Raw genomic sequence first — 288358 nt, 5'->3', positions numbered from 1 at the left:
CACCAGCTTTACTGTCCTTCTCTGGACATGTGCTAGGGCTTTGATGTCTTTCTTGCACTGAGGGACCCAAAACTGAACACAGGACTCAAGATGCAGCCTCACTAGAGCTGAGTATAGAGGAATGATCACTTCCTTGCTCCCTTGCTGGCAACTCGATTTCTGATACAAGCCAGGATGCCATTGGTCATTGGACTGACACTTCCCACCAGCTTGGTGTCATCTGCAAACTTACTGAGGGTGTGTTCAATTCCCTTGTCTAGATCATCCGTAAAAATAGTAAACAAGACAGGCTCAACTACTGACTGCTGGGGAATACCACTTGTGACTACTCATCACTCTCTGGGCCCTGCCATCCAGCCAGTTACTTATCCAGCAAAAGATGTGTCTGTCCAAACCACAGGCTGCCAACTTCTCAAGGAGAGTACTGCAGGAGACAGTGTTAAATGTTTTGCTGAAGCCTAGGTAGACTACATCAACAGCCCCTCCCTCATCCACCAGGTGGGTCAAATGAGATGAATTAGTAGAAATGTGTAGTTTGACCGCAAGTCCTGCAATTCTGGCTGATTTCATCTGGCTCTACTGTATAATCACAACACACCACATGGGCAGATCCAGAACACAAACAGCTAGCACACCATCTGGAAAAGACACCACAGGATTCTTGCCCAGAGAATGCTATGTGCTCACTTTGAAATACACCCCCTGTTCCTATGCCATTGTTGTAGAAATGAAGAAGGAAACAGCTGGCCATGTGGACATAGTTATTGCAGAATACAGTTTCTGCAGTAGGGTAGGAAAAAAGGTCACTGAAATGGTCCATGTGTAATGAACTATCCATATGCACATGACTGACTTGACTTTAGAGATCAGTTACTTTCACTCCTATCTTTTGTTTCCCCAGTAATTTAAACTCCAGCACCGATGCCACAAAAAATTTGTACATTATAATGGAAGATAATGATAATATGTTAAGTTTTGTGATGATCGTGCATTCAAATGGCATTACTTTCGGCTAAGCAGAAAACTGGTGCTCACGACAAACTAGTTCTTCATGTCTGTGCATCCAAAAAAATGAAGCAAATTTAGTCAGCTTGTCAAGATAAAGTAACTTATAAAAACATCTTTCTTTTTGAAATTTTAAAGTAATTTAGAGAAGAGCTTGTTACAGGTCTGTAATCTAAAGGAAATGTCACAGTACAATAGGAAGAAGAAAATGCTGAACCTCTCTGGAGTGTGACTTAGTCTCACAGAATGAGTAAGTATGAGGAAATTGGAGCAGGCAGATACATACTGTTGGCTTATTGCTTGTGGGGATTTTGATATCATTTATTCTACCAGTAGTAAAGATTAATTGATTTGGATCTTTTTCAAGGTCTGTGTCTGTTTCCACCATCACGAGTCCCTGAAGACCTGTACTACAAGTCAGACTGTCTACAGAAGGGAACTCTGTGAAGGGTTACACTAAGACACTGGGGAGTCTGTGTCTCCCGTTCTAGTTGCAGTGTCTAAACTCAAGGATCACAGGCATTCAGCTCTCAGAAAGGAGTGATTAGGCACCAGAATGAGACAGAAGAAACAAACCATCTTTTCACTATTCTCAGAAACGTCAAGAATGTCCAGAAGGTGTATACTGACCATATTCCCAAGGACTCACACTTCGCAGAAATCACATTATGGTTTAGTATTAATTTCTTTACTTTTTCTTTCTTCTTCTTTTTCTTTATTCCTTTTTTTTTAACTGGCAGAAAAAGGATGTTTGCAAATATGAAAATATCATGTCAGATCGGCAGTACTGAGGATAAGGGAGTGGTTCTGTTTGCAAAAGTGGGTAGTATCCTTTCATCAGTACTCAGTAAATCTGCCTGAGGAGGAAGGTCTGGATTAATTTCTTCATAGGCTTGGCTCTGGGATTGATTTAGATTATTACTTATGTAAACAGACAGGCCTTGCATAATTGCTATAGAATGCATTGCAAATACTCATTAGTGAACATAGAGTGGATTTAAGAAATCATCATACGTTGAAGTCCATGCACTTCAAGTGGTACCTGGATGATTTATATGCACTACCAATAGATATTAAATTAAGTACTTTGACACTGGTAACTGTATACATAAATAGTCTTCAAAAGCAAGCATTTCCTTCCTTAACAGTTCGATGTGCTTATTTTTTGCAGGCAATATATGTATCACATTTCTAACATTAGAACTGTAAAATGTATGCACTGTTTCTCCAGACCCCATTTGTTAGTGCAATTTCTTAGTCATGAATAATTTTTCCCTGACAATCCATCCGACAAACTACAGTTTCTAAAATTGCTAGTTGCCTTCAAGCAAAAGGATAGAAATTCCATTGCTCTTCTTTTCCTGAAAATCAATGGATTAGTGCCCTCACCAAAGAAACAGTTTGAAGGGCAAGTTGTTAGGATTTGAACGTATTACAGCAGGCATTTTTTGCACTAGCAACATTAGAGAAGACGGTTAAGAGAGGAAATACTGGAGAAAACTAATAGGGTGCTTTAAGGTAAATATCATAGTACAAAGAATTATTTTGTGAAGAGGTCAGGGAAATCATATTTATTATTTTAAATCAAAAATAATGTAGTCAGTGAGACTAGGAAAGTGGTCATCTCTCTCTAATCAGCCCTGATGAGTCTGCACCTCAAGCACTGTGTTCAGTTTTGGGTACTTCACTACAAGAAAGACATTGAGGTCCAGGAGCATGTCCAGAGAAGGGCTGGTGAAGGGTCTGGAGTAGAAATCTGAGGAGCAGCTGAGAGAACTGGAATTATTCCGGGTGAAGAAGAGCAAGCTAAGAGGAGTTCTTGTCACTCCCTAAATGAGGTTGTGGCAAGGCAGGGGTTGGCATCTTCTCACAGGTAACAGTGATTGGATGAGAGGGAATGGCTTCAAGTTGCATCAGGGGATGTTATGTTTTATACTACAAGAAATTTATTTTCAGAAAGAGTGGTGAGGTGTTTGCCCAGGCTGCCCAGAGAGAGGGTGGAATCACTGTCCCTGGAGGTGTTCAAGAACCAAGGAGATGTGGCACTAAGGGATGTGGTTATTGGCATGGTGGGGATGAGTTCATGGTTGGATTAGGCAGCTGTAGAGGTCTTTTCCAAACTTAATATTATATGACTATACAATTGTATGAAAAAGGGGAGCATAGTTTTCTTCATTCTGCAAAGAACTTTTATTATACTTGCTCATGAAACAAACAAAAAAAGCAGAAAAACTGAAACATGGATGTTAGTTTGGATTAGTGTTCATTCATATTAAATGTTTTGTGTTGCATTGTATGCAAAGTAAGGCCCTCAGACAATTTAAGTTATCCCAATTAGAGCAAAATACTAGCTCTCTATTAGTGCTGTGGGAATACATCCAGCAGACAGGAAATAATTTCTATGAGAAATGGTTAGTGCTTCAGCTTGAGTAAGAGTAGCACAGTTAGGGTCAACATGCTGTTGCATGGCCTGCTGTCCTGACTATCATTTTCCTTCTATTCACATGAAAGTGAGAAGTATTTTCTCACTGCAAAATTATGTGAGAAATAATCATCTCAGAATTCCTCCTGGCTTGGATAGACAAAGATTTCTTATGATACAAAGTGCTGACAAAGTCAAATTGCATTGCTTCATATCCACATATTCTTGTGAAAGCTCTAATTCTGGCCTGAAAACAAATATTTTTATCTGAACAAGAAAGTATCCTTTACAAATCAGGCTTTGCTCTGTTTGTATCTCTGTATTCTAATCTGGTTCTCTTACTGAAATAGCAGGAGGATTTATCCCCATGTTGAGATAAGCCAGTATGAGGAAAAGGAAGTTGAAGGAAACTTTGCAGGTCATCTAGGTATTCCAGCAGTGGAGTTCTGATCAGCATTGGTCCCTGAGTATTCCTGTCCACAGATATGAGTCTTCAGAATTGCACATACTCAGAAATGAGTTGTGGCAGTAGGAAGTTCCAGTCCTCACCCACAGCAGGAGGTTGGAACCAAATGATTTTTGAGGTCCCTTCCAACCCAAGCCATTCTATGATTCTATAATTCTGTGAAGTTGACAGTGATCTGCGCTGTGACAGCAGCAGTTGTGATCATTGCCAGATTCACCACTGTGATTGATAGTGTTAAAGTGATACTCTTAAAGTAATGCTCTCGTGAGAGTTGTAAAAAGTATGTGTGAACTCCAGTTTTCATTTTGCAGTTCCTCAGGTTAGCATCTTTCACCCACATGTACTATGGTGTTGTATAAAGTATGAAAAAAGTTCAGTCAAATTTTTGTATTGTGCCATTGCCCATTTTTCACAAACTAACTAATGGGCTCCAGTGTGCCTTTCGGAAGTTCCCAATATCAGCAAAAATATTCTGAACACCTGTAATAGGAAATATTATTTTTTCATAGGCATGTAACTCTGAATTCACATAGGAATCTGATATAATCATACACATTAGAATTTATGTTTATGTATTAATCCATTGCTGCAGGTCACAAAGGGAAAAATTTATTCTCTGGTAATGCTTCTCATGATGAGATTTGTCTCAGCTATCCTTAAAATACCTGATCACTGCAGAATACAGGATTCTTTTCCTAGTTACAGCTGTAGAACTCCTTTGATAGTAACCAATACCCACAACCAGGCTTGGAAATGAAAGCTTGTTTCAAGTCAATTGAATGACTGTTTTTATTTTTCTGTAATTATTTACTGCCCGGTACAAGAGAAGAGGTAAGGCTCCAGACAAATTAGCGTTCCTTCGCTTTGTCTTTGACACTGAATACCAGCGGTCAGACAGTTTGGCAAGCTTGTTTTCCTCAACTGCACTGCCTTATTTTAAAGTTTTCCTTTTTTTTTTTTTTTTTTTTTTTTTTAAACAAAGATGAAGATTTTCTCAAGCTAACTGTTGATGTGAATTTTATTTCTACTGCATGGTAGGAATCAACTAAACAACGGTCTTTCTGTCCACTTGTCAATAAGCATTCAGCAGAGAACTCCCATCAGAGACTAGATCCAGAAACTGTCCAGGACAGCTGCAGAAAACTGAAGAAGCAATTGAAAATTGAAGGCCGGGTTATGGTCCCCATGCCAGTAACATAAATCCTCAAAATTGTTTCAACTGGTAATACTTAGCGGTTTCATAAGCGCTATGCCTTCCAGAAGCGCTGTGTCCTTTTAGCTCCATGAGCCAGGAAAGCCCATGAGGCACTTGTTTCTCCTCATTCCAGCAGTACTGTTTCTGTAACTAAAGACTGGTGGTCAAAACCTCTCGAACATGCAAGTTTCTAGTTGTGCCTTGACCAAGCACTCTGTACCATTTATTTGTTTCTGCCAATTCTATTTCAAAAATCTCCATTCAAAACATTGGTTAAATTATTATTTTTTTCAATTAATTAACAAAGTCCTAATTTATCTGCAATTTAATGTGGCTAGTTATTGTATATTTATGACAATTTATGCTAATGTGCTCCTATAGGAAAACTCATTTTTGGCTGCTTTTCACTACCTATGTTCCATCTCTGTATCAGATCAGCAACATTGCAAGTGGAGGATTATATTTGTAAGTTCATAAAATATACTTCTCCTATTTTTTTGTATGAGTTTTTGACCTTTTCAGATTAGAAAAGGACATAAAAATATATCTCATGTAAACAAGAAGTAGTGAAGTATTTTTCTTGGAGACAGAGTTCCTATGTCTTTGAGAACAATGTTACTTGAAATGTTTGTTATCGCTTCCTCTTTTAAACAGTTCAATAAAACAACTTTAAACCAAAGCTTCACACTGATATTTGGAAAAGTTTAAGATAATATTTTTTAATTGTTTTTTTCATCAGTGATTTCAAAGGGGGAAAACACATAATTTAATTCTAATTGCTGGTCCCATTTCCCCAGAGTGGGATGTACTGATAGAACAGATGTAATCACAACCTTGCTGAAAGCTCTCATATACCATAGCATGAACAGGGGTAAACGAACCCAAAGAGAATAGGAGGAAGTAGGATTCCATGAAACACTGTAAAATGGTATGTAAATACTTTATCAGAAAAATGCTATTTATACAATGTTAGAATCAATTAACAGTCAGCCCTCCAGAGATTGATTTCAGAATCACTACCTCTGAGAGGAAATGAAGGATCAGCTAGTGGAGGATATTCTCTGATGCTGGGGAGAAATGGAGGCATGTTGGAGAATCTTGCAGGACTAAAGCAGTTTTTAATTGCAAAAGTCCTCTCTGGGCCACTTCTGAGGCACAGATTGTCGGAGTGCAGCAATGCTTTGACTACTCTTTGTACAATTGCACCTCATGCCCTGCAAAGGCATGCACTCATTCTCACGGCCTCACAGAATGCTGTCTGAAGGCATTGCAATGTTTTTTTGCCTTTTAGGAACCAGTCAAATTTTGGAGTGTCTCACAAGATGTAATTTGTGTCTGCGCCTTTACTGTTGTAAATAAAAGGTTATGAAGAATGGAGAGAGGATAAAGTGAATAGAAAACACTAAGAGGGCATTAGCGTAAGAGTAGAAGCTACTAATGAGAAAAAAAAGATAAATGATCCAAGCCAATGATTCTGGGCAGCCAAAGAGTCTATAATCCTTGGAACAAGTTGTAAAAATTCTACTGTAAAAAAACCCTATATTTTCATAGAACTGGAAATTCTTGACTAATCTACAGAAAAGATTTGTAGGTGTTTAGTGGAAGAATTAAGGATTAAACAACACTGTAATATACTGTCCCATTCATGCCTTCTCTTAATTGGTGAATAAGTAAACAAGATAAAAACTTCTGCAAAGACACTAAGAGACTGGGGACTGTCTTTCCACAGAAGATCAAAATGAAACTCCAAAATATTGCAAGTTGTCTGAAATCTACTTGTTTGTACAAAATAAAATGTTTTATTTGGTGATTATTTGGTTCACTTTTTTACCCTTTTCATCTGGAATTATTTTGCCCTACTGCACAGCTGATAAAGGCATTTGACCTACAGGATAAATGGTGCATTTAGAAATAATCCAAGGAAAAAGCCAGGGACAAATACTGAAACATTTTCCTTCCATTCCATATTTCTGTATCTCAGCTAAGAAAACCAAAGATTTGGGAGTTCTACCAAGAAATTTAGAGGAAGTAATTTGGCATCCATGTCAATGTTTCAAGTCACTATTAATGCAAGAGTGACGAAGAAAAGCAGGTATTTGAAAATGCCTTTGGAAAGTGTTATAATGGATCTGTTCTCATAAGTGAATGAATTAGGATATAGAACTGGCTTGAAAAATTCCTTATGGGTTTACAAGTTGCAGAAAGTCTCAGGGGAAATGGATTCTGAGCTATAAAGCCACCAAAGTACACAGATCTGTGTGGTATAGACAACATTTGTGAGCTGACAACTTTCCACAACAAAGATGCCTCTGATACTGAAAACCAGACCTCTCTGTCTGTATCTTATGTGTTAAATCAGACTTAGCATAGACTTTCATTTAAGTTAGCAATTATGAAGAAGGAAAATTCCATATAATAGAAGGGGAAAAAACATGAAAATAAGTGTAATTGTTCTCAATCTAACAAATTTAGGAGGGTTTCTTCCTTGTTTCCTTTGATATCCAAACTCCTGTAGAAATGATTTAATGTTCATTAGTATCTTAGATGTGTTTTGCAAAAATATTTATCCTTCCCTTTCCTTGTCCTTTTCCTCTGTTTATTTCAATGCCACATGAAAATAATGACTCCAACTTACACTACCATTCAAAATTGTTGTTACGAAATGGGCACAGGATTGCTTGTTTGATCACCCACTCGGTGTATGCATTTATATTGGCTAACAACAGGCCAATGGAGATGGTGGATGTTGAAGCCGGCTTTGGTTCCTTCTGTCTCCTTTCTCTCATATTCTCCCTGTATTTAGTTGTCCATTTGTATAAAAATTCTTAATACAAAGTATTTTTCAGACCCTCTCTGTCAAATGTGCTTGAATTTAGACAGCTGATTCAAAATGTGATAGACCAACTACTAGAGTACAATGATCCCACTCCTTTAGTAAACCAGGCAAACACAAGATGGTATGATGAGGCCCTTAATTTCAGAAACCGTACCTGTAACCGTACCTTCTACCCTCTACAAAACTCTAGCTGAAACTGTGTTTTTCTATAAAAATGATGAATATAACTTAATATGGTTATCTCGCCTTTGAGTAATTTCTTTGTATTGTACGCTTGAAAATAGAGCTGTTCAAAATAAAGAGATCTATTTTCCTCATGGAAAACACCTATTTTCTAAAGATTGACAGAAAATAGTATTTTTTTAGTTCAAGAAGCTGTAACAGTTAAGAGTTTTGAAGGAAAAAGTATTATGAGCAGAGTTCACCAGACCTCCCTCCTTCACAATACTCAGCTTTCTCCTCTGTAAAGGACAATGTGCATTCTATTCCATAGAAGCTAGAAAAGCCTGGTCTGTGAGGCTAATTCTGAGGAGAAAGTCATGTAAGGTGGCATCATTACACTGGAACACCTTAAATTGAAATAATGGTTTTCATTAGAAAATAGGTTTGTTTGGTTTTTTTTTTTTCCAGACAAAATTAAGCCAGTAATTTTCCAAGGAAAAGTAACACTGATAAACATTTTTCACTGATAAACTTACAAAGGTTTTCATATTTACCATTGAAGAGAGAGCAAGAATGGCAACAAATAGAAAACATCAAGAAGCTTCATAACTTGGAATAGAAAAGATGTCTTTCACTTTTAGATGTATTTTGCTTCAGTAGTATTATGTACAAATGTAGAATTGGACCAGTTTCACTGATGGGACAGTGGAACTGAATCTACCATATTCATATAGGCAGACCTTAAATAAATCTGAAACTCGTCCTTTATTTTAAGAGCTATATTTCCATTTCCAAATGCTACAGTACATGAGAAAAGTACTGAAAATAGGCATGACCAGGGAAGAGAGAAGAAAAAAGAGCCACCATTTCCATTAAAAACTGCTGTTTCTTAGCCACAACTTTTCTCTCCAGACACTGGAGGGAAATCTCTAAGGGTACAGTAGAGGCATGGATCTTATGATATTAGACAGCATTTAGCCTTAATCCTTTGACAACAACACATTGATACACAAGTTAGCTATGATTGCAATGTATAGATAATGCATAATTGTAGTATATCTTATATACATACAACATTATCTGATCAAAGACAACGTGTTGCGCATAAAAATGCATTGATACGGATTAGTTGGGATTATTAGGATCATTATGTTCCTGGCAATGCACTACCTACCTAGTATAACATTACCTCCTTGATTCTGAAACTTTAAGTGCAGTAGGAAATGATATGCTTTATTAGCAAAATAGATGAATAGTTTGCAAAACAGTCCAGTTTCCTGCCTCACACCTAGGACATTAACGTTCTTGGGGAGCTTGGATTAATCCAGGTAGCCCTGCATCCACAAGGAAGCCTAAGCAACACATGAAACACAGAGCTCTGGAGCAGTGTAAGCAAATGTGTGCGTTAAAACCTATGGTAGCAGAAGACCAGAGAGGTGAGGTTTTGATTGAAAGCCCAGCTTCAGATTGCAATTTGAATAGGAGTACGTATTAAATGATGGCTTCTGATTTGTTATATCCACAGAGTTAGTGGGGCTTCTGCCGTTCAAGGAGGTGATTGTGTTTGTTCACAACAGCAAAAAGGAATTTAGGATTTAGGATGACTCTTGGCTTTTTAATGAGAACAGCATATCTTTCTATATGAGTACTTAGTTTGTTTAGCAATCATTTCCTTGATTTTTTTTCCAGTCTTTCAAATTTTCTGTACAATTTTTTTTTTTCTGTTTTCAGTGTATTCCACATGCATGCGTTTGTGTATTTACTAGTGAAAAGAAATTGCTTATCAAAAAGAAGATGCAATAAGCAGATTTTAAGGACTGCTGAAGAGGACTTGAAGACTGATATTTTAATAATTATATTTTCCAAATGACTAGTGATTTTGGATGTATTCTTTATATCTGGGACTGCTTAACCAAATCTGAATAAGATCTGATTTTCTCAGAGCAAAGATTTACCACTGGGAAAGTCATATTACCATAGACTGTCCCAGATCAACAACAAAAAGGCAAAAGGAGTATCAGACGCCTGCTCTGCTATGGAACACATAATTTCTCAGTCAAAGAATCTCCCCAGCTAGGAAAACTATCTGGCATTCCAAACATTAAAACACTCTTGAAGAGGCAGCACTACTCATTGTCAGTGCTGTGTGGTGTGGTGTGTGTTGCTTGACATTTGTGTTGGGCTTTGTATCTTGGTGAAATCTTACGTAAGATGCAGTTACCATCACTTCTAAGGTTTTCTTCCTTGAACGTAGATCTCTTGGTTGTCTGAACACAGGGCTGTAACTCTTAATGAAGATTATACAACCAGCTTCAAATTTTGCAGATCTAAAGGAATAAGACGAACTGTGCTGGTATCATGGAATGCAAACAGGTGTGCCTATGCCTTCTCCTTCTACAGAAGTACTATTCTATTAACATTAGTCTGCCAAGTTAGGTATGTCATGTTCCAGCACAGCACTGTCTCCAGTACTATCTGTTTGGCAGACAATAAACTCTGTTTTCAACGGGTGGTCCAAATATAGTTGAAGGCTGCAATGTTGCAATTGGATTTCAATCATTCTTCCAGTCTGGTAGGTTATGTTCTGAGAAATAAGAGATGAACTGGTTATAACATATAAAAATATCTTCAAACTGTCCCAAGGAAAGTTGTGCTTTTGTGAAAAAGGTTGTGTCACTGTGTGGCTTTCACTAATGGACAGGTGGCATAAGCCATGTCCTCTGAAGGAACACGGTTGCAATTATTTACATTTCTACAGTGAGCTGGAAATAAAATCAGAGCCATACATACATTAAAGAAAGGTACTTTCTCCCCAGCAGTCTTCCTTGCAGCAGTACACAGGTAAAATGACACAAAGAGGTAGACAGTGACCAAAGGAGCAAAATGTACAACTCCTCTTCACTGCCTGGGGGACGCAAAGAAAGGCTCCTGGTCTGGAGATTCACAGCCTCAGGTTGCACACACCGCTGAAGATTTTTCTCCAGGCATGGGCAAACCTGGTGAACTGTTCAAAGCAAGACAGCAACAATTTTAATAATCTTTAAAGAAAAGGAAAGCACACTTAGGAAATTACAGGCAGTGGGGGGAAAAGGAGGTTAGGCATGGAGTACAGGGAGTAGAGGAGGAAAAAAGAGGAAATAAAGGAAAGAAATCACAGAATCACAGAATCACCCGGGTTGGAAGGGACCTCAAGGATCATGTAGTTCCAACCCCCCTGCCTAGCAGGGCCACCAAACGTACACATTCAGATCAGGTTGCCCAGGACCCTGTCCAACCTGGCCTTGAACACGTCCAAGGACGGGGCATCCACAACCTCCCTGGGCAGTTCCAGGGCCTAACTACTCTCCTTGTGAAGAACTTCCCCCTAACATCCAACCTAAATCTTTCCTCCTTCAACTTGGAGAAATGATAAAGTGAAAACAAGTGATGAAAGGACGGGCTACAGAATGGACTGACAACGTAAGAAGGTGAAATAAAACATGTTTCTTAGACAGACGTTCATGATTAGGAGAGGTTATTTCTCCATCATTTTTATTTCCTTGGCAGAGAACAGGGAGCTGTAGGGAGGAGGAAATTGTTTGGTGCTAGCACTGATGGAAACATTCGTTTCAGCTGCAGCTCAGGCAGAGGAAGAATTTCAGACTGGTCAGATCCAGGTGAGAGCTTACAGAGCAGAGGTGTCAGTGTTGGAGGCAGGAGCCCTTAATATCTGTCATAATTTGTCAGGCTTGTACTAAGGAATGCAGTGTTAATGAGGCTTTAACATACTTGCTGCTGCCATGTGACATGCATCTATAAATATTCAAGAGCTGATGGGATCACTTAAGCTCTCCTTCTTTGTTTCAACCTCAGTTCCCATCCCAAACTGAACTGGAAAAATTTTTATAGTCTTTGGCTTGTCTCGGTTAAATTAACCCCCCCACCCCTCTTTCTATACCTCCTTTCCTGTCTACTTCTTCTGAATCACTCTCTCGAGTGGTGTCCAGGATTCTTTCAGCTCTGGCGTTGAACTGTAGCTTGTCACTAAAAGCATCCTGGCATATACATGAAAGGGATTTGGAGGTGGAAATGACCACCAGCTAAATCACCTCATCCTGCCTCTATTCAGTACGGGATTGTTCCTGCAGCACGCTCCCAGGGACTTTGAGTTTCGATGCTTTGAGCAACAGAAATTCCAGCTCCACTCCCTTTGGGAGGGGTGCCTGAGAGCTAATAGATCACACTATTATGCAATTTTTCCTGATACATAGCCTGCATTTTCCTTTGTTTGAAGTCTTTACTCTGTTATTCCTATTTATAACAAGTGCTGGGTGAATCCCAGGTGGTTCTGAGGTTTATTTCTGTTCAAGCAGGCATGCAGAAGGACAGTCTAGTCCACATTCTTTAAACTTTTTGGTGCCTTCCTGACAAGGTCCATTATTTCTTCTCTAATTCCGCCCATGGCCCTATAGAAAACCTCATTTCTCTCTATTCTATGAGGACAGAAGGTTGAATTTTGGCCAGTTGTCTGCTCTGGTAAGTCTCTTCTGAGAACAGGCAATAAAGTCATGAATCTGTAATTCCTCTCTGTTATATACCTTTTCCTCATTAATACCTATAGATATGATTCCTTCCAACAAATTTTTTCTGCTTATCAAGCTCTTGCTGTGCTTTTTGCTCTCTCTGAACTGGTTGGGTTTGTTTATTAATAACTTCATTAAACCTGTTCTTGTGATGCATAACCAAAACACAGGTGTTTCTTAAGTGGTTATTCCAGGTAATAACATAGAATCATACAATCAAAGAATGCATTGGGTTGCAAGGGACTTTAAAGAACTGCCATGTTTGTTCCATTCTTATGTCTCTAGGGACAGATTCCCAGGGGATCTCCTTCAACAATCCCTTAAACACCGCGAAGTATGCACTTATAAAGTTCATGGTCCTGACTTTGCACTCTCAGGCCAGTATTCCTCAAGATCACAATCTCAGCCAGGGCATGGTTCCTATGGCCCAAGCTGCCTCCAATCTTAACCTTTTAATGATCTTCTCAGCATTTTTAATCGCAAGGTCCACTAACACTTTACATCTGGTTGGTCTGTCAATACTTGGACAAGGAAGTTATCATGAATGAACTCCAACAGTCTCCTGCATTGCTTGCAGCACTTGTTTCTTTCCCAGCAGATATCCAGGTAGTTGAAATCCCCCATCAGGATGAGAGCCTGTGAGTCCAACACTTCTTGTATTTGAAGCAAGGAGGCTTCATCAACAGGCTCTTGTTGATCAGCTAGCCAGTAGTAAACTCCAACAAACAGATTCCCTTTATTGATCTGGTCCCTAATTACAATCCACAAGCTCTCAACCTGATAATGGCTGTCTTTTTTAGAGGCAGCTCCTCACAGTCTATCCACTTCTTAACATAGAGGGCAGTTCCTCCATCCCTCCTGCTCTTCTAAAAGGCTTCTAGCCTTTGATTATAGTATTTCAGTGGTGCAATTGTCCCATGTTTCTGTGATAGTAATTAGGTCATAGTTTTCTAATTGTACTTCCACCTCTTCCTGCTTATTTCTGATCTGATATCTTATTTAATTCTCAGTAATCAAATGGGAGCAAGTGGGATCCTTTCTCTTGTTATGAAAGGATTTTGTATGAAAAAATACAATCACTCAGGGGCTGTGAATCATTCTTCCTTTAGAGCTGTTGTTCGCATGTGGAGATAGGCACAGCAGTGGCATCTCAGCATACTCCATGCTTGAAGGCTGCCCAAGCAGTAGTTCAGTCATTACAGATAACACTTTTCAGCAGGTGCACCTTAAGCATGCAAGTTCAGAGACAGCACTGTCAGGACTGTTTGAAATACTTCAGTGTGAGAGCAGTTTTCTCCTAACTCAGATTTCAGAACATAAGTCATACTGTTAGTAATAATTACAGTGGCTGTGACACAACTCTGATCAACTCTTTCCTCTGTTTGGTTTGAAGAGGTGTTTACATCCAGTAGTCCACATTTCTGTCAGAATGACCTCTAAGCCATAGTAGATGGTGTGTCTTCTTGATCTATTCCTTTTAAAGCTAAATGACAATAAAGTAATTGTTCTTCTGATGCAAGAGAGATAATTAAGAAGTCCTTGCTGCAGCCTAGTTGTCTAGGGAGACATTTATATTATGGTGAATATTATTTTCAATGCCTTTACTGAGGCATTTTCAGTTTTCATACAACAGAGTTCAGTGAGTTCATTGGTTCATTAATATCACTGGTCTCTTAGAAAAAAATCAATTATACACCTGATCTAAATCCAGGACCCTGGCTTTTCCCAGACATGCCTCTACTGTTTTAACACTAGCCAAGAGGTAGGGAGAAGGCACAGGGACAGCTCCTGCTGTATGTTTTCTGTGGTTTCAGTAAGTGTGCTGTTAGTCTGCTAGACCCCAAAAGGGAGGCAGGAGAAAAAGCTATCTGTGATGCTTGCTGTCTCACAGGCAGCACAGCAGTAGTTGTTCTTCAGAGGTTGTTCATACAGTGAGAACTTAGACTAGATCAGAATGGGGAAACTGCTTCAGTACTGCAGAAATATGGATGTAAGATGAACAAGGCTTCCAAGGATCTGGTCTTCCTTTGTCCCCTTATGTCCTGAGCAAATGTAAGTTTAGTGACAATTTTCAAGATCAGCTAGTACCTAAACTATATATATATATGTACCTAAAATTTGAAAGCAAGTTTATAGTGTATGTCAAATGACACTGTCAAGAAACAACAGCCTGTGATAATAAACCAGTGTATAGCTAGAACAGATCACTGTAGTGGTCAGAGTAATTACTTAGTACGTGGTAAGTAAGAATACTCATTTCCTGAGGCAGATGACTAAAGACATCAAACCAGTGCTAAGATGACTCAGAAAAATTTATGAATGGTAGCATACGTACACAGGGATATCTTCCTGGCATTATGGACTGTAAATGATGGTTATTCCTAAGAGGCAACAAAAGAGGTTCTGTCAGTTGTACAACTACTTTTTATCTGTACTGCTCTTTCAAGTCAAGAAAACATTGGCTGAATTTCAAGACCAAGATTAGGCTCAACTGCCACCACAGTTTTTCAGAAATGTGATAAATATTCTTCAAGAAACAGTTTTCCAGGAAAGCCATCCAGGTTACAAGGTATCAAGAACGCTATCCAAAAATTCCAAAGTTGCTACCACTGAAGATCAGTTGCCACAAGTAATTTCACCAAGTTAAACTTCTACCTGTCAGGCTTGCTAACAAGCTGACAAAAAGATAGTTAGCACAATAGCACAATCTGTTTCATAAATACTGATTTATTTATGCATATGCACAATTAATCACACATATCAAGCCCTCATTTTGAAGCTATAAAAAAAGAAAGAAAGAGGGAAAGGAAGGAAGGAAGGAAGGAAGGAAGGAAGGAAGGAAGGAAGGAAGGAAGGAAGGAAGGAAGGAAGGAAGGAAAATCTCAGTGACAGTAAAAGAAAGTCTGACCACTGTGGAGGTAACAATACACTGGGAAGGTAGTAATAGCCTGAGAGCCATACTGGACATACATACATTCAGTCAGTAAACTTATGACATATTCTCAAGACTGAGTCAAAACTTTACATTGTAGAAGCTGATGAGATTTCTTTACGTTGCTACCAATGAAGGCAAGATGTTGAAAATTTATCCTGCTGTGTTCCCTACATATCCCTAGGATATAACAGCAATGAAGCACATAACATTATTGATCTCTGTTGTAGACAACTTAGAATTAAACATCAGTAGAATAATCTTTGTAATTAGAATAATCTTCAGTGCGTCCCAACTAGAATCTTAAATTGCTAATAAGCATTAGAGGTGAGTCATGCTGAACCCATTGAGAGCAGTCCTGCTGAGAAGGTTTTAGGGATTCTGGTAAATGGAAAGCTTGAGAAGAGACAATAGTGTGTGCTTGCAGCCCAGAAGACCAACTGGGCTGCACCAGAAGAGGGTGGCCAGCAGTGAGAAGAAGGTAAATTTTCCCCTCTTCTGAGCCCTCATGAAGCTGCATCTGCAGTACTGTGCCCAGGCCTGAAGGCTGTGGAGCTGTTGGAGTGTGTCTGGAGGAGGGCCACAAGGGTGTGCAGAGGGCTGGAGCACCTCTCTTACACAGAAAGGTTGAGGGTGCTGGACTTGTTCAGCTTGGAGAAGACTCTGGTGAGACTGCATTGTGGCCTTTCAGTACTTAAAAGCAGCTTAAAAACAATGAAGCCATTCTATGGCCATGTGATTCTATGTAGGCTGCTCCAGAAGTAATGCCTCCTGTTTATTTCCATGGAAAGAGCACAGTAGCATTTTGTTATAGCAAAGTTTCAGCTACAAAACATTGTTCCTCAACATAGTCACTATCATTAGTTACACATTTTCACCAGCCAAGAACAAATACCTGCATGTCACACATAAAAAATCTGCATCAGCGGAGGTGACCTACTGTCAATGTAGTCACTGCTGAAACGCACAACTCACAGCCTCACATCCACCTTTAGTTCTGCTTTAGCATTCTGCAAGAGTCAGTGAATGCTAATGGAGACAAATTCTTCCTCAGGGAGGAATTCAGTGACACACTTTTACTTCAGTTGCACTTCCCTGTCAAATGCCATTCTGACAGACTGCACCTCTGCTGCCATCTGCCACACAGATGGCAAGCAAATGTACCAGGATATTGGTGGGAAGATTCAACCTTTACGGCCATATTACTGACATCTGCCTCTAGTGTCTTGGGCCAATATAACAAAATAGCAGGCATTAGTTTTGGAGAAGCCTGTGTATGATTCTGTGCAAAATGTGCACTCTTAAAAATATCATAGAACTCCTTTAATGATTACTGCTATTACCAGGAACACAAAACAGTGCTTATACAATTATGAAGTAATATTGGAAAATCTCTAGGTACTGCCAAGCAATTCTTGATCATAACTAGACAAAAATATAAGAGCTTTAAAATAACAAAAACCATCAGGCAAAACTAGATGAAATAGTTACTTGTGGATGTACAACTTCGTACCTCTTTCACCTTTAATCAGCTGTACAAACTCGTAACATTCATTTACTTGTTGGCAGTACTGAATTTATTAAATTTAATCACAGAATCACAGGATCACAGAATGGCCAAGGTTGGCAGGGGCCTCAAGGATCATGAATCTCCAAGCCCCCTGCCACATGCAGGGCCACCAACCTTCCATTTAATACTAGACCAGGCTGCCCAGGGCCCCATCCAACCTGGCCTTGAACACCTCCAGGGGTGATACATTTGGATATTTACCAGTGAAGAGCACTGCAGCTATGAAAGTAGTTAAATTCTCTACTGATTCAATGGGTCTCTCCAAGCCTCTGTTTTCACCGTTCTGCTTTCCTAGGCTGCAGAAAGATTTTAAGCCCACAGTTAACTCAGAGGATGTTTCCTCCTCTTTATCAGCTCCCCAGCAAGTTGTTGGTACTTGCAGTTTTGATATGAGTGTGATCAGATATTTCTTCCTGATACTCATTTCCCGGCTAGTTGAGATTATGAAGGCCTGGCATAGTCTCAAGCATGAATCTTAGCTTTGGCAATACTGCTACAACAGACACATGCTTACAGAAAGCAGGCGGCTAGACAAAACAGGGTAATTTAAAGAATGTATCTAAAAGCACAGTAAAGAAATAACAGCCCCAATTTGATAAGATTGCTGCAAAGAAATGAGCTTGTAGGCTGGTGTAAGTTTTTCTTCTTCTACGTGATATAGAAATGACTGCTCACACAATAAGGTTCCAGTGAAACAGACCAAAAAATGTAGTGAGCACGTGACAAAAGACACCAGGGAAACAGATGATATCATATTCCTATTTCTTTAATGGAAACATTCTGTTACAACTTAGGTATGTGATATTCTTGCATTTTTAAAGTGTGTAAAAGAAAACGCACATAATAAAAAGTCAAAAGGACACCAATGAATGTAGATATTAAAATGACCAAGTTGTAAAAGAAGTAAAATACATTAGACAAATAAACAAAAGGTTATATCCACAGTCATGAATACTCACTCTTCTCTACACAAAAACAACAATAAATAAAATCACATTATATGCAGATAGTTCTACTTACATCAGTACAATATACTGTGCAGCTTTCCATTTTTTTTTTCTACTGGACTGATAATAGGTTTCTCTGTTGTCCAGTATTTTTACATTAATAATGAACAGTATCACCCAAAATCGGGGACAAAGTTAACGTCTACAGTGTCTATCCTGAGTCCTCTTTGTTCTGTGATAATTACACGGTATGCACAAGAGACACAGCAAATTCTACCCACTGCTTTCATCCTGCCTTTCTATCTTCTCAGTGATATCTTTCTCAGTGTCTTCTCAGCACTTTCAGGCCTGCTCAGCAAGGAAGATATTTTTACTTACATGTATCTGCGTATGGGCATGATTCAACCTGGCCAGATCCTATGTATCCCTCAAATCACATTTAAATGTTAGGTAATGGGGCTATGTAGGATTTAAAATGCAAATAAGCTTCCTGCTGATCCCCTAAAAATTAATTACTGAACAATAAAGACAATGTGCTGTGCAGCCAGGGCTTGATCCCACTCTCAGTACAGTCAATAGTATCATCAGGGGAGAATAATCAATTCCAGAGTATTTTCCCTATATCCACAACGGACATTTTCAAGCTTTGCATCCTATATTGCAGAATTCATTGCATCATCTGCCACAAAACTACATAAGAGATATACCAAATAAAAGAGGACACATTTATCACCTCATATGGCACCAGGATAACTCGCCATGAATTAGGAACCATGATACTGACTTTTTAGCGTGGCTTCGTCTGTCACTGCATATGAATTTTGCAGAGGAAGAGAAGTCCAGACCATCAACATCCATGAATCAGCATAGCTGGACTGTTTATGTTTGCTGAAGGTTTCACATACCAATAGCAAAACACCTGATCATAGTTTGAGGGGAGATAATTGCATGTTCCTTGTGCATACTATTTGATTACAAAATAAACCATTAAAACAAGATCATTTTAAAATACCCTTTTTGGTACATTTCACTGTGTGCTCAAGTGTCCTCTAGAAACATTCACATGACAGTAACACGAAGCAATAGTTCACACTGAGTGGATTTTAACCTTTCCAAAATTTAACACCTAATGAGTCCACATAAGATTTTATGAAGTACTATAGCTTAACATACACATTTTAACAGTGTCATATTATTGAGAAGATTTTGCCTTTGATGAAGAATATTAAGTTAGTGGTTAGTGAGAGATCCTGAATGAACTCTAAGCCTCTCCTTCTGAAAGCTAGTTCTGTATGCTATAAATTTGATGTATGTTGGTTAAGAGGCATTCTGAAAGGTAAATTCTGGAAGAAGTAATAGCATAATAAAACAGTCTGCGTAATGATACACTGGACATAACTAAACATGAGCCCAAAAAAGCCTCAAAGCCATGGCAGCATTATCATCTTGATCAAAACCGACCTTGACCTTTCAAAAACCCCAACATTAACTTTTATCCTTTTTCTTCTATAAGTGAGATAAAGGGAGAGATGCACTCATGCCAGACTTAAGGCTCCACTGGGGTAAGCTGAAGTTCTTAGGCTTCCTGTCATCCTCCAGAAGAGAAAAGACATGAACAAAACCTGCTGCACAGCCTGCTGACCCCTGTAGACAGCCAGGACCGAGATCTCTCACAGCTACTTGTATTAATTTCATTAATCACTTTTCATCAGTCTCAGAGTCAGAATGTTAAAAGATATCTGAGAATGGAAAAAATACAGGTCTGAAGCTGTCAGAATTCATTTCTGCCTCCAACCAGAGATCGGCACAGTGCACACACTTCCATCCTTCCACTTGAAAGGTTTCACACACATACAAATATTTTGTGCTTTCAACAGCAAGAAAGAAGGGCAGGGAGGGAGTACACACAGCATATCTGAAGGCAAAGCTTTTTCCAGCATGTCTTCAAAATATATTCCAAAAAGTAACTTGTTTTCCTTGTTTCTAAAAAGGGCCAATGCTGCCTCCAGATGTGCCGCAGGACGCATCCCTTCATCCTTCACTGCTGCAAGAGAAGTTACTAGGACGTGTTCCTGACTCACAGAAAAAGAGATGTACCACTGGAAACATGTCTGCTTCCATTTGCCCCACAGGCAGGTCGATATTGATGTCATTTTTTACAACTGCTAGGGTAAAAACTGTTGCTCACAACACCTGACGTCATCTGCTTGTGTCTGGAGCACTGCGCTTCCTGTGAGCTCAGCCCTGCAGCACAGGGTGCCTAGGAATCACAGAACTTCAATTTGCAGTGCCAGCCTTGGATGTTCTTAAAAGGATGCCAGCCTCAAAATTCCACTTAAACTCCATGAAGTTTTTAGCTAATCCAATTTTTCAGCTTTGTTTACTTGACAGGCAACATCAGGCAATTCTGGCTCTGAAACTCCGATAGCAGCTGGCTGGCATGGCCAATGCAAGGTGTGCAGGCTGTTGAACAGCAAGACAACAAGCAGCATGAGCTGAAATTACAGAAAAGCGGCCTTCCAGGGAACTGGGAGCAGGTCTGACTACGTGATGGAAAGTAGCTGTCTCTTTTCAGAGTACTTCTGAAGCTGGAGAAAAGAGCATTAAAAAAATAGGGAATTCAACAGTGTTTATTCCACTCTGGGAGAAAATGAGCAAAAAACCTCACTTGCTTTATTTAAAGAAACAGAACGGCTACATGGCTTCCCTGAAGCACAGAGGAGGGTGGTGAAGGATGTGGAACTGTCTTGAGCTCCGGAAAAGGTGGACTGAATTGCCAAAGAAATTTACGACCAGGACTATTAGCTTCCTGTCTTTGATGTCTATTCTTAGCTTTCCAGGAGCATTATGGCATTCATGAGGTGAAAATCACTCTAGAGCCAAGGTCAGCTAAGGCTGATGCAGCCTGTTCTACTGCAAAGCTGAGAAATTAACTTTGAACTGCTTCAAGATGCTGAGTTTAAAGACTGAAGATACTGCAGTGAGGGTCTGAATGTGCTTCCTTTGAATCAATGAGAGGTTTTCTTTGTTTTGCTTAAGGAGAGAGTGATTGGATCTGCAAGCCAAAAAATGAAAGAGAGCTCAACCTCCCATTAGAACTTACTGTCATGGAGCACGTTCTTATTTTGTCTAGCTCCCATCCTCCCCACTGTTTTCGAAGTATTACATATACATATACATTACATATACATATACACCTTAATAATTCTCCAATAAAACCCTATGAAATACTTTCAATAATGCAATTAAGCATTTCTTAAAAACAAACAGAAAACAGATCAATAAAATTTATTTTCAAAAATGAATGAATTTAATAAGCGGAATTCTGGCCACAATCCTGCAAAATGCGCAACATTCCTACTGCAGTTTTTAGCACTGATTGAATGTTCTGAGCGAAGCACATCACTGACTGAAATGGTAATTAACTGGTTATGAAGAGACACAGACAGCCCGAGGCACATAAACTGTCCATAAACAGAACTTCTCAAACTACCTAAGGTCCACATCAAAGCATTAGGCACCTGAATAAAGCTGTGGGTCTCAGCATACTAAATCACAGGTCCTATTGAAAGTTTTGCTTCATCTTTCTCTGTTATAGACTATGCTGCTGCAGTGGAAGTATATATGCTTCAAGTAAGGGAGTAAAGTCAAACAGTTTGTTCATGTTATTCTCTGGAAAAGAATTTTGAGGTGTATCAGCTATTAAGCTGACATATTTGGGAATTCAGTGAAAAACTAAATTATCAGAATTTGCCACTGACCAAAACACAAAGCCACCAGTTCAATTTCACCAGTTACAGGCACAGCTATGAGACTTCAAAATAAACATATGGACTCTGGGGCTAGCCTTGCTCCAATTCAAGCAAGGTGAGATTCCCTAGGATTTGGCTGTGGCCAGTTATGATGCCCTTTGGTCCCAAGTGAGTAAAGCACTTACAAGCTGAAGTCGAGCATGTTTCATGTGTTCTAAAGTGTAGGCTGAATCAAGGCCCTCCTTGTGCTGCTCTGTAATGCATATTTGTAACACAAGTAACTAATTGAAGCCAAAAATGTGGGTTTTGAAAACTCTTTGGAGAATCAATTATTATTACTTTGATTAAACATTTCCTTACCGAAGCATAAAAGTTGTGGCATTGAGCTAATGCATATGAATCAAAAAGGGAAAGAACATTAGATAGTAAAGAACCTCTGATGAATAATGTAAACTCAAGGCAGTTTTTCATCTGTGGTTCTTGGAAGACCTGTGAAGATTAGCATGAGGCCTGTGGAGGGCAGCTATGAAGGGCAAGTTTGTTTATGCTGTAGAGGAATGTACTTATGTGAAATACCTTACACAATCTCCACTCTTCTGTGGGAAAAATTCACAGCTGTATACCAACTTAGAAAGATTTTGCTCATTAATCTAAAATACTCTAACACATGAGAAAGGTTCACCTTTAGAAGACAAGAGGCGTTGGGATGTAAAGTTGTAAAGGCCACCATCAGCATCCCACCAACAGACATTTCAGGAAAAAACTTCCTGAAGCCATGATTAAAAATCCTATATAAACCTGGTAAGAGGAACTGTCATTTTAACTGAGTGACCTTTCATTCTACTTTTTTTTAAAATGCCTAGTTATAATAAGACGTCACAAAACAAACAAGTTGTCCTAACAACTTGTTGCCCCAGACAGATCTCATTGCTCTGATATTCTGCTCTGAATATTCCTGTGCTTTCCGGCTGTGGAAAGCACAGTAAAAAGGCAGGCCAACACTGCTTTGTTCCCTAACTAGTGGCTAGGTCAGTAGCATTTCAGACTGGAAGGACAACTCATAGCCGTTACCATTTCTAAAAATTTTATCCTTCAAATCATACCCTTTTTCTCTACATCCTTAAAAATTTTCCTTAAGTTTTGCTATGACAAAGTAGTCTAAAGGATAAAAGAAAAGATAAAAATAATGAAAGGCTTGACTGCAAAACAAAAGTAGATCGAAGTTATCTCTGCAATTAGCTTTTTTTTTTTTTTTTTAACCCAACCAACTAACGAAGAACTACAAACAAACAAACAAAACCATGTCCATTGACTACATAAACACAATTATTTTTAAAAATCTCCAGAAACTAATCAGGAAGTCTTCTTTCACTCCAACTCTATGACAGTATGAATGCTGTTCTAGCCTATACCCAGCTCTGGTGTCCATGAGACAAAGAGTATACACTTCTGAAAACTGTCCATTAGTCTCAGTGTTACTTTGGATACTGTTCCTTTGAAAAAGTCATAAAGGTCTTGACTGAAAAATGGGATGATATAAATCTATCAGGTGAATAATGGCAATCACAGAAAATCCTAAAGATGCCTAAAATCCTAAAATCTACCCAGTTTATGGCCATCTCCTTTTTATGGCTCTCCTGACCATCAGCAAGCAGGTGATGACCTCTGCATATGCTAAGAGATAGTGCAATGAAAGAAATAGCAAAAATATTCACATGAATTATTTCATGGAGTATTTCTCCACTGACAGAAGACAGCAGAAAGAAAACAAAGCCAGGTTTTGCCCTTCATTCACTTCCAGCCACCTCAAAATGGTTTCTCTGAATTTTCACTCTGGCTTCTCAAAGTACAAAAATTTTGTAGAATACAGAATTTAGAGCCAGTTTTCAGAATAACTACTGTGTAAAGTCTGACTATGACTCCTGAGACCAGAAAAGTTATGTTTATGAAATCAGAATAAGATAAGCCAGAAGATTTCATGCATTACAATAGTCATAGCTGGGTTTTCTCACAGACAGTACTTTTACAGGTCGTCTTCATCGTTTATATTACGTGCTGTTCATTTCCGTTTCTTGACCAGAAAGACCTCTCATCTGTCTAATGTGAAATAACCCGTCAGTAGCTAATTCATCACAGATTCAGTTTTGCTCCTGGTAAAGACAAATGGCAAAGTTCCCAGGCATACTAATGGCAGTGAGATTAAAGTCAGTCCTAGAGCAGAGTTTTACCATCCCAATTCCTGAAGATAGTTATGTGTTTAATCGTACAAAGGTGAAGTTAGCCTCACTGACTAATGTGGGACTACTTAATACACACAGTTCATTATCTTCAGGATCAGTGTTATCATCATATAAGCAATCTGGTAACTGCATTTATATTGTTTAAATAACTGTACACAGGACACACATGCTTGGAGAAGTAAAGGATTAAAAAGTTTGTTGTTATCCATAAAGTCACTTCTTCTCCCCTAAATACTGGTTCTAAAAGGCATTTACCGTTGCTGACTTTCCCTGCATGTTACTCCTATCATAAAAAATATGTCCTCAAAACATTATCCCCCTTAAGTTTTAATCCTACCAAAGCAAAAATAGATATTTTAATAGAAAAATACAAGATAAAAAATATCATAAAACTAAAATGGTAGCATTAATGTCATTTTTACACAGAAAAAAAGACCCTCTTTTGAACTGTCTCAGCTATACAAACCCCTTTGTATTTACACGTTTTGGATGCAATCCTGTGATCACTGAAATTAATGGGATTTTGCCACTGACTTCATTGGGAACAGGAACAGGTCCCACATGGACTGTGCCTCTCTGAAAGGTCATGGCAGTGGAGAGAAAAGAGCACAATAAAAACACAAATAAGATTGCAGAATTAGCCCATCTGCTCTGGAGACCTCTTCTTTTTCACTATTTCATGCCAGTGAAACTCCACATCACTCACTGGAGTTTTTCTAAGCTCCCAGTACGTAAGAGGGAGAATCAGTACTTTTCTTAATACTACACAAAAAAGGGAAGAATGATTCATGTGTGTTTCCACCTTCCTGATTGTCAGCAGAGTTCATTACATCCAAAGTACCAGCTCCCTCTCAGGATTGAACTCCATGTGTGTAATCCTGCATTTCCTGCAGTCAGGCACAACAAATCAGTGATGCAGGATCATACCCCACATTAACCAACTTTTTCATTTTGACAGCAAACCAGCATTTGTGTCTGTGAATCTGTATTTGATACCCAAAAGTGAAGTGCAACTAAGGAAGGGAGTGGAAGGAGCTAAAAAGCGGGAAACAGAATGCAGCATCCTCATCAATTAAAACAAATCTGCTGTTCTTAATACATGTCTTAAGAAATATTGTCTTTACATATTAAGTACATCCTATAACATCAAGCTGCATCATTTTTGTTCATGAGATGAAAGACCATGCGGCATAATGTGATTAGTTAATCATTCCTGAGCTTCTGAAAAAAATTAAGACAAAATTACTGAATTACTGCTTAAAAGAGTGAGTTCCTCAAGAGCCTCTTCTTACACTGATGTCTTTGGTTGTGCCCATTCCCCTAATCTTTTTTTTTTTTTTTTTCCCCCAGGAAGAATGGGATTATTTTTCTTCTTCTTTATGCAGCAGAAAAATGAGATCTAATGGAGTCTTCGCGTAACTGCCGATGTTTCCCCATGTTACAGTCCTCCTGTTGAGTTCGTCTCTCAATAGTTATTCTGTACTTCTTTCTGCATGAAAGAAGAGGAACAGAGTGAGAAATCCTTCTTCAGCTATAGGATAACAGGACCTTCCTTATAAAGAATGCCTGTAGGGGACAGCTGTGTTCCAGTTGAAAAATGGAATGTGACAGAATGTTAAACCCTGGTCAAAGATTAAAGTAGTTTGCATTGAAATATTTTACCCAGCCTCAAGAATGACTGTCATACAGCAGTCTCAAAGCATCACGACACAGACATTTGCTTCTTTGAAAAATTCTGATTTAAGTGATTAGGAAGTTTTTGTGAAATGTCATGTGAACTGTGTCACATCACTGCTTTATATTGATCAAAGCCAAATTTCTTTCCTGTGTACAGGGGGCACTTTCTGCAGAGTTTAAACAATGGATTTGACTCTTTATTCAGTTGCATTTCTGACTGAAACTGTATGTTAGCTAACTAACTGTCCCATCTCCCACTGAGAAAGCTACTATGTTTATAATATCATAAGATGAATCAAGAAAAGCGGTGTAGCACATAGATAAGATGTAAATACAACTGCTCATTCAGAAGACATACTTTTTCTTGCATGTCTTCCTCCAGGGCCTTGTGATGGATCCTGATATGCTAATTTATACATCCCTCTGCTTCTGACTGCCTTTCAGTTTCCCCTTTAGTATCCAAATCTTCCCCCAAAACCATCAGACTACCATGTTTACTTTTCATGCGTTTATGCTTCCACTGAGTTTCAATACCAATGCTTCAGAAAGGCATTAGTTCAGCCCCACCTGCACACAGTATTTTTTGTGTAGATGCATCACAAAATCTTTGCATGTCATGATTCCATCTTCTGTTCCACTTGCATGTGTAGCATTAGTCTAAGCTAGGTATGTGGTGATGGAAGAAGGATTTTCAAAACAACAAGGTTTTAATTTGGATAGTATGACTCAACAGAAATTGTTTACCCACAGGTTCCTAGACAACTACATCTGTATCCATAGGCTCAGAAGTAATTAGAAAAAATACATGTTTTTTACTTAATTTATGCTAGTCTTCCACAGGTGAGACAGTGCACTCAGCAGTAGCTCATCTACACAGACATGCCCTTTTTTCAGAAATGTAGCTCCTTGAATTTAAATCCTTTTAAATCCAAATCTTTCAGCAGAGATTGCATGCTCACTTAACACTGAGTTTCTATGCTCATTTGTATGGATTACAGATCCAGATGATAAAAACAGAGTAATTGGAAGGTGCGTGTGCAGCCTAAAAGCACCCAAAAAAGTGCTCATTTCTCCCCTCTGACCACAAATACAAAGACTGCCAACCCATCTTCGTTCAGGTGGATTTCCAACTCAAATTTTAGTGTCAGATGACTTAGAGTCTAAGACCTGTTCCTACAGTGACCTTTGTATATTTTTGTGTCTGCTCAAGTAGGCCTTTTGACCTATTTCTTGTACTCAACTACCAATTTCTCTCAGTATCAGCAAGACTTAAAAAAAAACAAACAAAAAAACCCAGAATTACCAGCTCAGATTGGGAATGTATAAAAAGATGCAAGAGCTTCTGATGAGCTAGAATATGAAGATACAGTCGTATTTTCTTTTTCTTTTTTTTTTTTTTTTTTAGGTTTTTAGTTTTTTTAGTTACAGTTAATTTGTCTTGTTTCAGATCCAAACAACACATGATGTAAGTACCAAATATTGTTAAGTATTCAATTAATAGTTCTGGTTCTCAGATCTTTTGAAACCCCATTAATTGCTAGTAAACTGACCAAGGTTTTGCCTGTTCATTTTGTTAAGGTTTTTTGTTTTGTTTTTTTTTCAATAGAGATGTATTTTCATTGATAAAAAGGATTTGATTCTTATTTGTAGAGGTTAATTCTACCCTCCTATTTGCTTTTGCTCTTCATATCATGAAAGGATAAATCATACCATATATAAGATGCTGAACTGATATAAAAATAATTTGGTCTGACAACGTAGGATCAAGTCTCAAGACTTTACATTGGCCAGCAATGTAAGAATTATTTTACCTAAACAGGAATAAAACACCGATCACCCTCTGCTGACCTCAGCTTATTCAGTTAAATGCACAGCTTTGAACTCCAAATGCTCTCTTAAACCAAATCAGACATCTCTTTCCAGCTTCCACTACAATTCCACTCATTGCTCAAAAACAAAGCACGGTACCAGGCAAATGACATAAATTTCTTACATGATCACAAACTGTGCAATTGTTCTGCCAAGCAATACCAATCAAAGAAGGCTTTCAAGGCCAAAGTAATTTAATAAGTTATCTGTGAATGAACAGAACTCACTGGAACTAGTTCCACAAGTAAAGTTACTTAGAGATGTAAACAGTTACAGGATGAGGCCCTGAGTCAGTTATTTTGATTCAACAAAAGTACAAGCAAAGCATATTCAATGTCTACGTGGAAGTGTTACCACACATGATAATGGTGTCTCCCATCAGAGATATGCTTCCAGGAGCTAAAAGGTGTGGGTGATGAGCAAAGAGTTGAAGGAATATTCAGTGAATTGGACTAACCTGAAAAAGTAAAAAGCCATTAGCAATCCTGCTCCAAGTAAGGCACCCACGACTATTCCTGTAACTGCTGATTCTCCTAGACCACCTGCTTGAAAAATGGAAAAAACAACAATCAGAGTTCATAATGAGGACTATTTGCATTCACACATTGGAAAACACACATGACTAGGAAATGAATGACCAATCCCAGATAATAAGCGAAGTCTTCAGAGTTTAAGACTCAGTGGGAATCTCTTCTACTCTAGTTCCTGACTGCTTATTTTTTGTCCCTGTTTTCCTTGCAGTTAAATAAGTAACCAAGATCAGTAACAAATACAGTAAAAAAAGAGTCAAAAATAAAGATTATACACATGCTGTTAAGAAACTGGTCTGGACAGCTTGATCTGAATCATAACGCAAACCAGGATTGCAGCATTGTGCACAACAGGAATCAGCCCTGGATATGCCTTTAGCCATTATAACAGAAACAATTCTATTTCATCTGGTTTAGGATCATGACCTGTCATCAGCCAGTTTATTAAAATGACTGATTACTCAACAGTATCAAGAATCTATGTCCTTTCAAGTTAAAACCACAGAAGCTTCTTCTTGTTCCATAGACACAGTGGGTACAGCAGAGCCCAAGTAGGGACTAGTCTTCTGCAAAGAAAATCATTTTTATGTGGATACAGCCTGCTCCTTTTTATCGTGCCTATCTGCATTTTTAGAAAATGGAACCACAGAACGGCTTGGATTGGAAGGGGTCTCAAAGATCATCAGGTTGCCAAGTGCTCAATCATAGTCACAGAATGGTTTGGTTTGGAAGGGACCTTTCAGATCACAGAGTTCCAATCCCCTGCTATAGGCAGGGACACCTTCCTCTAGAAAAGATTGCTCACAGCCCCCATCCAGCCTGGCCTTGAGTGCTTCCAGGAAGGGAGCATCCACAGGCTCACCGGGCAACCTGTTCTAGTGCCTCACCACCTTCACAGTGAAGAATTTCTTTCTGATATCTTGTCCAAATCTACCTTCTTCCACTTTAAAGCTATTTCCCCTTGCCCCATCACTATCTACCTGTGTAAAAAGTTGATTTCCCTCTTGTTTATAATTTCCCTTTAAATATTGAAAGTCTGTAATGGGGTGCCCCCATAGCTTTCTCTTCTCCAGATAGAACAAGCCCAGCTCCTTCAGTCTGTTTTCATGAGAGAGATGCCCCAGCCCTCTTAGTCAGAGAAATATTAAGGAAATTAAACTGCTCCTTCCTTTTATGTTATCCCTGAGCATTTGAGGGGTTTGTCTCTATACATCAGGATGTGCGCTTAAGGTCATCTGAAAATCCCCTCCCCTCCCCTCCCCTCCCCTCATCTGTGCATGGAAACCCCAGCCTTCCAGATTCATAGTTTTGGTTCAATCTACTTCATCTCTTCCCAGGCTAGTTGTCTCCTCACAATGCCTTCCAATAGCCTTGAAAATCATGCTGCACTGGATAAGTGAGCACTGGTAGAACTGAGCTCCACACCTGCTAATTGTTGACATAATTATTCTCTGTTCAGGGTTTCAGTTCTATCCTTTCTCATGGCTAAGACAGATTTTACCTTTTAACCCTTGGAAGGTCACAAAGCCTCAGGGTCTTGGGCTGCGCCTCAAGCAGGCATTACAACAACTATCACATTTAAATTCAGGAAAATGATTCAGAACACATAATACCAGAGGCTGCAAGACCTTGGCTTCACAAAGAATCAGCAGAGGGACACACTCATGATGTCCGACTTAAGACGACTGTGCTAAGCAGTTTAATAAGGCCTGTTACGCTGCTTCACTACAAGGATTCGTCCTTCTGACAGTTGCACAGAAGCATTACTTACATGATTTACAAGGTGTATTGTTTGTATGCTCCGAAACTCTGCTTTCATCTATTCTCAGCCTGCCATGATTCCAAGGGTATTTCACATTTGATCGAATTTCAAAACGCCCCTGCTTTCCATAGTAGTCTCCGATCACCTATGCAAAAGGAAAGGAATGAAAGATTTTATTATCACACTAGAGAAGTAAAACAAAAAGGAATGCTGCACCAATTGCTTGGACTCCTGTGTCTGAATGCTGAATCACAAAGGATGTGGCTGAAGGGGTCTTTAGGAAGTTATGCAGTCCATGCTCTGCTTCAAGGCAGAATCAGCTGAACAAGAGCATTCCTGAAAGATGTTTATCCAACCTGCTCTTCAAAGCCAATGAAGTTGGAGATTTGACATTTTCCGCAGGCAGTCATTCCAGAAATTATCTTTCCCATCACTGACTTTCCCTAGCATGTAAGCAAAAACTCCCTTGTTGCAATTAGCCATCACTACTTATGCAATTTCCAGTCGACATAGAGACTCTTCCTGAAATATCCTTTTGCATACTCACAGACACTTACCTTTCTACCCTCAGTCTTTTTTTTTTCTGTATAAACCCAGCTCACACAAGGTGTTGTTCTTTTTTGTTTGTTTGTTTGTTTTTGTTTTTTAAACTCTTTCATATTCCTTCTTGAAAGCTCTCCTTGACCTTTCTTCAAATTTTCCATAGCAGAATGAATGCTCAGGATTGTCATGAGACCGGGAGAAAGCACTTAAAATATTTTGCATGTTAGACTTCTCTATTTTGTAAGGTCTAGGAGATACACGATCAATTTCAGTTATATCTTTAGATCTTCTGCAGAACTACTACAGAGCCAGTCATTCTGTACCTCTACTTCTGCTGTTGTCTGTATTTACTCAGGAAGGGTATTTTATGCTTATCATCCTGGTAGCAAGGTCTGTTATTTCAGACCAGTCCATCGAGATGATTCACAATTTCAGTCTCATCCCCAATTGTAAATTCAGGCTTTAATTCAAAGTAGCATGCTTTGGATCTACTGCAAAGTTGCAGGATTAAACTGTGCTAGTACTAGGTAACTCATCTGAAAATAATTCCAAAAATTATTTTCACAGTAGTAAAGGAAAAAGTCCAAATATGATAACACTGAAATAGCAACGACAGCAGAAACACATCAACAGTATTAGTCTATAAATATCTATAAATATCTATTAAGACAGAACTAGGTTTTAGAATTACAGTTTTCAAATTAAAGACACTGATACACTGCTCCAGACTTTTACTTAAACTCTTTTTTGAAGAGGAAGAGTTAAAAGACAGATAACATATGCCCTGGTTATAAAGGAGTTCATTTATCTTCCAGTAGTTCATCTGGAGTTAAAAACTTGTGAGAAATCTGCTGCATTGGCAGGCAACAGATTTAATTGGGAGATTGTTTAATTTGTCAAATTGGAGTGGGGGAGTCCTCCTCTACCGTCAGGACTTAGAAAATGTGAAAGCATGCAGAAAGGCTTAAGAACAATAAATAGCTATGAAGGGACACCAAAAAGATTCAAATCAGAAATAGGATACAGATTTTCAAGAAGTAAAAGCGGTTAAACATTGACACATGCATTGAGGGAGTTTGGGAGGCAGCTCTTCATTGTCTCCAAATGAAAAATGAGTGCCTGTTGCAGTGCAAGCACTACCCATGGTAAACTGCAGGCCTCCACGCAAGGGTTAACAACCCACACACCTGCAGCGAAGCTCTGTTGGAACAGGTATTCTGTTGTTTAGGACCTTTCAGATTTAAATTCTGAATGATCCTGGAGAAAAGCTCTGCCCAAAAGGATTAATCTGGCTCGGCTCAGTTGAGAAATAAAAGTTCATGTACTGGCATAGCAGAAACTGGCAAAATTAATAAAACAAGAATCAACTAAACAATATTTCTAGAGTGAGGCACAGGGACAGAAATAAATGTAGCAAATACAAATAATAAGTAATCACACATAAAGCATGCTACTTGTATGTATATGCATCATAAAGCAGAAGAGAAATTAAAATGAGCAACATATTAAAAAAGGTAATATGAAAGAAGTAGAAGATTAAAACTGCAAAGGAAAGAACAATAGAAGGCTAAGAGCAGGAGATTAAACTGATAAAGAGGATAAAGAATTAATGGGCTGAACAAACAGAAAAGATACAAGTTGTTCACACCAGCCTTATCCCAACTAATCTGTACTCCTAACTTCATTTAATGATGATCAGTGATTTGTTGGTGGCCCCCAGGGCTTGACACTGGGGCAACTTCTAATTAGCGCCTTTATTAATGATCTTGATGAGGGTACTGAGTGCACCCTCAGTAAGTTCACAGACAACACCAAGTTGGGAGGGAGTGTTGATCTGCTTGAGGGGAAAAAGGCACTACAAAGGGACATGGACAGAATGGATCGATGGGCCAAGGTAAACCAAATGGATTTCAATAGGGCCAAGTGTCAGGTCCTGTATTTTGGTCTCAACAACCCCAGGCAACCCTGTAGACTTAGGGAGAAGTGCCTGGAAAGCTGCCTGATGGAATGGGAACCTTGGTGTACTGATGGACAGTCAGCTGAATATGAGCCAGCAGTATGCCCAGGAGCCAAGAAAGCCAGTGGCATCATGTCTTGTATCAGGAATGGTGTGGTGAGCAGGACTAGGGAAGTCATTCTGCTCCTGTACTGGGCAGAAAGTACATTGAGTACTGTACAGAAAGGACACAGGTGCTGGAGCAGGTCCAAAGAAGGGTAACAAGGCTTGTGGAGGATTTGGAGAATGTGTCCTATGAGGAGAGACTGAAAGAACTGGGGACGTTTAGTCTGAGGAAGAGGAGGCTGAGGGGAGACCTTATTGCTGTCTTCCAATATCTGAAAGGTGATTGCAGGGAGAGCTGGGCTGGTCACTTCTCACTGGTGACAGGATGAGGGGAAATGGCCTCAAGCTGCACCAGGGGAGGTGCAGGTTGGATATCAGGAAAACTATCATTACTGAAAGGGTTAAGCACTGGAATAGGATCCCCAGGGAGACGATTGAGTCACTATCCCTGGATGTGTTTAAAATCCATTTGGACATGATTTAGCAGAGGATTGTTAATTAGGGTAGTATGGTTAGGTTGTGTTTGGAGTCGATAATCTTTAAAGTCTTTTCCAACCTGAGCAATTCTGCAATTCTATGATTAGTCCTACCTCTGACAGTGCCTGCAGTTTACTGCTGGAGTTTTTCAATCATTTTTACACAAGAAAATGCATGAGACATCCTTACTCATGCAAAAAGGCTTCTTGAATTTGTTTTTGCTGCTGGACTGACAAAAATAATAATTTCACCAGACTCCACATAGAGAAAGTCCAGCTCAGTCTGACTACTGATTCACTTTTGAGCTTGCTGGGCTCTTCATGAAGATGAAGAGCAAAAGATTACGAGCAAAACTTATGTTGATGTTTACTTTGCAGCTAACAGCACAACTACCTGAAGCTGTATTCTACAGCTTGAATTAGAGCCGTGCATTAATAAACAACCCAGCCATGCTGGGTGCAACTGGTGCTATTTTGTATAGGCTGTTTTTCACTTCTGTTTCTACTCCTCCTTCTGTATCCAGTGGAATAACCCAAGTGTGGCATATGTTGTGCCCAATGGTCCTTCTTACCACTAAGTAAAAGGACTTAAATATTTTAAACAATAATTTCTTATATTCACAATTTATTAGGCTTTGCTAGAATGTCAGGTTTCATCTTTTAAATTTTAAAGACTAGCATAAAGTGAAGAAATACATTGGAACTATCAAAGAACTTTTAAGTTTAAAAATTGTTTAGAATAATTACTTCAAGAAGTTTTTTTAAAGAAATGATATGGGCTGCAGATTGACATGGTTAAGCAATACTATTTTAATGTATATATTTAAAAGACAGATGCCCTCCAAGTAAACAGATGACAGGCTGTTTTCTTACCTCCTGTGTGCCAGCCTCTGGGTCCGTCATTGCAATCACTGAGAAATCCCCGTATCTGTCCCCATTGGCATCAATGGACACCTGCCCTGCAATGCCTAAAGAATGGCATGTGAGGAATTAGAAAATTAATTAGTTAAAATACTGAGCCCTTCCAAGGAAAACAAGAAAACAGTGGACAGGTTTTTACAGACTGATATGACAGGAAATCTCATCAGTCTCCCAGCATTTTTGTTGGCATTCCAAAAGAAATTGTAATTTCATCTCAGTGTCTGCATTCCTGAATTCTTAACATTTCTCCTTTTTAAATATCAAATGTGTGAGCCTGTTTGGGGAATATGTGAGAAAAACCTCATCCAGTAAGCTGGCATGCAAGAACACTAATACACTTAATGTGGGTTATTTACAGAGCCCTGAAACATCTATCGATGCCTCAATAAGAGGCCAGCTCATGTGTGGCAGAGAACTCAGCGGCACAGCCCTATGTTCTACAGACTTACAGAGTTGCTGCATGCATAGAGACAGTTCAGAGTTGTTTCCACCTGATGGGATACTGAAGGAGTGAGGATAGGAGGCACCATGTGCATTATGCATGCATTAAATCTTGCATTTGTTTACACAGGATTGCCTGTACAATATGTTTGTGCCTTATAGTTTAGACCCGAGTTCATTTCCTTCTTTTACAAGCCTGAGGGAAAGATCAGATATTCCCTCAGGTTAGATCCCAGTCTTGCTCTACAGACTTCAACAGCATTCAGACTTTTAAAACTAACTTGACAGATTATGGCACTGTCCCAAGCAGCCCTTCAGAGAATGAAGTCACATTCAAAATTCTGCACGTGAAATCACGTCTGAATCCTGATGATTTCAGTACTTGTTTTTGATTATGAGGAATAAATTAAACATTCAATATGAATTTTTCTAGTCTTGAAGCACCATCTCTGCCTTCAACTACCATTCATATTCCAGGAAACTCTAGGAAACTTGGAATCACAGACTCACAGGATAACTTGGGTTTGAAAGAACTTCAGGAGGCTTCTTGTGCAACATTCAATTCAGAGCAAAGTCAGACAGCAATTCAGAATGGGCTGCTCATGGCTTGGCTCTACCTGATTTTGAAAACTTCCTTGGACGGAAACTGCACAACACCTCTGGGGCAACCTGTCGAATTTTTAACTGTCATGATGAAAATACATTCAGTCTGATCCTCTTGTATGTGTATGCTTTTGCCTATGATGAACACGGCTCCACCTTCTTGCTGTGTGGGGTGACAGAGCTGACCAAGCACTGACACTGGTTGCCCAGATAGGTTGTGGAACCTACACCAAAAGCCACCTGGGTATGGCCCTGGGCAACCTGCTCTGGGTGTTTCTGCTTGAGCTGGGGTTAGGCCAGATGGATCCAGAGGTCTGCCGACTTCAGCCACTCTAGGATCTGTGTAAATCAAACAGGTCCTTGAAACCCATCAAAAAATACCTGTTAGCTTTGATGAAGCTCCAGCCTAATTATAATGAAGACACTCGAGACTTTGCTGTTACACTTCATCACCCTAGATATTCTAAAATGTGATCCACTGCCTGACACCAAATACAGCCACTTACAGCAGTACAAGTTAAACAGGCATCAGTTTACATCCATGCTACACCAATTACACGACTGAGCCACGAAGTAGAGAATCAGCTTCTCAGTGATTGTTAATCAGAAAAGAGAGGTCAGGTACTCAGCTAGAGCATAAATTCCCTTCAACCTAAAAATATTAGATATGCAACAGATTAACACACATCTATTTATCTTTTCCCTGTTAAGATGCCAGGAGGGTTTCAACATACTGTGATTTTCAGAATATTCAGTGTTCACCAAAAGAGTTACTGTCAAGCAAGTATTTTTTTAGTATAACAGTAAAGCAAAACTGGACAACTGGAAATTTGATTACTGCAGGAATGGGTATAATCGCTCAGCTACTGAATAACTGAAAGCGGCCACCACAAAGAGCTGCAACAGCCTTGCCTACACAGCTGTCTGGTTTCTATATCTGATAGAAGACATTAACTGGGCCAGACACCTCCCTGGCCTAAGAAAGACAGGACAGGATTATTAGAAATAAGTACTAGAACTTGCAGAAACTAAAATTCCTGTGGGATTTTTAATGGAAAACACTTGTATGTTACTTTTCCATCTGAATCAAAGAGTATGAAATTTTAACATTTCCTGCAACATTCTTCCTTAAGAAATGTTTTTAGAAATTTTTAATTAATGAAGAACTGTGTTTCAATCCAGGTAGGAGAATTTTATCTGGGCTCTCTTTATTTCATTACATTACATACTTACATATAGACAATTCTGTTATTTTTTAGATGATATTACAAGAAAAAGAAAATATTCTCCACAAAATGTTCCTGCAGTCATATCATGGTGTCTCTGACAATTAAGCACTAAGCAATCATTTGATCACCTCAGCCATACCCTTTTCTAAGCAAACAATGTCATCTGTGCAGATGTTGCTGGCAGAAGTATATGATGCAGAAAAAGGCATCCTCACCCTGCTGGATTTCTGGGGGGGGTCACCTAATTCAGAATGAGGTAAAATGTAAAATGAGGTGCCCAGGCAATCAGATATCTAGATGCCACCGGTTAAATGAGTATCCTTAATGCAACCAGAGCTCTGATTGTCAAGGCCTACAAAAGCAAATTACAAACTTTCAGTCCTGCAGTAGACTCTGGTGAGAATATAGAATTATAGAAGTATTTAGATTAGGAAATATCCTTAAGATCAAGTCCAGCCATCAAACTGACACAACCAAATCTCCTTTAGCGTTGTCCCACATACAAGTGGATGGACAACATTCTGCAATTCACTTCAGAGAAGAGCTTAATGGTAGAACAAAGGATGGCTTGCGAGACAACAAGTTGAAGATCTCTTTCAAAAGCAGGTTTATTTTTGTAAATTACACCCGGTAAAGTACTGCCAGAGAAGAAATGGCAATGTGATATGGCATTTTGACCTTTTCAACCAAAACCTCTCAGCTCACCTGGACAGCTACATTTTCAGTATACCTTTGACAAGTCACCCAGAAACAACAAATTGGTTTTCAGAAGCAGGGGAGGAGAACATGTGCTCCTGTCAGATTTTACAAGTCAGGTGTGAGAATCAGACACATAACCTGCAGGGAGCACATAGTACTATAAAATAATGGTATGGGCACAACAGCTGGTGGCTTCCTGGAGCAAAAAAGTGAGCAAGAAAATAGGCTGTGCTAGAGTATCTGTTCACATGCAGTATAGTCAAACCATGAGCACAGTATAGCCTAACCATGAACTGTGTCCTGAGACACCAGAATCCATCTCTTAAAATTGTGTGTTCTGGGAACAGCAAAATCTCCAGCTTATGCAGGGCTCTTTGTGGGATGACTGCAACCATTGTAATTTAAAGCAGATCTTATGTTACCTTAATCCATGCTGGGGGCCATTCTCCCTTTTGGTTAGATCATTGTTTCAGAAACAGAAAGAGTTTTGGAGCTGCTGTGCTTCTGGCCTTCCTTCACAATGTCCAGTGCACTCTAAGATTATCTGGCTACCAAGTTTTTCTTACATGTTTAATTATTCACTTCTTATCTAAGGGAAAGGTTTCTCTCTCTTAGGGATTTCCATAGGAAATCTTGCCAATTATAAAGCAAAAGACAATTTTGTGATATTGGAATATTACGAGATGAATGAGAATATTACATGATGGATGAATCCAACGATATCACACTCAACCTTCAATTTATGATGATCCTCACTTGGCAAAAGCTCTCACATGGCTTTGCATTAATGGGATGACATTCATTTGCCAGTTGCAGCACATAATCTCAGCCTACAGGATTAGTAGTGCTGCTGCCTCCGTGATAACATGAACAGCTCCTGAAAAGAGGAAAATCCTTCTAGGGCCCAAAAGAGCCCTGGCAAGAAATAACAACAACAAAAAACCTGGCATCTCCTTGCCCTGATCCATTCCCAGGCTTTAAGATTGAAAAAAAAAGGTCAAATGGAAAAAATGAGGCAATCTCAGAGCTAATAGATACACAAGAGTAAAGTGAGCAGTTGTAATCTTTTCAAAAACAAAGAAAGCCTGAGAAAATTATTGGTATTTCTTTACAACATCTGTGAGGGTCATTAAATTGTTAGGAGTTTTTAAGCTGAATAAGACCTCTAGGGTCAGTGCAAAAAAAGTTCAGACTGGTAAAAAATGTGAGCTAGTCTTAAAGATCTTTATAGTTTCACACAGATATCTTCCTCTTTCTTAAGAGTGGAACAGGCACTAGTCCTTATTCTGCACACAAAAAAGACCTGATTTTTTATTTTTTATTTTTTCACTGTGAAAGCTGGCTTTCTACATATATTCTTACCTTCATATGTCCTATTACGTGTTTGCTGAACAATTTTTTCCCCGTCTTTCTTACTGAAACCAAACTTCAGGACTTCCTGTAAAGCCAGAGCATAAAGAAGAATAGCATCGTGGAATCCTTCCACAAACATGTTCACCTAAAAAAAAGAAGAAAAAAAAGCAATGGCAATTGACACATGAAAAAGCATGTGTTCCCAATGAAACCAATTATCTGCAGAGAATTTCCAAATTAACTAAAACAACAAATTTGGAGGGTGGTTTTTTGTTTTTGTTTTTGTTTTTCCAACTGTGAGCACATGAAGGAATGCCTCTCAAAGAAAAAATGAGAGAACATTTTTGAATGAAAACAGCTTTTTTTGAATGAAAAAAAACCAGCTTTTTTTGAATGAAAACAGCTTTTGAAAAGAGTTAACCGCTATATCCAAACATTTCAAAATGTGCTTTAATATTGTGTCTGAATAGTTCTGCAGATAGGGAGGAAATTTTCTGATCCTGGTTTCTATGCCCAGCCACACAAATTCTGTGGTTGCCCATGTGAATTTCTCTAACTAAGATGCTGAGTGCCTTCACCCCACAGCACTAAGTATGACCTTCTCCCGCTGCACAGAGTCCTTAGCAACTCTGCATTGAGAAGTATGTTCCACCATGAATTTTTTGGAGCACGCAACTAGTGGATTCACTTGTTTAATGATTACCACTTCCATTTCTGGCCCCTGTTCAGCTAAGCATTTCTCCAATAGCAAATGAACAATGTAGGAAACTGTTTATCCTCTACAGTAATGCATTCTCTGAAACTGCCAATAGAAGTTTCCTTTTGTTTTTTTTTTCTTCCACTGCGCGACATTAACAGAATGAAATGTTGCTTTCTAACTCACATAAAGTATCAGTGTGCCAAACCATTTCTGTCTCCCACATGTCAACACAAGCAGTCCCGTAGTTTTTGGTCTGCATCATGGTGAGAAACAACAAGTTAAAAGCAGAATGCTGCAGAAACATTACATGTTTGTATGCAAGAGTCTGGTCTGCTTCAGTGATGAAGCAATGAATTATTATTACCAGACACATGTGGCTTGAGCAGCTCAGGTATTTCTGTCCTGTAGGCAGCAATTCACATCTCAATCTGGCTTGGTGTAACATAATTCAGAAAGATTTATCTTTTCAGCTGGAAGAATAATGTCCTCATTCACTCAGAGTTTCTCTGCAATGGAAAAGTTCCTGATTTACTAAAACTAGCATAGGCCTAAGTACAGATTGCACCATATAATGGGGTCTCTTATTGCCATTTCCAGGGAACAACACATTTCTGTAAATAATCTGGACAGAAAGACTAAGCTTATCTTCCACTGCAGTATATTGACAGAACAAAAAATATTGCTAAATAAAGTTGCTAAATATTCAAACTCCCACAGTTTTAGTTAGGCACTGAAAAAGTTAAAAGATAAAAAAATGCAGACAGTTAAGTAAATAACTGCCCCACAGATAAAAAGCATTACACAGCTGATTGGCTGAGTTGAACTAACCAACTCCTGGTAATGTAATTACATGCAAGACATTCCTTCACTCTTAAACCAGTTGCCAACAGTAAGGAGAATTTCAGAATTATTTACTGATAATACAAAAGTTTATATTTCTCTGACATTTAAAATTGGACTTCTAGATAAGTCTGGCCTATGTTTCATTAAGAAAATGCACCACAACTACAGGGGAAAAGCCAATAGTGCTACCCAAGGCACAGAACAACTTAGCTCAGTCTGAGAGCCAAAGACTAATTGGCAGCTGCAGCTACTTTGACCTGAAGAGAAAGGATGAAAGAAAAGGTGAAAGTCAGGATTTTGGTGTAATAACAAAAGCTGATAGACAGAGTGCAGACAAGGACAAACTTTGCCAGTGAGGGGGGATAATATTTCAGGATTAAAAAACAAAACAAAACAAAAAAAACCCACAGAGCTCAACAACTGCGTTATATGCCAGCCTCAGAGCCCAAGTGGCCAGTGGATAGTCAAACATGGGCTTTATTGATGTGACACTCATTCTCTTAGGGAGAGAAATGAGTCCATTTAGCTGCTTTACCTCCCTGTTGGGTGATTTACAGCTTGTGGCTGGCACCAATTTCAAGGAAAGTTAGTTAGTTGCTTCCTTTGTCCATGGCAAAAACCTCTCAGTGTAACACAGCAACCTTCAAAATCCATTTTGTCAGCTAACTTGCTCGATCTCCCCTTGCAACTGGCCTGAAAATCCTCCTGTAGACTCTGCAGACTTCCCAGATGAGTGCTGGCAAATCTCACTTAGCAGTTTGGAGAGCTATTGCAGCAGACACCTGCTTTGCCTCTTGCTCAAAAACCCTCATATTACAGGGGAAAAAACACACTGAAAAATCATCAGAAGATCATCTGTTCCGTCTCAAAGCTTATCCTGCACAAACCCCATCATTTTACCTTTCATTATAAAGCAAGGTAAAACTGGTAACCTATATCATTTTACATCTTTTCCTAAAACAATACTATTCAATAATTACAGCTTGAAAGCACTTCCAATTAAAGCTGTATGTTGGGCATGCTGACTACTTTCATATTGTTCCAGTAACATTTTCAAGCACCAGTTCTTGAAAGGAGACACAGCATACCAAAAGGGCATAATGTTTTCTTCCCTTTCACTTACTCTACCACTTATAAGTTGCCATGCTCCTACACAGAGACAGGGTTGCAGGATGTGCAGGAGTACTCTAACCTACAATGTACACAATACTTGAAACAGGAAGAATTTTACAAAGATCAGTAACGCTGAGAGTTTTTAAGGGCTTGTTGTTCATTTGTTCCCTCTTCTGTCTGCCCAGAGCTTATTCAGGTGCATTTTGCATTCCTGTTCACTTTTGACTAAGATTGTTTACAACAGACCCCTCAGAATAAAAAGAGTGCAAAGATTGTGCCAGACTGTGCATGATACCACCTTCGATTTACTAGAGCAGAGTCCCAATCCAGGTAGTTCCAGGAGTTCCTTCTTGGCAATAGTAAATCTGAATGTTACTATAACTCACGTATCTCATTGGTACAAAGGCTTTTCTTTATTATTCTCCATTTTCTTTTTTAAATGTGACTTTTGTTTTACATTTAGTCTGAATTTTGGCTATCAGAAATGATTAAGCAGACTATTTTCTCTCAACAGTTTTTTACACTTTTTGGCCTGAATTTATTGGTATTCCAGAATATCTGGCAGTAAGAACAAATACTTGTGAAAAACAAACCCCAACAGCGAGCTCAAAACCCTCCTTCCTTCAGTGCAAGAAATAAACAACCATGAGAAAAAGGATTAAAAAGAGCTAGAGGAGTTCTGCATTTCGTGTCAAACTCTTAAGTCAAGTCATTGTGGAGACATCTTCACAGGTTGCTTCAGTTACAGTCTCCACAGTAACTAATAATCTGTAATTCAACATTAGACAGATGAAACTACACAGATTAAAAAAAGGCATTAATATTAATATATTAATAGGTATATTAACATATACACTAATCTTATAGGTAATTAAAGCTCTAATAAAAATATTTTTTGATAGGATTTTCCATTTTGGTTTATGCTTTTAATTTTGTTGTTGTTTTTAATTAAAGCTGAGCTTCAAATGTTGTGACTGTAATTTGAATATCAGATCTATTGAAATAGTGCTGGCTCCAATCTCTACTGCACAGCAAAGCCATCCAATCATGCGTGTCATCAGGCAGCACTGAACTTCTCTGGAGGCTGCAGTGCAAATAAGTGGAAGGCCTCTGCCAAGATATATTCCCTGTTACTTTCACACTTGATTCAGGGTAAAATACAACTAATGAGCAGATCCTTTCTACTCTAATTAACCATATTTTGTCAGAAAAGAATTTTTAAAAAATTACATTAATTTTATGCAGTTCAAAGTTATATAGTTCCCCAAGCAGCTATAGTGTGACCACACAATCCATATATACCAAGGTGTTAACAACATACACAGCAATGCAAAATAGTACCGACATGGAAGACAGCCAAGCTGCAACTATGCAGGTCCTATAATTTTCCATACCCTGCTCTCTTGACTGTTAAGTAATGTTATTCTCTTCCATCTGAAACAGCTGAGATCTGAGTCCAAACAATTAGAGTAATTTACACCACTTCAGAGCAAGGTGGGGAGTAATGATGATCATTACTACCTCTCAGTGCAAAAACAAATACCTAGCGTTCCCCAAAGCAGATGTTTGAATCTACCTTTCTGTACATTCACAGGGATTTTCCAGTTGTTGGACTACCGCCCCAGCCAGAACTAGTGAGGACTCTGCAGGAACTGCATGGAACATACCCAGACTTTTTAATCCTTCTTCAGCAACTCAACTGTAACAACTATTCTTATTTTATGAGTTTTTCCAAGAAACCCTCACGTTGTTCACTTTTCTACATCCATTTCTGGATGTCTAACTCTGGTCATCTTCTGCTGAATGACTCACAGTCCAGCAACACACTCTTCAGAAATTTTTGAACTGGAACTTCTATTTGCTGATACTGTGCTATTGCCACAGGTGCTGTCACAGCTATAATTACAGAAACCTGCCTTCTCCAGACAATGCTATTTCCTCAATAATAATTCGTAACTGGAAAGCACACATGGCATTATGCCAAATTCTGGGCAACACAGATGTAACCAAGGTGAAACTCTTAATGTAGCTGCTGATACCAATTCTGTGTAAATACATAAGCTGGCACGTACTCAAGAAGTCATTATACCAGAGCTTAGGACTTGGTTTTCAAAAGGACAAATAATTTTCCAAAGCCTCATTTGTAATTTTGGGCTGGATTCTACATCACATCTTAGAAGAGGATGATGAGCATTCCCAAGTGTGAGAAGATGTCATATAACAATAAATCATCCTGCTTACTTTATTCAAACACTGTTGCATTTCTCAATGGATCATGAATTCAGACTTTTACAGGAAGGTGATGTGCATGCAGAAATCCAGATGAGCCTTTTTATACAGAGGTGCACGCTATTCTGTTAGAGAATTCTGCAAAGTTAGGGTCACACTGCTTTACAATTACAGGTTAAAATATCAGCCTCGACAAATTTATTAGCATTGCAGTTGAACAAAATATCACTTCCCTTTAACCTTAAGAAGGCTTTTTCCAAGAATATTGCCTGCTCTTCTACATCTCCTGGTGTTGGTACAGTGGTGATGCTGAATGCACTGGAGACAGAGATGTGAGCCTGTCTCTAATGCATGACACAAGAGTTTTCAGTTTCAAGTGTAAGAGAGAAGACTCAGGTGGATGAAATAGGAATGTGAGTACCCCTGCGACTGAGCAGTGTAATGTAGCAAATCTACTGCTGACCACCAGCATGAAAGAGTCTGAAAGCATCATTTTAGAGACAAAATATTTAGACAGATCCCAGCTTCTACTGATTCTTGCAATTGCATCTACTCTCAGTTGCAGGAGAAAGGGCAACAAAATTCTCTCCTAGATTTTCTTCCTGCCCAGATGATTAGCTAGGGCTGGCTTGCTCTGCCAAACCCTTGTTCCACCAGCCAAGGGGATGCTTCCCCTGACTTATCACCTGCAATACAGTGAAAAAATGCCACCCAATTCAAAGCCTGACGCAAACCAGAAACTGGTCCATTGTTCAACAATGGAATAAAAGAAATGTATTTTTATTTTCTTTTTGTTAATTAACAACTAGTGTCTGGAATTTACTTAAAAAAAGAAAAAGCCTCTAATTTCAGATAGGATTTTGTCAGTTAAGTTTATTTTCTTGGTAGGGGAAGAAAACTAACCACAGAGCCATCTCTCTGCTTTTCTATCTCCTTCTCATTCTTTATGTTCTCTTCCTTGTTTTGCTTAATATCCCATTCTTGAAAAACTGGGAGATTTACTTACTGTCATCCATCCAGAGCAGCCACAAGCTGCTCCTTTGTTTCAGCAGTAAATTGAAGCAGAGACCTATTCAGTTCTAGACTGCAGGAGAGCCTCACTGTAAAACTTTGGTGTTGCACGATGCAGCCCAGCCAATGTGCAAGTGCACAATGGAGGAGCCCCACCACCATGCTGCTTCTGAGAGTTGCCCATTGTTTGCTTATTTATTGCTTGCAACCCTCTTGCATCATCATCTAGGAAATAGCTTTAAACATCTAGTGACTGCTGCCAACAGGCTGCACAGAGAGCTTTCCAGATGTAACCCAAACCTGCTCTTTCCATTAAATACAGGCACGGGAATCTCCAGCTCAGCAGATTAGATAGAGCCTTACCCACAGTCAACGCACGTAAAGGCGCTCTCACTGTCGCTGCTGAACTTTGGACCAAACCCTGCGGTCTGACATCACCCAACCCAGGACTTTCCGCAGATCTCCAGGAGCACAGCCAGAGCACAGGGATGGTGAGTGAGAATTGCCCCAGTCTGAGGATCAAGAACACTTCTGGAGACCTGGAGACAGACTTCCCCCCCTGCAATCCTCTATGGGCTTAATTTCTGGCTCTGCCAAACATGCACACTGATTTCATCAGCAAGCTGATTTCAGCCACTTTACCCATCTGTAGTTTGGATTCTACATTGTGTTTTAATGCTGTTCCCGAAGGAGTACAACTGCTATAGCCGTTACGCAGCACTGCTTTGTATCAGAACTGAGCTACCTCCAGAATAAACATTTAGGGGAATTTTTCCTTTATGTATAGTTTACATACACAATATTCACGTATTTAACATTTCTCCAAGGACTCCAAGCTCCCTATTGAGGCAGAGTATGTATTAATGGATTCCCACAGCTAAGGTGGAATACATCTCACCATATTCACAAGAAATTTCTAAATGTAATTGATCAACACAAAGGATCTTTAGCACACAGAATTATATAACCACTGGCTGAAGGCTGAAAGGATGCTAACTATAAAAGATATAACCATCATTTTAAAAATTTGACATTTATAGAATTTCCTGCCTTCTAACAAACAGTCCTTCATGTGATGAGTTACAGAGCTACATTCAGAAGCTGTATTTCTATTCACAGTGGCAAAACACGAGGTATTAAACAGGCTATTCTTCTCAGCACAGAGAGGAACACACAGAAATTAAAACATGCTTGTCATAAAGAGACTATTTTAAGGACCCTGTAGATTCATAGTTCGATGATAACCTGTTCTACAGTTGGAATGAATGCTTACATTTTAACTTAGCATTTTATGCAACAGATAAGGACATTTTAATTGCAGATAAATATCTCGTAACCAAAAAACCACACCGGTACTTTCACTAGGTATTAAGTTTTAAATGCCAATGAGTTAGCTTTTCAAGCAGGAATATGTTTTAGTTTTCAGGGCGACAGAGTCACTCAACTGAAAAAAATCAGTTCCACTTGCTAAAATAAGCTAACTAGTTTAAATAAATGCAGAGCTAGGACAAACAGGAAGGACATTTTTTGTTAACTGTTTATCTTTGTGCAATTGTTTGGAGTTTTGGACTTCAACTTTATCACCAAACCACAAATTTCATAGAAGTATTTTATTTCCTATACTAGGAACTCTCAAGATCGCATCAGTTCTCATGCAAAACTCAGGCAAGAACCGCTATATCACTGTTGTGGAAACTCAGGCTCACACTGAATTTACCTGTGGTGTGTTAGCTTGTGAATAAATACTATGAGGGTGGGCTGGTAAAAATTAGATAGGAAAAAAGCCACATAAGTTTATCGCATTTACTCACTGAACTACGGAAGGATAGTGTTTTTTCTGCTTTGCAAGCAAGCTAGCAAAGGCTATCCAACATGGCATTTGCTTTAAAAACTATTGTATGGTATGGATAAACATGGACCATTTAGGCATGGCCAAAAGCGGTGCTTAGCTCAAAAGTACCCTCAGAGCTAGGATTAGACATTTAAGCTCCTTATTCAGTACTGGGCGAGGAATAGGTACACAAAAATAGGATTCATAAGCTTCAGCACAGTGGCTCACTCTTGACTTCCACCTCCTTGAGAAAGTGGAGGACAGTCAGACATGACCCCATTGCTCTCACCCAGGCAGGTAACAAACTCATTGCAGCATACAGACAGTAGTTTTTAGAAAAAAAACCCACAGGCAGACAGTTATTTCAAATCCCTTGCTCTTTTCATCTAAAAGCCCCAGGGCTGCAACAGCTTTGCTGGCATGAAAGTAATCCATGATTGCATCCTTCCTTGGTGGAGCCTGAACTCTGGCATTCCCCTGCCTGGCACCAGCCACCCGTCTACAGGGCACTCTGGGGCATGCGTGCCCTGGACCAAAACTCAGGAGCTGGGGGAGAAGTAAATCATTTACCATTAAATACCAAGGTAACTGGCCATACTGACTTGTAAACCTCAATGACACGGAACTAATGCAAACCCCCAGGCAGCTATTAATTGTTTTCATTCCAAACACTTTAAAAATAGATGACTTACTTTTGTTATTTTCCTTCAGATACTGAATACCTGACAAAACACATTCTGCTGGCTCCTTAATCCTTCTCTGCATGTGGGGACAGCATTCAGGCATGGGGGCTGCTATGCCCCCTCTACAGTTAAAAGATGTGTGACCTTGGAGGATAGGGTCTGTCTTAATGCTACTTGCAGGCAGTGTAAGCTTCCAGCACTTGGCAGCGAGAGTGCCAGTGTAGCAAGAGCTCACAGACATGTGGCATTACTGATTTCCACCTTTGTAAAATTTCCTGGAAGACTGTCACTTGAATGTCACAGGGTCCCCTTCCATTCTTAGGGATGGATTTGCAGTATCAGTAGCCCAAATGAGTACAGGAAAGCGTGGCTGAAGAAACTCTATGTGGGATCTGCCTCTGGGGAGGCTCCACAGCCATTGAAACAGGAATACACAATTTGGGTGTTGAAGAATTGCCCCTTTCTTAACATCCCTAAAGAAAACAAAATACTGCAATCTTTACTCTGTAAATTTTTCTGTAGCTTGAGATGAGCCATGCAGATGTCTCTGTTAGCACACAGCAGGCAGCTTCCCACCCAGGACACTGTTTTTATACTGCATCTTGCTACAAGGAGCATCCCAATATAGGACACAATTTATGCATGGTTTATGTGAATTTGTTGTAGGTTCTGGGTTTTTTTTTTTGTTGTTTGTTTGTTTTGTTTTTTACACTTCAAAAAGAAGCTTTCAACTCAGTGTTACTTTCACAATTTACTTAGGGAAAGGGGTAGGTAAAATCTACTACCTGCAAAAAAAAGATTAAAAAAATCAGTTAGCAAAGGTCTTTCATTTTCCAAGTGTCACTTTGCACGAGGCAAAAGGCATAGTTCTTTTTTCCTGCATTCATTCAAACACCAGAGAGACAATCTTGTGGACTACTTAATATCAGTAGCAAAATTCCCATAAATATAAATAAAAATAAGACTTTAATGGGACATACTAGCTTTTGGATCACTAGCAATGCAACTAGCATGCAGACACCTTGTAAATGAAAACAGTTTATTAACCTTACTAAAAGGCATATTTTTCACATTTTATTAGTGGAAAATAAAATGCAGTTCTAGCAGGTTCTTCAAAGAAATAGTGCCTTCCCGTAAATGTCTGTGTGTCTGTTCAGTAAAGTGGAATGTGAATGTCTACAAAACCAAAGTGAAAACATGGGGCTATGGAAAATATACAACATATATATGAAGATCAATTCTAAACTTCTACATTCCCAAAGAGTTCAGATGTTACTATTTTCAGGTATACCTACTTTAATTTTATCACATTCATAGTTTGAACAGCTTCAAAAATATGCTTAGGCAGACTGGAAAATTTAAACAGAAATCTACTGGAAGAGAATGATAATTTCTTTCTTTTCCTGTCTTTTATGACATCTGTTAACTGCAAATAACATACTATTACACTGCAGCTTTCCCTAAGATTCCAGTTTGGAAGACAGTGATCTTTCATATTATTGAGAAACAATTAACTTCAGCAAAATAAAAAAAAGTGTCTGTTATGTTCACAAAAATTAGCTGTTCAGAGATCAACCCCATTCCTATGGAAATTGAAAAAAGTCTCATTAATTTCACAGGATGAAAAGCTGGTCTCAAAAATCCTAAATATGTTTTACAAATAGAAATCATCTTGTTAATAAGCTGGCATGTGAGCCCATTTCTTTCCGGCTGCTGAAAGCAGCTTGTGGTTTGCTTTTATTCTTTTGAACACAATTAGCAAAGCACTCCAGCAGCTGAATAGACCAATTCATTTAAACAAATTATTCCCTGGCAGAGTTTTAAAAAATCAACCCCAAACTCTCTCCCATTCTGGTGTAGTCAGAAGAGACACAAAAGCCTGCCCTGTCGTTAATTTTGCCTGGCTATGTCTGAAAAACAAGTGGGACATACACTGCTGAATACAGCAGTTATATTTTTACCATCCCTCTCAGTGACATGGCTGAATTGCTTGCTTCTCCCAACACTTATCTTAGCTGGTATACAATCCTAATTAAAAGGCTGACGTAAGGAATACACACAGGGAAGAGTCTGGCACGGATGTTGTGGATGGGATGATAAACTTTATGAGCACAGCTACCTCCCACGTAGCTTTTATTGTTAACTGTTGGAGCTTGAACAGTTCTGATGCTGATCATTTCTCATTTCAGAAAGCTAAAACCAAAAAATAACAGACTTGCCCTTTCTAAAAGGTAGTAGCATCTCGCTGATCTAATTAATCTATGTAGCTCTGACTCTGTGCTCATTCTTTCAGTAAGATTTACATGCAAATTGGGCAGCAGTTCCCTCCTCCTGCAGCCTACTTTCAGCATTGCAAAAAGGTCTGTGGGTAGGATAAACCCCATGCTTTCACCCAGCAAACAATACTGTCATGTAGTTAACATGGCAGAAATATTTAATTAGTTGCACTTTCAGCTTTTAAATGAGAAGAAAAAACAAGCCATGGGTGGTCTGTAACCTCAGACGAGCAAATATCCCAGGCTGTAAAATCACCCCAGCTCAGAATATGGGTTAGATTTTAAAAAAGTGTTTATTGAATCCTAGGCCTGAGTCAAGAACAGAAGATGCATTAAGAACTTCCAAACTGCACCATACTGCCAACTCATTATGTGTTCATCATTATTTAATAAAAATGGCTTATGCATATACTTTAACTGAAACACTATTTATTCATAAACAATTTTAACTAGAATATCTGTTGGGAGTTATGTACATACCAATTTAAAGACAGTTTCAAATTCTTCTGTCAAGTAAAAACACGCAACTCCCATTGCTGCCTAAACTAGGCTACAGGTCTGCAAGCAGAGCTATTCCCATATTTTGCTGTTAAACCAAGGGTCTCAATTGCTCCAGAAAGCCCAGGACATGTTGCTGTTAATATCTTGGCAATAAATCAACATTGGAAGCTGATTAAAATGCTGTAAGTGTAATAACATTAAAGCAATTCTATTGTCTCTATGCCTGAACTCTGTATCTGAACAGATTTTTGGAAAAAATCCCACTTTGGGTATATTTTTATAGAAAACAGCCTCTAAGTAAGCAGTAAATAAAATGGTCAGGCTTTCTACCAAAAACGTGGTGCTTCTTGAAATCATGCAACAGGATTGTGCAGGCAGGGAACACTATCCTCTACAATTACTGACTATCCAGACAATTGTAAGATAACTTCTCAGAACCACTTCATATCCCTTAAATTTCACAGCTGTTTTGTTAAAAAAGTGTTTAAGGAAACTTCTTCCTACACAACAGATTCCCTGACAGAAATTGTCTTTCTCACACCTTCCTGCTCACTCAAAAGATGTGGACTCTTTTACTTTTCCCACCATCACAGTGCAACATCCCTGCAAAAACAACAGCAATTTCTGACATGGAAAAGATGCATCCAGAACACATGTCCTGATTATTTTTTTCCCCCACTTATTTCTGTGTGATTTCACAGCTGGAGATGAGGAAGACCAACACTCTTTGACCTAACAGTCCTCTAAGGGCCACATGTGTTCTCTAGTCCAGCAGTTTGACAGCTGGTGTTTTAGGACTTTGCCCCTTCTGTCTCCCTTATCTTTTCTTCTGTCATCTGGTTATTTTCCACTTTTATTATATTGTTTTTTACTAGATAATAATGCCTTTAGGATTATGTTGGCAAGAGGCCAGGACAAAATGGCAGCGCTAACTACTTTTGTTTGAGTTAGAGTCACTATGAGATAATTTAGGCCATAGATCCAGGGCCCACTTTTCCCATTACACTGCAAAAATCCACACAGAGAAGCAGAAACACTAAATGCTTCAAATCCAAATTTCTCTAAATTTGTCCTCTTGGGACACAGCTTGCAGAAATAGACGAGGATTACATTTCAACACCCGCTGATAGGACTTGAGATAGACTGTACCACAGATCATCTTTCCCCACAGGTTTTGTTTTGAGGAGCAGAATCCAGCAGAGAAAATCTGTCTTTGTCACTTCCTAGCCCTCTCAGCTGAATGACCTCTCCCTAGAGAGCTTCCCTTGGAGAAAACAGCGCAGGTCAGCATGCTTTGAAGCTAACACTGCCACTTTCCTCTTATGCTGCCAAAAGAAGTACTGTTAATGAGGTGCCTATCCACTACGCTCATATCCTTCAGAGAAGAAGGAACTGGCTCTCACTTTAGCTTCTTACTTCTCCTTGAAATGTTTTCCCTTTCAACATGGCAGCAAGACAACCATTAGAGAATATGAGCCATCTCTTTCTCACTGTCAAAACTGAAAAAAGGCAAAATCCATCATAAATGGTTTTGCACCAGAAATTTTATAAAAATTCACGTACACAAGTGAATGTAACACACTCAGTGTTTTTGTTATGTTCAACCCAAGCCCAGTGCTCTTAAGTTGTATTTCCCCACTTTGTTAGAAAGCTGTGAAAAAGCAGGTGTGGAAGAGTTTGTTGTATACACATTAAGCATCCAATATTAGGACATTCTGCTCTGCTTTTCCTAACTTCTTTTCCCCATAGCCAAGATTGGTAACTCCTACATGGGAGTCCAAAATTCCCATAGCCTCCACTAGGAGTTTCCTGCAAGTCAAGGAAACTGCAGTGTGTGTAGATAAATCATGAGTCCTCCCTGTGTTCTCCCTTCCCCTCTGGGAAGTGTTCATAAAGCCAAGTGGCAAAGAAAGAGTGGGCAGACAAGTAGAAATATCAGCAGTGGGAGCCCCATGCTACTGCTTGGCAAAGCCTGATATTTCTGGGCACGGAAGCAGTTGGAACAAGGCAAAAGCTCTGAATCTCAGGTAGGAAGAGAATATATGATGAGGCGGTCCTCTGAGCTAGGCAAAAGGTTGATGCTGAGGCAGTGGGAAGCCAGGCACCCCTGCAGCTGCCTTGAGACTGCTAGGAGCATGACCAACCCTGATTATATAAGCAACCACAGCCTGAGAAAGAAAGACTTCCAGCAGCAAGTACAAAAACGTTGAAGGAGTCTGCCCAACAGCCTGCTTGCAAAATCTCTCCCTGTTGGCACTGGAGGGTACAATGGATGCAATTCTGCTTGACCATACCACAGCTCTTATCTGTCCAGTGGCCTTAACTCAGCACCTATGCTGAACTGGCTCGAGGTTTGCAGTGGGCTTCCATCCTAGAGAACAGCAAAGCTTCCTGATCCAAATCATTTTCCCTAAGACAGCCTGTCATCCATAAGCTGGGCAGACAGCATCCTGAGCTCTCATTAGTTTGAGCTTTCTTTCATCTGGGAAAATGTCACACTGCTTGCATTAGAAATGCCAGAAATGACTGAGACTCTTCAAGGGTGACTGATCTTTAATATTCAAATTTGCATTTCTCACTAACCACAACCAAGAACAAATGGCAATTTTTCAAGATACATGTCTTGCTAAGTGACATCTGCAAAAAGGCACGTAGAGGGAAAAGGGAGGAACAGCACAAATTAGTTCCATGCATTGTTCAAAACACATTTAGTAGGTTCTTCAGTGAGTAGCACCTTGAACTTGCCAGCTGGGATTTCTCTAGTAATGTGAGGCAAAGAATGCTAACAAAAGATTATTTTCTGACACTCTGAAAGCTTCATTTTTACAATACACGCCACTGATGTGATTCAACATAACATTTAAATTAGTACTTTTCAATAAAGTAAATCCACACTTTTGCTCTGAACTAGATGATGATACCACCATAGGGGAGAGAGAGACACAATTCTTAAAGAGCTGAGATAGGTATCTATGCGGAAGCTAGTGAACGGGAGTTTTGTGTTACTTTCTTGAATTTAGAGCATAAATTCCCTCAAGTATTCCTTTAGGAATGCTCTGGATGTCTCTCTCTTTCAGCCAAAATGACCGCTTTCAAGCAAATTCAGCCTTTCTGCAGAATATTAATTTCATAGTCTACTTCCCAGCAACATTTGAATTTGTTTGAAAAGCAGCATAACATACTGCTTTAGCTTATGAAGTCAAAATTTTGCCTGACTTCATGGGTTAATTCCTCTCTTTGTAGGCATATATGATAGCAAGAAAAGCTTTGTCTCACACTCTTAACTGCAAGAGATTCAAACTTTTTCCCCAACAGCCATTATTCCTAGTGAGCTGTTCATATTACAGCCCTTCCTTACTACAAATGAAGACTGATCAAACTCTCTTCAAGCATCACCTGTTTCTTAACATAAATGTTTAGGATATGCACAGAAGTGGCCACAGACAATGGTGCACAGACCTAAACACATCTATTGTAGCTGCTACTTGCTTTATCCTCAGGGAAGAAAGAGGAAAAAAAACACTGTATAGGCAACAACGAGTTTTTTAGAACTGAACAAGGCTGTTTCTGTTCTGAAGAGGCTCACTGCTACTTTTGCTTTATGAGAGCTTTAAGTTACTTGAAAGAGATGCTAATACATGAAGTGTGTTACCAAGTACTTACATAGTCATCCTCGTGCAGACCTTGCTTCTGAATAGAACTTTTCACTTCTAGGGAAAATTTCTCAAACTCAGGCTTTACAGTCCTCAGCAGAGTGATTGTTTGGAGGTATGAGTATGCCTTCTTTGCTTCAAGGTCATGCTTGTCTCCTCTCCTCCAAGAGCCATTTCCTAAGAGAAAAATAGGCACATTTTCAGTTGCAAACTAGGTTCTACTACAGGACCACCTTCCTTTTTCCATCCAAATGTCCCCTTTCCCATACTTTAGGGAGATGATGGAGTACAAGGGAAAACTGAACCTCCTCCAGAAGCTGGAAATCAGGCAGTGAGGAATGGCTGATGAGAAGTAAACGTGCAAATGGAAAGACAGCTTTACTCCCATGCTGTGCTTGCTTATTTTTAAAGGGTGGGCTGAAGTCTAAATATGATGAGAATACATCTCAGAACAAAGAACAAGCCAGATCTTGATCACAGAAATTTAAGTTACAACAAGTGAGGGTGGATTTGACCACAAAGTTTTTATTTCATGTCACCTCATTGGCAACACTATTTAGTCCTGGGCAGTCAGAATGGCTCCAATAAAGTCAGTAGTATGATCAACACCCTCAATAGGAGGTAGATGCTGTATCTACTTCTCTGACAGCTCTCATACTGCAGTCAAGAAGAAAACCACATGGGCAGCAGCTGCCAGTGCATCATTTTTCTTAATGGAAAAAAATACTTACAAACAATCAGGATTCTGTGTCTGTGCTGCAATTTTATAGTCAAAGAAGGGAAATAATTTAACTCAGAATACCAGTAAATTAATCATAACTTTAAAAGCAAGATAGTTGACTAGCTGCTACATAACAGAAAAATCCTTCTATCTAATGAGCAGTGATGCTAAGAGGTCCTGAAAACCTGATCTAAAGTTTCAGTGAAATGGTTGCCCTGGGTCAGATTCTGTGCTGTCTTTGCATAAAAAATTAATAAAAGAGAGAACAGTGATAGCCCTGAACAGTGTGCCTTAAATACTTAGAAATGACTCAGAACTAGACAATCTTTTTATTTTGGAACAACCATGAGAAACTCCTGTCATGGCTAAATGAGCAATGATGAAGACTAAGCTCCTGAAGGTAATCAGGGAACACACACGACCTTGGGATAAGAGTGGATGTGCTCCTCTGCTTAGTTAGAGGACCATGATGCTGTCTGAACCAAAATAAGTAAATGCTTGGGGAACTTTGTGCTTAAAAATATTTTTTTTTTCTTTTTTTTTTTTTTAAGGAAGATGCTAATGGCATAGTGACAACAGAGTACAGGCGTCAAACCCTCAGTAATGTTTACATGGCACTGAAGCCTGCAACGAGAGTCTGTGTGAGATCAAATTCATGTACAAGACCTATCAGGCCCCCCTAAAGCAGGTGAATACCCAGTATACCAGATACTGTTGCTGGGATTTTGTTTTATTGAACAAAAACAAACAAACAAAAAACCAACAAGCAATAAAGGCAATGGAAAAATTGCTCTGCTTCCTCAAAGAGTGTGGAGAAAGCAATGAAAGGCCTGCATCTCTCAGGATAAAAACTCTTTCCTCATGGTGATTCTGGATCAAAGGCAGCTTCTGTTACAGAGCACAGGGCAGGGAGATCAAACCCAGCTGGGCCCTGAAAAATACTCTCATTAAATGGAAACTCTTTTGCCTCTCTTTCACCCCAGGAAAGCCTTACTTATCACAGCTCAGCATCAGCAAGGATTGGTCACAAGCAGTAATTCTTTTTTCCCATCAGCTTTTTTTTCCAGCTCTTTCATTCTCTTACAAAGAAACTCAAGAAACTTGACTTGGTTTGGGGTCAAAATTATGTATATCAGGACTCCATTTATCAGACCGGGTGGAAACATTGGACAGCAGCTATCATCCTGTAGCACAATTTTGCTCTGAGAGGCAGCACTGCTTCCTTCCTTGCCAGTACCCAGTCCTTCTCACTGCTTTCAAAAAATACATTGGAGGATGCAAAAAAGGGGTACAAACCTTGCTGGAGCCTTAGAGGTTGAAAAACCTCTGTCCCAGTTGGGTACCTGCTTTGCAGAAGTGCAGCACTTAAAGTATGACAGAGACTGTAACATGGATGGGTTTGCTATGGCTTTGCACTTACTAAGGCAGACTACTAAGAAGAGTGGGTTCATATTAAAAAAATGATAGTGCTGGTGGAATGTGAACAAATTTCTGTCTTGGACATTATACATATTTATTTTTAAAAATACTGACACTGAAACAAGAAGTTGCACTTGCATAACAGAGTTCCTGAAATAATTCCCATATTTAAATTCCTTCATGGATTGTTTTGTGGGATGTAATCTTGCCACAGTACTTATCTGCAATTATTGCTCTCTTGGCATTAAATGCGTCTGCTCTTATGAAAAATTAAAAATATTCAGAACAGAGGGCAACAACAAACTGCAATACAGTCATCTGAGCTTAAAGGGAAAATGCCAATCGTCTGTCACATCAACTCTTAAATCATGTGCCTCTTAAAATTCCAGCACCCCTTGCCACTGGGAACAAAGAATTCACAGAAAATGTCTCTGCATTTCCCTACCACATTTACTTCCTGCATGCAATGACCAGCTCAAGTCAGTTTCCAACAGTTATTTTGCTCCTCACTGGAAAAATTTGCAAAGAAACAGAAAAAATGATTAGAAGAATTATTTCATAGAAGCATCAAGAAATTTCTGATAACTCGAACAGGAGGTAGATATTTGTAATTTATCCCTTGGAAAAGCTACAAGTAGACTGAACTAACTGTAATGCAAAAGGAAGAGGATGCTGAGACCTCCAAGACAAATGGGCACATCTCTGTTGAGTGCTTTTGCAACATTGCCTCCTAGTAAACACCATCCTGAAATGCAAAACACATTACAAAACACAGTAGCATATATCCTGCAGCTGCTGCTTTTACATGAGCAAATCCTGCTCCACAAGGACCTCTGTAACACAGCCAGTCACTCTGCTCGCTTCATCTAAGGTAACAAAATAACCAGTTTTAAGGCGCAATTAATCTAGGCCATTTCAGACACTTCAAGATGAGGTGAATCACCATCCAGGGGTGCCCAACTTTCTCCTGTGACTCCAAAAGGAGCCCATCTCACATGCAGACTTGTACTTGGGACCAGATGAATCACTTCTAATGAAATTTTACTCTCTGAGATGAAATAGAGCAGTAGCATAGCAGAAAGAAGCACTAGCAGCAGTGAAGGGGCAATATGATCAGTGGTTTCTAGGCACAAGTGAAATCAAGTCTGCAGAGCTCCCACAGTCTACAGAAAGCTTGAAACATCAGAGTTTTGTGACTATTACTACAAGTAAACCTTTACTTTTTCAGACTGGTCCTGATTGAAGCAGCAGTGACAAATGGTTCACTTATGACACAAGGGATGAAGTCATTCTGAAATTCAGTCAGCTAACAGACCACCTTGACTTGAATCACTGGCTTTGATCTTGCTCTGCAAATTTATCTTTTAGTTATAGAAGTAATTTCCTTGTTGGCTGGTAGAACTTGGCACTTCCTTAGCTAGCTTAGAAGGCTTATGTAGTGCTATCTTTGCTTCTTTACGTACCTACAACTCTGAATTTAAGCAGTTACACATGTTCATTATAGAGCTTTTCAACAAGCTTTTCAACTTTTTTTTTTTAAATAATCTCAGAGGTGATAGATGGATAACGAAGTTTAGTGATAGATGGATAATGAAGTTTGTGTAAGAGAATTTAACTTGCAATTAACTGATTCGTTAAACAAAATACATCGTCTTTTTGTGAATATGTTTTTTTTTCCTCTCTATCAGCTTTTCAAGGATTGAAAGACAACAAGTTTTCCTCCTTTCACAACTCCTCCTGGTTTTCAATTCAAAATGAATCTGTTATTTTAATGGATTAGAGCAGGCAGGCAGGCTGCAGGGGGAAAAGTATTTTCTCTGCACCTGCAAAAGAAGCTGCTCTGTTCAAAAGCCACTTTGACACTTCTAGAATCTAGACAAAAACTTCCTTCAGTTTCAGCCATATGACATTTTTAAAAACTGTCAGTAAACACATTGTTCCAGTATTGCCTTCCTTTTAGCTTAGGCAGCTGAGAACAGGTTTAGTCTCTATCATGTACTGACATAACAACAATGTAACTGAACAGGGATGTATTTTGAAAAGAAAAGTATTTAATTTTTCAGTTAATTTAACTTGACACATCATGTCATATTTATTTGGAATTAAGTAATTTGCTATTATCTACCCAAACCTAGCACATTTAGACAGTCTGTGCTTTTGTTTGTCAGTGCTTTCTGTTCAACACAACAGTGTGCTGGATAGTTCTGCACATACAGCTTGTGATCAAAAGTAAACAGGGATGTATAGAAGTGACTACTGGAGACCTTGGACCTGCAGCCACACATTCCCATTGCCAGCCCTCATGCCTCCTCTCAACTGGCCACATGAACCAGGGCACACCGGAGTGCCAGGAGAGCCCCTGCTCTGACATCCGCCAGTCACAAGGCTGGGGATGGCACAAGCAGCCCCGTGCTGAAAATGCACACTGCAGTGTGGGGTACCAAACATTTGGCTGCTTAATATGTCTTTTTGGTGCTGTCTCCCCTAAAAGTAACCAAATAAATAATACCTGTAGTGTATTTCCTAGAATCACAGAAAGGCTTGGGTTTTGAAAATACCTTAATGACCTTTTATTTCTGAATCCCTCTGGAAGACAAGGATGCCTTTCACTACACTAGACTACCCAAAGCCTCATCCAGCCCAGCCATGTTCACATCTCCAAGGATGGGGCATTTACAGCTTCTCTAGGCAGCCTGTGCCAGGGCCTTCTGATCCTCTGGGTAAATAATTTCTTCCTCATGTCTTATCTAAATCTACTTTCTTTTAGTTTAAAACTATTCTTCAGTATCCTGTAATCCATTCAGTTGCAATTTCATAATCTAAGTAGAAGACAGGGAGAAATGGTGGTGCATTCAGTACAGCACGTTTTGAGACTAACAAATCTAAAAATATTATCAGGCTTACAAAAGACTTTGCAAGATACTCAGGCAGGAAAAACATTACCATATGATGAGCTGTTGAAGAGTTCAATATTGAAGAAAGCATAGTCCCCATTGGTCATTCCTTGCCGATGAGCAGCCAACATGATGTTCCTGATTGTGTCACCGCTGGCACACATGATTACAACTGGTGGAAGAAAACAGAAAACACAGATAAGAGGGAGTTCAAGAACTTTATGGAACAGATTCTTTAGCATGAATGCTGCCAGACACAGTGACCTGAGCTGTCCTCCCAGTGTTGCAACAAACGTGACAACATAAAGAACAAAGTTTATTACCCAACTGCTGACAGAAGACAGGCATCATATACAGATTGACATTTTACTTGCATCTTCTCTGAAAATAATTAAATAGAGCCCTATATTATCTTCTTTTCTTACTCCTGCAGCATATGACAAGTTCTGCCTTCAAATTTCTTCAATTACATCTATTTGCAGAGTTGATTGCAATCATAAGCCTTGGTTATTATTTTAAAGTGTGCATAAAACAATCTGAAGATTAAATAGTAAGATACAATGACACTACCATTTCAATTTTATTGAGTTGTTTGGCGTAGATTTTTGCCTACACTCATGTTATCTAACATTTAAGTACCTAGTCTACAATTTGTTGCTCTATGATGGTAGTAGAGAGGCATTCACTCCATCCCTTTACAGCTCCTGGGGATTCTGTAGTACAGATCTGCTCAAGATATGATTTTATCTTCAACAACTACATGATAATTCTAGTCAGCCACCTCTGATGGGACACAATGTTCATGTTAAATGAGTGCCATTTTCAGACTCAGAAGACTAAATGTGGATGAGAGATTAAATGCCACAAAGCCTCATTTATGATGGAATAGAAGCCAAACAGGGGCTTCTATGCCTACAAGTCCAAAAAGCTGTGCTCCACGCAGATGCTGTGCCACTGTGACAACCCAGTGGGATGAAAGCTGTGACAAATCCCTGGAACTTGAACATCAGCCCTCAGCCCTGCAACCCAGCTCTCTTTCTTCCTGGCAGGGGCCAGGAATGGAGGCAGCACCTGGAGTTTTTGAATGCTCAAACAGCCACCATTGATCTTCAGCAATAAAAAAGACCTTCGTAGAATCATAGAATGGCTTGGGTTTAAAAGGACCACAAAGATCACCTAGTTTAAACCCCTGCTATGTGCAGGGTCACCAATCACCAGACCAGGCTGCCCAGAGCCACATCCAGCCTAGCCTTGAATGCCTCCAGGGATGGGCCTCCTTGTGCAGCCTGTTCCAGTGCGTCACCAACTTCTGTGAGAAGAACTTCCTCCTAATATCTAACCTAAGCCTCCCCTGTCTCAGTTTAAAACCATTCCCTCTTGTCCTATCACTATCCACCCTTGCAAACAGCCACTCCCCCTCCTGTTTATATGCTCCCTTCAAGTACTGGAAGGCCACAATGAGATCACTCCAGAGTCTTCTCTTCTCCAAACTAAACAAGCCCAGTTCCCTCAACCTTTCTTCATAGGAGAGGTGCTCCAGCCCTCTGATCACCTTCAGGCAACCCTGCCTAAAAACAGAGTGTGCAAGCCAAATCCACAGCTTCTCACCCTGACAGATTTCGTAGCAGTGCTCCTCCGCCAAAGAAGACCTGGGAGTTCCAGTGGATAGGAAGCTGACATGAGCCAGCAATGTGCTCTTGCATCCCAGAAAGCCAAAAGTAGCCTCGGCTGCATCAAAAGAAGCATGGCAACCAGGATGACGGAGGTCCTGCCCTTCTGCTCTGCATCCAGTTGTGGAGTCCTCAGTACAGGAGAGACATGTACCTATTGGAGTGCATCCAGAGGAGGGCGACAAAAATGATCTGTGGAATGGAACACCTCTCCTACAAGAATAGACTTAAAAAGCTGGGACTGTTCAGCCCAGAGAAGAGAACGCTCCAAGGAGATCTGATAGCAGCTTTTCAGCATCTGAGGAGGAGCTACAGGAAAAATAGTGACAGACTCTTTAGCAGGGTCTATGGTGATAGAACAAAGGAAAATGGCTTCAACTTAAAGAGGGTAGATTTAGATTGGATATAAGGAAAAGTCTTTTAGAGTGAGAGTGGTGAGGCACTGAATTGCCAAGAGATGTAAATGATGCCCTGTCTCTGCAGACATTCAAGTTGTGGCTGGATAAGGCCCTGAGCAACCTGACTGAGCTGTGCATGTTCCTGTTCATTGCAGGGGAGTTGGACTCGATGACCTTTAAAGATCCCTTCCAACTCTAAGAATTCTATGATTCTATATGTCTAATGTGTTTTTTCTCTTTAGAGTAACTATGATGACTGAAAAGTCACTTTCCCAATCATAGGGGAAACTATGCTTCTTGCCACCCCATCCTCCTGCAGATAGAAAGCAGGAATTCAGCAACAGGGAGAAAAACATCTTTTGCATGAAGCATGTTATACCATAAACTTTTATACGCATTTATGGGACTATCAGTATGAAGCTAATGACAAGAGACTGTTGCAAAATGTTTTGTCATTGCATGCTTTGTGGCTATATCCTATATTAAGGGTGTAAGATGTTGGGATGACTACACGCATGTTTCCAAGAATTCTGTCAGGCATGGCAGGGCTCATAAACTGCAATAATGAATGCAAATATTTCCACTCCCATGATAAATATGAATCAGAATTGTATTCAACTTTTCTGGTTATAAGTGTCTGCTATTATAAGAAATTAACATTTGGCCTATTTGGCATTTTTACTCAGCCGATGAATCTTCTCTCATCACTTCTCTGGTTGGATGCCATCACAGGTGTAAAGTTTCAGAAGCACCACCAGGATGAATCACGTTTGGTATATTCCCACCTATCAGGAGAGCAATACCAAGCAAAGTTCTGTCCTACTGATCATCACAGCCGAGTAACGTAACAATTTCCAGAGCAGCAGAGCAAGGCATACTTCATGAGCTATATTAGCATGAAATAAAAGAAGAATTTCTTGCAACGAAATCTGGACCAAATCTTTTCCAGATGAACATCAGGAATAAATTTGTCTCACTGTTCCTAATTTCAGGATAGGTGAGAGATTTCCTTCTGTAATGTTTCCTTTCTGCTCACCCAACTCTCCCTTGACTTTGCCCATGTAATTCATGTCTATCATAGAACTGTAGCCTGCAGATAGAATCAAGATTTCCGTATCACCATATCATCAGTGAAAGATTTTGAGCAAATGGGGAAAAAAAAAAAAAAAAGAAAGAAAAAAAAAAAAAGCAGGACAAAAAAAAGACTACTTTTAAATATGTTAAGTAATATTTTGTAAATCTCTAAAGGAATGTAAAGGAAGTGATATTAACAGTGTGGACTGACCAAGACGAGTTTGGTGGCCAAGTGGGCCTGTGGGCCCCCAAGAATCTAATACCAGCCCCCAGACAGCTGCAACCCAACCCATGAGGCCAGCCTTTGCCCTACAGGTAAGGAGAAGCACCTGGGTCTCCATGGGCCACCTGGTGGGATGACTTCTTTCTCAACCCCTGGAGGGTCTGGGAGCACATATCCTGTACTACTTAAAAACTGTTCAGAAAAGCCCTATCACTCAAGTTACAGCCACCACCAGCAGTGATCTCCAAGAAGGTAGAGAATGCTGGGTAAGTGCACAGGATGGTATCACTATAGATGTGATAGTGGAGCCCTTAAAACCCAAGGAAAAATTGTGTTGAACAGTGTCACATCATCCACCAGTCCCACTGCCCTACGGGGGGACCTCCTAGGAGGCCAAAGAAAAAATGAAGACCTAACCCAGTAAGCCAAGGCACATGGTGTATCCATCACAAGATACACAACTTTTAAAGTGCCATGACAGTCTGGAAAATGTTGTAAGCAACAAGACCACCCCTCAGATCCAGAGGAACATGCAAGGTAAGCTATGCAGTCAGTCCTTAAAGATAGGAATGCACAAGTAGAGGCAGAAAGGCCTCACGTGCTGCATCTCTCAGTAGCAGCATGGACCAGAAAACAAGTTACAAGCTGAGATGGAGAGAGGTACCCCTCTCCCCCAGCACAGCACAGAGGTGTAGAGAAGAACCATAGAGGGCTGCATTTATTCAGTCTCTTGCACTGAACTTACAGAATAAGGTTGAATCAGAAGTCTCAGTTCAACAAAGCATTTAAATCTGAGCTGAAACTAAGCCTCTCCTCCTTGAGTGTAAGTATGGTTCAGTGGGTTTTTGCCGTTAGCCATCAGTCATGCTCCTGTAGTACATTCAGACATCCTGAGCTCCCTCTGGCTAAGAGCAAACACTCGTCTTCTGCTGCTATAGTCACACTGTTATGCTAGGAAAGCCAAACATACACCCAAGTTAGGCTGATTAAAAGAAAAAAGGCATCTTTTCATACATAGCTGTTTCCTCTAGCACTCACACATTTCTTTACCTCCATTTAGTGTATTTCCCTAAATGGCAATTCCTTGGACAGCTCAATTTTAAGCACCTGCTCCAGCACTTCTATAAAGAAGAGTTAAAACTCCACATATCCAGAGATCTCAGCTATCCCCTATACAGTGTCCAGAGTGCACAGAAGACATCACAGCAGTGTAACCACAGCACCAACACCAGACTGCTAAGTCAAAGCCCTGTGCCGTGGTAGCACAAGCTGAGCCAACACAGCACTATCCTCATCTGCTCAGTTTTGATACTGTTTTAATATTAAGCAAACAGGGATGTAAATATAGCACAAAGTATTTTTTATGTCTATTGTTCTACTAGAAAAACAGCTGAGGACTTTCTTTAGCTTGATCCAGCAGTCCTGAATGGCTCCTCTTTTCTTCTAGCAATAGCTTACTGTGGAAATTTGTGGCTGGTCCATTTAGATGAGCCCATGTATCCACACACTGCTTGATACAATCTCACCTTGAAGTACACTTAACTACAAACTTTACATCCTGAAGTACTTCACGCTTTTAGTACTTCATGATGCCAAGCCAGCTCAGTCAGCCCATGGGTGACTTTCCAGCTTTCTTTACAAGCCACTTATAAACAGGAGGGAGAATGACTGTTTACAAGGGTGGATAGTGATAGGACAAGGGAGAATGGTTTTAGACTGAGACAAGGGAAGTTTAGGTTGGATATTAGGAGGAAGATTTGCACACAGTGGTGGTGACGCGCTGGAATAGGTTGCCCAAGGAGGTTGTGGATGCCCCATCCCTGGAGGCATTCAAGGCCAGGCTGGATGTGGCTCTGGGCAGCCTGGTCTGGTGATTGGTGACCCTGCACATAGCAGGGGGGTTGAGGCTCGATGATCTTTGTGGTCCTTTTCAGCACTTTTTCAGCATTCTGTGATTCCTTGATTTATCTGCATATGTTTTTGTAGCAGCTGGTGGCTATGTAACTACACACTCATGGGTTATGCATTCAAACGTGCCTTGAAATGACCACTAACACCAAAGGTGTTAACTACTCCACAGGGTTTCTAACAGAAGGAGAGGGAAAAGGATCCCCATGGCAGGACATAGCACAGTGAAGAAAAAGCTACCTTTGCTCAGCCTTTCAACTTGCATGGAGATGGTTAAAATCTCAGAGAACAAGCAAGAGATTCATTGTTCTGCATGTATGAGCATAAAGGAGCAATTTCAGCTGTGGATGAGCACATACCACCAGCCAATTTCTTCCTGTGCCACAACACCATCCCAATGCAGTCCCAAGGGCAATCCGTGCTTCCTGATGCAACAGGTGAAGCTCTAAGGAACTCTAGCAGGCAAAGCTTTGCTCAAGGCAGTCCCAGTCTGCTGCAAGCTGCTGCACACCTGACCCAGGGATGCTTGTGTGGTCCTTTTCCCACCTATCCCAGAGGACATCCCTACCCAACTTTCTGTTCCAACCATCACACCTCCAGCTCTGGTCCCCACTAAACGGGCTAGCGAGGCAGCGGGCAGCCCCACTGCTCCATCACGGAACCACTTAGATCATCCAATCCAAGAACTCTTAGAGCATCCAGTCCAACTGCCAACCCATCATCAGCATGCCCTCTACACCACTTCCCGCCCCGCGTGGCTACCACTCACCCCTCTCGCCAGTCTGAAGGGAGCGAACGACATCGTCGATGTCGAGGTGGCGGCTGGTCTCGTCGAAGCTGTGCACGGCCATGTGGAAGGCCTCGTCCTGGAAGACCACATGGACGCCTTCCATGGCGAAGTAGCAGCTGCGCTCGGGGTTGCTGTCACTGTAGAGCAGCGTGGCACGGCTCCACTGGTGGTGGCGGAACAGGGCCAGCAGCATCTCGCCCATCTTGGCGTAGGCAGGGGCCACGCGGGTGAGGTGAGAGTACTCGCCGCCCTTGGCCCCGAAGCCGGCGGCCAGCGCCCCCGCCGATAGCATGGGCACGTCCCAGTGCGCCGCCAGCCGCGCCACCGGCGCCGCCGCGTACTCGCAGACGGGCCCCAGCAGCAGGTCGGGCCGGCGGCGCTGCAGGGCCACCATGTCCACCAGGCTGAAGAGGGCGCGGTTGCCGCACGCCGAGTCCTCGTAGGTGAGCTGGAAGGCGTAGCCGGGCGGCAGGCCGGCGCCGCTCTCCCGCAGGCTCCGCACCGCGTACTCAATGGCCGGCCGCACCCGCCCCAGCGAGAAGAGGTAGGCGTCGTCCTGCGGCAGCAGCACCAGCACCCGGATCAGCTTCTCCTCCTCCTCGGCCGCCGCCGCCTCCGCGCCCGCGGGGCCGCCGCCCAGCGCCGCCCGCGCCGCCAGCACGCAGCAGAGGCTGCCGAGCAGCCAGGGCGGCATCGCGCCCGCCCCCCCGGCAGACCCCAACTCCGGCAAAGTTTGCGCTGCCCCGTCTGCCCGCCCTCCCGCTCTCAATTGTTCGGTCGTGCTTTATTGCTCAGGTGTTTGGCCAAACGAACAACCTGCCCTAGCCTGCGGGTTACGGACGGCGCATCTCGGCGTAGCTCGGAATGCTTTGAGTTTGCCTTTCTCCCTCGGTTCCCCCCACTCGCCCCCCCCCGCGGGGCTGCAGGCACGCTCCCTCCCCGCTTAAGTAACGCGGGAGCGGCGGCGGCTTCTCCGCACGCCCGGCGCCGCGCCGCCGGGTTTGTGCGCAGGGAGGAGCCGGCCCCGCCGCTCCCGCCCGCCCCCGCCCTCCGGCGGCCCCCCCGCGCCCCACACCTCGCCCACGGGCCGGGCCGCGCGGAGCTGCAGCGCGGGGTTGAGCGCCGAGAGCCCGGGGGACGGCCAAGGTGTCTGCTCTGGCAGCCGGGGCTGGGAAATACAGGATTCCCCTGCGCTTCAATTCTTTTCAGTTGTACGGGGGTTTGAGCACCCCGCAGGCTGGGAGTAGGGCAGGGTTCGGTGCTGGGGGATGTGCGGAGAGAGGAGGAGGGCAGCGCCGGCGCTGGGGGTGAAGGCTGCACACCAAAGCGGGGTGGGCTGCGCAGGGCTCGCGTCTCCTCGCCCCGAAAGATGCCCGTGTCAGCAAAGCCCCTCAGGCTGCCACCCCTGTAGTCTGCTAGAGTCCTTCTGAGACCCCTGTGGTTTTTTGCCCCTTCCCACCCAGTGTGGCTCTGAGGCACGATTTAATGCCACAAGGAGTTGAGATTTCCCCAATGAAGAGGAGACGAGTGTTGCTCTGAGATTATTTTCTTGAGGGGGAAAAAAAAGAAAACCTACTTTTTAAATTCTCTTAAGAGCACTGCCTGATCAGAGCATGTTAAATGCAGCCCTATGCACCTCTCTTTACTGCTCATCAGGCTGCGATGCTTAATGCTTTGTTACAATCCATTTAAAATGGAAGAACGGTTTTGGAATAAGGAACGGTGTCAGTGTGAAATGTGCAGAATGTTTTGTGAAGGAGGCTTTTGGACACCTGATGCTTTTGAACAACAATATCCTGGAGGATACCTTGCTGTGGATTTTTCTATGTACGCATCCTCAAACCCAGAGCAGGGCTGCACGGTTTGATGTTTTGTGATTACTCAGAGAGTGCCAGGTTTGCATTAGAAAGGTGAGTGAACTGCTCCTCACTTTACATGAAGGATTTGTTTAGTTCATCATGGAGATTGTTTTCAGGGAAGTGTGTGAACTCAGTTGTTGCTGCCTTCACTGTGCAGTCCATGAATGGGATGGTGGGAGCCCAGGGGTCACCACCACCTCACCTTTAAGGTTCCTTGATAACAAGGGAAAGAAAGCTGTAAGTGTTTGTGCAACTACAGCTGAGAAGTGCAATGAAAAAACAGGTAATGTCACATGCAGAAATAACCATCCAAAAATATTTATTTATGTATTTAGGAGCATTGATCTGACAGATCTCTGTGGAATGAAAAATCTCACAAATGTAAAGATGTGTGTAGCTTTTCTGGGAAATGTGCCTCTAATGTAGTTTTATTTGATTACTGAATTCGACATCAGAGTGTTCTTGAAATTTACATGAACATCTACCCTGGTGAAGCTTGTTTTGTGTGTTCCTCTACTATAAGTTATGTCAGACATTTTCTGTTGTAGATGACTATATGACACACTGGAGATTAAGCTGAATGTTACAGTATACAGAATGCCAGCCATCTACACCACAAAGCCTGCAAAAACATTTTCTTAAGACACATTTTGAAATGCTGACCTTTGTAGTCATTGCTTTATGCTGAACCTACAGATGTGTTTACAGCACCAAAATCTGGAAGGATCTCTTTTGATTCCCCCTTCCCCAGCAGAATATCTTCATTTTACATGTGAGCTCCATACTATCCTAGCTGTCCTCTTTGAGTGTAAGCTGTGTAAACACGATGGAAGAGATAGTAAGCCCATAAATCACATGGTTGCCTTCCTTCACTCCAGCTACTCCTTGTGAGGTAAAGCACTACTGGGAATGAATAAGAGGGAGAAGCACGGCCAGCCTGGGGGGTGGAGGGAGAAAGACATTGAGCCAGTGCTATTTAACAGCAGTGTAAATTGGTTTTGATGCTTTTGGAAAAGATGTGGCCCGCAATATGTGGTCCTTGCATGAGCAATTGCATTCTGCAATGTTTCTGCAGGCCCAAAGTGTCACAAACGTTTCAGTTGTTTCCCTTCATCTTAAGCAATTTATAAAGGTGAATCCTGGTGATTTATTTATTTTTCTGAGCCAGACAGTTATGTATGAGAATTTACTTGTTAATCCCAATTCAAAATGTCACTTAATCCACCTCACCATTTGTTCACTTCCAGTATTTTCCATAGCTATAAATCCAGCATTTCTCCACTGACATTTTTTCAGCTGCATAAATGCTTTTTTAATAGGAACAAATCCTGAAGTTGTGAATCAGTAGCAGGCAGAACGCCCATGGACTGCAGCAAGAGCAGAGGCCTCAAACCGGTCCTTTAGGACTAAGGTCATTATAGACATAGGCTGTTTTCCCCACAGAAATAACTCATGCACAAATCAAGAATCACTTGACTCACCCCAGCTAGCATTAGCAACAGTCTGAGTTGCCTGCTAGAGATTAAGAAAATTCTTCACAGACAGATTCGCTGAAAACATAGTCCCCCCTAGAGGCTGAAAGGCTGAAATATTTTAAAATAAGCCATACTGCAAGTATATTGTGCCATTCAGACTTTCAAATTCTTTCTCTTCTCTTCTCTTCTCTTCTCTTCTCTTCTCTTCTCTTCTCTTCTCTTCTCTTCTCTTCTCTTCTCTTCTCTTCTCTTCTCTTCTCTTCTCTTCTCTTCTCTTCTCTTCTCTTCTCTTCTCTTCTCTTCTCTTCTCTTCTCTTCTCTTCTCTTCTCTTCTCTTCTCTTCTCTTCTCTTCTCTTCTCTTTTTTTCTTTCCTTTCCCCTAGAAATCTATCCTCACTATTTCAAGGAATCTGGAACACCTATAACAGATTTCTTATTGCTACGTGTTGAATCTGGGTGTCTCTTCTTGCATTTTACGCTCTCACTTTTGTATGGTTATATAAAAATGCACATTGCCATTAGGTAAAAAATGCTGTAGCATGGAAAGCTGAGATGAGCAGATCTGATACTAAGAAATATAAAGGAGTCATGTTTACGTCTATCTTTTAATTGAAACAAACATATTTGTAGATATCTATACGAGAACTACGTAGTGACAGGATAGCACACAGAAAACAAGGTTTACATATAGGAACAACACTTCACAGAGCTAGTTACTGTTGCTTCCACTTCACAGCTCAAAGTAAGGTTAAGTGGGAAGGTGAAGCTTCTCTTAGGACTTGGGAGAACAGGATTTGGGAGGGCAAACCTGATGTATCAAAGATCTACAGTGATATCAGGGTCATTCCTTCACCGTGCTGCTGATCTTCCCTTCCAGTGCTGAATAAACGTTTGAGGATCTGCTTTGGTTACACAGTGCTATACCTACCTTTCCTTTCCCACTGGTGCTGAAAGATGCTCTGGAATTCAGCCACATGAGAGATGTGCTCCTCAATTGCACAAAAGCAGGTTCTAGGATGAAAACATCTCCCCTTCACCCTTCAACTGGTCATAAATTTTGCTCATACTCACAGGGAGCAAAAAATGTTTTAGACGCTTCTAAAAAATACAAATTATGGGGCTGAATTCCAGCCAAATATATATATATATCCTGACATAACCAATCAATACTTGCTGTTTTTCTTCAAATCTGCAGGGTAATACTGAATGTGAGATAATGCAGTGAGAGACAACAAAACAGGAAATCTCTGAAGAGACAGAACATTCAAAGGAAGACAGGAGAGCTGCCATGGCCCACAGAAAAATCCTCCTCTTCGAACTGTCTTAATAGGCTCCAGCCTGAGAAAAGAAAAATTATGACAGACATGATCATATGTTTCTTTTATGTATGAAATGCCCTGATTTATCAGAATTAGATTACTGACAAACTGGTAGGAGTTAGAGCAATTTCTGCATGGCCAAAATTAATACTTTGAGACTAAGTATAAATCACTGTCAGAAAGTGTCTTATAACAGATTTATTTTTATGCCCCATGTAATAATAGCAAAGACTTCAGAGGTCCCTGAAGCATTGCCCTTCCATGGAGGAACAACTGTAATGATCTTAAATTAGAGTTTTTAGCCCTTGTATGATACACATTTCAGACATCTCATTTTTTTTCTACTTCCTTATTCAGGTCAATCCATCAATCTATGGCAGGGATATATTAGCCCTGACATACTCCATGTCAAAAAAAGCTGAAGATAAGGAATACATTGCTTGTGAAGCTGTGAGAATAATTATTTTACAGTAGCAGGCCACCAGGACAGCATGTCTGAATTATATTCCGTGAATTATATTCAATTCCATGAACTATATTTGATTATCTTCCATATTCCCTTTCCCTAGCCTATATGTCCACCTTAGTAATAATATGTCTAAATAGAAAGTGTATGAAATACAGGCCTTGCTGAGAAAAATTCATGTTAATTTTAAAATAGAGAGAAATCATGTTTCATTTCTATGAGTGTGCTAAAGTTGTCACAAATTTTTCAGTTCCTGAAGGCACTTGTCAAGTGCCTCAGGAAGACTATTGCCTGTTGACTGCAGGAAGAAGCACTGCAATTTTAGTGAGGAATAGACAAAATCATCTTCTGAAATGCTTCAAAGTATGATAGAACAGTTTGCACAAGAAGATACTTCTATTCAAAATAATTTTCTCTTCAGTATTCCCATTACTGGCAAGCAGAAGTTATTGTTTCAGGTTTATTGCAATGTACTTTTTTCTTTCTGACCTGTGACTAATATTCATGAAAAAATGAATGCCTGTACTTCAACAGTCAATGTGTGTCTGTAGCAGCTACCGTAACTTTGCTACACCTGTGCTTTTTCTTTCCAAAATGAAGGAAAGCTGAAAAAAGACATGACTACAAAGAAGGCCAATAGTTTTCTTCACTAAATGTAGCAATAAAAAACCTTTGCTACTATAGCGTAATTATAAATACCCAGCATATAGTGTCTACTATATATAGCGTCTACCTAGCAGTAAGTCCACTTGATATTGCCCTTTACATAGTGACATTACAATTATATAAATATATACTGACACTGTTTTCAGTTGCTTATGATTTTAGCTGAACATTAATAGTTTGGGTCCAAGTTTTCAAGATGTGCATTTACTGCAGGCTTTCTTTCTGTTCTTCTTTTTTTTTTTTTTAAACCTTTATTCTTATTGAGTATTGAGCTGGAAAAACTTGGCCATTCCTAAAAAGGTTGAGGAACTGCCTTAAAGGAGTAAGGAAAGGCATTGCCTTACCCCTGTAAAAAACAATAAAATTCTGGCAACTTCTTTTTGATTTTAGCCCTTCAAATCGAATCGGGCTGGTGAGAGGGAGGAGGAAAGAGACTATGTGTGAGGTACAGACACACGAAAATACGCTTGCACCTAACCAGGTACAAACTATAAAGTTTAAAAAACTGGTCCTACAAACAGTCCCACCAGCAGCTAGAGGTTAATTATAAACAGATTATAAGCAAGATTTCATCTGTCTTCTGTGTGCACCATCCCATAGCAGCTTGCTCACCATGTTGTATGCGCAGTCTACCTTTACTAACCCAGCTTTAGCTGCACAGCACCTCTGCACCCTACAGCACACATGCTGCATTGGATGAGTATAATTCCTTTGGGATAGGACTTTGGGAGACCCCAAACTGCTCCAAACTATGCTGGATGAAGGTACCAAATATTACATTACATCGTGAAGCTGGATCCTTTTGTTTTCTTTGGATAGTCCAGGGAAAAGCTGGTCAGCCTCCTGAGACTTGGCAGCACTGGCAATTCTCCAGGACTTGCATCAGAGCTAGCTAGCCACAGTGATTCCTTTCTGCGTCCTACCAGACTTCACATGCTTCACAAAAAATGAACAAACAAAAATCAAAACCAAAAACAAATAAAAACAAACAATCAAAAAACCCAAAAGCCAAAAAACACACTCTGGATAACAGGAACCAATCCTTCCTTTTTTATTATTTTTATTCACTTTGGCCAACATTTAGTTTGGAGTAATTTTAGATAGTTATGATTAGTAATAAGAAAATACACTATATTTGCATGATATTTTAATTATAAAACTGGGCTAAAGAGAATTTAGTCTTATTATGTGTAGATGTACATCTATAACTCAGTCTTATTCCAACATCTGCAAGCTGTAGCCTCTAGATTTTACTGACAGCAAGTAACAGACCAAGTAAAGGTGTGAGAGTTCAAAGGCCAACCAGAAAACATAGCTTAATTTGTTAACACAGCCTTATTAAAAAGAACCAGCTGAGTTTCAATTGTTAGCATCGACTTTGAAGGTAATTAGTTGCCAATAAAAGTGCAGAACACCCATTTAGATGTGACTCACTGAATTCTCACTACAGAATTTGGCATGTGGCTTGTCTGTGCATTGTGCTAGAGGAGAGATTGCACAGTGTTGAAACAGTGCCAGACATACAGATACACAATGTGGACAAACACTCAGAAGCAATGGAATACTTGCAAGCTTCACTGAAAGGTGAAATGAAATATGAAATAACTGATTGGCTGATAATAACCCAGTTCACAAGTGGAAATAAGAAGGTTAGGAAATAAGAAGCTATCAAGGACTACTGGAGTATGGCACTACTCATAAATCCACAGATGAGAAGATGCCCTGATTGTGCAGCATCATTATTGACATGGCACAGGCATTGTTTCTGTACCACAGGCAAACAAAACCCAGTGCTCTTTTGGGTTGATAGAAATTCTGTGAGTAATGTTCTACTTGACGTTATCTAATGGTGGTGTTGAAATCAGTTAATAGGGGCTGTGAAATAGGAATCTTACTTCTGAACCAGTCTCAAATGCTGGATATTAAAGATAAAGCTTTATTACTATATAGGAATTCTCTATAAAACTTGAAATATAATTCAAGTACAAATTCAACAACCATCAAACTTCAAAACTTTGATATCTTTTATCTCTTGAAAATATTTAATGTGGTTCTGCTAGTGTGATGCCTTTTCAATAATTTGTCATCAATTGAACTATAAGAAAAAAGAGCAGAATTCCTATAGAGGATAAAACTTGGAATTCTGTCTTTTACCATAAGATTATAATAATAGTTTTTTTAAAAATTTGAAAAATGTGGATTTTTCCATCAATAGCCTTTGCAAAAGAAGCTCCTTGTTTATGGATCTACACAGTAAACACGTAAATGAAATTTCTAGGTAATGATGAATTAATAGGAATTATCACAGTGTACTTCAGATGAAATCTTTTCCAGTTCCTTTTGTTAGCTTATAAGAAAAAAAAAGTCCATTTTTTTTTTTTCTTTAAGAATTCTTCAGCAACAGCAGAAGTATACACTGCACAAAAGTTGTACAATGTACAACTGTACAACTGTCATTCTGTAGAAAAGGGGTGACAATCCTGAATAAGTGGTTGCAGGCATCTTCGGTAAACATATATGGAAATGAGTAAGTCAGACAGCTTGATACCACTGATTTGATTTGAGCTCTACAACCTTACTCCTTGAAAGTAGTAGGTTGTCACAGAGTGGAAGCTATCTTTCCTTTCTCCTGCATAAATTATAAATATTAAACTTGTTGCATTGGCTGCTCAAGAAGGAATAATACTTCTTGTCCACCTTCTGCCAATGTTAACATTAGAAAAGATTCACTTCAAAGAACCAATTTCTAAATTTATAGATCATATTTGAGTTCAAAACAGACCATTTATGAAAACTGAATTCAATTACAACGAGAATCATGTTGATTCAGATCAAAGTGAAGTTATGATAACTACTTAAAATTGTGGAGATTTTTGCTGCCTTTTTCACTTCCCTGTATTAAAACAACACCTACAGATTTTGCTCCTGGGATTTTACTAATTAATTATGACCAGTGATTATGATAATAATGAATGATTACAATAATTAATCATACTATAATTATTAAATATTTAATTATTATAAATTAATTATAATTATTATAATTATATTATAATTAATTAATTACAAATATAAATTATAAATTTATAATTATAAATATAATTAATTAACTATAAATATTAATTATTATAAAATTAAATAATTATACTAAGAAATAATACATTCCTGGACTCAGTTTAGCCTTGGTTGATCACCTCTGACAGGCATGGGGCAATGGCCACTCTGTTTTTTATATGCATTTGTCTCTATCAAAGAATCAAGTCACAGTTTGAGATAAGTAGCAGGAGCTGAAATACAAACATCTTCTGTACCTCACCAAGTATTCCACTAGGGCACTTGAAAAGGTTTTGGAGAGCAAAGATCTTTTCTGATCTGGTTTTAATAACTCTAAGATAGGTACAAATATCGTTTGTAAAATAAATGTTATAAATTCTGTCATGGTATTCCTCAAAACCAGACATTCCAGATCCACTATCAACCAATTGCTGTTATGTGTTATATCAAATTGGGAGCAATTCTGATATGCTGTTTTCACATCTATTCCTATATAAAAGCAGTAGAATTTTCACAATATAAAGAAACAAGTCTTCGATATTTTGGCTGGATATTCAGCCTTACAGGCAATATTGCTTTACATAGTACCATCAACAAAGGAACGCATTCATCTTTAACAATATTCTGGCAGAAAATGAGGTTTATTTTTTAGGCCTGATCAGATGACTGAGGTGGTTTGCAGTTGTCCTGGCATGGTGGAGCAGGGGATCTAAAAGACAGCAGCAAGCCACTAAAGACGGAAGACAGGAACTCCTTAAAGCTGGCATTAGCGCTGAAGCCTCCCTAGGTATTTTCCCCTTGTATTAATTAATGAATAAATTATGGTGAAAACAGAAAAAAAAACCAACAAAAACCACAAATTAAAAACCTCACCACTTTCAGTAGTATTGACTAATCTTTATGCAATTACTTGATTATCTTGATTTTGGGATATTGTTTAATGAATTTTTGAAGTATTGTTGGCTTGTGAGAGAGTAATAGAAACACCTCTGTTTTAGGCAACACAAAGTTGTTAAACTCCTCAGGCTTGTCACATCTCTTTCTCTGCTATCAACAGCAGTCATATGTCCCTCCGTATAAAACAAACAAATGAATAAATAAATGGATGCAGAGAATGACATTTAGAGATGAATCCAACTCTATTTTAAAACAAATCACAGTTTTTGACAAGCAATCTGCTTTTACAGAAGAGCTTTCTGTAGTACAGTGCTCTGACTATTAGTAACTGTCCATAGATCAGTTCAAATGAAAGTGAAAAAGATGTTATTTCTCTGCCTTCAGCTGAAAAACAACTGCTTCCTGAACTGATGGCTAAATGTGGTGTGTAGCATTTCATCAGAGGTAATTCTAGATGCAGGAAGAAGTGACGTTATTCCACACATTTCTTCTGTCAGTTTTCGAGAGATTATTATGTGAAAATGAAATCAAGCCATGATAAAAAGAGCTTCCTAGTGTTACAAGTCTACTACAGTTACAAGTACCACAGCTTAGTGGAATATTTGGATTCTAGTTCATAGCTGAAGCTATGCAGGTAAGACTCGTCTTTCAGCCCTGATGTGAGATTCAGGAGGACTGCTTTACAATTGTATGGTCAAAACCCAGTCTGATCGATGAAGAATACCTCCACAAAAAAACACCTTTAAATACTAATTGAGAAATCTGCCTCAGATTTAGATAGCATTAAAACCTGTGCATAAATTGAAAAAATATCTAATGCTTTCTTCTAAAACAACTGCTAGTGACTTAAAATTTAATTAGTAATTAATTAAAGATATAATGCCTATTTCATTCTCCTTTTAGTCATATTTGGAGAAAAAAGGTGGTATTTGGTCTAGCACACCTGCTAAGATTTGCAAGATACTTAGAGATGATGTGAATCCCATACTAAACAACCAACAAATAGTGTATTCAAAGACTGAAAATTTTAAGATCTTGTATAGATCAAAATTCATCTTGTCTGTCTGAAGATGGAGGACAATGGTTTCTTCCTCAGTATCCCTCTAAGACACTGTATATCTCATGACTATAGAAAAGGTATCTATGTAAGGAATAAGCACAGGCAGAAACCCTAATCATCTCTGCATTTTTAAAAATTAGTTGGCATAGTCTTAGCATAGTCCAGCTATGGTCAGCTGCAAAAGTTGAATCAGTAAAATAGATAGGAGGAATTCCTATTTTAATTATGCATCTATGCTGAATATAAAGATTATACTATCTACAGAACCCAAACTGAAGTCTATTTGGTGTTGTCTCAAAGAGCAGTCAGAAGCTTCTGTTGGTCCTTCATAGCAAGGTGTGCTATGCAACATCCAGAACTGTCAGGAACAGATGGAAGGTCCAAGAAAGTGGAATAGTTTAAGTGGGTGATAAAGAAGGAACAACTTATGGAAAGGCCAGCTCTCTAACACAACAAGTTTCACATTTGCATCAACATACTATAGATAGTCTCTACAAAGGGCATAGAATAAACGTAACATAATTTGCAGCTGAAGTGTGACTGTTCTAGGGATTGTGTACAACAGCAATAACAAGAAAAAAGACTTAATGTCATATCCATACTGGAAGCAGAAGGTCTGAATGAAACACATGGCTTTGAGTACTGTTATCCAGCCCCTAGCTGGCTAGCTAGTTCCTGCTGCCAGAGTTTACTGACCTACTAGACATGCCAGGACAATGGCAGATATAATAATTGCTACCTACCCCAATTGTGTCAGTTTGATTTTGAGTTTAAAAGGTGTTTCTACTAAACTAGGTCATTTGACAGAACCAGACTAGGAAGCAGATTTGTATGAAGAAATGCCAAGAGTGTGGAGGGGACAATAATTTCTGGTGAAATGAACAGTTCCAGTTGAGTAAAAACAAATTTCTTACCCCAAGGCAGCTGCACCCAAGTTGGCATACAGTGCTCTCATAATGTAGAAGAGAATACAGACATTTACACAGACAATAACATTTTTTACTGTCTTTCTCCTGTGGTTTACCTTTGGAGCAGACATTAAACAGTACCACTGTCTAAAAGGGTAATGGACCATACAATTTTTATGAAAGGAAGCCTTTAGGAATAGGGCCTACCAGCACAGGCTGTCTAAGTATGTGCCATATACAACAATGTAGTGCTTTCCTCATACAGCGTTGGATATGATAGAATCACTTGAAGACAGGGCCAGAATCTTGACAAATGAATGGGGAAAGATCAGAGAGATATGAGAGAAATGAGAAGTGCAGATAGCCTTGGCAATCAAAGACTAATAGGATCATAGAGTGACTTGAGTTGGAAGAGACCTTAAAGCCCATCCAGCTCCAATCCCTGTGGTGGAATGGTTACCACCCATGAAATCAGGCTGCCCAGGGCCCTATCTGATGTGGCCTTGAACACCTTCAGGAATGGGGCATCCACAACTTCTCTGGGCAAACTGTTCCAGTGCCTCACCACCCTTATGGTAAATGATCATTTTATTTGCAGCAAAATGTCTGCATTAGTGTGTTCGGAATTAGCTTACTGAATTCTTGCATGGTTAGATGAAACTGGCATAAATATATATTTTTTTAAAGTACTACAGCTACCTGAGTTAAATTGGACAGAAATTTCAAGAACATTCTCTCCTGGTTCCAGTCCAAAAAGTCATTAGGTTGTATAAGGAAGGGGTATTATATTAGAAGTTTGTGAACATGCCAAGATAAATACTGGGCTGACAATTAATTGAAAGACAGTGAAAGATATGATATTGTTAAATTATCTGAAGTGCTTCGTGTCAGGTATGAGTAATAGTCCTCTCTGCTCTCTTGGAACACTGTTATGAGAGAAACACAGATAAACAGGACCGTTCAGAAGGGAAGAACAAGAGTCTGGAACCATGTCTTGTGAGACAGATTCAAAAATTAAGTTTGCTTAGTCTAGAAAAGAGAAGACTGTAAAGAGGTACTACACTCCTTCCATATGGAACTAATGGACTTATTGCCAAGACTCCTTCTTTCATTCTTCCAGGTAGACTGTGAATAAATCAAATTTTAAACTCCTCTCAGAGTATCTTCCCCTTTAAATATCTAAGAGCGAATCCCTCAAAAATCCAACTTCTGGTAGTTCCTATAAAATTAGGAAAATGTTCTATCCTCCATCTCTGTAGTTATAGAATCTTGAAATAATTTTACTAAGATAATAAATAGTAAGGACACAAAGAAAAATGCCTTTCCATGACTCATCAAGAGTGGTTTGACGAAATTCACAGTAGAAGATGGCCCAATTTGGATCATCTTGAATGTTTTTACTTGAAGCAATATTATTGGGATGTGTCCATGAAATGTCATTAAAAAAGGATGTTCATAGGAAAATCACCAGAACGTTTGAGTCATGCCTAAAAAAAAGAAACTGGTAACATATTCGGGCAATAAAATAAATGATACTGAAAACGCCTAAGGTGCAATTAAAGACAGTTAAAAATCTTATTTTAATTTTTGTAGTTTGTCATTTCTTCTCCTGAATATATAACAATGCTAACATTTTATTTCCCTTTTTAAATATTGTCTCACAATCTTATCTTAACTAAGCAAGAAACAGAAGGTAGGAGCTCTGAATCTTCATCTCACAGTCCACTCATAAGATTTGGAGTGGAGAATAGAGTGAGAATCACAAATCCAGACATAGGAAGTCTATCTTCTCCCGAAACAAATACCCAAAAAGAAATTTCTGTGAAAAACAAAAAATGGTTTTATAGGCATTCTGTGGTGGTTTTTTTTGCTTGTTTGCTTGTGGGTGGTTGTTTTCGTAATTTTTTTTTTCTTTTTTTTTAACACTTTAAAGTGCAAATCTTTTTAGTGATAATGTAAAGGGGACATTTTATTGTAAATGCAGAAGTCTTAATCCTGAATATGCCATTTGGGTTAATAGCATGCTCCCTTCAAAATGACATGTATGATTTCTAGGATCTGACTTTGACTGAATGAAAAACTATTACTTTTCACGCTGTGAGATAACAAAATATTGTTGACTTAACTGTAAGTAAACCAGAACTCTTCAGCCAAGTGAAGCAGGGTTAATTCTGAAGTATAAGGGAAACATGAGACATGAATTACCACTGGCACATTTGTTACTGAGGTAGAAGGCACTAGATTTTATTCAAGAAAAGAAATATCACCTATTGTCCCACGTTTTTAAAAAGCCTAACTAATCCTAGTAGGGGCCTTTTGCTGCAACGTCAAGGAATGAATCTTGGTTTATTCACCAAAAATTTTTAACCCGTGATCCTAGCATATGTAACCATGAACAAAGAAACTGGATGTCTCCCACATTTGATCAAATACAGCCTATACTGTTACCTTAATGAAGCAAACAAACAAACAAAATCCAACAAACAAACAAAACAAGCAAGCTTGGTGGTAGACAACAAACCAAACCTGTATCTTCCCTCAGTACTGACTAATTTGAATGCATTATCCTCACAGCCGCAGATATGAAGGATGGCTGAAGGAAAACTGAAGAGGACTTGCATTCTCGGACAGAGATGGGATAAGCTGTCACTGCGTAGAATATGCTTCCATTGTACAGATAGTATGGGAATTGCTGCTATTAGAATGGATTTGCTCCATAGCAAGAGAGAAGCAGCATCTCTTTTGCGAGAAATATAACGGTTAGAAGGCTTAAGCAAATCTTCTGGTACCCTAAGGACTACATACAAAATACATAACTACATACAAAACTACATACAAACAATGACTTGTACATGAAGCTGTCCTACATAGAGACAAAATGAAACCGGGTCATTTCATTGCATGAAAGACAAGTCATTTTTCTTATCCTCCTAAAAATATAACTATTTTATTTTGAGAATAAGGCCATCAATGTTGAACAAATACAAAAGGGCAAAGGCTTTAATTCAATTTTCCAAGTATGTGCCAGTTTGAATCAAGGCTGCATTTCTTTTCACAGGTATTTGACATTTAATGCCAGCTTCCTTAATTTTTCCTTTATGCGTTAACTTTATGGTTTCTATGCTTGCTTTACTGAACTTTTGAGAAGTTTACTGCTTTGTTACAGCAGTCCAGTTAAAATTAACACAACAGAAAACTGCACAAAAAGATTTTTACTCTGAGATTCTCCAGTCTGCATTAATTTTAATGGGAGCTGATGGCTCTTCCCTTGATGTGGGCTTCTGGCAGTTCTCTAGACCTTGATTCTAACAATGTATTTTAAATCCCTGACATAAACAGGTGGCTATTTCTACATTTTAGCATATCTATATCTATCTGCCATTTTTAGTTCTCCTAAACAAAACAGAAACCAAAGTCTTATTCCAATCAAACTCTCCAACATTGTCTTCCAACACATTTCAAAGTAAGCAAATACATCCAAACATTCACTTGGTGATAATGATTAAAGCACATTCAAATCAATTTCACTGGCTTTGAACCTAGATGAATTCAAAAACATATCTTTAATTCTGCTGCTTAAGAGTAAATCCAGGAAACCATTCATCAGCGTTCTAGAGATTTTTGTTTAATGCCCTAAATCTCATTATCTAAAATCAAAAGTTATGAAGACAACATGCTCTGAAATGCTTTTCCAGTCAGCACAGTATGTTTCACTGCTGCCATCTTCTGGCAAAAGACAAAAGTTTTCCTGCCACCACTTTTGAAATGTTTGATTATTCTGCATCATTTCTTGACTCAACTGGAATTCAAAACACAAAAAGTATTTTAGAAGATACAGAAAATCTAAAAATTAGTATTTTAAAAAATATATCTTTGTATTATTAGACTGTGTTCCTACAAGACAACTTATATATATCATTAATTGAAGCATGAAAGGAAGTTTTTCCAATATTCAGTTGATATTTTACTTGTAGATAGCAAATAAATTATTCAGGTCTATTTAACAGACTTGATTCTGTCTTTTAAACTCATATTTACTACATCTTCCTTTTTGACTATTTTAAACATATAAGAAGATCTGTATTTCGAGCTACTCTAAACTACCTCACCCATATCAAAGAAAGCCATACAAAACTGCATAACTTTTCTCATCTTTTTCCTCAAAGCACCAGAGGCTGAAGACTCCAAAGTGTTCTGACATTCATATAGGAATATTTTGATTAAATACTCCCAAGCTCCAAAGCATTGCAGTAGATTAAGGGGAAACATCCTACACGTCTTTGTACACCAGGAAGCAGAAGGGATGCCAGGCAGCCAGTGGACAGAGCTGTATTCCTGACCTCTGATTTTGACTCTTGTGAGACTCCTTCCAGTAAGAACTATGTCTGAAATTTTTGGAAGTGTGGAATTTTGTAACCAACGTCTTTCCTATGCCCCATCACTTGACCAGACAAACCTAAGGCCTTCAACAGGATTCCACGTGGAATTCCACGGCCACGAGAACACACTGAGAAAAAGCACATTTCCTAAATGAAAATACTATTTATTTTCATATAGAAAATACCACTAGGGTGAGGAGGAAGGCTGCAATAGCAAGAAGTTGTGCATGAATACCACAGCCTTTTCTCAGAGAAAGAAATCAGAGACCTCCAGCCCTTGCTGACAGCAAGTGTCCTCCAGACTGCACCTTTCTGCCCAAGCTAGGATTTCTTCAAAATGTCTATCAATTTTTTATTCTTTTTTTTCTTTTCTTTTTTTTTTTTTTTTTAATTGGGAATCAGACTAGTCAGGTCAATTCGATTTTTGTCTCCTTTGCAAAAAAATCACTCAAATTAATTAATCTATCCTTAGCAGATTCTGAGGCTGAGACCAGGTGAGCAGAGAGAGAAGCAGAGAGAGAAGCAGACCCCAAAGCAGCCTCCTCCCCGTGGCGGCGCTCCATTGCCCCGCAGCCCTGCCTCGAATCTCCCCGACGGAGAAAAGACAGCAAGACCGCAAAGGGGGTGGGGATGGGACGCCGCCCCGCTTCCCGCCCTCATGGCCCCCAATGGCACCGCCGCCATCTTCCGCCACGCCCACGCGGCCGCCTGGACACGCCTCAGCTCCGGTCCCGGCTCGACTCGGCTCGGTCCTATTGGCTCGGCTCGGTAGAGCCGCCCCCGGTTGCATCAGCTTCGGCGGCCGGGCCGCGCCTGCGCGGCGTCGTTGCCAGCCTTTCCCACCCACCCCTTCCACGCGGCGGCCATGGCTGGCGCTGACGGGCAGGTGGGCCTCGCGCCGCGATGGGGCGTGCGGCGAGCAGCACCGGGGGGCCGCATGGCTCTGCGCTCCCTCACCGCTCCCGGGGCCGTGCTGAGGCGGGGGTTCCCGGTGGCAGGCCTGGGGAGAGGCGGGCAGGCTCGGTCCTTTTTCCGTGAGCCTTCCATGAAGCCTCCGGGGTGCTCGGGTCTCCGGGAGAGGGGGGTGGGATTGGCTGCGTACCGGGCGGGCTTCGCAGGACTGTGCCCCAGTGTGTGGGGTTAGGGTAGAGTGCAAGAAACTGCTGGAGGATGAGGAGATGTGTGTGTTTCATGATGTAGGTTACATATTAGGAAGAAGTTTTTCACACAGGGTGGTGAGGCATTGGAACAGGCAGCACAAGGACGATGTGGATGCCCCATCCCTGGAGGCCAGGCTGGATGTGGCTCTGGGCAGCCTGGCCTGGTGGTTTGCGGCCCTGCACATAGCAGGGGGTTGAAACTGGATGATCTTTGTGGTCCTTTTCAACTTAGGCCATTCTACTATTTCATGATTCTCTTATAGGTAAATGCTGGGGAAGAAAAAAAGGCCGACTGCGGGAAGAAGAAAATGAAAGAAGCATGTGGTGATGAAGGGCGTGCAGAGGTGAGCCCATGTCAGGCCATGGGGTGTTGAAAGATGTAGTTTTTATACTGTTGACTGCTGTATGTCACCCGTCTGATTCATTCATCTGCTATTGCAGTAATTCCTTTCCCTGCTGTTTCTTAGTTCAGCAGAGTTTACCATGAGGTGGCTTTGTTGCTCTTGACAGCAGGTTATATTCTTGTCAGGGGAGAGCAGCTCCGGTTTCTGTGGCTGCTGCTCCATGATGCAGCCAGCTGGGGATCCCACCAGCAGCAGGAGATAGGCAGCAGGTCTGTGGGGCGATGAAAGCCTGCCAGAGATGCTTTGCTGCTTCCGTTTGTGGTTGGTGTGAGTAAACAGTGGGCACAGAGCTGCTGGCCAGCTCTGAACTGCAGCCATCTGCACCGTGGTGCCTGCACTGACAGCCTGACGTCAGAGCAGGACCTGTTCAACAAGCTTTTCAAATAGTTTTTTTTCCTTTTGTACTGTGTTAAACTAGCATTTGCTACAAGTTTAAGCATGGGGTTAATCTAGTAGTTCATTAATATATCTTATGCATATATTAAACAGATGCACTGTGGTATGTATAATATTACTATGTCATTGTGATAGTTGTCTGTTAAGGCATAGCACGCGCATAGCTGCAGACAGTCACATAGGCCTCTGTGATATGTATATGCTGTTCACATTCTTGACATCACATGGTATTAATCTTTTGAATGTACCTTTATTCTTTATGTGTAGCTAAATCCTTGGCCTGCATTTATCAATGAGCGCTTAGAGATGTACAATAAACTTAAAGCTGAGCACGATGCACTTCTTGCAGAGCGAGCTGCTAATGATAGTAAACCCATTAAAGTTACATTACCTGATGGCAAGCTGGTTGATGCTGAGTCCTGGAGGACTACACCTTATCAAATTGCTTGTGGAATTAGGTATGATTCTATCCTATTATATGCTTAGTAATTTTTAGACTGATCTACATCTGCAAATTGTGGCTGTGATCATTAACATTAGCAAATGCAAAATTAGTTTTTGTGGACCTGGGTAAGATGATTTGGGTGATGTTTCAGTTGACTTCTAGAGTGAGCTAACATTAGAAATGTATTTTGCTTAATTATACTTCTATGGCATGGGAGATACCTATCAGAAAGAACCCATTTCCAGCTGACTCGCATATCTTGTGAGGTGGATTTGAACAATGTGTGCTGGACACCCTATCAATTAGAATTATGAAAACTGTTTGATTCCTAGAGGTGAAATACCACCATTTTATTATTATTACTAATTAATGTCTTAATACTTTGTCATTGGAATCTGCTTTGTTTTTGTGATTTGGAATCAAGGAAAGTGTTTTTGCCTAGAGGAACTGTAGAATGACTGCATTAGGAACAGTATCTGATAATTTAGTGGAGCAAATTTTGAGTACTTCTGCTTGTTGATTTTAAACAATTATATACTATGTTTTTTGTTTGTTTTTTTTTTCAGTCAGGGCTTAGCTGACAACACTATTATTGCTAAAGTGAATAAGATGGTTTGGGATTTAGACCGTCCTTTAGAGGAGGATTGCACCTTGGAGCTGCTCAAGTTTGAGGATGAAGAGGCTCAAGCAGTGAGTATCTGCTAGCTAAAATTTGTTTGCTTTTAGATTTGCGTTAAACCCAGCCTCCAGCAGGTGCTAGCATCTGAACTGTGCTCAAGGGAGGAGAGAGGGAGGGGAAAGATACGCTGTGGAGGTACATCTCATTTTTTGTAATGGTTCCTTAGGAAGACATGGTATTGAGATAATGTATAGTCAGTGTATTTGTTATGAAGTGTGCTAACTGTTGCTGTAGTTATGCAAAGTGTGTGATATTTACAGCCTTAATGTTACGTAAATCTTCTGAACCAACCACTTTAGCACTGGCTGTGCGAGCAATGATGGGTACAGAATTGCTAGTACGAATATCAATCTGCTGAGTAAGTTGCTCTTGTATTTTTTCTATATACTGAAGTACATATTTTCTTTTGGCTACTCATTCATCTAAGTGTGGATACCCAGTGAATTTGTAAATTCAGTCTTTTAGAAAAAGTAATTTGATTAAGAAACTGCAAATTCATTGCAGCAGAGATCCTGTGTTCAAATGTAGGATTTTCATGCCAACTAAATGATTACTTCTGTAATACTGATCTACTGTTCTCTGACTTGTGCAAGTAAAAGCAGAGTTAAATCTTACAGGTCAGGTCTTACAATCTTAGCTTTAATTTGCTAACCCTTTAGGTGCACTACAAGGTAAAGAGTAGTTTTTTAGCTTTAAACTGGTTTTATATCACTGCAGGACTTCCCATACTTTTAAATGTTTGTAGGACTGTGGCCTTGTGTTGCAAATGCACCTTTATGTTTATGCTGTGTGTCAGCAGAGCCAATCAATTGCAGTTGATAGAAAAAAAGATGTTGGATTAGTTTATTGACTTCTAGACAAATCTAAATCATTTCAACAGAGGCTGGAAAGAAGAATTATATGCTTTCGGTTTGTAAAATTAAAAAAATCCAGTATTTCTTTGGAAATACTGGAGCTTAGGATAGGAGTATTTCTGGGCAAGTCGTTGATGTTCTGAAGACTGCTATAATATGAGGTCTGCATGAAGTACCCTCAGAAGCAAGCGTTCAGAAAATATTTTATTTAAAATATTCAGAAATGTGTTGTGCATATTTGGACTTATTCCCTCCCTCCCCCCCCCTTTTTTTTTTTTTTACTTCCATTAGGTATACTGGCACTCAAGTGCACACATTATGGGCGAAGCTATGGAGCGAATTTATGGTGGATGTTTGTGCTATGGACCACCAATAGAAAATGGATTTTATTACGACATGTTCCTTGAGGATGGGTAGGTTTTATATATTTTTTTCTTTTTTTAGCAACTGAGGGAGACGATGGTTATATCAAAGCCTGGGTTACTTGCAAACAGATGAGAAATCACAAGTGCAAGTGAGAGTGTTGTGCTCTTCTGCTTGTTTATTTTAGAGGTGTATCAAGTAATGACTTCTCTGCTTTGGAAACGCTGTGCAAAAAGATCATGAAGGAAAAGCAACCCTTTGAAAGACTGGAAGTTAAGAAGGAAACACTACTTGAAATGTTTAAGGTAAGTTGTTCTTGAGTGTTGTTAGCACACCATGCAGTTACACTGAGTATCTGTAACTTTAGCCACATTTTCTGTTGTTCTGTTAGTGATAGAGGAAGGTCTTTCAAAGTCGTTTTTGAAGATGTGTTCTTACAAACTCATTTGTGATATTTTACCAAAAAAAAAAAGTAAAATTATCATTTAGATTCTCACAAATAAATCGATTTTTCTCCAGCTGTGAAAATTGTACTGGGTGATCTTGGCAATATGTTTGAATCGGCGTTCTTCATTCATTTTCCACAGATGTAAATTTGCAAATGTGCACTTGTATTACATTGGCTGTGGTAATATGGTGTGCTGATACTGAACTGTGTATGCTGGTGCATTCAGAAAGCTTCATAAAATATTTTAAGGATGAGATTATCAAGCAAGAATAAATTTTTTTTTTCTTTTTTGTAACTAGCTGTAAACAATTTCCTGACATTCTTCAAATAGAGGTTACTCAGTTTTTTCTATTAAGACTCTAAAGAGAATCAGTATTGTTCAGAGTGGAAGAGGCCTTAATAGGTCTTCAGTCCACTCTTGTGGTCTGTGTGATCACTGAAGCTGGATCAGGTTCCTCAGGTACTGCTTGCTATTCTGTTCAACAGGAGCACCATGTTATAGAGCAAAGTGTCTTTTGATGTACTGTAGCATCGAGTTTGCAAAAAGCCTAAACTGCTGATCAGCTATACTGCCTAACAAGAAGTTAATAAATGTGTGGTTCTCTTCTTTTCAGTATAACAAATTCAAGTGTCGCATCCTGAATGAGAAGGTCAATACCCCAACTACAACAGTATACAGGTAATTATGCATGCATAGTATTACTAGGTATAATTTGCTATGATTCAATATACTAAACAGATGTTTTTTTCTATTTTTAGATGTGGTCCCTTGATAGATTTATGCAGAGGACCTCACGTTAGGCATACTGGCAAGATAAAGAGCATAAAAATTCATAAGGTATGACTGAAACTATTCTAGGCAAATGTGTTAATTGACATGTGTTGCTGTGTTTGGGCAGTACAGCAGTAGATTATCCAGGAGCATAGTGTGAAGTGGATAACCTGGCCATAAACTCAGTTTAACCAACTGGCAAAGGATTGTGTGCTATAAGAAATAGATGGCCAGGGACATCATTTCCAGCACATCTTGGGAAGTGGATATGGCTTAATTCTTGGTTGGGATGTATCAGTGAGAGTTCTTGTTTTAGCTTAGCTGATGGTTGTGGCTCAGTGTGAACAGAGCAGATGAAATAGGATGGCTTCAGAGGGAGATAGTAGACTTGAGGAAGAAAAAAAAAAAGGACCACTTAGGGCCTGAAACTGGTTTTTACAATTCAGCTCTTCTTTGTACATTTCTTTTTTCACCACTGTGTTTTTATAATTAAAAGTGTATTCATGCCATATTTATATTGAACAGTAATTTGTTTAATTATGTGTGCCTTTTACAACAGGCAAGAGCAATAAAATGTGTAGGCTCTTTCTTTTCTTCATTGTTTCATTTATTTTTTGTGCACAGAATTCATCTACTTACTGGGAAGGCAAGGCTGATATGGAATCTCTCCAGCGAATCTATGGAATTTCATTCCCAGATGCAAAAATGTTGAAGGAATGGGAAAAATTCCAGGAGGAGGCTAAAAACAGAGATCACAGAAAAATTGGACGGGTAAGGCATTCTGTATGGTAGTATATTTTACAAACATAATGCATACGTAAGCTCACAATAGAACTATCTCACACACAGCATATACTTGCTGACACAGCTAAGATGCAATGCAGCTGTATTTTCAGTTGAGTTGCAAAGTCAGGTTCTTTTCTGTTTAAAAGCGTCAGAAGTCCTACAGCAAATGATGCAGAGCAAAAGCCTCTTCAACAGGTTAACCAAGATATTATATGAATGCTTTGGCATGCAAGACCTCTTTAGTCTGCAGGCAGTGCTTATTCTTACCTGGGTTGCTGCAGCCTCTTCACTCACAGTTTTGCCTTCTTTCTGATCTTTAGAATCTATAGTACGTTTTGGGGTTGAGTTTTTCTGGTTCATTAGTTCTTCATTTTGTTTTTTAGATGGAAATCCACGTCTTATAATTGGTAGCTTTGAATGCTATTAAAAGGTCTACTGCTTGGACATCAGGAAAAAGAACAGAGTACATTATATGCAATCTTGAAGCATATGCTTAATTTTTCACAACATTAGCCAATTACAGTCCAAATATATAGTTAATATTTACTTCTGCAGCTCTAATTATTCAAATATTTTTTGTCAGTGGACAAGGGTGCTGTGTGCGTGCAGTTAGGAATTGCATATAAACCTGAGTTTTTGGGGTATTGATAGTAGAATAGAAAATTAAGTTTTCTTCCTGTATTTGTAGTAATGGGGATACAAGTACTAGTGAAATGCAACTGGTCTATTGTTATTTATTTATTTTATTTTAACCCTTGGTGGTGACCAGTAGTAACTCATTTGTGAATGTTTATTGAGGAAAAAATGGCTGCGCAAGTAGTAAGTTTTTCCTGTATTTTTCTGCAGGATCAAGAACTCTTTTTCTTTCATGAGCTCAGCCCTGGTAGCTGTTTTTTCTTACCAAAAGGAGCTTACATATATAATACCTTAATTGAATTCATCCGGGTAAGTAATGTCTTTTGGAGACTGTCTTACAGAAGGAAGTGCTTAACTTCAGAAAAAATGTGGAAGTATACAACGATGTAACATATGAATTGACTTGAAATGAAGGGCTGTTTAAGCTCCCCACATGTAAGCTGTGTAACTGAAGGAACCTGGTTACTTACAACTGGGGTTTTAACAATGTCTGCCAAATTATATTTTTATTGCTGCAGTTAAAATAGTGATAATGATGACTCATGATAGAGCTAAGCTCACTCTACTGTTGTTTCACTGATCCTTGTTGATTCTACTCAATAAGTGTTAGACTTGGACTTCTTCAGCTAATTATTAGAAAAATGAGGAAAAAAATCCTGATCTACCTGTTGCAAAATGTAAATATCTCTGTGTCTTATTATTAGATGTTTGGGCTGCAAAGTAATACCAAGTGTCATGGAATGATTAGAGACTGCTGCTTTGCTTGGTTGGAAGGAACTTGTTCTTGCTTACAACAGAGGAATTTTTGAGGGAAGGGTGGTATGCTGCCATTTCCAGCTTGTTTTTCTTTTTTTCTTTTTTTTTTTCTTTAGTGGTGGACTCTATAAAAGTTGTGCTTGCTATTTTCATGACTGCAGATCAAAGTCTGAGTACCATTACTTTCATCTGCTCATTGATTATTTTATGTACTGGGTTTATTTTAGAGTGAGTATCGAAAACGTGGATTCCAAGAGGTTGTCACTCCAAATATTTTCAACAGTAAACTATGGATGACTTCAGGGCATTGGCAGCATTACAGTGAAAACATGTTTTCCTTTGAAGTGGAGAAAGAAGTATTTGCTCTGAAGCCTATGAACTGTCCAGGACACTGGTAAATGCACATCATCTTTGCATTGGGTTTTCTTTTGATTTAAAAAAAACAAACAAACAAAAAAAAAACCACAACAACAAACAAGTAGAAAATCACAACTAAAAATCCTTGTTAGGAGTGTCGTAATTATGACTGTTATTGTGAGCTCTCTCTACTGGGACCCCAAAAATTGCCTTTTTTTTTTTCTTTCTATCATTGCAGTGATTCTGTTTCAGAACTGAAGCTTACCTTGATGCTGCAAAATCTGAGTAGCCAAAGTGGCTAGCAGGGTATTGTCAGTTTTGGGGCAGTGTAGCCATTCAGATTTCAGTGCTCACTTCAGGAGTTGGTACTGTGACTGTGTGAGGTGGAGGAATCCTCCTGCCCATGCAAGAATATCTGATTAATTTTCCTGGAAGAAAAGATAGCTAGATACAAGTGATTATTGTATTCAGATGACGTCTCTGGCAGTGTGGGCACTTGCTTAGGCAGTGGCTGCTTCCTTTTGGTAGTTCTTTGCAGAATTTTGATTCTAGATGAATTTCAAGTAATTAACTTTTCCTTCAGCCTTATGTTTGATCATCGTCCAAGATCATGGCGTGAGCTGCCATTACGATTGGCTGATTTTGGTGTTCTGCATCGAAATGAACTGTCAGGAGCTCTTACAGGACTCACTAGAGTACGTCGGTTCCAGCAGGATGATGCTCACATATTCTGTTCCGTGGAACAGGTATGGACTACTGGTAAATGAAATAGGGTATTAAAATCAGAATAGCTGAATTTCCTGTAGTTGAGACTGTATTTCCATTCTTACGTAGATAGAAGAGGAGATAAAGAGTTGTCTACAGTTCTTGCGTGCTGTTTATGACGTCTTTGGATTTTCCTTTAAACTGAATCTCTCTACTCGTCCTGAAAAGTATCTGGGAGATATTGAGGTGTGGAATCGAGCTGAGAAGGTAAACAATCATTTTATTACCTTTCTGTATGAAAGCAAGACTGCAGCTGCAAGATCCATAAGGGTATATTGCCTTCTAGGAGGTGGTGTGGTAGCTGGGCATGAGAAATATAACTTAATAACTGTCTCTAGTTCTGGGTGGGTAATAAAATAGCTTTCTTAGTATGCTGTGTACGAACAGTATGCTCTCCATACAGAAGTGATTTCCATGTCAGAATCAAATTGTCTCTCTCCTTTCTCTTGTGTGTTTTTGATCAATTAAATAGTAGGAGAGGGGGGCGGGGGGAAAGAAAAGAGGATGAAAAGAACTAATTTTAACAGCTCTTGTGGTAAGATTTTGAGGCATCTTCCAGAAAACGTTGTTTTCATTACTAAAGCATTAGCCCTTGCAGGTACAGTATGGAAAGAAGATGGGGCATGAACAGACATGAGTAACAGGAATGGATTCTCCCTCAACATTTGCTGTGTCTAAAGAGTTCTTGCATCTTACCTAATGCTGCTTGTTTGGCCTCTTAAAAAATGTATGCATTAGTTTCAATTTGAACTTTTCTTAACCTGAGTCTCTTCTAAAACTTTTGTTTTTCCAGAAGATGAGTTGATAGGAATGTGCAGAGGTGTTGTTGCAGTAATGGAGAAATAATGAGAGTCTGGTAGTGTTAGATGGCTGCAGCAACAGGCTGACCTGATGTGAGAAGTGAGAAACACTGAATACACATATTCTTTATCTCTAGCAACTGGAAAACAGCCTTAATGACTTTGGTGAGAAGTGGGAGTTGAACCCTGGTGATGGAGCTTTCTATGGACCTAAGGTTAGCGCGTTGCAATGGACCTCTGGGCGGCGGTTTTAATTTTGTTTGGATTAAGTACGCAAAAAGTCTCACAATTCCTTTTTTTCCAGTGATGCTTCTGTAATCTTAGCATCCAGATTTTCATCTTCATAGTACAGCAGACCAGGAGAAAAAAAAATTTGAAGTCTTTGTCTTCATAAAATTATGCCAACCGTAGAATTTCTTGGAAAGAAAAGTGTTTGGCGTGTATTTGTACAGAATGTTTGCAGACATTCTGTCTGTGTACAGACAAATTCAGACAGATACCTGACCAGGGTGAAGGGTTTGTCAAAGTAACATCTGAATTGCTTTGAGGTTTTTTTTTTTTTTTAAAAAAAAAAAAAAGTAGAGAGAGATGCTTGCCGCTATTAAATACATTGTTTTTTTTTGTATCTTGTAGAGAAAATAGTGATGCTCTTGTTTTTTATTCATCATCTTCTTCATAAAGACAGCTTTTACTTTCAGCCTGCTCTGCATGTGTGCTTCCAGCATAACTTTACAGCTACATTTTTCGATGTTAGTCTGCGTTTCTGAAGCATTGGTGCTGTTCAGTTTTGGCTGGAGAATAAAGAACAAAATGGATTCTCAAACTGACAGACTGGTACAAGCAGTGATTGTAAAAGGCTTGAAAGAGGAAGGGAAAGTGTGGGTTTGCTGGTTTTTGCTGTTTTTTTTTTTTTTTTTTTGTGGTGGTTGTTGTTGTTTAATATATATGTTTAGTTATCTGGTATCATCAAATGGTGCTTTCTGGCTGAAATTGTCTGTTTTCCCAATGACCTAAATTCCTGGTTTACTTGAGAGAGAGAGAATTCTCTGTGATCTTGTCCTTTATGTAGCTTTAGTACTCATTTTACTGAGTTTACTTGTAAAACTATTTGCTGCTTGAGTTGGAGTTGGTTTATTGAGAGATATGAACAGAAGGTGGCACTGTAAGATCAGTGTGCTGTGTTAGAAATGATCATTTTGGTGATCAGTGAATGAATCATAATGCAATAATCCTATAGCATACAAGCAGGAAGAAAATCCTAAACCTGTATTCCAACTTAGGAAAAAAAAAAAAAAAAGACACGAGGGGAAAAATAATCAGTTGTAATTAAATTTATTAAACAGATTTCTGAAAAATGTTGCTTTTACTAACATGGTTTGTAGCACTGCTGGTGGGTTTTGGTTTTAAAAAAGACCCTTGCACAGTCTGTGTGTCTTGGTAAGAGCTTCCTCTTCGGCTGTAATGATGAAGAGATTTCTAGAAATTTTCTGATTTCTTTGAGCATGAGGACACAAAGCCTTACAGCATTGCTTCTGAATGTTTCCCTAATAGATGTAAATTTAATATATGTTTGTCTTCATTCATCTAGTAAACTAGTTCTGATTTTTGTCTTTGTATGCTGATTGAATCAATTTCATTTTATAGGTTGTAGGTGGAACGTTCTGTAACAGCTTATCATTCATAATGTGAAATGCAAACAAGATTTAGTAATTTCCTCAGTTCATTTGAAAGGAGGCAAATATCTGCAGGAACACTTTCCTTTGTTAACCGTAATTTACTTTAGCTACAGTACTAGGAGCAAGGGTAAGTTGAAGTGGGCAAACACATAGCCGTTTGCCTTGGTCTTCATGTGAACTGGTTGAAGTTGCATTGTTAAGTGAAGCTCTGCACTCAGGATAGTGTTTTTTGTGTTCTGTAAATGGATGATTTTGAGTTTCTACCAGAAAAAGTCATTTACAACCTTTTTTGATTTCTTTAATTGTAGCTAAATTGTGATAAGCACTGGCTTTAGAGTGCAGAACTTTTAAATGAGTTATTATTTTGCCCAGTGACTTCAGAAAGGCTCTTCATTGTCTTTCAGCACTTAACACACTGATCTCTTTGTTTGATCCTTAAGTTTGAAAAAAAAATCACATTGCCCTGCTGGGAAAATGTTGAAGAAGACGTCAAATTCACTAGATCAGTAAGGACTGGATAATACAAATTGACTGTTTTCTAGAGATGTCTTGTCTAACTTCTGTCCAAAGTGTATTCAGGATTAAAGTGTCAGATGCAATAGACTAGCTATCTGTAGTAAAGACTATTCTTAGTAAGACCATGTGTCATTAATTAATATGATCTCTATTGGTAAGTGGATTATTTAACAATACAGTGTGCATCCCGTGTTCAGGATTTTTGGAAATAAGTGCTCAATTTGGAACCAAAACCTACACTTAACCTATCCTCCTTCCCTTAATGTGCTGCTGAGTTTACTCAGTGAAAGACTCATGAAGGTCCAATGAAAAACCAAGCAAACTCGGAAAATGTTCTTGAGATATTAATTGTAGTTCCCTCTGAAATAACATCTCTTCATGTGCTCGCCCTGTTTTTGGTCTGACATTGTTTGCATCAGAATCCACAAGTTGTTTTAAATCATAATATTGTCCAAAGTGTGTTGTCCAAACCCACATATACTTTCACTGTGCTCTGTGAGTGAAGGCTTCCATCTTAGTCTGGTGAATTTATTTTCGGAGTGGCATGCTTCATCTTAAACTCTGGTAAAAGTTTTGTTCTTTCGTTTCGTAAGATTGACATTCAGATTAAAGATGCCATTGGACGCTACCACCAGTGTGCTACAATCCAGCTGGACTTTCAACTGTCAATTAGATTTAACCTCACTTTTGTCAGGTAGGCACAGTCTGATATTCTTAATTGCTATGTAATTTAACTTTTCTGTTGTTCATGTGTGTAACTAACTTTGTTCACAGCCACGACGGTAATGACAAGACAAGACCCGTTATCATTCACCGTGCTATCCTGGGCTCTGTGGAGAGAATGATTGCCATTTTAACTGAAAACTATGGAGGCAAATGGTAACATTGAAAAGTGGATTCTAGTTTGAGCAAACACTTTCATATGAAATAGCAATTAGCCCCAAGCATGCAATTGTCAGTAGAGTTTATTGTACTTGCTTGCTACTGAGGTATACCATAGGTATATCGTAGGCAATTCTCTCTGAATCCCTTTCCTCAGATATGAAGTAGTAATAGATACAGTAGCACGTGATAGGTGGTACCACTCTTGAACATACACAAGCTGTGTATCTCTTGCCTTGCTCTTCCAGGTTTGATGCTGGCAAAGAGTCGTTTATGTTGGTAATTTCCTTTATCTGCTGCAGTGTAGTGACCCTACTGATGATGACAAGACTCAAGTATTATTCCCAGTATTTGTTAGTAAAGAGACTAGTGGCTCAATTATGTGTGTAAAATGTAACTCTAGTCTTCAGGACAAAAAGTACTTTTGCTCACCCTGCAATTCTTTCAGACACTCTCGTTTTCTGGAAGATAAACTGTAACTGTAGATATTGGGCTGTCAGTGCCTCTGGAGCCATTCTAAGCTGCTAGCTTAATGAATCTTGTCCATAGATTTTAGTCTCATCTGCTCCTAGGTTTTTCCATTCTGAAAAATACTAAAAACTCTTTTTTTTCTTTTTTTTTTTTCTTGTTTCTTGAAGGCCACTCTGGCTGTCTCCACAGCAGGTAATGGTAGTGCCAGTGGGACCAACATGTGATGAATATGCCCAAAAGGTGTAGTATATGGTTTTGTTTTTGTTGGTTGGTTTGTTTAAGATATACTGTATTAATTGAAATACTTAGGTATTATTACTAGTGTTACTTGTCACAGGGAAATGTTCTAGATCTTTGCATGTATCATTTGTTTATTAATGTGGCAGTAAGCTGCTGAAGATGTAAATGGATTTTAAAGAGGAACTAAAATAGATGTCAGCAATTCAAATATCAGATGTTTATTTGGGGTGGGGTTTTGGTGCTTCAGGTTCCAGTTCTATCTTGCAATGTCCATCTTGCAGAGCAGTAAGAAAGATGAAGAAAATTCTCTGCATATTTGGCATTTAGCAGACTTCTCTATTTCTAAAATAGATAAATATCTAAAATAGCCTGCAAAATTAAAAAATAAAAATTTACAAACAACTTTTAATTAAGAGCTTCAGCATGCTGTTGCCATTCACAGCATCAAATTAAAATAGATACTGGTCCTAAATGTGAGGTATTCATATCAGTGCTTAGCAGTTTGTATGATGGCAGACCTCGTTTCCTACTTTGAATAGGGCTCATCTCCAAGGCTTGAGCTGATGATAGTGCACTTGATTTAGAGGGTCAGATAAGCTTGACTGGCTTAACTGCCAGGTCGCAATTAGTTCATCATCACAAAATACCCTATTGTGACGGTTTAAATACATTTTCTCCTAGGTGAGACAGCAGTTCCATGATGCTGGGTTAATGGTGGATATTGATGTAGATCCTGGGTGCACCCTGAACAAGAAGATCAGAAATGCTCAGCTTGCACAGTATAACTTTATTCTGGGTAATGTATAGTGCATTTGTTTCTACCTTATGCTGGCTGACCTTCTCAGAGAGGTTCTCTGAGCAGGCAGGAGTGTTTTAGCTCACTTTGCTCCTCCAGAGTCTCCATTCCAGATGGTCTCTCCTGTACATCTGATGAGCATTCTTTGCTTGAATGGCTTTTAGTGAAAAAGATACTTGTTTTGTGGACCGAGGCATTACTGCTGCTTTAGAAAAAGTCTCTTCTGTTTTCTGGCCAGCAGTGTGGAGACACATGTCAAAACCAGTGTCGCTTGTCACTCAGGTTGTTAACTGTGATTATGAATTTAGTTTAAAAACCACAAACAAATGATGAGAGTACCAGGAAAAACATCTTACCTGATTTAAGTCCAAATGCTGCTTCAGAGAGTTGTTAGGCAGCTGCAGCTGAGGAATCTCCCATTCAGTGGAGAAATGCAATCCTGCAGCTATCTCCAAGTACATTACATAAATCAGTAGTGCTGCACATAGAGATATGTCTTGGTATCTGTCAGTGTTTAATTAGCAAACCTTTGGACTTTGCTAATAAACTATCTTACTCTTTCTGTAAAGAACAAGCAAACTAATAGCTCTTGGTCAGGTTTTGTTTCTAATGTTTGCTTTTGCATTACTCTTCTCATTTTCATTTCCTGGCTCTCTTTAATATGAAACTGGGCTTATTCAGTTTACTTCTAGCAAAACATGAATAAATAAAGTGTATAATATACTAAAGTCTGTTGAGTGATAGAGCTATTGGCTGCTATAAATCTGAGTTGGAGTTCTTTGAAGGAGGACCTTCTAGGAGACTTGGGAGCATATGTTAGTTGCTAACTTAGAATTTTCGTTAAATATACCAGTGTTTTAAGGGAACTGGTGGGAAGAGAATTTTTTTAAGTGGTGATTTCATCTTTTTGTATCTTGGTTGTTCCTAGTTGTTGGTGAAAAGGAAAAGGCAAGTGGAACAGTTAACATCCGTACCAGAGATAACAAGGTGCATGGTGAGCGTACAATTGCTGATACTGTGAAGAGACTGCTGGAACTGAAATGTTCTCGTTCCAAACTAGCTGAAGAAGAATTTTAACGCCACCTGTTCCACCTGACGTAAAATGATTCTAGATTTCCTAACTCAGTTAACCGCAGAGTTATTTGTACAAGATTTGCAGAAGTGTTCTGTCAGAAATGCCTCTTTTTGTAAAAATCAGTTTCTCACAAACCTTGAAGTAAAATTTCATGGCCTCTAAACAATGACAGATGAAGCAAGATGAAATGACTTTCTGTGACTGCAAAGGAAAATGGAAACATTAATGGGGGATATTTACTGTGTTCTAGTGACTTAAAAATAAAATATGTTTTGATAACAACTGTTTTTCATGGAAGTTTTACAAGAAACCTCAGGCTTAAGAAAGCACATAGCAGTGCTACACTGCAGCAGCATTATGATATCTCCATTAGCAAGGAGGTGATCCTCAAAGGAGGTGATCCTCCCCCTCTACTCTGCCCTGGTAAGGCCTCATCTGGAGTACTGCATCCAGTTCTGGGCTCCCCAGTACAAAAAAGACAGGGATCTCTTGGAAAGAGTCCAGCGGAGGGCCACGAAGATGGTGAAGGGCCTGGAGCATCTCTGCTATGAGGAAAGGCTGAGTGAACTGGGTCTGTTCAGCCTTGAGAAAAGGAGACTGAGGGGGGACCTGATCCAGGTCTATAAATATCTGAGGTGTGGGGGGCAGAATGGCGAGGCCAGACTGTTTTCAGTGGTGAGTGGAGACAGGACAAGGGAAAAGGAAACTGCAGCATAGGAAGTTCTGCACAAATGTGTGCAAGAACTTCTTTACAGTGAGGTGACGGAGCACTGGAACAGGCTGCCCAGGGAGGTGGTGGAGTCTCCTTCTCTGGAGATGTTCCAGACCTGCCTGGATGCCTACCTGTGCGACCTGCTGTAGGGAACCTGCTTTGGCAGGGGGGTTGGACTCGATGATCTCTGGAGCTCCCTTCCAACCCCTACAATTCTGTGATTCTGTGATTCTGTGAAGTTGATACCTTGCAATCTTGTCTGCCTGTCCTACATCAGTTAAATTGATTGACTCTGAACGTTTCCCAGTCACATAGACTGAGAAATGAGTAGAGATTCTCTGCTTAGTAGGTGTAGGTGCTTCTGGGAGGGTTCCAGCTCTCACTGCAGGGTGCTCCAGCCATGGGGTTGTCTGCTGTGTAGCGCTGAGCTGATAACCAAGGCCAAGCTATGCCCTTTTCTGAAGGCAGCACTTGAAACATGCTTTAATTGTAAGCTCACTGTTGTTTCAAGAGAGGATATGACTGGAAGAGGTACAGAATAGTAGGGCCAAAGAAGCAGCTAAGGAAGCCAGAATTGTTAGGACCAGATGATACTAAGATGTGTTCCTTTTCAGTGTGGTACAAAAACCTTTTGTGCAATATTTCTATACCAACCTTCCAATCCAGGACTTCACACAGTTTTGGTTTAGTTTTTGCACATTAGTTTGACAAGGCAGTTGCTAAATTCCTGTCACTGACAAAAATCCTGGGATGTAGAGATGCTTTTTTGTGTGTTAATCTTAACTGACCCAAATGCCTTCTAAAAGTAGTTGATGACTTTTTTTCTGAAAATAAAATCCATTCTAGATTAGCCAAACAACCAAAGTTAATGTAAGACCTTCTGCATACAAGTCTGAGGCCAGGTTTGAGCCATCTTATTGTATAAAAAACTTCCAACTCTCGTAACTTCCTGTGTTATCTGGGAAGAAAAAATTCATCCAGCCTTTTCTCACCCATCTTTTTCAGGTATGGATGATATATTAGCATTTGAATTCATCAAATTTTAACAGAAGCTTTTTAATGCTCCTTTGTCAGACAAGTAACATTCTATTTGCCTACTATAAAAGAGAGAACTGACTTTGAAAGCAACAAACCAGTGGAAAATTATTTCAGTGAAGATGGAATAGGCTTAAAATACCTTAATCGAATTTTCTATTTTTTTCATCTACTTTACTTTGCTATGAATTGGTTATTGCTATAACTAAGCAGGACTAGATGTAATTTCTGAAGCCCTGAAGTGGCAGGACTTCACTACACGTTGAAACAAAGTCAGAGTAGAGATCAACGCCACAGGAAAGAAGAGCAACTAGCTCCTTTTCTCTCTGGGAATCATGTCTTAAACTGCCTTTTAGACACGATGATGTATATTTCTGAGTTTCATGGAGAGCTGTCTTTTGTGTTGGAGGGTGTCCCTGTGCGTGCTAGTAGACGTAATAAGATAATGGTGCTGTAAAATGCTGGCCACTACTGTGTATGACTCAGTAGATGTCAGTTCTGGACAAACTGTCCTTTTACAAACCTTATTTGCATAGATCATGCTGATAGATTGTGTAGTTCATCTATGGAAAAACCCTATGAAAGGAACATTAAGTACATGAAAAATGTATTACTAGAAACAAGACCTAAGGAAGATCATCCAATAAAATATGTATATACCCCAAGCAAAGTGTGGGCAGAACTGTGGTGACTACATCCAAACTGTGATAAATACACAACTCCATTCAGGTGCCATCTAAATGCTTTGTTCTCTGCAGCTTTGGTTTAAGAAGTCTTCGCTGCCAAGACATGCAGCCAAGCACAGAAGCAGAAATACTGTGGTCTGAGCTCCATCTTTTACTTAGGTTTAACTGGAGGTTCCTTGAAGAGCAAGATTGGGTACAGCTTCTATAGTCTTCAGTCCATGCTTTACCACAGTTAAGCAAGAGAAAGCTAAAAAGTCTGCAGCCTGATTATATGTCTGCACATCCCTTGGGAAGTTATTGTGGGAATGTGAATTACCTCCACAGACTGCACCGTGCCATGGGCATTTCCTCTGGAGTAGCTGATAGGATACAGCTCATGCTTTGCTTTACTTCAGAGTGATTTTTATTTATTCACTCCCTAAAGCAGATTCCAATGCAGATTGCTGAAGGAGGGCCAAAAATCGACAGGGCAGTTAGATAGATAACCTGATAAATCACTCCAGTATATAAAAAAATCTTCAAGGAATTTCAGTATCTAAGATAGATCACTGTGCCAGCTTTCCCTTTTTCTGTTATTCTCCTCAATTGTTGTGTAAACTCCCTTGAAAGAAATTCCCCTGGTGAGTCAGCTGGAGACTGCCGTGAACCATTCATTCAAGAGTCAGACTCTTCCTGTCACATCCTGGGATGAAATTCCCGCAGTGGCTGATATTACTGCTTCAGAATAATGCTCCAGTATTTACTGTTCATAAAACTGACATTTACTGCCTTACTGCACTCCTGAAACACCACACTTCATGTTGGGAATACTCACAACTAACCCTATGATATATGCATAAAGTACATACAGCAACAGCACAAGTTAACTTAATATTCTGCAACGCTTAAATGCCCAATGACATTAATCTAATCATGCTTAATATGTGTTTTCTCAATTGCACACTTTATGATGAACTGTAACCTGTCTGTAGTATTAGTAATCTAAGAATTTATTTTGTGATTTATTTTAATGGGATAAAGACTCAGATGGAAGAGATACCCCTGTATATCTGCAAGGATACTGGAACAACTCTCAATCAGCTAAAAAATGGGCTTCTTAATGCGACTATTAAAAGTTATCTTTTACTAGTGCAGCCACTGAAACATCAAAGTAGTATTAATAACAGCGTATGTTTCCAAGAAGCCGTTACTACTTGAGAGGTAATAATCATGCAGTCATCTTCATTCATAAATACTCCACTAAGCCTTGAGGTAAATCAAATCACAGGTGTATTCTACATTCTGGCATCTGCATCACAATAGATGGGGTCAGCAGAGGGAGCAGGTGGAGTCAGATACCTTTACATCACACTGACAGGAGCAGAGTTTCTTCCTTTAGGATTTTTAAGACCCTGTAAGTCTTTGAGCAGGTGATCCGTGGACAGTTTGTGTACACAGCTATGGCCAGTGATGACTTCTTGTCTCACACTGACAGGAAAGTGTACCCAGCGTTTACATTGCTTTTACTGACAGATATATTTTGGAAATTTCAGAATTTAATTTTATCCATCAATGTTTTATTTTTCAATGTAAGACTTTTTCCACTAAATTAAATGTAAAGATCTGACTAGAAATGATCATCAAACAACAAATACCTGTCTTGCCTTAGAGTACATAAACTTGTATTATTCTGGATCTGCATGTGAAGAACTCAGAGCTAAGAAGGAACAAAGAGCACACTTGTGAGAAGGAATACTAAGCTTTTTTTTTCAGACCAGAGATGGGCAACTTTCAGATTTCTTTGTTGGGAATTCAACATTTAGCCTGGCTGATGGGAAGGAGATGGCAATGTACTGAAGAAGAATGATCTGTGTGAAAGACTCAGCTCTTGCAACTGAGTTCAGGAAAGATGTCATCAGACAAAGTGGGACTGAGGAAAATGAGAGCTCAGAGTTGGTCCACAAGTACTCGCAACGATGCTGCCCAGCCCTGAGGTACCTCAACTGCAGAAGCAGTTTATTTATCTTAGAGCTCCCCACCCAACATGCACCAAGTGCCAGTCCCAGAAGTGAAATCCATCCTTTGGTTCCCTCCTCTGCCATCAGGATTCAAAAGAAGAACCTATTGTGAGATTGGAGTCACTCCCATATAGAAAATGATGCATGGGAGAACAAAGAGAACAAAGAAATACAGAAAATAGGGCCTTCAAACACATTACAGTTTTATAGGAAGGAATTGTCTTCTCACCACTTTGGCGAAGTCAGAATTTCTCTTTACATTTCAGTACGTAACAAATCTCAAATTGCTAGCAGTTAAATCCTGAATTTTCAATACACTCCATGCAGGTGTGATGGAGTCACAGAATCACAGTGTCAGGGATTGGAAGGGAATTTGGAAGGCCATCTAGTCCAGTCTCCCTGCTGGAGCAGGAGGTGCAGTGATGTGCATGATTTTGTGTTCTCGACAGAAGAATTCTTTGCAAAGACATCATTTATCTACAGGATAATCCAAATCTTCTATGTAACAACCTTATTGGAACTATTGCTGATAAGGTCATTTCAGTCATCTCTATGTATGGAAGTGCAGGGAGATGATGGCAAGCTGTCATTCTTTCTTTCCAAATAAATGAGAAAGTAGTGGCTATAGTTAGTTATATCAGTCTGAATATCTCACTAAAGATACACAGAATAATTTAATTTTCCTTTCACATCAATGAAGAAAAGCAAATATTGCATCACTTAGAAACACATCTCGTATAACTCGTTCAAATTTAAGCTGGACAGAGCATGCTTTTCATATAGAGCACTAGCCTTACCTCAGTAAATGAAAAACCTGCTGATGTTGTAGCACTGAGACTGCCATTCTGATCCTATCCTGCTGTAGCTGCCATTGCCACTGCCAAATGGTAACTGCTTTTTTTCTGAGTGAGAATCATGTAGTATTACCTCACGGCTTGAGCTAGGACTGCGAGGAAAAGACTGCAGAAACACTGCCTACCCAAGTAGGGGGCTGACTCCAGGCTGTGCTAGCCTTTAGCTGATAGAGGAGCAGTTCACCAACACGCTGTGAGTATTAATTGCAGCGTGTCCCATTTTAATCATGCTTTTTCAGAGAAGTAGTACTGAATTTGCTGCATCAGGGTGCATCAAGTTGCATGTCTGTGGGGTGTCTCAAAGAGTGGATATTTCCTGTTGCAACTCTAGGTGTCAAGGTGACAAGGACCCACATGAACCAAACAAGGTTCAGCAAGGCCAAGCGCAAGTTGATGCATTTTGATTGGGGTAGTCCTGAATATGTGCACAAGCTGGAAAAAGACTTTCTTGAGAGCAACCCTGTGGAGAAGGGCTTGGATTCTGTGGATGGAAAGCTGGATATAAACCAGAAGTGTGTTTTCAGCTCGGGTCAACAATATCCTGTGTCACCCTCGACAGAGGGGTGGCAGCAGAGTAGAAAGCAGGGTGCAAAGAGTGGGGATTGTCCTCTTCTGCTCTGCCTATGTGAGGCATCATTTGGAGTACCACATGCAGGCCTGAGCCCCCAAGAAGGACAGTAGAGCTGGTGGAGCAGGGTTGGAGGAGGGCCATGGGGATGCTTAGAGGGCTGGAGCACCTCTCTTACAAAGAAAAATTGAGGCTTGTTCAGCCTGGACAAGAGAAGGCTCTGGGGAGACCTTACTGTGGCCTTCCAGTACTTGAACTTTCATACAGGCAGATAGTGATAGGACAAGAGTAAATGGCGTTAAACTAAAAGAGGAGAGATTTAGATTAGATTCTAGGAAGAAACTCTACTCAGAGGTCAGTAGAGGCACTGCTACCCAGAGAGCTGTGGTGCCCCATCCCTGCAGATGCTCAAGGCCGGGTTGGACAGGGCCCTGACAGCCTGACCTGGTGAGGGCAACCAGCCCACTGCAGGGGTTGGAAATGTGTGAGCTTTAATCTCCTCTCCAACATAATCTATTCTGTGATTCTATGATTCTTTGATTCTGTGATTCTATGAAATAACAACTGAAAGCTCAGCTGTGTTTCGCTCATGAACAGTGACATGCATCTTTTTGCAAGGGGCTCCTCCTGCACCTCTCCACGGCAGCTGCCAGTCTCCTCAGGTTCAGACTCTGGGAGAACACCACCTGCTTGTGATGGCTTCGCTACACAGTGACATGAACATAAATGGATTGGCTGTGTCAAAACCAGAGGCAAAAAAAGGACAACACCAACACAACAATCGAGAGGGAATTTCCGTAAATAGGTTTTTTGATCCCTACCTTGTACAAGCCGTGGTTTTATGCCAATTGAAGGAAAAAATAATTAGCTTAAAACTGTAACAGAAATCTGGACAAGAGCTTTCAACTTCACATCCTAAGCTCTGCCCCTTCACTGTGGGGTCATTACTCTTAAAAACTGTCCTGATGTGACAGTAGATCATGTAACATGATTAATGTAATAGTATTAATGCACTGCCGGGGGACCTCAAACAAGATCAAACCCTCATTGTTCAAAGCTGCACACAGGCGACCTCTGCTCAGAGGAGACGGCGATTTAATTAACGGGGGCACAAAGAGTGCAGGGCTCTGCAGCGCTGCCCAGTGTCACCCTGTGGCTCCACGGGGCTCCAGGCATCTATGCTGGCACACCTGCACTTTCCTCCCCTCTGTGTCTCTGGTGGGCTTGTCATATGTCTACTTGAATTAGACTGCATTCATTAGAAGAAAGTGAGACTGCGCATGTGTGTACACTCTGTGTGCAGCATCAGTCTGTGTCACTGGAAGGCATGGCAAGGGGACTGCTGCTTCTGCACTGTTTTGCCAGCTGCCAGCAGCACTCACTGACAGACTCTGTGATACATGAACCATGCTGTCAGCCACAGGAAGGGAAAAGAGATGATGAGGCAAAATCTTTTTCTCTTGTGTAGGATTGAGTTTCTCCTTGGTTTTAAATAGCAGTGGTACCAAGCCAACTTGAAAACACTGTGGCAGAGATCTGTGCTGTATTATTCAGTTTCAGACACTCAGTTGGACCTCCTTCACCTCAAATCTTGAACATCGCTTTCCCCCAGCTCTGTAGGAATAGTCTGAGCATCCAGCTGCACAATCCTGATGGGCATTTATGGCTGAACTCCTTCATTTTGTGGCCCAAATCAGCAGTGCCCAGCTGCAAGTTGAAAAATCTGTCAACTCATCTCTTTGATCAACCTTGGCTTATGGTATTTCAGGCCCCGTTTTGATTCAGTGCTCACAATATCACCAGTGCCTTTAAAGCACGATGGCCAATCCTTGAGAAGACAGCAGTCTTCATAGGCCATCACAGATAACAATATCTGGAAAAAGAGACCAAGAAAATCTTACTTACTGATTAAGTCAGCCCGGTGGTTCATAGGAAGCAGCCTTCAGACCCTTGGGCAGACAGCGTCCATCATGTACCACAGTCAGGTACAATTCTAGAGGGAGATGACTACCAGAGAAGTAGTGGAGTCACCATCCCTGGAGATGTTAAACAAAACACGCAGATGTGACACTGAGGGACATGGTTAGTCTGCATAATTGGACTGAGTGATCTCAGCGTTTTCTTCCAGCCTTCGTGACTCTAAGATTCTAAGAATGTGTGCTGCTTCTACCTAGATGTTTGTCAGCAACTCTTTTTTTTTTCCTTTCTCTGTTCCTTTCCAGAAGTGTTGTGAGCAATGAAGATGTTACTACTGGTGTTGGAGTGCACAGGAAGATCTACATTACCTACTTGAAAAAGACAAAAGCCTAATGGCTAGCAGTATAATTTTTTCTTCCACAGAAGACTGATAATAGCTTTCAGTTCTCCTTCCTGTTGGGAGGGGGGGGGGGGGGGGGGAAGATTTTCCCTACACACTTGTTTGTTACTGTTGTAAAATTGCATTTAAACTTGACAAGAACCATTGCCACTCAAGAAACAGGAAGAGCTGGTGGAGAAGCACAGGACAGGAAGGCAGCACCGCAGCCTCGGCAAGGGTTACCTGGTGTAGGAGCAGCACGAAAGAATTTCATAAAATCAAAGCTCATTAAAGAACCACAACCCCATAGCATTCATCTTCAGATGCAGCTGAGGTTTCTTTCCTCCACCTTCTGGAGACTGGATACTTCTGGCTCTCAATTACTCTTTGTAAATCCAGAAAGAGAAGATGGGTGACAATTTCCTCAAGAAATACAGACATTGTCTGTGTTAGTTACCAGCACTTTGTGAAGAGCTGAGTTTGCTGAATGTTTCTTGTCCATGCTCAGTTTTGATAGCCCTCTTATTTTGTGTTGCAACCTTAAGAACCGTCAGCAGAGATTTCTGTGAGCACATCTTAAGCTGCCCCAGGCAAAGTTTGCAGAGCTATCCTTGATCAAGTAAACCAGCCTTTTGGATTAGCATTCCTGAATATCCACCAGCTGTCAGTCCCAAATTTATTAGCTTTTGACACCATCTCCTGTAATTTCTTATGAACAAACTGGTGGAGTAATGAAGGTTGAACTAGGTAAGTAAATATACATACCACGGACTGACAGGCGGCTGAAATCCCAGGCCTATCAAACTGTGGTCAGCAGCACCAAGTCCAGCTGGATACTGGTGACTAGTGGTGCATCACAAGGTTGAAACCGGGACCAGTTCTGTTTCACACCTTCATTAATTAACCGGGCAATGGGACTGAGTGCTCCCTCTGTAGGTTTGCGCTGGGAGGAGTAGCTATTTTTTTCCTACTGTTTCAAGTGGTTGTACATAAGGACAAATTACACAGAGAGGTGAAGGAGTCTTCATCCTTGGAAAAATTCAAAACCCAACTGGACATAATCCTAGTCAAACCGAGCAGAGAAACTGGACTAGGCAGTCTGCAGAAATCCCTGCCAAAATCATCCACTCTGTGATTCCATGAATTTTCCAGAAGGTTATTAAAGAGACATGAATAGCACACACTGCTTCAAGTATAGGACAGAAATCAGCAGCACACAGATGGAAGACTTTTGAGCTGGGGATTGGATATTGCAAAAAAAATGCACATATAGGTATTTATCAGACAAGAATTGACCTTGTATTATTACTGGAGCCATTTTCAAATCATGAATTGCATTCATTCATACAAATCTCATCCAAGGAATGATGAGCTGAACATCTGACGCCTTAGTCAAAGTTACCATAAGCTTTGCAAAATTGTTTTGTGGCCATGGATTGCATTTCAAATTAATTCAATAAATAAATAAATTGAGAAGCAATTATATTTTTGTTTCTGTTTTCAAAAATTGAAGGAGGGCAAACTTCTGTTTATGAAAATCCTTATGAATTGCCCTTCAATTTTATTTAGTCCCACTTCAAAGGAGCATGGCTTGCTATTTGAGATAGAAATTACTTACATCAGTTGGTTCAACCCACCATTTCAGGACTCTCTTCAGAACTTGGATAGCAATTTCATATGAGTCATCATTTGAAGTTGGTTATGTTAATAAATAACACCTAGTGCCATATAACAGATAGACTATAAAGGCAATTTAACAAATAACAAGAACAATGAATTACATCATTGCTCATCAGTTACCATGTAGTATTTCTCAAATCCTTATGGGCGGAAATGTAGCCTTAGAAAAGAAATTGGACAGAGAAGTTAATACCACCACCACAGAAATATGTTAAAAGTGCTGTTTCTCAGTTTTTGCTATGACCAGACACAGAGTCAGACAGATGCAAACAGCAGGTCAAGGCTTTGACAGCTTTCCAGCAAGTACCGCAACACTGTCAACACTTCACTTCCAGAGGAAAATGTTAACTGCGACAATACGCAGGTTTTTTTTCCCACAGGAGAAAAATCACTGTCTAGTAAAATGTCATTTACAATAAAGCACGTCATTTTGAAAAAAAGAATTCTGAGCCTCCCACAAGAGTTGAAAAATATGTCTTCTGTGAAGTCTCTTTCTACCCAATAAAAATCCCTGAGACTCTCCGGGTCTCCACTGCCCAGAGATTCAGAGTCCAGCTGCTATGTTGTAGGCTAGAAGCCACTGACATTTGAAATAATACTGAAGTAGCATCTGATATTACTTCATACAGAAAGTGGCATTTTCACTTGTAAATGGCTGAGCAGAGGGCGAACCCAGATAGTTGGAGATAAGCTGCAATTCCCACACTGCAAATTCAGAAGCAAGTTGCTTCTTGTTCAGTAATGTATAGAGGTGGCAGAGTTTAAGTCCTTCTCTGAGACATCGTATAATAAAAATTACACAAATTTCAACTTCATTTTATTAGTAATCAACAAATTCCAGTGCTTTGAAGTCACCTGCGGATGACCACAGGCCTACGGCTGCGCTTCGAATCACACAGGTCTGAGAAGCACACAGGTCTATACCAAGGTCACCCCACTCTTCTCACAAACTTCCAGCACTCTCAGCTGCCCTCTTCTTTCACCTCCAAACCAGCAGCTGCTGGATCAGCTTCTAAAACAATGTACTTTTCCTTCTAGGCTGTTACTGGAGCTGAACTGCTCTCCCCAGCTCAAGGCAGCTCCGTTCCCACTTTCACCCACTGACACCTACAAGACTGTTTGCACAGGGTGCCTGAGGCAGCGAGGCCTGTCGACTCCTAACCTGGTTTCACTCTGCAAGAGTGCCTGAAAACTGCCCCTTGGGGAAGTCCAGGAAGGCTCTGCTTTAACCCCTCTGTGCTCTGAAGCAGCAACCTGGGGATGGGATTCACCTTGCTTTGCAAATGGAAACTGGAACACAGCATGTCCTTGTGGGGCCCCACTACACTACTGCGCCTTCTCTTCCCCAGGCTGAACAGCCCAGTTCTCTCAGCCTTCCTACAGGAGATGCTCCAGACCCCTCATCATCTTTGTGATCCAAGTCCCAGGAGTCTCACTGCTCCCAAACATCACTCTGTAGTTGCTTGGAACTGCAGCTGCTTAGTTTGTGAAATTAATTCCTATGACTTTAAAAGTGCAGTTGAGACTATCAAAAGGCAATACAGAAGCATGCCATGCAATAGATCTCAGACAATGAGAATATGAAATGACAGAATTTTCAGCTCCTCAATAACAAAGCCTCTATGACTCTTACCTTTCTTTCCTCCCATTTCAAAGGGCATCTGGCCATCTGCTCACAGATCAGTAGTTGAACTAACAGATGTTGAGATTGAAGACATCTCAAAGCTGTTGTCAAGAACTTTTGAAGTGTGCCTTGGGATTACAGCTTCAGGCAGAGGTCACACCTGTGGATTTTAGTATCTTAGTTCTTGCCTAACCAACACAGAATCATAGAATCATTACTCTTGAAAACACCTCTTAGGTCATCCAGTCCAACCGTAGCCCATCCCTACCATGCCTACTAACCATGTCTCTCAGTGGCACATTTCTTCATCACTTCCATGGACAGTGACTTCACCATCTTCCTGGCCAGCCTATTCCAACACCTCACCATTCTTTCTGAGAAGACATTTTTCCTAATGCCCATATTTTGTCTCCCCTGCAACCTTGAGGCCATTCCCTCTTGTCCTGTCGCTGCCACATGAGTGAGGAGACCAATCCCCACCTCACTACAAACTCCTTTAAGGCAACTGTAGAGAATGGTAAGTTCTACCCTGAGTCTCCTCTTTTCCAGACAGAACAACCCCAGATCCAGTGATGATAGCTTCCCTCCAGTAGACCAGTTGGACTGAACAGATAGATGCTGGTGAAAAAGTTCACTTTCTCCATGTGACATTTTCATTTTATAAACTAACACTGCTAAAAATAAGCACACTCAGAACTGATTGTAAAAACAGGGAAACATCAACCAGACACTTTTATTTCTGTGGAGAGAGGTTTTTGATTTCTTTTGCCATTAAGTGTCTTTGTCAGTTATCTGGAGGAGAAGAAAGAGTGAAACAGTACATGAGAATACTGAGAGGGGAGCTACTTGTTTGTGGAATTTAAAGATAGCTTTTATAAAGAAAGAAAAGCAAAAAGCAAAGATGAAAACACACACACAAGTGGGTGGCTGCATGCTTTTAAGTTCGTGACACTGAAAAATACTAGCACAGTAATGGCAAACTACTGAGTTTATATTTATAACCTAATGCTGTTGGAGTATGAAGTAAAATTTGAGCCCAAAAAAACAGTGGAACTGGTAACATGTGCAGTGACAAAACTTGATTTGCAAATCTGCAGCAAGTTCCTGTGTCTACATTTCAAAGGAGTATTTTTGAAGGTTCAGAAAAAGAACAAAAAAATTGAAATATGCTTAGGCAAACTGAAAAAAATGAATGCATTTATTTCATTTAAGAGAAGACTGAAAATTGAGTTGATCAAAATTTGTGAACTCATTAGAGTTCTAATGGAGGCTGTATGTATTCCTGGCTGTATGAAAAAACAGCACAGTCCAGATGTTGGAAATAGAAGGTACGGAATTTCAGCAGATAAAGTCTTGAACATGTGGTAACAAAACATGAGATTAATTTGAAGTTTCTGCCATCCTAGCAGCCCAGTTCACAAGGAAAAACATACCTTGATTTCATTGGGCACAACCCCAGTACACTTCAAATTAAGAACATACTTTTCTTATGATTGGAACTGTTAATGACACAACTGCTGATCAGCAGCATTAATTCACTAGCAGAGGGGTAAACAAATATATTTGTTCACGAAGCAAAAAAAACCCCAATGAATAAAGGTGACAAAAAAAAAAAAGAAGGAAACCAGCTCCCCTTGTTTGTGGCAGAGTTTGTGTTTCACGTGCAGCACATTTTCTTCTCAGCAGACAAATCCGAGCAGAGGGGGTTGGGGCACTGGCTGCTGCAGAAGATACACAATGTTCTTTCCTCACTTATTTTATTGTTTCCCCTATAAAAGTTCCTCAGAGTCAAACACATGACGGCTCTGTGTTTGTGGAGAGTGTTTGGAGACTCCCAGTAATTCCTAACAGGGCTGATTCAGCACAAACTTGCTTTGGCTATCAGCTAGTGAAGCACATCCAGTGAAACCGACAACATTCACCTTTCTGCTCAGTAGATTTCCTGCACAAAATCAGCACAGTTCATCTGACAACCTGAAAATAAATGGCTTTCATAAGTAACTGATTCGCTCTCTGTGGACCGATTAATTATGAAAAAAAGAGATCAGCTGCAGTCAAGATGCAATGGAAATATTTCCCAGTGCACCAGAGAGGAGATGCTCCTTCATCTTACCCATCAGCTCTAAATACTATAGTGTCTGTCTCTTAATTCCACTCTAATTATCACTACATAATGATAGGGGCAGGACTGGGAAGTGGCTGACACATGCCACTCATGCCAAGACCCAGCAAGACATGTGTTCCAAACACAAGCTCCAACACACTGCTTTTGCCTTGTAAGCAGCATCCTCCTGCACTCCCCAACAGAAAGATTTCACTTCATCAGTATCAAAATAAGCAGGTTTGACACCATTCATGACTTTTCACTGAGCCTAACACACTAACAAAGTGTGAAAAGTTTCTAACACTCCATCCAATAATCCTTTCTTCAGTGAATAAACTTTCGAGAATAATTAGTCCCTGCTGGTGCTGTTAAAACTTCTGTTTCACACAGAGGAAACTATTCTGCATCTAAGGCATGGGCTGCTGCCTGGGAACTGTGATTGTTCAGCCTGGAGAAGAGGAGGCTAAAAGTAGACCTTATCACACTCTACATCTCCACAAAGGGAGGATGTAATGAAGTAGGGGTGGTCTCTTCTCCCAGGTAGCAGCAGTAGGATGAGAAGGAATGTCCTCAAGCTGCACCATGGGAGGTTCTGTTTGGCCATTAGGACAAGGTTCTCTTCTGAAATTGTGGTGAGGTATTGGAACAGGCTGCCCTGGGAGGTGGTGGAGTCACCATGCCTGGAAGGTACTCAAGAAAACTGGCGATGTGGCACTGAGGGGCACAACTAGTGGGCATGGCAGAGATGGGCTGATGGTTGGCCCAGATGATCTGAGAGGTCTCTTTCAACTTAGTAACTCTATGATGTAAAACTTCAGCTCTGATCTTTATTTAATTGCTACAGCTTCACACCACACTAAGAGTCTTGGGCAGGGCAGGTGATGACAGTAGGATAAAAGCTCCTGGAACACAGCTTCCTTTGTGTGACATCAGTCAGTGAACTGAGAGACATGGGCTGCTGAAAGGGTTTGCTGAGCTCGGTGGAGATTGCGATGTGTGTTCCTATCTCATCACTTTTTGAATACTGTGAGGATTGGAAGATACATTTTCCATTTGGAGGATGACTGCAGTTCAAGCATCCTGGGGCTGCTAGAATGAACGCTGAAGAGACAAATGAGTAACATATCAAAAGCCCCAGCATCTCCGCAGGGGTTTCACGCTAACTCTCCTTGCTCCTAGCATGTTCCTGCTACAAATGAGGGTTTCCTTGTCCATCAAACAGTGTGTTGCTTGTGTGAGTAGAGCAGCAGGTTTCATTAAGACCTCGTTAGCCAAAACTGTACTGGCATTAATTACCAAGACCCATTTCTGCTCCCATTAACTTCAGAAAGGTCTGTTTGTGGCAGCATCTGCTCTGCTCAAATGCATGCTTGGAAGATGGGCATGGTGAGAAATGAAGTGATCCAGAAGAGAACTGTGCAGAGAGCACTTGCTAACAAGGGAGGCATCCAAACTCCTTGTTCATGCTGCGTCCTGAAGATGCTCATGGCCTCCCCTAGCTCAGATGCAGAAATTTCATTTTACACAGCCTTAAAGCCAAATGCAGCTAAACTCATCCTCAAATAGGCAAGAGGAATGCCCCCACCAGCCATTCCCTTTTCTCTGGTCTGTGGCTGCTAGGTGCAGGGTCTGGGCACAGGATTTGCTTTTAGCTTGGGTCAGAATGTCACTGGCTTTTCAATGCCTCAGTTACGGCACAGACGTGTGGACAAGTAGGGCCCTGCTGTTTCCATGAAGCTTTGGAGGATTAGGGACAAGGACACACTGAAATGAATTAGCAGTTTTCCTCTGGAGGAAAGCACCGTTCAGTTAGCATTCAGATAGTAGGAGCTGCAGCAAATGACACCAATTTTGTAAGCCAGCATTGTTTGAGTCTGATTCAAGTTGCCATATATTATAACATGACAGTGTATTTTTGCTTCTAGAGCCAAGCAACCAAACAATACACTTCCAAATGAACACAGTGGATAAGAGGTAATTTAATCTCAAGCTTCATTAGTTCAGCTATTGTATGAAACAGATAACAGATACAGAAGAATAGACAGAAAACACGGTCTCCCTGTGCCTGCCATCTGTGTAAATAAGAGCATGGGGAGTTGGAAAATTCACTGCAATCCCATTCATAAGCAGTCCTCATGGATTTATAATAAAACTTTCTTTCTGATAGGTCACAAGAGGAATCAGCTTCTCTCAAACTGGAATTTTCTTAACGGCAGTTTTCCATTAGTGCCATGTTTGCCAGCATTGCAGCTGGACAGCATTCCCAGTGGGAATCTCCTCTAATTCCAGCACTGCCATACAATGGTGCTCTTTGCCCAGGCAGTCTTGCAAGCAGGAACACAGCTGTAGCATTGCAAGGCAACAGTGGGTACCTGCTCACATCCCAAGGACCACTGCTGCAGCAAAGCCATGCTCTGACACAGTCGTGTACAACGATCTCGATCTGCCCAGAACTCCCTTCTGATTCGCAAGGAACCAGCTTGACCTTGCAGCCTCCTCTTGTTCTCAGCTTCGTCCAGCCTCTACACAAAGAACATGTTCTCTTTTTGCTAGCTGATAACATTTACTTAAATCCAAGAGGATTTTTGAGGGTGGGAAGGCACTGCACCCAGCTCTATACGATATGGCTTGAACACTCCCAACAGCTGCACAGTGGAGAAACACACCCAGCACTCTGCTTGCACGTAACATCTCTTGGCCCTTAGGAAAGGCTTAAACAGGCTTACTGCATTTATTTGAAATTACAGAATCACAGAATGACCAGGGTTGGAAGGGACTTCAAGGATCACGAATCTCCAACCCTTCTGCCACATGCAGGGCCACCAACCTCCACATTTAGTATTAGACCAGGCTGCCCAGGGCCCCATCCAACCTGGCTTTGCACACCTCCAGGGATGGGTCATCCATAACCTCTCTGGGCAGCCTGTTCCAGCACCTCACCACTCTCTCTGTAAAGAACTTCCCCTGACATCCAACCTCAATCTTCCCTCCTTCAATTTAAAACCATTTCCCCTTGTTCTGCTGTTATCTACAAAGAGTTCCAAAGAGTTGATTCCCCTCCTGTTTGCAGGCTCCCTTTAGGTACTGAAAGGCTGCAATGAGGTCACCCTGCAGCCTTCTTTTCTCCAGGCTGAACAAGCCCAGCTCCCTCAGCCTGTCTTCGTAGGGGAGGTGCTCCAGCCCCCTGATCATCTTTGTGGCTCTCCTCTGGATCCTCTCCAACAGCTCTCTGTCTTTCTTGTACTGGGGGCTCCACACTTGGATGCAGCATTCCAGATGGGGCCTCACAAGAGCAGAGTAGAGGGGGGCAATCACCTCCCTGTCCCTGCTGGCCACCCCTCTTCTGATGGAGCCCAGGATACCATTTGCTTTCTGAGCTGCAAGGGCTCGTGTTCAGTTTTTCATCTATCAAGATCCCCACGTCCCTCTCCACAGGGCTGCTCTCAAGGACTGCTCCTTCCAGTCTGTGTAGATGCCTGGGATTCCCCCAGCCCAAGTGCAAAACTCTGACTTTGCTGTGTTGAACCTCATCAGGTTCTCACATGAACCATTACCCATGCCCAACATGCATCACCCATCCTCACAAACTGAGGATACTGGAATTGCTCCCATGCTCCATTGCTCCCCAGCGGACATTAATCATTGTCCTTCCAGGTGCACGTGTCTGCATGTCCATCCAAATGGCTGCATGAAAGCCACATACTGTGACCATTTACAGTAACTTCCCTCTATCCTAGTTTATTTAAGTAATAGTGTATTGCTGCAAAAACCTCCAAGGATAGGAAATGTATGGGCTGTGCTCATCCATCTTTTTTTTTTTTTTTTTTTTTTTGATACAATGGTTATTGCTTGAAACTTTCTGTACTCCTGGTCAGAGTTTAATCTGACACTTGCTTAATTACCCTGGCATTACCCTTGCTTGAGTGATACTTTCAGGAGCAATTCATTGTTCAGATTCACTATGGGGGAAGAAGACAGATAATGGGCTTTTAAGTCCTGTGCATCACCATCACCATCCATGGGATGTGTTCATGTACCGTATACTCTTCCACAAAGAACTTCACGTAAGAGCCATAAGATCAATATTGAACGTCAAAACTGATGTGCTGTGGACTGAGCAAACAAGCTGGGATGAAAAAACCTGTTATTTTCTCAGAAGCAGTGTATTAATTTCTTTTCAACAACCGCGTAACAGATCTGAGACAGGAAAAGTGGGTCCCCTTCAGAGCTGACATCTTTTCCACAGCAAAGCCCAAAGTCATATTAGAAAAGGTACATCTGTATTTTTAATGCAACTAAGCCAAAAGGCAGAATTTGCAAGAGTTACAGTTCTGAAGATTTAGATGCACCTGATAGCACAAGCAGTGACTTCCGAAGAGGAATTGATGGACTTCAGATGCTATGGTCGCTCTATTTTAGCATATCTAACAGGCTGAATTCATTACTTATTTAGAAATAGTTATATTCCTCCGCTATTCAGTTTTGATTTGCTAGCCTGAAAACACCAACATTCGAATTGCACAAACTAGCTTAGATTTATCTTTTATGTTTTAGTTTATAGCCTCCAACTCTTAGTAATTGCCAGTGAATGTCAGCTGAGTCCATCTCTGTTTTTTTCACTGTGGTATTTAGTATGGGGATCTGACACAAATATACTTTTCCCAGTATTTTTCCCTGCTTCTTATAGCCTTTGGTGCCACAAAACATCAAACCCAGAGCCAAAACCAAAGAAGATAAAGAAATTTACTGCAGAGAAAACCTTTATCTAACACTGTTTTGCACAGGAACTGCATAGCAGCTTCTTAGTGAATTATTCCATGTGAAACATGCTGTGAAATTTTCTCCAAGAAATTTTTCCTCTGTACCTCTTGTCAATGAGGTCCTTTCCAGAAGCAGCTCCTCTGCAATCTCAAGGCTGTGCCCCTCTTTCCCTGCACCTGGTCAATCCTGATCACCTCTGCAATGGAGCTCAGGCAGGCTGGCTTCTCACTGGCAGACTTGATACCCTGAGCAGACATAGCAGCAGGCAGTGCAGTGCAGTGCAAAGTCTGTGTTCTCTGCACAGACCCAAATAGATCATTACAACAGTAAGAGAGTAAGACACAAAATTGTGGTGAGTTTTCTGCTGAGCCCTATCGGCTCACAGACAGTGCTGGAAAAGGGGTGGGACTGCCCAAGCAGCTTGGACTGAGGAGTAGAGCTCTGCTGGTGGCAGAGGGATGTTGGAGGTTCAGCTGCCTGTGAAACTGGAGCAATATTTCTACCGTGTGTTTATGTAATCGTACTTAGACACTGCAGATGCTCTTTCATTCTGGCACTTGCAAGCAGTTTGATGTACAGACTGCAGTGGGGTTTAGGGATAAAGCATTCCCCTGGCAAATTTACCAGGTGTCTGATCCAGAGGTGCGTGCTATGCAGGTAATGCACATTGAGGGAAAAGGTTTTTAACTGTCTTTGACTCTATGCCTTGGGCACTATATTATTCTTCCCTTGCAAATCAAGAGTGAAATCAGATAGCTTCTTCTCACAAGCCAGGCTTTGGTATAGGCCTATTTTACTCATCACAGAGTCAAACTGAAGTTAACCCAAATGAAGTTAATCTTACTGCCTGAGACCAAGCAGATGCACTTTAGCTCCTTAGTAGCAGATGGATGTAGGCATGCCTGTTGTGGGAAGTATTTGTTTGGAAGTATTTGGTTCAGTGAATCTAGCTGAGGGCAGGGAGCTGCTAAGGACCATCTTCTCAGCTGCATGTAACTAGATAGAGGTAACAGCAAAGAAGCAGCAAAAGACTGCCTTCTCCAAATCTCCCAATCCAATAACTGTTTTTCTTCTGTCCCAAGTCTTTTATTTAGCAAAAGTTGCAACTAATGGCTCATAAAGATGACAGTGAATCAGCAGAAGTCCTCAAGAACCTAGAAAAATTTTAGTTTTGAGTTGTCTGCAGTGATTTAATCCAGTAGGTGGTTGAGGACCACAAAATTGTTCATTCACTCCCCCACTTTCCCATGCAACAGGGGAGAGAACCCAGAAAAACAAAGTAGAACTAGTGGGTAGAGCTAAATATACTTAGTAAGATAGAGTAAAGGAGGAGGATAATGATTATGACAAATACACACACACACACATATATACAACAGCACATCAGAAGTGATGCATAATCGATTGCTCACCACCCACCAATCAATGCCCAGCTAGCCCACTGGTAGTGGAAGAGAGATGAATTACCGCCACCTTCAGTACTCCTTCATGATGTCATATGGTATGGAATATCCCTTTGGCCAGTTGAAGTCAGATGTCCTGATTCTGTCCTCTCCCAGCTCCTTGGGCCCTTTGCTATGAATGGCCTTGGTACACTGCTTGGCAGCAACTGTAAACATTGGTGTATTATCAACATTGTTCCTCCCAGAACCAAAACTTAGCAGCATACCAGACACTATGCAGCAAACAATTCCATCCCAGCTGCCTTTAGATTAGGCATCTGATGGCAGCCTTGGTATTTAACAACTTGTCATTTCTCCCACGTTTTCCTCCCCAAAACCAGACATTCCTGCTTATAACAGTGGTTGCCCACTTTGAATGTGGAGCAGCTACTGCTCATCCTCATGGCTCTCATTGCTACCTCCACTACACCTGTGGAACAGACCACTGTAATACCGCTATGCTAACATGTCTCAGGCCTTGATTCTGTGGGCATTCAGGAGATATCTGCATTTGTCCATTACGAGAAAGGAAGGAGGCACAAATAAGCTACATTAGCAAATCTTGAGTACTGAAAGAATACAGAGGTGGGAGTGGAATGAACATACAATAACAATGAGTAAACAATTGCTAATGAAAACAAATACTTCCCACAACAGGCATGCCTACATCCATCTGCTACCAAGGAGCTAAAGTGCATCTGCTTGGTCTGAGGCAGTAAGATGCCATCTATTTCATAGGAAATAAGCACCGTGGCCTGCTACATTTTCCCTCTTGATTTTAATGATCTTTTTCATGTTGGAATATCAAATATCAAAATACATGAATGATGAGGATGCATCTAGAATGATTAGACAAAAATCACAGGGACTGGAAACAAAACACCAGGGACAACAGATGTAAGAGATGCCATTTATTGAAGCTTGAAACAAGTAATCATAGCCTGCTTTTTAAACCTTGAAATGTTAGAGCAAGCAGTGAATGTGCCAAATACAGACCTTTCCTGAGCAACCTGCTGAAGCTGATGTGTCTCAGGCTAATATGATAATATAATGATATTATGCCTCAGCTCTCGATACTCCATTCAGTTTTAAGAATAGCGACCATCTGGGTTAGGATCATAAATCCACATTTACTTAAAAAGAGATATGTCATAAGAAATTAATTTTTCTAAATGAATGAGAGAGGACTAAATGCTGTTAGCATAAAGGAGATATTAAGCTGATGAGTGCAATGTAAAATACAGCAATGGGCGCTGCTCTACTAAAATAGTTCGTGTTATTATCACAGTCTTTTCCCTACAGTTTTAAGTTGAACAACAGTGACAACTGTGCTATCCCAGGTAGAATGATTATTTCCATTAATGTTCATGATATGACTTACTTTCATTCGTTTCAAATGAAGTAACAACTCCCTGAATAAAACTATGAAGACAGACTTGTTTTTTGTCCACACTGGCTATAAGGAGCACTGAAAAACCCAACTGAACCCCAAGGCATCCTTCCTCCCACCTGCACCATCTTCACGCAGCCAGCTCCCTTCTCATTAGCCCCCATGACTGGTGGTCCCTCTGCTGACCTCCAGTATGCATTCCTCGTGACCGTCAGTCAGTTTTGTTTGGCCATCAGACAACTGCCTCCACACTCCACATACTTCAGTATTTTTATGTCCTGTGCAACATGAACCAACCTGATTTCTATTGTTCAGTGGGCCAATTCAGGACCTCAGAAGGACACAAGCACCTGTAATACTGAAAAAACAATATGCCTGGCATTGGCCAGCAATACCATGGATATGTATTGTTTAAGAGTGCGTGCCCGTAGGCCTGCACACACATGCACCTCTGTAAGTCATCCCCCACGTCTATTGTACTAGCACCATGTTTTTAACAGTGGATTTTAAGTTTTATCAGCACCTATAACTGGGGTTACATTGCCATCGCAGAGATTAGTAAATCTAATCTTACCATGCTGCGTATCCTAAACTCCCAGATACTTCAAGTGAAAAAGTGAACCCTTATCCGAAGGCCACAAACCCACAAAAAAGGGCAATTAGGCTTATGGTCTTCTGTATTAAGTTAATACAACAAAGCCAGGCCCAAGTGTTTTGATTAACTTCCATACAGGTTTGTGTAGAAATAGGACTATTAGCTAGTCATAGCTCTGTAAGCTCAGTGACACTTCAGTTCATGGCTGAGTATTTCACTCTGCATTGTATAAGATAAGACATTTCCCTGTATTACAATCTCAAATCGTCAAAGGTAGTTAGGGAATAAATCTGAGATATTCAGAAGAGTATGAAGACTCAAGGTGTCCAACTTCTACTGAATTTCAAGCTAAATGCTAGGCTCTGTCTACTTCTGTTGAAAATGCCCAGATATGCTTTGAAGAGTCCAGTCTGGCCTCCCTAGCAGTTGTTCTGCCATTTCCTTCAGTAGCAAAGAACTATTTGGCTAGTGCTGTCTTAATGGCTGATGTCCAGAATCCTGCTATGCACATACTCTGGCTCTCAGGTTCCTAATCCTAGGTGTTACCTTTTGCTATGATTACTGATAGGGGGGAAAATATTTTCTGTGAGTAACAATAATGTGGATGTGATTTTATGTTCTTCAAGGAGCTATTGAGTTAAACAGTACCGCTATCTCAGATAAATAATTCACACTGATACTCAGTACATTCATATGGGAGATGCAAAAAGCTTTGCTTTCATAGAAGAAAGGAATGTTGCTTAAAACACATTTGGGAACTTAAAATTCCAATTTTGATGGGTTGTTATAGGTTACAACAAGACATTTGCAGTAGGAGAAAACTGGTCAGGACAGGCTGTTTCTGAGGTATCCTTTAGATGTTCAGTCAAGGAATAAGTGAACAATTTTTCTTTTCAAAAATAACAATTTTTTTTTTGCTGTACGGCCTGCACATCAATAATAACAAAACTCTGCTTTTAATTTTTTAAGAACTGAAGTGTGCAAATGATTGAGAGGAACACTGCCACTTCACCTCATTTGTTTAAAGTGAAAAAGAATATAAAAGTGAGTGAGAACACGGGGATCTGGCCCACAGCGCAAGTCTGTGTTGGCTGTCCCATCATCCTTCACTGGGCTCACGAGTTAGGTGGCGCTGCTGTTTCAAGCTGGTTTTGGAAAAAAGATGGAAGACAGCAAGCAAAACATTAATTAAAAAGAATTATTCCAAGCTTGTCTATAGCCTCTATGCATGCCTAAGTACTAACTGATGGCACATTGCAAATTATGTTACAAATCTTGGACTTCTACAGATAAGAAATTGAAGCAGTAAATTAGGACTGGTAACCCTAAGGAATGTGTTTTCCTAGCTGTGATCACAGATTTTCATTTATGTTGGACGGTTCAGAAAAACACACAAAGACACATAAAACTTGTAAACAGAAGCCCTATTAAAATTAACTAGCTAAAAAGCAGCTAGTGCTGAGCAGCTTGGCTGTTGTTTTCTTGGTTCTGAGGTGACTTTCTTCTAGATTTAGCATAATGTTGTTTGATGCCTCGCTGATCCCAGTATTTTGCTTTGTTACGAATTCGGGGATGGTTACATGTGGAGCAGCACTGCAATTGTATTGAAGGCACCAAGCACTTGCCAATGCTTCTCAGCCTCTGGCAGAAGTGAATTGACAGTTGATCTTTGCTGCAGGGGAGGCCTACGGTACAGAAAAAGAGAATAATAATCTGTATTTTGCTGACAAATCATCTGCATGTCAAGAATCTTACAATGCCTTATGACAGCTTTCTCCTCCTTCGTATTACTGGTTAACCTGAGTCTTCTGAAAGTCTAGGATATCCAAATGGAAAGGTCATAGCAAATTTCACATGGCCTTCTGCCTTGGAAAATGAAGTGCTTTTTAAGTATTGGTCAATGGGGTTTCACTTTGCAGCAGACAAAGTTGGTTTATAGTTTTCACTTTATCATTTCTGCTTTTTAGAACTGTCAGAAAGATTCAGTAACAATGATTTACATGCTTGGTACACATTTTGGTCCTCCACATTTTTTAAAGAGTATATTTAAGACAGGCCAAAGAGCTGCAGCGTGCTACAGAGCAATGCAGGGCAGGCAGAAAGAGCATAAACAAGGCACAAGCAACTACAGATTCAGCTTGGCTCTATTTTCTGCAGCACTAAAATAAGCCAGAGACTGCTAACATCTGTAATATGGTGCTGACAGCTCTTCTTTAATAAACTGAGACATATCAGATTTGGTTAGGAATTAGAAAATCTGAGAAGCAATAGCTGAAGAAAGGTCAAGGTCTGCAAAAGCAGAAAGGTGGTGGATTAGCTGAATGCAGAATTTTTTCAACAAACTCCTCAGTACCACAACTGAAAAAAAACAATGACACTAGTAAAAGGGGGCTTACAACAGTCACGATGACTTTCCACAACAGACTGCAAACTTCTGGAACTCGCTGCCAGAAGAGGTGGTAGGAACAGAGAGTATCAGAGTTTCAAAAAGGGAGTTTCACAGAAGAAGTTACATAAATTTAAACGAAAAGAATCAGGATAGTGCGCTTTTATTTGTCCTCCTATATCAGTTGGGAATGCTGGAGGTAAAGCCAGGAAATAAGCCACAGAGAAGCACTCAGCAAATGTAGTTTCCCTAAGTGGGACCTCCTAATGTCATTCCGGGAGACAAAATATGGTGCTGTATGCACCACTGGCCTGCCCACTAGGATATTTCCTATGCTTCGTTGGCCTGTTTACAGAAGTAACTATTAACTAATCTGCAAGGGTACTATTTATCTGAGTCTGTCTTTTCAAATATGAGAGGGATAAGAGATAAGCAGACCAATTCAACCCTAGGGCAAAACGTGCTCAAGATCTTTGAACAGCAGGGGGAATCATATATCACCCTCAGTTGCATGCCACATCTGCATTACCCTCAGGAGCCAATCTCTTGTCTCTTCATCAGACTGCACCCTCACTAAAGACTTTCTAAGAGGGAAGAATCTTCCTCAAAAAGATCTATGAAGGCTATTCCAGCAGGCATCTGAGCTGCTGCTGTGCTCACCCTTAGGATACCTGTTGGACACTGCAGTACACAGACTATGGAGCTCCAGGTTTTTCTACACTTTGTATTTGTCATAAACATGGATAAAGATTCTTGTTTGTGTTTTCTTTCCCCTTCTGCTACAGTTTTTCTTTTTCTGGACAATAATTATCTGAAGGAGTTTTGCTCTCTCTGTCTCTTCACTTTGAAGATACACACATGTCCCACTCTCTGGGACACTGAATTCAAAGCAGAGTCTGTGTTCACTGCTAGTCAGATTTTTCTTACGGTGTCTTTCTCACTTTGCTTGCTTGTACTCCTTGTTTAGAATTTGCAGAGCCTATAAGGTTGTCTATCTTAAGAAACAGCATCTGTTTGTACTCATGGCACTTCCTTCTACAGGCCTTGAAAGCAGCCGGTGAACTACGTAAAACCCACCAATGCAGGCAGACCCATTCATTTAGCTGCGGCACTGTAATCATGGATGCATGCTCAGAAAGCCCCATCACAGCAACACAAGGCAAGGACCGGAGAATACAGCATGATTGTGGCAACGGTGTAGCTGAGTAGTAACTAACCTATAATTAGTGTACATGTAGCATTCACAGCAAGCTCACAGACTCCCGGCTTTTCCAACACCTCAGAACAAACACAGAGCTACTGGGAAGCTGTCTGCTGCCAGCACATTATCATACCTGCACTTTTTCTGCACGCTTGCTGATTGCACTGCTGATGCTCTGATGGCTTGGGCTTATCCACACACATGCTGTCATCTTCTGTTTCATCGGTTTCTATATTCCTGCACTTCACAGTTCTTTGCTGAATGCCTCCTCCACAGGAAACAGTGCACTGAAAAAAAAAGTCATTTTAACACTATAAAGTATTTCTAAGTGGGAGTTGTGTAATATATCAACATGTGAGCTGTAGTGAAATGGAAAGCTAAAAAAACATATGATTCAGAAATAAGGACAATAAATACTTTGTGTACTAAATTCTCTACCTAGACACCTATCAATATGGCTAGATTTGTCAGTATACAATGGAGAGAGAAACAGAACAAATTCAACACCTAGGAATGTACAACCAGGGTGACAGGAATACTTTCTGCACAGGAGGATGGTCCGAAATGGAAATACTATAAAGACAGTAGTAATCCAAATTAGTATTGCAAACTGACAATTTTGTTAATCTGTGAAAAATACAATTCGTGTATTTTTCATGAGTTGTTTTAAACATGAATAATCCACATCAAGTATAACGCTAGGTCTAGAAATGACCAAGCTTAAGATTTCAGAAAAGCTCAATGAGAAGCTTTTTTCTTTGGTGACACTTACATTGTGGTTACCCTTAATTTCTAACAACAAAACAACTACCACCTGCTTGTTCTGGTGACACTGCTGCTCTGAAAATTTACTTAATTCTTCATATACCCCAGAGCTTATGAGAATTCCAATGAATGTTTAATTCTGGCCCTCTTCAGATAAGCAGTGGCCAGCAAGGTAAACAGTTCAATGGATGTAGCTAGTGCCAGCTAATGAAGTGCAAGAGGTGAAGACAGGCTTGTTAATTTTGCTGCAAATCACCCTATTTGTAATGTACACCTCTGTGCGTAAGACACAATATTACTGGTGTGAAACACACAGAAAGAGATCTTGGTTACTCATGTAGCAAATTTAGATTCATGTTTTTTAAGTAAATTATAGTACATGGAATTAATGGAGCTGTAAAATTTTGGTATTCAGTTGCTTATTTTATGCATTTCCCAACTTTTTCACTTCCCTGTTTATCAGAGTTGAAGCCACTACATCACACTGTTAACCCATATGAAGGCTTTCTGTCAAAAATAACCCTCAAGAATTTTTCAGTGTTAAATGATTCTCCAATATTTTCTTATTTGTGGTTTCTGGTTTTTGATGTTGTTTCACTGCTCTCTTCTGCTGACAGGAATGCTTCTAATGTATGAACATGTTTATTAAGGAAACTGAAATATTTATTAGATGTACCAGTTTGTTTATATATGTATCTATATATATATATATACATACATATATTTAAAACCATTTATTCCAGATACATGAAAGTTCTCCAAACAAATATACCATCATCATCAATTAGATTTCCAGAATCCAAAATAGGAGGCAACGTATCAAAATTTAAAATCTCTGCTTGTGTAGACAGTTGCGATATGCCATAAAGTTTCCTTCGGAATATCGTTCCCAGCTCACCCTTGCTTCCAGTTTCCAAACACGAAAACCTTAAAGTAAGTGGGAAGGCTCTGAAAGCACAGACAGATCAAACAGTCTAGCTGTACTTGGAAGGATTCAGCTAGGCTTGCATCAAAGACAATTCAGGTTTTCCTTGCCTCTAAAAAGACAGCAAACGCTGAAGCTACAACAGGCCGCCTTTTATCTACATTGTGTGTACTCAGAGCTTCTTTGTATCCACCAGGTGAAAGGATTTTCTCTTGGGTTTCATATCAATTGTTCTGAATTGTAGTGTATCAAGACAAAGCTTGCTTGTTATGACATAACAAGCGATGGAAATTTGCCAAATTGAGGAGAAACTGCTGAAGGTTGGCCATAGGCCACTGTGAAGAAGTTTAAGAGGAAATAAAGAGGATGAAGTAGGTGGTTGTACAGACCACACAGACCTGAAGGGACATTAGCATATATTAATGAATTCTTAGAAAATTATGAATATATATGCTGTGTTCAAGAAATGCTGCAAATGTATGTCTTAATGTTTAAATGTAGAATGTGAATTCTAAGAGCATGCATTTGATTTGCATGGTATAGATATCATGAATAAAGAAATGCCTGTTTTCTTGACACATAGCTGGTCATTCTCTTGAAATTTTACCTCTTCATTAAGCACAACCATGTTTTGTTAATCAGTGTCTTTCAGTAAAAATATCAAATGAGCAAGGGAAGAGTATTAATGGTAAGTCATTCTTCTTGAGAGAACTAAGAACAAACAATCCTAAAACATGAATCACTTGAAGGAACCGAGGTAGGCTGGATCTGGAAAGTTTGGTTCTATTCTAAAGAGATCTCCCATTGTAAGCCCATTTGTCCAGTTTTACAACAATTTCTCCTACAAAGACAGCAGAGAAAACTGGGGCTCTTCAGCCTTGGGAAGGCTGCAAGGTGATCTGGTAGCCTTTCAGTTATCTAAAGGAGAGCTTCTTTAGCAGGGCCTGTGGTGACAGGACATGAGGAAGTAGCTTCAATCTTAAAGAGGGTAGATTTAGTTTAGATATAAAGAAACAGTCTGTTGCAGTGAGGCTGGTGAGGCACTGGAAGATGTCCTGGTGTGATCGATACCCCATCTCTAGATGCTCTCAAGGTGAGGCTGGATAAGTCCCTGGACAAACTGATCCAACTGTGGTGTCCCTATTCATTGCAGGGGAGTTGGACTAGATGGCCTTCAGAGGAACCCACCAATTCTAAAGATTCTAAGATTCTATGAGAATTTATTCTTTCTACTGGTACCAACACTCAAACACAAGCAGGTAATTACTTGTTTGTCTGATCTCTGTCCTCTTTTTCACCTTAACTGTGGTCAAATCTTTAAATAACATCAACAGTTTAAATATGACCAAATTTCACAGAATTACAGAATCAGAAGGCTTGGATATCATCTAGGGTGGATATCACCTCCCTCTGCTAAAGCAGGCTCCCTATGGTACATTGCACAGGAAAGCATCCAGTCAGGTCTTGAATTGAATACCTTCACAGGAGACTCCACAGCGTCCACGGGCAGTCTTCTCAGTGCACTGTCAAAAAGTTCTTCCTCATGTTTGTATGGAACTCCCTGTGTTCCAGTTTGTGCTCTTTGCCCTTTGTCCAACCCGTGAACACAAATACAACAAAGAAGAAACTGAATCCTACCAAACCCCATGTCTGGTTAATCCACTGAGTACAAGATTGCCTGTTACATGATGCAATGGAATTGGGTCTTTTTGTCCAGTCACAATTGCCTCCTTTTGGGCAGCAGATGTGTCATTTTTGCTGGCCACCACCACATGACCTTGAACACTATCAAAAGAGGTGCACAAACTCGTGAGGAGAGAGATAGGAAGGAATAAGAACCCTGAAAAAGGCCACAAAGACAGCAGTGTTCTTCAGTTAGAAATGTGGATCCATAGGTAACAAGAAGCAAATCACTAACTCATTTGATTTGGAAAGGTGCAGAGGCTAGGTTGCATGCCACATCCTACAACTCAGTTATGAAGAGAAGATTTGCACAGAGAAATTTATTTCATTGTATGTTCTGAAATAGACAGGGAACGAGCCATGATTGGTCCAAAACACTTGGGAGAAAACTGTTCCTGACACGTATTAATGGAAATAATATAAGACAGAAGTGGCAACACAGAATTGCTCACGTAACACCACCAGCAACAGCAATTTCTGCAAGTCATGTGCCTGTAAGATTAAACTGCAATATTTATAGAAGATAGTACATCTTCATGAGATGCAACACCTCATTTTTATGAGGCAGTTAGGGACATTAAAATTCACTCAGTGCAAACAATATATTAGGTACAGAATGGCAATAAAAAGTGTCATGCAAAGACAAGTTTTTCAAGCATTTTTGTGTCCCTTTCCCATTGTTACTTCTCAACTGATTTTTATTCTTTTCACTAGGTCTGCAACAGAGCCTCCTTGAAATACATAGAAGATCTGTGGCCTGTTGTGGAATAAGGTGACAGGTATATTTTGAATAGTGCACTGTTGCTCTCCTACAAGGAACTGTATCTTTGTGGATAGAGGATTGGAGCTGGCATCCAGGAAATTCTACTCAGTATCCTCAACATGAAGACATCTGCCAGGATTGAACAAGTGTTTTTATAAAATATTTTAAGAAGTAATCATTTGGCTACTATTACTATTAAGCCATTGTTAACTGCAAAACTCAGGATGAGGTCTCCCACTCAATGCAAGTGGGATTTGTAAGGAAGCAAAATTTGAAAGCACCAAGTCCATACCAGCAAAAATACAGCACATGGCACTTTCTCTAGAGCTGCTTTTAGCCGAGCAAACAGTCAGATATAACAAGACTACATGCTTTAGCTGGTACAAATATGTGTCCAGCTGCCTATTAAAATTTGTTGGTACAGATTTATATTACAAAGTGGCTTCAAAATCTGATTTTACTCTTGTTTTACCTCAGCCTCTGTTCCCACAAAATTCCAGTCCCAAAAAGTGTAAAGGCAAACTCAACAAAGACCATAACATTAAAATAGCAGCAAAAGGGAAACATTTGAATGAATCCCATTTAGTGATCCAGCAGGATAGCTAAAATAAATCCATTTAATCTTCCAGGCCATCTGCTTCTTTGTTTCAGGGTACAGTAATTTACAGCTCTAGCTGTGTATCACACGCAATCCTAGGAATGATTCTGGGAAGTCTTAATAATGCCTGGGACGATTTTTCCTCTAACACACAAAAACATAGCAGAACCTCTAAGCAGTAACAGCTGTGTCACTCTTTGTGCAGAAGTTTACTTAGCACTGTAAATTGGCAGCTAATTGTTCATTGCCAAAGTTTCTATTGAAGACGAATACCTCATTCCAAGGTTCCACTCGCCACCGCAAGCAAGGCTCTGTATTGCAACTAGTAGTGAGTTGTGGTTTATATCCAAGTAATTGGCAATGAAAAGGCCTGAGAAGTTGCTTCTCACGACTGTCGATGCACTGAACATCTCGGGTCTTGAAGCCTCCATTACAGTAGGCAGAGCACTGTAAACAAAAGCAGAAAGGGACACTTCTTCAAAAGATGTCAGCAGATGTGCCCTTCCTGTTTCTCCAGAGATTGCTCCCAGGCCTCATGCAGCAGCACCAACTTCTGATCCCATGCAAAGTCTCTTCTGCTGCTAAGGAAGAAATAAATCTGCTACTCCAAGGATAGGAACAAATACACATTTAATTATTCTGTCTTAATCTAGAATTAAAGCCAGTTCTGCCTATGACACTGAATAGCCTCGGATCAGCTTTGATCTCTATGACCATGTTGCATTATAACAACTAATGCCGTTCTCTTTTATCTAAGTAATTATTTCTGAGTTCAACAAGGGAAGTGAACTCACTACTTCCCCTGGGAATTGAAGAGTAGGTGGAAGAGGAATTAATGTCCTTGTTCACAAAAGTTTCTGGTCCTCTGAATAGAAACAATAGACAGAAGTCACCATGCAAGAAATTGAGTACAAAGCCCCCAGAACATTTGCAAATTGCATTTGGTATTAAGCGCAGACTGTAAGATCTAGTTTGAAGCACTTTTCCTTTAGGGGAGGGGAAGAATTAGATAAGAGGAATGGAACACAGATTTACTACACCAACAGTGGAATGCAGCCATCTTATTCTGATAAGTTCCCTTAAGATAGGTGGAATAAGAAATGAGAAAAACAATTTTGACTGGCAGAAGCAAACAAACAAATAAAAAAAACCACTTTAATGTATGAAATTGTGGATATGTCTGTATAGTTCAACTGCTGAAAAGTAGGGATACTAACAACAGTTATCTGCTAAGAAAGGTCTTTTGTAGCGAACTATCCTCTTTATTCATGCTCTAAAACATTTGTTTCCCATATTTTATCATTAAATCTGATTTAAAGCCACTTTCTGTGACATAACTGTCACCTACCTGTTGCAAGAGCAACAACATTTATGAAGAAAAAGTGAAGGTGAAATACACCTTCCTTGAAGTAGGACCACATTATGTCTGTGCATCGCTTAAAATCAATTCTGAAGATTTAAGTGTGGTCATTTAAGGCCTTGCCTGGACTTTCTACACAGACACATATTTCACGTACAAATCACTTCTATGTCACCAAAATCAATAAAGTAACACAGATTTTTTAACCATAACCTTTTCTGCAGACCCTTCCCTGTACAAATCTGCCCTCTAGTCCAATGGCACCAACGCTGTCTGCAAATATGATAAAAAAGTTTGAGAGACCTATTTTTTTTTCCTATACTAAACCAGCATTATTTCAAACAAAATTTTGTAATTTTTTTCCTCTTTTGAGCCTTGAAAAGTAACCCACTGTTTGATGCTCCAGTTTTAAAAAATGTGAAGACAAGACATAAACATGAATGAAATTACCTTGCTCCAATTTCCTGTTTTCCAGCTAGCACATGGGCGGAGATAACATTTTCTGGCATGATCCGGCTTTTTTGTGTGCTGACAATGAGATACATTCTTGCTGCTGCATTCCACGTGTCTCCAGAAAGCCCCCATTCCACAAGTGGTAGAGCACTGGCCAAAGCGAGAGAAATGCCCAAGGGGCAAACTCAAGGTTAGTAAATCATTCTGGAAACAATTCACGTGCCTAAACTAATACATCCAGAGCAACTTTAGTTGACCTAATTTCAGATGTTTGTACAGGTGCTCAAAAGAAGGCTTCAAATTTACCCAAGCCTTACTTAAAATGTACCTAATTCTTATTTAAAAATACTTTGCATTTTTTATATTAAGAAAATACCGATTCTGGCTTATACTACTCACTGCTTTTCCCTGGCAATCTTCTGCTTTCTAACGCTTTATAAAGCTATAGCAGATGTTCTACTGTTTCCTTCTCTGACCTTTGGGGGCCTAAGGCAAATTATTATTGCTTCAAATCTCCATCACTTGTACTTCTCTAATCCTACTCAAATAAGATATTCAGTAAATTGAGTACATGATGCTGAAAATCTGAAATAAATTGCATGAGATTCTTGGGAAAACTGCACATGAAAAAGATTTTTAAGAATTCAGAGTGGCTATGTGCTTCCAAAAATCTGGGAGGGTTTCAGCACCCAAGATATGAGAACATCGATCATGACAGCCAGGCTCCAAAGACTGCATGCTCTTCATCAAGAAGTCTTTACATCCTGAAGCAGGAAGAGGTAAAAAGTAACTAGAAATCCTCATTCATCTTTTTCTCCCTTAAAGTGTGAGAGATAATGAACTATATGCACAGAGCCAAATTCAACATATGCCAATCAGCCTGTAGTTGGTAGAAGAAACACCACAGATAAGCTTGGATTAAGCCAGAAAAATAACAACTTCTATTGTTGTGGTTTACAGCAAATCTACTGGTCTATCCAAGGAGCAAAGAACTGCCAGAATACTGGTAGTTACTATGAGATTTATCATCTGCATTACAGTAACAGTAGAAAGAGAGCTTAGCAAGAGAGTAATATATTTAAGTATGGTGACACTGAAATATCAAGGCTTTAAAGAGAAGGTATAAAAAAAGCAGGCACGAAGTTCCAGTAAGGACAAATAAACAGAACAAAAATACAAAAGATGTCAGAATATTGAAATGAAAATGAATTGAAAGGAACAATAAGAAAAGGTTCCATCAAGTTGTATGGAAGAAATACAAACTCTTTTTCCCATGTGAAGTATAATAGCTGACATTCACAGCATTGTAAGAGATCCCTGGAGATGGCCTTAACCAAGCAGGACCACTTAAAGCTCATTGCCCAAGACCATAGCAGGATGGAAGAAGTTCAAAGGGGACAGGCTTCATTTAAAGTTAATTTTAACTAGAAGACATAGCTTGCATCAGAGTAGTAGGAGATTTCTAAAACATTTCAAAATACCAAATTGAAATGTGTTGAGTACCTCAAATTAATTTCATCTGCTCCATGAAACTGAATGCATTGACCTTCTCCTCTCAATATTCATTCAAATGTTCACAAATATTCTTTTAACTGTTGAGAATTATTTTTTAAAAATTGTGGAGGACTGAGAGTGCCCCAGAGGATTACAGAATGATCTTTTTCAAATTATCTTTGGGAAAGGAAAAAGACAGATCTGTGCACTGAAGAACAAATACCCTAACTTCATTTCACAAGATACAAGAGCAAGTATGAAACAATCAAAACCAAAATGGCATAGAGTGGCAAAGATGATAAAGTAATAATGCAGTCAACATGGAGCTATCAAGAAAAATTGGGGTATCTGGTTTAATGGTAAAAGAGCTAGTTGACATGATACATTTTTTTATATGATTGTTCTTTTAGCAAATGATGGAAATATGATTTAAGTGACATTATTACAAGACTGGTGCACAGCTAACTGAAAAACTGTAATAAAGTGGTCCACAATGATTTTAAGTCAAAATGAAAAGACATTTCAAATATGGCCTTGTAATGCTCTGTCCAGAGCCCAGCTCTTTTCAGAATTTTCATTAACTAACTGAATAATTATGATAGCATGCACTCATAAAATGTGCAGACAACACTTGGTTGGGAGAGTTGGCAGGAACATGGAAAGACCGAATCTGAGTTAAAAAACATTGTGCTGAGCTAAAAAACTGTAATGAAACAGTAAATTGAAATTCAAAAGTTGTTAGTGTGTAACTGAGAACATCAGCTGAGAAGAGAAATATTGCATTGAGAAATCCAAGGCTTACAATGGCCAACAAATGGAATGAATTGAAGTGAAAACAAAACAAAGCGAATTTGATCTTAATGTTCACAGAGAGAGTCATATAACATTGTAATAATTATTTCATTTCATTTGCCAGGTGTCAGCTGGGGCCATAATGAACACCACTGTTGAAGATATATATGGTGAAACTAAAGCAAGTTGAGAGAAAATAAAATCACCATATGCTTACAAAATGGAAGAAAATTGCAAAAAGAACTGGATGGACTTGAATAGGAAACAGACATCCAAGCCATTGTTGAAAAGGCAATGACCTACCATGGCCACTGCATATTAAAAATAATCTTCATTTTCAATACAGAAAATTTAAGTAAAATGTAAAGAAAATCATTCTTACAGGGGCAATGAATAGTCACTGATAATCAGTGATCACTGGATCTCTCCTTTAAACACCTGTTTGGAATACTTTGGGCTTCGTAGCACAGCCCTTGCACTGACACTCTCTTACAAAGTCCTCCACCCAAGCAGACTTAAATGTAGGTCTTTGGGCATGTGCAGGACGAAATGCTTCACTTGTACTGCCTGAATATAGGAAGCTCAAGCCATTCCCACCTTGCCATAGGAAGGCAAAGGAGAAGTTCCAGACTGACATCACAGAGTACATGTCCTACAACCAGAAGTCTGTTACACAACACAAGGCTTTGCTGCCACTCAGCAACCCAGACAGACTTAGAATTAAGTAGAGAGAAAACTGATGAGATTCAGGAAGAGCAAACATAGGATCCTGCACCTGGGGAGGAGTAACTGCACGAACCTGTTCAGATTAGGGGCTGACCTGCTGGCATGGAGCTCTGCAGATCAGGACCTGGATGTCCTGGAAATAACAGGTTGGCCATGAGCCAGCAGTGTGCCCTTGTGGCCAAAAAGGCCAATGGTATCCTGGAGTGCATTAAAAGGAGCGCAGCCAGCAGGTCAAGAGAGGTGATCTTCCTCCTCTACTCTGCCCTGGTGAGGTCACATCTGGAGTACTGTATTCAGGTTTGGGCACCTAGTTCAAGAAAGACAGGGAACTGCTGGAGAGAGTCCAACAGAGGCCACAGAAATGATGAGGAGTCTGGAACATCTTCTTTCTGAAGAAAGGCTGAGAGACCTGGTGCTGTTCATAGTGGAGAAGGTTGAGAAGGGATCTCACAAATCTAAAGTGAGGGAGTGAAGTATATGGACCAAGCTCTTTTCAGTAGCTCCCAGCAACAGGAGGCAGAAGGCATGAACTGGAACACAAACCTCTTTATTGGGAAGGTGACAGAGCATAGGAACAGGCTGCCCTGAGAGGTTGTAGAGTATCCTTCCCTGGAGACATGCAATACCGTCCTGGATTCTTTTCTGTGCAATGTACTCTGAGGAACTTGCTTTAGCAGGATTTGAACTAGATTATCTCCAGAAGTTCCTTCCAACCTCTGCCATTCTGATGTTCTGTGAATCGCCAACCTGACAGAGGAAGAGACTGATCCACAGGCTGCATCACACAGAGGGCATCAACAGGATCTTCCTGGTCTACCTGGGCTATAACTCCACTGCTATGGACACACTGACTCATCTCTTGCTGATCTTTTTAGCCATGTGTTTCTCTATGAATTTGCAACATTTCAGGTAGGCCAGAGAGCAAACAGACCTTTTAAGAACCTCTTCCATCATCAATGAGACATAGTGGAGGAACATGGGAGAAGACAGAGTTACACAGTTTTTGCCTCTGTTTTTACCAACAAGTCCCCTGCCATACTACCCAAGCCACAGAATCCAAAGGCAAGGATTCGGAGAATGAAGAACTACCCACTGTAAAAGAAGACAAGCTGTGAGACCATCTAAGGCATACATGTCCAACCCACTAGTTTCATGTTTTTGCTATTTTTTTTTCTATATTTCAATTTTTTTTTAAGATGTTGTGTTACTTATATACATTAACTGAACCATATATTTTATATGCAAACCAGAAAATCCCTCTTCAATTAACACAACCAGGCAAGACAAAAAGAACCCATAAGAAACCCAAGTGTGCACAAGTCCATGGGAATTCCCGATGAGATGCATCTGAGAGTCCTGAGGGAACCAGCAGATTAAGTTACCAAGCCACTATGCATCACAGTTGAGTGAAGATCCCACTGACTGGAAAAGGGGTAATATTAGCACTTATTATTAAAAACAGAAAAAGGAAGAACTGAAAAATGACAGGTCACTCAGTTTCATGTCTGCTTCTGGCAAGATCATGGAACAGAACCTCCAAGGAACTATGCTAAAGCACACAGAAAACAGAGAGCGGAACAGACAACAAAGCTTCACTAAGGATAAATTCTGACAAAACTGGTGGTCTTTTGAGATATGGTGACAGCATTGGTAGATGGGGGAAGAATCCACCTATCTGGACTTAGGACAAGCATTTGACACTGTCCTGCAAAACACCCTTGGCTGGGGAGACATTTGGAGAGACACTGATTTGAAAGATGGAACACTTGGTAGATAAGGAACTGGTTGGAAGGTTGCACTCAATGAGTTGCAGCAACAGCTCAGGGCGGAGACCAGTGAAGAGGGGACAGAACAGGCATTGCCATTATTTTATGTCTTTGTTAGTTGCGTGGACAATGGAGTTGGATGCAGCACCAAGTGTAGCCATGCAGAGGGACCTGAACAGGCATAAGAGATGGGCCCATGTAAACCTCATGAAATTCAACCATGCCAAGTGCATGGTCCTGCGCTCAGGTCAGAGTAATCTCAAAAAAGAATATAAACCAGGCAATTAGTGGATTGAGAGCAGTTCTGTAGAGAAAAACATAGGGGTATCAGTGGATGGAAAGCTGAATATGAGCTGTTAGTGTATCCTGACAATCCAGAAACCCAACTGTATCCTAGAATGCATCAAAAGAATTGTGACCAAGTGAGGGAGATGACTGTTCCCTCTCCATGTGGATTCTCATGAGACACCACTCTACAAGGCTCCATCTGGAGTATTGTATCCAGGCCTGGGGTCCATCAGCACAGGAGCTCTTGGAGCAGGACCAGAGGAGGGCAATATGGATAATTAAAGGGCTGGAGAACCTCTCCTGTGAAGAGAGGCTGAGAGAGGTGGGGCTGAAGAAAAAGACCTGGAGAACCATTATAGCAGCCTTCCATCATTGAAAAAAGGCCTACATGAAAGCTGGAAAGGGGCTATCAGGGAATGCAGTGATTAGAAACAGCCTAAACAAAACAAGACAAAACAACCAACCAAAGAAAAAGATTTAGCTTAGATAGAAAGTCCTCATTGTGAGTGTAGTGAGGTTCTGGAACAGGCTGCATAGAGAAGTTGTGCATATCTTATTCTTAGAAGTGTTCTAGATGGGGCTTTGTGCAGCTGGATTGAAATTTGATGGTTTTTAAAGTCCCTTCCAACTGAAACCATTCTATGATTCTATGCTCAGTTCAAGGAGGTTTCCAGTTCTGGATTAAAAATGTAAAATGTAAATAGACTTCAGCTATGGTTACCCCTTTATCAGTTCTGACCTCAGAGTAACTACAGTCCCAGAATATGGCAAAGTAACTGCACAGAAACTTGTATAAAGCATAGTGCTGGGCATTCGTAAAGGAAGGTATGAAAGATTGTGAACACTTTTGAGAAGCCATAAAAAACGTAACAGCTTATATTGCTCCTTCAGAGAAAATGTAACTTACTCAGGTATTATAACCCCTCAGTAGTGATCAGAAATATCCAGACTGGGAAGCTCAGTTCTCCAGCAGATCTGTTTTGCACACAGGAGGGTGACACTCACAAAGTTATTCTTTTAAAAGCTTTTGTACCTAAAAAGATAAGATCTGGGACAAGCTGACACCTTTCAGAACAAGTCTACAGGTCTGAACCTTTCAGTTGTGTTACACTTCAAAAGAGTTTCCAGTTTTCTGTGAACCGTATTTCTTTTTTTACTCAGAATGACAGAGCTTTCCTAAGTACTACAGGATGCTAAAACTTATTTCGCTTCAACCTCCTTTAAGCACAGCCACTAACGCAGATAAAAACTGATACTTTCTCCATTCAAGACATACTTAACACTGTAATTATCAGCTACTGTATCCAAAGGTACCGTAATGACCCAACCACAGGCCCAACAACTTTAACTTGAATGTGAACCAGACAAAGCACTTCCACTTTACTGCTGCTACAACCTAGCTCCAGTTTACAATTACCTAAACTTCAAAGAACAGTGCAACTTCTCTCCATGAACATACCGGTTTAAATATAGACGAACATTCTCATCTTAACTTTGTATATTCAAACTGGTTTTACCAGGCCAAATGCTGCTCTGAGTTAGAAGGTATTTGCTTAAAGGTGAATACAAATATTGATAGTGGTATGAGATTGGAACGCTCCACATAAATCTGTTAATAGTCAACTAAAGATATGTTTATTAATCATGATACATATGTGCTTTATTTAGAAACAAAGCTAGCTTAGTACATTATGAGGGCAATGTAGATAAGTTAGGAAATACAACTTAGATAGAAATAATATATATACGTTATAGTTACAATACAGTAGCACATGTAGAGCTAACTTGGATTATTTAATAGGTTTATAAATATCTGAGGTGTGGGGGCCATAGTGGCGAGGCCAGTCTCTTTTCAGTGGTGAGTAGAGACAGGACAAGGGGAAACGGCCGGAAACTGCAGCACAGGAAGTTCTGCACAAATGTGCGCAGGAACTTCTTTACAGTGAGGTGACGGAGCACTGGAACAGGCTGCCCAGGGAGGTGGTGGAGTCTCCTTCTCTGGAGATGTTCCAGACCTGCCTGGATGCCTACCTGTGCGACCTGCTGTAGGGAACCTGCTTTGGCAGGGGGTTGGACTCGATGATCTCTGGAGGTCCCTTCCAACCCCTACAATTCTGTCATTCTGTGATTCTGTAATTATTTCAAGCACATTTATTGGGTGTCTCTAGGATTCATCTTACAGCCTATCTTTTTCCTGTGCTCTCAAGCAGAGCTCTTGAGGTCTCAAGGCTGTTGTCAAACTAAATGTCATGTTCCTGGAAAAGCTGCACAGAGCTGTGCAGAATCCATACAGACAAATATGTTTCATTTAAGCATTCTAACATCACATATCCTAAGTTCTGTTATCCATTTTTTGTTATAAAAAGTTTTTAATTTGAATTTATGATACTCATGTCGGATAAAAATTTATTTCCCCAGCAGTGGTTCAGAGAACTGACACACTTTTCACTGTTTATGAACTAAAAGTAACATACCTCACTCCAGTTCCCTACTATCCAGTAGGCATCACCAGGCAAACTGTTGGGTATTGTTAGGAGGCTACTTTCTGTGACATTCATCACAATCCTCTCAGATGTTTCCATGTGGTTCTTCAGAGCATGCTTGTTTACTAACAATTGCGTGCTGGAGGTTACGATGTCAGGGAGCTTCATTTCTGTTCTGCTGTCAGCTTGTCCTCTCCATACTTTACCAAATGTGGTGGGCACTACTGTAACAGACGCTTCTTGGGTAGTTACTTCTCTGATGGGTACATCAACTTGCAGACTGATAGTGCTTGCTGTTGTCAATCCTTGTGCTGCTCTACTATCAGGAAGGGGCATAGAAGGTTCTTGGGGATGAGATAAGGGGAGGAGATGAGAAGTCACATCCCCATTTTGAAGGACGGGAGAGTTGTTATCTAGCATTGTGCTCCTGGTTCTGATTTCCAGATTGTGTTCTGTGCTATGAAGGAAATCAGTTGGTTTCTCACTGCCTTCTGTTGACCCATCAACATCATCAGATTCTTCAGTTAAGTAATCATAGCTGGAAGTTACTTCTGGACTATTTGTAAAAGAAGAGACAGGAATGTCCTCACTGTTTTGCAGCTCTTCCCCTACAGTAGAAACTGTCTCACTTTTAGAAACCTTTTCAGCATGCTTTATAATTTCAGTACTTAAGCTATTAGGAAAAGGCCATGAAGTAGTATTTTGATGAAAACTATTTTCAGTAGCAAAAACAGAATAATTGTGAATATCACTTGATCCAGCAAACTTATTTTGTAATGTTACATTGGTGGTTTCTTCTTTTTGTGGGATTTTATCTAAATCAGAGGATGTAGGGGAGGGAGTTACAGTTTCAGGCTTGGGAATTCTTGTTGTTGCATGGAACCTTGGGCTTGGAACAGGAATGGGTATTCTGCGAGGTGGGCTCCACTTGGGATTCATAGTTTTTCGGATTATGATCTTTCCTCTTCTAGGTACCTGTGGGGGTATCAGGAATCTTCTAGCAGAAGGACATTGCTGGAGACCACACAGGGCTTTAGAGTTTGGTCTTTTGGAACTATCACATGGCTCATGATTATTTTTGGCACAGGTGACACTGCGAGTCCTTATCCCACCACCACAAGTGACTGTGCACTGCAAAAGAAGAAGAATGAATGTAATTCATCATTCTGCTGCACATGTCAATAAAAACAAGTGTCAAATTGCAGCAGTTTAAGTAAAGAAGGATCTTTATCAATAGTGAAAAACTTTTTTTTCCCCTATGGAACAAGCGTCCCATTCTATGATTTTCTTCTATCATGGAGCATTTTTAAAGTTCTTGGAAGAGTAAATGTCAACTTCAGTAAATATCACTGATAAAAGACTACATGATAAAGACAAAATATGGAAGTAATATGTCAGAATCTGATTTCTGCAGTGAAACAATCACAAAAATTGTTTAGCCAATACCTGTACAATTGAAAGTATAAAAAATAGACTTGAAAGCTGTCATTAAAATATTATTAAAATACATATTCCTTACTACTGGCTGTTCACAATGCCAAAGACTTGTTTTGATGATAGCTCATAGATCCTTGTTAACCTTGCAAAATGGATCTTTCATTCAGTTTTAGTGCACTTGCTGCCAGGGTTGCAAGCATTTCCCTTCTAAATTATGGACTTCTAAGCCACGTGTCATTTATCTAAATGGGAGCACTCTCATATACAAAGGATGCTAGAAGTTAAGGATACCCAGTTTTTCCTCTGATGTTATGTCCTGTTATGATGTTATGTTAGGTACAACAATTTAGCGGGTGTTTGAAGATATAAGGCTGATTGACTTGTTTGCTGGAGATGTTACATATAACCCGGTGAAGGATGTCCCCTTAAGATCTGAGGGAACCCTACCAACTCATTTAGCTGGTTTAAAATAGATGCTCAACACAAACACTCCTATTGCTAGCACTTTAAAACCTTGAGACACACAATCCTTCTCAGGGTGCAGTGGAACACACATGACTTGATGTTCCTGGTGCTTCCCATGTTGCTAATGCCTCTAAAATAACATCAGGTCTGCAGCATTAGCACAGTAACCTCAGAGCAGGAAGGTTAATTAGTTATTCTGTCTGTCCTCCTCCTTGCATTTCTGGCAAAATAGTGTATTTACTGTACTTAGAACTATGCAAGTTTGTATCAACTGCAATTTCACCTCTGAAGTTTACTGACTTTGGTAGTAACGTGCTTTGCTTACTAAGAAAGACAGTAACTGCTGGCATTTGGTAGCAGCTTCCACAGAAATGCAACACAGCTTGTCAGACTATGCCATGTGGCTGACTTGGATTAGCATTTGTGAATTAGAAGGAATATCCAACCTCGCTAACATCTTGGGGAAAAATGATCTCCCCTAGAATTAGCTTTGAAAGCTTCTGCTTTAGATTACAGATGTAGTACAAAAGAGATTTCAGAATATCTGTAACACTTCATCTTCATTATCTGCCCAATTAGGTATTTTCATTTTTTAATGTATAGAATGGTCTTTTAACAACCAGATAAACTAGGAGAAAAAGGAAGTTTTCTCTTTCACATATTTATCACCTAAGGCTTTTTTTTCCATTTACTAATATCTGGACATTGCTACCATTTCTGGTGGAGAAAGTCTGACCTATGCTCTCACTCCAATTTATTGAGGTGAAGAAATTTATTTTTGTTAGAAACATGCAGATAAAAACCAATGACAAGTGAGCAACTGCTGTATTCAATAGAAGCATGATATTTTTGTAAGTAAATTGCCATTCTGTATAAGTAGGCCATATACTCACAAATGTATTTTTGTTCACAGGTAGTTAAAAAATGATGGCTACCCAATTTACAAAACAATCAACATTTAGTGATGATGGCTTGTGAGCAGTATAAATTGTATTAGTACTGTCCCAAAATTCAACCAGTTCATTATCTGTATCTACTATCAAGCTCATTTGTTAGTTCCTTAAAAAAAAAAAAGAAAAAAAAAGAAAAAAAGAAAAAAAAAAAGAAAAAAAAAAAAAGGAAATCAAATTAGGAAAAGGAAAAATTTTTTTAAAAGAATTCTTGAAAGTTTGCAAAAATACAGTGATTTTTAATTTTATGGACACCTAAAGGGGAAAAGATTTGTTGAGCATGTATTTTTTTTATTATCAGATAAACTTTAGCTCAGTGTATGTGACAATACTGCACGGTTGTGAGGTGAGTTATAAGCAAATTTCAATGTAACAGAACTGATTAGAGTAAAGCAATTTAAAAATTTTGCACGATTGAAAACCTACTTCTCCCCCCCACGAAGTGTCCTTGTGCATTTTTAGTTTTCATGGAGAAGCAGACTGCTCAATATCCCGTGGTCCCATAACTCTCATCAACTTCAATGGAAAGCTTAGGTGTGAAGCACCTGCAGATACCAACACTGTAATCTGAAGAATGCTAAGAAGCATGAGATCTCTCCATGGATTAATTACGAAAAAGCACGACAAATGAGTATTCCATATTAATAGTAACTTATATTGCAGAATAAGTTCCAGTATATTTAAACAATTTTACTATATCATTAATTTGATGACCTCACATTCTGCAGGTCATCAGCTGCCAGTGAATTAGCTGCACAGTATACTGAATTATCACAGCAAAAATGCTCATTGGTCTTTTTTTGTTAAGTATGATAGATCACTTCAGAAAAGTAAATTTTTTTAAAAATAAAAAAAAAGCTCAAGCACAAAAAAAATCAGAAAAAATAAAAAAGCAAACTTTTACTGTCACAGCTGACACAAACTTACCTCAGTCCAGTTGCTCACTGTCCAGTCGGATGGGCACAAGACATCTCTGTTGCATGACAAATGGGTCTTTGGTTTAAGCAGGTGCTGGCATTCTGTGACAGCCAATGCCTGCTCATCAGATCCCACTGTTTGGATGCAAAGTACAGTTCGCTTCTTCTGTCCTGTCGGGCCACATGTTGTTGAACATTTCTGCCATTCACCTGCCCACCATCTGACAAACAGAAATGTAAGAAACATTGCAACAATAACCCGTCACTAGTGTATTAAGGATAGCCTTTCACATCTAGATTTCAGTAACTGCTGGGCAGCTCAGCAATCTTCTTTATCTTAATATCTGCTTATTGTTACCTTAATACAGAAAGAATTAACTAATTAGAATTTGTACTTTGTTCCTCCAAAATGGAAAAATTAGCCCCTTATATTTGCCTCTCCTGATCACAGATGGTCTTCCAGAGCAAACTGTACAATCCTTCACTAAGTGAAAGATAAATGTTTTCTCTAGTGCAATGTTTTCCAAGTAATTTGGTTTAGTTTACCATAGGCAAGAAAATAGCTCCAAGCTGCAGTATAAGAAATCCAGCCATGTTGTGAACTCTTAAGTCAAAAAATGCTCCAAGGTACTATTGATTCTTGTTCCTGAGTTTTAAAGCAGGTCATGATGACAAAGCTTTACACACACAACAAAAAAAACCCACCAAACCAACCAAAGCAAAAAACACCAAAAAACATAATGTATGTACTTAGAAAATGACTTTCTGTCTAGAAAAAATTGTTTATGAATTATAACCAAGATTACAATTTTGCACTTTTTTTTTCCTTTTTAGCTAAATGAACTTTGAGCAAACTAATTCCATACTAATGAAAACATCGAAGTTCCACAGCAGGTTTATTAACTGTTTGTAGCATTCATCTGGCTCAGTCACAATTTCCAATCTCAATGCATTTCTGGCTTCTTTTGTTTTTCTCCCCTTCCTCCATAGTTTCCATTTTCCTTGATAAATTTATTCTTCAATTGCAAAATAAACAAACAAACAAACGTCACTGATTTGGAAGGCAATGATAAGCATAATCATTAAGAAAAAAAATATAAGGACTCAGAGCAATCAAGCTATGCACACAGTTCTCTTTTGCAATCTTCTAGTTTACTCTGGGGAGCCTACACCTTCCTTCTTCTCTTCAGTTATGAAAACATATTTCGTTTCCTTTTAAATTACACTGTAAGCCCTCTGAAGCACAGATTGATAGCCCACTGCCATAAACCTGTGTGAGCCCTCTGGATACTGCTATAATAAAAAGAGCACATTATTTATCCTAGTCTCTTGCCTTTTTTTAGAGTGCCTCTTTCTATTTTGGGCTTCTGCAAATAACCAAGGAAAAATAATCAGTTAAAAAGAAAAAAACAAGTACACCTCAGATGAATGTGGCAATAAAGAAGATAAAAATATGTTATTGTAACCTGAACCAAGTAATTTCAGGGCTGTTTTCATCTCTTGCATCTTCCTTCCAATTCTCTTTATCATCTTAGGTATCTTGTAAATAGTGCCTCCAAAAATGCAATCTCAAGTATGCAAACTGCCCTATTAATTTTAATGGCACCAGATCACATATTTCTAGTTACAGAGATGGCTCCCTCCCTAATTTTCACATGGCTCTGAGTAAGAGGCCAGCAGTTTGCAGGTTTGAGTACTGAACTCTAAATAATGAATTATCACTTCGCTACAAAATCTACCTTGACAAGTAGCAGTCGTGCATTGGTAACAAGCTAATGCTCATGAAACATTTTTCTAAATAAGTCATGAAATTAAAAAAGTGTTCTAAAGTTAATAAAATCCAGAATCAAGACTATCTTATTCCACCTTCATGCCAATCTTCATCTACATTTAGTCATGTAACTTTTCTATTGAGTATTTCCTCATTCAACATAGGTAATAGACTGTACTGATGAGATAATTTTCACTACACACTATCCCAACATTTATTTTTTTTAACTGAAAGTTTATTCTCATCAGTAAGTGGAGTTCGCAGGGGTGTATAATTCTTACTTTGATTCTACTTCATATACATACGTCATAAACACTCTATCATGAGGACTTCTGAACTTCAGAGTTTCAGCGGATGTGGAAGAAAGGCAAATTAAAGAGGGTGGAACATTAACATCCACTCATCTGTTCTGTTACAGGATAACTCAAAGCAAGTCCTGGGCCACAGAGTAGTAGCACCCAAGTGACAAGACACCAGTCCTGTAGGAGCTTCTACTGTCTCCACATTGCAGAGACATGACTGAAATTGGAGACAACTGTTGAACATGTAGAACTGACACAGTGCCCACATAAACAACTTCTAAATTTGGCCATGAGATGGCCATGCTGACAGACTTTCTAGCTTTGAGTTGGACAATGAAGGGCACTCCCAGACAGACTTAGCTTTAGCTATAAAGAAGGATTTTTTAAAAAATCACATTAAAAGATGCTTGGCACAGAAAAGGATGTGGAGAAGAAAACCATATATAGCTGTGCTGGTTGTGAAGAGAATCTGAGATGAATTGGCAGAAACTGAAACCTGATGGGCTTTATCTACCCCTTGTCCCTACTTCTGAATGCCATTTCCCATGGCATTCACCATTACAGCAACTGGGAAGCTCTTAAAAATGCCTCTCCTTGTCCCTGCAAAGCAACAGGACTGTTTTATCACCATCAGCATGCATGGCACAGCACAGAAAGACTGTTAACTAACAATCTGTAAGATTTAGAGAACTAATCTGAGTGGGAGCAAATTTTTCTGAGGCTCTCAAACTACAGAGTATTCACTGTATAGTGAACATGCAACTTCGATTGACTTTCAGTTGCAGCTGGAAGCACTCAAGCTTTTCCACAGTCCAACAAGAAGCACCTGACAATGCACCCAAAAAATGAAGGATATGCACATAAGAGGAACTTGAGTCTGTAATAGTTAAAGCAGAGCCCAACAGCTTTTTCTGTCTATGCACAGATGATGCTTACTGAATAAGGTTATAAGTCTTGTTGAGACTTTGTAATCTATGTTTGCTATCTTCATGCCTATGGGGTCAAATATTCAGTCAAACTTAAAGAAAGACACTTCTTGCACTATATATTTTGTAGAACACCAGGCACAGCAGATACTAACAGGGCACTGATTTTTGATCTGTTTATAATAATAAGAACAGGATGTTTTGTTCTTATTGTGTTGCTTAACTGTTCTGAAAGAGGACAATACAGTAACAACAGATAAATCTGGACCCTGCAGGAGATCCCAAATACTTCATCAAAATCTATTTACCATTCCTCTTCTCATACATGTCGTCAAGTTAAATAGTCTTAAGGCAATTATCTTCATGGTGGGAGAAAACATTCTATTCAGAGCTTGAGAAGTTAAAATCTCTCTCTCCAAGTACGGTCTGTCAATTTTTATCATGAATACCTGTGGAGCAAAATCCCTGCCTACCAAAGAATTGTGTGGCAGGAAAACATATTCCGTAGCACATAGTGGAAAACACACAGTCACTCCTGCTAAGCAGAATCACTGAAGTTTCACATGAGCAGCTGTTTTAAACTTTTTAACTCTCAACTGTTCAGCCATCTTTATTTTGTTCTTACCCAATATGTGGCACATACTTATTGCAATATTTAAAATACTTGCATTGTTCCAGATTCTTTTAGTAGGAAGTGGGGGAAAAACAAAACAAAACAAAAAAAACAAAACAAAACAATAATCACATTAAGACCTGGATTTTACAGAAGCCTGTCATTTAAATAGTTTATAATTAACTTCCTGAAAAGAATTAATAAGATAAAATCTGGTCTGTGCGAGTTACAAGCATTACTATAATGTTATTCTTTGCCTGTAGATACTATTTGATACATTATCTGATGTTGAGTTAGGGTCTAGTAGCTAGTGACACAGCAGCATGTGTATTATCAATAAGACATCACAGGTTAGAGCAGCATTGTGCAAGAGAACATCCTTATTGTATCACATGGAATGTTCCCACAAAGATACTGATTTATTTGCTCTTGGGAAGCAATAGTATCATCTAGCAGTTCCAGTCCTGTGGCTACAGCACTAACAAAAGTTCCCAGCCATGCCATGTTCAGTTACACTATCCTCACCTCTAGCACATAATTTAGCCACCTTGTTCTGTAGTAGCTTCACATGAATTCTCAGTTATGCTATATTGTACTGCGCAGGACGGTCACATCATTCTCTACCATTCAGGTTTTCTTTGGAACCACCTAACTGAACTACCTTGAGAGCCTTCTTGCTTTTCAGACAGAGATGTATAACTCATCTGCCTGGGTTCGAGATGGCTTGTATGTCATGAAGAAGTAAATACCAGCTAAACCCTATGCTGGGACTACAGCCTGGATCAGAGACCAGATCTACTGAGTGAATGGCCCGAGAAGGGTGAATAAAAACCCACTCTGTCCTGTCAGCTCTTCCAGTGAAAGAGCAAGTAACCACCAACAGAAGCCAGTGAAAGCCAGATTCAAAATAAATAAAATCACAGATTCATAGAACAAAATCATTTTGGTTGGAAAAGGCTTCCAAGATCATAAAGTCCAACTATTAAAATGAGTAGGCATTAAAACTGTGGAAGTTCTTGCCAAGGAAGTTGTGCAAGAATGAAGTTTTACAGGGTTGCAGGGCCAGTCTAAGCTATTACTGTGGAGATATATTTCTCTAGAAATGCCTTGAGTTAAACGCATTTGGAAACTGGAAGCATATTAGAAAGAGAGATGATTTATGCTTGCTTTGCCTGCTCTTCTTTAAGCATGCAGCCATAGGTCTGCTGAAAATCAGAATAGGGGCGGGATCCAGGGGTTCCTTAATCAAACTATTATAGTCATACTTCTGTTAAGATAAAAATAAATAAATAGATCTAGAAGTATACATTATATAGGCTTTCTGCACTGAAGTTAGCATAATTGTCCATATTTTGCAGTGCTCAGAAATGTAACTGGCCCTTTTCTCTGCAGAGCATGATAAGTTTGAGAAACATGATTCAGATGGACAATGAACAAGAGCTTTTCTGCCTACTTCACATGCAGTATAATTCCATAATCTGTGTAATGCTGGAAAAATTCTCCTCTCCCACCTTCATGAAGATCCCTAAATAATGCAACTGCTTTGAACGAATGGGGTAACTTGAGCTCATTTGAAATTTTGGAATAAATATCAAGTGTATACATGTTATACATACAAAGCATCCACACTCACACTAACAGGTAGGTTTGGCTCTCACGTGGTCAACTAGTTGCTAAGTTTGATCTATTGTCTATTCGTATTTCCTTGCAATCTATGGAGAATTATGAGATGTTCGTGGTTCATACTTTTAAAAGTCATTTATTGCGGTGGAACCTGGAAAGATGTAATTCCCAAAGGAAATATCACACAATCTTGTGAAGATATTTGGAAATGATTAATAAAACCAACACAGTTTGCTACAGTAAAGCTTCATGAAAATTGCTGCTGACAAATACAGCATGAAATACTTTAAGGGAATAACTGCAATGACTTTGATCCTGAGTTAACTGGAATTACTAGGTAAAGACTTGTATAACAATTGTATATGTCATGCAAAGGGACCTGGACAAACTTAAGCAGTGTGCCACAGAAACCTAGTGAGGTTCAACAAGACTAAGTGCAAGGTATTGCATTTGGGTTGGGACAATCCCAGATACATGTACAGACTAAGACAATTCCTTTTAGGGAGGTTGGAACTGGTTGGTTTGAGATCCCTTCCAACCCAAGCCATTCTATGATCCTATACCATTGTGTACATCATGATAAAAGATTTCCAAAGACAGTAAAAGACAAATGTAGGACATGTCAGTACATAAAGAAAAAAAACTAAAATAAATACTGACTATAGCAAAAAATGCAGAGTACACATGTACTCTGCATCACTGATGCCTTCTAGCAAATCTGTGCCTTCTTCTCAGCCACAGGCTACTATCAAAATGTTTACTGTGGTTAATTAGTTCACTCTTAATTTGACCACTACTGGGTTTCTGACACCTCTGCTCTAGAACGCTTGGAAGCTGTCTTTACGGTAGGCTGTAGATGCCACACTGATCTGGTATTAGCACCAATATATTCTTTTGAATGACTCTTATTTAAGATTACAAGGGCCTTCAAAGTAATGGTACCTTGGTGGACAATCCTTTTCGTAGCACTTCTTCTGTCGTCCATTTGGCTGTGTGGCTGGGTCACAGAAGGAGTTCTTGATCGCTCCACCTCCCTTCCGCATGCAGTGGGCAATCTGGCGACGCACCCCTGTAAGAGACAAAATTGGAAGAGTAATCCCTGTAGGCCAGGGACAAACTGCAGAAGCCTCCAGCATGAGGAGGACACTGTCTACACACCACATCCCAGAATACAGAAAGAGCCGTGAGATGTTTTCAGGAGTAGAAGTCAGTTCTGCTGACGACTGAGCTAAATCAGGTACATGTGTCCTTCAGTCAAGCTAAAAGGGAGTTATGCAGAGCTCCAGTGAATCAGTTAGCTAAAGGTACGTACTAGAAGGAACTTATCTCAGTGAGTTGTCACTCTCAGAAAGATTCTTATACCCCTGAAATCAGTTGAATTTAAAGAGCTATGAATGTTTTTTTGGATTTCTCACAGAGAAGAGACAACAGGGCAGCAGGAGGCTATTCACAGCATGTGGATTATTACTGTTCTTTAGTTTGTTCTCTTGGAACAGGCAATTACACAGAAAACAAACCAGAACGTTTCACCTCTGTTAACCCTATGATTGCTAATGCTCAGTTCTGCTTTTTAAAAGTTTTAAAAATGATTCAAATCTTGACCTAAAACAACAACATCATAATACAAAGGAGAAAATCTGTTTTCTAAATAACTGATGCACAGCAGATAAGAGGCAAATCACTATAATGGAGAGAGATTCCATATGTGCAGTTTAGGTTATTTTTTAGCAGTTTCAGTCACACAAACTCCTGCTCATTGAAGAGAAAGAAACCAGAAACAAAATACTGTATTATCCCAGTGCAAACCTAAAGAAAAGCATGCACCAGAGGAGTTCTGCAATAATTTGATGTTGGTCCTGTGCTGCAAATCCAGACAAATGTCTGGGATAAACATGATTGAAGAAATCATGTTTGCTCACTGTGTTAACTGTGCCATTTATTCATAGCAATTTATATGCAGATGTTAAGGTAATATTTCTGTGAGTTTCATCCCTCTCCTGGGAAGAAATGGGCTTAGTAGCACTATTACTACATGTCAGAGGTAAATGTTATGTATTTTGTGATATATTTAAGAACTAAGCTTTTCCTTTTCTCACATCTCCCAGTAATCAGCACGGGAGTCTATCCAGAAGAAAAAAAGAGAAACTCAGATACAATGCTGCTTGAAAAACCATGAAAATATTCCTCTATGCAGCATTTTCTTCCGATCCTCTATGCAATGTTCCCTTATAAGACAATTAAAGCATACATCCTAGAATTTCACACTAGCATTATGGCTGGCTTGCCTTAAGCGACTTTGCAGCATTCAAAAACACATTTCTCTCCAAAATTAAACAATTCACATACATAAATAAACACAGGAAAAAAAACAGACTACTAAATCTAATAGTAAGAAATCCAATGCTATTATCAGAGGTAATTCTTCTTAGAAAAACTGAGCATGGTGTGTAGATACGAAGGGGAAAGTTATGGTCAGACATCACTGAAAAAAGCCTTCAAAACAAGAAGAGAAGTCTTCCATACATATCAGGGTTATTTCATAGAAACAGACAGAAACCCTTAGTTTCTATGGATAGCACCCTAACATTTCAGGTATATGATACTTATCATAAGTGGTGCAGCCTTCAGACATGACTAGATCTATGCAACAACTCAATACATTGAGTTTCCACCATGCATAGATAAGAGTTGATTTTAGAATAGAATAGTTCAGTCGGAAGGGACCTCTAAAGCCATCTATCTCAACAGCATTAGTTCAGAATGAGAATTGGTTTCATCTAGAAGAGAGGATTAGAGGGACTGCAGCCCTATGCTTCTGCTAACATTCTTTTTGCTGAGGCATTCAAGCTTTAGAGTATGTGACATGGCAGCAGCTATATGGCAGCACGGCCATCTTGCCTGCAGTGTGGTTGCACATGGCTCTCCTCTTTTTTTGGGGACTTCAATAAACAGAAAGCTGTTTGGTCCAGTGCACAGACCAAAGTCTCAGGGATCAAAGTCCTGTTTTATGCTACGAAAAACGTAAGTGGAATAGTAAGCTGCCTTCGCACTAGTTGTAAACAATGGAGTTCACAGAAATACAACTCTGACCCTTTCAAAATCATGATATGATGCTGCTACAAATGCAAATTAAGCAAGAGAACTCCTCTTTTGCTCCAATAACTTTTAATATCATTTCAGTTGCTGTAGTTAACTTCAAAACCGCTATAAACCTTAGCAGAAATACTGTTTTGAGGCTGTACATTGTCATAAAACATTCATTGATCACTGGCATCAAGAAACTTAAGTCACACAAACAAAATTTTTAGTATGGAAGTTACATGAATTTATATTGTAGTTTCAAAATCTGGTAAATTCAAGGACGAGTACATATATTTAAAGAAGCCATACATGCATTTTTCTTTCCCATCAGGACGATATACAATTCAGTTACAAAGTTGAAAAGAATTTATATGCTTGTATAGATGCACATTTTCTTAGAAGCTGTCATCTTAAAAATACAGTGGTGCTTCAATAAAGCCGTGGAAAGAAAGGAACATTGTGTGCAGTTTTATTACGTTATTTCAAGGTTTTCAGCTGGTCTGGAAAATGAGATAGAAAAAGAAAGTTGGACTGGCAAATGGTACATAAACTAGCTTGCATTTGCTTAAAATGACATTTTATGCTTACTAAACCTCATTATTCTATTGAATATTCAAGTCATCTTTGATTTTCTATGTCACTCTAAAAACATTATTACCACTTCTGTGATTAGATGGAATACAATAGATATCTGTAGGCAGTTGATTTTTCTTAACTTTTTTTTAATCTTGAGCAAGTTGAACTAGAAAGCACTGTAAAGATACATGGGTCCCTCTGAAAATAATGACGCCTATTTATTTCCATGGAGATTACAACAACAACAAGGACAAAAACTGGCACAGAAAACTACTTTCGACTCTGCTCTACCAAATATTTTCACACATCTTAATTTCACTTACTCAACTCAGAAAGCACTTCTACCACTCCAAGAAGCTTCAGCCCTAATACTGAACTTTTTAGATGGGAAGTAAAAATTTTCCCCAGGCAAAAATGGTATCCACTGAAAAAACAGTTGGGTTTGAAGGGATTTTAAAAAAAGAGTAGACACTTGTTAGAAGAACAGCTATGGCAAAAAAAGTTGGAACGAGATGATCTTTAAGGTTCCTTCCAACCCAACCCATTCTGTGAAAGGCCAGCTTTGAGTTTGGGCGTGTTCAAAGCTGTGAATGACAAAACTGAACTCCTGCATTCCAGAAGCATATGTACAAAGTGTGCAAACAAAAGAGCATAGCAAGAGCCATTTGTGTGAACATGCAATTTTCACTGTTGTGCAACAAATCAAATAGTCCACGACTTCACTTTGGTACCTGAATGAACACATTATATCACATGCATGCACAGATCACATACACAATACAATAAACTGCCTTCACATTCTTGGCATTATAAAACTTAGACCCATAACTGTGAAGTAAAACACTGTGGCTATTGTTTTCTCAATCTCAGTGCCACAAGTTTAGTAGTACATTTCAGTTCAGGAACACCTGGAGGTAATTTTTCAAAATAGACCTGATAGCAGTTGTGAAGGATTTAGAGAGCATAAAGCAATTAACCCCTAAACAAATCTCACAGTTAAGTCCTTCTGAAAAGCTTTGAAACTTTGCCAATCACTGGTGTTATCTATTGAGAAGTAGATTTTGAAGTTGCCTAATATTCTCCCTTAGTTGCAGCTGTGCTGTATTTTTTTGCTTCTTGTTACATTCCACGCCACTCAAAACTAGTCCTACAAAACATAATTCCAGTATTTCAAAAAGAACAAGGAGATTTTGCTTATAGTTTCTTTTGACCATTATTTTAGGAAACAACAGTGGGTAGTCATTCTAGAAAAACAGTTAGTGAGGCATTTAAATTAACTGTCCTATAAAAGAAGCTTAAAGTCTTTATATGCTATCTGCCTGGACAGCAGCCTCTGGAGGGACAGCCCACTGTCAGAGGGTTGCTGTGTGCAACTCAAGTTTGATTGTGCAACAGTCTGTAGGATGCCTTCTGTAATGAACAGATCCTGACAGCAATGCAATTCTATATAAAGCAAAAGAATCTGCAGCATGGACTGAGCAAAGCTCATGATTTTTACTGTAAATGATGGTCACAAGAGTTTGTCATGAAATGAAATTACCAAATTATTTTCTACACTACATATAGATATCAGATATTGTCATGTATTCTCATCTTCCCTGCAAACAGCATCAGCTATCTTTGCTACAGAAAACATCGATTTTTCAGACAACATTATTCTCTGCTAAATGACTATGTTGTTGACAAGCCAGATGAACTCGCTCTTTGAGACTACAAGACATATAAGCATGTGAAGGAGATGATGGAAAACATAAGCACATGTACTACTTCTTTATCACAGCTGCAGTGGAGTTGGAGAAGCCAATCTGGAGTCACCCTGCCTTGTGGCACAGAAGTGGCTTGAAGTGGCACAACCTTAAGGCGAGAAATATAGGAAAATGCCTGTAAGGAATTGACCTAAGGTTATTCTATGAAGGTAAAGCTTAATTCTACGAATACATTATGCATCATTGGAAATTTCCCTTAGAGAAGGAGGTAAAACTGTGGTTTTTTTCTTCTAGATAGAAGAGGCTTTCCTGGACCAGTCTGCTCCTGTGTATGTTGTCCCATTTGCCACTCTCTAATTGTGTTTTCCTCTCTTGGCTATGGAAAGTGTGATTTCATTGTCCTGATCTTTGTGGCTACAAAAGGCCGAAGAGCTCTTGGATTTATCACTGTCCTATTGACCAATCTTAATGTGTGGCCTACAATCTTTAGGCAGGTCCGGGTTTGCCAGGGAAAAAAAAAATCTCTAGGTAAGAATCAATTTCTCTCACTGGCTATGTCAGTCAGTTTTCAGTAGTTCAGCTTTCTTGGCCCCCCTCCCCTTTGAATCTGAAAAGCAACTAGTTCATTATTTACCAAACGATGAATAAAAAGTACTTCAAGGTTATTTCATTGTCAAATTTAGTCTAAACAAATGCAACTTATTTTTTTTAATCTCCTTGACCCCCACTGAAGGTTTGTCTTCAGTAGAGTTGTCATGCACTGTATTGATAACAGAAGATTATCTTCTTGCCTACTTCAATACACTTTACGTTAGAAGCCTTAAGAAAATATTTTAATGCTTGAGATTTGGCACAGCAGGTTTGTTACTGCCAATGGCACTAATTTCTGGTTCTAAACAGCCTGTACATTCAGATAAAATCAATCTCATTATTTAAACCTAAGGGGAAGTTCTGCAGAAGTCAGGGAAATATGCTGATTAATGCAGCAACACTGGGAACATTAAGTCCTGCCTTTATTTTTGCCACTTGGTTTCAAGCTGAACTCAAGAGGAACAAATACAATAACGTGCAACTGTGAGAATTTCTGGTTCTACATAAACATTTACTACCATGTCCATTCCTTGCTAAATGAGGCAAGACTTCAGAGTTTACAACCTTCTTTGCTGAGGGACCATTAACATTTTCCAAATACTCTTTCCTCTGTGGCTGCGCAGCTGAGCTCCAAGTTTTGTTATTAATGTGCAGGGTTACATCTAGATAAGCAGAGCTCAAACTCATGTGGAGCCTAGTAGGGCCACTACTAGCTCAGAGACTCTACCAACAGCATGACTGGTCCACATTCAGGCTGGAGCACAGTCAAATTAAGCATAGAGTACCTGCAGAGAAATGCAAATAGACTGTAATATCTGAACTCTGTTTCCCTAGCTCAAAAAAGATAAGGATCTCATAGAAAAAGTCCAGCAGGTGGCCATAAAGATGGTTAAGGATCAGGAGCATCTCCCATATGAAGACAGGCTGAGAAATCTCAATCTCTTCAGCCTCGGGAAAAGAAGATGGACAGAGCATCTGATAAATGTTTATAAATATCTAAAGAAAGATGGGAGGCAAACGGATGAGGCCAGGCTCTTCTTGGTGATGCACAGTGGTAGGACAAGGATTAATGGCCTAAAACTTGTACGTAGGAAGTTCGATACTAACATGAGGAAGAACTTATTTACAATAAGGGTGATGGAGCACTGGAACAGGCTGCTCAGAGAGGTTGTGGAGTCTCCTTCTATGGAGATACTAAAGAGCTGACTGGTTATCTACCTATGCATATACCTATACCTGGCCTCAATCTCTTCCAAATCTTCTGATTCTGTGTATTTCCTCTTGTTCAAGCAATGAATTTAAGCTCTATGATAAGCTTTCCCTTTTCCTTTGGGTAGGGAGTAAGTAAGTGACAATACCCTGACTTCATCACTTACTAGCAGATTACACCTTCCCTGAAGTCTGTTTTGTAACTTTTAGAAGTGTATGTATCTAAGGTGAAAGAGAGCAAAAGATTTGTTTATTCCTTTTATCTTGTCCATCAATGAATACAGAGAAAGGAGTAAGTTTCCATGCTTTCATACTGTGATGTACCTCACAGTATCCCTGCAGAGTCATATGAAGAAGTTCACAGTGCTTTGTGAAATGTTTCATTTCTACCTATGCAAAGAACAGGCCTATAAGCTCAAGAAGTATTTATTAAGAAGCCAAAGATGGTAAAGGGGAAAGCCACTTATTAAATAAAAACTGAAAAAAAACCCCCACCATATCCTGCAGTCTTCTGTTTAAATAATCAAGTTAGAAATAAGTTAGAAATCAAAGCCAAATCACACAATTCTTTAGCCAGAAGGTAGTATACCAGATTATAATTTACTTAGTAGGAAACACTTCTGGGAAAAGTGAAGCAGATGTTGAATAAAAACATAATAATCAGTCTAATTTCACTTTTCCTCCCTCTTTTTGTTATCATGACAATTGTTAGATTAAACATCAACCACAAGTACATAAAAGAGCTAAAACATGCAGCATGCCATTAAGCAAAGCTTTTGTTTTAAGTACCTAAAGAAAAAGCTTTATTTTGCTAGCAAGAAAGCCCATGGTGTTCTGTGGTGAGAAGCTCTTTTCTCAAAAACAAAACAAAACCCTACATATATACATAGAAGTTTGCACTTAAAAGCCAACATCAATACATATTTATACACACATAAATGTATTAATATAGGAAAGTTTTTGGGATGGGGTTATTTATGAAGATCTCCTGAAATTCTTCTTTTCATCTTCTAGAATTAAAGCTATTCAATACCTTTTTTTCCCCAAATCCTTGAAAAACACATTCTTTCAATGTCCTTCACAACAGGAAGGATTTAAAAACTGTTACTAGTATAATCATTATTTTGTCATACCACCAACTGGATTTGTTAGGAAATTTGTCTTTATTTTTGAGAAAAAAAAAGAAGAAACCAGCAATGATCACATACTCCAAGCAAAGCCCAGGCATTAGAAAGATAAAAAATCTATTTCACATCAGTTATCCAACGGCTATAACATCAACAGTGTACTGATGTAGTTTAATGTACTGTCCTACACCTTAAAAGAAAGTTTTTCTGCTAGCATTTTCTCTTACCAAAGGCAGTTTTCTAGACCTGTTGTTAGCATTTCATGGTTGTCATTCTACACAACTGTCCAGCTTAATGCACCACAAAGAACTACAATACAAATGGAATTGTTCCTTTAAACTGTACTGAGAGAGGCAAAGATACACGTTTCAAAATCGACTGAAATATTTACCGAGAAACACACGAAAGTATTTTTTGTTTTTTGAACAGAAATGAAGGGTAGTTTTTGTATTTAACATACCTGAGTTTAGAACACCTACACAGAGAAACAAAAGGTTACAAATCAGTACCTCTGTGAAGTAGGATTATTACAGATAATTCTGAAAGTGTGAGGGAAAAGAAATCTTGATTTTCCAGTTTGGCTCATGGACACTGAGAATTTCAGGGCAGGTACTGAAATGCTCATAGACACTAAGAATTTCAGGGCAGGTGCTACAAATACTTTCTCATCTTAAATAGGTTTGTTATCTTATTTTAAAGCTAAAATACATTCTTACATACAAGCTCTCTAGCCAAATGCATGTAAGAACCTTACCTCTTAAAGAAAAAGAAATGACAGAAATGGTCTAGATCATTTTAAGGAAAGTAACAAAGGCAATAATAGAAAAAGAAAATATGGAATTACCTCTTCCACAAGTAACAGTGCAGGCTGTCCACTCTCCATACTGCCAAAAATACTCTGGCTCTCCAATCTCATTCTCGTGATTTTCTTCTTTACGAACAGTATATTCATACTTGATCCCAGGGTTAGTCTCTTGAAAAAGTAGCTGGAAAAACAGTACAGCTTACTTAATCATTTATCATTACTATAACCTTCTAGCCCAAAGCTTTTGAAGTATGACAGCAAAAAAAAAAAAAAAAAAAAAGAAAACAAAACAAAAAAAAACCAAAACCAAACAAAAAACAGCAAAACCAGCAGGTTTAAAAAGCAATCTATTTTGGAACCTACTACCCATTCAGAAATACAGACTGGCAAACCTTTCATTTGTTTGCTGACAATGGCAGACATGTTTCTTTTTAAGACACAATCGTTTGTCATGCAGTTTTGAAAGCTCATGTGTAACTGGGCCAACAAAATTGGTACCTATTGACCATGAGATAACGCAAAGTCCATTCAAGGTTCTGGAAAATGTGGCACTGATTAAGAGCTACTACCTACCATTATAAATGGTAATTACCCTACCTATATATAACAACTGTTAAAAAATGTCCAGTAGGTCAGAAAACTAGAGGTTTTATTCAGATTATTATTATTTTTCACCATTTCCAGACGAAGAAGAAAAATTCCAAGTAGAGCCACTTGTGAATATCACCATTTGACTGACAGGAGAGAGGTGAGAGAATCTTCAAGGGATAAACTACTGAGGCAATGAACTTTTCCTCTTCCTTCTAAATGGTTTCATTGGATTTGATTCCTGGCGGTGACAACTGAATACCCACTACACGGATCCTCTCCCATGACCATAATCAAGACATACATATGACACAAGACATACATATATTCAGGTACAATTAACTGCTTTCTCAAGCAATGTGTTTCTTTCCAAAATAGTTCAAATGATTTTTTAAACATAGGATAGTAGAGCAGTCTATATAAAAATACACATATTTTTCCAGCCTCTGTTTTGAAGTCTTCATACATTCAGCTGCTACCCAAACCCAATGGGCTCTGCTAGAGATCTGCTACTTACCTGAATCCATATTGATTCATTGGTGGGTCCCGGAGCTGTCAGATTTTCTAGATCACCTGTCCTGTCATACTGAAATATTGTTCCTGCTACTTTGTATTCACCATTCCACTGGATGATAAAACCTCCATTCAGGTAATATTTTTCTGGATCTTTACTTCGCACAGCAAGGAAATTGCCTGCTTCTGCAACTTCTGTGACTCTGATACCCCTTGCACCTTTTGGAATTAATCCAATATCAACGTATCCTAAGAGAAAAAACAGATACATGGAGGTAAACAAGAAAAATGTCATTGCAGTTTATTTCAGATGTTTTGAAACAAAGATTTGCTTGGAAAAAAAAAAAAAAAAAAAAAAGTATGTATATGTAAGTGCTCTCATGGAGCTTTTAATTTACATATTTATATATTCTTTTCGTTTAATTAATGGTGGGACTTTCCAACCCAGATTTTCCAATATCAGTTAGAGAATATGCACTATGTTTCAGCAATTATAGTGGCATTTAGAAAGGATATGGATGTGAATACTTTCCTGAGCTGTGCCACATGACATTTACTTCACAGTTGAGCATCTGCATCTCTGCAACCATGCACAGGGCTCTGGCATAGTGTAACCATGAGTACTCTGGAAAAAGACTAGGGAGTCTTTGGTTAAGAACCTGTTGTAGTAAAGGTTTTTTAATTTGTAATGAACATTTTTATCTGTCATCAGTAGATGTAGATGATTTCCCAATCCTGAAGTCTGAAGTCATTAAAGTTCTCCATGACGGTTTCCCTTAGACAAACTAGCTACATAAAACATGGAAGCCATTCATGTGCAAAATCGTCTGTAAGAAGAGGTTATTGTTTTGTGTGTAAAGAATGAAGAGAACTCTCCTGCTGGAGAGTTTTGTTTGTGCACAGGGGGGTTAGGCTCTGTGATTCTCACTCTAGAGAGAGCTACAATTGCTACTGAAAGAAAAACATAAAACAGAAATTTCACATACAAATTTGAACACAAACTGAAATAGCTTTTTTGATGTTGCTCCTGACTGAGTTTTAGAAATTGGAAGGGTGACAAGCTCTACAAACAGATACCCTAGGAATGTAAGCTGCAGAAGTTTGGTTGCAGTGTAGGTATGTAGTTCCTCATCACTCACAGCTGTTGTCACAAATTAAATTCTCAGAATCACATCCCCGTCACCTCTCTTGTGAAGTAAGCTGATCAGCTTTGATTACACAGGTGTAAGCCATACAGAACTTCAGAATCAGTGGTACACTTAAAATGCTGGACAATTTCAGTAAGTTACAGCTTCACAGAATGACAGAATTGTAGGGGTTGGAAGGGAGCTCCAGAGATCATTGAGTCCAACCTCCCTGCCAAAGCAGGTTCCCTACAGCAGGTCGCACAGGTAGGCATCCAGGCAGGTCTGGAACATCTCCAGAGAAGGAGACTCCACCACCTCCCTGGGCAGCCTGTTCCAGTGCTCCGTCACCTCACTGTAAAGAAGTTCCTGCGCACATTCATGCAGAACTTCCTATGCTGCAGTTTCCAGCCGTTTCCCCTTGTCCTGTCTCCACTCACCACTGAAAACAGTCTGGCCTTGCCCCTCTGCCCCCCCACACCTCAGATATTTATAGACCTGGATCAGGTCCCCTCTCAGTCTCCTTTTCTCAAGGCTGAACAGACCCAGATCACTCAGCCTTTCCTCATAGCAGAGATGCTCCAGGCCCTTCACCATCTTTGTGGCACTCCGCTGGACTCTTTCCAAGAGATCCCTGTCTTTTTTGTACTGGGGAGCCCAGAACTGGACGCAGTGCTCCAGATGAGGCCTTACCAGGGCAGAGTAGAGGGGGAGGATCACCTCCCTCGACCTGCTGGCCACGCTCTTTTTAATGCACTCCAGGATGCCATTGGCCTTTTTGGCTGCAAGGGCACACTGCTGGCTCATGGCCAACCTGTCATCCACCAGGACACCCAGGTCCCTCTCCGTAGAGCTCCTCTCCAGCAGGTCACCCCCCATCGTGTACCGGTGCATGCAATTATTCCTCCCTAGGTGTAAGACTCTACACTTACTTTTGTTGAACCTCATCTGGTTTCTTACTGCCCAGCTCTCCAGCCTGTCCAGGTCTTGCTGAATGGCAGCACACCCTTCAGGTGTGTCAGCCAATCCTCCCAACTTCGTATCATCAGCAAACTTGCTGAGGGTGGCCACAATCTGCGTTTTGATTTTATCAGGCAGCACCATTTTTTTTTTATTTGTTTGTTTAAAAATGGTGCAGGTAATTATTCTTGGATATATGGTTCTACCTGTCAAGATTATCTAGAGATGTGAGATTCAATAACAGTTGAAATGTCAGCTGGCTAACCTGCATACTGTATTCATTAAAATGTGCAGCATCCATGCTGTAGGTGCTGTCATATGCCTGTGCAATGGCAACTCTCAGATGCTATTAATCTTTCAATTTTTAACAAAAATTAAATCTGTATCTTCCTAATCATGGGAAGATTATATGAATGAATTCATACAGCGCTTGTAGGCACATCGCTACTGGGGCTGAAGAGTTTGTTTCTCTTTTCGCTTTGCTGTAAGTCAGAAGAAATTTCAACGAAGTACTTAGCACAATATTGCAGATCAGATTACAATCGTTCTGTTTCTCACACCAGCTCCCATCCTGCTCTCCAGTTTGTCATATATGTGAGTTTCTTACTTAAAACTGAATGTTCTTGAAGCACGATTTTCTTCTAAGCCAGACTTTAGGTACTATCACAAAAATATACATGAAACAGTACAGGCTTCCCATGGCAAATCAGGTTTGCAGATCAAAGCACAGTTGCACGCAGCCTTTCCATGGAATAGAAGGAGCACTGCAGTGTGTAACAGTAATGGGGAAAAAATTATAGCCTAAAGACAATCTCTGAAGTGAGGATGCAGGAGAACTTCCAGTCTCTCAGATTCCTATCTGCATCATGGCTGTGTTCAAAAATCTCAAGTGTGTATCAGGCCTCTGTATGCATTTGGGCAGCAAGGGACTGTGCAAAGTGTTGAATCAGTTCTAATCAGGTTGTTCACAGGGTGCAAGAAACAAGATAAACCTCTAGGTTAAAGTGAATGCAGTCACATTTCCTCATTTGCTTGTCAGTTCAGGAAAATTCAGTCCTCCATAAGACCTAGCTCTGCCTTCTGCCTAGCAGAATCATCTCTCCTCATCCCTGTTGCATAATCCCTCATTTCTTGATTTTTAAGATTTAAAGGTTCCTAATGAAAATTTGAAAATTATTTTCCCTTACACACAGTGAAGAGAGAAGGCAGAACAAATCTCTGTCCTTCTGACCACCACCCTGTCCCTAGCCACTCCTTTTCCTTTTCCCAAGATTCCTTTGTTTGAACTGCAAAACTTCCTTTTTGTTTATTTATTTACTCCTCATTCTGTCTGCCACAGTCATAAACCCATCATTTGCAACTCAGCCTTTCTTCCACCCTAACACTTTTCCCTATTCCCAAGCAGCAGAATTTATTCTCTTTCCATTGTCTGCACGCCTGGTCAGTGCTCTTCTGTGCATAGTAATATTCCTCTGCAGCCAATGTGAGTAACAATGGAGATTTAGAATCACAGTATCATAGAATTGCTCAAGTTGGAAAAGACCTTAAAGATCATGAAGTCTAATCGCAACCTAACCATACTACCCTAACTCTAACTGCCCTCTGCTAAACCATGTCTCTAAGCACCACATCCAAATGGATTTTAAACACACTCAGGGATGGTGACTCAGCCCCTTCTCTCTGGAGCATATTCCAGTGCTTAACAACCATTTCTGTAAAGAAGTTTTTCCTGATATCCAACCTAAACCTCACTGGTGCAACTTGAAGTCATTTCCCCTCGTCCTGTCACCTGTCACCAGTGAGAAGAGACCAACCCCACTCTTGCCGTAAGCACCTTTCAGGTATTTGAAGAGAGCAGTAAGGTCTCCCCTCAGCATCCTCTTCCCTGGACTAAACAGCCCCAGTTCCTTCAGTCACTCCTCGTAGGGTATATTATCTATACTTACCTCTCTTTAAAATACTCTAATGTTCAATAAGGCCAGGGTGCTGCACTTGGGTTGGAGCAATCCCAGGTATTGTATAAATAAAACTGGGGGAAGATCTCCTTGAGAGCAGCCAGCAGAGAAGGACTTGGGGGTCCTGGTAGATGAGAAGCTGAACACGAGCCAGCGGTGTGTGCTTGCAGCCCAAAAAGCCATCTGTGTTCTGGGCTGCATTAAAAAATAAGGGGTCACCAGTAGGGAGAGGAAGATGATTGTCCCCTCTCTACTCAGCTCTTGTGAGGACCCACAGTACTGCATCCAGGCCTGGGACCCCCAATACAGGAAGGATATGGAGCTCTTGAAACAGATCCAGAGGAGGGCCACTAAGATGATCAGAGGGCTGGAGCACCTCTCCTGCGAGGAAAGATTGAGGGAACTGGGTTTTTTAGCTTGGAGAAGGCTCCAGAGAGACCTCACTGTGGCCTTCCAGTATTTGAATGGAGTGTATAAACTGGAGGGGAACAGCTGTTTACGAGGATGGGTAGAGATAGGACAAGGGGGAATGGTTTTAAACCGAGACAGGGGAGGTTCAGGTTAGATGTTAGGAGGAAGTTCTTCACCCAGAAGGTAGTGACACACTGGAACAGGTTGCCCAAGGAGGCTGTGGATGCCCCATCCCTGGAGGCATTCAAGGCCAGGCTGGATGTGGCTCTGGGCAGCCTGGTCTGGTGGTTGGCAACCCTGCACATAGCAGAGGGGTTGAAACTCGATGATCATTGTGGTCCTTTTCAACACAGGCCATTCTATGATTCTATGATCAATCACAGAAAAACCCGTGACTGCCCCAGCCCAGAACCTTCAAGCTTTCTACCCTAAGAGTGCAGCTGGGGCAGCTTAACAGACTTGCTAATGAATCTCTTGAAAACAGTGTGGACTGAATACTGGCAACAGTTGAGACCATTTGTGCAAAATCAGAGTTCTGATTTGTTTTTTCATCACAAAAATCTAATGGAACCCATTACGCTGATAAAACTGTCTCTCCTGTGTTTGGAGTCCCTTCCGCCCCACCCCCCAGCAAGTTTTCCCATTTTGCATTAAAAGGAAAGGAAAAGCATTTAAAAGAAACTCCAAGTGAAAATACAGATATATATATATGAACAGGTAAGACTTCAGGCAAAAGCAATCACTCTGCTGTTCAGTGAAAGGCTGAGTTATTAAAGCTCTTTCCCAATACGCCTTTAGTCTGTCCCGGCAACCTAGCTGACTTGCAGACACACTGTATACCGCTACAGAATCAGAGTAAAAAAAGACCTAAATTCTGAGGAAAGCTTTAGATTAGAATATTTACCCTTGCTTTATGCTTCCCTGTGCCACTGAACTTTCAAAAAACCCTCAATTTTTCCTTCTCAGTTGATAGCAGTATATATCCTGAGCTTTGGTCCAGTTTCATTACCTGCAATGAATTTATGACCCCAAAATCACTGCATTTACATGAACACACACACTTATTCAGTACACACACACTTATTAATCTTTCCTGTAAGACAGAATGTCGTAGTACTTGTAAATCAGTCAAGAATCAGCCAGATGTTGTGAGCATCAGTAAGGGCCATACAATGCCTTAAAAGCTGAAGAGCCTGCCAACCTCTGCCTTTCCTGACACGTTTTCTTTTTTTCTCCAATAGAAATAGAAGAGAAAGTAGAAGGGAACAAGTAGAAGGGAAAGAATCTACAGAAGCAATCAATTTTTTTTTTTTACTTTATCTAAAATGATGAGATTATTTACTTATAACATTCAATACACACACATACAACCTATATGGTTGCAGGCCTCTTCAAGTTTTATTGGTAGTATTCAGATTTGGAGTATGGAAGATGTATATCTAAGTGCACAGTGAAAAAAAAGAAGAAATATTTAAAGGGCTTTCCCCCAAAATTGTAAATTCTAAATTATTTGCACAAATAATATTTTATTAGTTCTAGTTCTCACTCCCTCTTCAAGACTTTTTGGCATTAATTCATTCCCCACAAGGCAACTTAAGGACTGCATTTCTCACTGCCATTGGTGAAGAAGGGCTCAGACTTGAAGTTCTGATGCAAACCTCTGTAACATAGCAAGGACTCACTTTTCCACTTTTCCAGCCTGGAAGCCTACCGCAGAAACTTCTATAACAAACATGTGCAAAATTCTGCACAAGGAAGAAGCTGTACATGGTCACTAAAGCCAATGCTATCGAATTTGGGACACTTGGAAACACTTGGTCCAGTGTTTCATGAGTGCTTTGCTTTGTCTAGAGATGCAGTTAATATTTTCCAAGGGCATTAATTACACTTTCTTTTTGGGTTTTTGTCAATATCAATGTAAACTGCACAGGACCTGTTAGTCTCTGACATCATTTTTATCAGATGAAGTGAGCTTAAAAAACAGTTCACCAATCTTTTCAGGCACACAAAAGTTACTTGTGAAACACCCTATTGGTATTTTTTATACAGATTGATCATTCAGTTCACAATGAAAAGCATTTCTTAAGCCTTTTTATGTGGATAAAAACTTCATCAATAGAAGAGTTTAAGTAAAGAACCCAATTTACCAAATCCTTCACTTTGATTAAATGTCATTTTTACTGTATGACAGGCAGAGCCATCTCCCAAGCAAACTCCACACTGGTCTTCAGTGGCATTGGAATTTATCTCATAATCACAGCCAACAGCCTAGGGAATTAAAAAAAAAAAAAAAGACTTTCAGAATACAGTCTTCACAATGAGCCTTCAGCATATATATTACATATAATATTAAAAATATATATGAATATTTTATAACATAAAGAAACTAGTAGTAGAGATCATGTAAGTGAAACTCCAATGTATAAATATGAAGTCAAAAAGAACAAAAATCCCACAAACACCACTAGGCCATGAAACATATATTAGTAACTAGACACATATCTGATCTGGAAATATCCCACTAAAATGATCTCAACTTTTTGGACTATCCAAAACATCTAGCATTCATGGCTGCTCTCTTACATCATGACACAGCCATGTATTCCCAGAAATAAAATGTAGTAACAGAAATGAAAGACAGGGACTCTCGCCAGTGCCTCAGAGAAACCCCAGAATTTTACCCACAGAATAACACCAATATTTCACAGTGTTTCTTCAACCGATGTAGAACAAAAGCTACGCACAGGAAAAGATGTTTTGAATCTGTATTAATAATGGCACATAAGGCAAGGATTACTTGCCAAGGATTCACTTTACTGAACATGCTGAACTTAGACAACTGTACCCAGCCAAAGCCAAAAGGCATGACAAATAATGACAGACCACTCTGTGATCACTGTGTATTGTTTTGTAGCAGTCCTACTGAAGAACTACTACTGTAGACAAATCTCCTGAAAAGTAAAACTTTTCAGTAGGCGTCAAGTTTTACAGCGTCTTCTTCTTCAGCTTGCCAGCACAGGGCAATGTTTGGAAACTTTAAAAATCATACAGCGCAAAATAAAAGCTAGATTGTTAAGCACTGCTAGGCTTTGCACTTTTTAGACTATTGCTTTTCAGAAAAAGGTGTATGCATAACAGCACTCAAGCTCCTTGATATCACAAATATCTTTAAATCACAGCTGCATTTCAGCTGCCTTTGTCACAAATGAGTATCAATGAATTCTGAAATATATTAACAACCCTTTATACCAGAGCCTATCATCACTACTGAGGAGCTGGCTGCAGCTTCCCAACTAAATGAATCTCCAATTGCATTGTTCCATGTTTGCTGTGTGTATCAGCATGGATTCAGCTGTAATGTACTCTCATGCAGATAGAGCACATTTGGCAGTGCTCCACATTCATCTATTTGTTCACCTAAGGAGCATGCTACAACATTTGACCTGGTTCTCCTGGAACTGAACTTTTGAGTTATACATAATAAACACTATTTACTGATATATTTTTTTGCTTGATTTGAAGAATACTTCAATAAATAATTTTGTCTGCCTCCCTGCACCTTGAAAATTACATCTGGGTAATCAAAAAATTTAAAAAAAAAAATTCTCAAAAATTCAGGGTAAATTTTGGGAGTGAAGAGAGTTGTTTTCAAAACCACACTGAAGTGCATCAATACTTACGTTACTCCCCATTCTCTTCTCCCTCCCATATTCTAGTATCAATCTGAAATTACTTTAAGATTTTGACATGAATTAGTGCATAGTTTAAATTCATCAGATGTTACATTTCATAAAAGCTTGTATTAAATAAACAAAATCCTATTTAGCTTAGAGAGAACAGATGCAATTCTGGCAACTCTTGGGCACATCCCCACCGCAAAGGATGTAGCTGGTTGGCAGTCTGAGAGAAGAGACTGGGGACAATCGTCCCTTCTCACAGTCTGACTGGTGTGTATGGATACTGCCACGTGCACAAGAGATTGAGGGGCTGCTATCCACTTATGTGTTACCACTTCAGCCTGAGGGGCTGCTATCCACTTGTGTGTTACCACTTCAGCCTCAGTCCCAGTATAGTATTCACACTTCACAGATTCTAAATTATTTACTAGTAAGGGTTTTATTTTTTTGCAGTTTTGTTCATTTGTTTTTGTCAGTGAAAGTCCACAGTGCTTTATGCTATCATGACATCAAGCTAAACTTGCAGAACACAAGCAGAGCCTGGTTGTGTCTAACACTTAGTGGTCGTCAGCAGTGTTTGAGACATATGGAAGTCTATCATCGCAGACTCCCTATGATTTAGATGAACAGCAATAAGGCATATGGCAGTAGATGAAAAGTTTTACTTTGCTGATTTTTGTCAAAGTAAACTTTCAGGTGCAAAACCTGCCAACTTCTCTGATATCCCCTTGATGTATGAAGATCCGTGTATCCTCTCTTTTGATTCTGATCCCCTCTTACCTTCAGTATATCAGCTCTTGTAATCTTCCACAAGCTTTTGATAGGAAAGCCTATCTGTTAATCTAGGTACAAAGCCTTCTTCACATTCTACTATTTTTTCCTGCCAATTTCAGAGGAAGAAACACCTGAGCTTTTACTCTGTGCACCAGTGATTTAATGAGCAGCTACAGGAGCTCCAAGGAAAGGCCTCAAATTAATGATGCCACTTTATATAATAATATTATCACTCACATTTTTACAGAAGTTTCAAAAAACACTCATCTGTCACTTTAATAACAGCACTTCATCAGCACCTTGATGCCTGCTATGAAAAACAAGGCTGTGCCAAGATGTTCTCTCTTGATTCACAGAAGGCCACTTTAAAAAAGAGGGAAAGTTTATTCTCTCTGTTAGTGATGTGTATTTCATAGATATATCTCAGCACTAAGTACGACATTTACGAGAAGTACAGAATGTTGCAGAAATAAATACATGCTAAGAAGGTTCATGACTCAGTTTTTACCTCCAAGCATGTAGCTGCTCAACCAGAGATGGATTAAATTGTAGTACTCAAATGAGGTACCCATATCACTCAGACACAACTGTAATGAGTGCAAAATGATTCTTCATCTGGCAAAGAGGTCAGACTTGTTAGCTAAGGATGCAGCACAATTTATATTTCACACTTCCTAAGAATGTAAAGAGATAGGTACATAGCTATCTTTCTTCACAAGATGCATTTTCCAGTGTATCTACTGTACTGTCAGCACGCTTGTTAATAGTCTATAAGAAGTTAGTAAAGTCAGCATAATCAGTTTTATCATTAGACCAAGGTAGTAATGAACCACTCTGGGAAGTCCTGCAAATTGAAGTTTATTTTCTGTTCTGTGCACACATTTACTGTTAATCAGAAAGCAGAGAAAATGTTTCAAGCGGACAAAATATATATGAAAATGAAAAATCCAGAAATAGAACTCCAACACTGCATGTTTTACTACTAGGCAATACTAATGAGTGTTCTGGAGCTTCTCAATCAAATTTCTGGGAAGGAAAGCAAAAAAAGATGCTTCCAAATTTTAACACCTTTGTCAAATAAGCACTTGCTTTTAGAAAATGCATATTCTGAAAATGGTTTCTTTTCACCTCTGCTGGCTGCTTGCTTGAGTAGTTACACCTGGTGTTAGCTTAGTGTGAGCTGTCAGTCAGACATTCTGAAATCACTGAACATATTTCTCTTGAGTACTATTTAACCCGAAAATCTCAAAGACTGAACAAGTCCTCAGCTACTCTACTCTACTGGCACTGCTGACCATGTCCAGCAGAAGCTCCACAGTATAGCATCATATGATCACTTTCCTGACTTCAGGGTGCCAATTAGTGTCTCTGCATGGGCTGCATTTTGTGTCAGTTCAGATTTTCACACATTGCTATACATTTCCCTTAGCAACACGTTAAGGGCATCAAAATATAACATTGTAACATGAAAGGAATCCCTTTGTCCCTTCCAACTATAACCATAGAGGCTTCTATTTTGATTTTCCTCTGACATTTGAAACAGTTTGGAGCAGACATCACAACACCATAGAAGCAAAGAAAGGGTATGCTGCAAAGGTCCCCAAGAATGAAGCACCTGGAGAGCCATGCCAGATTAAATCAAGCTTTCATTTTACAGCCTAGCTAAGAAAATGCTGCTGGTGATGCAGGATTCCATATCTAGCTGAAGGTCACCTTCTTACAAGGCTATTAATGACCTTCATGGCTATTAATGACGTGTACATTTTCATATGTTTGAGTAAACAGCTCCAGCAGTCTTTCATTAGGAATACATTTACGTGAACTTGAATTTCCACCTTGTCACTCCGGTGAATAACACATTATTTCTGTTATTCATTAGATTTATTTCTAGATTTATCCACCTTCCTTGTATTTGCCTTCCCCAGTTTTCTATCGTAGACAAGCTAAAACTGTCTAAATAACAAACCTAAGATTTCTGCCAAAATGACTGCTATAGCAGATCTAGAGACTACATGCAGGTTATTAAACCAAGAAAAGAAAAACAAACAGTAGCAATTAGGTTCTGAATCTATTGCACACATGTTCTTGTGCACCCTCTGCCAGTTGAACGTGCTGTGCTAACAAGAAACCATTGTATGCCTTATCATGTATTTTGCAAATCAGTGTCGATTTCTGTGGCCTTTATAATTGCCTCATATATCAAGTGCTTTTCTAACACACCTGAGACTAGCTTTATTACTGGTCCTACCACACAATGTGGAGGCAAAAACAGTAGCCTGAATTGCCTCGACCATGTTACAGGAAGGAAAAGTAATTTATTTCCTACTGCACGGTAACTGAAGGAAAACAGCCAGATGTATTATCCTTTTGCCACTTCCATTGAGAGAAATTTTTGTGTCAGACTGGCTGTGGGAGGCAGATACAAGGAGTCCTTGCTGTCACTGAAGGATATGTAGTGGACCTACTGACAGAATATCAAAGTTACACAAAGTCAGAATCTTATCACGTTGGCCAAGACACTGGCTTAAACAGAGAGAGATATATCATGATGTGCCTATTTCATTTACATTTCTTTGTCTAGACATGGCTGAAATAATGTCCTGTTGGGCTAGCTGACGGAGGAAGAGATTGAACCCCAATGAGTGGCAGTAGAAGTACTGCAAGAAAAAAAAAAAAGTAATCTGCTTTTAACAAGAAAAAAAACCACAAAAACAAACCACAACTAAACACTTATCTCCCTGCTATGATGCTGTGTTCTTCTCCACCATAACGTTAATCTCTGAACACAATAATTGTGCATTACTACAGAGAACAACTCAAGGATTTGCATGACTGAAGGTCATTTAAGCCTATTAAAATTCTGTGCAGCAGATGAATGCCTGTTACAAACAGCAGAGTTGCCTGGTCCTTCACTGTCAGTGTCTGCACTATCTCAATGCAGATACCATGTCAGCTTTCACTTCTATATAATGCCATGTCATATTTAACAAAACTCCTCAGTCTGGAAAACTCATGTATGCACACTGTTCAATATATATATCACAGTGGCAGTATCTCCCTTAAAAACCCTATGGGATCAATCAACTGTTCTAATAAGAATTAGAGTCAGCCTATGGTAAACAATTCAAAGCATGGGGAGATATGATATGCTCTTTAAATGTCTTCTGAAGGAAAAAAGAAATGGTTCCCAAAGGATGGGGGCAGAGAAATGTGGTTAAATAGCAAACTAGTCATGATATTTCTTGATGATAAGTATCATTAACTGACCGATCTTGATGACTGCCCCCACTCAAAATTGTAGGCTTGACATTGTAACAGGAGATAGTCCAAGAGGAAAAGCCAAGATATGTGCAAACAGAATAAAAGGGTTAAGAGGATGGCATGTCTCTTCTCCTTATTAGCACCACCTGGAAACAAAACCTGGTGGCAATATCAGGCACGTAACTTTGAGATTCCAGTGTTGAGTAATATAACAGCTTTATGTACTTGCATGGGTTTCTCTTCTGTTTAATTCAGAGTCGCACTATCTTATTTGCCAAGTCCTCCAGTGGAATATCAATTCCAGTTTGTCCTTGAATCAACAAAGCAAGCTCTAAAGAAATACTATACTAACATCTAGCAGGTAAGACTTCCTGGCATACTGAGGCACAGGCATTGCTACTGAAAAACTTGGCTTTACACATTGGATAAATTGCAAGGGCCAAGAGAATCAGCACTGGTGTCTGTACTTACTTTCCACTTGAAGATGCAAATCATGGAATTGCCAAGTTGAGTAGGCAAGCATTCAGTAAACCTCAGGTAATTAAAATGAGGCACCTCAATCCACACTTAGTCATCCAGTTAAAAACAATTTAATTAATGTTCATTCTGAGCAAAACCATGGATATTTGTAAAATCAGCTGAATTTAGGAGATTTAAGTTCTTGGTTGACTATGAGTCTACCTACTTTTTGTTTTTATATACAAAAAGTTTGAACTACTTAAATAACAGCCACTTTGCAAACCAAGCATTATTTTAATAGAAATGTGAAGCATTTTTATAAGATGTACACTTGAAAGCATTATGAGGCACTGCTGCTAAAGTTTCCTAATGTTCCCACATTATTACATACATGTTACTATTGGAGTGGAAGAATTATATACCAAACTAGTACTCTTAAATGCATTTCTAGATTTTCTCACCATGATCTATAATATAGGTACTGTGTTTTGCTAGCCAGACTAAAATATCAGTGAATTATATTGAGAGGTACTTGAAAATTCTTCTCCTCAAGTGTAATGTAGGGCTCCTATTATAGACAAAAGCACACTGCCTTACAGAAATAAGAGCTATTTGGGTAACCTATTCATCACTGGGTATCATTCGTGGCAGTGGCATGATGATATTTTTCACTCCATGATTCCAACTCCAATTAAACCTGATGCAGTAGTTGACATGTGGAAGGCTGACAAAACCATATTCATTAGTAGAGACTGTGCTTTGAAGGAAATTTTTTAGAGACACCTTGAGCCCTAAGAATCAGTATATCTGGTATTAGAAACTGCAGTTAAAATAACTTTTCCTTTGAACTCTGATATACCATTATATTATTTCTGGTATAGGTATAAATTTGAATTGTCACAGGAAAGGTTAAATGCAGAAAACATACATACAGAAGCAATAATGATCCATAGTGACTCCAATCTATTGGGTGTGGAAATCAGAAAATTAAAACATAACAACACAAACACAGCCTTCTGGATTTAGTGCATTCCATCTTCTTAGTGAGGTTCAAAAGCACTAATACAATATGCAACATTAACATGCCTCAGTATGTTAATCTTTGTTTCCAGCTGGCTTGAGCTGCTCACTCACCATTATAGTTAAAAGAGCATTCTGGCTCTCAGCAAAGACAAATGGAATCTCTTCACTGTGAATTTGAACAGAATCTCAGTAACACCCTCTCACAAACACTTGTCCTGCAAGGAAAACTTGTAACAAACTTTGTGTTGCTTTGCTCTGAAGCACAGTAGCTAGTGAAGAGCAGAACATGCTGAGAACTCTATGTTTATTCTTCAATAAACAGAAGGTTACTGAACTGCATGCTGTGTGTTTGCTAGTTAACTCATTGTACCACATTATTCAATTTACTGTTGTAAAAGAAAATTATTTTTATCATCTTCAAGAGCAAGCGCCTAGTCCTATTACAAGTCAGCTCACAACTGTTATTTAGTGTGCAACACTGAACTGAATTTTCAAAATCAAACCATGTAGCAGAGATACCAGTTGTAACTCTAGAGCAACAGAGCCTGTAAGAAACAGGCTTTCTTAATATTATTAAAATAGAGGAAGACAAGATGAGTTTGAAGGTACCAGAAAAAATTAGGCTAATGGACTTGCTAAAAATGATAGAAATATCTCTAATGTCTGCTCAGAAAAGCTCTGTCTGTGGATTTATTTCCATGAGCATTAAAGATGCAATGAAATGAAGTGCTTCACATGGATCTTCCAACAAAACAAAACCTCAAAGCATTGATTTTTTCCCCTTAGCTATATTAAAAAATTTAGAGAAAGAAACATGCAAACATACCCAATACCTTACACATGCCATTAATACAGATATCTCGGCTGTGCCTTCCTTCAAAGCAGGGAGTACCATCAGTGACTGCATCCAACATCTTCTCTGAAAAATGGTGATCTATTGGGCGACAGTGGAGCTCACAGGGGTTAGCTGAAAGGAAAGTGAAATAATTTCTCAGAAAATATTTCAGCACGACATTGAAATGTAATGTACAAGGAATAATAGTGTGTCTTTATTCTACCACCCACCCACTTTCTCTGGCATTTATTGACAAGCAATGGCATAATTAGAAGCAATTAACAAAGCCACAACACTCACACTAAAACAGTGTAAGAGGCCTGACAGATGCAACTAGCATAAAGAACAGCTGGAGCCTAGTGTCCTCACACCTCCACACATTCCCTTGCTGATATATTAGTGCCCAACTGAGTCAAGCAATAATGAGATCTTCAGTTGCGAAAGAGAAAGGGACAGGAAACCAGCAGAACCAGCTGTCATCAGTGAGGGAAAAAGAGGAACCAGGGAGTAAGATTATGAAAAATAAGCTACTGTTTTTCATCAGCTGAAGACTGAGTGATTTCAGGTATATTTTACAGCTTCTCATCAGTGTTGTCAGCTTCTCTCGGAGAAGCAATGATATGACTGCTTCTCATCTTTAGCATGTCAGTCAAGGGTCATATCACTGCTTATTTTCAGATATTTGCTGGGAGTTAATATATTATTTCAACCACTCCACTTTTTTTCCTATTTGGCAACTTATGAAATAATGTTGGTAGGTATGACAGATCCAGGCTGTTCTTGCATAGAGGTGCAACAGGAAAAACGGTGTGAAAGCAATCTGTGGGTCTCTAAAACAAGATTCCCCCCAACAGCCCAGCTTAATTTTAGTCTATGCATGGATGTAGAAGAGTTAAGGAAAAACAATAGAGAACATCAAGAGTCCAAACAAGGACAAAGAAGCTGTGAAGAGTTTTATAGGGAGCAACTAAGGGAACTGGGACTGTTCAGAGGAGGCTCAGGGGAGACCTTATCACTCTCTACCTGCCTGAAAGGAGGTTGTGGTGAGGTGGGGGTTGGCCTCTTTTCCCAGATGTGACTGGATGAGAAGTGATGGCCTTAGGCTGAATCAGGGGAGTTCAGGTTGAATATTTGGAAGAATTTATTTTCAGAAAGAGTGATAATGCACTGGCACAGGCTGTCTAGGGAGGCGATGAAGTCACTGTCCTTGGATGCATTCAAGAAACTTATAGCTGTGGCTCTGAGGGACATGGTTGGTGGTCATGGTAGAGATAGGTTAATTGTTGGATTAGATAGAGGTCTTCCTGACCTTAACGATTCTATGAAATATAAATCTGCCTGGCATCACAGATATTGCTTCTTGGAAACTGGGAACTCTGGATCTCGGGCTTAGTAGGATCCAAGGACATAACTTCGGAAAATAAGCTGTAAACAGAAGATGAGTTAGAACTGAAACCAGGGTCAAAGCCAAGAAAAACAATCTCTGCCCTCGTACTAATCCCTTAGAAAGCCTCCAGCACTGTCAGAGCCATCTGACTGAAAGAAAAGCTCTGCATTGCCACAATAAGGGATGGCAGCAGGAACTGTCCTGAGCCCCTGACCTGTTCCAAGACCCTGGTCAAGCCAAGTGTCACAGCAATTTGTTCATGCTCATCAAAATGAAATCCTTTGCACAGCAAAACAGTAGATGTTAAAAATGTCAGCTTTGGGAACTTTATGTGTCCAATTTTGAGCTATTTTAATAAAATCACTCTGGATGCTACAGAGGAGCCTTTACAGAGTCACAGCTTCATCCTGTATCAACAGCCAACAAAAGTTGCTTGCTTTCCTCTCTGAAAGCCATGCAGGGTCGCTATAAATGGATATCCTAGCTGATGAATTTGTTTCCCTTTCCTCCCTTGTTGATCTTGCTTTTGTCATACAAAGAACTGCATTCAAAATTGAAGGAGTTTCTAGTAATGAGAAAAACTCAATTTTTTGCTAATGCAAAGAAACCAAATCATTTCCTTTAAAAGGATTTATGCTTTTGAAGGGGGAAATTGACTTTTATAGCTCTGACTTGTACAGCACCAATATACATACAGCACCATGCTGTGCACAAAACTGGGATCAGCTCCTGGCCCCAGGGTGCTTGCAATGCCAGCACTGACTCCTGCACAGGTTTAGTTCTAATTATTAATCTCATTCATGTAAACAGAATTTCTGTGGAACTGGGACTTACAAACTAAAAAATAGGATCCACCAGGAAATCCGAAACGTTAATGAGGAGCTTTGTGTTTTTCCTCTTGTCAAGAGAGCTAAAATGGTGCCTAAAATCTGACAAGAATGACGTTTGTGTCATCTCAAATTAAAAATGCTTTCATAAATAAAGGCAATGGAAGGATTAGTGGCAGAGGAAACACATGGATTAAGGCTAAGAAACAGGAGGAAATCAAGATAACGAGTTGTGTTCAAGAATATTAGCAGAGATAGAGCTATAATCTAAGGCAAGAACATAAAGTTCGTAAACCTTACCAGTCTTCAGCCCCTCTGCTGTTAGACAGAACATCTGTCACATTTTACTTTTATCTAGAGCAGTCTTTTTGCTTTCTAATTTGATTTCTTTCATGCTCTGAAGTTTGCTTCACTTTACCTTCTTAGTGCATCATTTTTAACAGCACAGCATAGTAGTTGGTATGTCAGAAGACTTCCAGTTAGCCCATGACCTGCTCAAAATTCATCCTGACACAGATTTTACATAATGCCATTTCAGTTTTACACTGTTCAGAATAAAATATGTGAAGTACTAGTCAGATATCTGTATCTCCTTCCAAGCTGTATGTTGGCATAACAAGCAGAATGGTATCTATCCGCTTCCATTTCAGAAATCAATCAGCAATAAAAAGTGCTGACATACTCCAGCCACAATGATGGTCTAAGCATGCAGCTCAGAAAGAGTTTGAAGGGAAAGACAGTCTTTCTTGACAAGCCAAATAAAAAAGTAAAAACAAATAATCAGCAAACTTCCAGACTTGCAAAGCCTCATGATTCAAAGAAGGGCTTTCAAGCTTTCCTGTTTTCCCTAATTGTAGTAATTGAATTAAAGTCTAAAAATAGATCCTACCTGTACCACAAACCTTGTGTTGCTTTTCTTCTTGTCAGTTTTCTACTAAGTCCCATTGGAAATTAGAGGATATAACTCTGTCCCCAGAAACTCACTCTTATTCAAAAAGAGTGTTCTCTTATTCTTAAAATATTACCTTATTTCATCTGCATAGAAGGCTCATTAGGGCACTACTGAAAAAATTATTCAACCACTGTATTAGCCTTTCATTTTCTGAAGTTATTTACTCATCTATCATTATTTTTCACAGCTGAGCTCAGGAACCTATTGAAGTATCAAGACTCCATTATTCTAGGACTGCAAATAAACTAGATCAGAATCAGTCACAGTCATCCAAAAGTCTAATGTTTTAAACAAGAGGTGGATACAAATGTAGAAAGGTGTTTTATCTTCTATTTGCAGTTAGAGAACTGACACTAGGAAAATGCACTACCTGACATGACTAAAATGCAAAGACTGACTCTGAATTCACATCTTTTAAATCCTACATTAGCCCTCAGGGGAAAAAAAAAAAAAAAAAAAAGACTAAACTGAGATCAGTGCAAGCATCAGGGTTGCTCCGATAGAAATCTTCAAAGCAGCTGGCTTAGGTTCTATTACTTTGGGAAATTTGATTAACTCACAATGAGGCTTTTAAAAGGCTGTCATCTTTAAGGAATTTTTTAAGCCAAAATACACAGAAGATCTTACAATTGAGCATACAGATGAAATACTAGATCCTACTGTTAAACATACAGTAATGAACACCTGGGTAAAACCATGTCAGTCTTATCCAGGTTTACCCATTCCTCCATGTAGGATCAAAGCCACTTTGACTGCTCCAGCATTCAAGTATTTAAATTGTATTAATTATAATATTAATTCCCCAAACCCTCTAGGTAACCAGAATTAAAGAACTCGATGTGTAACCTAAAGCACTTTTTTACTATTCTGGTTGCTAATGCTTGTTCTGACTTCCAAAGACATGAAGAACTGCTGGAGCCTGTATTTGGTTCTCTTTATACTACCTGAGTTGAAGATGTCAGAACTGTACATGAAGTACAATTGCATGAAACTTGATATCAAATTCAAGTGTGAAAGCAGAAAAGTTCCATTCACACTGAACTAGTAAGACCATGGGGTCTTGCTTTTCAAAGTCAATTAAAAGGGGCTATATAGCTTCTGACCCCATGCAATACACCTTTTGAAACTCTTTTCAAATAGCTTACATTTAATTCAATCTTTTTTCTAGTGCAATACTTGATTTTGAAAAAAAACTTTTCCTTTAAACTGTATTTTTTTACTTGTTTTGTCATTCACACTGCTCTTCTGTGAACCTCTTCCAGATTGTGTCATTCTGGCAATGCATTGGTGCTAGCTGGACACAACACATTAACTGACATGCCTTGAATGATCAGCTGCCCAGAAAAAACTGCATCTTCTGTTGTATGCACACTGCTCACATCCTGCACCAAGAATATCATGCTGTTTTGAACTGGAACAGGATCAGTCATAGAAGAATATCAGATGTAATGGAATCCCAAGCCTAAGAGTTTTCTTTAGCAGCCTTTGACTTAGTTGTAATCAAAATAGGGCTCAGGAAGCAAGACAACAGAGCTGACTAAAATTCAGGAATAAGACTTTTTTCCCCCTGCATTTATCAGAATGGAATTCATATTCACAAAGCATAAAGAGAACAATATGAAGATAACCAGAAAAGAGCATATTGCCTGCTCAGAGTAGAAATACAGAATGTGAGTGTTTCTCTTATAGTTGAATCACGAGAGTATGAATACTGGAAGTGTCATTTTAATGTGACAGAGAAGGATGTGAATAACACGACTGTCACTAGATGATAAGGCCTCAATGTTTTTTTCCTTTCTGCTTGAGAACTGCTGAGTCACGGCCTGAACCTCTGATTGATCACTGAGGCGAGCCATGAGTCAGCCAGAGGAGCACAGCTGAAGGCAATTCACCTGTGCTACTGGAAGGGGTGGAGCCAGGCTGCACCTCTCATGGACCCATTTAAGAGCTGCCTACCAGTGGAGAAGGATCTTGTCTGGAGATCCACTCTGCTGGAGTTTCATAAGTGAGCCTAGGATATGGGTAAACTTTCCTTTTTTTTTTTTTTTTTTTTTTTTTTTTTGTTATTATAGTCTGCTGTGCCTAACTCTCTTGTTTATTTTGTAATTATGATAACTTAATATTCATTGGTTATACACCTCTCCCTCAAAAGGAATAGAAGAGGTGCACCTCCACTTCTGAAACCCCTTACAATGTGAGTTTGTGGGAAGTCACAATTGAATGAGGAAATCCAAAACAAAGAAAACTAGAAAATACAATCATCAAACAGACAAAACATGTTGAAGGAAAGATATTTTATCACATTAACTTAACTTGGCGCTCCGAAAGAAAGTTTAATTCCAAGTCAATGGCAACAGAAATAATAACTTGCACTGTTGGCTGAGACCCTGTGAGTATCAGTGCAGATCTTATTAAACACACAGGCATGTTTTGGAGGAACTATGAGGTTTTCAATACTTTAGCTGCATAACTTCTATCTGCCAGTGCATGAGATGATCCTGGCACTGACTGAGAACAGAAAGTTGTTTACATAATTACTTTTGTCACTTCAATGTAAAACTCAAACTGACTACACTGACTTTAAATCCCAGGTAGCTATCAGGTTCAGATAAATGTAATCTGTGAAAAGGTAGGAAATAAATGGATGTGGGCTCAGCATGATGGCCAGAGAAGTTGCTTAGTGCCAAATTCTGTGTAAAGTATCAATGCAGGGAGCAGGGACCTGAATCAAGCAATTCAGAAAGTACCCTGACCAGAGCCGCTGTATGCTTTAGCCACATTTGAACCTTAAAGTCCTCTTCGTATTGAGATTCTCGGGGGTACTCGTGTGCTCTAGTGTGAGCAGATGGGTATCTGTGCTCCACAGTAAATCTAAAGTAAATCTGCGCAAGCCCCTAGGAGGCTAAAGCTCATTTAAAATAGGAGGAAAAATCTCCGAGTATTTATAACCTCAAACATAATTAGTCTAGGTAACAGCAAAGTATCATTCACTCCTTTTCTTCCTGTTTGCTTGTTAAAGCTTCATGTTGCTATTCATAAGAAAATTTTTGTTCTTTTATAAGGATACAATTTACACAATGTAAAAAGACATTAAAGCTCTGTTTAATTAAGTGACAATGACTAGAACAGGGTTATTGAAACTATGAAATCAAAGATGCAAGGGTTCATCCACCATTTACCCTTTTTCTACAAGGATGAGGGTATATAGAAATTACCAGCATCTAAAAAATTTCTAGCTCAGATTTTCATCTCAACTAAGTGTTTTCACACAAAAATTAATGTATCACTCAGGGTTTGGGAAATCTTCAAAACATTTTCTTTTACCCTTATTTCACGTGTACAGGATGAGAGAACCAAAGATGACTGATAGTAAAACATAACCTTCTTGGGAGCATACTTAACGTAGGAACAGAATGCTCTGAAAATTCTTTAAAATTGGATGACAATTTAAAGGCAAACAAAAAACTTGAAAATACAGAAGAAACTGCCGACTCTGGAGCAACCCCAGTACCAATAACAAGTAGACTTTTATCCCAATTCAAAACTCTGGAGTAGGACCAATAAAATTCACAGAAGAGAAGGAAAAAAGACTAGACTAGAGCAGAATATAATAAAAACAATTGTAAGAGACTTAAATAAGATCAAGTCCAACTGGCTGACCACTTCAAAATTACAAGCTGAAAAATTTTGAGCTTCACTTTTTCTTTAAAGAAGAATTACATACGTAGCTTCTTCTATTTGCTCCTTAAATTTCTGGGTAAACCAGATTCAGGCTTCAAGGTATTAACAACTGCCTCTATACTTAGTAACTAGATGTTACAAAGCAAGGGATAAGGCAGATGCATTCTTGTCTTTATAATACAGAGCACTTCATTACTGAATCTGTTGAGGAATTAGTTCACAGAATGACAGAATTGTAGGGGTTGGAAGGGAGCTCCAGAGATCATCGAGTCCAACCCCCCTGCCAAAGCAGGTTCCCTACAGCAGGTCGCACAGGTAGGCATCCAGGCAGGTCTGGAACATCTCCAGAGAAGGAGACTCCACCACCTCCCTGGGCAGCCTGTTCCAGTGCTCCGTCACCTCACTGTAAAGAAGTTCTTGTGCACATTGGTGCAGAACTTCCTATGCTGCAGTTTCCGGCCGTTTCCCCTTGTCCTGTCTCCACTCACCACTGAAAACAGTCTGGCCTCGCCATTCTGCCCCCCCCACCTCAGATATTTATAGACCTGGATCAGGTCCCCTCTCAGTCTCCTTTTCTCAAGGCTGAACAGACCCAGTTCACTCAGCCTTTCCTCATAGCAGAGATGCTCCAGGCCCCTCACCATCTTTGTGGCCCTCCGCTGGATTCTTTCCAAGACTCTTTCCTGACTGTGGTGCCAGGCACACGTACCATAAACACCCAAGTTTGGAAATACCTCTACAACAATACCTGTATGCCTTTGCATATACACAAAAGACATACCTGTTGGTGGAGGCACATAAAATTTTTCTAAGTACTTAGATGACTTTTAATTCAGGAACTTCTGAACTTAAATAGATGCTTCCCATAGATCTATAAAATTATACAAGAAATTCAAAAATTCATAGCTTATTACCTGTGTTATAAACTGGCACCCAATGGTAAAACTCGTTTTGGTAGGGAACTGTGTCAAACTCAGTGCACTGCATCTGGCGAAAAGTTGGCAAGCCTTTCTGACAGGGGCTAATGTTACAGACACGATAGCGTTTCCTTTCTCCAGTGCAGTAGTCTCCTCCAAATTGTGGTCTACAAAAGAACGTTGAGACTGGGATGTGATATTGGGAGAAAAGTAGTTTCAAACAAGCAATGATTTTCAGGTTCCAGTGAAATAGCAAAGTGAATCAGAAACCTTTAAAGGATAAACATACCTTTCACATGTACAAACACTTGAACGTGCCAGTATGAAGTATAAGGATCCAGAGATAACCTGTATCTTGGTACAAGCAGGAAGAAGCACTTGTACACTGCCCAGCTAAGCTGATGACAAAATTGCTTTATCAAACAATCTTCTCTAAAACACTGTATTTTCCAGACTGTTTGACAGTTCTTCCAGAAAGATCAAGTGATTTTTCAAAATTAGATGTAGGGTCCTCATGAACTCAAGTATGTATTAGAAAACTCTGCCAATCACGTTCTGCACTATCAATTCATGTGTATAAATCTGAAAACAAAGCTGATGACTAATACAAAACATGAAATGCAAGTCCTTGATTCCCCCCAGGAACAGAATGCTACCTATTGTTCCCATCCTTTCTATGAATACTTATTTATTCATGACAGCACTATTAAATTAACATTTGTAGCATTTATGCAAAGCCTGCATGCAAAATAACAGGATTTTTTTTATTTCCTGTAGAAATAAGCTCCTTGGAAGGTAAGGATTAAATAATGAGATAATGATTGTATAAGGTGCACCAAGTGAACTTCCCAAAAGTATGCTTAAATGGGGAGATGAAGTTCAGTCTGTTTTGCTGCAGCACCCAACAGTAAACCAGAGTCACATAGAAATGTCTCCTACATCTTAAGTACCGTAAAGATCTTGAATAAAAGGCATGAAAAAATTGTGTACTCAGCTTACTCTGGGTTATCACATAGTCTCTCTGCACTCTGAACTCCTGCCCCACAGGTCCTTGTGCAATGGGACCAGGATGACCAAACACCCCATCCACCGTGGACTGCTTCTGGAGTTTTGCCTACTGTAATGCACTCACCAGAGAAGCACCACTGAAGAGAGAAGAGAAATTATAAACAAGACTATTACAACACAGAAAAATGTTACATTAACTGCTTGCTATTTCAAGTTCTGAAGATTGACAACTTCAATGGAAACTGAACAGCAGATATCAAAGGGTGACTCTCTTTTACAGGTAAACAATAGTAGAGATTCTCATGGCTCTTCTGAAAACATTTTGCAGGCACCAAACCTTACAGTCACCTTGTTTTCTCCACACCGAGTTCCATCTGCAGCAGCATCCAGCTTAGAGCGGCAGGAGCCTTTCACTGAGCACCAGAGTGTTTGGCAGAGGTTCTGGAAAAGAAAGAAAATGGCTGTAATATGAAGCAGAGCTCAAGAACTCCCATGGCTAAGAGCTTCAAAATATTCCTATAGTTTTGTACATCAATTTACCAAGCCTTATAAGGGCTGCGTTTCCAGAGACCTGTTCAGAGTTTTCCACAAGTTAGGACACACCAGGAGTCCGTATTCAGGCACTCTTTGTTAGCCTACAAAGAGGGACTCTGACAAATTCCTAACTGTGAATACTTTCTGTAAGTGAATTAACTGTTGTGAGTTTAAATACTCTCCTCATTGGCTGCTCACCTTCCAGCTACACACAGGAAAAATTACAGTGTTTGGGAACTACTGTTTATAGTGAAGGTGAACAGAGTCTGTTATTTTCACATTAAAAGTACAATGCAGTATATATGGTATTTTTTACTGCTGCTTATTTGTAAACAGTGAAATCAAAGAAGGTTACTTAAACCTGTCAGGTAGGTGAAAACAACATCACATCTACATCAACATCCATGCCAACATCCACAAGCTCCCAAAATCTGAGGAAGAGAAAGAGATCTCTTAAAACAGCCAAGCAGTAAGTGGTGGTACTCTAAACAGCAGGCTAGGATAGCTGGCTGTAAGAAACCAAGTAGTAGCCTGGGAAGAATAGTGTCTTTAATTGGTGATCTCTGGCATACTAGCAAGGTCAGAAGCTGGTGCCACACACTTCTGCATCAGTAAAGCACAAACGTAAGTTGCTGTTCCACATGCAGAGGTCGGCCCTCCACAGATGGGACAGACATCCCCAGAGTCAAAGATAGGTAAAAAATCATTGCAACAACATTTTAACAAAACCTCTTCAAACACGCAGATCTATAATCTGAGGAAGGACATGAGGCCAATTTGCCTTTGACAGAGGTGCTTAATGTATCTCTGGTAGACTTTCCTCAATTCACATGCACGTAAGCTTGTCTTTTAGTTCACACACAGGAGTCCCATGTGCTTAGGACATCCTGAATGAGCAGGGCTTTGTGTGGAAATACATTTCCAAGCTGGACAAACTAGAGGTGTAAAAGAAATTGTGCAGTCCCAACTGGAACAGCAGAAGTAAAAGCTGAGGGACTCCATGCTAGGTTTTGTCTGAAGGTGTTTAGCTGCAGTTAAGTGCTGGGATCTGAGTTCAGTTGCCTATGGGATCCTCAAAGTAAAAAATGTTCTGGGCTTGAGAGCCAGGACAGAAATTGGGTACTTGGGAAAATGCAGCTCCAATAAGCTAGCATTAACATTTGGCTGAGTTTGAAATAAAAATGCAGCTGCTGATTCTGGCCTGTTTATATTTAAAATAGCAAAGCTTAAGGGTAGTCTGTTCTGAGAGTAATGACTCTTATTTATGTGTGTCATACAAAACATGTCTAAGTACTTCATATAACAGTTGGAAATATGTATCTCTGCTCATTTAGCTGCTTTTAGGTGGTATTTACTAGTCAGAAGTTGTTCTGCAGTTCCTATTTATAGTTCAAGAGCAACTCTTTGCAACTCTTTGTGGCACCATCATTGTCAGCATGTAAAGGCAGAGCAACCCAAATGTTCCAGCTGCTTTAAATTTCTCCATTATGAAATTCATCCATTATTTTCAGCTGTCAAATATAGAATATGCTTCATGCATGTGCCTAAAACACACTACTGCACTGTGCTTCAAATGCCAGAGAAAGAATCAAAAAAACACAGAATATCCTGAGTTGGAAGGAAGCCACAAGGATCGCTGAGACCACCGCCTGGCTCCACACAGCACCACCCAAACCCAACCTGAGGGCAATGTCCAAAAGCTCTGTGAGCTGCAGCAGCTCAGTGCCGTGCCCGCTGCCCTGGGCAGGCTGTTCCATGCCCACCGCCCTCTGTTGCAGAGCCTTCCCCCACCCCCGGCCCTCCCCTGGCGCAGCTCCATGCCGTTCCCTCGGCCCTGTGGCTGTCACACAGAGCAGAGCTCAGCGCTGCCCTCCGCTCCATAAGAAGCTGCAGCCGCCATCAGGCTCCCCTCAGCTCCTCTGCTCTGGGCCCAGCACATCCAGTGCCCTCAGCTGCTGCTCACACAGCAGCCCTTCAGATCCTCACCACCTTCTCAGCCCTTTTTTGGATGCTCTCTGATAATCTTACGTCCTGTTTGTGTGGTGGTGCCCAGAAGTGAAGAGACACCGAAACTGAACACAGCTTTCCAAAGGTTGCAATTTTTATGAAGTACAAATACTCATAGATTTCAAAGTCAAGTGTTCATGGAGGAAATTCTTTAGCTTTAAAACAAGTTTCCATATCAATCTCCATATACCAGAGCTTTTCTCCATCTTTAAGAATAAATGAAACAACAGTACAAGAAAAAGCACTCTTTACTGTGTATTTCTGTAAATATGTGAAGGAATTCATGACTATAACATGGACTCAAGGCAAGGCAAGTGTATGATGTACGCTTTCCACTCAGTCTGTGAAAGGGTCTGTATCTTAAAAAGTTCAATGTAAAAAATCCCAATTTTACCAAAGTCGGTGGAAGTTTGGAGGTAAGGAGTGGGTTATAAGATAAAGATGTTGAACTTTTATTATCTGTAGAAAGCTACAGATTTACTTACCATTTGGAAATCTCCCTAATCTGTACTTTGCTTTCTATTTTTTATTTTTCTTACTATAGGGACAACATGCAGGTACTTCACAAGATACTTCGAGTACTTGCAACTTAAATGGTTCATGGAAATCACTATATGAATTCTAGAGCTCGGTCTTTGCAAAGTATAATCACTGAACACCTGGGTATCTTCAGCTAAATACAGATTCTTCTCCGTGGATTGAATTCAGATAGACATTAAAAGTTGCACAACAAATATAGCTCTGACAGTGACTGTTAAGTAAACAGTGGAAAGGCAAATAATAGTTAGACCTCTTAGATGAAATGCCAGGCAGACTATACTATTCACAATTCATTTCCTTGCCAGTTGCAGCTACCTGCAAAACAAAGTCCTTGCAATAAAAAGCAAAATAAGATAATACCAATTAGTCTTCTGACACATGCCTTGTTGTAAAATTGGTCAATCAAAAGATGTCAAATGTAAAGGTCTACTAGGTTCAAACCGAAGGAGACACAGAATAAAATAGAGCAGCAAAATTACACTTCAATTTTCTATCTGTACCATTGGACAAATTACAGTAGCTGGGGAAACTGGAACAGCAAATGAAAGTAATTTTTCAATACCTACTTCAGATTCAGTAGTTGCAGTTCAACATTGGTAATCATGTTATCTATTAAGGCTAAGGAGATTAATCAGAAATAATCCCTCTAATAGGATACACTAAATGAGGATACACATAATTATCCAAATGGAATAAACAATCAAGATCAGCAGTCCTCAGTCCACAGCTGTGTGCAATACCTTGCCTAGAGAAGACAATACTGCCACAGCCCTTCTTAACATGGGGATGAAACATACTGCTGCCTTCAGTGTTTGCTGAATATTGCAGTCCTAAACTCATCAAAATTTAGTGATCACTTAGCTAGAGTAGCACTTGAAACCACTATTTCTGAACTGATCTATGTAGGAAAGTACCAGCTGAGCAAACTAGCTCTGATGCTAGGTACAGTTACAATAGCATAGCACTGCACCATAGCTAATATGATCTATTACCCTGCATTACTTTCTAGCTTTATGGGGAATCATGTTGATGTCAGTTTAATGTTCCTATGCATCTCTGTTTTGCTGTGCTATGAGATAAAGCCCCAGGCTACTATCCAAATTACCCATTTGTGCATATAAATCTCATGCATGATGGGGACTTAAAGATTCTGCAGGGGACATGGGCTGAAATTTCCTTTTATTTAATTATTCCTTTTATTTAATTATTTAGTCTATCAAGAGTGTGAAAAGTCAAGACACTGGAAAAGAACACAAGCCAGATTTCTTCAGAAAATACTTTTTGGAATGAGAGAGTTGTTGCCAGAAATATTTTGTCAGTATCTTGTTTTTGAAAATGTGACTCCACTTACAACTAACTTAAGCTCACTAATAGAAGTTTCAAGTCAAAATTACTCCAGATGGGCATTTAATAGCAGGTATGGGCCCAGATCCAGAGAATGTCTTGGAACAAACAAAGCATACAGAACAACAACTCTCTTCCAGAATCTATAGTGTGGAATTAAAATACCATGTTAGGCAATGCCTGTACTGCATATATAGCCTATAAGACTGAACATGCTGTATGTAGTTAGCAACTGAATTTCAGTGACTGTGCTTCCATACTGTTCAAAAAGACTAAGTTATCATTAGCAGAATAAATAAAAATATACAACACTCACATCCACATCTTCACAGAAAGTAGCATTGGAACCATACTGAAGCTGGCACTGGTGATGCACATCATAAATCACCCCTGGAGCAATGATTGGGGACTTTAAAACTTCTTTTTGGGGGATGTCATCCAGACAGAATCCCCATCCTCGGCTAAAAGACAAAAATTGCATACTGAAAAAAAAAGCAAAAAACACCTAACCCCAAATCAAAACAATTAACCACACTTTTCGATACTTCTATGCAGACTTTTTTGTATGGCCTTTGGAAAAAAACTCTTCTATATTCCATCTAAGGTATGCTGAGGGGCTACCACCAAACAGCACTCCTGGTTAATGAAATTTTTAAAGAGAACAAAAAACTGCCTTCTCTGGAGCAACCCCAGTATCACCAAGAGGACTTTTATACAAATTCCAAACTCTGGAGTAGGATCATTAACGTCTAAAAAAGTAAAGGAAAGCAGAACAGAACAGAAGAGAATAGAATAGTATAGTTTATAGTATAGTGTAGTATAATATATAGTGTAGTGTACAGTCTGGTGTACAATGCAGTGTAGCATAGTGTAGCATGGTAGAGATTAGTACAGCAGTGTAGACTACAGTTTAATTGGAAGATATCTTCAAAGAACATCAAGTTCATCCCTCTGATTACTTCAGGGCTATCCAAAAGTCAAAGAACAATACTGAGGGCATTATCCAAATGCCTCCTGAACACTGACAGCCACAGGGCACCAACTACCTCTGTAGGAAGTTCCAGGATTTGACCACTCTCACAGTAGAGGAACTTTTACCTAATATTCCATGTGAATGTTCCCTGGCACAGCATCGTGCTGTTGCTGTGTGGCATCAATTTGCAGAGAGCAGAACCTCCCACTGCTTCGCCTTCTCATAAGCTGCAGAGAGCAGTGAGGTCACCCCTCAGCCTCCTTTTCTCCAGTCTGGACAAAACAATTGTCCACAGCTTTTCCTCACCAGTACACATTTTCTCTTTTACAGCTTTACTGCCCTCTTTGGGATGCTTTCACAAGAACCTTATCATCTTCTTGATATTGTGGAGCCCAGAACTGCACATGATACTCAAGAATACTCCACTGCTAAAAATCTGCATACAATACTGCTGTGCTAAATACAGCAGAGAATTCGCCTATTCTCATCACTAGCTGTGCTGTGTTGAGTGCCCCTCGCAAGGCAGCTTGCTCTCTTGGCTGCCCAGGATCTCTAGCACTTCTAGGTTTCTCCTGCTTGAGCCACTGTCCAGCCACTTATCTCCCATCTGTGCCTGTGTCCAGCATTGCTTCATTCCAGGTGCAGCACTCAGCATTCTCCATGTTAAACTTCATGCTCTTGCTGACAATGCTTCAACCGATCTAGATCACTCTGCAAGGCCCCTCAAATCTCCAGGTAGTCAGAAGCACTTCCCATTTAAATGTTGTTGGCAGACTTGATGAGAAGTAGCTTCCTTCTCAGCCTTCTGTTTGAGATTCCCACTACAGATCTCTCAGTTCTTTCCCCACTGTGTTCAGGGTGCACAGCTAATAATCCCAGAAAAGAATTCCAGTCTGATCAACAAGAGATTAAAAATCAGCCTCGCAGTTGCTCAGTGTCATCTGCTCACATCTGGACATGAGCCAGCAGTGAGCTTTTGCAGCCAAAAGCCAACTAAATCTTGAGCTGCATCAAAAGCAGCATGGTAAGCAGGACAAAATGATCTTGCCGCTCTGCTCTGCTCTGGTGAGACCTCGTAAGCAGTACTGTGTCCATAGGTGGAGTCCTCAGTACAGCACAGGCACTGACCTGCTGGAGTGTGTCCATAGGAGGGCCATAAACAAGATGTATGGAATGGAACATATGCCCAAAGATAGGAAAGAGAAGGCTGAGACAGCTGGAGCTGTTCAGCCTGGAGAAAATGGAGGCTCTGAGGTATCCTGATAGTGGCCTTTCAGTATCTAAAGGGGGAGCTATAAGAAAAAAGGGACAAACTTTTCAGCAGGGTTTTCTGTGATAGGAGAAGGGGAAATGGTTTCAGACTAAAAGAGGGGAAACTTAGAATGGATATAAGGAAAAGAGTTTTCACAGTAACAGTGATGAAGCACTGAAATAGGTTGCTCAAAGATGTGATGATTGCCCTGTCCTTGGGTACATTCAGGATGGACCAAGCTCTGAACAACCTCATCTAGCTGAAAATATCTTTTTTCAGAACAGTTGGACTATATGACCTTTAAAGGTTCCTTTGAACTAAAATGATTCTATCATTGTATATTCACTGAGTCTAATCTTCAGTCTATTAGGAGACAGCTCACATTTTTTTCAGAGTATTACTTACACTGAAAAATTAATTTGTAGCAGCGGCCCACTTGACATTAAGTACTAGTTCAAATTGAAAGAAGTCTTCTTCCTTGTACTTTAACGGGCCTGAGCCAAGGATTAATAATTTGTCTATTAGAGCAGACTCACTGATCCCCATGGCAACTGTTTTCCAACATACATACTGAAATAGAGCAATCTTCAAGCCATAAATATTACTTAGTAATTTACTTCAGGAATTTGGTGGTGGCTATGCATACTGAATCATGTCCAACTTAAAACATAGCAAGAAATATGAAGAAAACTTCTACTGCTTCCTCTCAGCCTCTAACTTACAGCAAAGCAAGACTAGATATTATAAAAAATGTAACAGCTATATTCGTGGCTCTGAGAGATTTAAATATCTGTGGCTCTTATGTGTGCCGATCATCCTGAGACCAGGCAAAATAAGGCATGTCAAATGGAAATATCACGAGGTCATTGTAGCTCAGCGAGTAGTTTCAGAGAATATCACCACTTCTGGTGAAATTTATACCATACTGCTGCTCATATAAAGAACTGTTGAACTTCAGCAAATCATTGAAAAGGATCACGTATCACTGTGGACAGAGGCAAGATCAGGTTCCCTCACAGTTCTGGACAAAATGCTTCTTTCTTTCTAGTAACTTCAAAAAATTGCAGGTTGAATCAAACCAGAGCTGTTATGACAAGACTGGAGTTCACTCCCAGAAAACACAAATATAGTGGAGCTTTCCAAAATTTCTAAGCTATATTTCTGAGCTATAATCTCATTCATGGTAATTAATTCATGCATACTACAAAAACCTAAATCTAGTAACATAATAACGCAGGATTTACTTCTAACTTAATATAAACATTTCATACACAGTTGTACTCATCTTGGGGAAATGCTACAACTCGGTCACTCACTCTAGGAATCGTGTGATGTACTCCTTGCTGCACTGTGACCAGGTGAGTGGAGTAGGATCATACTGCAACTGTCGGGACATGATGTACGGGCGCTTTCCAACAGGCTCACAGTCATTCTCTTTTCCGTCATGCTGGATACCAAAACTGGAGACACAAAACAAGATCCAGTAACTCCAGCTGCTTGGTTGTACCACAACACCCATCTATGGGTTCCACGCTGTGTTTAAAAAGACACTAGGGTTTTCAGTTGCTTCCTCACCTGGTGAACTGTAGATACCTGTTTTCTAAAAAAAAAAAAAAAAGAACTGACCCAAAACCTACAACAAATTTGTACTCTGCTAGGCTTTCAAGTAAGTCTCCTAGGTACAGCTATATAATTGAGGTACAAAATTAAGAACATACTGTCAAAGGCTTACTGCATTCAGGGGTAGTTTTGAGAATACCATTGCACAAACTGGCCAAGAATGACATTTAAAATTGAGTTAAGTCAAAACTTATAAACACCTTCCTTGTTCATGGACCCCAGTCATTTAGACTTGTACCACTTTAACTACGATCAGACTTTGTTACTCTCCTGTACACTCCCTTATTACATCTCTACTTCTTTTTAAATCTTTTTTGGTAGAGATACTGGTTTCCACATTACAGAACCTTCAGCTTCCAGCCTTCACTCCTTTCTATTCAACTTTCTCCAGTTGTGCCTCACAGGCACACAGGTCTCCCATGGCAGGTCTTCCTGATGTGGCTCTCTACAGCTTGTCTGCCTTATTAGGAGATTTCTTTATTCAAGAGCTAGTAAAAATCATTAAAAACAAAAACAAAAACAAAACCTTTAAGTATGTTTGAGTAGGATTCAGCTGACTAAACAGAGATACCTCCACGTCATCTCCTTGTGAAGGAGATTTTGTCTGAACTAATGATATTGGATTGTATATGTATAATATATATATATAGGAATATATACATGATAGTATATATATATGTGCATATAGTAGTGTATGAATATTTTGACACTTGAATTGTTAACATCTGAAGTTTTATAAACCCTTATTTCACAGCCTTGAAAACTAACTCAGGTTGTGATTCAGCCATGGATCAAAGACTTTCTGGTGAGTTCAAACCACTAAGTCTTTATTTCTGGAAAATGTAATTGTACCGTGACTCAAATGTTCTAAAGGTAGAGTACGATTTCAGTCAGAACTAACTCCAGTGGTGGGCCTGAGTTGTAAAAGCAAGTGTGTCCCTCTAGTGACAGGTCCTTTTCTACAAACAGGATCTGATGCTACAGATGGCTGTGAACATCTAGAGGGGCAGCAAGAGCTTTTTGAAACCATTAAAAATGGGATTTTTTTATCTTTTTTTTTTTTTTCATCTGTTCTTACAGAGTTTTATTGTCTGTATTTGAAATTTTTAATTCGTTTTCTCCAACCCTGCTTGAGTGAAAGATAGTTACAAATTAATTATGAATGCTATCATTCTCTTTGGTAGACAGTCCTTGATGGCAAGGCCATGCAGCATCCCTGCAATGGCAGCACAGCTGTACTTTGTCTCATCGTATCCAATGGAACTGGGCTAGACCAGGAGAAGGTCACACATGGTCTATGGGGAAAAAGTATTTTCTGACAACTATTGTCAATGAAAAAGGTTCCCTGTCAGCAAGATGTGGGGATCAGAAGGATGAACCTCAAAGCACCTAAATCTAACTGAAATAATTATCATTATTTCATTTCTGAGAATTCACAGGTTGAATAAAGAAAGGCCAATTGATACTTTAATTATTTTCATATCAGATTTTACATCCCATCAGGAAGTATATACTTCAGTCTGAGTGGCAGTTGGGTGTATAAAGAAAGTGATGTGATACAAGAATAAACATGTCACCTAGCCCAGCAAAGAACTGCATGCAAACTGAACTGCCCATGTGATAATGTTGTACCTTGAGGAAATCAATTCAGTGCCAAAACATTCAAAAGATAAATTATTTCACGTGAATTTAACAAAGCAGCTAACCAAACAAAACACCTTCACATAGATAGAAATGCATAAACCTAGTTTAAAGCACAAAATCCCAATTGCAGACTTATAGAATCACACAATTGCAAGGGTTGGAAGAGACCTCAAGAGATCATCCAGTCCAGCCCTGCTGCTAAAGCTGGTACCTACAAAAGATTACACAGGTAATTGTCTAGATGGGTCTTGAATATCTCCATAGGAGACTCCATCTCTCTGCACAGCCTCTTCCAGTGCTCCATCACCCTCATCATAAAGAAATTGTTCTCCATGTTAGTGCTGAACTTCCTATGTTCAAGTTTTAGGCCATCACCAAGAAGAGACTGACTTATCTATTTGCCGCCCACCTTTCTTTAGATATTTAAGAACATTTATCAGATCCTCTCTCCATCTTGTTTTCTCCAGGCTGAATAGACCTACATTATTCAGACTTTCCTCATACAGGAGATTCTACAGGCTCTTAGTCATCTTTGTGGCTGTCCACTGGACTCCTTCTAGGAGATCCCTGTCCTTCTTGATCTAGGGAGCCCCAAACTGGACACAGCAATCTAAGTGCGGCCTGACCAGGATGGAGTAGAAGCAGAGAATAACTTCTCTCAGCTGGCTGGCCACGCTTCCTTTAATACACCCCAGAATATCATTGGCCATTTTGGCCACCAGGACACATTGCTGGCTCACGGCCAACTTGTTGTCCACCAGGACTCCAGGTCCTTCTCTGCAGAGCTGCTCTCCAGCAGGTCATTCCCCAACCTGTACTGATGCATGCAGTTACTCCTTTCCAGTTGCACGACTCTGCAGTTGCTCTTGTTAAATCTCATCTGGTTTCCTCCCTGCAAAACTCTTCAGCCTGTCCACATCTTACTGAATGGTGTGGCAGCCACTCCTCCTAGCTTTGTATTATCAGCAAACTTGCTGAGAGTGGACTCTATCCCTACTTTCAGCTCATTGATAAAGATGTTGAACAAGACTGGAGCCAGAACAGACCCACGGGGATCACTGTTTGTTACATGTATCCAAACCTATTCTGTGCCTCTGACGACCACCTTCTGAGCTGTGCCAGTCAGCCTATTCTCAATCCCAAACTAAATGCCAAGTAACTTTAGTAACTTGATCCACGTGAAGCCACAATGTAAATATTATCTGCATAGGCTACTAGTTACTAAGAAAAATCCCAAGGTAACCTTAGTAAGATGGGAAACCTGATATTCTTGTGAAACTTGACCTGTTCTATTAAAAAAATGGCTTTGATCTGATCCGCTATACTGAAATACCCAATATAACAGTTATTTTTTATGTAAATGATTGATTTGAAGATCATGTGAAGTAATTGAATAGTAAATTAGTGCAGTCTCAAAAAATGAACAAAAGTAAAAAGTTAAAGCATTAAGTGATGATTCTTTACAGCTGAATTATTTCATCATGATGTACTAATGTTGTAGACTATTAGAAGGGGTATACTTAAGAGTTGTAATTACAAAAAAGTCAAAGGCTTGAGAATTTGTTTCTTATTCTTTTGCTCATTAAAAATAACTATGGCTTTGATTTAATAATAAAGACACATCAAATCACTCCTTTTTTTTTGTTGTTTCTGTCTGGCAATTTATGTATTAATATGCAAATTATAATTCAATTTCAGCAGGGTTCCCCTTCATTTTCTGTTGTACCTGTGTCCAAGTTCATGAGCAATAGTGAACGCCAATGGAAGACCAGAATCTTCATTGATGTTGCAGCTTCTGTGAGGCTGACACATGCCTGACAGATGAGATAAACCTAAGGTTTCACACGGACGATTCATGCCAGCACAAATGTCCTTTCTAAAATCACAGAAAATGACTTGTCATTAAAAGAGATTAAAAGCAACTGTAATGTCCCTTACATTGGGTGGTAAGCTTCCAACTCATAACATATCAGTTCTGATGTATGTGTTTTAAGCAGGAGTTGTGATAACATTTTATAAACATACACTTCTTTTGCTACCGTTGTATTATAACACTATAATAAATCATCAATATTGACGCTCTAATAGTGCTTAAAGACATGCTTATTTTCAACTCACATAAGAAAGTTTTAAAACCTCCATTTCTGACAGCATTTTGATCATAGCACATCTGAAGTTTTCGAGTAAATGCCTGATAGCAAATTGCATGCTGGATTTCCTTTCCTCTAATTTTGCACAAGTATTTATTAGTTCTCTCTTACATTTTAAAGAAAACTCTCCCTTTAATTCCACTATCTCACATAGGACACAGGACTCACAGCTACAGGCAGCCAATATTACAGTGCCGTTACGGAACAGAATGCGTACTATCCTGAAGCTAAAATTCCTGTAAACTCTTTAGGCTAACAACTTCACTCCCTCAGCATGGGTTACTGTCCCTAGCAAGTAGGCATGTGCTGCTATGTCAGCATGAGCATTGAGGAACTGCGCACAGTCAGAAAGTGGTCCCTTCCTTCAAACTGTCTAGCTGGATGCTGAGCATTCTGCTAGAATAAATAAAAGGAATAAATGCATGTTTTGCCTTTGAACAAGTCAAACCATAATACAAACTTCTACGTCCATGACATACAAAGGAAGGAATGATTCGGATGTCCTGTGGGGGTCAGGTTGATTTAACTTCTCCCAGTTCAATCAGAGCAGGATAAAGAGCTACAACATCATCTAAGACTCTTTCACTGGGGAGCATACCACTGCAATAGTGTGCCATAGTCTAAGTGGCAGATTTATTACAAAGGATGTGATTTAATCTTGAATATCAGCTCTGCCAGGTACAACACATTTGCAGATACTGAAAGGGTGCCGGAGTGGCTACCCAACAACACCTCATCTTCATTCAAATGAACCATCTAATGCCTGTTTATCTGGAGCGCTAAGCAACTCAACATTTTGAGATTTCTTTTTCTCATTCTTCTCATAACACTTAAGGGTTTTTTCGTTGATTTTCTTCTCCGTCTAAAAAAACTTTTTCTGGATCTGAAACCTAATCTTTCCTCTCAGCTTTGAATCCATTCTGATAGGCCAGCAGAAATTCTGCTTTGTGCCCACCAAAAACTCCCTGCACAACCTGAAACTTTTAAGTTTTCTGTGTCTCCATTGCTCACACATACATAAATACATATATTGTTTCTCATTGAATAATGAGATAATACTTGAAAATCGCACACATTAAACTGCAGTCTTCATAAAATATTCTTCCATTCTGAGATGTCACAGTTGTTATTTGAGAATTTGCCATTACAGAATTGCTCGTCTACTCAGTGGGTTATTTTGGTACATCCCTTCAAAGGAGAATAAAGAAGTGATTAAGCACTAGATGAAACAGGATCAAGTGGAGAAAATGACTTGAGCTCTGTAAATTGCTAATCTCTCGAGGCATACAATTCCCAATTTCCTGACGAAGACGCATCTCTAATAAAACACCCACATACGTACAGAGACTATTAAGTGTACTTTGAAAACAAATGAAAAACAACATCTTTAAAACATTTAAAACATGGGTCTAACCTTAGCCACGTTTTTATAATATAACTCACATTCTATGCCTGTTTGAGTATCAGGAATGCTCACACTATGTTATTTTGCATTCATTGTGGTAATTCAGAAACAGCACGTTTTCGTGTTTCTACAAAGGATGAACCAGATGATGACACGAGCATTTAAAAACAAAAACATCACCAAAAGAAATGTAACAACAATATTTGGTCACACCTGCTGAACTGTTGTCATACCTTGTTAGAAGAACAGCCACATCGTGGTGTGTAGGGTTGATGTCACTCTTAGGATTGACACTCTTTTGCCATTTGCAGAAGCTGGCTAGTGTCTTATCAGCATGGTGAACTATCTTCAAGCCTTGCTAATAGGAAGTGAAGGAAAATATTGTAAAATATTTTCAAAATACTGAAAATATTGTAAAGACAACACTGCATTGCAATCATATGTCAGTTGCATTAGCTGTAAAGCTGGGTGGTCTCAGCTTTTGTCTAAAGCTAAAGCTAAAGCCATAATGTGTATTTACATGTCATCTTGAATATTAAGTTAAAATTTTGACATTTTTGCAATTGCAAAGCTAATGAAAAAAATAATGAAAAAATAAGCAGAAGAAAGGTACTTTTTTTTGTACACAAACTTCACAAAATCCAACACTTGCAATTTTCAAACATTTTACATTCTCTGAGAGCAGGTTTTTTTCTTTTTACTAAAGAAGTTATTGGAAATAATTAAACTACTGTCTAATTTCTGTGTTTGTGACTTGATGTTACATGAACAAATTCATGCTTAAGGAATGGTTACACTCTGAAGGGTATATCTCTTTCACAAGAAATTTTAATGTTTTTAAATTCCAGAAGGAGGCAATACAGTCATAAATATTCCTTTCCCATCCTATGATTATATAATACATATGCAAGCTAATGAAACTCTTGAAATAGAAAGTATGAAAAGCCTATTCTCTCCTTACTGGTGATGAGAATCCACTGTATCTTTCCTCATTTCATTTATGCAAACTTTTTAAAAACACCGAAATATCATTGTTAACAGATACTAATTTTGAAGTAAAAAGATGAGTATCTTAATACCAAAATTTAAAACCAAATTTTTAAAGTTATCCACCATGTTTAATTCCAGCATTACCATGCTCAACTGAACAGGAATCCATTTTTTATTTACAATACAGCCATATGAATTTATCAAGTACACTAACAAATGTGAAGTTAGTTTACACCATTTAGTATCTACTTAATCTTCATTTTTTGGGATTTGAAAGAAGTATAGTAAGAAAAAGCATGTTGCAGCCTCCACAACACGAATAGTTTTACTTCTTCAAGAGACTGGCGAATACTCTAGCATCATACTTTATTAGACACTTCCAGTAATGTTAGGTAATTAGACACTAAGTGATGACACACCCCATGTTCCCCATTCCTAATTTACCTATTTTAATTACATTTTCCTTGAGTATTTTATGCAGAAATACCTGAAGTACTTAGCTAAATATTCTTTTATCCAGGACAGAATTTATTCTAAAACCAGCCAGACCACAATCACCAAATTAATAGAAGATTAAAATGAACAAATGATCATAAACAAACAAATGCTTATGTCTGTAGTTATGGCACAGCTCACAAGTTTCATAAGCAACATTTTGAAGAAAACAAAAACCTTACCTCCTCCTCCTCAAAAAGGATGAGCCGGACCAGCACAATGTGAATCGCATTGCCAATGCTTGGATCGTGGAACAACCCTGTGACCTGTGCCAGAGCCAGGAGGTATGAGATTAACTGATTCCTCTATAGCAGAACAGAACTTGGGAGAGAAAATATAACATAGACTTCAAGTACACCATCCACCTTAACGTGTGGGGTGTTGTTTTGATTTTCCTTTATTTTTTAGATCCCTAAAACGCTTCACTGAAATTTTACTGAAATGCAACTGATGTCAGAATTACTGCAAAGGGCAGCTCTGCCAGTTGAGCGATGCTTCAGGATTTGGCAAAATTAGTCAGATACAGAACAAACACTTAGGTTAAGAACACGAGATTATTTTATGTCCATTTGTCTTCTGGATGAATGTACCAACTTTGGGCTGGCACCCTCCACTGTCTGCTCAACCATTTCAAAGATGATGAAGAACATTAGCAGAAAAGAATGTGATGTGTACAGTCACATAATAACGATGGAGAGGTCCTCTCAGTGCTCAAAAGAGCAGCTTATCTAATCCTCATGTTTTGATTTGATAGGAATCAGCCTCTGCCACAACAAAGCAAAAATAAGTCAGTATTGGGCAGATTAATTAAATTATAGATACTTGGATATTCACAGCACAGATGGGGATGCTATGAACAAAAGCAAGAAATAATTAATCTATGTTTTAAAAAAGCAAAACATTAATAACTGAACTCTTGAAAAGTTTGGCCAAAATAAAATGTGCTGCACCTTAACACAGTGTTGAATGAAGACAGAAAGAAAGGTAATCAGAACAGTATGCAGTGAGAATCTATCTACGTAGGTTGCTCCAAAAGTAATGCTTCTACTTATGTGCATGGAAACTACAACAGACATAACAAAATGCAATAACATTCTTTGATACAGCAAATTCTCAGCTACAAAACACTGTTTTTAGACACAGTCATCATGATTAGGTGTGTACTTTCATCTGCAGTGAATCAGAAAGAGTCTGCCATGCTCATAAAAATCTCATGGCTTTCCAGAAGATGGCTTGTCTTTCACATCAATGGCATTGCTGCTGAAACAATCCATCCATCATCCCACTGTGCTGCACAGTTTGGTTTCCATAAATGTTTGGCAAACATCAAAGAAATTCAATGAGTGCCATTTTTTCCACATGGAGGAATTCAATTACATCTTTGTTTCATATATGTTTCCATGTCACATGCCATTTTTTGCAGACTGCCTCTCTGCTGCCATCTGTTATACAGCAACAAAACGTAATGGGATACTGATGAAAAAGCTCAGCCTCTACTGTCTTACTACTAACATCTGCTTCTGACGTTGAGGGCAAAAACAATAAAATAGGAAGCATTAGCCTTGGAGCAGCACTTGTATAAGTGAGCTATGCCATATTTCACAAGAAATATTGAATGGATATAGACTGCAATGGAAATAGACTGCATTTAGGTCAAAATTGTCATGTAGAAGATGATTAAAGTAGACATTACTGAGATAAAGTGAAAAACGTGTTTTTTGAATATTAAGGTCTAATTTGTATGTGAGTCTTCTACAAGATATGAGATTGCAAATGGAATGATTTTGGCTAACTAACATTTCAAGTACAGACTGCAGAGAAAATGTTAAGACTTTTTTGTTCCTTAATCTAATCAGGACAGGGATTTACTCCACAGACTTTTCTTTTTCACGTGTATACAAAGCCTCACATGCTCAGTTATTATTTTTAACAAGGACTTTATTTTAGATGCAGAGTACTTACCTGGTAAAGCAGTTGCACTCATTTTAGCTGGGGTAGAGTTAATTTTACTCATAATTGCTCATATGAATGCTGGTTTGGGTTTGAGACCAGCACAGTGATGGCAATACACTAATGATTTAGCTGTTGCTGAAGTAGCCTACAGCTGTGCACAAATCTGGGATGGGTGACATCTGGGAAAGATGACCCCAACTGAGCAAAGAGGGTCAGTAATACGAGCTGAGAAAGGGAGAAGTGGGGGATGTATATGCAGGTGGAGTAATGATATTCGTCTTCCCGAGTAACCTAATGTATGATGAAGTTGTACTTGGAAATGGCTAAATATCTGTCTCCTAGTATGAAGCACTGAATGTGTTTATCTCAACCCAGGAGTTTCCTTTCTTTTACCCTTGTAATTCTCTCTCCCATCCCACTAAGGGTGGTGAGCAAGTGAATTAGGTGCCTAATTCACTTGCAGGGACAGTTTGTAGGGACAAACTCACAGCAGAAATTATAGAAAGAAAAAAAAATATCTGAAGAAATCACAGTCTTAAATGTTTGAGTAACTGAATCATTTCTGTTAGGAATAAATCTACGCCCTGTTTGTTCAGGCTTAACTTCAATAAAAGCATCCCTCTCTAAACTATGCTATCTTCATAATGTTGGAAAAAAAGCTCAAAGTTATAATTTCTATCGCTTTTCTCATTCAGAGACATAGGAAAAAATCTATTTCTACAGAATTTCTCTCTACTGCTGAGGCCACCAACCCAGTTTCAGCAATGAGCAACAGGCCTCCAGGGAGACAGGGAGTTTCATTTCAGTATAATGAAAATTAGTGCTAGAATTTGTAACTATGTAGTACAGCCCTCAAAAGTGAGAATTACAGAATCTTCCCTCACTTAACAGCCAAAGAAAAATGGCATCTATACAAAATAAAAGGAAAAAAAATCCTTAAAAAAAAAAGTTTTAATGAATATATGTGAATGATACTCTATTTCATTCCATGAAAAATGTTAGACTTGTTTCTGTGTGATCAGTAACATAACAAATTTATAATTTGCTTCATTCACCTAAAAAAAGATTTAAAAAGGTGAAATATTTTACCTACCATATTCATTATAGTGAGGATGTATGATTCCACATGGTCGCTTCCATGATATTCAACCATCTTACTGTCTGCAACCACAAGTGTCTCCACCCATCGCTCCTTGCTGACAGATCGCCGAGAAACCCTTCTGACAGCTACGTGATTTTGTTCCCATTTCTCCCTCCGATGATCTTCTTGTTTGAAAAAGTTAAGAGTGTCTGGAACAATAAGAAGTGACGCTGACTTCAAAATATTTTCACAATTGATTTAGATTTGAAGTGTGTGTCTGTAACACTTGCAGATATTGAAGAACCACAGGATACTGTGGGTTGGAATGGAACTCTGGCCACCACCTAATTTGCCCATAAATTTAAAAGTGACATCAGTTTGCTGAAGGCTAACTCCAGTGAGGCTCTGAATATTCCCTCACAATGTACTAAACAATGCTCTACCTTACAAATCTGGCTGCCCATACTCAAAGCAGCAGGCATTAAAGTGCAAGAAAGACCCAAGCTTAAAAAACTTAATTAGTGGTACCCTTTTCAAGGAATTTCTCCTCTGTCTAGAGATTTAGCTCTAGCTCTAGACTTCCTAGTAACGTCAGTTGATAGTTCAAGATAAGGGACATACTTTCTCCCTATGTAGCTCCTATACTTGATGGGATGGCAAATTGCTCAGTGCATGGAAAATATCACCCAGAAATTTGGAGGGGTGGGAGTGCTTCACTAATAGATATCATCTGAAAACTGGTGAGGCAGATGGCAGGAGAAATCCTTTGTGCTTCCACTGATCCTCTAGGCATCCAGATCATTTTGGGAATAACTTTTTGCTCTGCAGAGCTGCCAGCAAACTTGCCCAGTGCTCAGTGGGGTTAATTTAGAATAGAATAAAATAGAATAGAATAGAATAGAATAGAATAGAATAGAATAGAATAGGACAGAATAGAGCTAACTAAATGTTAAAAAATAGTACTGATGGCATAGCACTGATGGCATATGCCTTCTGCACACTGGCAGCCATAGGACATCTTGCTAGGAATAATGTTCCTAGCCTTCTAATTCAGAAGGTTCTGAATTAAAGACCTTAAAGATCATGTAGTCCAATGAACAGGCACATGCAATGAACAGGGACAGAAACAGCCAGATCAGAGTGTTCAGAACCTGGTTCAGACTGACCTTGCATGTCTCCAGGGACAACGCATACAAAACATTTCTCAGCATCCTGTTCTATTTCTTCCTGTTCTTATTATATATTGCTGTTTTTTTTATTTTATTTTATTCAAGCAATATCTCCCCTTGTTTACTTTGAAACCATTTCCCCTTGTCCTGTCACAATAGACCCTGCTGAAGAGTCTGTCCCTGTCTTTCTCACAGCCCTCCTTTAGATACAGACAGACAGCTAGCTGCCTGGGCCGCAGGGCACACTGCTGGCTCACGCCCGGCTGCCATCCCCCGGCACCCCCAGGTCCTTTCCGGCAGGGCCGTGCTCTGTCCCTACGTCCCCCGGCTCGTACTGGCAGCGGGGGTTGCCTCGCACTTGGATGTGTTGAGCCTCAGGAGATTCACCTGGCGCACTGCTCAGCCTGGCCAGGACCCTCTTGAAGCTATCCCATACCTTGGGCATGTAAACCACACCACACAGATTGATGTCATTGGCAAACTGCTGGAGGGGTACATGATCCCCATCCATGACTGTCCATGTCATTGACGAAGATGTTAAAGTCAGTCCCAGAACAGACTCTTAATAGGCATCACTCGTCACTGATCTCTGTTCGGACATTGAGCTGCTGACCACCATTCTCTTGTACTCAAGATACAATCTTGCTACCAGTTCCTCAGTTCCTTATCCATTGAACAGTCCACCCATGATAGCTACTACACCTTTGCCATGAATGCGCCATTTGCCATTTATAACACAGATGCTCAGCCACAGTGTATCACAGTATGTTATATGTTTGTATGTGGCACCACAGGACTAGCAACCATGCATATAATCATAGAATCACAGAATTGTAGGGGTTGGAAAGGGCCTCCAGAGATCGTCGAGTCCAACCCCTCTGCCAAAGCAGGGTGCTACAGCAGGTTGAAAAGGTTGAAAAGGCAAGCATCCAGATGGGTCTTGAATATCTCCAGAGAAGGAAACTCCACCACTTCTCTGGGGAGCCTGTTCCAGGGCTTGGTCATTCTTACCACAATGAAATTCTTCCGCATGTTATAGGGATCTTTGTATGTTCAAGTTATAGGCCATTACTCCTTGTCCTATTGCTACACACCATCAAGAAGAGCCTCGAGTCGTTCATTTGCCTCCCATCTCCTTTTTGATATTTATCAATATTTATCAGTTCTCCTCTCCATCTTCTTTTCCCTATGCTGAACAGACCCAGGTCACTCAGTCTTTCCTCATATGGGAACTCCACAACCCCCTGGGCAGCCCGTTCCTGTGCTCCATCACCCTCACCATGAAGAAGTTACTTAGCATATTGGAGTTGAACTTCTTGTGCTCCAGTTTATGGCCATTTCCCCTTGTCCTGTCCCCACAGACAACTGAAAAGATGTTGGCTGTGCCTCTTTGTCTCCTACGCTGAAGATATTTACAAAATATTAATAAGATCCTCTCTCAGTCTTCTCCTCTCTGAACAGATCCAGGTAACTCAGCTTTTCCTCTCACAGGGGAGATGCTCCAGGTCCTTAATCATATTTGTGGCTCTCTGCTAGACTCTTTCTGGGAGATTCCTGTCTTTTTTGTACTGGAGAGACCTGTTTACAGAACCGGATACGGTACTTCAGGTAAGGCCTGACCAGGGCAGAGTAGAGGAGGAGGATCACCTCCCTCGACCTGCTGGCCACACTCCCTTTAATACACCCCTGGATGCCATTGGCCTTTTTGGCCACCAGGGTACACTGGCCAACCTGCTGTCCACCGGGATCCCCAGGTCCTCCTCTGCAGAGCTCCTCTCCAGCAGGTCATCCCCCAACCTGTACTGATGCATGTAGTTATTCCTTCCCAGTTGCAAGACTCTGCACTTGCTCTTGTTAAACCTCATCTGGTTTCCTACTGCCCAGCTTTGCAGTCTACCCATGTCTCACTGACTGGCAGCACAGCCTTCAGATGTCTCAGTTATTGCTTCCAGCTTCGTATCATTGGCGTACTTGCTGAGATAGACACTGTTCTCTCATCAAAGTTATCAGTGAAGACATTGAACAAGACCAGAGGTGATCCAGCACTGATCCAGCACTGACCCCTGGGGAACACCACAAGTTGCAGGTCTCCAAACAGACTCTGCACCACTGGTGACCACCCTCTGAGCTCTGCCATTCAGCCAGTTCTTAAACTGCCTCACTGTCCACTCATCAATCCTACACTTTCTCAGCTTCATTATAAGAATGTCATGGGAGACAATATCAAAAGCCTTACTGAAGTCAAGATAGACAACATTCACTGCTCTCCTCCCATCTAACCAGCCAGTGATGCCATAGAAGGCTACAATGTTGGTCAAGCATGATTTCCCCTTGGTGAATTCATGCTGACTACTCCCGATAACCTTTTCTTTCAATTGCTTGTAATAGCATCCATAACAAGCTGTTCCATCACCTTTCCAGGGACAGAGGTGAGACGGACTGGCCTGTAGTTTCCTGGATCCTCCCTCTTGCCCTTTTTGAAGACTGGAGTGACATAATGCATCTCTCAGTTTAAAATCTGAGTTACAGTATATATACAAAAGAAGATGCACAGGATTTAAGAAATGGATTCTCTGAGATCTGTCTGAAAGTTGCATAGAGAAGAAAATGCTCGTGCTGCTAATTTAGTATTTATAAAGTTGGAACATGCATATTAATAATCAAAACTATAGCAGATATTATGCAGTTGTAATGCAGCTACAGTGCATGGATATATGTTATGCAGCTGCTCCATTAGCTAAAACTCACTAGGGTCTGTTAGCACCATGTTGTGGTACCATTTCATGGCTTCAGAGAGTACCAGACACATATCACGGAGAAGCACACTGACATGCAAGTTTAAGATAACCAGACTCATTCTGTTCCTTGGAATCCTGTGCCTTCCTCAACTGCTTCCTGAAACACACTGTTTGAATCTGAACTAATACACTATGCAGAATGCAATGGATTCTATATTGTAAATCTGCATTTTAAAAGATGCTGAAGTACTACTTTCGTGAAGGTTTTTACCTTCTTGGAAAGACAAAAAGCGTAAAAAAATAACAAGTATTTGAATAAACTTAAATGAATTTCCAGTCACCACACACCACCACATAAATTTCCTTTGTGATTAACAATCCAAATCTGTCAGTGTCATTCTGTGTAGCCACACAAGCAGACTCTGTCCTGTACATATATTAGCTAGTAAAAAAGTTACTCTAAGGAAAATTTCCTTCCCACTATATCAAGGAAATCAAAGAAAGCCATACATACAGTACCATAATCCTGAAAAGTAAGCTTCATGGAAAAATATTTTCATATCTGCATGAAAGAATATATGTGTAATCTGTGAATAAAATTGAAGTAAAGAAAGTGGGTACTTTATATGTGTTCATTTAAGAGAAGGAAACAGGTTATCACTGATGTAATCCCTATCCTATCTCCACTAGCCCAGGCTGCAGCATCACTCCTGCTGTCTTTCTCAAGCTTTATTCGGTTACTGTCATACTCACCTCTACTGGGGCTATTTATGAAATGTATTCATTGGTGTTCTCATAGATTTGCATGGTTTTCAGCAGACCTATTTTTCTCACTGACTATATTTTCAAGAGCATTGTGCTGAGAAAAGCCTTCCCCACAGCTATCAGAACAAAAGATTTTGTTTAAACTGCAACTTACATGATTTATTTATGGCCACATAAAACATCACATAGTGGTCAGGCTAATGTACTCACATAGCCTGCTTATTGTCAGGAGACATGACAGCTTTGGAAGTGAAAATGTTTAAAGCTATTCACACTGTAAGAGTGAATAACCTCCAAGAAAAAGTTTGCAGACCTGAATAAGAAGGAGGCTGTGAACTGCAGGAAAATTTTGGAAAAGAGATGTGAGGTGGGAAAATTAATGACAAGTAGCAAGAAAGTACCACAGACAAAACTCTTTTCTGAATGACAGTCCCTTCTAGTGCAGGCATCCAACACAGATCCATGTAGTCATTGAAGAACTACATGTCCAGCTACGTCCTCTGGCACCTCTGTTAGTGAATGAGCACAGAGAGAGATGCTCTTGGAGCAACAGTAATGCAGAGGTTGCTATAATACATTGCTACTTCTGCTTCTACATCTCCGCAAATGATTGTGTTGTTTAGCTTTTCATTCTGAACAAGAGCACATCACTTTGCTTTCACCTTACATTAGCAATGTGTTGCATGGGATTTCAGAACTGCCGACAATCACAGAATTGAATCATAGGATCACTAAGGCTGCAAAAGATCTTTGAAATCATCCAGTCCAATCATCCACCTGCTACATAAATTTCCTCACTAATCCATGACTCTCAGCAACATCTAAACATCTCTTGAACACCTCCAGGGACGGTGACTCAGCCACCTCCCTGAACTGCCCATTCTAGTGCTTGTCCACTCTTTTGGAAAAGACATTTCTCCAAACGTCCATCCCCAACCTCCTGTCTGAACAATCCCCAGGTGCTCTGTTGTCCAAAAGTTGAAATCTTGACCAGGAGCCCAAAGGTTCAGGAATACCTACAGAAGGATGGATAGTTTGAAATCGTGTAGCACCTAGTGCTGTCAAAGAAACCTACTTCCCATACTGCCACCATAAAGGAGTATTATTCCTCTGAGTCTTCAATTGTCCATTGCTGACAGTGGAGATGCGACTCAGGAGAAAGAAAAAGATTCACCTCCCTCGAAACCACTGAGTGGGACAAGAAAACTCCACAAGTTGCAGAAGAGAGAAAAGGCATTCTTGACTCCTGAGGGTTTTCCATGCCTTCTTGAAAAACAGATACAACAGTTTGTATTATGTAAACATATGTCAATATACTGCTTGAACTCCCTAAGAACAGAAATAAAGGAAGTGCTGAAAGAGACTCAGGAGTCTCAGAAAACTCAGATACTCTCAGATACTCAGGAAACAGAAAGCTAGTAAGAAATTCAGCTAACAAAATGCATGAAGTTTGAGCAGCAACATTCAGAAGTTTCTGAGATAATTTTGCATGAGAGGTTTATATTAGATTACCTCAGGCATGTCCAACCCACAGCCTCTGGACTGCATGTGGCCCAACTCAGCAGCTCTGCCCCACTGAGCGGATTGGCCTGGCACTGGGGCATGGGGAGGGAGCAATGCAGTGTTGGCAAATAATATGGCACTGTGCTAATTCGAAAGGAAGCTGTGCCAGTTCTCAAATATTACAGTTTGAAAAGATATCACACGCAGAAACATTCTGCCAAATTCAATGCATGTTAAGGAATACTTCATAAAGACAAAATAGTGAACCTGAAAAAAAGCCTGTCAACATAATATTTTTTAAAAGTTACAACTCTTACTGTCTCTGTTATAAAAGCTGCTTATGCGATAGCAAATCTGATTGCAAAAAAAGTCAAAACCATTTACTGATGGTGACTTTGTTAAGCGATGTATGGAAAACACAACAGATATAATGTGTCCTGATTAAAAAAAAAAAAAAAAGGATTTTTCTAATGTTAGTTTGTCGCACCAGACTGTAGCCAGGTGAGCTGAAGAATAAGGAAAATATAATGAAAAAAATATGGAGAGTGAAGCTGCCAATTTCAAATGTTATGCTTTGGCAATAGATGAAGGTACTGATGCTACAGATACAGCTGAACTTGCTGTCTGCATGAGAGGAGTTGATGTTGAATATAATGTCACTGAAGAAATGACTGCTTTGTGCCACTGAAAGACACAACTAAATCTCTGTATTTGTATGAATCTGTCAAAAATATACATTAAAGTTTGATTAACTTTTGTCAAGATTTCTCTTATAGCCACTGATGGTGCCCCAGCAGTGGTTGGTAACATAGTAGATGATGGAGTTACTTTTCTGAAGGAAGGTGGCTAAGTCAAGGTAAAATGCTGAAAAGACCTTGCAAAGTGATACCAAGTCCTTTATGAAATCAAAAGGAGAATTTGTGCCAGAATGTGAAGATGAAAAATGGCTCACAAATTTAGCATTTTTGGTGGATTTGAATGCTCATTTAAATGCACTAAACGTGCATCTTCAGGGTGAAAATCATCTTACCTGTGCTGTGCTTAAGAAAATAACAGCTTTTGAAATGAAGCTTCTATTATGGAAACTATGGCAAATAATTTCACACATTTTGATGCCTTGGCTAAACACAGTCCTGTGAACAGTAAAAAATATGCAACCTTGCTTTCTGTTCTGATAAAGGAATTTGAGAATAGGTTTCAAGATTTTAAAAAAAAAAATGTTTTGTATATTTGCAATTCCATTTTCATTCAACCTAGTCACATTACTTGCAAATATTCACATGGAATGTTTAGAGTTGCAATCAGATCTTCAACTCAAAGAAAAAATTGATCATGTCCCTTTACCAGATTTTCACAAGCCCATATCTTACCAGAGAATAATATCCTGTTCTTCACAGTCACTCCTTATTCATATCACCCATTTTTGGCAGTACTTTTGTCAAGGATGAAGCACAGGAAGAATAATATTTCATCAAAAATCTCCAATGAACACCTTGAGAGCTCACTAGGAATGGCAACCACTGCCATCGAACCAGCCTGATGCATTTGTTTCATAAAAACAAGGTCAAATATCAAATATCCCACCAGTTTTATGGTTTTGTTTCTCTGTTTCTAATGTTTTTATTTAAAAAAAAATACATTAAAAAATAAGATTTGTTACTTATTTACATTACATTTATCATATGTTTTATATGTGCCCAAGGGAATTCCTGTTTGTTCAGTGTGGCTCAGGCAAGCCAAAAGGTTGGACAACCATGGATTACCTGATGAGTCAAGTGGGTCAAATACATTAGATCAGTCACATGTAATGTTCATAGACTAAAAGGTGTAGAGGACCACAATGTTCCCATTCAAAGTAGTTGACCCATTTTCACAAAAGGATTGTTTGGTTTTGGGTTGATTTATTGTTTGTTGTGTTCTTTTTTAATAAAAATCTGAATTGTTTTAATGACAAAGAAACCAAACAAAAAGTCTCCAAAACCATCCATACAAATACTAGCTGGCTAACAGAACAATGTATACAACCCTTAACTCTCAGCTACAAGGAAAGATTTTAAGCTTACTATAAGTTTGAATTAAACATGAAGGAACAGTAGCATAAAAAAAAATTCTCCTGGGCAGGTAAAACTTGCATGGCTTCTGTGAAATAAATACACTTATTTTCTTTTAGCAATTCTATTTCACTTTTCATTAAGTGTCAACTACATTGTTGTTTTGTCAACTTGCTGTTATTTTGCAGATAAACTTCTTCACTTTGAACAATTAATCTACTCACAATATCATTGGATTAGGGTGAGTGGGTGTTTTTTTTGTTAATTTCTGCTTCTTTCCCCCCTCTTGACTTTCTTAAAGCATTGATCTGACTCCCTTCTTTTGAAGCACTACGTGGGATTTCCATATCAAAGAGTCTCTTTCCACATTTTCTTCCTGCAAATGTTGCACAAAGCAGAGTGCAGCACAGAGTGCAGACACGGATCCTCAGGGAGCTGTACACACAGCCACCTTCCAACACCTTTGAAGATGATCTAGGGACTCATATGTATAAATGTGTAGAAGAAAAGTTAAAATGCCTGTAAACTTCCTGGAGAGGAGAGTGCAGACCACTGAAGGCTGTCAAAGTAGAGTGGCACAGATTCATGTCTTCACTTTCCATTCTCATCTCCTTTCTCTTTGCACAAGAGCTCATTTATTTTCTCCACTCTGTATCATTCACAATCAAAACAACACAACTGCACACACGAGGTATGAACAATAACATTAACAATCTTATATTCCCCATTCCTCAGAACTTTCTACACTATAATTTTTCTTACAATCTTCACTTTATGTCATTGCTCTAAGACACAACTTTTGTTTAAGTATTAACAGAAAAACCAGTTATGGAATGAGCTCCTCAAAAGGTCAATAAACTGTTAATAACAGTTACCATACATGGAGAGATGAATAAACAAATGAAATCATAATTAATAACATTAATCAAGCACACAAAAGAACACACAAGTTCAACCACAGACTAAATAAAGGAAAGACTGAAGAGTGACTCAGCTAGTAAGCATCAAAAGCACACTAAGACAAAGGAAATCAATATGGTTTTCTAAAAAGTGCTTTTAGAAAATCCCATCATGCTTGGGCTAGATCTAAACAAGGACACAGTTTTCATGTCAGCACCAGCTTCCCACATAACCAATATCCAACCTTTCTGGGCTGCATTAACATTTCAGCAAAGCTAAAGGACACAGGGCCCACATCACATGTGGTGAAATCCTGAAAGCATGGTGCTGGTGTAGGCAGGCAACAGGCTCTGGGGCTGGGAGGAGCATGCTGAAGGACCTGATGAGCTTTGTTGAATGCACAGCAATTCAGGCTTCCCAGCACTCTGCCAGACTCTCATCATCCTCATCTGCCTGGGAGCTGGGTGTGAATTGCTCAGGATTCAGATGAAGTTCCACTATCACAGGTCCATCTCCTATCTTCCAGGATGAGAGGAAGCAATATTCCTACAAACTCTGCTAAAAACAATGTTGATGAGGTAAGATTGGGAACAATTGTATAGTTTGCTCTGCTGAAATACAGTAGACTGGTTGCTAGAAATGTCTTCTTGGGCACTACAGTATTGCCACTCTAATGTCTGATTTACTACAGGAATTTGACTGTTGATCTGCAAAACTAAAAAGCAAGAGTTTACTCAATATAGTAAGTGAACTGCCCCCCTGCTCTAATTCTAATTCTATCTGCCAAAGTAAGTAAGGCAGCCATATAGAAAAGTTTAGTGGCACTAAGTACACTAGCAATTCTATATCCATACTGTCTTACAGGTAAAATCTTGGTTGTGAATAAACCTTTTAAAACTACGTCAGGAGTCTAACAATGTGAGAGCAAAGATTCACATTTTATGCAGAAAAACTGCTCTTAAAACAAGGAACAAAGGACATGAATTTAAAACAGAACACGTAAACAAGTCAGCTTTTCTCAGCAACACTTCTGAAACAAAGCTAAATCACATAAATGCCTTTTGAGTGTTGAAGAACTATTATCATTATTTTATCATGTTGACATGAGAATTTCCCAATGTTGACAAGACTTCAGACCCAACCAAAAAAAAAAAAAAAACTTGCATAGAGAAAGGAAAGCTGCATTTTTGCAAGCTTTAAATTCAGCACTCCTGCTATCAAAAATACGAAGTGTCAAATAGTGGAATCATATCACGCTACGCAGAATGAAGCTAAAAGCTGTGTTCACATATGCACTTAATTAGAAACAGTTGTCAAGTGTCTCTGCCACTCAATACCATTCACAGTGGAAGGATGGAATGACAAATGTTCTGCATCACTGGCATCAGGAAACATACAGTGAAAAATGTCCTGGGAAACAGCTACATCTACAGCTGCCTACACTTTGCAAGAAAGATGCTTCTTTGGACTGAATGTTCTCATTTCTTCTCCTCAGGGATTAAAGCCAAGTCAGCAGTACACAACAAAAAATTACAGCTCCATAAGGAACTGCTCTGGGAGTGGTTTGAACTTTCTTCCTCTTTTTGCCTCTTATCTTGCTGATAACATCAGTGCCATGGATTAGAAGAACAAGGCGACTTTTATGAATTTAATCTAGCACTTTGTAAAAGGACACCTTAAAACAATTTATCTTGTAGTACTATTCTATTTTCATTTGATGAAAAACCGAGTATCTTCTAAAAAATAATACATCTCACTGTAAAACAAATCTGTATATTAAGAATTCCCAATAATGTATGTCCATATTATAATGTATGGTACTAAAAATTTAAGAATTGCTAACCTCAGTTAAAGAAAACCGGAAGAACTATTATGGTGCAAACAAAAATTTAAACATATAGGTTTTATTAATATCTTTTTTCATCTTTGTTTGTATCAGCATGAAAATTCATTTGTATGAAACAAAAAAAAACAATTGCCTAAAAGTAACATCTTGAAGAAATCTTTGCATTGCCAGGGCTTACCTGTTTTCCAGTGAGGTGAACAGAGCATTATCCAAAAGCATTATCCAAAAATTCCATTCACATTGCAATGAAGAAAAAAAACTGCTTAAATGTAGGTGATTGGGGGGTCACTAACTCCTTTCTATCAGGAATGAGAGTAAGTTATTATTCCAGTATTTCCTAAGCCTGCATGACACAGGAAAGTACGTTCAGGCACAGCAGCATTGAGGAGTGAAAGAAAAGGCTGAAACTCTGAAAGGACAACTGCTGGACATACAGACAGGATTGTTATGAACCTGCAGGAAACTGGCAGCATGGGTCTCTGGAATGCCCATTCCCTCTCCGAAGTTACCTATGTGATCCCCAGAACGCACTGCAGGCTCTCCTAAAGCCCCTCTTCAAAAGCTGATGAGAACATGAGAATTGTGGACAGAGAACATCACTGCAAGGACGGGTGCTACAAAATGTAAAACAACTGAAGGAAACAAAGAATGGGGAAGGACTGCTCAGGGCTGTGCTCCAAGGACCAGGGCAGTGAGAGTGACTCAGGTGGCAGGCTTTCTCTCCATGTGGGGCAGGACGGGAGAGCACAGTGGTCTTCAAGTTGTGAGAATTGCAGCCAACCAGCAGAGAGATGCAGTAGGCAGCTGACAACTGCCTTCCACTTCCTGGGCTCCAGCAAACTCATGTGCCCAGAGGCAGACTGGATGTTGTCCCACAGGTCCTGAGGAGAGTAATTTCACTAGGCAGCTTGTCCACTCACAAATATTTAAATTCACATTACAAACTAAATCCAGAAATGGTGCACTTCAGAAGTTCTTATTAGAAATCTCTTACTGAACATAACCACCCACGGTTTATTCAGGGATTTTAAGTAAATCGGCATTCTTCAGTGTGCAAATATTTCATTTCAGAGATGTTGTGCAATCTCCCTTTCATCAGAGTCTGAATCATACACAGTACTGATATTTATCAAAAATCCTAAAATGAGGAACTATTTTGTTCTGTTCCCCGGAAGAGCTATGAGCAAAGGAGAGAGGTGAATCAGCATAACGCTCTCCTTCGATCCTTAACACATGCTTCTTTCCACTCTAGCCTTCCCTCCAGCCAAGACAACAGTTTCCTGGGAGTTGACCAGGGAAAAACAGCTGCAGAGGATTCCCCTTGAGGGAAATCAATCCTCCTACGTGCAGCCCTGCTCATCTCTCTGCAAACAACTCAAGATTTCCTAGATCCTCTCTGGAGAGAATCGACTGCTCTTCCATATACCCAAGATGCATGTACTTCTTTCAGACCTGCAGTAACTGTGTAAGGACTTCCTCCACAGACACTCTTCAAAAAATCCTTTCAGTACTGTCACCATCACCACAATAGATATGCCCAACAGCATTTTGTCTGCCGATGTTCCCCTGAACACACGAATCAGAAATACTAGGGGTACTCAGAGCTTCCCCTGGCCCTCCAAAAGCTGTCCTGTATGCCAGAGAGACTCCTTTCTGGCTCGTTATCATTTCCTTCCAGCAAACATAGCAAAAAAACAGCCACAGCATCTCTTGGTGCAAAGATCTAGTACAGAGCAGCTGGGAACAGCTGCTACTGCTGCTGGGGATGGAAGTGAGAGGCAAAGGGGCAGCTGCAAGATGCCATCACTCCTGTGTTTACCCAAGCTGTTGGGTGGTCCCAAAACAGGACGCAGCTTCCCTGCAGACTGTGACCTTGCTCTGACTTGTATTTTCAGCCTCAGAAAGAAACTTCCAAGTTAACAGAATCTCAGCAGTTTAATTTGCAACTGTCCATGAAAAGTGTGAATGTTGAGTTCAAGCTATTTCATGTTACATCTGTCTTCCTGTTTGGGTTAATCTTTTTGCATTTTTCTATTCCTCTTGCCCTAATTTCTCCAGTTCCATTCTCAGAACAACTTCCACCCAAGAACTCTACAAGATTCCAACTTTGCTGCAGCTCCCATGTGTGAGCCCTAGCACCCAAACTCCTTGTGCTGTTTTTACAGTTTCTGTCCCAGATCTCGGCACACTTTGCTCTGCTGTCTCCATTCTTTGACTTGTGATGGGTCACAGAGAGCTCAAAAAACTGCTCAGCTAATTCTCCAGGAAGCTCCAGATAATTATAACATTCACAATCTGCAAGCAGACAGATGGACATGTCAGGTCTTTCTGACTTTGTGAAATAATTATCCCATTCTCTTAGACAAAAAGTTAAATTATGGGAAGATTTTTCAGCTGAAGGCAGCATTAACTTAGCTCAACAAGTGGCAGATTTTGTCAATTTTACCTGAGGCATAAGAGTTGCAATGTATAGGATTTCAGGATATGACTTCCTATCAAAAGCTTCAGATGAAATCTACCAGTTCTGTGAAATAAATCACTTCGAATTACGCACTTGTTCATACATGCCCATGAAACACACACACACTCTAAAAACATTTAGGAACCAAACCAGGTCCTCTACATTTAATCAAAACTGCAAAAATCAAGAACATGTATGAGCTCTACATCTCCCAAAGACCATGTTAAGGATCCTCCTCCAGACATCCTGTTGGGTACCATGAATGAACACTATCTTTACAGAGAGTTTCTCTATAGAAAAACTAACAGTTTCTGAGTAGTTGATCTGCATTTCTTGGAGTTAAGTAAGGAATTTCATATTGTATATTCGTATTTCATAATGTATGGAGCTCGCTGAGACAAAGGCTGCTCACAGTCTAAATAGGTTCTGTAAAGAAACAGAAATTTGGAAGGTATCCCTTTTTAATTAATTGTCTTTGCCATGTCATCCTGCATGTCTGAAATTCAGAGCAAATTTACTCTTCATTTCTCATTATCACACTGACTTCAGGAGGTAGATGGCAGTTCTCTCAATTTCAGCTTTTATTACCAGGAATAGTAATTTTGCAAGCTTTTCTGTGCTTGGGCAGTATTGGACTTTAATTTTCTAGATACTTCTCTCATTGTTTACTTAATGTACAGATTATTGTAAATTGCCTTTTAAAGACATTATACTTAATCTCTCTTTATAACTTGCTTCATTCACTCCTAGTCCAAGATATCAAACTATATGGATATGCTAACAGACTGGAAAAAATGTGGCAAGAGGTTAAACTCAGCAGTGATATCTAGCATAGATCTTGATCCATTACAGTGTAAAATGTAAGGCTTTGGGAATAAACACACATATTGGAACCTGCTGACTCTATTAAAGTGACCGATTCCATGCCCTGAGGAGGAATGAAGACCACGCTCCTCATTAGATCCTGAGAATAGTAAACGAGGATACACAGGCCAGGAATCCCTTTCAATAGTCACAATCTTACGATTTTATGGTCACTCTGTCAAATTAAATGCACGGACACCTTTGTTACTTGGCAGCAATGCCAAAAATACAGATTTACCTCATGTATTAGTACAAATGTGGTTTAATTGTATAGGATTAGTTGTTGCCATGCACACCTACAGTACTAAGGTGTGAGAGTAAACAAAGGCTCAGCACTTACCTGACTACAAAATGCAATTTGCTTTTTGGACCTACCACCAGAACAACGTTGGCAAGCTTTCAAGATGACAGATTCATCCATTTTAACTTTTTCAAATCTGCAAATAAGTCTAGAATTCAGCTAAAAGTATCTTTTAAAGAGTGGATTTGAGAGAGCTCTCCAGCTGCAACATGACAGCTATTCCCACTATAAAACACTAAACAGAAATAAATGATTTCATGTCCAAACATGAAACAGGTAAAAATTTAAGAAGAAAAATTAAAAATTAGTTGCAGACAGATCTTTGGCTTAGTATTTGATGAATTGAAGTAATTCAGCCTAGCCCTCAGTAGTTAAGTAAAAATGTATGAGGATGCATTTACTTAAGTGAATTACTGAAACACCCATTAAAAAATGTGTGCTATTATTTCACTGAGCACTGAAAATAAGATTTTCCTGATCTTATAGTCAATAGTTTTACAACTGTCTCTTGACTACTTTGAAATCCAGACTCTTATCAAAAGACAACATGAAAAGAAGAAAATAATCTAGGTTACACTTAATTTTTTTCTACGTCTCAGTGTATCTCTCTGTTAATGCAAAAGACCGAACCTGATATCTTTCAAAGCTTACTTAGAGGTATGTCTCCTAATTTTATGTCAAACGTAGAACTACTTACTGTACCTACATCCAAATACAATGCATTATACAATCTTTTAGCAGAACACACACATAGGAGTGGGAATAGAAAAGGAAAATGGAAATACTGTAAAAACTAAGTATTTGTAATATCCAATGTAACTCATAAACAAACCGTTATCAAATATGTGAGTGTTCCCCACATAAATTGCCAGGCTTTGTTTCAGCACTGTTTTTCAGCATTTTATTTAGCTCCTGGATATGAACACAACCATATTAATCTATTCCAATCTTTTATTTCCTTTTTTTTTTTTTCAAAATAGTTTCTCAGTTTTTCAAAATAGTGGTGTGCACTACCAGGACCAGAGAGAAGTTTTACAGCTTGAAAAGCAAGAAGGGAATCAGTCTTCTCCAAAAACTCCAAAACCCTGCTAGCATACTAGTGCTCTTGGCTTTTAGTAAGACAAAGATGAAACTCCAGTTCGGGATTTGTATTGGCTAATTTGCGTGTGATTATCATTCCTGGAAATTCTTCAGTGCTTTTCTGCAAGATCTCATTAATTAAGCTGTGTTCACACAGAAGAAACAGAAACCACTCCAGCACGCTGTATGTTTAAATTGCTACCCACAGCAGATTGGTGGTGCCAGTCCCTTTTCAGAATACAGAAAAATTAGCCTGCACTGAGAGCTCCATGAGGCTACATTCAGCTTAGTTGTACCCCAGAGCTCTGCTTATACAGTAGCACTTGCAACTCCATTCACTTTTAAACAAGAGAAGATCAACGCTGTATTCTGTTTTCTGGTGTCCTTCTTCCATTTCAACAATTAAGAGGAAAATAATATTTTTTCCAGACATCACTCAAAACTGTCACACCTTACTTCTATTACAAAGGAACTTTAAGGACATGAGCCATTATACGGGAGCAAAGATTAAAGCTAGAAAGACTCAAACCTATTCCTTTGCTCAATGTCCACACTTGCAAACATTCAAACCATAAAGACTCTTTCCTAAAATGCTGTAGCTCATTGTATCTTTATGACAGCACTGTGTGAGTTGAGATGTGAAGGCAAGGTGTGACAATAGACTGTGGTAGGTAACCAGCAACAAGTCAGTGAAATTCTGCATGCCATTTTCCCCATGTCTCTGATCTTCACAGACCTCTCTAAAGATCTTTATGCTGGAGCCATTGCACTGGCACAGAGGCCAAGTACTCATGAATGCACCAACGATCAGTAACTGCACATGTCTGGCTCAGCAGTTTGTTATACACAGAAAATAATCGTAACAGCTCATACAGAATTCCAATTTTGAAACATACAAAAAAAAAAAAACAAAAAACAAAAAACAACCCAGCAAAACAACACTTTCAGTTTTAAATGTTCCGAAGGTACTTTAAGGAAAGTGATGTACCAAAACTAAATTAATTCATAATGTCTGTGTTGTGAAAGAGAAATAGCTACTCACAGAATAGGTCTTTGAAGCTGTAGTCAGACCACGCCTTTTAATGAATTTGGTTTAAATATAGACATTACTAAGGGAAAGAAGAAAGGACAGTCTGGAATTAATCTTGGAAAGAACAGTTGCTATTTCAAGGTTTGATAAGTTATAGCTGCATATGCTTTAACTCTTCCTATTTCTGGGCTTATACAACAGAGTCTATTTGGCCTTCCTCTAGACCAGCTTTGTTTTTTCCATTGCATTTCTCTGTAATACTTTAAATATACCAATTCCACTAGTGTTACAAAAAAAAAAGCATATGCTAGCACTTTAAGGAGCTTCCTTGGCTGAGGGCAAGTTGCTTGTATTTCAGATGATGTTTCAACCTTCAAATCCTCGTGCTCAACTCACTTGGTACTGTAAGCAGCAAACACCGCAGAAACATAGCTGTGTCTGAACCGCACAGTGTCTTCTATTCACAGTGTCTTCTGCTTCTTAGAAGCAGATGGTTTTCACAACTCTTTGAAACACCATCATAGAGGCTCTCCTTGACATGCACGTTTTCAGGCCTTCCCGAAACCAAAAGCCCTCACAGATCAGTAGTCAAAACAACAGAGCAGGTACAGGCTGTGTCCCAGCTACTCAGTTCTGTAACTAGGGAGAACTTACAAAGGCATCTGTAGAAGCAGAACAGCACAAATGAAACTAGACATGTTGAGAAGGCATCTCTGCATATGGGAAGTAAAGGACTCCTGCCACTGGGCAGTCCACAGAAGCAACCTTGTTATGATATCATCCTAGGGCAACCTCTGACTCAATTCTGAACTCCTCATGAGTGCTGTGGCCCAAGCCAGTGTGTTCCAGCTTCTAGCCAGCGTCTTGAGCGTGATTTTTTTATTTGATTAATGTTCCCTATCAAGCACTGGTTATCAGTGGAATTATTACTTCTTGGATGTCGTGATTCTGTTAATTTTCTTTTACTTTTGTCATACACTGGATGGATACAGACCAGGGACACCAGCTATAATTAATGACTCTGTGTGGTTGATTGCTTGTAGAAAATTATGCTACAAACATTCAGAGAGAGGAGTTATTGTGGCTTCCATAAACAAATACCAAGATGTTTGCAAATATTTGGTTAGAACTGGGTTTGAGCATTGAAATTTGCTCTCTACAGGAAAGAAAATCATGCAAAACATTGTTAACAAATTCAACCTTTATTATTCTGTAAATGACAGTCTCAGTTTTCATTTGCAGAAACTCCCTGGCTCTTCTCTGTGGCAGTCTTGAGATTTTTAAGGTATGTAGGGATGAGACCAGCAGGAGAAAAATGTAGGTGTGTTTGCTTGAAAAACATCCAGTTCAAACACATTATGAAATGATTAATAATAGCCTAAGGAGAGTAAATTATATTAAAAAAGAAGAAGCTGGGGAAGAGGCTGTTGAGTAATCCCTTCTCTAAACATAAAGTGATATCTGCTTTAAAATTTTTAGCTGCCTGCCAGTGTTAACGGCTCAGGCTCTGCAGGAAATCCCCTTCTTTGCACTTTCTTTTCATTACCAGCCTAGTAGATAAAATTTAGTACTTCTCCTACCCATCCACCTCCTTTGAGTAACACCTGACTGCCAGAATTATTTCATAGAATCACCACAGAATCATTAACCAATGGATGCAACTGAGACCTTGAAAATACTATAAGACAGATAGTGGCTCAGTGAATATTTTACCTGGAGATTGTCAGACAAATATTATAGAAAATGTCAGGAATAATCCCTTGCTAAAACTTCTGCAGTGGCTATAGGAAGACTTTGATCCACACCCAAATCTCCACAGAGCTGAGGGAAATGCAGACTTGAGGATCAAATGACAGCAATGAGATTCAGAGTGGAAAGAATTTGATCCAGCTTGTTTTAGTCACAAGGCAAGCAAGAAACTTGCTTCTAATTCTAACTTTGACACACTTAAATCAATGTTGTAATTTGCATTTAAGACATTTATCTGCAGATTTAACTCAAATACTATTATGCATCTGAGCAAAACATTAGACAAAATTTAGACAAGACCATTTAAAAATACATATAAAATTACTGTTTTTGAAGAAGTGAACAAAGGATATTTTGCACAAAGATTCACTGTCTGGGAGTGTTCACAGAGAATGACCACAACAGCTTACAGAAGACTTTCTCTAATCTACTAGACTAATTTGTGTGCACAGAGGCTTCACCATTAGTTGTTTTAAAAGAATAAGAATACATCTTTTCCAGCTTAGCTACTTGATTACAAATTGTTTGAAGTAAATCTGAATATTTGCAAAAGAAAAGCAGAAAGTCAGTACAGAAGAGATTACGGCAATAGTCAATATTCTCTTTTATGTTCTTTTAGGCAGAACCTGGGCATGCAACAGATGGTTTCACAGAATCTTTGGTATAGTAGTTAAGCAAGAAAAATCTTCTTTTCTTCTCTTGCAAATATTCAAACACTTCTGCCTTCAACAGACAGAATTTAGGATTTGATTTAAAAAAAATGACTGAAATGGCAATGATGGGAAAATCTTACAACTTCCTAAGTTATGCAATATCCTTTGACTCCAGTTAAGCATAAAGTTAAAACTTATGAGAAGAGTGTGACAATCTTTAATTATAATTCATTATAGAACCTTGGAATCATGGAATGGGTTGGGTAGGAAGAGGCTTTATAGTCCACCCAGCCCCAACCCCTGCTATGGGTTGGTTGCTCCCCAGCAGTTCAGGCTGCCCTGGGCCCTTTGAGTAAAGTGCCTCACTGCCCTTTGAGTAAAGAATTCCCCCCTAACGTCTGACCCAGTTAAAACCACTATCCCTTGTCCTATCACTATCTATTCATGTAAAAAGTGAGACTGTCTCCTGTGTATTAGCTCTGGAGGAAGTGCTGGAAGGCCGCAATGAATTCTCCCCAGAGCCGTCTCTTCTCCAGGCTTAACAAGCCCAACATCCTCAGCCTGTCTTCATAGCAGAGAACTTTCTCCAGTAACAGGAAACATATCCAAATTCAAGCACATTTTGGGAGAATGCACTGAAGAACACCAGATCCAAACAAGGAGTGAACAAACTGTAAAGACACTGTGTTTCACACAGAATAACCTAGCGCCCAAACAATGTCAGTGTCTTGCAGTGTAAGTGGGTCACATACAACAGGAGGTTACCCAGAGGCTCATCAGGGACATGCAGACTTTGAAGAAACTAATTGTGAATGCTGAACTCGTATGAGTTCATTAGCCCCATAGCACATGTCCAGCACTTCTCAGAAGAATTAGAAATCTGTGATCTGCCCAGAAATAATAAGGTAATTGTAGTTTCTTATTAGAAAGTTCACAGAAAGTTCAGTATGACTGTGAAATTTGGCACTAAAGGCTGAACAGCTTTGCCAATACAGCTCCATTAATGAGACAAGGGTTCTGAGCAAGTTTTCAAACTCCTGTATTAAAAATTTTTCCCAAATGCAGCTTTCTATGTGTTTTGTTTTGTTTTACTGCAACTCTGGAAATAAAATATAATATTGTTCAAGGTTTATATTCTTCTGTAAAGGAGAGAGGAATGGCATGTGAATGTTACAGTTTAATTTTTATGCTTGTTAAGGCTCCCCAAATCAATATTGCAACAGCTTAACATTTACATTAAACTTTTTTTTTTTAATCAAATCAATATCAGCTCACTAAAAGTGAAATAAAGTCACACCGATTGACAAGGAAAGCTGTAGGCACAGATCAAGAGCAGAGTATATTCATCTACCAAGGAACATGGTTAAAAACATTGAACCTAAATTCAGTCTGCAACGAGGCTCTTTAATCCAACGAGTGGTTAAGTAGACTCTTTCAGTGAAGACAAGGAAGAGATCCCAATCTACCTTCTAAACAATAGTTAAGCACAGTGCAGCAAATACTCTTCCTTCTCAGTGGCACAGAAAGGAACAGAAAGACTGCTGAAACGCAGGAAAGGAGTTTCCTCCCCTACCACTCTTACAGCTTTGATTCACATTATGTAAAAAATGGCAAGTCACAGAACTTTAAAATTCATCCAACCATTGAGTGAAGAAGCATATCATGTTTCTGATGCTTTTTCGTGGAAACAAGTTACTACTGCCAAGTTACATCAACAGTCTTCTAAGTTTCCACTTATTTCACCCTTTCCTTCAGCATAATTAATCTACCAAAGAACATGGTTAAAACTGTTGAACCTAACTTCATTGACTGTGACTGTGAAGAGGAAAGGGACCTGGGGGTGTTGGTTGATTCCCAGCTGATCATGAGCCAACAGTGTGCCCAGGTGCCCAACAGGGCCAATGCCATCCTGGACTGCATCAGAAATAGTGTGGTCAGCAGAGCGGGGAGGTGATCATCCCTCTGTACTCAGCTCTGGTGAGGCCACACCTCGAGTACTGTGTTCTGTTTTGGGCTTCTCAACACAAAAAAAGACATTGAGGGCCTGGAGTATGCCCAGAGAAGGAAAACAAACTTGTGAGGGGTCTGGAGCACAAGTTCTCATTGAGGACTGGCTGAGAGAACTGGGATTGTTCAGACTGGAGAAGAGGAGGCTCAGAGGAGACCTCATTGCTCTCTACAACTTCTTGAATGGAGGCTGTGATGAGGAGGTTTTTGGCCTCTTCTCTCAGGCAACAAACAGGACTCGAGGAGATGGCCACAAGTTGTACCAGAAGAGGTTTAGGTTAGACATGAGGAAAAACTTTTTCTCTCAGAGAGTGGTCAGGCACTGCAATGGCTGCCCAGGGAGGTGGTGGAGTCACTGTCCCTGGCAGTGTTCCAGAGGAGTCTGGATGAGGAACTATGAGATATGGTTTAGTTTGTGGTAGCATGGTAAAGGGAGGATGGTTGGACTAGATGATCTTGTAGGTTCTTTCCAATCTTGTGATTCTGTCATTCCATGAGTCTTTGATAATACAAGTACTGAAGGAAAACATCCTGTTAAGGCTAATAAGTACTAGTCGAATACCAAGTGAAATTCCATTGGAAAAGAGAATAAGAGAAAGCATAAGGAAACCAGGCATCAGCAATCTGCTAACATTGAGAGAGCTTTCTCTGGACACACACAGCATAGAGTTTGGATCCACTTGGAGAAATGTTCTGGTTTAGATCCTACTGAAGAGGAAGAATTGATGAAAAATAGTATTTTCTTCCTTTCTCCCCTCCAAATATTTATACTGTCTGTTAGGCAGCCTGCACCCATAGCCCATCAGGTAGCAAATACTCCACCCTAAATCTTCTCTAGCATGCGATGATGGTCTCACATTGTGCCAGGGGAAGTTCAGGTTGGATATTAGGAAATACTCCTCCTCAGAACAGGCTGACTCTGGAGATGATGGAGTCAGCATCCCTGGATGTGTTCAAAAACTGAAGAGATGTGGCACTTGGGAATGCAGTGGTCATGGTGGTCATGGGTTGGCAATTGGACCTTGGTGACCCTACCCATCTTTCCAGCCTTAATGATTCTAGAATTCTATCTTTGAACAAGAGGAACCATCCTTTGACAATTATTATTCCTCTCTAAGAACTGTAAAATAAGCTAGCTTGTATGTATGAGACTGTTGAGTCATGGTTGAACCACTGATTAATCACCTGAGGCAAGGACTGGGTCAGCCAGGAGAGCAAAGGTGAAGGCAATTCAGCTGTGTGACCAGAAGGGGTAGAGACTGGCTGCACCCCTCCTAGACCCCACTAAAGGGCTGACAGGCACTGGGAAGGATCTCTTTCTGGAGATCAATCTTTTTTGGAGTTTCCTGCTGCAAGCCTATATCCTCAGTTATGGGTGGGCATTTCTTCTTTGACTGTCTCTTTTCTACCACAATAATCTTTCCAACTGTAACACCTGTAAAGTACCATCCTAGCTGTGCTACTCTTCTAACTGTACATTTGTAGCAGTACTAGCTTGAACTGAAATATTAAACTCTTAGACTACTGAAATTAACATATATCAGCATTATCCTGTGCCCTTAAAACATGAAGTTCAAATAATATTTTCAACAGATCCATTGAACATCAGTATGGTAATGAAAACTAGATTCCTTTCTACTTCTTAGCAAGAAGGCTACAAGTCTGTATCTATTTATTTGTTACAAACTCCACTTTTACTAACAGCATTTTTGAGAACAAAGTTAAATTAATATGGAAATCTTCTTAAATTTGTATGTCAGATGTTAACAGATGCAAATTGAAAGTTTCTTATCTTCCCCAGTGCAGAATCCAGAGATTTCAGGACCAGAAGTCAATTTTTCCTTTTTCTAGAGGAGGAAAGAACAAGAAAATGAAAATAATCTAACATATCTCTGATAAGCTTCCAATAAGAAGAAGAATTCTGAAACTTGAAAGTGTTGTGGTTTAACTCAACAGGTAGCTCTGCACCCCACAGCTGATAACCGCCCCCAGACAGTGTGGGGGAGAGCTCTGAAATATGTGGAAGCGTGAGAATTCCTGGGCTGGCATAAAGATGGCTTAATAGGAAAGAAAAAAAAAAATCAAAGTAAAGGGGAAAAAAAGAACAACCAAGTGAAACACAGTGCAATTCTTCACCTTTCAGTGATGGAAACAAAGCCAGTCCTCGAGCAGGGGCAGGCCTCCTGCCACAGTTTTACAGTTCCACACAACTGTGTGTTGTGTGGGAGTCCTTTCGGGCAGTTTGGATCAGCTGTCCTGGCTCTGTCCCTCAGATCCTTCTGTGTGCTCATCTCCTCACTAGCAGGGCAGAATGGGAAGCTGAAAAGTTCTTGACTCAGTGCCAGCACATCAGCATGTGATCCACCACTATTTCATCCTAAATCCAAAACACAGCGCCAGTGCCATACCAGGTACTGGCAGGAAAATTAACTTTATCTCAGCTGAACAAAGTTAGATACATGCATTTAATTTCAAAAGCTTGTTTAAGGGAAAGAAAATGCTGATATCAAACAGTTAGAAACAATTATTACATCCACTGTTAGTAGAAATAGGCCAGAAGTCCTTGCTTCCAAGGTACACCAGCCCTGAAATGCCAGACCTCCTGCTATCCATGCAAGCAGGTCCTCACTGTTTTCACTTCAGGGAAGCCTTCAGACATGAGAACACACTCATGAAGGCTGCTTCTTTTGTTGTTCCTGCTTTAAAAAAAGAGGTCATTCTGCCTAAATGCATCCATTTGCTCTTTTTTTTTCTTCACAGCAAGTATCTTTTAAACAAGTTAGTAGATCTTGTTCATAGAAAGCAGAGGGATATGGGGAGAAAGATGCTCTTCTCTCTGCATTAAGTTCATCTTGATTATTACAATTCAATATGTGAATTTACTATCCTAAAAAAAAAAAAAAAAGTCTCTGCATTTTGGAGAAACTATGCAAATTAAGCTGAGTAGTAAATGATTTAGTTAAATACAGGATAAACAAATATTGGAAAAATGTCATCATCATTCTTTGAAAGATCTGAAAGTCACACAGCATGTATCAGGGTTTCTGCCAGCAAGAAAGGCTGCTTACATTGGTCACAATGTTCTTCCAAAAAAAGACAGGCGATCCTTTGAGAATAAAACAGTGTCCTGGAAGTTTTTTTTTGCCCCTTCCAAGTAGCTAAACAAAAGACTTCACTGTCAAGCCAGGACTAACAGTTTATGCTGTATGCTTGCAGACAAGAAATGAGAATTCTCTGGCAGCAGCAAGTTAATCATCAACAGGCAAGATCATTATTCAATAAAATCCTGCACTCAGTCACATTACCTGTAGGAAGAACAGGTTATTATTGTCTGAAAGAATCTTAATAGCTTTCTAGTTATCTGTTAAATGAAACATCATCATTATGCAATAGACCTAAAAACCAGTTTTGCTCAGATGATGTTGCTCTGCTTCTTCAGTTCCTCCACCCCACTACTCTCTTCATGCAGCACCAGGCCAGACTCTCATCTGCCCTCCCACCCAGCCTTAGCCTATCACAGCTCCAGGAAATGAATGTCTCCAAGCTTATGGAGAACTTTCTGTTCATAAGATTTGTAACTCCTCTGTAGGCAAGGAGTTAGAGGCTTATGTGCAGGTCAAACTGATGTTAAATACCAGTATATGAAGTATTCTCAGAGAACTGTTTTAATACTTTAAATCTCACCTTTGTTATATTGCACAGCGTACTGCAGTAATCACAGGGTTGCAGTCCAAATACAACTCAGCTACCATAAATCTAAACCACTGCTACTTGATCCCATCAACAAAACAAGAAAAAGGAGCACATCTCTCACATTGTATCCACCCCTCTGCAGTGCTGCAGTCTCACATTAGTGCTGAATCTGGAAGTGCTCATTTTTCTGTTGCAAACTTCATAAAGTTTCTCTATTTTACACCTCACAAATAAGCCCAATACCTTGTGGCAGACTTCATGAAAACAAATGGGAAAGAAGTTGAAGGAGATAATTACTCATTGTGTAGAGGAGATTTTAATTCCTTCTCTTTCATGCTTACATGTCAGAACATTGTAAAGTTTTTAACGCAGCCAATTTATGAAAACCAAACAAATTCTCAAATACTCAGTTTTCCTGTCTTCCAGGCACAAATGGTCAGAAAACTTATCTGTAAAGGTCTGGACAATTTTTCATTTGTCATGCTTGGGCCTTGTCAGAAATTTCGAATAACAAGAAGACAGCAGCTTGCAATGTACTGTATCATAGTGCTGTTCCCTAGATAAGCACTTGGTTTTGCATGCAGCTAATGAATGAGTCATCTAGCAACTGTCGTAGCTAACAGTAGTAACAGTAGGAAGTAGGAAGTAGTAACAGTAGGAGGGTAAGGCACATACCTAAGTTTTAATTTACACCATTCATCAAAATATTTTTTCTCCAAATATATGAAACTTAGAAATGCTGCAAATTGTAAATTAATTAACATAATAATTGCAAAAACACTGGAATGCAACTGCTGCCAAAATATTACTTTGGGTAGATTAGAGATAGATGACAAGTAGGGTTGGAAGCTGTAGACTGATTTGGTCATTGCCACACCAAAAGCTGCTATGAATGCACTGTACAGAGCTTTTTTTCTAAAAGGAGACATGGTTGCTGAATTAAAAAAAGCTTAAAAATAATGCACAGGAGGTCAGTGTCACCTGCTCCCTTACAAATGAATTCCCACTGACTTTGCTTTATACTCCTCACTTGAAAGATACAGTAGTTCTGGTGAGACGATTACCAACATCAGCAGCAGACTTTGTGCGCTAACTTGAAAACATCCTTGCAGTTCAACTCTTCCAAGCAAAACTCACTACTACATTTTAACTTTGGCACTCAATCCCTTCCCTAGTGCCTTAGTGTAGATCCTAGAAATGTCTCAGCTGTCCTAGTTTAAGTTAAAAAGAAGCACAAACCGAATCAAATAAACAACAGCACATAGCACTTATCATGAACATCAGCCCGCAAGTTTAAAATATTTGACTCTGAAAACCAGGTCAAACATGTGATATGGCAGGCAACTCTTCACCGGTTACTTCCCAGCGTAGAGGAGTCAGAGCTAGAACTGATAATACAAAAAAATGGTCATGATGTTGAGTCTCTAAAATAGAATGGTAAATTGGAATTGTTTTGTTTTGAAGTGTTTCCAAAAGACATTAATCTGGGCCATCTGTAATATCAAACACTAGAACTTTGCCATCAAACTTAAGAGCACGAACTGCTTGTAGTCTTGAAAAGGGGAAGAGTCAGTGTACCACCTTTGTAATCTACTTACACAACAAATACTCCCCACAGCTTATACAGTGAATATATTTAGCACAGAATTCAAGAATTAATTCACCTTCCTTTTTTGTTTTGTATCTATTTCTAACAAGAGCAACAGCTCTTTAACAATGCAAAATGTAAACAGGAAATTACACTGACTTTTTTTTTCTATCCTTGTCAAAGAGCTGACTATAACACAGGAACTAAGGGCCTTCAGCCAGGATTTTTGTACTCTTTCACAGACAGAGTGGAACCATAACAAAGAGTGTATCTTCCCAATACAATGCACGTTTTCCCATTGTTTCCTTTTACAACAGTCAAGCAGATTACTGTTTGACCAAAAGCAGGCATTACCTATAAAGGCTGACTAAGTCAGTTGCGCACAGAAGTACAAGTAGGAGTACACTACTTTGTTAATCCATAATATGCTTGCTCCCTTTGCTAGCCTGGCATATCATGAACATACTATTAATATCAGGAATAGTTCTGTCACGTTAAAATGAATAATATCAGACAAGAAGTTTAAATCCATAAAAGCTTAACTAGGCTAAGTGAAAAAACCTCAAGGAAGCTATGTTCAATCTGTCCCAGCACCCAGGTACAGTCAGTCCTTTTCTGTCTCATTCTGCAGTATTTTAAAAGAAAACACCAGATGTAAAAAAGTGAGCAGAAGAAAGAAAATTACCAGACTACACAAATGCACAGATACCTTATATATCCTATCTTCTTTCCATACTTAGTTTTTCTGTTTATAGATATTATTCTGTGCAGAAAAGAAACATGAGAGACAGTAGGCAGAAACATCTTCTCACTTTTCACAAGTAAATGTAAAATAATGCCTCCTATAAGGGCAGACTAAGAGAGCTAGGGTGGTTCAGCGTGGAGAAGGCTGCGAGGTGACCTGAGACTAGCCTGTCTGTATCTAAAGGGGGCCAAATGAAAGAAGGGGAGAGACTTTTTAGCAGGGTCTGTGGTGATAAGACAAAGGGAAATGTTTTCAAACAAAAAGAGAGTTAGAAAAAAAAGATTTAGGTTGGATGTGAGGAAAAAATCTTTCACAGTGAGGGTGGTGAGGCACTGGAACAGGTTGCACGGTGTTGTGGTTGATGCCCCATACCTGGAGAATTCAAGGTGAGACTGGATAAGGCCCTGGCCAACTTGATCTAGCTGTGAATGTAGTGTTCACTGCAGGGGAGTTGAACTGTATGACCTTTAAAGGTCCCTTCCAACTCTAAGGATTTTATGATTCTATGATATAGCCAATAGACAGGAAAGAAAACAGAAATTAAGGTTTAATCTTAGGTTTAAGATAAAATAGACAACATTTATGGATATTCACAACTTCTTGACATAAGGCTTAGTTATCTAACAAGTAGATACACTTTTTTTGATGAAGAATAATGAGAAGCAGCACCAACACTAATTCTTCATGATTCCACTTATCCTAAATCTACCCATTATCACAGAAGATTGACTATTTCCCCACTAGTCATCAGGCTTCCAGTTTCCTTCAACTATCATTTCATGCTGCTCTTACCCAGCAAGTAAGTGCAGTCCTGGAGGTCTGTGCTCAGAAATACAGTGGGGCTGCTTCTTTAAACTTAAAACTTCTTAAAATCATCAACTCACATCACACAGCAACAGAACTTCAGCAGCAGTCATGACTGAGAATTAAGACTTCCAACATAACCCTCTTTATTTTATGCCCTCAGAAAAGAACTAACTATCCTTTAACTATTAACCCATCAATAAATAAATAAATAAATAAATAATACAATGCAGACAAAAGCCACTAAGTATTCTGCACCTCCTTTTGTATGTAGCTTGGGCTTCAATTCGTTTAGGTTATTCATTCTCCCTACCAACACTGTAACTTCATTAATGACCGAATCAATTAAATGATTACAAAAATAATTACAATACCTCATTTTGTAATTAGGAGATATCAACTACCCTTTGGACATGCCCCATCTCCCCCTCGTCTGTCCCCCCTTTCCCTTTCCAGGATAGTCTATTAACTTGTTTTTTCAACAAACCATGATGTTAATCACTGTGGTGTTAGTATTTAAATTACTTCCACTTATGCTTCTTAAAAAAATCCCACCTCATGGTTGATGCTTTGTGCTTCACTTTCAGAACAACAAAATAAATATTCTGGTAACAATCACAAAGAATGCAGAAATCTTAAATTTAAACAATGGATTAGAGGTGAGATCTTTTATACTAAGGAGAATACTTGCAAGGAGTAAGAATATCTTATGAAAATCAGTATTGGCTGCAGTTCTTGTCAATCCAGAACAACTCAAGAATACAAGTCAAATTACTTGACCTGTTTGGGCTTGAGAAAGAAGTGTGGGGTAAAAAGGATCAGTGCTGCAAAAAACCATCCCAGTAGCCACAAGGAGGACTTAGGTTTAAGCTCAGAAAAGAACCTACATGGATGGTTACAGAAATGTTTTTACTGAGATGCTCTCATTTTACATAATCTCTTTTTCATTTTCCAGAATTTAGAAAAGCCTGGCATAATGAATGGCATAGACAAGTGGAAAATAAACATACTTAAAAAAAGACAGATAGGACATTGGGTAGAAATTCAGCAACGTTTGTACCATTCACTCCACATGCTTGCTCTTCTTCCACTGGGATTGCTCGTCTTCTCCGTAGAGCATTTTGGAGGGTTTTTGCTTCATAGATAATGTGGGCTTGGGGTTTTCCTTTTTTCTGGAGATGCTTTTTAATGGGCTCGATGAAGTAATCCCCATGAGGCAGATGGAAATATCCAGTCTGAAAATAAGCATAAAATAGTTAATCTACTTTCCAGCACTGGAAATCAAAAACAAAACAGACTCTTTTCACATCACTATCCCTGGGCTTTTCTCATAGTGAGTCACTACACTGTGGAATCAAAATATGAAAACAATAGGTTTTCAGCATTCATTTTGCTGTGTACATCATGGTTGCTTTGTACCTCATTAGGGTGTAAGAGGCTAAATGAGAATAGATGAAATATCTTCTTCCTAATATCCTGAAATTCCATGTAGTGAGGTAAAGGCTTCCATATCTGTGCAAAGCCACTGAAAGGTCAGGAGTTAATTAGACAAACATGATGCACTACAAAGAGTTGCATCTTGTTCTTCTGGCATTTTGCAGCCGTTCCTCAGAGAACAAGCCCTGAAGAGAAGCTATTTCATAAGCTAAAAATGTAATTCTGCACCTTCTGAAATGCCACAGATTACGCAACACAAACTGGCTGAACTGTGTGGTCCACTCTCAACTCAGATAGCAAGCGCCCCCACCTCCCTGAGTCTACAAGCTTCCAAGTAGAAGAAATAAGCAGTTTGTTGCAAATCCTAACAAATTATTTTGACCATACAATAGACTGGCATAAAAAGGGAGGTAAAATTTCCCGTGCTACAGCTTCTGTATCAAGCTACTAACTTTAACTGAGTACGCTTTGACAGGGCCTTTGAAAGCCAGCTGAACTACACAGGATTCATTTACATCTCCTGCTGCAATCCAAGAGATGCATGCAACTGAGCACAGCTTAAGTCCCTTGAGTCTTAGTTTGCCTTTCTGCAGCAACTGCTAACATTGCAAAACCATTATATGTATATGTACATAGTTCTTCCACTCCAAGACACACAGAGCAATACAAAGTCTAAAGCAAATAATCTACTAACATCACAGCTCCCACAGCCCAGAGCAGGGATGTGACAATAGATAAAGGTATCTATTCTTACAGCTCATTTTCCTCTATGTTTTTGCTCTTGGTATGGCCAGTGCAGACTTCTTAACTTGCTCCAGGACAGGAAAAAATACAGCAACACTGAGATTCTTTAGTTGCTATATTCAAATTTAAAAGAATAGACAAATTAAAAAACAATTCTAAAATACTATGAAGCCTTCCAGTTTGCCTGAACAGATGGGAAAGCCAGCCTGAGAACAAGGAAAAGAGGGAACTCTTCAGAGTCTGCCCCACTCTCTCTTAAAAGTGAAATCCCTTTCCTTCCAATTTTCCACAGCAAACTGAAGTCTAAAAGCCAGAGACTGCAAGACTCAAAGTCCCATATGATTGTTCATTAGGGATTACTGTTATTGCTTGTATGTTTTCATTCCTTTTTTTAAAAAATGAAATCAAGCCTATCAATGCTGAAACAAGAAACCGAAATTCTCAGGTTTGTTTTTTTTTTAATTTTAAATCAAAGCTTCTTTTAACACTGAAATGCAGTATAAAAGCAATAGATCATAAGTTCAGAATGGATAAAAATGTCAAGAAAGTAGGAACATGCAGAGCAGGAATGGAGACTAGACCATGAAATCAGTGGATGTGGCTCCCCTGCTGGTGCTAGAGGAACCAAAGCACTGGCCCAGATCTTTGCCCATTCCTTTTTTCACAGCACTCTTTCTTTGATATTACATAAGATTGAGCTATTTGAACTTCTTTTCCTTGTGTTTCTTAACCAGAAGGAACCAGGAAGAACTAGCCATCATCACTTGAGACCCTGATTTTGTAAGGCAGAATGATTAGTTACTGGCTTACTGTGTCAGAGTTGCCTCTGTAAGAAGAAAGGCAATCAAAATTTTAAAAAATGATGTATGTTACAAACTACAAAGCTCCCACAACAATGCTTGCATGTCAAAGTTCAACTATCCAACTAAGGTTTATGGAGCAGAGGATTAAATACAAATTTATCATATTTCATATTGCCCATATTGCCCAGTGACAAGAAGAGTTGTTCATTGAGCCAACAGCCACTGGCTTTGGACTTTCCATTGATTTTTTAAAATTCAGTTTCCAAAACATTATTCTCTCTCAGAATGGAACATGTGCTTTCTGAGCCTTAACACTTTTTGCCATAGCAGCTGTATGGCAAAGTGAGCTCTGATCTCATGCTGTCATGACATTCCATTTCTGTGGTTATCATCATAGCCCTCATCAGGAGTATATGGGCTACTTGAATCTTGTCTATACGTGTTTCACTCTTTGTATGGATGGACAATTGAATATGCACAGAAAAACATTCGCACCAGAATTCTTTGAAAAGAAAAAGCTTGAATAGAAGGTGGAAATAGAGGAAAGAAAATTATCTGAACTGTATTTCTGCCATGCACATGTCAGAGAATGTGTAAGGATTCTTGAGACCAGTTTTAAATAGCACTCTATATGTGTGTACATAAATATTTTCTTTCTTGTGTTATCTAAAGTATCCTAATACAAAGCAAATTTAGGGAGTCTCTTTCCTTTTTTAACAGTTACTGATGATAAATACAACTCAAATACATTTTCAAGTACTTTTCTTTTTATACCAACTCCAAATCACTGCCAAATTACTCACAAACTGTCAGACCCAGAACTGCAATTCAGCAGTGGAGTGCACAGAATAGAACATTCTGCATATAATACATATATTTTGCTGCCATTGTAACTCTATGTCCTTGCTTAACAGTAGGTGGGTGGGTTCACTATGATGACAACCTGAGCAGTCCATAGGACTGAAGAAATGAAACATCCCAAAGCATTTGTTTTCCTGCTGACAGTTCAGTATCGTGTCAGACCTACCAAATCCTCATCATAGTTGTAGAGTCTATCCACCGATAATTTACTGTGAACATTTAATTTTCTCTCATACCCCAGAAACAGAATTGAGACCAAACAAAAGTGACCATACCTTGCACTCTACACATCTATCGCACTTAAAGCTTGTGTCCAGTACTGAGCTTTGACATGCCTGGTTTGCAGTGTGAACACAATAAAGCAGCGAGGACTCACACTTACAAAATAACTTCCTGCTATAGTAGAAGTAGCACCATGAGAATGCTTCTTAATTTTTTTTTTTGTTCTATAGAGACTTTCTGTAGAAAGAAATTCTTTGCATAACCCAAACAGGCATTAGTCTGTCTTTTGAAACAAGATCCTTTATCCTTGCTTTGTTTACTCTGAAACTGCTTTATTTTTGTCTGATCGATTGGCTGTCAGGCAGAAACAGCTATTTTCATTCCTGTATGAACCAGAAAGAGGAGAACAAATGTTGTACTCTAAGTCATACATTAAACAAATTAACAATTACACAATCTATCAGCTGCAAATATAAAGATCCTGCACATTAGTACTTGGATAAAGTTTAAACCCTGAGAAATGTGCAGCTTTCAAAAATAGTCTATTACTGAAGAAAAAAAAAAAGAGTAATATTTTATATTTTGAATGTTAACCTACTTGCCAAAAGTATATATTTTTATAAATTCAATTTCCTGCTCTGTCTTCTTGAGAAATGTGATATTTGTGTAAGTTTATGTGTAAAACCAAATGAAATAATTGCAGTAGGAAACACACTGTGTTCACCAATGCTGCTTGGGATGAAGTGACCGCAGATCTGTGCGAACCATGCGGATGCATGCTTTTCAGGCAGTTTCCAAAAGACTTTTAGTTCCTACTAAACTTGCACTTCACAGCTGCACTTCACAGCTGCACTTTCCTTATGGGCTGTTTACCAAGAAAGGAAGTAATGAGACCAAGTAAAAGAAAACATCACCAATCTGCGTTAAACTTCAGAGCACTCAAAAGTGGTAAATTTCCCTTTGCCATTTAAGTTTTTCTTACATTTGCTGTTTGTATCTATTTCTTTTCTGATTCATAAATATAACAGTGAGTTGTTCTGATTTATAATTTCAAGCTATGTATACATAGAACATGTTTGTTTCCTCTTTAGGAAACAGCATCAACTTTTCTTCTCTTTTTCTTCCACATCTTGTACCACATTTGGTGATCCCATGAACTGCAGCTCCTGCACTCATCCATACTGTCTCAGTATGCATAATTGGTTACCATTATGAAGTTCTCATCATAAATAAGCAAGCTTTATTTAAGTATATTATAAAATGCAATTGCAAAGTTCAGTTTCTATCTCAAAAAAAGTGACTGCAGCTACGATTCTATTTTTTTTTTTTTCTTCATGAAAAGCTACTGTATAAAAAGATAATAATAAAAATGGACCAAAAATTAAGCAACATGGTGGGTCTCTCCAGGGGAAAATCTAGAATTTTTTTATTTTGACATGTTTTGAAGCACATTTTCCAAAGCTGTATTTGGAAATGATGTTACATTATTTATTAGGATTTTTCACTTAAGTGCCTGATTCTCCTCACACAAACAGCTCCGTGGACACGTTGCATCTCCCACACTGCATATCGTTCACCATGAGGCAATACTAGGAAACTTCTGACTTGAGGTTTTCAGCCAAATGTTTTGATTTCCAGAAGAAATCTTTGTTTTCCAGTAGAATTTTTGTGTAATATTTCTTCTGGTGAAATGTTCAGGGTTTTTTTGGTATTGTTTTGTTTTTGGTGGTGTTTTTGTTTGTTTGTTTGTTTTTGTCAGTATACATTTTCTGGCAGATTTTTTTTAATCGATTCCACATGGCAAGCTGAGCAGCATCCCAGGAGAGAAGGAAGGAGAGCAGCCTTAGCCTTGGATAAGTTTTGCAATTTCTACTTCTGTGTCAGATGGAAAGGACTGGAATTAGCGGATATATGTCAGGCAAAAGGGCAGAACAAAAAAAGAATGCAAATCTTACAGCCTAAGTCTATGTTACTGAGCAAATTGATAATACTGAAAAAAAAAAATAACACCTGTAATGAGAGCAATTTGTTACTTACTCAAAGAAGACTGAAATATTTCTGACAGTAGGGCAGCAGCAGACATTTGTAGTGTACCTTGATTTCAGCAAGGCATTTGATACTGTCTACCATGACATTCTTATAACAAAACTGAGCAAGTGTGGGATAGATGAGTGGACAGTGAGGTGGGTTGAGAACTGGCTGACTGGCAGAGCGCAGAGGGTCATTGTTGGTGGTGCAGAGTCTGACTGGAGGCCTGTAAGCAGCGGTGTTCCTCAGGGGTCTGTGCTGGGTCCGGTCTTGTTCAACATCTTCATCAGTGATCTTGATGAGGGGATAATGGCCACCCTCAGCAAGTTTGCTGATGATACGAAGTTGGGAGGATTTGACATGCCTGAAGGCTGTGTTGCCATTCAGTGAGACCTGCACAAGCTGGAGAGCTGGGCAGTAAGAAACTGGATGAGGTTTAACAAAAGCAAGTGTAGAGTCTTGCATCTGGGGAGAAATAACAGTACAAAAAAGACAGGGATCTCTTGGAAAGAGTCCAGCGGAGGGCCACAGAGATGGTGAAGGGCCTGGAGCATCTCTGCTATGAAGAAAGGCTGAGTGAACTGGGTCTGTTCAGCCTTGAGAAAAGAAGACTGAGAGGGGACCTGATCCAGGTCTATAAATATCTGAGGTGTGGGGGGCAGAATGGCGAGGCTGGACTCTTTTCAGTGGTGAGTGGAGACAGGACAAGGGGAAACGGCCGGAAACTGCAGCATAGGAAGTTCTGCACCAATGTGCGCAGGAACTTCTTTACAGTGAGGTGACGGAGCACTGGAACAGGCTGCCCAGGGAGGTGGTGGAGTCTCCTTCTCTGGAGATGTTCCAGACCTGCCTGGATGCCTACCTGTGCGACCTGCTGTAGGGAACCTGCTTTGGCAGGGGGGTTGGACTCAATGATCTCTGGAGCTCCCTTCCAACCCCTACGATTCTGTGATTCTGTGACTCTGTAAACATGGTACGTTTGCAGAAATTAAATGAAACAAAAATAAGAAGATCCCAGTTTTACCCTTAAGTAATTCACTCTACAGCCACACATTACAACTGCAGTGTGTGGTAAGAGAAATCCAATTGAAATAAAAGAATTTTCTAATTAAAGAAAAAATTCTACTGTAGGAAACAGACGCATTCCCACACTCATTACTACAGAACTTCAGCCTCAAATAATCAAAATTGAACTAGTGAAGTAAATTATCTGTAAACATTACACATGCTGAGTTCATTTTCCTTTTTCAGATTCTGATTTAATTGCTTTCTGAGCATTTTTCCCTCCAGGATCTTTCTATGTAGAATGTCACCAGTTACTTCCAGCTAAAACACAAATATAGTGACATGAGTGTCCAAGTGAAATTTCACATTCTTCCTCAGGTACAGGTACAAAGAAGTGGACCTGCAATGCCATTGCTTGAGCAGAGAGGAGAAGGTTTAGGTTCAACAAGATCAAGTGCTGGGTTGTTCACTTGGATTACAACCCCAGACAACGCTACAGGTTTGGGGCAGAGTGGCTGGAAAGCTGCAAGGCAGAGAAGGATCTAAGGGTGTTGGTCAGTGCTGAGCTAAACAGGAGCCAGAAGTGTGCTCAGGTGGCAAAGGTCAACAGCATCCTGCCTTTCATCAGAAATAGTGTTGCCAGCAGGAGCAGAGAGATGATCATCCCTCTGTACTTAGCTCTGCTGAGGCCACATCTCAAGTACTGCATTCAGTTCTGTGTCCCTTGCTACAAAAAAGACACTGAGACCCTGGAGCATGTTCAGAGATGGGCAACAAAATCGTGAGGGGCCTGGAGCACAAGTTTTATGGAGAGCAGTTGAGGGAACAGAGATTGCTGAGTCTGGAGGGGAGAGGGGGAGACCTTATCATTCTTTACAACAGCCTGAAAAGAGGTCGCGGGGAAGTGGGGATTGGCCTCCTCTCCCATGTAATAGCAAAAGGGCAAGAAGTAATGGTCTCAGGTTGCTCCAGGGGATGTTCAGGTTGGATATTAAGAATATTTTTTTCTCCAAGGAATTGGAACAGACTACCCTTGGAAGTGGTGGTGAAAAAATGCCTGGAGTTGTTCAAGAACCATGGAGGTGTGGCAGTGGGGGACATGGTTAGTGGGCATAGTGAGGATGGGGTAGTGGTTGGATTAAAACGGTGTTTTACAATCCTAATGATTCAGTGAAGTACAAAACAGTTGAAATAAAAGTCCTGTAAATAAACAGCAAACACCAGGATTTGTGTGGCCTATTTAAACAGCTATTTAGTTTACAGAGTTAATGGCATTAACTATTTGTTTGCTTTAGTTCAGGTATACACTTTCTCAGTATGATTCTATATTTCTAAGACTAAGGCTGATTCTCTATAAGATATTGAGAAATCTAACAAGATACTTTTATTATGAGCATCATGCACAGAAAAGATCAGCATTCTAGCTTTTTCAGGGTTCTACAGAAAAAAAACAGATGTTTTCACCAGGATTTGATGAAGATCATAAGACACTGACAAAAAAAATCCTATAGTTTAGCATTGTTTTGTCCAAAATTAAAATAACTTATTCTTAGTGTACTGCAAGTAAAAGAACAAGACAATGTGATAAAGAAAGACTTTATGCTCTTTTGTCACGCTTGCTACCTTTCAAATATTGAAAGCAAACAGAAAACTGTTCAAGAGGGTCAGGTACATGCAGAATTATGCCTTGCACGCTTATGGGCTCAGAAAGTTCAATTAGACAAAAAGGAGAGGGGAAAATTGTCAATTCAAGCTCAAATCTACAGTGAGATGGAGATTTGTAGCAGAAAATAAGGTAATTGAGAATGAAAGAGTGCCTGTTGACTTTCTGTTTTTCAGTCTTTAGCAATCAGACTTGAGTGGTAAACAGTCTGATGATAAAACCAGAACTAAGGAGAAAAGCTGGTATCACAGAATCACAGAACTGTAGGAGATAAAGGTACCTCTAGAGATCATCAAGTTTAACTGCCCTGCAAAGCAGGTTGCACATGTCAGCGCCCATGTGGTTCTTGAATTTCTGCAAAGAAGGAGAACTCACAACCTCCCCTTGCAGCCTGTTCCATGGCTCAGTCCCTCTCACCATGAAGTTCTTTTGCACATTGGTGTGGACTTCCTATGGTCAAATTTATGGTAGTTTTCCCTTGTCCTGTCCTCACAGACCACTGAAAAAAAGGTTGACCATGTCCCTTTGATTCCCACAATTTACAAACATTAATAAGATCACCTCTGAGTCCTCTTATCTCAAGGCTGAACAGACTCAGGTCATCCAGTCTTTCCTCACAGGACAGATGCTCCAGGTCCTTTATAATCTTTGCAGCCCTCCACTGAACTCTTTCCCATATATCCCTGTCTTTTTTGTACTGGGGAGCCCAGAACTTGACATGGTATTCCAGATGAGGCCTGACCAGGGCAGAGTAGAGAGGGAGGATTACCTTCCTGAACCTGATGGCCACAATCCCTTTAATACACCCCACCATACTATTGGTCTTCTTTGCCACCAGGGCACACTGCTAGCTCATGGCCAACCTGTTGTCTACCAGGACAGAATCACAGAATGGCCAGGGTCGGAAGGGACCTCAAGGATCATGAATCTCCAACCCTCCTGCCACATGCAGGGCCACCAACCTCCCCATTTAATACTACACCAGGCTGCCCAGGGCCCCATCCAATCTGGCCTTGCACACTTCCAGGGATGGGGCATCCACAGCCTCTCTGGGCAGCCTGTTCCAGCACCTCACCACTCTCTCTGTAAAGAACTTCTCTCTGACATCCAACCTCAATCTTCCCTCCCTCAACTTAAAACCATTTCCCCTTGTCCTGCTGTTATCTACCCTTTCAAAGAGCTGATTCCCCTCCTGTTTGCAGGCTCCCTTTAGGTACTGAAAGGCTGCAATGAGGTCACTCCTCAGCCTTCCTTTCTCCAGGCTGAACAAGCCCAGCTCCCTCAGCCTGTCTTCACAGGGGAGGTGCTCCAGTCCCCTGATCATCTATGTAGCTCTCCTCTGGATCCTCTCCAACAGCTCCTTGTCTTTCTTGTGCTGGGGGCCCCAGACCTGGACACAGTATTCCAGATGGAGCCTCACAAGAGCAGAATAAAAGGGGACAATCACCTCCCTGTCCCTGCTGTCCACCCCTCTTCTGATGGAGTCCAGGATACCATTTGCTTTCTGAGCTGCAAGAGCACACTGCTGGCTCATGTTAAGCTTTTCATCCGTCAAGACCCCCAGGTCCTTCTCTGCAGGGCTGCTCTCAAGGACTGCTCCTTCCAGTCTGTATGGATGCCTGGGATTCCTCTGGCCCACATGCAAAATCTTGCACTTTGCTGTGTTGAACCTCATTAGGTTCAGCCAGGCTCACCTTTCAAGCCTGTCAATGTCCCTCTGAATGGCATCCCTTCCTTCCACTGTGTCAACCTCACCACTCAGCTTGGTCATCAGCAAACTTGCTGAGGGTGCACTCAATTCTGTCATCAATGTCGTTGATAAAGATGTTAAAGAGCACCGATCCCATGACAGAACCCTGCAAATCTGCAAATGTGGCCCCTAATCCTACAGACTGAATGCACCAAGATTGTTTTGCTTTCCTGCTCACTTCTGTCATGAAACTAAGTCCATGCTAGCAAGCATAACAATGTTAATACTGCAGAGCTCAAACTTTATTAGAGAATAACTAAATATTTATATTTAAGCAAGTGACAAGTGGCATTGTTTCTACTGACAAGTCTTGTTTGTATTAATGCGATCCACAGAAACCTTACTCAAAAGCCAGAAAACCAGAGATACAAATGATGAACACAAGAGACAGCTGCCACAACATGAGAAGATAGATGGAAGAAAGCACAACTATTCCTTCTTGCCGTGGATCAAAGCCTGGCTAGCAGGAGCTTTACTCTCCTGAAGAGTAGAGCAAGTGAAGGACACAGCCCAACATCTACTGTGCAGAAAAGATTTTGCCTGAAGAAGCAGAAAATTGAGGGGTAGAGTAAGATCAAACTGGATTCCACTAGCCTGCCTGCTGACTCTCTTCTCCTAGATTTATTCTATCCAGCTCCACCCTACAGAGTTGTCAAGAGCAGATGGCATAATTCGGGTCTGCAGTTGTGACCAGTTGTGTCAGAGGAGAGGGATTCTGCCTCTCTTTACTCCAAAATCATGAGAGCTCTGGCTGTGCACTGCAGATGAAACTAAGAAATTAATTTCAGCACACCTCCAAAGCATCACTGTACCACTTACCTGACACTGTCACATCAAGGTGACCTAAAAGGCAAGCAGTCCAAAAGATCACTTCCTTGCATCACAGCATAACCTCAGAGCAGCACTGTGACACTGAGTTTCAGCTCAGAGCCTATTGAGAAATTATGCCTTCTGTTCAACAGGTGCCTGAAACATCCTTCCCTTGTTTCTGTAAGAAGCATGAGAAAACAGCTGCAAAACACCCTTGCTCTGTACAGCTTTGCAGCAGGCTGTGAGCCACATTCCAGTGGCAGCATGCTGCACTGTCACTGAGAAGAGATGACGGGAGAGTGGGTTTATCAAAGCAAAGTGCTTTATGAAACAGGAAAATTCAGTTCCCTGTTGACGGGACCCTAGGATATTGAGGGAGTGACTCAGGCAATTGTTATAGTGAAAAAGGACCGAGAATAAGAAATGAGATATGGAGAGGGATGAAGAAATAAAATAAAACCATAAGGAATATCTTCAGAGTCCCAGAATCTGGAGAAGAAAGTGCAATCTCTAGCACATAGATGATGTGTAACACAAGGCAGCCTTGGAACCTGCGTGACAAAAACTGGTAATTGCAGCAGAATTGCTACACTTCTGTTGGCCTGAGGCAAACCACGTGTCACTCATTTGATTTTCCCTGTTATTTCTGCCTGTCTGTTGAAGGAGAACTAAGTGATTTTATGACTGCATCCGGCACACAAATCTAGTACAAGGTCCAGGTCCCACGCATAACAAGTTGAAAGCTGATCAGATTCAGCACTGGGCATAGGTCATTTTAAGAGCATAAAGTAAGCAAGCACACTCTAAACTTTCATTTTCACCCCCTACGAATCTTGACTTCTGACTGAAATCCATTTATTTTGATATGAGAGGGGCACTGCGCACAACTTACATATCATCCAAATTACCTGCATGTGTGAGGCACTACAACTAGCAGGCAGAACAACCACTCTCTTGAAGTTACAGAGATGACTTGAGCTTTGAGATTGAAATTCATTTAAAAAAAAAAAAAAAACAGCTAAAAAAAAAGTAAAAGCAAAACATTAGGAGCAAAACCTTGCAGAATTAACAAGAATCCCTCAATCCATTCCCAACCAAGTTTCAGCTCAAAACTTTGCAGGATTCAGGTTCAGAAAGAAATCAAATCAAATGCAAAGTTGGTACAAAACCAGTAATTGAGTAAACTACTTATACTAAAACTAGCATAATTAGATCTCTGCTAATTCCAAATTCTTTCTGCTGAGAGCTAAATCTGACCAAATGCCAAACTCTGCCACTGAGGTGCTGAATTAGCTCCTATTGAAGCTGCTGGAAGTGGAAGCACTCAGTGCTTTCCAGAGCAAGGCCCAGGGTAAGTTTTACATGTTTAGGCTCTGTCTGTAGAGGAGGACATTAGTGCATATGTTTGCACTGCCCTGCTGAGGAAGAGTGACAAGCACTCTTCTAAACTCTTGTAATTATATGTGGAAAATAATAGTATCAGATCAAGGGCTTTGCCAGTCATCTTCAGACCTGTTTAAGTGAGGAACTGATTGGCTGTGCTGACAGCAGTTGAGCACCAGCACAAAGAGCCTATTCTCTTGGATTCTGTTGTAGAGATTTCTATTGCAGGAAATTTCTCAGACCATGCATTTGTGATACATATATTATAAAAAGACATTTTATTTAAAAACATTAAGTTCACAAGTGATGAATGCCCTGGAGACATCTCAAGAAAGTGAATATTGAAAACTGCTAGGTCAAGTGAGGTGATCATGCAGGTGACTGTTCTGTCTGTAATCAGCTCTGTTGAGGCCACTTGAGTACTGTGCTCAGTTCTGGGCTCTCTTCTACAAGAAAGGCATTGAAGCCCTGGAGCATGTCCAGAGAAGGGCAGTGAAGCTGTGAGGGGTCTCATGGAGATCAGCTGAGGGAACTGGGACTGTTTAGTCTGGAGAAGTGGAAGCTCAGGGGAGACTTCACTGCCCTCTATAGCAACCTGAAAGGAGATTGTGATGAGCTGGGGGTCAGCCTCTTTTCCCATGTAACTAGTGACAGGATGAGAGGTAATTGTCTTAATTTGCACCTTGGGAGATTCAGATTGAATATGAGGAAGAACTTCTCCTCTAATAGATTGGCTAGGCATTGGAAAAAGTAGCTCAAGGCAGTGGTGGAGTCACTGTCCCTGGAGGTGTTTAAGGAAAGAGCAGATATAGTACTTAGAGACATTGCTTAGTGGGCAATATTAGCACCAGGTGGACAGTTGGACTGGATGATCTTAGAGGTCTTCTCCGGTTTCAATGACTCTATGATATTATGATTCTATGATTCAAGAAGTCAAATGGCCAATAGTAGTGCTGATACAAATGTACTAATTGCCATTTTATACTCAGAAGGTCAACTAGCAGGCCACTCTTGAACAGGAAACAGCACATGGGACAAAGCAACGCAGGAGCAGCCTTTCTTATTACTGCATCCCAGAGAGCAGATTTGACTTGAAGCATTTCCTTGTCTTCCAAAGACATCAGAACCTGGCAGTGTGTAAAGGGAAGAACATCCTTTCCATTGGCATCAGTGTTTAGGTTATGTTCATCAGAAAAAGTCTGATATTTCAAGGCCAAATGACTTAGAGCACTTCCAGAAACTATAGATAGCTATGTCCTAATATAGCAAAACACTTCATAGTAGGCACTGTAATGTATGCTAAAGCACTCAAGAAAAAATTGCTTGTTAACCGGACGGTGCTCCCTTTTCTCCTGGAAAATTACAAGAATTCAGTGAATCCACTGGTAAAACTAATGCAAAATACAGTGCATGAAATAGAAAACAGAACATAATAATTCAGAGCAAATCAAAAATAATTACAGTGCCTTTTTGTAAAAATCCACAACATGCCTGCCTACACATTGAACACTTTGTAAAGTTTTGTCACTTGATTTAAAAAATAGTGTAATAGAAATAGAAATGCATATAGAAAGGTGGGTAAGTGTAAAAAAGTGTTTTGTCAGCTTCTGCTGAATGATTACCTTAAAAAGATAAAAAAAGAGACAACACGGGGCAGGCACAGAGAAACTGGAGAGTTTCTGTCTGTTTCTTATCAGCTCTAGCACGAGAGCTAGAGAGTTTTAAAAAGCTAGCAGTAATAAAAGATTTTTCCATTTAAAGGCATACTTTGAGTGGACATTTGCAACATAGAATTGTAAATGGGAAATATTTAGAGACATTCCAGATAAACCCATTTAGAGAAAATTAATTCCGGCTCTCAAATAGAAAAATACCACCTACAGCTCAGAAAGAGCACATCAAGAACATGTTCCTATTTTCTAGCCCTGTACTTACACCTCTCTGTGGGAACCACCTGCTGTTGACTATTATTTCCTTCTGAAAGTCTGCTGTGTACTCAGCAAAACCACGGCTCTGGCAAATTAACACCCTCAAAGGGAAAATTCACAATCTGCTGCTCAGTCAGGAGTTTTTCACTGGGGAAAGAGGCTTTCTGGTTTGTGTCTCTTTTGCAGCCTGAGAGAGAGGCTCATTCCCTTTGTGCCTTTTACTCTCCAGGTTCCAAACTTTTTTTAGTCATAACATCAGCCCATTTGGATCTTCACAGTAGAGAACGTGTACTCTTTTCCATCTCCAGCCTAGCCCTTCTTCACAGTTCATGTTGGAGGCTGGATATTTGGGTTGACCCTGTACTGCCAGGGGTCTTAAATCTTCACACAAGGAGCAACCACTTAATTTAAAAAGTGTCACCTTTAAAAATGGTTCTTGGGTATGTCTCTTTTATGCAAAAAGGATGACTTAGCTGTCAAGATAACCCATGGAAATCTAATGGATAGATTTCAGGCTACCAATTATGAATGTACGATCATCTATACGTATTTTGACAGCTAAGCCTTTCTTCTGGTTTTGCCTATTGGAAAAAAAAAAGAAAAAAGAAAAAAGAAAAAAAAAGGTTTTGCCAATTGAAAAGCTATTGTTTTTATTTGAAACTAATAGAAGAATTAGACTTTTCCTGAACATCTTTTATTTTTTTATCTGCAAAGTAATTGCTTTTGCTATTTTGGAAATAAAACACTTTTGGAATAAAAGCATTTCATTTTGTCTTTCTTAAAAGCAGCAGTCAGCCTCCAAGGTTTAAATGTGGTATCCCTTAGCACAAAGAAAAAGCAATATAGAGAAGAATTGATCTGTTTATCTGGGAAAAAAGTTTCAGTGAAGCATTCTTGGGAACAGGAAGGTGAGGAACATTATTTTGCCATAGTAAAAGTACTCATTTTTCTTTCCGCTCCATCTCTTTATTTGCTCAAAGGATGTTCTGTCTTCAAAATAGGCAAGTTCTGAAATTCTCATAATGCATCTTTCAGCAATCCTGAAATGATGAAAACACTTTCTAATTTGAAAAAAAAAAAAAAAAAAAAAGAAAAAAAAAAGAAAACACAGATGTTCAGATATTCACAGACTTCCAAAAAGTCAGCACAGTATCTCTTTTTTATATATAACACAGTGATATGCAGGAAAATATGAATAAGAATATGCCTGTTCTTCCGCATACTGCTCTTCTTGGAGTTCAGACAGATGTTTTATGCAGATTAAATACTTACTTGAAGGCATGCAAGCCTTAAAACTAAGAGATATCAAGCATCTTTGATTCCTACTCAGAATAATTCTTGCCTGCCAGAGACAAATGGAAATCCAAAGTCTTGATAACAAGGAGAAATAAAAGATAATAAAAGGACTAAGTCATATGCAGTCCTGGGAGAACTCAGTGTTCTTAAAAAGAGGTACACTTTGTCCCTAGACATCTAATAAGCAATTCTTGGTCAGGAGACTGTTTAGAAACAAACTCAGGAAGAAAGTCAGGACTGAACTATCAGTAATTCATTCACCTTCCACAGAGATGATCTAACAAAAATAGTGTACTTACAATTGGCAATATGTTCAGCTGCCACTATTAGTGAGAGAAGCACAGCTAAATGTCAGAATTTTACTGAAGGAATCTCTAAATCTGAGTGAATCACAGAATTGCTAAGGTTTGAAAAGACCTTAAAGATCGTCTAGTCCAACTGTCAACTCATCCCCACCATTCCCACTAACCACGTCCCTCAGTGCCATATCTCCACAGTTCTTGAACACCTCCAGAGACTTCCTTGGGCAGCCTGTGCCAATGCATCATCACTCTTTCAGAGAAGAAATTATTTTTCATATCCAGCCTGAACTCCCCTGTTGCAACTTAAGGCCATTACTTCTCATCCTTTCACCGTTACCTGGGAGATGTGTCCAACCCTCACCTCGCTACAATCTCCTTTCAGGTCACTGCAGAGAGCAATGAGATCCCCCCAAGCCTCTTCTGGACCAAACAATCCCACTTCCCCTAGCTGCTTTAAAGATTAGACTTATGCTCCAGACCCTTCACAGCTTCGCTGTCCTTTGAACATGCTCCTACACCTCAACGTTTTATAGTAGTGAGAGGCCCAAAACTGGATACACTACTCAAGGTACAGTCTTACCAGAGTACAGAGGGATGATCACCTTCAGCTGGCAGCACTGTTTCTGATACAAGCCAGGACTGTTGGTCCTCTTGGCCACGTGGACACACTACTGGCTCATGTTCAGCCAAGCATCAACCAGTACCCCTAGATCCTTTTCTGGTAAACAGCTTTCCAGCCATTCTATCCCAAGCCTGTGGTACTGCGTGGGGCTGTTGTGACCAGTGTGAAGGGCATTCAGTGTTGTTGAACTTCATGCAATTGGCCTCAGATCATTGATCCAGCCTATTTAGATCCCTCTTAGAACCTTCCAAGTCTGATCATGTAGATCAACACATCCTCCCAACTTCGTGTCATCTGCAAACATACTGAGGGGGCACTCAATCCTATTGTCCAAATCATCAGTAAAGATATTAAACACAGCGGGCTCCAATACTGACTCCTAGGGAACACCAGTAATGACTGGTTCCCATCTGGATTTAACTCCACCAACCAGGAAGATTCAACCTCCATCATACCACCAGTATATCTGCCTTTGAAACTGTGGGCCAAATACTAAAACAAGAGGAACTGCTTTTGTAACAGTCATCATATTTTGTGAGGTTCCATGAAAGCAGTTGGTTTTTTTTTGTCTGCTGACCTTAAAAGATAATGCCACTAATTTGGGAAGAATGTAATAGCTGGAGAAATACATAATCAGCTCTAGCTCCACATGTCCACCATAGCAGCTTAGAATGCAGAAAGCAAGTGAAGGAAAGATAAATATGCAGTTATGCGAACAGAACACATTTGTTAAACAGAAATTAAAATGGATATCTCAGGTAAATTCCTGAAACTAGATAGAAAATGTGACACACTACTGTGCAGTGAGATCTATCAACAGCAGTTTCCAATTAATCTAATTGACTTGCAACAATGAAACTGACCTCTGTCTCATTATATTGGCAATATATAAATAAATATCAGTGGATTTAACTAAATTTGCAGTCCGCCAAGTGGAACATCTGTTAAATAAATAAATAATAATAATACATGATGTTTTAAAACTTGTTTTCTTTATAGCCAGACATCCTTTAGTAATCCCATACATTAGCATGCTTGTAGCATGTGTCGATATATGAAAGCGAAGTTCAGAGCACACAAAACCATTTTTATTAATCACCTGCCATAGATCCTTCAAATGCAAGGGATTCAAAAAGATTTTTGCACAACACAACATAAGCCGCAAGTCTGAATCACAAGCAAGAACAGCAGGGTCAACAGTGTTGACAAGCCGCAGGTTCTGGCCTGCTGACGCTAACATCCAGTGGCAAACTGTCTCACTGGTGACATATACCATCCGCCCATTTACCACTGCTCACAGAATTGCTGGTATTGGCAATTCTGGTTGGATATCTGCACCGCGAGGCTGAAAAAAGTCTCAGAATTACACAAAAAGCTCATTTTCTTCTGTTGAAGAAGAAAGGTAAAGAACCAAAGCATACACCAAATGTACAGTTTCCCAAGGGAAAATAACATTTTCTAGCCTGTACTCATCTGCTACTGCTCCATCTATAGTGAATAGAACACTTTATATGTTTTTGGTGATGCACTACTCTTATGGTTCAGATATCTAGCACAACCACTGTATGAATTGTTAATCTTGATAACAACAATAATAAGTGCAAGTAATATTCAAGAGGAGTTAACTTTTCTTCTTGGGCTCCCTTCAGAGATATGACTTGAAAACCTTTTGACAAATGATACATGCATCCTCATTTGTCATCATGGGGTGCTGTGTAGGTGTCATCATTCACCTACACAGAAAATGTCAGTGTTGCAGTCAAAGCTACAAGTTGCCATGGGTCCTGCTCTGTCTTGAGGTACCAGTAAATGTTTTGTGCGCTGGCCAAGATACTTCATCTCAGCAGAGCATTTGCTAGGAATCTCTACAACAGGGTACTGGTTATGTGCTTTAATTATTTATTTATTTTAGATTCCTGACAGACTCTGCAATCTGTCAAGCACACCAAGTGCAGAATAATTGGAAGTATACCAGAAACACAACCTGAGAATATTGTCTGAAGTTTGTCTTTGTAGCTATACTTACACAGACACACTGACCAAGACAACCCCTCAGCCCCCAAAAACAGTACTGTGTTAGTTTTTCTCCTTTCAAATTATAATGAAGCGTGGAAGGCAAACTTTATCATTTACATTGTTTTATTTTGCAACATATACCACTTTTCAATCTCTACTTTCACATTCCCAGAAAACCTTCATAAAGCCCCCATTTGTAAGCTGAACATGATGTTTGCAAGGGTAATTAATTTCAAGCATCTGTGCAAAGAATAGTACTTCACTGCAATTCACTGCCCTTCTGCCTGCACTGGCAGATGTCTATTTGGACACAAACAATTGAAAAGATGCAGTGAAAGACAATGTCATTGCTATAGTGTGCCATGTTTCCACAGGGCACAGGCAAGAAGTAACTAACGAAATTTGGGATTCCACTCACCTGGCCTTGAAGGTCTTACTACCCCCAGTACAGGAAGGACATGGAGCTCCTGAAGCAGGTCCAGAGGAGGGCCACTAAGATGATCACAGGGCTGGAGCACCTCTCCTATGAGGAAAGGTTGAGGAAACTGGGCTTGTTTAGCTTGGAGAAGAGAAGGCTCCATGGAGACCTCAGTGTGGCCTTCCAGTACTTGAAGGGAGCGTGTAAACAGGAGGGAGTATGGCTGTTTATAAATGTGGATAGTGATAGGGCAAGGTGGAATGGTTTTAAACTGAGACAGGGAAGGCTTAGGTGAGGTATTAAGAGGAAGTTCTTCACACAGAGGGTGGTGACTCACTGGAACAGGTTGCCCAAGGAGGTTGTGGATGCCCCATCCCTGGAGTTATTCAAGGCCAGGCTGCATGTGGCTCTGGGCAGCCTGGTCTGCTGGTTGGTGACCCTGCACATAGCAGGGGGGGTGAAACTCGATGATCACTGTGGTCTTTTTCAACACAGGCCATTCTATTATTCCATGATTCTATTTGCTGTCCAAGAATCAACTTCAAATCTTCTCCTGGGCTAGTTCTCAACCAACAGACAAAATTTGGCTAGGATAGGGATTGATTCTGGGGGCTGATAGCCTGACACAATGGAGCAATGAAAGTCTTCACTCAAACTCCAGTCATCCTCCAGTCAGTAGTAGGGGGAAGAAAGATATGTGCACAGCAGGGTGATGGTAGGTGCTGTTCAGGCAGGTCTAATGCAAGCAGCCAGACTCTTAAGAGGAACAGACTTCACTACCAGGGCTTACTACACTCTGCATACAGATATTCTGGATGTCTTTTTGTATTCAGTTAACTCTCCCTAACACTTCTGGAGTCCCTCTTATGTGTGGGACACCAGACTGAACTACTGTGGGATCAAAGACTTTCTGAAAGGCTAATGCTTATGCTGTGTAGGTGCAGGAAAGATTCTTGAGCTCTTCTTACCTATACTTTCTTCATGTTTACCTTGCTCCTTTCAAAAATTAACTTCACTGAATGGTACAGCTGCTTTAGTTGAGCTCATCACTTACTCAGTCAGACACCAAAGCTTCTCTGAAGATGCAGAGATCTGAAGTTACACAAAGATTTTTTCCAGAGTTGAGCCCATGCAGGGGGACTGGGGAAGGGAGCAGAAAGAGCTGCACAGATCCTCGAGCTCTTGTGAAGTTCTGTTGCATGCTCCCAGAAGCAAAACCACTGAGGATATTTTTTTGCAGTTCCAAGTTGCTGTGAATAGACAAGCCCATGGTTGCATACTCCTGTGTGGCACAGAAAGCAACGTGATATTCTGTCCAAAAAGTCTTGCCAGAGGCTGCAACCTCCTCACCCAATGTCACAGCACAACAGTGAACTATTGACTAGAATTGACTCTATCTCTTTGAACACGTCATCAGTCTTTGATCTCATGTCTAAATCATTACACAAACAACTGAGTTGGGCTCTCTTTTATAACTGTTGTCTGTGGAAAAAGACAGGCATCTCAATAGGATGATAGAAACTGTTGGCACAGACTAAGGTATCTAAATTAAATTCTCAGCTAAGTAGGTGGGAAGACTCTACAGCAAGGAATTCACACTAATAGAAGGAAGTAAAGACAAGAGGAATTAGCAGAAGTAGTCAATGGGAATCAAAACTAGTTCTGAACTCTTAGCAGTGCCTAATGTATTCTATGTTTGTAACTAGCCCAAGCCGAGATATTTCAGCAAGGCCAATAGGATAACTAAGCCCTGTGCAGCTAGTGCTGGCCAACAGTTCCCTTGAAATGGAGGGGCATGACTGGGAATGTAAGCGGGTGATTTAGGCACACAGTAGTTTGACAGTGAAGAGCAAAGGTATTTTTTTGATCTTGGGAAAAATTACTGAGCCTTCTGAGTGTAATTTTCTGAAGCTTTCTGAATTAGTGCATGTGATTTAGGAGACATGCAACACACTGAGATTCAATAACTACAAAGCAGAAAACAATTTAATTCACTAGAAAATGTTTTCTGGACGTCAATTATTATTATTTTTAAAAGTCTGGCTTTTCAGCCAATAGTCAGTAGGAAAAATTTCAAACCCTTTCTGAGTAGCTCAATGCACCAGTACCCAGCCACTTACAAAGAATAATAAATAGGGGGATAATCTGCAAAAAGGCTCAAGAAAAAGACAATCCTTGTCTGTCCTAACTCGAAAGAAGCAGTTTTCCTCCCCGGCAATAGCAGCTAGGTGAAGCTTCCTGTGGGCAGTTCAATCAAAAATCTGTAATCTCCTGGTCCCAGCTGGCGATGTTTCCCCATCCTTATATTTCACTGATAAATCCTTTATTACCATCAAGATGAAAAGCATCTCTCTGTTCTTTGTCTGAGGCAAAAATTCTATTCTCTTCACTGGCAACATACAGAATGCCTGGAAGTGCCTTTCTTTATTCTAACTTGCACAAGTTGCATTGAATTGTGTTTTGATGCAACATGTGCAGTAATGAATAACAATAAAGAGTTGGAGAAAAAAAAGCACAAAATTAATTGTTCATTATCTGCATTATGTAGCTTCTAGCAATGACTTCAAACAGAAGGGAAATTTAAAAAGCAAGAGTCCCATTAGGACTCATCTCAATGCAGTCTGTGTCAGGAAAAGCAAATATATTTCCCACTTCCAGCTGGACAACAGTTCAAATTCCACCCATACACACTTACACATTTACTGCAAAACAAAAGCCTTGTTTATGTTCTAATTCTTGTAAAACTATAGGCCCTAGGAGTTTAATGTAAACCTGGTTAAGCATAAAAAAAATTCTCCTCAGTGGATATTTGACTGTGGACAATGAAACAACGATAGGGAAGACTCCTGACAACACTAATGCTGTCAGAGATCCCAAGCTTAAATACAAGATACAAGTTTGAAGGGCAAGAGAAATCACTGACTGGTGCGGAAAGGAACTTCTGCCATCATTTTGCATTACTGCAGCAAGATTGCTTCAGAGTCTTCAGAAGTCTCTGAAGTAACTCTGAAGATCCCTCTCAGTAGAGCTGATAAAAATCTACATATTTTGTGGTTAAATATTAACTGTTTAAGGAACTGAACTGTTACCAATGAATTTACACAGAATCACAGAATTTAGGGGTTGCAGGAGGCGTCAAGTGATCACCGAGTCCAGCCACCCTATGTTCAAGTTATAGGCCATTACTCCTTGCCCTATTGCTCTACGCCACCAAGAAGAGCTTTGTCTCGTTCATTTGCCTCTCATCTCCTTTTTGATATTTGCAAATACTTATCAGATCCCCTCTCTGTCTTCTTTTTCCCAGGCTGAACAGACCTAGGTCACTCAGACTTTCCTCAAACAGGAGATGCTCCAGGCCCTTTACTATACTTGTGGCTCTCCACTGGACTCGTTCTAAGAGATCTCCATCTTTTTTGAACTGGAGCGCTCAGAACTTGACATGGTATTCCTGATGTGGCCTCACCAGAGCAGAGCAGAGGTGGAGGATCACCTCCCTTGACCTGCTGGCCACACCCCCTTTAATACACCTGTCATGGTTTTATGATTTTTGGTTATCAGTATTGCACACCATAACATCACGTAATGCACTGGGGGTTTCATTTCTGATGCTCGAGTTCCGAATGTTTGTCCGACGGAGAAGAACTACATTTCCCCATGAGGCTTTGCGGTCAGCAAGGAGATACAACTCTGTGCAAGGTCACCTGATTCCTTCTTCTTCGCCTGCTCTTTGCCGTCTGCGCTCCGCCGTCTGCTTTTCTTCATTCACTCAACTGGACTGCACTTCTCACCTCAGCATTGTGGCAAGGCCTATCTACCATTCAGACAAACTCTCTCTCATTGTACTTTGCTAATACTATATTTAGTAAATCAGTTTGTTCCACCTCAAATTATTGCTGTTGTTTTCAAGTATTTTGGGGTTCCCTGTTTCCCTTTTCCAGAGGCGCGGATCCCCAGATCCCTCCGCCTCGCTGTTCACAGAACCGAGCTGAACCAGCCCGTAAACCACTGACAACACCCCAGGATACCATTGGTCTTCTTGGCCACCAGGGCACACTGCTGGTTCATGGCCAACCTGTCCACCAGAACACCCAGGTCCTTCTCCGCAGAGCTGCTCTCCAGCACGGCAGCTGCTACCTTGTACTGATGCAACCTCAGGTGCAAAATTTTATACTTGTTTTTGTTTACCCTCGTCCGTTTTGTCTTGCCAATTGTTTTAACCATGCAAACCAAAATTTCCTTTTATCCTGTATCAGTGCCAGGCAACAGATTGACTTACTTTCTAGAGAGTAATTTTATTACTAGACACAACTAACATTCATTATTTAGAGCTTTACTACTATTTAGGTATCCTAAAGAAGCAATCTCACTACTGCTTTTATAACAGCAATGTGGGTGAAACTATACACACACACACACACACAGTATGACAAGGTCTTCACTGCCAGCTATATGCAACAGATTCTTCACAACTACCAGGCAACCCTACAGGCTTGGGGAGGAGTGGCTGGAAAGCTGCTTGATGGAAAGGCACCCTGGTGTATTTGGTGATGGGCAGTCAGCTGAACATGAGCCAGCAGTGCGCCTAGATGGCCAAGAAGGCCAAAGGCATCCTGTCTTGTATCAAGAATGGTGTGATGAGCAGGACTAGGGAAGTCATCCTGCCCCTGTACTCAGCACTGGTGAGGCCTCACCTCAAGTATTGTGTTCAGTTTTGGATACCTCAGTTACAGAAAGAACAGTGAGGTGCTGGAGCAGGTCCAAAGAAGGCCAACAAGGCGTCTTTAGTGAAGGGCTTGGAGAATGTGTCTTATGAGGCACTGAAGGAACTGGGGAAGTTGAGTCTAGGGAAAAGGAGGCTGAGGGGAGACCTTATTGCTCACTTCCAATATCTGAAAGGTGCTTACAGCAAGAACTCGGTTGGTCTCTTCTCACTGGTGACAGGTGACAGGACAAGGAGAAATGGACCAGAAAACACTTCTTTACAGAAAGGTTTGTTAAGCACTGGAATAGGCTCCCCAGGGAGGTGATTGAGTCACCATTCCTGGATGTGTTTAAAATCCATTTGGATGTGGTGCTCAGGGACATGATTTAGTGGAGGGTTGTTAGAGTTAGGGTAGCATGGTTAGGTTATGGTTGGACTCGACGGTCTTTAAGGTCTCTTCCAACCTGCGTGATTCTATGATTCTATGCCTTACTCTTAAGTCCAGTAGCTTTGTTTATGAAAATAGTAAGCCTTCACCTGGGAATTACAATGCTGTTGCTCAATGTGTAATAGCCTTATTTGTCGACACTTCAAGATGCTAGTAGTGTGGTAGAAATTCTGAAATGAAGTAAACTACTCAAACAATTAAATGCTAGCTAACCGTAAGAATGGTATTTATGTACTAATAATCATGTTCATAATCCAAATTCCTGTCTCCATGTGTAATCTCTCAAAACAGATTGTGAGTGATTGCAACTATACCTAATAAGGCATTAAGTTCCAGATTTTGGACCATGGCACAATGTTATGGGCTATTTCTGCATAAAATCTGTCTCATCAGCCAAGTTCTAAAACCAAAAGAAAACAGTTGTACATTCTACTTTACTTTATACAGTAATTTTGCTTTTCCTCCTAAAAGCTACAGTTTTTTCAAGTTCTGTGCTTTACTGACATTAAACAATATATCATTATGGATAACAATCACAGTAGGTAACAAATGACCTAACAGTTAATAAGGTATTGGCAAAAACCTGATTCTTGATTTGGCTCTCCCAGAAGGCCTTGTTACATGGCCTCCACAAACTCAACCAAACAACTGTTGGGGGATTCTCTTGCTTTATAGGTGGTGACACAGCTGTGGGACAGTGAACAAAGCCAGGTTCTCATCTCTGCTTCTCCCCATATTTTACAAAGAGAGAAGAAAAAAGATCTGTATGACCAAACCATACTTAGGGTTACCTGTCAGCATATTCTAGAAGAGAATAAAACATCTGTTGTTATAGCAATCTGGTAATTGAATATTACCGCTGTATCTGTTATAGCATTCTTATTTGATACTGGGCACATATCAACAAGAAACTTTGTGTGCAATTCCCGAGTGTATCCTTTTTTCTTTTTTTTTTTTATTTATCTAACTTCCAATGATAGCTGGCATGAATCAAACATATAATTACAAGCTGCTTGAATGTTTTGTATTTCAAAGGAAGATATAAAGTATGCCTTAAAAAATACAAATTATGTATTAAGAGTTCATCTGCAGCAAACATCTCAAAGCAGTGAATCTGATTTTAATCAGAGAGGTTCTGATTTTAACCTCTCTGCTCAAGCTTGTAAGATGTAAAACAGGTGAATCAGCATATCCACCCTAGATTTTGAAAACACATAAACATTCGCTGCTGAGCACAGGAAAACTCAAGAACTACAGTTCTTTCCCAAAGAAGGAGGTTGAACCATGTAGCTAAACAAAATACTGATCCACACCATAACAGTTGAAATGGAAACAATTAGGTTTTGCTAGAACACTTGAGAGGAATTAATTGAAAAAGTATTTGTATAAAAGATTTATATTGAGTCATTTGAAGGTCTCATAACACACGCACACTATTTCAGAGCTAAGGTTGTAACAGCAGCAGTGCAACAGGCTTTCTTCAATATGGATGCTGCTACAGGAGATTGCTTCAGCGTAAGCCACATTGCAATGCCTTTTGCAGTGGGTTCTTCCCATACAATGGCTACTTTTTGCAGGAGCGATATGAATGACATTTGACAAGAGAGCTATTTTTACAGCTCCAAAGCATCTCACACCTGTATAACCATTAATAACACAGCACATATAGCAGCATTTATTGTATCAATTGATGGAGTAGTGAGTGTTCTGTGAAGAGTAAGAGACAGTGCTTTAATGCAGTTGTTTTTAATTTCCAGTAGCAATTCACTGGAGTGACAGAAAGTGAGATCATAGACAAGGCTATCAAGTGTCTGCCATTCTCACATAATCAGCAATATTTTATTTTTAACAGCTGAAAATGATGCTGGACACAAAGTCTGTTTCCTAAATAAACATCCAGGCGTAACTAGTCATGCAAGTTCTCCAACAAACTTACAGATTATATTAGTCCTTTGGGAGAAAAAAATATCTCTGTTGCTGTTTTGTATCTGCCCTCCCCTATATTCCTTTTGTGCGCAATTGGAAAGCAATTCCTGAAGCCTGAGGAAGTACTGTATTCTCAAGTATTTCCTAAGGCAATTAAGAACTTCGAGTAAAAATTCTCCTGAAGCAGAGGAAAAACAACAAAAGCAAGCAAACAACAATGAGCAACAACACTCCACTTGTACTCAGTACAAGTTTCACCTGCAGTTCCCACATTATTTCAAAGTCTACTCTGAAATAATCAGCACCAGGAAAGAAAAGCTGATTTGAGAGAAATAGATTTGCTGCTTATTTCTTCCAGATGATTTTCTTCTCCAACTTTTCAGTGCTCAAAATGCATACTGTTCCACATGTCTGTATTTCACATGCAATTCTCCTGTCCCAGTACTGTTAACAACTTGCTGCAAGGCTCAGGCAAGCCACAACCACACAAATTAGCTAATAAGAAAAACAGCATTTCTTGGTGTGAAACCAAATGAAAATTAAAAGGAATAAACAGCACAGGTGAGTGGAAGAAAAACTGATCATCTTCATGTTTCAAATGAAGTGTAAAACTCAAATCAACTTTATCTGACTCAACGTTGTGGACAATGAGTCAGATGTAAATAAATGCTGGTAGAAGGATTGGAGCAAAGACTGCTGTTACCAATCTTCAGCAATAACCTAATCACGTTCTCAGTTGCACTTAGCCTGAAGAAATTCCCTTCCATCAAAAGATGTTTTCAGCGGTGAACAGAGAAGTTACGTTAATCAGAAGAGTAAAATCCAGGTCACTCAACCACTGCAGAAGCAGATGGAATATCTGTGGAGAACTACCTGAGAAATCTGCAGAGCCTATTGAAAATAAGAGCTTTCCTAACGTAGAAATGGTTACCATTTACCTCAGTCAAAAATTCCTCCTCAGTCCGAACTGTGAGAAAGGAAGGAGTTAATTTCATTCTACAGCATTTATCCAACAGATGACTACACCAAGTAAGAACACACGCAGAAACCTCAGCTTCACCAGATGTCTTATTTCCTTGTTTCATCTTATAAATTCTGTGCCTCAGACTACTTTGGTTCTACGTTCAAAACACCCTGGATCTGTTTGGTATGTGCAGCGCATGCATTTTGGGGATCATAATCTGAATTAACTGTTTTGAAATAGCATAGCTCTGAAGAAAGAGTGAAAGAATACAAATATCATCTGTGCCAGCAAACATACATGCATGGCTAAAACCTTGAACATTAAACTAAATCCCAGATGCGGGGATTTTTCCCCTTCCATCAAACTGTCAAGGAATGTAGGAAAGGAACCAGTACCAGTTTCACAATGTGACACAACTTAGGAGAAACCTCTAGGCAGAGCAAACAGTCTCTTCTCTTCATTGTGAGGAAATTAAATTTTAGTGCACTGCTAGCATTAAATGCTATCAAGACAAAGCTAGTAGGGTGAAATTTAAGGTGAGCATCTTGATGCCTCCATTCAAAAAAGAAAAACAGACAATGTAAAACATCTTAGGACACTTTAATCAACTCTTATCACTTTGAAACAAAGATCTTTCCACCACTGCAGTTACAATATCATTTCAATAAATAATTTCACAGCATGTTTCCAGAGTGTGAAAATATTAATTCAAACGTTGCAAAGCCTGCAATACATTGGTTTAAACATTCAAACTTCCATTTCCCTTTCCATGCGTTTACTGGCTTCCACGCCAGGGAGGCACAATAGGAAAGAGCTGAGCTGTTTTCATGACAATACGAGCTGTGCTAAACACGTGCTGGCAAATCCAATAAACTATACAGCCACATCTTTTAACACAGCATAATAGGTTTTCCCGTAAACAGAGAAAGAAATTACTCAAAGCAACAAAATATCCCAGAAAAAAGCAAACTCCACCTGCTAAGCACACTCTGACCTTTAGGATTCATTCAGAAGTAGTGGTCAGTTGTAACTAGCCTGAAAACATCATCCATAAGTCAAACATAAAACAGCAGAATTTTAAATCATACCAGAAGCTAGCATCTATGTTGGTCTGCTTAAAAAGCTTCAGATTAAGATTAATTTTATTTGCAAGTATTTTTTTCCTAATATACACACAAAGTACTTAGTATGATGCCAACAGCACTATTTTACTGACATGAATTCAAAATAAAGACTTTGACTCAGTATACATTGATACAACTGATACTGTACTATTCAAAACTGAATAGTACAAAAACACTTTTGCCCGTCCCAAAAAAAGACAATTTATATTTCTTTTACGCTATGCTCACCAGCATGGCATTAAATGGTATCAAGTCACCAAAAAAGCTTGAACAGATATTCAGTGACAGAAACACCAGTTGTGGCATTTGCTTTCAAACAGGCTGTAGACCTCACATTGCCATTCATGTATATCACAGAATCACAGAATCACAGAATGGTCAGGGTCGGAAGGGACCTCAAGGATCATGAATCTCCAACCCCCCTGCCACACGCAGGACCACCAACCTCCCCATTTAACACTCGACCAGGCTGCCCAGGGCCCCATCCAACCTGGCCTTGAACATCTCCAGGGAGGCGGGTACCCACAACCCCTCTGGGCAGCCTGTTCCAACACCTCACCACTCTCTCTGTAAAGAACTTCCCCCTGACATCCAACCTCAATCTTCCCTCCCTCAACTTAAAACCATTTCCCCTTGTCCTGCAGCCCTGTGGAGAAGGACCTGGGGGTCTTGATAGATGAAAAACTTAATATGAGCCAGCAGCGTGCCCTTGCGGCTTGGAAGGCAAATACTATCCTGAGCTCCATCAAAAGAGGGGTGGCCAGCAGGGACAGGGAGGTGATTGTCCCCCTCTACTCTGCTCTTGTGAGGCCCCATCTGGAATGCTGCATCCAAGTGTGGAGCACCCAGTATAAAAAGGACAGGGAGCTGTTGGAGAGGTTCCAGAGGAAAGCCAAAAAGATGATCAGGGGACTGGAGCACCTCCCCTGTGAAGACAGGCTGAGGGAGCTGGGCTTGTTCAGCCTGGAGAAAAGAAGGCTGCAGGGTGACCTCAAGCAAACAAACAAACAAAAAAACAACAAAAACATCTCAGACATAGAATTTAGGTGATTAGTGCATGAAGGCAACCAGAACAAGAATCTGCATATTACCCATCTTGTTTTTATTACTGTACAATTACACAGTAATTTTTACTGGCACCTCTACTCCCAAAAAAGAACTTGGATTGAATGCCATCTTGCCTGCAAAGAGTGCAAATAAAGTAAGGAGCAAAACCTACTTGTTCCACTCTCTACTTCAATTCTCCAACCGTTGCAAAGGTTAAGAACCTGATACCATGTAGTCCTAAGACATTTCCAGCACTAGAAAAACATTCTCACATCCCAATTCGATTGGAGCTGCACAATTCCCTGGTTTTGCAGGTTCAGAAAAAAGAAAAGAAGAAAAAAAGAAAAGAAGGAAAAAGAACTGGCAGTGAAAGCGGAAAGCTGAAAGCAAAGAAAAACAACAACAACAAAGGCAAATAAATAAATAAATAAAAACCAAAACAAAGAAACCCAACAGGATTAAGGTTAAGACTATGTGATATGTCCCAGGTAAGCGCCACACAGCTTAATCCTTCTTTTAGCAGTGCAGCTTTGGATGCTTCAAATAGAATCCACATTGCAAACTTAGCCATCTATTTGTTTAGATGTACCACATTTTTTTGCATTTAATCTTTTACGGTAAAGATTCAAGACTATGTATGGCACGGACTGCATTTCCTAGATATGCCAGAGAAAAATGAGAATGTCTTGAATTCAGCCTTGAAACGGCTTGCCTTTTTAGTGAACAGAACACAGATATTCCATAATACTAAATGCAAATATTACTTCCCAAAAATGTTTGCCACAACCAGCTTCCCACCAGCTTCTTCAGAAGGTAGATCTGAGTCATGGAGCTAATTCAAGCTAAGATATCTATATTTTGGAGCTTCTAATAGACAATTCCAGAAAGAAAGGAGACTGATTTCTTTTCTGAGACTTTGTTATGATTTTGATATCCACGTTAACAATTAAAAAGGATTCAGACAGGATCTTATCTTTAGGCATCTGGTTTACCTCTTTTTCCGTCAGCATACCTGAATAGAAATACATATGATAATAGGTTTTTCTAGAATGAAATTGGCTTTTAAGCAGTCTTCAGTCTGAAAAGCAGATTATGCAACCAGCCAAGCTATTAATACATTTCATTATGAAATACATTAATGAAAAATGAAATGAAAAATCATTTCACTCTGCAATACAGGTATCTTTGAAATGGAATTCATTGTCATTAGTCTAGTACTACTAACACTGAAAAGTGAGCATTGCCCAAAACCAAGCTTTGGTCAGTAGCCTTAAGTACATTACATAATAGCAATCATACAGAATCAGAGCATGTCAGAGACGTGTACCACCAAAGTTATCTATTTTTCAGACACAATTTTCTCATGAGAATGGAGAAACACCTGCACAGAGACTGCTTTTGGAGCAGACACAGCAAAGAAAGATAAATGGAAGTGCAGGTTAACTTCAGGGACAGTCTGTACCCCTACATACAAAATTGACAGGGAGAAGATACCTGAAAACTTAGATCAGACAGCTGATTAAAAAACTGACATGCAGGTGTACTTCACATGGAGAATTCACTTTTCTCATACATACCAACTCCATGCAAGTTAAAGAGCATTTCACTGATACAGTTATCCTAACCTCTGCACACAAAAGAGGATCAAGACTTGGAAAAAAAATGACTATGAGTTCACAGAATCACCAAGGTTGGAAAAGATCTTCAAGATCATCCAGTCCAACCATCCACCTATCATCAATAGTTCTCACTAAACCATGTCCCTCAGCACAAAATCCAAATGTTCCTTGAACAGCTCCAGGGTCGGTGACTGCACCACCTCCCTGAGCAGCCCATTCCACAGCCTGACCACTCTTTCAGACAAGTAGTATTTCCTAACGTCCAGCCTAAATCTCCCCTGGTGCAGCTTGAAGCCATTCCCTCCAGTTCTATCACCAGTTTCATGAGAGAAGAGCCTGACCCCCAGCTCACTACAACCTCCCTTCAGGTAGTTATAGGGAGCAATGAGGTCTCCCCTGAGCCTTCTCTTCTCTGGGTATAAACTATAAAACTTTTTAAAGAATAAGATTTTCTCTAGATATATTTTTACTTTATTTTGTTTACCTTTGACAACGGGAAAGAAAACAATATAAAGGAGCTTATTTGAAGACCATATGCATGAAGGTCAGCTGTGTCATTCACGCATATCTCTCTGTTTCCTCTAAAAAGAAGAATTATTATTTCAGTCACGTTCCTATGCGCCTCCAGCAGGGAAGAACCCTACAGCCATAAGCCACATTGAAAAGACAATTACAATTTTGTTTTATTACTTCAGAGCTGCCAAATAGGTAAATGACAATGCAGGAGAACCCTAACTTTCTAAAAATAAATGTTTATTCAAATGAATCTCATATGGAACTAAAGGTTCATACTACCTTTAAAATTCAGTTGTGTGATAGAACTTTTGCAACCAAAGGATTATCAGACAGCAGCTGTTGGTATCAAGAACAAATCACAATATCAAGCTATTTAATATGATTTGAATTCAGTAAGCTCCCTTTCATTTAAATGCGGTCTATATTTAGTTCTGGCATTGCACAAGACAAGCAATGGGATGAAGAACAGCAGTCAGTTCTGAATTCAGCTTGTTCAGGACTTGAGAGACCTGTTCACACCAGTTGCAGGAGGGAGCAGTTGCTGGATCTGGATCTTTCTGGTAACCAGAAGCGTTAGTCTAATTCTTGTTCACACACCTTTTCAGGTCTACTGCTTTACAAAATACGGAGCAAATGCAGGCAGATACTCAAGCAAGTCTGGAATAACTGTGCAGCCTCTTTGCTATCTCCTTCAGCTACCCTCTCCTTAGCAGAAGTGAACCTAACCCTCTTGTCATGTGCTTTGAGCTGCATTTGAACAATCCTTCTGCCTCATTCTTGGAATACCATTGCAGTCAGTTCTTCTTATTACAGATACATCCTGTGAAATTACCCAAGAACAAAGTAGACTTTTACTTGTTATGCCCAAAAGTAAAATGTTGCCATCCATGATAAAATTTAAAATCCTCTAGTACAAATTTATTGACAGTTCACAAAATAAATAAATAAATAAATAGAAATTAAAACAAACAAAAACAGAACAAAATGTAACACTGTAACACAGAAATAGGGAAAAGAACAACCTGTAAAAGCTTCAGAGATAACAAGAAGTACTGTTTCCAGTCTTTCCATCACTTGATATCAATTTCTTTAACCTATGGGTATTTCCATATGGCACGTATTATACATCTCACTTGAAAGAGAGTACATGTTGGCACAGATTTCTGGTTTTAATACTATGTAACTTTAGTTCTACTTCTTTTTTTAAACCATGAAGAAATAGATTACCTATCTCTAATAATTTAACTTAAGATACAAGTCTGTGTAGCAATAGAATGGAGGGAAAATGAGGGATCACTGTTTCAAAAAAAAAAAAAAAAAAAAAAAAAGGAAAAAAGGCAACATTTTGTCCAGAGAAGTTAATTTGGGAACTCACAACCTAAACAAAATGTCCCATTGAAACAGTAAGTGTGTGAGGACTCTTTCTGGGAAGAAAGAAGTTCTGGGATTATTTCACAGGATGTAGCTGTAGTGAGAAGAACTGACTGGCAATGATATTCCAAGAATGAGGAGTTGAAGGCAGGCAGAAGGATTGTTCAAATGCAACACAAAACACATGACAAGAGGGCTAGGTTCACTTCTGCTGAAGGAGATAGCAAAGGGGCTGCACAGCTATTCCAGACTTGCTTGGGTATCTGGCTGCATTTGCTCTGTATTTTGTAAAGCAGTGAGGGCTCGGAGCTCACTTCTAAGAGACTCAAGGTGTGATATCTGACTAGCAGATGGAAAAATGCATCCATTTTTGTTCAGACTGTTCAAAATGCTGCCAGCCAAATTGCTAACGTAAAACCCCAAGTCTTAGTCAAACAGCCCAGCAGAGTGACATCTGTGACTTGATTTCCTTCAAAACAAAGACAGGACATGAGTCCTCATCAAAATGTCATACGTTGGTACCAGTCCGTTTCATATCTTTCTTCAGAACTGGTTTCTCAGAAACAGGGGAGGGCAAATGTTTGGTTTTCTAATTCAGAGCGAAGAATTATTTTATGAGACATTTCAGTAAACGAGGGTAGCATATCAAATAATGTTTCTAAAAAGTACAACGGCCAGTTGCTATGTATTTTTTCAGCAATAATTAACTGACCATCAACTCTGCAAATGCCACTTTCTTTCTTTCACATAATAACTGCTTTATCTGTAGTGCCAATATGCAACAGCCTGACAGAACATGATTGCAAACAGCTTCCCAGATCATTGTCCTTGGGCTCAAATACAAGCTGTATTAATGTTCTTTTACCCAATGTTAAATGTTTTTGATAGCTAAGAGAAAGGCTCCATGGTAGAAGAACTAGTTGCTAGACGAGGGCGTCCCACTGTGGGCTGTATTTGGCACTTCTTTCCTATATTGTGAAAGCATGACACCCATTAGTATAATTGGGATTTACAAGCCTGCACAATGAGGCAAAACTTATAAAAGACCCAAGAGAGTGAACATAAGCTATCATCAACTGGGGTGAAGTTGATGTGTAAGCCATAATGCTGTTTCAAGACCATTTCTGGCTTTCACAAAGAATAAAAATTCTTAGTATTGCTTGGTATGCATGTAATTCTATTTCGTGCCTGTATCTCACAGTACTTACTAAAACAAGCCAAAATAAACTAATCCTAAACCCACATGCAGCCATACATTTTAAAAAAAGCATCCCTGAAAAAACAGATTATATTTTTAAAGTAGGAGACGTTAATGGAATTAAACCTGCTGGGAGACAAATGTGAAAGTTTTCATTTCTTCAGCTTTCTTAGTTTTGCTAGGGTATTCAAAAATATTTCAGTGAAATAAACTTCTCTGACTTTGCATGTGAATTACAATCTTAATGCTAACTTCCATGGTGTTCCAGGAGACTGTATCTTCCAGTACCTGCTAAAGTTGTACTCGATTTATGACATGAAAAAATCTTGGAGTTAAAAAATATAGACATCATACCTTATTTTATGCAGGTTAGCTACTTTAAAGACCACCCTAATGAAGATGGAACTTTACTATTATAATTCTAACTGTCCTTGCAATATGTGCGTGATTTTCAATCTCACTCTAATCAACTGTAACTATTATGTGTCCACTTACATTAATGAACAAGTTAAGCTACCAGACTCAAAAACAGGGTCTTTCCTCTGGAAGTATCCTCAAGCAAAATAAACAGACACCCAAGCCAGCAGAGAAGAAGAATCAAAGAATTCAGTTGAGGTAGATCTCCCCCTTCCTACATACTTTCTGCCCTGCTGATGGTGATTACAAAATCAATGAAACACAAATAACATGTACTGGAAATAAAAGCATTAATATAAATTTTGGTCCCTTGTTATATAGAAATGATAGAGGCTATAGAGAATCAGAAAAACTGACAACAGTCAGAAAACACAGTTTCACTCATGAAAGTATTCTTCTTTTATGTATGGGAAGGTAGTTCTCCAAAGCCATCATATCATTTCTACTTCTAATATAATAAGGAACATGTTGAACTGCAAGTACTAAAGCACTTTCAGGGTTTTCAAGCAATTTGTATCTACAAGTTGTAAAACAGAAGACTAAGAACTATGGGAAATTCACACTGTTGCTCTGTAAATTCTGGAATAAGAGATATTCCCAAGAAATGGCAAAGTCAATGTTAGCATAGGAGAGAGCACAACTTAGGATATCATAGTCACATCAACTTGACATGATTCAGGGCAAAAAAGGAAGGACTGCTGATACTAGCCAGACTAGTAAAGAATTAACAGCAGGAAGTATGGTGAAAGCCAACTTTATAAACAACAGATCCTATCTAATGAGATTACAATTTTACATTTTCTAATCACATTTCCTAATTAGATTAGAAGTTTGACCAGAAAAAAAATACAGTATGCTTATAACACATCTCAGCTCTGTAAGATATCTATCTTGGCACATTTTATCAAAGAATGATTTACTTAATTCAAAACTAGCTGACTGAGAGAGCTTAACATATAATTACAGAACAGCAGACATTATTAAGCAGGTATTTTTCTACAAAATCCTCTGAAGGCATCAATTTTTTCCCTCTGGAACCGTACATTCTTAGGAAGATTTGAAAAGCAGCACATAAACATTCTACTGTCTGTAGATAATACAAAGATATGGGCATGCTTTGTTATTGGAAAGGTGGCAGGCACACAGCAACCAGAGCCACTTGCAATCTGATCTTCAGGAAAGAGCACAAAATTCTATGAGGTCAAATGAAGAGTTGCACAACAGAGAAACTAAGCCTTGGAAAACCGTGCTGCAATCTGTGAAGCCAGCTCTGAGGTTCTTAGTGTCACCTCAGACTGGCTGAACACTAGAGCTCTTAACAGGCCTTGGCAGACAGAAAGGTAAATGCAATCCCAGAAGACACAGAAGGACATCAGAGTCTCTCCTACTCCACCATCCATTGCTGTATGTGCCTGCAGTTGGCTGCATCTTGCCAACTGTACTTTGCCTTGGCAACACATCTACCTGGCTTAGATCAGTGTTCAGTCTTCGCTCAGCATGGAAAACTTTGCTGGAAAGCAGGTAACAGCCTAGTAGCACTTCCTATTTCAGTGCTGCCACACAGAATTACAAGAAATAAAGTACAATCCTGAAAATTGCTAGTTCTTACCTACCACAATACAGTGAGCAGTGTGACAATTTTGTATTTTTCTCCATGGTGTCGTTGTCTTCACTGACAAATTCGGTTAGACCTGTATTTGTAGAAGTTACACTTATTAAAGTTTCGTTATCTTACCTGCTACTATTGATTTGCTTGCATCTGAGTGTACAGGCTAGCTTATGTTTCCTCAGAAATAAAGAAAATTAGAGCTTTTTTTTTCAGCAACAACCATTATTTCACCCTTCTGTCCAGCTTTCATATTTTAATGCTGCATTGATCTTCATTCAAGCAGAGGAAAACTCTTGGGGCACAGAGTGCCTTTGCAAAAGACATACAGCAGCTACTGGAAATCAGTGTCTCAAAGCACTTAAACCTGTCCCCAACACCTTCAATTACTATTTCCTGTTAAATGTTTCTGAAGTGACACACACAGAATATTTAAGACAGAGTATTGTGGACAAAGAGCATGACGTGTGTCAGCTACAGAGAACATTCTATAAGTTTAAAATCAAGCTCAGTTCCACACAGTCTTAAGGACATTATTTTGCTGTTTTTCCCAGTGAGTTCAGAAGCACCATCATGCTTGCAGAAACAGTCTACATATTAAACTGCTTGAAAATTAGCTTGATTAGGTACTCAGGGGATTCTTTTCAACTGCCTGCTGCCTCTCTTACAGGCTTATTTCAGCAAATGTCAGTTGTGGTCTGCTAAAATTTTCAATATGCAAGGACATATTTTCTCCCTTAAACTCAAAGATACATACTAGATTTAAATAAGTAAGTAAACAAATAAATGAGAAAACAACCCAAACTATTGTGGACGTGAACTCCTTGTTTTGGGTCTGAAGATGTTGTATTGAATTACAACACTTGATCAGGCTTGCAGATCCTGCCCTTAACATGCCTGGGATTTTATGTATTAAAAATACTTAAAAAAATAATTTTTACACAGCTGATTACTTGTGTAATAGCTGTGTTATCTAACACTGGTACAAAAATGGAAAATTGTTTATAACAAGTATGTTCTTGCTTCACCATAGACAAAGAAATCTGTATCAACATACAGCCAAGGATCTAAAGCCGTTTGAACATACAAAGACTTCTCAATCTGGTGTTGGTGGGTTTTGTTTTTGGCAGGTTTTGTTTTGTTTATTTTATTTCAGTATTTAGGTTACTTTTTTTGTTTGCTTGTTTGTTTTCCATCCCTGTGGAGTTTGGGGGAGACTTTTGCTTGCACTCCTTTCTCTTTACACAAGTTTTCCTTTATTACCCTGGGTTCCACTTCTTTTTCAACATTAATTTTTTCAACAAAGTTGTAGAACCTTACATGTTTTCAACTTTAAACGCAATGCTAAGCTTTGTGTAATTACTACCACTTCAGCTACTCTCAACTTCAGCTGTAAAAGGCTATCTACAAAACAAAGGTTTGGTAGCAACTTTCTGATGGGATACTGGACAGTGCTGCAGGAGCACTTTCCAAAACAGGACTTTCACAGACCACCAGTATCTCACTAATCTTTATCCTTACTCTTCAGAAGGTTTTTCCCCCAGTTTTGTTTAGTTTTTTCTCTTTTTTTTTTTTTTTTTTTTTCCTTTTTTTTTTTCCTGCCACCTATGAAGATAATACTAGTCAAATTTTTCAGGATTTTTTCCCATCTTTTCAATGCTTTCCTGATAATCTGGATGGCTCCACTCTTAAGCTACACGTATCCATGGAAGGTCACCTGGCCCTGTCACACTGGCCATTTTCCTGTATTTTTATACCACCATTCTTATAAAAGTGCAGAGGTAGGTTTTATCATGCAAAAATAGAAGATATCAACACGGCAATAGGAAAATATACACAAAGACAGAGAAGCACAGGAGAGGAAAAGATTCTTTACTATCTATTGCATCGCTACAAGAGAAACATATCCTTTTCCAGTTTTTCCTTCTTATTATAAAGAAGATCACACAAGGAAAGGGAGAATGGAAAAAAAGATTTCTTAAAACTTTCCACTAAGACTACCAGATGTACAGATGCTCACTGCATCCATGTCAAATACCCAAACTTCATGCAACTCTGCTCTCCCCACTGGGAACAGTGGCACAAGAATGTATCTCATAAGATCAAAATATCAGACTTCAAGTACAACACCACTTAACCACCATATAATTGCCACTAACACAGCAAAGCCTGAACTTCTCTCTCTATTAAACTCTTATTGTAAAACATAAAGTGTTTGTTATTGTTATTACACAACAATCACACCCAAATTTTTTGAGAGATTACTTCCACATGAAAAGAGTTTTTCTGAAATACATCATTCCCATCGAGTCACTATACTTCAAAATAGGAATAAAGAAGTAAAAAATGGAAAAAAAATTAAATCAAACTCAACCTCATCTTGAAACACAACTTTCCTCTTTTGCACCCTTCTGTCAGAACTAAACTTCTACTCATAGCATTTTAAGAAGGCAGCCCAGTAATTAAAAAACAAAAACAAAAAACCACAACACAACAAGCAAACAAAAAAGTCCCACCAAGAATAGTGGGAACAAAATACATATTGACCCTGCCAGACAAATTAAGTAGTAAGACAAATAAGAAGTAAGATACTGGACTTTACTATTTACTACAGATCATTCAAAAACTACCATAAGTCTTAAGAACAGGCAATGCAAGGTCTATACTGTACAGAAAACACTGTACTCTCATTTCACATTCACATTTCTGACAAGAACCTGCCAAATGCTGCTTCTTGTGATTCAAAAGAAAAGAGGTGAAGCATGCAGCCAGATACCAAAATTTATCTCCTTGCATCTGCAGCATCAGGGTGTCTTATATAAACTTTGCTATGAGTGAAATCAAGTGAGCCCCTCTACACCACTACACTCTGCAAACTAGAGTTAACAATCCAGTCTGCAAACTAAGTTTACAATCCAGAGAGGCATGGAAGTGTTACAATGAAGATAAATGCTGTGAGATGTTCAACTGTTCCAACTTTCACTTCAACCGCCTTTGAGTTCAGTCTGCTAATTCCTGCCATCAAATGGTAATGTAACAGTGAAGGATGCAGGAAACAACAGTACAACTTCTGAAGCCAGATTGTGCCATCCTTCCTTCCATTCTCCAGGCAGCACCTTGATTCCCATCAGCTCCCATTATCTGACCAACTTTGGGGTGTAAGGGCAGTTGGCCAGCAAGTGAGAAATGTGGCTTCTCTTAAAGTCTTCCCAAAGTCCAGCCATGCCAAGAAACTTCTCAGCTTCTGCAATTTGGCACTGTACTAGAAAAAAAAAAAATGAGCATACATTCCCTTTAAGAACTTTGAAGAAGTTGAGCCAGTCAGGAACTACTCATTACAAGCAACAAGAGCAGAATTTGTTCCTTAACTGTGCCTGCCTTTTGCAAATATCCTTACGAGCTTTTATGGCTCAGGATGTGTTGTTTTGCTTCTGACAAACATCTCTGCTGTTCTCATACTCCAAATCCCCCTGGAGACACTATGCCAAACTGCTGCTCTACTGCTGCTTAAATAGCCCTTGTACATAGTAAGTCATGTGCAAATGCAAACACTAAGCATTTTAAGCACCACTTCTAATTTGTATTTCACAGCTTTCCATTTTAAATAACTTCACAATATACTTGATCTTCTAGGGCAGTGGTTAATGAGATAGGAGAAGACATCAGAAAGGGAACACATTTCCTGGAAGATAAGAGCAGAGAGGACAACACCATAGGATCAGGCGGAGGAGCCAGCTGTGCGGTTTTGGAAGCCAGAAACCTTAAGGCTGATTTGACTGAGAACTGGCTTCTGCTCATAGAGATAGCAAAGAAAAAGTAGCAAGGGTTTCAGTGACTGTGGACAAGTGCTATACCTGCTCACCCTGCTGGTAACTATCACAACTCCATTTCCATCTCTGAGTTCAGCATCCCTTCTTGGCTGTAGTATGAGCAGTTCCACCCACTTTACTGACGGTGGGGGGAAATCTGGCACAGTTAATGATTAAGAAACCACTGAGTAAATCAACCAGGACTACTGTCTCTTTTCCTATTGTAACAACAGCATGAAACTACTAATGATGCATAATAGAAAATGAAGAACTGTGTTACAAGGCATCCATTAAGTTTTATACTACTGCAGAAAACAGAGATAGCGCATTTCATTCTTTGATGTTTTAGCAATAGAGGAAAACAGAGATGGTCTTTGTCTCAGCCTTCTACACAAGACAGATCTGGTAGCACTACAAGTGTATTTTCTGTGATATTGCCCAACACTCACAGAGCAAAACTATTAGAATTACTTGTCAGCATCGTCTTCACCCCTCTCTTTTCCTAGCACAGCCCCTGGAGCACAAACTTACATTTCAAAAGAAAAAAAAAAAAAAAAAGCAAAAGAAAAGCAGAGACTACAGAATGAGCAGTATGTATGCTGTCTGACTAAACATAATGTAAGCCATACATAACAGAATCCCAGCCAGAAAGTAAATAGTTTACTGCCAGACATACTTTCCCAGTAACTTCTTAAAGTGAAAGGTGTCCCCAATAGCCTTTACAGCCCTGGAAAGCTCTTCAGAAAGTAATTCTCTGAACTCAAAAAGTTAATGTGACTCTTATGTTACAGAATTTACCATGCAAGTACATGATGCCCAGGCTTGTCTATCTGCAACTCTAATGCATTGTGATCACATAATGAAGTGGTGTAAGAGACATCTTGTTTCAGCAATAGAAATCAGAGAATTTGAATCCTTCATGAAACCAACACCAAAAAGACACGCGATAATACAAAAAGCTGTAGTACAATTAAGCCTTTCGGACAAAGAGTCAGTGAGTTTCAGAGTATTCTGGACAGCGCTTAGGTTTACTCTTCTCTTGCAGACAAGCAAGTATATCTCTCTGGGAGATACCAACAAAAGATGATAGGCAGTAATTCGAGCCTATTTCTTTACAACATTCAGAGGCTGTATTTAGACTAACACTCCTGCAACGTATGAGAATTCTACCCTCAAAAAGCCCACTACAACACTTCTGACACCCAGAAGGGCAGCACCACCGCACTTTGTGGAAGAGAAGAAGGATGAGACTGATAAAAGGGTGCCTCAACATGCCTCCAAAACCATCTCCCTTTTGGTTTTCAGTCCAGAGAGGCCACACAAGCAGTCAGTCCCAGCAGCAAGCAGTGGTCAGAGGGAGTAACAGAAGTGAGAGCAAGCAATGAACAAAGAAGAGCTGAGCTGTACCACACACAGCAGAGTATTGCAGATGACAGTCACACCCAGTGAAGCTGGCACTGCATTACAGGATTGCATTCACAAAGCTACTTAGCATCAGTACGCCACTCAAGAAGAGAAAAAACAAAGTTATGGCAAAGATTTGTCAAGACAGATCTTAATTTAGGCATCACATATTCTAATGCACATTGCTCATGGATACAGAACACAGTCAGTACAGTGTGACTGGACTAAATGGAAAACATTAGGAGGACCTTCTTCTTGCTTGGTATTTTTGAGTAAAATTACCACGGACTTCTTTAGTGCTTCCTGCTTGAACAAATCAGAAACTCTCTGCATTCAGTCTAGAACACCAGTACACGCAGACACTGCCTTTCTGTGGCTCTGGCCACACGCAGCAGAGTGCACCACACGACCACTGCTCCCCAGAAGCTGCACTCCACAGTGGGCATGTGCGCAATGTATTTGTGCCAGCTGGAAGTATGGCAGCTCATTTCAGAATGCAACAATGAAAGAGGTTATAAAAATCTTCCCATGTCCTGTCTGGAGCTTATACTTGTCTCCCCCACTTTACTGCGCCAAATGCCAACACACATACTGCCATGAGCACTGCACCCTTCACATGTCATAGCACTGAGATGATCTCTTTACCTCTGTGAGCTGGACGCTCTGGGTTTCCTGAAGCAGAGAAGCTGAGCAGAAATCTGATCAGAACAGGATAATATTTGAGCAGACCTAGAGTGATCAGAGATGCTCTCATGTGAAGCCTGTTTTCAGGATGTGTATCATTTTCGCTTGCTATTACCAGTGATCAGTAGAGAAACATAATACTAGGGAACAGAATTTCCCAGATGGGAAGGCAGACAGACAGGGCTGCCTGAAAAAAGTAAGTTTGAAACTTTTTATGCTTTTTGCCAAGAATGTTTTCTGCCAGAATCAGCCATACAGAGGCTGGTGCTCTGCCAGTTGCCACAGGAGCAACACTGTGGTACCCATATCTTGCTGCCTGTGACTGAAAGTATCAGAGGATTATGCTACAAGTCTAATGAAAAGCAGAGTGCCTTTTGGTTATTTTGCTATTGTTTTAAAAGCTATAAGGTTTTGCTGTGTTCTCCTTAATTAACTATGTTCCCCAATAAAGCCACTTGCAAGCAGATTCTCCTGATGCACACTGCTGCTAAGTGCTTCCTGACACAAACCCTGGAAGAGCAGTTCTTGGCTCTCTCTCCTTTTGTCCTATATACAGAAACTGAGGCAGTGCAGGGTGTATAACAGATCCCAGACAACTTTATGAACTTTATGGCTGCCAAGATCTTTTCTGTAATCACCTACATAAACAACACTCCTCATTTTTCTTCTCTCCCACACTTTTTTTTTTCTTTCTCCTTTATGTTCTTTCTTTCCTTTATCTCTTCTCTATTCTGTCTCTCTTCATTTAATCCTTGAGTTTAGCTTACATGAAGTGTCTCTTTTGGTTCAGAAGTATTTTGAGGTGCTGGAAAGGTGCTGGTTTTATTTATATACGTTCCATTACCCAGACTCATACCAAATGCAGTCACGCTATACCTCACAGGGTTACACTAAATTTGGCTTCCACAACCTTAAAAAATGATAAAGATGAAGTAAATGAAGATTACTTGTGAAGAATATAGGATATATATCATCAGATATCAGAGCAGCACTAACAGGATGTGTCTTGCCTTCTCAAAATCCCACCCTCGTTTGTTCAAGTATGCCTAAATCATCTTCCATAGTCAAATAATTGATTTTGCTCTAACTTCAAAGCTTGTTTACTCTTTGTCTGTTGTCCAGGTCTTCCCAGGAATGTCAGCCCGTGTGTTCCAAGAGTCTGCGAATCCTCACAAAACTCTCTGCTCTGAGCACCCAAAGCAATACTCTAGCCTTGCTAGAAACAAAGCTTGAAAGAAAACCCTGAGTTGGCAGATCTAGCTGCCAATTCTCCATCATATAAACTAAGTTTCACATAAGAAAAGCAGGACTGACTCAGATCTATATCTCCCACCCTACCATTACCAAGAACTGACAAATGCCGACACCAAGAAAATAGTAGAATATGATACATCCTACTCATTCTTCCCCCACTTTTTTCAAACGGTGATGTCTGTTTTGTTCTAAATAAAACTTTGAACATATTTTTTCTCTATTTTTCTAATCTCTGATCAGCTTAAGATCATCTATGACATTTTGCAAGGCAATATCATGTTGGTAATAAGCTATGTTGGCATCAGACAGTGTATTTAATTCTTAGTTTATATTTCAAACCGAAGAAAATTTTTTGAATGCAAATTCCTGTTATTTTTCAAATTTATGATTAAACACTCTAGGCTATGACACTTGAATTCTCCTCCTTAGAATTTCAGTTCAGACACCATCTATTTTAGAAAAACAGCATCCTAGTCGATCTCTGTACTGATGAGATCTTCCCACTTTGGGTCTTACATAAACTTCATTAATATTCTTTAATTTTGTTCCAAGACTGTTAAGAAAAATGAATAAATAAATAAAAGCAGCCCCAGAACATAGAGTTAAGAAACTCCAAAGAACAGAAACTCTTCAGAAAAAACACAGAACACTTATCCAAGAGTGAAAAATACAACTCAGTTTTGCTAATGTTGGTCTCCATAAGTAAGTGGAACACAGAGAGGGTGGTTGGTTTACATCTTAATATACCTGTCATTCAAGGAGCTTATCGTGTGCTTTTCTTGAGAAGTGTTGCGATAATCAATTTAATTGGAGCAGGCACCATATAATGCCTCATTCATGTGCATAACAAGAAAAACTATGTCAAAACCTGCTCTACCATCTTCCCTAAAGAAGAATAACCAAAAAGATAGTGCTACAGAGTTGGAGATCATCTTTCGTTCTAATGAAAAGCAAAGCACTCAGAGCACTGCTACAACACAAATTTGATAGCCTTAAAAGTTCACCTGGATAAGAAGTCAGTGTGCTTGGTTCTTAATACCCTTTCAACCCTTTTCTTGGAAGACAATAATAATTAACGCAGGCAGGGGCTTTGCAGTTAGTCACAGCTAATTTGCACTCAGTTTTGTTCCCTTCTTAGATTTGGATTGCCCCTCAGAGTGATAATGGATGTTTAAGTTTTATTGCTCTCCCTGGCATCTTTTTGCCAAATTACTACTATTCTCAGACTTCTGAACGCCTCTCCAAAGCTAAGTGAAATCCATTTCCTCAGTTGATAGAGAACACTTAATTGGATAAACAAGTGGCATGCTCTCCCTGTGGCTTTGCTAGCAGAAAAGAACCATACATTTCTCTGTGTGAGGAGAAACCTGTACTGCTTTAACTTATCCTTTTTCAACCTGTTGAGACTGTGATCCTACTTAGAAGAAATAACAGTAGCTCTCTCTCTGTGCTGTCACACAAGAAACATTAAATATTCCTGTCATTATTTTTCCAAATATTTGCTACCAGGCTTTATTTTAATTAAACTACATAACAAAAGCTGTCAGAAAGTATTGAGCAACTCAAAATGGACAACTGAAAAAAACTGTTAGGGAAAAAACAGTTTTCTTTCAGTTGTGCGTTATTAGGAAAATGAAGAAGAAAATGAAAATGAAAAATGAAAATATGTAGAAAACGCAGTTCAAATATTCTGTTATCAGCATAAACATGGACAGGACTTAAACACAGATAAAAATCTGAGGTAAAAGAAACAAAAAAGACATTCAGAGATCACATCACAGACAGAGCCAGGAAGACTTAGTTCTCAAAAGAAATCCTGAAATCTCATGGCAGCCAGATGCTTTTTCTCCACTATGCACAACTCAACATTGAAGATGAGGGTTTCTAGATTATCAAAAAGATAGGCTGCAACAATACTCTAGCTTGATGAAAAGCTGGTAAATTCCTCATGCTGCAGGAACACAAGAATGGCTAGACATGAATTATAGCACAGAGCCCTTCAGACACTCATGCTCTTACAGAAAGGCTATAAGAACTACGTGAGGATGAAATGACACAATCCCTGACCTCAAGATATTCTGGCAATCTTCCATAAAGGAATCAAAGACCACATTCTCATCACATACAAAGTAAACTTTTTCTCCACCAATTCCACATTTGACCTATTTTCTATATTGCTGTACTAATTGTCTCACATTTATCCACCTTCTAAGGTCAATGTAAGTGACAGATCGTGCCTCACAGTTGGTGAGATATCATTTTTCATTGAGTAACATGGTCCCTCTATTGCAGCCTTATCTCCTCCAACCATTTCTTTTACTCTCATCCAAACACACACCTTGAAAGAAAAATCATTGGAATACTTTATGATTCTGAAAACTTTGAAAAAGCACCCAATTTCTGCACCTTTGACAAGTTTTTCTTCAAGACAATTTTTGCTTAGAACCACTTTTCCTGTCATCTTGCCAACGTTAATTCCTTCTTTACCAGCAATCATTACATTTTCAAGAAAAAATTTGGTTTTCTGTTCACTTATTTTTATTCTAAATCTTTATTTCCAGTAGCTTCTTTTTCCTTTTTTTTTTTCACATAAGACAACAAAAATTATGAATCGTCATTTGTATTGAGCTTCCAAAAACTTATTAAACAAAGCTCCATAGCTTTTAAGTATCTTATCCCTCTAGCTACCACCTTTTGAGACTTCATCATTATCAAGCACTTTCCCTTTTGAAAATTATGTGCACCCATAATAGAATGGATCTACAGAAACAAAAATCAGGCCCATAAGCTGGAGCACAACTTCACAGCTACAAACTACTGCATGTAATTCCAACAGATCTAAAGAGTTCCAGTATTAAATCTAGTACTTTATTATCTTACTTGGCACAATATAAAAATGTTTTTTAAGCTAGCAGAATGACACCTGACAGTCCACTGTGAAAAAAAGAAGCAATAACACAGCAGATTCAGAAACACAAAACTCTTACCTATTCAAGAATGATATATATATACATATATATATATATATGAAATGTATGAAATTATAATGCCTCATTAAGATAAGCACAGTTTCCTCATCCTGTTTGTTTTCTGTGCTTAACACAGCAGAAAGACTGAGAAGGGCAAATATTACATGCTTAATACCCATAAGTACAAAATATACAGATAATCTTCCTTGACATTATGGAGCCACAGATGAAAGATATAGTAGCTAGAGCACAGTGCAGGTGAAATGCAGCAACTACATGGGTAATTTTACTCTGGCAGCTGGTACAATATGCCATATTGCAGAGCTGGCACGGCAGAATTGGAAGCAAACATTTTGGTGATGCTACAATGAACAGTTTTCTTTCATTAATGTTTTCCTCCTTTATATATGACACTTCAGTACAAAGCCACTGACCACAATGTGAAGCCACTATCACTTTAATTGCAGTGATAAAGAGGCACTACATACAATATATCTCCTCTAGGCATCAGAGGACAGGATTCACTGTGAGCATTCTTGAGTCAAGTTTGGAGCTCTTCCAAGATGTTATATTTTCCCTTTCCTGAAGGAACGACACACCAGAAACCTGCACATCCCAAAGATATCCAAATGCTGTCCTCTGTGAGTCACAGTGCTGGGATTCATTGGTTTTATTCTACATTCTTCTTCACTTTATACCATACCCCAGTTAGTCTGGCAGCCACCTGCCATTATACCGCACTCCTTCAGACGTGCTTCTTTTTTGTGTCAACTGGCATACAGAAAAGGCATACAAAAAAAAAAAAATCATGTTATGAAAAAAATGCAGTCCTCTCATGCACTGACCACAATGTGAAGCCACTATCACTTTAATTGCAGTGATAAAGAGGCACTACATACAATATATCTCCTCTAGGCATCAGAGGACAGGATTCACTGTGAGCATTCTTGAGCCACGCATGTCATGTCTGCAGGTGCTTGCTCAACCCTCGGGCTCTCATACACATTCCTCACCTGCTTTTTCCATACCCAACTTAATGTCATTATTTGAAAACTTACAGCCTCGTATTGCACTCATGTCCTGCACAAAAAAGGCTCCACACTATGACATAAGACACAAAGGAGCAGTGAAGGACATTTTATACCCACCAAGCATTTTTATCAAAGCTCTTTCCATTCCTTTAACTGCCTGCATTTGAGGGAGTTGTGCAGGGTCAGAGCAGTCACAGTACTGAGATTACTGTGGAGTTAACAGCACCAAACTGAATTTAAATGTAAATGTTTTTAAGTTCTGCAGCTTCCACAGATGCTACTACTATTAATATCTCAAGACACAGTCCCTCCAGCACCTGGGCAGCACAGCAAAAATACTGCCTTTCAGCACTGCTTACTAGAGTGTCTAAGGCAGCTGTGATGTAAGATTGATAAGTTTCTGGTGTATTAAAATATGTCATTACCAGCAAGTGACAATTCCAAAAAGAATCGCCTATGTAAGTTTTCTTTTTGAAAGACCTGAGGAGAAAGCAAAAATGTAAAAATTTTTGGAACTACACACGCAATTGTACAAACCGTAAGCAATAGTGCAACACTCAAAACATCAAAGATCTCAGACACATTTGCTTGGGACCACTGCAATATAATTTGTTCTTCCACACTGGAGACAGAAATAAGGAGGATTTTCTGTATTTCTATGATAGAAATACAGCTCAAAGAAAATTCTTTTAATTTGTCTGCCTTCACATCCGGCCCAAAAGTAACAAGCACCCATTCAGGGATTGATTAATGAAGGTTATGAGTTGAGAACAACAATTTGTTGTTATATTTCTGAATTCCAAGTACTTTAAAGCTGTGGATATTTTCTGTCAGTTCCCACCCGTTCTCCAAAAAAAAAAAAAAAAAAAAAAAAAAAAAAAAAAAAGTGCAGATTGAGATAATCTAAAAGAATTTGACGAACAAGCTGCAAGCTGGGAGAATTTTCCAAAACTTTTCATAAGTCCAAAACATAGTGGATTTGTTAGCTTTTATTTAGGAAGGTATCCAAAACCACATACCAGGAGAGAAAATCCTAAATAAGATTTAATTTTAGGTGTAACTGAATTTTCATTTGAAGTTATACAATGTGGGAAAAGCAGCATGGGGAAAAAAAGCAGAGTTCAGTGACAAACCTCTGCAAATTATGTGTAGTTACCTGAAGTTACTAGAAGTGTTCACTGATAGTCTAATTTTTGGTAGAGACTTCTCTCAAATAAGTGTCCATGAACTGCAATGTAACAGTTCAGTAACAGTTAAAAACTACCTCCAATATTATTTCTGCTTCACAAATCCTCCTAGTGAGTTCTTTTAGTAATACAAATTATTTATATTTCCTCTTGCAAATGTAGAAGCATGTTAATTTCTAACAAAGAATTTGCTGCAAGAGGAAAATAAATTACTTAGAAATTGTTTTTTCCAAAAGCAAACAAGCTTTGTCCCCTAATACCTAATCCACTACTCGCTTGATCTGATCTAATCATAAAGACAGTGGACCTGGCTAGGTCTTGATTCATTTCTTTAATAAACTCAAACTCAGAGAATATTTGGGGGAATAGAAAATGAAGGCATAAACCACAGGTAACAAGAATGAAGAAAAATACCTGCTTGTACTATTAAGTTACATTAAGCTCCAGAGCTATGGACATGTAATGATGTCGCAAAGGAACCAAAAGTAGATCTCCTCCTTCATGGCAACTTTCCTTGCATTTACATTTTGGATTAAAAATTACAGTCTGTTACACAGGATCTAATATAGTTCTATCTTGCATTTCCTTTGCATTTTACTGTCTCCTGTGATAGTGAACTGCCGACTGGAAAGAAATCTGTAACAAAACCTCTGACAAGTTGAGCTCAGAAACACGATCTATGCAAAGACAAGCAACAACTCACTTTTTAATCTCCAAATACTCCTGTAGCTACAGATAACAAGTTGCAGACATAGCTGCCCAGGAGGTGGTGAGCATTCATGACAATTCACCAAGAAGGCAAAGCACAAAGGTACGAATTCACTATAGACTGATGAAAAGTGGTACATTACGGCATGGCAAAGGAGTAAAAGCAGCAGAGAAACAATCTCATCTGTGCATCTTAAGAAATGGGCTCTGACTTGCCTGCTGCTCTGGAGAAACAGGAACCCAAGGTGACATCTTCATAGCAAAAGCTGCTTGTATACAGCAGCTTGACAGCTACCAAAATAGAAGTATCGGGTGTTCAGAATCACCTGAAAACAAAAGGGTTATACAAAATATACTGTGCCACTGAATAAAACCATCAAAGCCACTGTAATCAATGTTTGATCTTTCATTCTGTCCCCTAAAACAGTAATTTCAGAAGGCATTAAAAGGAAGTTGACAGAAAGCTTGGTAAAAACAAAAGAAGTTATATCTTTTATACCATTTTAAATGTGCAGGGGAGTCCAAGAAAGTATCTGAAAGATGAATCTGTTAGGAGATTCATGAATGAAAACATGCAAGAAATATATCAAGAAGTCTGATAAAAGCTGAAAACAGAAGCAAAGATGAACATAATGGAAATGTCCCACTACTCTCATCTTACTCTTCCCCAGATATTTACTTGCAAACATTGTTAGATAGAGGGTGAAATAGACCTTTTTTTTTTGCCCTACCAACAGCCTCTGTGCTTTTGCTTTTAGCAGATTTGGTCCATGATGGCTCTAGACAAGGAAATGAGTCAAATCCATAAATATTGCATCAAATTAAACAGATAATTGTGCTCTAATCAAGCAGTACATGTATATATTTAAAATATGAATACATATGTACTTATTTGCATAAGCATACAACAGATTTAGGTCTACTGTTAGCATTTACAGGCATCCAGAAGCCTAAGCAGTTTCACCAGGAACATTCTGCTTGCCAGCAGAGCAACTTGGAAAACAACTGAATGTATTTAAACATAGCCACTGCTTTGACAACACGACCAGATTAGTATTATTGTTATTACTTAATTAGTTATTTTTGAAGCTTGCAATTTCAGATGAGTCTCTAACCAGAGCATGGTAGGGAGCCAGCGTATACATTAAGCACATAATTATCCCATCCTAAATTAGTGACTACTTGAAATCTGTTTCAATTTAAAAATGGGTTGGGAAAGTCCTCAGCTGCTAGAGAAACCCAGTATATTTGGGCATGACTCAATAATAACCAATACATAGAACAGCACAGAAGTCTTCCTAATGCAAAAGCACGAGACAGAGCTACATACACATTTATGTGTGCATCTGATGTATATATATATAATAAACCTTATATACATATAATAGCCCACTGTTACTGACCCACCTCAGGGCCTGCAGCTGCTCATCTCCAGCAGACAAACTGAGGCAGCAGGGCCTGCTCTCCACAAGAAGCCATGCTCATGCAGCTGCAACACAGTCATTTATCCTCTAAATGCTAGCAGTGGAGACAATGTATTTTGCTCTGTTGTTTTTAATTCCTATGGCTGTTTACCACCTAACTTACTGCCACTGCTTATCTGCTCAGAACAGGAGCAAGACAAACTTCTCATGGTACTTTTGTTTTTCTTTTGAACAGCTAGGAAAAAAAGGGCATACAATTGGTGAGATTTGTCCTTATTAATGTCACATTATATGCACCACTGGGCATGTAGGAAAGCATGAGTTCCTCCCCTTATGCTCATCATCAGTGATTACATACAATGCATAAGCTGTGATGGGCAGCAGGTACAGCACATTGTTCATATGGCAACCGAGGAAAACAACTCTGTTAATCTGCAAGCTTCCTTTCAGCATCATGAAAATGGATTAAGAAAAAATTATACAGACAGCAGAACAATCAAAACCTGCTTTCTCCACAGATTTGCTTCCCACATGCTCCAGTTCCCCTCTTAGAGCTTTTTTTTCTAGTCTCTCTTGAATCTCCTCTTCCAGCCCTCCCCAGTTTCAGTTGGGCCACAGGTAGCACTGTGCCATCCTCAGCAGCAAGTTATAGTTCTGCTGAGTCATTGGTCAACCATTGTATGTTTATCAGTCATGTCATTTATCAAAAGATCCCATCTGTACCAGCAAAATTTGTGAGAACTTAGTATCTGATTCCTCTACTTCTCTTACAGATCAGTCTGTTTGGCCAGAAAACTTGCAAAGATACTAAAATGGAGAACAGATAATCTTACAAACCTCATAGCATTACAAAATCAAGTAGAAAAAGGCATTAAGTGTATTTTTTACTGCTAGGTTACGAACCTGTAGTCTAAAGTCACACACCGACAGCTTCCCCTAAGTGAATTATAAGCTTTTTATTAGGAACACCACACATGAAATCATGAGTGGAGATTTTCAGGGGGGAAAAAAAAATCAACAAAATACATGAAACCACACAAATACACACAAAGACAATTCATTAGATAGACTCACGGAAACCAGAAGCATGATTGGAAAGCAGTTTCATAATGATATTCTAGATCACATAGCTAGTAGCCACAGAGTTAAAAATAACAGAATAAGATTTCTTAAAACTGCACAATAAATAACTTTTTTTCTGAAAATACAGAAGAAAGACATCTTGGAGGAGCAAGGCAGTCTAATCCTGGGCACTCCATTCAAACCAGTTACTAGCAACTAATTTGTGCTTTAACTTAGCCAGTCAATGACAGATTCACTGATAGGTAACAACACTGTAAAAGCTACAGCCAAACGCAGTTTCCAGGGCAGCAACTTCACACTGGTCAAAGGTGACAAGGCCAGGACCAGGAGCCACTGACACAGCTGGATTCTCATGTATTGCGATCACGGATAAGATTCATTTGACCTGTCAATTAGAGTATTTTTGCAGACAAAAGAGTGGGGGGAAGGGAGCTGGCAGATGGATGAAGTTGGATTTCACACACAAAGAAAGGGGATGATGTTGAAGTACTGAAGTAAACGCTATTGCAAATTTGAATGATTTATCTGTTTAACAAAAAGAAAGCACCACCCACAACTACCCTACTTCTGAATGTTTCTCATCGGAAAATTTAAAAACAAAACAAAAAACAACCCACAACACAAGCCAAGCAAGGAGAATATCCAGATATTATTACATACAAAAGGGTGGAAAACAAAGCATGACATAGGACAGATGCCCAGGGAATACTGGATTTACTGTATGACTTTTTTCCACACTCCATTTCCAGAATGCTTCATACTATTGCCCAAATAAGAAATGTACAGTAGATATTAAAGAGAGTTGGGAGTTACCGAGTAGGTCTTTCCCTCTTTACACATGGCAAAATAAATCAAGTTGCAACATCCAGACTTCACAAACTTCATTATATCTAGGCATGGAGAAATCCCCATCCCCTAGGGAAAAAAAGGTAGGCAGATCACTTTCATGCCTGGCACTCTCCAGACTGCTCATTCATACTTTTCAGCTCCAGTGTGTGGACAAGACAAAAGAGGATGCTGCAGAGATTTCACTGACATCTAAATAAAGAGGCATAGCTAGCGAATAGGTCACCTGCCACACTTCTCACCACAAGCACCATTTACCAAATACTATAAGGCTGGAGAACAGCAAAGAAAGAAGTGACAGATGCCCTTAAAGCAAGAGGAATGAGAGAAGGAGAAGAGACCCCTGGAAAAATACTTGTGTACTTATCTTGAAGGACATGGAGATTGGAATGGAGCTTCCTTGTTGAGGTAGCACAGCTGTAATACACTTCAATTCATTACCATCAGCACCTCCTAAGATAGGAACCACCAAAACTCCATGTTTTTTCAAATACGTTATGGGGCTGTACAGTTGCATGTGACGGAACAGTGCTGAATCAAAATTCGTATGTTCATAAGAGCAACTTAAGAAAAAACAAAATGTGATCTTTCCAGAAGTGTACATCTGTACTGCCAAAAATCTATCCACTTGTGATGATCAAAATCCACTTGCTCTTCAAGAGAAACAGTTTTATTGGCCACAAGTATACTACAGTGGAATAGAAAGATATTGCCATTTTTCTGGGCTAAAGAAGCAAAATTTGCCCAACAGGAGTTTTGCAAGGCTGTAGAGCTACCCTTAATAAGTTAACAAGCACATTCTTCACAATGAACAAGCCTCACAAACTGAAAGATGTAGAGGTGGTTAGAAGCTTAATGATGTATTTTGTCTATTACTTTAAGACAAAATGTTATTAAAGTGTTCTAGGGATTTCTTTACTTCCTAATCTTTTCTAAGGAAAACACTACCTTCGCAAAATCTGTCAACCAGGTGCAAGCTTTCTACATCCACAAGAGTGGGAAAGTCTAGAATAGTGGTATCAAACTAATCTTGCAGAACACACTATCAGTGCAATGCTGTTACAGTATCTGCTCAGGACAGTTCAACGTGGGGCAAAGATGATACTCTGAAGATCAACATGGAAAAGGTATCTCACACTAAGTAGAAAAACTGCCTGGGATATAGGGGAAAGTGATCACGCTGCATTTCTCAAAATTGAAGCAAGATTGAAAGAGAAAATGATACTGATGAATGGAGATTAAGAAGTAAGGTGACACTCCGTAAGTGCTAGATTTTGTTTTCAGGTCTCATATATGGTACTATGCCACAATAAGAACAGTTTCACATAAGCAGAACTCAACACAGCTCTGATTTTCAATGAAAAGCTTGCTGCAAGCATCTGGGCATGCACCAATCTGCAGAGAGAGGTTTGGCAGCTCCCACCAGCTTCCATATAAAGAAAAGCTGTCATACAGCCATCAAGAAGAGATAACAGGTGACTGTCCTGTCTGTGGCTGGGCACAGAAGGAAGAACTGAGCTGGAGAAAATCTTAAAATTCCTGAGCACAAGCAGCAGACTTGACCTAATTCTGTACAGAGATCTCTGTAAGAGATCTGGTTTGCTTGCTCACCACTGCCAAGGAAAAGCTGTGTACTGATTTGGGGGAGGCAGGAGGAGGAATAAACAAGCAAACAGTACTTCGTGACTTTGTACAGCACTGCTGTTGCCTGGGCAGCAAACAGCAGCAGCACTTCTGGTAAACAATCACGTCCATCAGGACAGAGGCAACCTGCTGACCTACTCAATGTCACGCAAGGCCTCAGAGTTTACCAGGTACAAGGTACAGACCATTTTTGATTTCCATGCTAATGTTCTTCTACTGCTCTTCCATTTCCATGATAATGTTTAAAGAGTCTTTGAAGATTAAAACATCACCAGATGTCCAATAGCAACTGTCCGCTGACAATAAAGGTCAAGGAAACAAAGCCTTTATGATGCTGTCAACTAAAAATCCTATAAACAGTGACTGAGATATTGATGAATAAAAGAGGGCCTTGTTCCTAACGAAGAGGATAGATTACCAGAGAAAAATTAACTTCCCTACAGGACTCAGTGCATGAACTCAAGATTCATTCACTCTATTTCTGAGCTTTGTTCCCTCCCATTCCCAGTAAGAGGCTAGGCTCACACAAACCTGAACTGCTACACAAGGAATAACACACAATTGAAAATTAAGGCATTAGTGTTGGGAAAAATTCATTGTGATGTTTTGCTGAAAGGCATCATGAAAACACAGCATTATTAGAAGTGTGTCCTATATGGCATGCCAAGACTTGTCCAAATGTTATTTCTACAGTGGGACAAGAACAGAAACGTTTCCTCCCTTTACTTTCTCTTTGCCAACTTTCCCATACCAAAGAGATTTCATATCTGCTCTCCTCCCACGTGCCACAAGTATGATGATTCCCAAGCCAAAAAGCACCATATTGACTGAAATCAGGAGCAAAGGCTTTCCCCATGTTTTGAAAACATTGCTTCTCTTTCTTGATCATTAGTTTACAGAGTCATAGAACAGCTTGGGTTGAAAGGGACCTCCAAGATCATCTAGCTCTAATGCCCCTGTCATGGGCAGGATTGCCATTCACTAGAACAGAAGGCCCAGGCCCCATCAAGTCCAGCCTTGAATGTTTCCAAAGAGGGGCAACCACAACTTCTCTGGGCAGCCTGTGCCAGTGTCTTACCAGCCTCTGAGTGAAAAATTACTTCCTAACATCTAACCCTAAACCTCACCTCTTTCATTTTAATTCCATCCCCCCTTGTCCTATCACTACCTGTGTAAAAATCTGGTCCCTACCCTGCTTGTAAGATTCTTTCACGTATGGGAAGATATCAATGAGGTCTCCCTGGTGACTTCTCCAAGCGAAACAATCCCAGCTCCCACAGCTTTTCATCACAGGAGAGGTGCTCCAGCCCTCTGATCATATTAGTGGCCCTCCTTAGACCCACTATAATAGCTCTGCATCTTTCTTGCACTGGGGACTCCAGGCCTGGACACAGTACTCCAGATGGGGCCTCATACTTGTTAATGAGACTTAGAAGCTCCAATGAAAACTCCAGTTGTTCAGTCCATTTACATGGTTTATTCAAGAGAAAATTTGATTCTGATATATGTTACAAATAAAAGTTATACAATCATTGTATGAGTGATGCTCATAACAGCACAGCCTTGGAAATAATAGTATATATCAAAGTAAAAGCAAAAGGGAGGTAGAAAACAGAAATCAGTTTTCTGTGGTGAGCTGAGGTGCTGAATCTGAGCCTGATCCTACCCGTGAATGGTACTGGATACCCACAGCAGTTATTGCTGCCTACACACTCTGGGAAGCAGCTATCTGCCAACCACACTGTTTTGTCATCTTGTTCTTCTTCACATCTCAGCACTGGAGGCACTTATCAACTTGTCCAATGTAATATTATTCTTATCAAGTCGTTTCAGAATTCCTACAGTAAATAAGCTTACCATTTCTCCTCAAGGGATAGTTTTCTAGTTTCTCAAGCAATATTTAACCATACTATGGTGTTTATCTATTGTCAGTTCTCCCTCCCTCATAAGAATAAACAGAAAATGTATTTTTAGTGAAAAAAACACAGTATCTCCTAGTTAGGAGGAGAAAAAACAAAGGGAAAAAGAAAAAAAAGCAGAAACAGATATGGTGCTGAAGAGCAAAATCTAGGAGCTCTAGGACAGAAAAAAAATTATCCATTAGCTCATGAGGAAGAAGGGCATCACAAACAGCTCAGAAATCTCAGGTTTTCATCCTGAAAATGAAATTGTACTTCTGTTAATGGTTCCTGGGCTGTTTGGGCTCGGTAATGGGGCAGGGGTACCCATGGACTCATTCCCAGTAAAGGGGGAAGTGGAAAGGAGAGAAAGGGAAGGGAGATGGACCTAAAACAAGACAGTGGCCACAATCTGAGGAGGAAAGTTAATTTATTAATTATTACATTGGAATGCAAGGTAACACAATATAATAAAATGGAATTGGAGCTAATAAATCAAATAAAATGAGCGAGTGCCAAAAACCAAAGGCCTTACTTTAATGCTGAAGCGAGATGGCTAGGGAGCAAATACACTGCAGAGATGAGCAGCAAAAGGGGAAAAAAAAGGGGGGGAAGAAAGGGAGGAAGAGGCATGCCTTGTGATTTGCAAACAGTTTTATCTTTCCCTCTGAACAGAAACGGAAATGAAAAGTGATCTGGAGAACTGGAGCATTAACTCTTTAACTCCCAGTCTACTACATGCTGCTATGATGCGGAATATCCGTAACAGTAATCATAAAACCATGCCAATTTCTCAATGCTGATAAAAAAGGATTAGTATGTTTTCATGTGATGTAGTCTCTTATGAAGAATCAAGGAAAGACAAGAAAAACTACATTCCTCTGCTTGTGGTGCTTCAGGGTATTAAGAGATTCAGACCCAAATCCTACTGAAACTTCTTCAGAATAGAGATTTTCAAACTTCATAAATCACCCCATCAAAGCTATAGTGGTTTTCCCCTAAGGCCACTTGCAATCTGAATTAATTTATGATTCTGTGTCTTCTAAGTTTAAGTTTTGAAAAAAAAAAAAAAAAAAGAGAGACTGTTTTTTGGATAAGGTGCTTTGTCAAAAATCCCCTGGCCTGTCTACTAGCCAACTGCTTTGAAAAACCTCAAATCAAAGCAAACCTCAAAAAAGTTTGTAACTGCAACCATATCAGGCTGACTTTATGATTTAATTTAAGAAATTATTCTCTAAATCCTTGCTGTGGATAAAATACTTCAGAAGGCATAATGAAGTTCTACTGTTTCATTTTCAAATTTTCATTCTAATGATGACTAACCAAGATGTTTCAGCAAAGTACATGACAAATTAATCAAGGAAACTAATCTTATCTTCATACCATCTTTACCTTAGCGACCCTTGAACCATAAGGAGATTCAGAGGGGTGTTCATAAATTGATCCCCACTGGAAAAATTTCCAAGGAGATTCCTGATCTCCATTCCTGCTGAGACTGACCAAGTAATAGTCCAACAGAAAGGAATTCACTTGGATACTAATAGGTTGGCAAGGAACAGATATACTTTACAGACACCTTGCTGAGGAATTCAGGCTTAAGTGTGAATCACCATTCCTTAGCCTGTTGCAGGCCAAGATGCATTGGTCAAGAGGGGTCAATGTGCTGCTCTATCCACTTTAAACTACTGTCAATTACCACACCAGGATCAAGGCTTTAAAGCACATGCAGGCTGCACATACTGCCTGTATACTCCACTCTGCTTGCATATTCTAAGAGCCCTTTGCATTTTACCTCTCACACTCTATGTGCCATTTTAAAGAGCTCCCTAAAATATCACCTTATTCATATCCAGGCACTTTGTCTCCTATTCCCCTCCAAAAGATACATACAGCCTCTTTCTCTTGAACTAGAAACCTGAGCTACAGTACTGATAAAAAACAAAGCACAACAAAATCAAGGATTCCACTTCCTTATCTCACTTTGATCCACAGCTTACTGAGAAATAAAAAACTTCAAGCTCTAGACTTGGAAGTATTCCTTTGAATGAAGGATGCCTATGTTTGATTCAGGTTTGAATTTAAAGCCCTGGCTAAGGTTTCATCTAACCAAACATTTATTTTTGAAGTTATAATACAGCTCTTCCATCTGTCCCAGCTACCACCTGCTGATTCAGTTTGTAAAGAAATTCTGGTGCACTTGAGCTACAGTCCTTTTGGAAGAATAGCATTCCAGGTGCACAGCAAAGGCACTTCAACTACTAACAGGCTCAAAACAATGAATAGTGGAAAAACAAATAATAGCTAAAAAGCTTCAAATAATAGCAAAAATTTCAAAGTACTGGAGAAAAAAAAAAACAGTAAAAGTAAAGTTTTCATAGTAAACCCCAAGGGTCCTCAGCTTTAGCTTGTGACCTCCTGTTTCTCTTTTTCAGGAATTGCACTCAAAACACTGAATTGATTCTTCTAGAGAATTGTGTCACTAAAGTTTTGGATAGGTTCATCCAGTTTTTAAGTTCACACACATTCATAAATGCTCCACTTAGTTCCAGTGACACCAGAATTAGCCCAGAACCCCACATCACTTACCAAGCCATTGCAAGTGCTGATTGCTGCTGTTCCACTCCCTGAACCTGGTTGCAATACTGTGCCAATAAAGTGGCAAGGAACTCCTGAGTGCATTGCAATCTTCGCACGACTGTGGTTGCCATGTCTCCTCTCTACTACGTAGTTGTGGGAAAGAAATCCCATGTGGATAGTCAAGTTGAAAAACAGATCCTTCTCCTTGTGGTTAATTTTATAATATATTGCATTCTCTTTTTTGTCGATATCTCTCTTCTTTCTTGTGTTTGAGATGTGATGGTGTAAATTAAAAGAAACAAAATGCCCATTTGCATCTACTCTTGCTGGATCTACCACTTCGTATTCTTGCAGTGTCTTGATAAATTGCCCTGAAATGAATGGGAAAAAACAAAGAAGCAAAATCGGTAAATGCAATCCTGTTCAGAGATCACGTGGTTTAAAGAAAAACTCAAGAGTGACAGCGGTCCACCAAGCCATACTGCACAAGAGCTGACACTGTATCTTGCATACCCATCACAAAAGGCTCTGATCAAGGAGATGGTGTCCACACATTCAGAAACCTGTCCACTTTAAGCAGGAGACGGAGCCTTATAAATTAGGAAAAATAAAGAAAATGCTACTAAGTGGTTTTATGGGCTACAGGAACAGCAAGAACATCAGTAGCCTCAGCCTTGGCAGATGCTGCAGCAGAAGAAGGAATTTTAAAGGGTTTGAAGGAGAATGAAGTAACTATGCAATTTTGCATGAGGATTGCCAACCATGATAAGACTGGATAAGAACCTTATCAGGATCCAGAAGAAGTAATTAGGAACCAGCAGAGAAAAACATCACTGGCTTTCTTGTCCCTTGCTATGATACAGTACAGCTGTTTCTGACTTCTTGCTGTGGTGTTTTGTTTGTTTTTTTAATTAGTTTAAGCCTTAAAAGTCCCAAGCAAATAATAAAACTATGTAAATTGTAATCATAAGAACTCGTAAACTAAAAGAAGGATCTTCAGCTGGCATAACTGACTTCAGCCCAAGAAATCACAGGCTGAACATCAAAAAGAAATTGTGAGGATGCACATTACTTCAATTCCCCCTTTCTCAATCACTCATTCACAAAGTGAATCATCTCATTTATTAAACCAATTAACAAAATAATTAACCTGCTTCATAAATTTCCAGAGCCGCATACTCCTCCCTAGGACTGCTAAGATAACACTTCTAGATACACTTCTCTTTCCACTGACTACACTTTGAAAGCTTCATAGGCTAAATCATGCCAAGACAAATTGTTGTCTGCATTCATTGCCTTTGGAAAGGAAGATATCTCCTTCATCCCCACTAGCTGCAGCTGGGACATGACTGCTCATATTTCCTTAGGCCATGTGCACTCAAGACACATGCACTGAAATACTCCCAATTGAAAACCAAAACATACATGCATACACACAGACAAAATGAAAAATACACACCAGACTTGTCAGCACATACATAAAACTATGAGGGCAATATGTCTTTACTCAGTAGCATCTTCTGTTTCACAAACAAGCTCATCACTCTTCTACACAATAGACAATATATTTTTTTTAGTGCAAGTCATGCCAGCAGCCTACAGTAACTTTGTGCCTTTCCAGGAAAACCACAGCAGTGGGCTCTTAATCTTCATAGCTGCAGGTATCACAAATGGGGAGACTCATTCCTATAACAAATTCTGAGAGATGCCTCCTGCCCTTTTCTGCATCAGCACTGTGGGAAATGAGAGGCTGAAAACTCAACCCACATACTCCTATCCAGAGTTTACACAGCCTGTTGACAGCAAAGCAAGTGTCTGCTGCTTGGCAATTTAGCAGCTGAAACTATCCTGGGGTCCCCCTCCCTTCATAACAGTCCAGTGCAATGGAAGAATGGGCACCAGGAAAAGAGAAGAAACCCCAAAACACACCTTGCCTGCAGAAGATGTTACAAAATTCCTGTCTATTTTCCTCCATGCCTTACACTGTGCAATCAAAGGCAGGGTGAATAGAGTATCCTGGAAGATCAAGCTCCCATTTGCCTGCTTTTCAGCCCAATTCATGGAATGATGACTTGACCTTAATTTGTTGTGGCTCAACTGTTAAGCTCCATTCAAGTCCAAAGACTTGCAGTTTTGGACATTGTTTAAGTGTTTAATGAAGTTTCTTATTTCATTGCTATAGAAATTAGTGTGCAGATGCTAGGGCAATTTAGACATTGTCAGAAAAACTAGAAATAATGCTTAAGCATCTGTTGCCAACAAGGTTATCAAAGCAGAGAAGTCTAACTTCTTTCATCCACTCTTTCAATACTCATCTCTGAATGTTAGTCACTGGAGAGTGAAATTATGCTGAAATAATATTATACAATAATATAACCACAGAAATGAATTATTTAAAAGTCTGCAAAAGACCATAGGGAATAAGATTACAACACAATAAAGCTTAACAAGATGAGGCGAAAGGTATTTCTGCGAGTAATCATTATCAATTGTTAGCAAAGGCAAACCTATCAATATTAGAACAACTTACTAAGCTCCATGCTGAGGCTAACCACTCAAACTCTCTAGCTGGAGACAAGTCTTAAACAAAGATAGGAGACACAATTTTGATAATACCTTTCTGCTCTTCTGGGAAAGAATAACAATGAAAAGGAAGCAGCAACTGAGAGAATAACTTCACACATGCAGTCCTCACCTCAGTAGAATAAGGGCTGTAATTCTTCAACACTGACTTCCTGAAACTTCCTTCTCAATTAAAGCATTATGGGCTCCCACAAAACCTACTGCCAGCAAACATGAGCAGAGGGAAATGGATATATCCCAGGACCACAGATGAGCCTCAGGGCTGGCATGCCTTCCTTGCCCTCCAGGGAAGTCTGTCCCACCAAGTGGCCCGCTCAGGATCTGCAGGCGAGGAATTGGAAGATCTCCATTTAGGCTTAGGTAGCACCAGTGTGGAGAACATTTTGTCTTCCCACAACTGCCATTTGGGCATGCTGGCTGGCATCATTGCCCTAAGCAGTACCACAGCATCACATTAAGCAGGTCATACATGTTCAATCAGCTCTTTGCCTTGATATCACAGTGCATGCAAGGGTCATTTCAGACAGAGAAACTAACCAGCCCCAGGCCCATTGGGCTTGCATAAGAAAACTAAGAATTGATTAAATCATTTGTGGAACCCTCCCTACAGACCCTGCAATTTCTGTGACTTGAAAAACATGTGGCAGAGTACTGCCTATATTAAGAACTGCTGTACAGAGAGCAGATAAACAGGGGAAGAGAAAAAAAAAAACAGTCACTGTCTGTCACATGGGACAGAAAATGTACAATTTATTTTAGGCGGAAAATATGTTCTTCTGAAAACATTCCTTTAAAATGTGACACATCATCACTTGCATTGACTCATCTTCATCTCTGTAGCCCATCTGCATCTGCCCCTCAAACCATCTGATCCCCTGGGATAGGAAATAATGTTGCTCATCTCTGGCAGGAGACTCCCTGAGCCAGAGAAAGGCTCTGCACGCAGGAAATACTCCTCCTATGAAAAGACCCATCCTGGAGAACAGCCATCCAGGGAGCCCTTGGTCACGTAGCAACATTAATTGTCTGATCAGTCATACCATGGATGCCAAGTGAAAATACACATCTAACAGCTATGCTGTTTCAGTCCTAGATGTCGCACGCTTCACTCTTACCTCCATCTGCACTCTGTCTTCCTCAGGAAAAGAATAATATTTTGAACTGTCCCTTTATGCACAGTTCATTAAATTTTAGCATTCAGTGCCTATAAATGAAGATAATTCTATATCCATTTCTAAATATCTGGGAAATAAACAGCTGCCAAAGTGCAAATGGAGCTACCCCTGTCCTTTCTGAGGGACAGAAATGATTGTATTCAATCAGTGTAAGTGAATTCAACAGAAACTAACTTCAGGATAACTGTTGCTCACTTTCCAAAAAGTTTATTTAACAACCATTTCCTTCCAACATCTCTGAGGGACACAGAAGACCTTCTCCGTGCACACACTCTTCCGCTGACAGCACCACAGGTGTTGATTTGATCAGGAGGACTTTCAGAAAACAAAATTTTCTTCTACTCTTTCAAGATTTTGATGACTTGGCAGAGTTTTCCAGCTAATGACTTTCCTCTTCTCTCAGCTCTCCTTAAACTGGAAACAGTAGAGAATTCCTAAGTTATGCTACCCTAGATGTCCAGCAGCTGTAAATGGATATGGTAAAGTTAAGCCACCTGTGGAAGTCAGGCCAGGGTAGTGTTCAACAAGAGGCTTCTCTAGTACACAAATGCTCAGCCTTAACCTACTGTCCTCAGTGCATACAGAACCATAGAATCATTTAGGCTGGAAAGACAGGTAGTATCACGAAGTCCAGTGACCAGCTCACCACCAGAACACACTCTAAACCACGTCCCCAAATGCCACATAGTTTTTGAACACACCCAGGGATGGTGAGACCATCACCTCCCTGGGCAGCCTGTTCCAAGGCAAAGTATTTCGTAACATCCAATCTAAACCCCCCTGCCCGCCCCCTTCCCCCCTACTGGCACAACATGAGCCCATAACCTCTCATCCTAAACAAGACTTAGGTTGAAGGAGTTGGTACCTGGTGAGCTGCGAGTGCAGGATACTTGTATTCAGCCATTCATCCTCTGATGATAAGGCTTACTCTGCAAATGTATGGGATTAATACTTGATTGCTTTTTTTTTTTTTTTTTTCCCCATCTGGAGGAGCAAAACTTCTGCAAATTGTCCTAACAAAGCCAGGCTAAATCCTATTAACACCAATCCAAGCTGCTGCAGTACAGAAGTGATAAAAATAATCAGAAATCTCTTTCAGTTTAGTATTAAGAAATGACACTGTTAATTAGGAGATGATTCCTAATGAGGAACATGAGCAAAACATGGGATGCAGCAATGTCTTTATCTACATAGCACAACTCAATGACTTCCAAAAACCAACAGGAAGCTGTGAGAGCTGTGCTTTACCCTGTAAAAGTTTAATTCAAAGTCTCGCGGCAGCCCCGGCAGCACCGCACGGGCAGCGTCCGGAGCTCACGCTCCGCAACAGCGCAGCGCCGACAGAACTACGGCGGGGCCGGAGTACGGCGTATTTCAGTTTCTCCTGCCTGGGTAACAGCAGAAAAACAGCAAAAGCGGACAAACCCGCCCCGGCCGCCTCCCTCCATCCCTCCTTCCCTTCGGAGCTCTCTCCGCCCGCGTCTTACTGACCTTGCCTTCCGTCGGGGAAAAGCGACCCGGCCGTCCCGCACAGCGCCGGGACGTGAAGGACGAGAAGCCAGAATGAGCCGCTCGCCGCCCAGCTAGGCGGGACGCATGGCATGTTGCGGGAGGGCTGCGCTCAGCCGGGCCGCGGCATGGCCGGGCAGCGGCGGAGCGGCCTCCCGGCACCGCCCGCACTCCGGCGCCGCTCCCCAGAAGGGCTGCGCGGGGCCGTCCCGGTGTCTGATTTCTGCCCGCGGAGGAAGGAGGGCCGGGAGGAAGAGGGTTCACCCCCCTCCCCGCGCCTTGGAGCCGCCGGGGGGTTCACGCGCCCGAGAGGAGCGGAGCGGAGCGGAGCGGATCGAACCGGACCGGCGGCGGGCGGGGGCTGCCGGCCCTTCTGCCCGCCTCATGCGGCGGGGGCCGTGAGGACCGGCCCGCACCAGCCAGGCGGCCCTGCCGCGTCCCCAGTGAAAGGCCATGGGAAGGAAGCAGCCCTTCGCCCCCGCTCCCATAAGGCAGCCCCGCTCACAGGGGCGAGTTCTACACCTAGGCACGATGCACGCTGATAGATAACGTGTTTCCCACCGAAGAGGCGATGCTTGAGAAGCTGGAAGATGCCAAGAGGCCGCTGAGCGCATGGCACCTCGGCAGCTATGGGGCAGCCTCCGTGTAATTTCTCTCAGTGGCTCTGGTGTTGCTCTGGTCCATCATGGGGAAGGCCTCTAGTCACCTTAACATTTGTTTTTAGCTGGTGCTTTCTACTCTTCTCCAAGGATTAAAAAATGCAACCCCTGCCTCACAGAATCATAGAATGGTTTGGACTGGAGGGGATCTCGAAGATCATCCTTATACAGTCTGTGGCAATATTGTTATGCTTGGTAACCTCCTTGGTGGATAACTATTTGTTTAGACAGTGGGAAGGGTCTGTGCTTTTGTATTGAGTACATAACGGTGATTAACTCATTGTACCATGCAGACAGTGGAAGTTCTGTAAGTCAAGTAGATAA

The 288358-nt window shown here is 39.7% G+C and overlaps 3 protein-coding genes across 5 annotated transcripts; 1 reads left to right on the top strand and 2 right to left on the bottom strand.

Moving 5' to 3' along the window:
- Positions 1-21371: 21371 nt before the first annotated feature.
- NPR3 (natriuretic peptide receptor 3) lies at positions 21372-64900 on the bottom strand. Of its 2 annotated transcripts, none has more exons than XM_052670561.1 (8): positions 64171-64900; positions 58178-58300; positions 53105-53271; positions 38264-38399; positions 33882-33976; positions 29937-30072; positions 28093-28180; positions 21372-25578 (listed from the first exon to the last, which is right to left on the bottom strand). In XM_052670561.1, exons 1-8 carry the CDS (start codon positions 64883-64885, stop codon positions 25467-25469), a joined length of 1572 nt encoding a protein of 523 aa, XP_052526521.1. In that variant the 5' UTR covers positions 64886-64900; the 3' UTR covers positions 21372-25466. The 2 variants fall into 2 exon arrangements, with proteins under 2 accessions (XP_052526521.1, XP_052526522.1); XM_052670562.1 differs by having other exon boundaries at positions 28093-28177.
- A 16120-nt stretch (positions 64901-81020) lies between these two features.
- On the top strand, positions 81021-95833 carry TARS1 (threonyl-tRNA synthetase 1). Of its 2 annotated transcripts, XM_052670557.1 has the most exons (19): positions 81021-81160; positions 81698-81778; positions 82502-82692; positions 83246-83369; positions 84504-84625; positions 84763-84880; positions 85638-85702; positions 85783-85861; positions 86420-86566; positions 87428-87526; positions 88201-88367; positions 88914-89076; positions 89165-89302; positions 90033-90110; positions 92681-92781; positions 92862-92966; positions 93608-93680; positions 94362-94476; positions 95405-95833. In XM_052670557.1, the coding sequence occupies exons 1-19, from the start codon at positions 81140-81142 to the stop codon at positions 95551-95553; spliced, it is 2136 nt and encodes a 711-aa protein (XP_052526517.1). In that variant the 5' UTR covers positions 81021-81139; the 3' UTR covers positions 95554-95833. The 2 variants fall into 2 exon arrangements, with proteins under 2 accessions (XP_052526517.1, XP_052526519.1); XM_052670559.1 differs by lacking the exon at positions 81021-81160 and having other exon boundaries at positions 81696-81778; positions 82584-82692.
- Positions 95834-116208: 20375 nt separating this feature from the next.
- ADAMTS12 (ADAM metallopeptidase with thrombospondin type 1 motif 12) lies at positions 116209-287557 on the bottom strand. The gene is made up of 23 exons (XM_052670556.1): positions 287358-287557; positions 282118-282479; positions 224425-224599; positions 195430-195626; positions 192566-192649; positions 191132-191256; positions 189070-189219; positions 185396-185539; positions 182171-182315; positions 177778-177870; positions 177421-177566; positions 176419-176588; positions 168656-168789; positions 160776-160896; positions 154183-154427; positions 153117-153258; positions 144925-145051; positions 138758-138968; positions 134970-136109; positions 127427-127579; positions 125890-126063; positions 121016-121169; positions 116209-118980 (listed from the first exon to the last, which is right to left on the bottom strand). Exons 1-23 carry the CDS (start codon positions 287467-287469, stop codon positions 118748-118750), a joined length of 4737 nt encoding a protein of 1578 aa, XP_052526516.1. The 5' UTR covers positions 287470-287557; the 3' UTR covers positions 116209-118747.
- Positions 287558-288358: the final 801 nt, after the last annotated feature.

The sequence above is a fragment of the Tympanuchus pallidicinctus genome, unplaced genomic scaffold (genome assembly GCF_026119805.1).
Source record: "Tympanuchus pallidicinctus isolate F22 unplaced genomic scaffold, pur_lepc_1.0 scaffold9, whole genome shotgun sequence".
In the NCBI taxonomy this organism is placed as follows: Eukaryota; Metazoa; Chordata; class Aves; order Galliformes; family Phasianidae; genus Tympanuchus; species Tympanuchus pallidicinctus.
Note: the sequence above shows the minus strand (reverse complement) of the source record. Positions and strands in the feature narration are given on the sequence as shown.

Coding starts and splice junctions, on each gene's coding strand:
- NPR3 (XM_052670561.1), bottom strand. CDS start 64,885: ATGCCGCCCTGGCTGCTCGGCAGCCTCTGCTGCGTGCTGGCGGCGCGG. Junction 53,272..58,177: donor CTTCAACAGCTCATCATATG/GTAATGTTTTTC, acceptor TTTTTCTCTTAG/GAAATGGCTCTTGGAGGAGA. Junction 25,579..28,092: donor ATGGCTTTTTACTTTTTCAG/GTTAGTCCAATT, acceptor TCTTTCATGCAG/AAAGAAGTACAGAATAACTA.
- TARS1 (XM_052670557.1), top strand. CDS start 81,140: ATGGCTGGCGCTGACGGGCAG. Junction 83,370..84,503: donor AGGATGAAGAGGCTCAAGCA/GTGAGTATCTGC, acceptor TACTTCCATTAG/GTATACTGGCACTCAAGTGC. Junction 94,477..95,404: donor ACAGTATAACTTTATTCTGG/GTAATGTATAGT, acceptor GGTTGTTCCTAG/TTGTTGGTGAAAAGGAAAAG.
- ADAMTS12 (XM_052670556.1), bottom strand. CDS start 287,469: ATGCCATGCGTCCCGCCTAGCTGGGCGGCGAGCGGCTCATTCTGGCTT. Junction 282,480..287,357: donor TTTCCCCGACGGAAGGCAAG/GTCAGTAAGACG, acceptor CATTCATTTCAG/GGCAATTTATCAAGACACTG. Junction 136,110..138,757: donor CAGTGAGCAACTGGACTGAG/GTAAGTTTGTGT, acceptor CTTCTTTTGCAG/TGCACAGTCACTTGTGGTGG.